We start from the raw sequence: 239,825 nt of genomic DNA, 5'->3' as shown, positions 1-239,825 counted from the left end.
TCTTCCGCGGCATCTCAAAAAGCGGCAGACCAGTCAGGCGCTACTTTCAGTGAATAAAACCAAAACAGAAAATATTTTTGGACAAAATCAGGGAACAGCCGACCATGAAGTCGAGGATATTGATGATGAAGAGGGTTTAGAGATCCTTCGTAACGTGGAAGAATTGAGGCGAGCTTCACTCGCATACGGGATTTTGGGGCCTCAACGAACCTCACCCCAACACGACACGCTAAGGGCGTATTTTAAGTTCCAAAGAGAAAACATGGCAAAAGAGGATCGGCTGAAGAAGGTACAGGCCAAGGCTAAAGTAAGAGAAACTGAAGACGAAGCAGTGTATTCTTCAAGTATGAGCCAAAGAAATTCACACACTATTCTTCCACCACTTAATAAAAAGTCGAGCTTCCAAAACAATCAAGAAGCGAAGATAAAAGAAGTTCATAACAAGGAGAGAATAAACATCGGACGTCACGCAAAGTTACCGAAGATTGCTCGTCGAAAAAACAAAGTAAAAGAGGCAAAAGAGGCAATGATAGGACGCGATCCTCGATTTCAGAAGCTTATTTCATGTCTGGTTCCCATGTCGGACAAATCAGGCGTGTCGCATTCTTTAATTAGAAAACGACACTATACGATGTGAAATTACACTTAATGTCAAGGAAATTAAATGTGAATCTTTTAAATTTTTTTCATGTGCCAACTAAAAATATCCCAGTAAAATTCGAGGTACAAAAAGTTTCGTGGCAATCGCCGGCTTCTAAAAAGCATTAAAATTATGAAGAATCCTTGCAGATTGGAAGTATAGGAAACGCCTTTTACGCCAACCATGCTGTGAGGAAAAGGGACGAAGGCAAGGACTGAGACGCTTTGGTCGGCGTTGCTGCAGGCCATCTACTGCAAGATATAGGCGGTGTGCAGTCATTACATGAAAACATAAGCACGGTGTAATAATGAAGGATAATTGCACTGAAGCTGAACAATAGCGTAAGGGACTATTGGATATTTTGGATAAAAAGACAAATACTGATGTTTAACGTACTTGACTAATAAACGCCATTCCACCAGGAAGTGAAATGTCTGGCCGAAATTTGTATGAAAAAAAGTTCCCTAGTGATATTCGTTGAAGAGTTTTTTGGCAAGTGCCAAGAAAACTAAACAATAACTCTTACACGCTGGAAAACAAAGCCGTTTTGATTACACCGCAGTTTCATTTGAGGATAAAATTCTTTTGTTTTGTTATTCTTTTGCACTAATTGCCTTTGAATGAGAACATGCGTATAATCCCTTTAACCAGTAATTTTTACTCGACAATTAAAAGCTGTGCGCTTCAAAATAAGGCACCTTCTTGTTCTGGAGCTAAACGGTGCTACTTTAATTGATTGTCACTCGTGGTACCATTCCAGTCCAAATAGTTGGCAGAACGAGTTTTTGGAGTTATGAAAATTTAGCGTAGATGAATTATGCCAAGTTTAGGTTAAAAATCCTCTAGTGCGTCCAACAAGATAAAACAAAGACAAGTACCTTCCTTTCGAAACTAACTAATTTCCTGGTCTTGGTTTGCTCTAGCATTAGGGAAACGGGAATTGAAACGCCGGAGAACTAGAAGTTTTTGCTGTTATTTTGTAAAAGGCATGACTGCAAGATTGGGTTGAGATGTAAATTTCAACCAACCTTTTAGAAGCCGAGTCTTAATCTCGTTAGGCGCCTTGAAGTCTGGTTTAATCCGAGTTTATTCTTGTGTAATGATTGTCCTTCGTAAAAAACACATGTACCTAATGATTATAACCAACCTGCATTTTGTTTAACACTTAGAAGCAAAGTCAGATTTTTAAAGGACGCAATATTTGCTTTATTAAATTCCTTTTGAAGCTTTTTCATATCTGAACAGATTGAGGGCGAAATTGAGTACTCGTTCACTCACTCGGTATAAAAGATGTTTTCAATAGAACATTAAGACAGAACAAAAGGTAAGTGAATTTTAATGACTGACTAAGTAGTTGGTTTTGACGCATTCGGTTCGAGCATTCGAGGATACCTATCTTTCGAGTCAGGAACCGAGTTGGGAACCGAGTTAGGAACCGAGTTAGGAACCGAGTTGGGAACCGAGTTAGGAACTGAGTTAGGAACCAAGTTAGGAACCGAGTTGGGAACCGAGTTAGGAACCCATATATCAATAATAGATATATATGTACCGATTGCTTTTTCTTTCATCTGGGGAGAGAAAAACTTCCTGTGTACCTGTAACAGTTGCCAGGTCGGAATCCATCAGTGGAAAGTGTCCATATTCCCACTGTATGAATATTATATCTACACCAGAACGTAAACACCGTACATTTTTAGACTGTACGTGATTTTAGCTCTCCTGTAGCTCACTAAACCTTCTATTTATGTGGTAAATTCCTTAAGTTGTCGTCTTTCACCTCAGCTGGCCGCACTTCCATGCGATTGTTTGATTTTACCAGGTTCATTCCTGAAAGTCACCGTTGTGGTTCAGAAACAGCAATTTTCAGGTAGATCGAAACCGATTCACGGTGTACATTTTGGAGATAAAAACGGATTCGAGTAATTCAGTCATCACTGACAGGACAGTATGGCGGAAGGCTGAAAACAGCATAACCAACTTTCCAGGAACGCCTCGGGCTCGTATCTCGCCTTCATATTTGTTCACTGGGATTTTCAATCTATCGAAGTCAAGCTTTTAAAGGCACACCACAGGATCTCTGTCAAGAGTTTGTAGCTGTTGCGTTTTCTTGGGGTCCAAAACACGATAAAATACAATAAATTATTCACGGCTAAAATCAAAGACCTTCGCTCTACAATATCTCGGCCAAAAATCATCCAAATCGCGTTCGAATTGCTCGTTTTGGCAATACTTCTTTTGATAGCGGCTCTTTTAAAGGTGGCGATAAGCAACTATGTATTTGACCACTTGATCTTTCATGAGCCTGTGAAAACCTGCGGTAATTGAGACCATTGCATGACTTAAATTTCGATGTCCGGGATTTGCCACGATCCAGGTTTCAAGTACATAATAGCCTTAAATCACTTAATGACTTGCTTGTTTCCTTTGAATTCAGCAAACCTTTCTTTCCGCAACAGCGTGGTGCGCGCGAAACCTAATGGGGTGCGAAAAGGAACAAATGAGAGGAGAGGGGAGCGGGAGTGGATGAAAACGCCAACAGAGGCTACACATAGGCTGGGTAGTGGTCCTTTTCTTTTCGGGGCTCGCAATATCTTTTCTGCTCTTTCTCGTGCCCCTCTCGTTCACATTTGAACTTTAGTCTTAGAAAAACATGGTTTAAGTTTCGTTGTAAACTGCTTCATTGATTCATTGTTAGATCGATTAAAACAAAGTTATTACAAGAAAGTTGTTGAGCAATGAGTGGTTATCCCGACTATAACCTGACTGACTTCAAAATTCTTGGTTCAACTTCAAATAGGGCATTCTATTTCTAACCAGGCGAAACCCCTAGTTTAGAGGTAAAGTGCTGATCGAAACTGATGCTAGGCTAATACAAAGACGATTTACTTTGAAAAACAGCAACAACAACAACAAAAAACAGCCAATAATTTGTCTCAAATCAATAACCAAATCGCCCAAAGTTTGTTTAACTCGCTTGCCAACTCCTTACTCGGTTCCTAACTCGGTTCCCAACTCAGTTCCTAACTCGGTTCCTAACTCGGTTCCCAACTCGGTTCCTAACTTGGTTCCCAACTCGGTTGTTAGTTTATCTCCGAGCATTCGAGCGTTCTTGTGTAAATTACTCAATAGTTTCACTCATGTTTGCCGAATCTGTGACGTAAAATGATGTTTACGCACAACCCGTGGGCAAGTAAGTATACACGTGCAGATTGACTACAGTTGGAACAAAGGAAGATTTTCGAAAATTTCTCCTAGTCGTATACGTATCTTTTGCAAAACAAGAATTTTGTTACTGAATGATTTGAACAGAGAAAGGTGAGGACAGGGAAAAAGAAAGTACTGAAATATTTGGTTTGTCACATTTTTTGTAAAGAAAATTGTGGTGCCGCGTCGGTAGCGGAGTGGAAACACTTCTTGGCCGGTTTCATCAACGAGTGACAAGGCTAACGCTTGAAACGTCAACACTTTAATCTCTTTGCGGTGGCCAAATTACCACATATACCCTGACTGATAAAACCAAACATTCACTTACAAGGTTGGTTTGGCGACGGGGAAAGTTGGTCTGGAAGCCTGGGCCTTATTAGCCTACGAGCAAGCACCAGGGCGCGAGAGCTTGCTCGCAGGCTAGGGCCTTATGGGGTTCACGCTTCCCCTGGCTTAAAATAAAACAATATTGTTAGTTTGTGCTATGAGGAGACGCTGCTAGCAGGGCCGTAGCCAGAAAAAAATAAGGACTGAGGCAATATCCATGGTTGAATTCCCCGCCTAGCTATTTAGGGTCTTAAATATGATGGCTACGTTTAAACAAAACACTGGGCTCAAACCTTATTTGACAAAAATGCCGCTAGGAGCTCTAAAGGCCATACAGATCTAGAGATCTAGGTGTTTTTTTTGGGGGGGGGGGGAGGGGAGCTATTTAAATGCTACTTTAGGGGCTCTGTGTTCTTGTATGCGACGGTTTAATGTGATTGTTGGTGGTTTGTTTCTATATGAAGGCCTTAGTTAACAATAACCTAAACCAGGTTCGGCTGACAAGCGGTTTCGTGAAAAGTAGGGTTTGTTGGGGGGTGCTCAGTCTCGCAGGCTCATAAAACCTGGTCTCGGACGTGCTTATTTGAGGATTTTCGTTTCTAAAAGGCAACGAATTTAGCTGTTAAATGCCAGCGTGATTCGCCTGTGCCCACTAGCATCCCATCGCTGTAGAACCTCGAGCGGGTCCACAGGAATTTCGCTGTGGACATGGGCTAATGCAAGGCCATTCAGCCTGTTAGAGCCCATCGATGAACGGCGCCAGGGACGAGTTACATAAAACTTAACGGCGGGCGTAAATGCTATGGTCAGACGTTAAAATACTGAATGTGACTGGGCTGAAGGTCTGGCCTTAGCAGTTACGCCCGACATTGGATTTTATGCAACTCACCTCAGGTCTTCAACTTGTGAAGAGCGCTAAAGCTGCGCTCGCACGAACAGCTTCCTGTACTTAGTCGCGCTGTCGCCTGTCCGCTTTCGGCCTCTACAACTTCTTTCCCACCATCTCCGGTGGCTTCTTCACTGACATCACCATCTTTACTAGATGGACTGAAAGTCAAAGTTGCTTAGCTAGATAATGTCAAAACAAGGTTAAATTTTGTTTCGATTATTGAGAAGCGCTGAAAACATGTTATGAAAGCATCTACTTACCGCTTTCTTTGAAAAAAACTGTTGATTAGATAGAACGTTCCCTGCTAGCAGAGGTCTCTGCCGTCAGAGACCTCTGCTAGCAAGGAAAAAGAACGCTGCATTTTGATAGATTTTCCTCATTCAGATCAGAGAAGACAGAAGACTCGAGGAATGGCGTCAAAACACATGAAAACGAGGCAGTTTTCTGTAGGAAGTCGCTGCCTTTGTTAGCTTGAAGTTTTGCTTAATTTTTCTCATCTGTAATTCAGGCCACTGCCTGATTCGCGTTATCATTAAACATGATACCATGTTGCGTTAACGTTTTTTATATTTGTTTAACTGTTTGTGAATTTATTTGCTGCTAGTGCCTTTCTTTCTCCTTCAAAAAAAAAATCTTACTTTACCCGAAAAAAACAATGACTGAGGCAAGTGCCTCGGTTTGCCTCATACTGGCTACGGCCCTGGCTAGTACTGTGCATATAAGCTGAATACAAAAAAAAAAAAAAAAATACAGGCCTAATCTAAGAAGATACGAAAGGGAATATAGGCATAATTACGGCTGAAGCCAAGGAAAGGAACATTCTTGACTCCAGGGCCCGGTTGTTCGAAAGCCGATTAACGCTAACCCACGATTAAAAGTTAACCGAGGTTTTCATCTCACTCGTTCATTTTTTTAAAAAAAGCTAATTTTAAGGTTACCGTATACCCTCAGAGGTATCTCGTGTCATAGCGATGCAGCTCGTCCGGAAACTGTAGATACCTAAAACCCTATATCAAATTAAAGCTTATAGAGCTGGCTATCAAACTATACCAAGAATTTTGAAATAAAATGAATTGTCGAATTTTTCACAACCTCTAAATGCGAGCGTCCGAATCACCTTTTGAAAACTACAAGTCAAAGCGTATTTTGTATTTACCTAATCTAATTTGCTCCTCAGTTTCCGGACCCAAAGCGCTAAAAAAAAGGTGTCTATGTTTTGTCATTTTCGAAATAGGATAAAAAAAATGTGGAGTGATCGTACAAAAATCGCTCTCGGAGAAAACACATTTCGAAAGAAAAAATTCGCAGACAATTTCTTTGTTGCTTTTATGTTAAACTGGGTACTGTCCAAATTTGAAGCCAAACGAATAAATTCCCTTTGAGTTTTAGCTCTTTAAAGTGTCCCCTTTAATTAAAAAAATTGATTCGAAAAAACAGCGCTAAAATTTGACAATTCTTTTTATTTCAAAATTCTTGGTATAGTTTGATAGCCAGCTCTATAAGCTTTAACTTGATATAGGGGTTTAGGTATCTACAGTTTACACCGGACGCGCTACATTACTTGGACGTCAGACACCTCCAAAGGTATACGGTAACCTTAAGGGGTCATTCTACCTAAATTTGAATGAAATTTGAAGAAGTTTTAAGAAGGGATAGAAGAAGGAAAATGATTTTTGGAACACTAACAGACAGTTCATACACACGCAAGAGCACCCCAGGTTGCTAGTGGACTAACTTGGTGTCCGTCTATTGATTATTAACTAAAATTTTTAATTTTAAAACTTCACTAAATCTTCAATATTTCTTATTTCTCTTAATTTTACCAATCCTTCAAGAAAACTATCTCCTCCCAAATATACCCAAAAATTCACCAAACACCCCACAACACAGATTCATGGGATGAGTGTAGAGTTTTTGGATTTCTTGAAACGTGAACGAGATATTTCCATTAAAGCCATGCATGTCAAGTGGCGTAAAAGTGGCTTAAAATCCCCCTTTAAGCTAATGGTAAAGAAAAGTCTAAGTCAAAACTGAGGGATAAAAATCTTTTTGAAGAATCTTTATTGGTTTGTAATTAAACTGGAATCAAAGTTCCCTTTAATCCAGGATTAGCTTAATCAAGCTTAATCAGGCTTTGAACAACTGGGTCCAGAGCTCTTCCCTTATTGCGCATGACTGACGGCGGGTGTATGACGTAGTCTAAGCCGAGCGGCTCTAGGGTCGAGAATGAGGAAAGGAAATGAACCCATTTAATTCGCAGTTAATACACAGGCCCGGGATAAAACAAAAATGTAGGATACCGTCAGTCAATCAAAAAGAGTTTTACTCTCGGAATACTTCTTTCAGGGTTTCAGAAATTACGGATGTCCTCACTCGACACTGAAGGCGTAGAAAGGACTTGCGAACGCTTGTTCAAAGTCCGATTAGCTCAGTCCAGGGAAGAAAATGTTGTTCTGATTCGTTTGGGATAATTCTAATGTGGAGTTCGTGATTCGTTTTCAGTTTTCAGTGTTCTTTTTTTATTTTCAAATATAAAACTGGATTTCAAACCCAAGAAATCCGTCTCTGGGAGGCCTTTTTTAATACATCCAAACATTTGGTTTCTTTGTCTTTTTCACGGAAATCTGAAAATGGATTAGGCGGTAAAACACATTTTATAATGCGCGCCCGTGGGTCTATTAATCTTTCTCCTGTGATGGAACGTTTTGAACGCCACTTTACAAAATAGGTGAAGGCTTTTTGACAAAGTAGGTAAAAAGTTCATCTAATCTCTCAATTTATTTGTCCATTGCGGAATACTGATCGAAGAAGAACCGTATTCAAGAGGGGACTTCATACTCTCTTGTCATGTTTTTTTTTCTGTAACAAACTAAAAGACGTTATTATTATTATTATTATTATTATTATTATTATTATTATTATTATTATCATCTACGTTTTTCCATATTCGCTAAGGTGAATCCGTTGCCCCATTTTGAGTTACATTTTTCATCGCCTTACGGAAAGAAAATTGTTCATCTAGTAATGAACTTCTAAAGATAATTAATTTTCATGATGAATACAATAATATCCTTATAATAATAATAATAATAATAATAATAATGATAATAATAATAATAATAATAATAATAATAATAATAATAATAATAATAATAATATTTATCCAGGGAGCCCACTCGCCTTGGCGGTTTTCAGTGGGGCCCTGCAATCCTTAGCATTCTGAGCACAATAGACCCATTCGGCTAACGCAATGTTGTAACCAATTCAAACCCTTTGGGCATAAAATGTTTTGTTCTAAGTATTTCCATATCATTTAAATGTGAATGCTACATTATAATGCAAATGCAATAAACAAAGAATCTTAACCCCGGGGATCTGAATTGGGTACAACATTGGGTTAGCCGAATAGGTCTATTGGTCGATACATGAACATTTTCTCAAATCAATCTGTCAACTCTGAAACAAGAGTACAAAATGAAATCTCAGACCAGACATGGCCAATCTCTGAACCAAAACGTCAGCGGTATAAAACAGGTTCTGTAACCTTTGACAATGTCCGGCTATTCGGACGATGCTCGAACACCATTCCGTTATCCTCGGAAATGTTTAAAAATGAACTCACTGATGGACATGTTAAGGGTTTTTGCAGTTTTGGTGATAGCAAGAAGAAGAGGCTAGAGCTGTCATGGATTGTATAAATATCAGCTTCACAGGTTTAAGTGGCCGCAGTTTTGTTTTGGTGTTGATTTATGCGCAGGTTAATGGAGATCACGCATAAAAAGTCACGCGATGATATTTACTACGTGCGATCCCATGGCAACGCGAGTGTTTATATCATGCTTATTCCTGACACGGCGTGATTGCTATTGTCTTAAAGATACAAATCAACAAGAAGAACAATAGCTCTAAAATACTCCTGTGGCTAAAAATTCCTGTTAGTTTTAGCGTTTTATAATATTGTCTTAAAGTTAAAGGCAGCCAAAAATTTAAAAGAAAAGATAGAAACTAGAGAAAAGACTGAAATAATTAACAATTAGACGGCGAGCTCGAGGTTTCTATCGGCTGATAGTTGGCGAGGGGCGAAGCCCCGAGCCAACTATCAAAGGCGATAGAAACCGAGAGCGAGCCGTCTAATTGTTTTAGCATACCTCAGTGATCGATCTATGAAGCAAAAAATATTTTAATTTCATAAATGTTGATATATTTGTGCAATGATGCATACTAGATCGCGCGCGCTCTGACAAACTGCCGTCTATCGATCGATAGACGGCACCTGTGTAGCCAATCAGATTGCGCGTTTACGTAATAGTCGGTCACTGAGGTATGCTAAAATAGAATAGAAAGCAAGTTGGAAGTCTTAAAATAGAATTAGTCATGCAAGGCACCCACGTAACTTTTATATATTGATCCGAAAAATGAAAGCTGAGTGAAAAGCGTTTTTCCGCTTTTGCTGCTTTAGTAAGCAAACCTTTCCAAAAAAAAACAACCGTAAAATAAAAAAGACAATATTTATAATAAAGGTAGAAATTTTAAATCAGTTATACGATCTGCTTCGTTAATGGTATGTAAACAATGTTTCACCATCTGTCAAATTATTTAATCGCCTCGGGCATGCACAGCAACATGATCTGCTGATCCAAACACCAAACATTAACAGCGACTGCAGGAAGCATTCAAGCCAGAAGAGCGCGTGTACACGACCCAATTACTTCGCAAAGTTGGACCAAACTTTTCCTATCTGGTTAGCCCGAGTCATCTAAAATCACAGTCTTTGGGTTTTGTGACTTTCGGGATAATAACCTTGATTTAACGACTTTAAGAGGCGATGGATGCTCACAACAGTGTCAATACGGTGTTTTATTATGCGTAATGATCAACACAATGTGACAGTTTTACAATGTGGAGAGGGAAACTGAATTTAGAAAAACTGCGAGATGCTCGTGATCTATGGATGGATCAAGGACAAACAGGCAAAGACATTATCCAGCTGTACAACAGGGAATCGAAGGCTCAGAGGGAAAGACACAGGAAAATAATTGAAATACAGAGGAAAGCAAGGCGAAAGGACGAATCTAATCACAAATCATGGGAACTGGAAGCAAGAACTGCAGAAATACGAAGAAAATCTCAAGCGAAATCTGGGTTTAACATCGTAAAACTGCCACCTATTGAAAGCCCGATCAAGCCTACAAGACGAGGATTAAGAAAGCGAGCGGGCGTAAACGAGACAAATGAACCTTTCTTGCCAGATATTGATGCCAGTAATAATTCAAGAGTTATTCACACGGGAGCAGCCCAAAAGCGTGTTGATCACGACCCTTCGCGAGATCCACGGTTTCAAGGTTTAATTTCATGTTTGTTGACCAGTGAAGAATATTTCGGCGATTTACAGAGGTTTGCGCCACCAAGAAAGGAAGCTGAAGCGAACAGACGTACACGAGTGGGACTGGGTTTTTGAAATCCGCTATACAAACAGAGCAAAACGCACGTTCAATAATCTATCTCGAAATTAATCTGATTAGAACACGCGGTTCAGATGTGGAAAGGGAACATTTCAATTTAAAATGAAAAAAATATATAATGCATTTCACTCGATCTCATATTGTTCAAAGGTCATTCAGAGTAACCGGTTACGATCAGTATTGTCTTTGATCAGTGGGGGTTTTCATTTATCATCTAAGATCAACCACATTCGCGTGGTGTAGAACCTTTTTCGTGTACATTCACAACGCAAGTTTATTTCGATAAGATACTTACGAAATGAAAAAAGTTTATGTGTAGCGTTTGGCCTGTGACTCTCACTGCCGTAAAATTGCTTTAAATTGTATGATCTCTGTTTAACAAGAGATCTCTTGATGTACCCGGTCGAAGAAATCATGTTCAGTGTATTAGTTTTACCACGGTTTTCATCTTTCTACTTAGTTAATTAAACGTTCTTCAAGTCACCAGTCTACTCCTCAATTTGCCTGGCATCCTTTACTGTCTCCAACGCAACCGTTATTTAGCGCGTCAGTGACCTCACTTCCACGAACAATAACGGTGAGGAGAGTTGCATGGCCAGCCAATTAACGGCTGTGTAATAGACTGGTTTTAATACGCACTGCTTATCCAGGTTTCAGCTCATTTCTTCACATTTGCATTAACTTCTTGTGTTTCAATCAACTTCTGGCGAGCCTCCAACGTCCACTCTGACGAATGTCCGCAAGCTTATCCCAACCTATTACATTCATTGCAGTTTTATTAGACAGCGAGTCCTATCCACCCCATAGCAGTCTATATTTTACTGATATTTCTACCCTTTTAATAGCCTTGGTGAAAGCAACTGAGCTGTACTTTCCTCTGGTATTGTAATTGTGCTATATAAGGTGGCTCTAACTTTTGAGCCTGTGGAAAAACCCTCAAGTGTGACCATTCAAACGAAAGGACAGGACGTTCCTGTGTTGCTGTTTATTATGCTGTAGAAGGTGGTTATAACTTTTGAGTATGTGGATGAAATCCTAAAGTAAACTGTTCAAATAAAAGCTGCTCAAGTGGCATTTTTGCCATATTAATGCCCGTAAAATTTCACCCACCGCATTCAGAAAAATAAAATAAATGATTTCAAGTTTCTGGGAAAGAGGAAAGCCACCGCTTATGCTTTGTTGATAGTGGTGGTTAAAGTGGGCGCGCTGTATCTGACGCGCACAAGTTAGTTGTACGCGTCAGATTGTTAAGCAAAAATTTTCACCAACTGAAACTTTTCACAGAGAGACAACACTATAAAAGGTCTACGCGCTTGCAAAGCAAAGGTGAAAATGGTTGACGCGACCTCCATCGGACCGATTTTCATTGTCCAATAAGATTGGAGAACGTGATCGATTTTACCAGATGTTTTCTCCGAAGACAAATAAACGGTACTTTAGTTTTAGTCTTTGCCAATCCCCACCCGAGTTAAGACCCGAGCATTAGCATTGAAAAAACATGCCAAACTAACCAGTAAATTCCCCACAGTGAGGATAAACGAACTGCTCAATGCACGGTCCAGTCCGAGTGACTGAACTACATCTCAGATAAGTTTTATTTTTAATTATCGTTCCAGATCTTCCAGTGACCGTTGCCGTGGCCATTTCATTTTTGTGCTCCTTCGACCCGTAGATAATCAGGAATACCGCTGAAGGTGGCTGCCACCATCCCCAGTTTCCAGCACTTTCCATCCGCGATCCACGATCCCCGATCCTCGATCCGCGATCCTCCCCTTCCAGGAAAAAAACAGTTGTCATGTGCCCTGTCATGCGCCAGGGCTAATCATTTCCAGTATCGATTCATTATAAAGCGTTTGGAGAGAGTATTGTTGTTGTTACAGCACATTATATGCATAAGGGGTTCGGACTCCACTGAATGTCGTTTACTGCGGTAGCAAAATCTTTCTTCGTCATGAAAATAGTTCGATGTCGTGCCCTCTGCCTTTTTATGATCTGTCCTGCCATTTTTGCATCGAAGTTCACTCGAGCAGAGCTTGGTGAGAAGCAACCTTCCCCAGTCGTGCAGACCGAGTCTGGTGCAGTTGTTGGGAAGATTGAGACTCTCCCATACGGTAAATCAGTTTATGAGTATCTTGGTATCCCGTATGCTGAACCTCCAGTCGGAGATTTGAGGTTTGCTGCTCCAAAACCCGCCAAACCTTGGTCAGGGACTAAAGAAGCCATTCAATTCGGAGCAGAGTGTGTGCAGCCTCCATTTATAGTTCCTGGGATGAATATAACTGAATCAGGTAATCATTTTTATTTCTTTTTCGATATTGTGGCCCAAGAGCGAGTAATATAAATAATTAAATAAATAAATAAATATAAACTTTATTAAACATATGCCTCCGAATCAAAGGGAAAGGAAAGAGATTCAGTAAGTTTGTTACAGCCAAATTCGTTGTATCGCGCTGCGTGTTTTGCAAACTTGGGTTTGTCTGTTCCGTCAATGATCTGATTGGGGGCGGGGTTATGCAAATAACAATGCAACACGCTCGCCCAGTTTCGCCCGCTTGCAATTCTTACGAGAGGCGGGAAAACAGAACTGAAAATGGCTCGAGAATATCCAAGAGAATTGCAATGGAGAGTGGTATTCTTGTTGAAGGAGGGATGGAGGGTAGCAGACATTGCTTCAGTCTTGCAAGCTGGTGAGACTTTCGTAAGAAAGATCAAAAGAATCTTCGGAACAAACCAGTCAGTGACCAGTCGATTGAGTATTGCCCGAGGGAGGGAAAGTAGAAACGCCTCAGCGGTGAGTAGTTTTTTACTTGTAGCTTCGACCTATTGTCTGAACTGTATAAGCATAAATACTTGCTATTTTGTCCGATACAGATCGTAATTACTGCCTTTGATCGTGACTACTTGTTTAGATTTGGTGTTTTTAAATGTGTTATCTGAGCTAAGCCACGACATTTTATTAACAGCTCGAGATATTTTTTTAATTAAAAATATCTCGTGCCGATTTGCGTGCGGAACAGGAAGTATTTTCGTTTCATTTTTATAAAAGAGGTCCCAGAATAAAAAATACAAAACAATAAATATGAATACATTATTAAATTAATTAATTGATAGATGCTTTATTTGGTTGTCACACAACTTTCCTTGCGTGACGATCCCAGTCCATACCCTCCCCACCTTCATCTCATCCCTGATCGCAGGTTAAGTTCTTTACTGCCTCCTTGTCTAGCGCATGTTCAGCTCACCTTGCCCACTGTTGATTGGAGCATTCGAAAAGCTGAGATGTACACAGTATCCACAAAGTTTTTTCTCATCATTGATTCAACATCTTATTGCATATGTTTTTAATCTTTAAATTAAAATTTAAGACCAGCTAATGGAAAATGTATACTGCTGCCTGTTATCCTGAACTCATCTTGATTATTTTTCACCACTACCAAGTGTGGCCAAGGTTCAACAAGGACTCTAGTTATTGGTCATAGCAGGGCTTTAGCCCAGAACCTCGAGATTTTAGCTACGGCTCGCCATTTCTATGTAGGGAACTCGTGTTTCTGTGGAATTAATCGATGCCCTCGTAGTCGTTTGGGAGCACTCTAAACAGCGCTGGTAGCACTTCACTGCGGTACGTTTATGCTTCCACCAACGTTTTATTGTTCTCCCCAATCTCTACTCGAGTGGCGTTGTAGAAACATGGAAAGTCTTTGGTGTTTTCTATTCCTTAAGCAACAGTTACAGATGAGGATAAAATGTTTTCTCAAATAGTTTGATTACAGTTCATTTTCATATACTCCTTCCTTGATTAGAGACAAAGAGTGAAGACTGTCTCTTTCTGAACATCTTCGTTCCCTCGACCATCACACCCGATGACAAGATGGCGGTAATGGTATGGATTCATGGCGGAGCATTCTGGTTTGGATCTGCTAACTTTTATATGGGTGGAATCTTAGCAACCTTCAATGACGTCATCTTTGTGACTCTTAACTATCGTCTCGGAGTACTTGGCTTCTTTAACGTTCCCGGAACCGATGTAAAAGGAAATTATGGGATGTTCGATCAGGTAGCATACCTTACTGTGAATTTCTCAGTTTTCAGAACTAACTTAGTTATCATCTTGAGTAAAAGTACCTGTACAGTCAATCGCTTAAGTTAAAAATAAGAAATAGTAGATCCACAAAACACTTCAAGCGTTTAGAAGACGATCCCTTCTCTTCTCGTGCTTTCCCACCCCCCTCCCCCTCCCATGGTGCTTTTGTTATCATTTTTTTTATGCAACTGAAGTTACCCGAGGAGGGGTGTGGAGATTGTTGGAATTGACTGATGCAGCGATTTGTATTCGTGATAAGTCCAGTTAATTTGTTCTCTTTTTGTATGCCCATCAAGGTGCTAGCATTAAAATGGGTTCAAGCCAACATAGCCAGTTTTGGCGGAGATCCCAAGCGAGTGACCATATTTGGTGAGAGCGCAGGAGGAATAAGTGCTTCCTTTCATCGAATATCGCCTCTGTCTAAAGGTCTTTTTAGCAGAACCATTGCACAGAGTGGTTCATCCTTGATACCAGGTTTCGGCGGAAAAGTTTCTAAACCTCAACAGCTAGAGTGGTTTGCTAGAGCTATTAATTGCAGCTTGGGGCCAGACATTGTGGAGTGCGTCCGAGGTAAGACGGTTGAGGAAATTTTAGAGGCACAAGGTTCCTTCTATCGTGATAAATACACTGGCCCACAAGACATCGTAGCGCCTATAGTTGATGGCGAATTTCTCCCCGATCTGCCAGAAAACTTATTCAAAGCAGGCAAATTCCATGATAGCGATGCCATAACTGGTTTTGCTTCCAGCGAAGGATCCTTTTTCAGTTTGCTACAGCCTCCTGACCAGATAAAACATGGAATGGATCGAAAGCACTTTGAGTACTTCGTTAAGAATGAAATGTTTTACGCTCGAAAGAAAAGCCGGATCATCGAAGACTTGATTTTGTTCCAATACAGCAACCATGATGACCCTGACGATAAAATCGCCATTCGGCAGTCGTGGGTAGATTGCTTCGGTGACGCACTGTTTGTGGCCCCTGCTCTTCAAGAGGCTAAAGCCTTAGCAAAGGTAAACCAGTACATGGAAACATTTCTTTCTTTCATGTCACTTTTAGATAGAAATTGGTTTATTATCAGAGCGGTTTTCATTTAAGTATCCCAATATCAAAACCGAAGTTAGTACTCTGACCAATCACGACAAACACAAATTAAATGGACCAATCAGAATTCGGAGCAAATAAATCAAACTAGTGCCAAGCGCGGGGAAACACGTGAGTCCAAGTTACGATTGGTTTTGGTTTTCTTCTCACTGGTTGAAAAATTGGCGTGCGTATTAAAGCAAAACCAAAGCAAAGGCAAATTACTTTGGACACTCAATTATTGAAAACCACTCTATGACTCCTATCACTCGGAGCTACAAAGCGTTACCATTACAAATTATATAGCGCTGGCAAATCCAAAAGCGCTTGGAATCAGTTATGTTCCTTCGCGGACGCAAACGTTAGCACCACCTTGTCATCATCATTATTATTATTGATTGCTTGCTTTTCTGTTTTTTTTTTTTTTTGGTTTCTGTTTTAATAATTAAAACATTTAATTGTTTGAATATGCAGGGAGGACGCCCGCCTTATGTTTTTGTGTTCGACCACAAACCAGTCTTCTCGACTTTTCCCGAGTGGGCTGGTGCCACCCATGCAGAAGACGTCCCTTTTGTTTTTGGTGTGCCATTGATGAATATACCTGGTCCATTAAATTTTGGGACGAGCAATTTTTCCGACACAGAAAAGGGATTCAGTTTGTACGTCATGAAGCTGTGGACAGACTTTGCCAAATATGGGTAAGTATACGATAAAATGATCGAAATATTTTTTCAGTCAGTGACACAGGCATACTCGGGAAAAGAAAATCCGAGTGCTTCCAACAGGAATCGAACCAATGACCTTCCGAGACTCGTGGGAGCTAAGGTCATTAAACTAGGTTCGATTTAAGTTTTACAATTATTCGTTGAATTGGAGGTGGATCGTGCATGCTGGATATTCACTCAACGACTCTAAGGTGACTTACTGTTTTAGTATATTCCAATACTAACCAGCATATAGCGAGAAATAATTCATCGTAGTCATCATCATTGACATTATCATCATCATCATCGTCATCATCATCGTCATCATCATCATCATCATCATCATCATCATCATCATCTCCTTCTTCTTCTTCTTCTTCTTCTTCTTCTTCTTCTTCTTCTTCTTCTTCTTCTTCTTCTTCTTCTTCTTCTTCTTCTTCTTCTTCTTCTTCTTCCGTATTCTCTTAGTGGAGAGTTGTGCTGAGTGCTCTGTCCTTCCAGGCTCCCGTTTACTATGGTCTTTTGGCCCGCTAACAGTTAGCCGAGCATTATTGTCAATTTTGGTGACTTTACCACAAACATTTTCCTTTAAAATATCTTTAAGCGTAGCATTCTCCAGTTGTTTTTTAAATTGTTTTAGTGATTACAGTTTTCGCGTGAAGCATGCGTTTTTCAGTGAGACTTGTTTCTACTGAGCAGATGATTCTCTGGCGCGGTAACATCTGGCTTCTCGTTGACCAAGGTGGATTAAACTGAGGTCTGATGTATAAGTGTTTAGTCATGAATGTTAGAAGGAAATTCTCAAATTATTCAAGGAAACCTGTACTTTGCAGTTCTCCAAATCCACCCGACTCTGGTCCTACACCGGTCACGTGGCCTACATTTACAGAAGAAGAGCAGGCATACCTAGTTCTTGAGTTGAAACCTAGGGTTGAACGTAGGTACAAGGCGAGCAACATGGCGTTTTGGAATGACCTTGTTCCTAAGGTAATGAAGTTAACGAGAAATGACGAAAAAGAGGGAAAAGGAGAAGAGGAAAAGGCACCGAAAGATGAGTTGTAAACGATTTAAGCAATAAAAGCTTTGCTCTAAACAAGCAAATGAGGATTTTGTTTTGTTAAATTTCTTATTAACAGTCGAAAGTGTCGGGTGTAATGTTAACTTGTAAGAGTCATCTGGGGTATAACAGCCTGCGTTGCAAACACTTATCATGAATTAATTATATCGATCACAAGATCCGATATTCAAAGATTTTACAAATGTAAGAGGAGAGGGCAGAAAGCTTTCTTCTCTTTTCACTCACGAATCTCGCGTTTAACTCAAATCGAGATCATGCAGTTTCAGTTTCTTGCTATCAAGAAGAAAGGCTAGCTTTCAAGTGAGAATGCATGCCGTTTTGACTTTATTCAGGAATACTCTCAACTATGGATCCTGACTGAACACAGCAAATGTGAATAGCGTCGGTAGTCCATACTTCAAAACCACGCTGTCACAAAACGGAGATGGAAGAAAAACTGCGCATAATCTCTTGCGTCGTTAGTGCGCCACGTTGCAAACGAAGCGGGTTTTCCTTCATGCTAAGATTAGCCAATTATTACTAAATGGTTATTTTCTGCTAAACAAACACCATCACGTATCTTTTTTCCTCTTTACGTTGTAATTGTTTTGGAAAAAAATTACGACGGAAAAATGACTTTATCGCCAGGAACACGTACGAGCGTAGCCACTACACGGGAACCGGTACAATAGCGATAACACGCACGCACGCACGAACACGCACGCATGAAACGTTTTGGGTCAATACTGCTTCATACTTTGATTCACCCGACCAAAAATTTTATCTTTAATTCCTGCTTATGATTCATATATTTGATCTATAACGTTTTTGAAGTTGAAGTCCTGCTTTTTCAACGTAGTTCACTGAACTGATCAAATGGACTCATATTTAAAAGAACATTTTGCAATCAATTATGGGGTGAACGGAGTGGATTGTAGCTCTTTTGCGGACACAGTGACCAATACTTTTTTATTGCATTTCTTGAAATAATACGTATAACATGTAGTAAACAATCAGTAAATGTTTGAGAAAATTATTATTTTGAGGAACTAGTTACCTTAATATCATGGTCGAAACTCGACCTTGTCAGGGTCAGGTTTAAGCCTGGGCCTGAACAAAAACCTTAATGATCCAAGAAAGAAATATGGGTGCAAAACAGAATGGGAGGGATGAGCTGTAGGCCAATATCTAAGAATACCGCACTGACAATATAATTACCCAAAGGGAAATATCCCTTTCACTTTCAAGTGACGCCTAAGATCGAATAGAGATAAAAATTACATATTATTCATGACAGTTTTCGGGAAAGATGTTGTACATCAACAGGAGCTGATAAGCTCCTGACATCAAACAACACCATGATAAATTGTCTTTATGTGACCGGGACAATATCTTCACGATTCCACATTGAAAATTACCTACCTCTCGTTATAATCATATCATGAACGACGTCGCGTCCGTCTTTTTTCTTAGTAAGCAGCTGTGGAGTTGGTCACACAACATTATTTTGCCGTCTTTTTCGTGTGACGTCATCGAATTATAAAAACAAAACCGGGAAGCTTTCCGAAATTTTATCATCAGCAGTCGTAAAATGAACTGTAAACATCTCTTTTAAACATCTCTTCTGACAAGTTTTGAGCCTCCTTCACTTTGAAAATAGGGCATTTTGAATTTTCCACTTTACACAGGCGTGACAATAAGACGACTTCCGTGACAAAGATGCTGATATTAAAAGAACAAAAAAAAAAAAGGTAACTTCTCCAACAATTTGTAGCGGTCTGAACAGTTAGAGCATTTGGATAAATGTCGATGCGGATGTGCAATGCTATACGAGAGCAGGAGCTTATAACCCGGAGCCTCCATCTCCCATACTGACCCTACGACACAGCGTATTTACACCTTGGGTTATTTTTGGAACCACTTTTACTTGGATAATATTTCGCGGTCGGACACACCCCTATCCCGCCCACAGCTTTCAACCAATCAGGTGGTTGTTTTCATTTTACCTTTATTACGCATTCATTAAAAAATGGCGGACCAAAGCGAGTGCTTCTCTGATAGTCAATCTGAAATTTCAAACGTCAGCGATGAACTTTCTTCGCTAGAATCAAGCTATTCAGAAAGCGAAACTGCTGAAACGGACAGTGGAACTAAGAATCCCTCGGCTAAAGGTTCAAACTCTGGTACAAAGAGACCCCAAGCCACGAACACGACCGCACGTGGAAGTCGAAAGAAAAAAGCCAAAACTACCGAAAAAAGTGTTGCAAGGGGAATCAGCTTTGCCGAAATGGATGAATTATCATCTTGGGTTTTCTCCGCCGAAGAGGCTAAGAGAGTAGAAAGCGAATTGCGCCAACGGCTTTTAGAATCAACCAGATTGAAAGCTTTCGAACAGCGCAGAAACTTCGCGTTGCATTTGACAAGCGAAGGGCAGAAGGACAATTTCAGCCTGTTGATCGTCGGCTTTTGCAGGAAATTCGCTACATTATCAAAAGAGTGTTATAGTAGTAATGTACCGAAAGAGAGGAAAGCTGCATTCTCCGTAGCGTGGATGAAAATGTTATCTAATTTCCAGCCGGGAAAGACGTCACAAGAGAGGATTGTTATCGAGCGTTGTTTGCCGGCGTCCAAATCATTCTCCCACGAGGATGTTCATTCAGTCCTCAGTGTTATCCACGAGATGGTGTACACATTAATACACGACCACGTTCGATCACGGAAAGAGCATTCCACTGCTGAGAGCAGTAGTAGTGCGAGACAGCTGAGCAAAGAATCGGACGATACATTGTACCGATATTGTGGAGCAGCGCTTCAAAGAATGTTGAAATTACGCCGAGAATCCCTGGCTGGGAAAAAGAAGCGCATAAAACCGTCTTCTGAAAAAAGACCTATTATGACTAAAGAGCTGGAAATTTTGGAGGGTCTTGTCATGAAAGACAAATCGGGTATTTCCCAGAGTTTAAAAAACCTAGACGCGGGCAAGTTAATATTTCCTAGGGATGAACTTATATTTTTCTTGCGTTCGGTGGACAACGAAGTTCGAGAATTCACCACAGACAGTAATTTGCGGAAATACCCATCAAAGTTTCTGCAAATGTGTCAGAACTGTGTTAAAAACAATGAGCGTTTGGAAACGGATTTTAGAGAACTTGTGGGCTCATTGCTGCCCGAAGTTGAATGTGCAATGGAAGCATCTGTTGTAGACAGACTTTATCGGGTACTAGTTTCGAAGCTAGCAAACACGAGGATAAACGAGTTTCTTAACGCTAAAGTTGAGAGAGATTTGAAAGTACAAGGAAAAGTGGTGGACGCAGACGAAATGCTTAGACCTAAACTAAAATCATACGCGATAGTTTCCAAGCGCAAAAAAAAATGAACAATGGATGACCTTGCTCGCTTCATATTACTAGCAATGGCACGTGAGGTATAATTACGCTTTAATCGAGTTGGCCTTTGGAGGTAAATTAAGCCTGCGTGGGAAAAATGATGTAACAACAACAAACTTTAACTTTATTTTGCCTACGCAGGATTTTGGTCATATCCTGTAATTTCATTCCGGTAAATTCTACATTGCTCAGGGTCATCAGGGCACGTAATTTGTTTAGCAATCAGACAAAACTAGTCGTTGAATAAAATTTTGTTGTATGAATGTATCATCAACAGTTAGCTTGTAATAAATTCCTTTATTTGAACATAGTATGTACAGTAACCCCTTATTTGTATGAAAGGTATTTACATGGCCTAGGTAAAAATTATTTCCTTACATTGTTCATTATAAAATTAATTGTTATTGTTTGTACAAAATTAAGTCACAACATAAACTGTATACTTTCAATATTCCATAGAAGCAGTGATAAAAGGCACACAACAAATTTACATGAATTCAATCCATGTTAATGTGCCTGTGAACTGCTGTACTGAGTGAACATCTTTCAGCATTCTTGTATATTCAAGAATTGCAAATTTAAACGAACTTGCTATTGATATGACTGCCCCACTGTTGGTTCCAATGTCTTGGTGGCTGTCAATAAGTGCACATATACCACTTTGTTTTATGAAAACACCAACAGTTCGATTACATCCTATCATAACACCATACCTATCTTTGGTTAAGGACTGGCTCACATGCTCAATCAATTCACTGAACTGGTCCGCATCAGTAAACCCATATAATGGGGAAATGGACTCAATGCAGCATTCATCACCAGCGGCATTCACTACATCCTCGACATCAAGATACACTGCAGTGTCACCATATAGTTCATCATATAGTGCATTTCCTTCGCATATTGCATTGATAAATGAATTAGTCCAAATTTGAGGCAGCTGTTCCCAAAGAAGAGAAATGTCGAGTTGTTCTTTGAAACAGTATGCCCCAAATTGTATCGCTATTAAAGTGCAAGCATTACTACCTTGCCTCCCTCCTATTGTTGACTGAGAGATCTCCAAGGGGAATTTATACTGGCATAAGTTATTATTTACACGGTTGCCTTTGACCTGGATTAAATGACTATTTACATGAGAATGTTCTCCATCTAAATTCAAAGTTACATCACGGTAGCCTGTCTCAGAGTTTTGGTTGACAACTACCTGCCCTTTCCTGTAAATGAACCTCCCAAGACTAGGCCCATAGTTCAAAGCTGAAAGGTTTCCCCCACTGGTGTGCTTTAGAACACTAAAAACAGATTCTAAAGCACTCCCATTTATTCTCAATGGGCTTATAAAGTACTTCCCATCTGGAGACACATTCGTGAAAAACCATTCACAGAATGCAAGAAAGCCATAGACAACAATTCGCAGGAGGTCCCATGTCTGAAAAAAAGTGGCATGTTGTTAGTGCGTTGAAAGTTACAATACAATTGAGCAGTTCAATTCACATGCAAGTCCTCAAGTGGATGCTCACTGAGCATAACTATACTATAATTTTCAAGACGTGTCTGCTGACAGCAAACAATACATCACAAAGTCTCTTACCAGTAAAACACCTCAAACACATACACATGTGCACATATTATATAAATTATGTTAGCTGGAACAGTGCAAAGAAAGATTAAGTGACACTGACCTGCCAAGCAAGAAATCTCTTCTGCCTTGCCTTCTTTGAGTTATCAGGATACACTGTTGAATAGATATACAAATATAAACTATTTAATACAAGAAAAAAAGTAGAACAAAATTACTGTAAGTACACAATAAGTGTAAGTACACAATAATTCATACCCCAACAATAAATTTTAGGGCAATTATACCAAGAATTTTGCGGCCTGTTGAAACTCCTTTATTACTTACATGAACAATATTTATTTGTACATATACCACAGAAGTAAATAGTACTTTATACACATTCTGATTTATTATGCAATCTCTAGGTATAAATACCCATGACTATTCACCTCCATCTCAGTGAAAAAAGGGTTAATTATTACATCTGATACCAGTCATTGGATAATAAATACTATGATCAGGGTTGTCAGATGTGACTGATAATACAAATGCAAAATTGCCACTGTGTTATCCTGAGCTGTAAACACTCAAGGGAGTTTGGCACATTTGAAAGCACTCATGGCATCTGTAACCCTACTAGTGGTAGAAACGTTTGAATTTGTCCATGCAACCCCATTATCACAGCACAACAAGCAACCATTCTGTAAATTATAAATAAACATAAATACCTGTCTCAGAGTGGGTATTGTGCCATCCTTCAAAGAACTCCATGCCTTTTCTAATATTAGCCAGGACAGGGCTCTGAAGACTGTTTATCCTCCGCCGACTCAACAATCCTTCTTCAAAAATGAGGTTGCAGGCATCTAAATATCTTGCTACTTGTTGTGGTGATGGGCCTGTGAGATCCTTGATGGCTGCTATCATAAATCGTTGCTGAAATTATTAAAGGAAGCATTTACCGGTAAGCATAAAATGAACTAATTTTAAACCTGTCCAGTGTATTTTCATGTCTACCTGTTTCTTGATCAGTGCACAGAAGTATAAATCTTTTACTATTAAATGGGAGCCGCATGTGATTTTAACCTGATTTTTAGACTGCTAGGGAGGGCCTAACTGTACCCTAAACAAGACTAGACTGCATGCAAGGCAGCACAATGTCATATGATATAACTATAAGCTATGTGGTCATATATTCAAGTCCTTAATTTTTGACAGCTAAACTTTAATTCCAAGCATTATTTTTGAAACTGCTTGGGTTCGATTTCATGCACGCCAATATCATGTACCTGCATAATCTTGGCTGGTCTCACATTCAGACGAGTCCAGTTGTCTCTGTACACAAAGGCATATTTCAGTCCAGGCACTTTGCGGCTTCTCCCAGTTTCAGCTCTAGTCATTTCTTCTCTGAAAACCTTTTCAATGGTTTCCCATCCAAATGTTGACCCCGCACGAGTGAATGATTTGGAACCATTAAGCCTGGAGCTGTATAATGCTGCTATCATGTTCTTTAGCTAAAAGAACAAAAAAAATTATGATAATATATCATCATTATATTATTATTTTGTGCATACTCATGCCGAAACATGTTCATTCGGTTCCCACTATATTTCTACCTGTCAGTGTCTGTGATGGTCGAATCATATTTACAACACTAACAAGTCTAGATTACAAATCATAATGTACAATGTAAATTTTCATCATTGCAAAGATCAACAAGAAGTGCAGGTAATGGACTGTCAAGTAGTTTCAAAACTGTAAGCTGTTGGATCTGAACAAAAAAAAAATCCAATTGAAACTTTATTAAATTGGAACACCTTTTTGTTCATCTTAAGAATTACAACCTGATGACTTGGGCATATCATGACAAATATGGGCCTGCCATAGGGATCCTCTGGATTAGGAAAAGAAATATCCAAGAAAAACTTATCACGCAAGTTGTCAGCTGCCTCATTTACTGGAAGTTCTTTTCTTTCATAACCAGTAAGGATCTTCAATACTGTGAGGTTAGAAGAAGCTCCATCACACAGGATGATTGCCACTTTGAAGCCATATGATGTGAATGCTTTCAAGCACAGCATGACAAATTCTTGGAGAGTATTAGATGTGATGGAAGCCTCAATGGGAAAATATGGTCCCACTAGATCATATCCAGAGGTGAGATCTCTCCATAAGAACTGTATGATGTAGCTGGCCTTCTTGGCACCACCTTCCACTGTGGAGGTGTAAACATCATGCAGCACTTTTAGCTCATCCTCCGGTATGGTGAAGCCTGTTATTCCTCCACCCTTCAAGTTCCAGGCAACCTTCATTTGGACCTGAAATTAAATACCAAAGGTACATCAGGAACCAGATCTACATCCACAATCTGGATGTGTCTTGGTATCACAATTCAACCATATGTACTCTATATACCTTAACTTCATCCCACATCATTACTCCAATTCCAAGTGGTCTAGGATGATGGTCATTCTCTCGCTGCTCTTGGTAACTTTGAAATTTACAACTCTGTGCCTTAAGGTACTCCTCATCGATACCAGCATTTTCGGCGCCATCTTTCAAAACTTTCCTAAGGACTTTAGAGCAAGGAAGCTGAAGGATTTTGAGACCATGAAGTGCGTCAAATGCAGAGGGGCTTCTGGTGAAAACTGCAAGAGCTAAGAAGCAATCATAAAACCATGCAATAACAATATAAAGGTAGTCATAAATATTAGCAGCAAAACATCAGAGAAGCTGCATGTATGACCAAGGCTTCCACTGTGCATGGCAAATTGAGGATGTAATTAAGGATGAATTACATAATCAAACAATGTTGTTTCAAAGCAAAATTGATGCAGATTTCTAAATCAAAGCCATTCTTAGAGCTTACCAACTCGTATGGTAGCCAGGGACCACCTGTTTCCTCTTTTACCAGTTACTAAAAAGCAAATGAAAAAGCAATAAGCCAAACACATGCACCTGACCTGACCTATTTCTGTTACATTGTTAATGATCATAATCTACCTTTTCCTTAGTGGAGATTTATACTATTTACTATTTAAAGTATTGAGACCAATGATTTGCTCTCAATTCTATGTGCGATAGCTGATTTGGGATGTGCCCTTGTCATTTATCACATAGTAGGAACTAATCTCAGCTCATAATCTAATTATTAATGAGAGATACAACAACTTACCATTTCTTTGCTGATCTTTAAAGAAACTTACACGGTCCTTTTTCCACACTTCTTCCAAGATAACACCAGAGGAATTTCCTTTGTTGTCCTTTAATGCATTTCCTTCCATCACTATCTTTTTCAATTCGTCTTTCCCATCTTCTGAATCTTCGATGGCTTCTACAAGTTGACAAAGCTCAATGGATTGGTTCTCTGGAAGCTCAATTTTGGTCTTCTTGTAGAACCGGTCAACTCTCCTTTTAAGGCGCAGTCGGTCATTCTTCAGATGGGAGTAGCGCTTCTGTTTGCTGTTCGGAGAGAGGTATTTGATGGGATAGTTGCTCGAAGGGCTTTGACGTTTACATTTAGTTGGTGTATCGACATTGTTTTTTTCAGTAATTCGCCGTTGAACATAGCTATGTGCTCTGAGACATTCTCCACAAACATGAAACCTTCTTGCATCAGACTCATCCTTACGTGCTTGGGAGCTTGGAACATGCCAAACTTTACAAGAAACCGCCTGCACAATCTTAACAGGGTCTGCTAGTACTCTCACATTTTTAGGAATATAACCCAGTTTACCTTCAACATCTTCTAGACCAATTAGACCAGGACACAACGCGTGGTACTGGGTAAACCAACTAGAGACTAGAGAAAGCACTTCTTCACAACTGAAAGGCGAAAGTTTCCCTTTTGACACATCCTGAAATTCATAGATAGGACACTGCAAACGCCAAGAACCATCGGGGAAAATGACAAGTCTTACCGGCTGGAAAGGTCCCGTTTCACTGCTGTACGTATGATCCTTAGATGGGTAAACTACTAACGCTGATGAACCAGGGATGTCATTATTTTCTTCATGAAGAAATGGCGAGTAACGATCGGTCAAGGAAATCACTTCGCAAATAAATCCAGATGTTTTCAAATTCCCACACCACTCGTCGAGTTGCCTTCGTTCTCTGCTCGATGAATCACCAGATTCCTTTTCGGTACTGAGTTTTCCCTGGATTTTCTGTCTCAAGAGGCTCTTTATTGAGAGAGGACGTCCTTCAGAAGTCGAAGGCGAGCTCGAAGTAGAGGCCGGAACATTGCCATCGTTGGAAGGCGTACAAGATCCAGAATCGTCGCTCTTTTTCGCAAACTTTTCCTGCGTCTGATCTCCTGAAAAAACTGTTTTGCCAAAACGCTTCATTTATAAGTTGAAAGACGCTACCAGCAGCGGAAGCCAAGATGAAAATCAACTTCTGCACAAGCTTTTTGCTAACATTCACGGACACGCTGGAGCGCACACAACGGTGTGTTTAGTATTCCTCAATTCAATTCTATTATTCATATAGTCGATACGAACGTGTAAAAATGTAAAAGAACCAACAGGAAATGAACGAAAAACCTGTATCCCCTCAAAGACAAGACGCCTCCACAAGCCCAAATGTCTTCACGCGGACACAAACTTCCCGGCCATTTCCCATCGCTCTTGTACATGAAGATCACAAAACACCGCATTGTATCATGGGTAGTTTATTAGGAAAAGGGGGGAATCGACGAGAGCAAAATAAAGGACTTGGAACGGTGGAGTTGCCCTACCACCTCCTTGCAAAACTATTGCCTTCTGTCCACCATTTTTTTTTCAATGTTCAAATGCGGACGCAAAAGGTATCATGTAACAAATTTCGCGGGAAATGCTCAATCCTAAAAATAGCCCAAGGTGTAAATACGCTGTTGCCCCTGTATAGGGTAGATGGAGGCTCCGGGTGATAAGCTCCTGACGAGAGAAAACTAACTTTTTGCCTTTTCAGCAAAAGTGGATTCCAGATGTTTTGTTTGATTTCCGGCCGCTATGTTTGTGTCCCTCGGAGGGGCACAAATATGGCGTCTCTGTACTGAGCTCTATAAATTCGTGCGGAATATTTGCCAAATAATTCAAGTAAGGGACGATACCTACACCTGAGACCTTTTTTAACTCTTTCATAAACTCTTTACATCATTCAGTGAATTGTTTCGATTTTAAGTGTTTTGGCGTGACAGTGAAAACCGGCAAATAAATTCGGCTCCTTTTAAAAACCGAATGTAACACTTCTATGTTTCCAATACTCTCCATTGTCCGGGCTTGCGAAGCCGCAGTCAGGTGTCATCTCCCGAACAGATCCTGATCGAGAGCCATTTCTTTTTGATGTACAGTCAGTCTTCGAGAACAGTGAAACCCGGGGGGGGGGGGGTACTCCCCTATATGGGCTTTACGGGGACGTGCCGCTGGATAGGGTATGGTTTTTGGTCCCTCTGTCCTGAACAGGGTATATAATTTTCAAGGGAGTCTGTCCCGGACCCGTCCTAGACAGGGTATGGTTGCAAGACTTCATCGAGTATTTGGCAATCCGAAATCAGAGACGTTAGTCTGCATTTATTTTAGATTTATTTTAGTGAACAATGCTTCACGTCAATTGAGTTTCCACTTAAGGTTCACCGCTGTTAATGCGAAATTTTGGGACTTTTCGCCATCACTTCTAGGAAGTGTATTATTTTATCTGTTGTAAGTGGTATTCGCGTTTCATGATGCGTGGAACATCACGTCCGGTAAGTGACAGTGGGCCTTTAAATGTTATTACTATTGCCAATAAACACTTGTGTAACATAAGAGCTAGATGTTGTCCTCTGTCCTAAATAGGGTCTTAAAATTGAGGACATTGTCCTACACAGGGTAGGTATTTAAGGTTATTTTCGTCCTAAACAGGGTCAGGGTTTCAAACCTCCAGCGGCACCTCTACACCCAAACATGGGTCAAGTGCCCTCCCCCCTCCCCCCACGGAGTGAAACCTGACAGAAAATAGTTGTACGGCTTGAATCATTATTTATTTGGAACAGCGTTAACAGTCGCGGCTTGTATCATTATTTATTTGTAACAGCGTTAACAGTCGTTAACCTATGTTTAACCCATGGATCGTGATTACACCATCAGATCCTCCAGGTAAATTTTTGAATTACGCAGGGTAAACATGAATCAGTAAAACGGGAACACTAACAATTCAAGGACTTCCGGTTTCGATTGTGTATTAATACAACCTTATATACGTTCCGTACGTCCTTTTCTCTAGACATTTGCCAAATACAAACGATACGTCTCCTAAATTGACTAAATTGGTCCGTTTTTTTCCCGGTTGGTTCCATTTGGTCGCCAGTTTGCCACCAGTGTTTGACACTTTCACTCTTAAGGACACGTTTCATCGAAACCGGGTGAAATTTCTTACAAAATAAAATTCTTTCGAAAAAGATTTCGTTACATCAAATTAAACAGCAGCACAGCCCGAAGTAATGAGCGCAACGTTTGTTTAAATGATCATGCATGTACATGTCGGGGAATTTTTCACGAACCCAAATGCTGCAATCAGATAACCTGACTTCAAAAATGGTTTTGTCACTCTAGTTCTGAATGAATAAGAATATTCTTAAGTACTGCAGATAATTTTAGCTACATCATACATAGTTACCTGGTGTTTTAATATTTAGTATTCGTCAAGTGTTTCGTGTCACTAAGGTATCATCGCCTTGCCACTTTGTGTCGTAAAAAGTTCAGTCATCGATCTAGTTTATAAAATGTTTCCGCGCTCTGATAACTTAACAACTTCCTGGCTGACACAACGATTAACGTTTAACGGACGTTACTTTATGAAGAAAGAAAGAGACGCCTGTGTGCTTTGCAAATTAAGACATCGTTACCGGCAAAATTCATAGTTTCAGTTTTTGTTTCCTTATTTTAGAACGCTAACGTTAACCTTAGGTAGGTAGTCTATGTAAATATTTGAATTACGCTATGTAAGCAAAACATAGAACGGAACTACGAATGCGAGGGAGAATATTTATCATTTGCCAAATATATCAGGGAATTTCGGTTTCGATGTAGCATTGATAGTGTATTTTAGCTACGTTACAACTTATATTATTTCATAACTTCCGCCGGAAAGAAACGAGACACACCCGGATAAGGTAGTTGGTTTAACGACCTTGCAGATTTTTTTTATGGAATGGTCAACTCAAATGGACAGCTGAGTGTAAAGCATTCTTGGAACTACCCCGGGTAAAATATGGTTAACAATGCAACTGAAACGTCAGCGCTTCTGGGGTAAAATTGAACAACCGGAACTATCGTCCATCCCGATCACTTTCCATTCCTCCAGTCAGTCAGTTATGATTCAGATGTTCTTATACTGGCTGACTTAACAGAACGATTATAAATAGTATCATTACTCTTTTTATTAAGTACATTGGGAGTAGTAAGCTTCCGTACAAGCATTTAAAAACAGGTGATTTTAATAATCGGGAGCAGTTGATTGCCAATGAACGACTGAAAGATCATCAACTGGGCTGTGCGACAATTGGCATTGCAACAGTAGCTTTCTCAATACTTTGTTTTGTCCTTCTTTTATCAGAGGTGAGTAAGTTCTTTTAGCAGAGGTGCATTCTCTGGTTTACGTGTATTTTGCCCGTTTTGTTTGTTTAGTTTCTATTGTTTACTTTCCTTGTAACTTACAACCAAACTCCGCCATAAACGAGTTCAATCGAGCCAGCCAATTTCACATTATACGTTTGCTGTAGAGGGCTATATTTTTTTTAGCAAGAACATAAATTACACTGGCACATCAAGAAGCTGGAAGTCAGACACTAACAAGGATGTTAGGCATGTCTTATAGGTCAGGATATGCATTCATACAATCATTCTGCTGAAGCAAGTATTGATCGTATTAAAGTGATATAAGTACCGCATCACTCATTCTTCGCCAGTACTCATCCATTCAGCACAATTCAACAGTGACATAAAAAACATGAAACCTCAACTACTGAGTTTATAAAGGTAGATTTGAAACTTTAACTTGCCTTTCCTCTATTGCCGGCCGTCAAAGATAGACGGCTGCCACAAAGACGCAGAAACAGTGTTAAGCTCTTTTAATTTTCAAATTTGCAAAGAAAGAAAAATAATTAAACTATAAATCATTTAAGCATTTACGTCCAGAACGATATAACTCATTTTGTTTGGTTAGGAAAATTAACTTTGACTGCCGAACACATTCTTTTGGCAGGCAGGCAGTGTCACGTTTTTTGGCCATTCAATTGAGCCGGGGCGGTATATCAGTTCTTACTGCAAACGCATATTGGATTGCACGTCACAAGGAAGCATAACTGAAGACAATGAGCACCAGTTTTAATTTGGCTTTGTGGATGTTCCTGATATGCGGTAAGTTCAATGAAGGCACACTTTCTTACTTGTGCCGTTACGGATATTCACTTCTGTATAAGTTGAGTTGCGCTCTGGCATAAGTCACTCAAACACCTCACAGAACTGAGTGACTACCTACTTTGTGATTTCAAAGTCTAGTCACAGTTCATACACAGTTTATTCAAGATGTAAGCCTAAGTCACAAAAATAACATCTTGAAAGGGAAGTAAAGAGGTAATCCCTATGTTAATACTCCCCAATTAAGAATAAAGAAAACATTAAGAATAATAATGATAAAACTCGTAAATTAACAGTTCATAGCCTGCGTTTCTGGTCGAATTAATACATGATTCACCAAATTTAAATCACAACTGGTTAACTTCGGCAGCCTTATACAACAATCAATCTTTTACATAACGCAGTTTCGTTTTGATACCGTTAAATATATGAATCCTGCTATTAATAGGTTTATAATTAGACTCGGTGCCGGATACTGGTCCGTATCAGTCGAGTCTTCTTACAACACAGGTTGTTTGCCCTGAACTGAGGGGATCGAACGAAGTTCTCGAATTTTAAACTCATGTAACATAAAAAAAGGTCTAGTTGAAGCTAAGGTAGTCGCAGGCATTGTATTAATTTAGCTGAGTATTTAATTACTCGTCCAGTTGTATTCAGAACGTGACACCTGCTGAGCAGAACACGATTTGACTCGGCGGAAGATCAGGTTTTGTTTTTTTGGGTGTGACGGAGTACAATTAACCAGTTCCAAGAAACGACACTATCCTTGGAGATCCAATTGACGCTATTTCAGTTTCGAATGCTCTGATAACAATATTTTAGTGATTTTAAAATATACCTTATTGTCTTGTTGGGTGTTCAGTGATAAATGCTAATTTGCCCTCTAGAACCCAAGACATATATCTCATAAGTTGTGATCCCGCGTATTTGCAAAAAAGGAATTACTACAGATGAAAAACGTGTTTTAGTGTTTTAAACAAAAAGGGGGCTTAACACCGTTTCAATGCGTGTAAACGCTGTTTAAACACGTCTAAAACGCTGGCAAAACAACAATTGTAACCTCGAACAGAAATTTTAAAGCAATAATTTATCTATATGCAAGCAAAGCGAATTATGCAGTTTCAAGGCTTCATATCGAAGCATTATTTATCATGAATTCTTCAGTCCTAGGATTATCATTTTATAGCAAAGTGAAACACAGCCCGACCCGGTGCTTAAATGTGTTAAAAGTTTTAAAACTCCGTTTTCAGTGTGTTTGTAAACACATTAAAATGCTGAGTTATTTTTAGTCACCTTTATCCCCCTTTTCGCAAATTGGCTCACATTTGTCTTGGCCACAGTAATGGATTTTTACAACGCTTTCTCAGCAAATCGGTCAAAATCCTTGATGATCGTGTCTAATGTTCTTGGCCATGTCTGACTATTTAATCTTTATCGATATTGAATGCGAGTTAATTTATGAAAGGACTGATTTAATTCTGGTTTTGTTCACAGGTAAACTGACTTTATTCGGCACTTCAGGTAAATGACGTTTGCCTTGCTCTTTTAATTTTGTTTCTGTTTGAGGTCCTGTTTTTTCTTGAGGTTTTGTTAAACACGTCATTTTCTATGTAAAACGGAGAGACTGAGTTGAAAAAGCGGCATCGGCCGGTTACTAGAAGAGTTAATTAGTTTTAGAACTGGTGTTTTGCTAACGCGGAATATTCTGAACTAACAGGAAGTGGTGATATCAGTTCTTCGGGAAATTCCCTTAAGTGAAAAGTATAGCAATATTACAAGCGAAAATTCCCGTTAGGCCGGAAATAGGTTTTTTCCTGGAAAGCAATTTTCCTCGCTTTTTATAAACGGTGACGTGGCATAACTTCTGCCGATTATACAGAATATGATTTTGCGGAATGAGTTTTAGATGATGAGTGCGGGGTTTTTTATTTTTCGCTAACCAGCGATCAGACATTTCCTTTTCCAGGCTTGTATTTTCTTATTCTCGATCCCTGCCGCTTAGTTGTTATTCTAGAGCCCGTAATATCATAAAGAGATGGTGCTCATGCAAAATTGGCGCGAAAACAGAACACGCGCTTCAGTTCATTTTCTTTATAACTCATTCGGCATCGATGAGATCTCGCATAATTATGTAATTATGTAAATTACACTCACCATGTAGTAATTTATTTATTTATTTATTTTTTATTATTTTTTTTTGGGGGGGGGGCGGGGCTAAAGTTATAAACAGTCTCATAAAATAAAAACTTCAAACTCGCCATCATTTCTTGCGCCATTTTATGGCCAAGATAATAGGATTTGTTTTGGAGTTGTGTTAGATTAATGACCTCCATCAACGGCAAAATATATAAAGAATAATTGCACTCTTGCTACCCAGCCATACATTCTTTGGATATTTTCATGTTTTTGAAAGCTGATTTCTCTGAGAGTATTTAACATGAACAATTAGTACAAATCAGACAGATTACCGAGCATGCTCTTTTAGTTTATAGTGTCCAGTCAATTCGAAGCTTTTAGTTTCATGCTAATGAGGCAAAATGTAGACAAGGACGTAAGCAAAGATTCTCCTATAGTAGTTCCTATAATAGGTCGTTCGAGTTCAATTTCATTAATCGCTAACCTGTTATTTTTCCATTCATGATTTTTTACTGTTGTCAGTAAAGTAATTAAGACCACAAACGTAATAAGACCTTTTTGCTTTTTTTATCTCGTTTGCCGTGCGGAGTACTTTAAAATGGCTCCAATCATGAGGACTCATTTGACTTTGTAGTTTATATTCTTTCATGGGCACAAAGCTTACATCGTTCAAATTCCACAGTACAGCACTAAAGGTTGCAGGCGCACTCAAGCCATCTGGCCACATAAAGGCACCGCACCAGCGCTAACCTACTCAGTATTGAAAAACATAAAACCTTATAGGGGGGAAGGATCCAACGAGAGGGTTCACAAGGTCTCTTACCATAGCGCCAGGGGAATGTATTTGCCAGATTTTCTATAATTAATCCGTAAAATTTAAGGTTCCACAACTTACATACTTCTTTTTCTTAGGATCCGTTAGAACGCTAAATGAATGCTCTAATGGGGATATCACATTGAATTGCGAAGCATTAAGAGAATTAAACCAAAGCGGACGTCTTGACTGGGAAGTGAGGGATTCTCGTGACAAGAAGCACGGAACCCGGGTCGCTTACTGTAACGGAAAATTAAACTGCGTTGTGTTGAAGGAGTCACTAGAAGAATATGGGATACATGCATCAGTTTCCAATGGAGCCTTAAGTATTAAGCGCTCATCGCGGAATATGAGTGTGGAATTTTGGTGTACAGTTCACCGGTGGGCAGAGGATTCTGACCCCATTCGAACCAAGATCAATTTGTCTCTGGAATGTAAGTTTAGTGACATTATATTGCATTTGTTCAAAACACCACCGAGTTTAGGTTTGTCATTTTCCACGTGTTCAGAAGCCCTTTCATTGAGGTAAAGGACAGATGATGTGCCCCCACTCAGTGTTACGTTCTTAGCCAGAAACCGTACTAGCCATTTAGTTGTCACGCTTCAGTTAAATTTTCAGAAAAAAAAAAAAACACAAAAGTAAACAAGATCTGGCTAAACCCGCCCTGCTCTCGATCGTAGTTGGGTTTGGCAGGAAAGGAAGGCGGTAGCGAATTCTGATTACAACTTACGGCTAGTCACGTGAGACGCTTGAGAATCAGTTCACTGAGGACAGGTTTACAAGAGAAATAAAAAGGTTCGGGTAACACTTTCAAGCTGGCAAGGCTGAGGACACGAATAACGGTTTTTCTTGTGTAAAGCCATCCATTTGCTTTTACTGGGATCGTCTAAATAAAGAATTGTATTATCGAAGAAATACAATAACGGGCCGGGAACAATTCACCTCATCAGGTTACTACTCAGGTTAGCGCACCTTCTAAGCGCTTTCCCGCGTACTTTCTAGCTGGTCGGAAAATAGCTTAGACGTTATCTGGCGTCGGAAAGCATCTCAGTCTTAACAAGCTTATTTTTTTTATCATCATAGGCATCTGGACTCATATTGGTGACAATGTTAACCTGACCAGCCAGATGATGAACATTTTGCCCTGGAAACGGGTTCATAGCGTAGAACTACTTGACTCCAAAAGCCTTATGAGATTTGCTTACTGCGACACCAACCGCTGTATTCTGTACCCAGACTTCCATCGAACGCCAGCCTTTGGCGAACGATTGAATGAAACACAAGGATCCATACTGCTGACGGCAATAAGAAAGAGTGACGAAAGGCTTCAGATCTTAATTAAAACGCATCTCGGTAATGCATCGTTTAAGGAGACTGGTCCATATATTCTCAAAGTAACCATTCGTCTAAAACCCAATCGAGGTAAACAACTTTTGCACTTGCTAATAACATAATATTGAAGCCTATCAAGACCGGGGGAGGGGATTCTGTCCGCGCCGACTTTGAAGTTTAACGATTGTACAAACGACATGAAACTTCGAGACGTTCTTAGAAATTTATCTGAAAACAGTAGACGATGATTGTAGATTAGGGTTCACTGAATTTGGTGTTGCCATAACAACCAAATTCTGACCAGCAGGGTTTTTAGAAAACGGTAGGTTCATGATCATGTTTTTAGTGTAAAAAAATCAACTTTCTTACAATTTATTTTCGTGTCTTTTTATTATTTTGAATACTTTTGGGTAAGTTTCGGTGGTTTTCTAAGAGTTTAGGGAATCGAAGATGGCGGATCCAACACAGCCACCAGTTTGAAATCGTACCGTGTTTGCACGTCATATGACGTTATCACTCCCCATGGCGGACTTCCAAAGAAACATCTTTGGCGTGTTATCTATCCTCCAAGTCCTCTTGTCATTTTTACTATTATTTATTTATTTCTGCATCCCCTTTTTCATTTTTTACTTACCTTCATCCTCTCTTGTTGATGTCTACTATGATATGGCTCATGTTTTTTCTCTGACTTTCTCCTCCCCCTTTTCGGAATCAAATGGTGCCTGTGAGTATTTACGAGCGTGCGAGCACAACGTTTAATTTTGCGAATACGAACATCGTTCAAGTTTTTTTTGAGTAGTAACGAAGACGTGTTTTAAATCTTTGCAGGTTTTTAGAGGTGTTTGGCCAAACCGCATCCTTCCTCCTTAAAAAAAAGCAAATAAAATAATCTGTCTCTAAAGTTATCTGATGAAATCAAAAAGAATAGTTTGGAATACGTTTACATTAAAATTGGAAATGTTTTCGTTTCAGAGCCTAATACTACTCCGCGAGCACGTTATTTTACTCAAGCCGTAACAAATGAAGATACTGTCTTGGTGAGTTTCTGGTCTATCCGATCCGATTTATTTCATTTCCTTAGCCCCCCTCCCTTCTCCCTCCCGTCCATCATAGCAAATGTGGAGAGGTAGAGTGGATAGGGATGGACGGTCTCGGTTGGATCAATTTAGGATAGGATAACTTTATTTATACACGGTATTTCCATCAGCTACATAATTATCATTATCAACTAACTATCTAGCTACCTTACTAGAATTATAAAAGTTAAAATATACCATCTTATGATAAAAGGTTTCGTGAAGCACTTTAGAATAAAATGAGCGATATAAAGAGTGAACGACGTTTCGATGACTCCACGTCATCATTATATTATCAAGTTCGAAATACATGGTAAACTTAATTATATATATATATATATATATATATAGTAACAAAAGTGTGAAAATATTTAGGGAATAAACAAGAGAGTTGAAGTATTCAATTGTTATGTAAAAAGTTTGGTGCGAACTGAATCCTACTGCGTGTTAAGTTTTGGTTTTATGTTCCTGATAAAAGATGCTGTTTATCAAGAACATAAAACCAAAGCTTGACTTGATAATGATGACATGGAGTCATCGAAACGTCATTCACTCTTTATATCGCTCATTTTTATTCTAAAATATAATAAAACCATAAATGCTGCTTTTCTTGGAGGCCGTGTTTAAAATCTTACCTATAAATGTAGCGACTCAACTTAGTTTCAATTTTTTTCAGCCTGAATTTATTCCGCAACTATTTCGCTTTGCAAGATTTTCTTTTTACTCTGTAAGCTTACCTCCTCACCTCTGACCTCATCCACTAGCATTGCCTCACTTAATTTTTTATCGGTCGTTGCCCAGCAACACTCCACGAATAATACTCCACTTAGGTCTTATATTTGTGCTTGGTATGAAATGGCAGCATTTAAGCTTTCTGTCGTTTCTCTGAATTTTCTCATATGTTACAAAAATCCTTCAGCATCAAGAAGGTAATGGCAGCGCTCCCAAGGTATGGACCGAGTCAGGTGCAGTTGTTGGCAAGATCGAGGCCCTTGCATACGGAAAATCAGTGCGCGAGTATCTTGGTATCCCGTATGCTGAACCGCCGGTCGGAATATTAAGATTTGCTGCTCCAATACCCATCAAACCTTGGAGAGGAATCAAAGAAGTGAAAGAATTTGGAGCAGCTTGTCCCCAGCCAGAGTTTCCTGTACCTAATTTCACCAGTGAAGTTGGAAAAGGTTAGGGAGTTAGGTCATAGTTATATATCCGATAAAAATGTGTCAGGATTGATTGATCTTGGGTTTTTACACTTAAAACGCCAGTATCATGTGAAAAGCAATACTTATTAAGTTAACTCCATATTTGTCAAGCATTACCCGACGGTATCTTTGATGGGAAGGCATGAACTCAAGCCGAGGTTACCTACAATTACCTACTTTTGTTTTGCGCTGAAGAGTTCTTTCACAAAGTGTGAGAAATCACGGTCTTTGAACCAAACAATATTCCCATCTCCTGGTGGATGAATGATTTTTCTCCGTTCATAAAAAGGTTCTGCAAGTATAGAAGTTAAATTATCTCAACTTATCATGAAAGATATCCATGTTTCAATCAATTGAGTTTCCTTTCGCCCATCCATACATTAAATTATTTTTAACTATTCAGTTTGAACAAATTTTAACAAGTGTACTATTGCTTTCCTCCGCTCCGCCGAACGAAAATAATCATCGCAACTAGATCACAATTTATTTTCCACAGAAAATGAAGATTGCCTTTTCTTGAATGTGTTTGTGCCATCAACCATCAAGCCCGATGCCAAGATGGCGGTCATGGTGTGGATTCACGGTGGAGCGTTTAAACACGGTTCTTCAACTGAGTACCCAGGTCACGTGTTGGCAGCCTTCAATGACGTCATCGTGGTCACCTTCAACTACAGACTTGGAGTTCTAGGGTTCCTGAAAATTCCAGGGACTAACATCAAGGGAAATTATGGGATGTTTGACCAGGTGATTGTTTATTTTATGTCTTGATCATTGAAGGGTAAGATTAGAGTATTTTAAAGCATGGTTTTGTTGTTAGTAACTCCTGATGTTGATCTGGAGCAAAATAAGCACTGATAGTACTCGCCCGATTTGCTGTTGAACCCACAAAAGGCATTCCGCACACTAGTATTCTCCCGTTTAAAGGCATTTAAGTTAATGGCGCTTCAAAGCTAGCTAGGTCATTCAGCTTCTAAATTAAAGCATACGCGAAAAGGGGGTCTAGACCCTGTACTGAATAACAAAGATCCGAAATATGAAAGCGAAAGGAAAAGAAAGGTAGATTTGGATCTAATATCTACGCACTTTATTTTCACATGGTGCACTCAGAACATCCTCAGAGACCTGGGACGCCTATTTCTTAGCGAAATAGAGATTTGTGATCGAAAGCTTTTCAGGGACCATTCCGTTCCACTCTATGAAACTTTCGCTCGTCGTCTTTTTTGGGGGTCTCTGAAGATGTACCCACGGATGTTATCCATGGCAGCTGTTACCTTCCTTTTCTTTGTTTGTTTATGTGGTTAAAGACAGACCGGAATAATTTTTCAGCCCATCACGCTGTCTTAGGAGGTCAGTCACAGATCGCTGCAGAGCTGACATTCGCCTGTCCTCAGCATCCTGCTGTCGACCCAAATCCACTTAACACGACAGTCCACTGTCTTCACCATTCCTCCTTGCACTTCATTTCACTATCCACGACAATTCATTGTCCATGGCATTCGATTCCACTCTCCCACAGATCTCACTGTTCTCCCTATTTCATACCTTTTCACGAGATCATTTGCGGTCGTGGATCAGAAAGAAAGCCTAATTTCAGAAACACCAAGCGGGAGCATAATGGGTGATGGAGGGAGAAGGGGGTTAATATGCCATTTTAAATTGTCAAAAGGGATGGCGACGGGGAATATATGGCTAGAAAAACGGGGACTCGTGACTGCGTACGCACATGCCTTGTGTCACTTTTTTCTTTTTGCTATGTCGTGGATCAGAAAGAAAGCCTACTTTCAGATACGACACCAAGCGGAAGCATAATGGGTCATGAATGGGAGAAGGGGGTTAATATGCCATTTTAAACTGGCAAAAGGTATGGGGACGGGGAATGTATGGCTAGAAAAACGGGGACTCGTGACTGCGTGCGCATATGTCATGTGTCACAGTACCTTCATCTGTTGGTTGCAATTTATCTCTGCAGGTTTTGGCATTAAAATGGGTTCAAAACAATATCGCCAACTTTGGTGGCGATCCAAACAGAGTGACCATATTTGGCGAAAACGCGGGAGGAATGAGTGTGTCCCTTCATTTAATCTCACCTAAATCGCAAGGCTTGTTCCAAAGGGCCATCATACAGAGCGGTGCAGCTTCGTCGCCTTACCTGGCAGCTTGTAAGGAGCCAAGTGCAGATACTGTGCAAAAATTTGCTTTGCTTGGAAATTGTTCCTCTCCTGACGATCTTGTACGCTGTTTGAGAAGCAAGGACACCAAAGAAATAATTTCTTTTCAAAAACATTTGGCATTGAGCTCTACCATCACTAGCCCGGTGGTCGACCATAAGTTTTTGCCCATTCTTCCCCAGAAGTTATTCAAAAGAGAGCAGTTTAACAACAGCATTGATATCATTAGCGGATTTACAAGTCACAAATCATCTCTAAGTGCTGTTCTAGGTTCAGGAAGTATTACCCAAAGCAGTGTGACCAGAGAAGAATTTGAAGCATCCGTTACGATAACGCTTGAAGTGGCTATGGGTGGCAAGAAAAGCAGAAATGTGGAAGAATTTGTTAAATATCAGTATACAGACCACCGTGATCCGCATAACAAGACCAAGACTAGAGAAATGCTGTTCGATTTTGAGAATGACGTTATGGTTGTTTCTCCAACGATATTTGAGGCTAAAGCCTTAGCAAAGGTGAGATTAAAGAAACCTCGTTAAATTCGAATTAACTGATTGAATTAGATAAAGAGATTATCACATTGTCTCAGGTTGTGGCGGTCATGCTATGACAGAATTCCCCCCCCCCCCCCCCCCCACACACACACACACACAAATGCTAAATTACGACAATTGTTTCGTTTCTCGAAAACTCAGTGTTTTTTGTTTTGTTTTGTTTTTATCTGGAAACCCTCGTAATCTGACAGCGTTGTTAACTGTGGCCAACTAGCACGTTTGGGACTTCCAAAGTGACATTTCTTTGTCGATTATTTATGTAACTGATACGAGGGAAGGGATCTTCGTAAGTTTAAGGCCATTTAGTCTACGATAGTAAGTCTTTGAGAATATATTGTATGGTTCGCAAAGTGTTTCACGTCGTCGTATCCCGTGAAATTCAAGTAATTTGTTCTTTACAGCCCCCATCTTGTAATTACAATCTCAGATCTATTGGATATGTCCACAACCGCAGAAGAATTACTGCCCAAACTTGTTCAAAATTTATCAAAACAAGTAAATTAGAGTGAAAATGGTGGTAATAAACTAAATTCCTCATAAAAAGGGACCCAAAATCCAAATCTGGCAAATATGAACAATCAGAATCTCGTTGACATGAAAACATAAAGGCACACGACCAATCACCAAGTTTAGAGCTGTTTGTTTTACCATCAAAAAAGTTATGAATATTCAAATTCAGCGCTAAATAGGTTAAGAATTCAGTTCTCCCATTGAAAAGTATTGAAAAAAATTGTAACTCTTCAGTAACTCATGCTTTCATTCCATCTTGAAAAACCAGGCTGGAAACCGAGTTTATATGTATGTCTTGGAGCATCGTCCTGATATTTCTCCCTCCTCTCACTGTGCTGGTGAGGTTCATGGAAGAGATGTCGGCTTTGTGTTTGGCGCGCCTTTCAAGCGCCTTTCTTCGCTGGATGACTTTTGTACTCCCAGGTATTCCGACATCGAGAAAGGATTTAGTTGGTATGTCATGAAAATGTGGACAGACTTCGCTAAAGTCGGGTAAGAAGTACTTTCCTTTTTACGTACCCACCTTTCTTAACAGCAGGAGAGTGATGGAAAAGCCGAGAAAATGACAAAACTGTTCACTTTAATTAAAGTCAGTGACTATTGTTCATGAAATCAGGCTTCTAAAAGATTGCAGGACCTTGGAGACCTAAGATGAAGAAAAATGTGGGCTTTAGGGGCCTGATTTATTAAACCATGTTAATATAAGGAATATCCTCAATACAAGTATAGTTTGAGTAGAAAACCCAGTTGTTCAGAACTATATCCAATGGAGCCGCACCACCCCTATTGACGGCTGGAGTGATGAGAGAACCCAATTATCCTTTACTCCAGGTGTGTCAGTCCTGCGTATCTGCTCAGTGAGCGATTTATCAGACTAGTACTTGCTCATGTGTTTTCCTTCACGCATATTTATGATTCAATGCTTAGCATATTTAGTACCCGGGATGGGGGAAAAGGGCAGGAGTATGTTAGGTGGGTATGTGCCACCCAGAAACGACAATTTTCTTGATAGCCTGTTCTCGAAATTTACCGGCTAAATATACATCCGAAATACTACAGCTAATGGAGCACCTCTATCAGCTAAGTTACAGGCTGTCACAGAAAGCGCCTGGAATACGGATACCCTGTTTTATAGAACAGCCGCCGCAAAATCACTACCCTGTTGGGCGGCACATACCAGTGTAGGTGTTATAATGGAGTACCTCTCACCCTCAAACGTATTATTGATTAGATCATTTTAAGATAAATTATAAGCAGGAACACTGCGCTTAAACATAGTGCTTGAGCTCTTGTAGTCCATATTGTGTTACCTGACAAGTCTCACTGTCTAGCCTGTGAGCAGCATTCTTTCCTAATTTATGCAATGTGCGTTGCATTCGGGAGCGGCGAAGTTGATTTGCATAACTTTTACTTTTCACTCGCGTGTAGGCTCTGAAGAAAAAAGGACTGTACTGTTCACAGGCTACTCGTTGTGACATTGTTAGTTTTGAAACTCACGTGATCTGGGTAAGGTCGACAGACGAAATAGAAGACGATTGAAACTCGGTTAATTTTATGCTGGTTCTTATACAAACAACCTTATGTTTTAAAAAAGGATAAGTAACCAGGGTAAGAGCTAATAAGCGTTGTCTGGTGAAAAGTTAAAAAATATTTAACGAGCTTTCGATTGCCAGTTTGCAATCATCACTTGTCAAAACTGCAATCGAAAGCTCGTTTTCTAACTTTTAACCAGAGAACGCTTGAAATCTTACTAAAACTTTGTTTGTTTCATTCCCAGGTCTCCAACTCCTTCTCATTCTAACTCTCCAGTCACGTGGTCTCCTTTCACCAAAGATGAGCAGTTGTACCTGGCCCTCGACTTGATGCCGAGATTGAAGCAGAAGTATAGAACAAAAGAAGTAGCCTTTTGGAACAATTTTATCCCTAAAGTCAACAAGCAAGCAAGGAGATCGAAAACGGGGAGGAAACTGTAAAAGACGGCATTGAAAACCGCAAGTTTACTTAGTTAAGTAAACGCAGGCGTAACACCTCAGAATTTCTTTTACAGAATAGAATTTCTACCGAGTAAGGTAATGGAACTTTAATTGCATAATTATTGTCTGATACTTTCTCAAAAACATGTAAATTAAGGTGACTCACTCGAAATGAAAGTTGTCGTAAAAGTTTTCTCAAACTTGTGGTGATTGTTTATTAGTATTTAGTTTTTCAAAAAAGAAAATGAAGAATTTCATCTTCATCAAGCATACGGGACTACTGCTTGATTTAACGCCTGGAAGCCATACCCATGTGAAAACCATATGGATAAGGATGTAAGTTTCTAAAGAGACTGCGGTGCTGCATCGATGGGAAGTAAAAACGAATGTTTGGTTTATCAACAGAGGAATCTCTTTACGGTGGCCAATTTACCTTTAGTGATAACCAAACATTCTATGCCAACACCACCTGGAAAGATGTCTGGCTATACTGTTTCACAATCCTGGATCATACAGACTCTACCAGACAGGATAAGCCGTAATCGGTTTCACAGCAGTTTGCTGAAAACCTTCTACCAACTAGACAGTTAAGATAAAAATGTAAACAGAAAACAAGAGGACCCAAAAAAATTGTTATTAATACCTGAGGTTTTCACGAATAAAGCATTTCTTGAACCTGCGTAGAGCGAATAAACATATTTAAGTAAGGCGGTTAGCCTATACGAACAGCGGATGAGATCCCGTGCTAGGAGCAGTTTGCTTATCCATTAAAATGAGTTGCATTTAGTTCGTGAGATTTTTATAACTACACTAAACAAATAAAACTCATACAATGACAATTGTTAAGTTTTGTGACATTTATGGTAGTAGCGTTAAGACTGTTTTACGGTTGTTTGATTGTGTTTTCTTCCCTTGGTAGCTGACAAGAAGGACGAAACGCTCAGGTGTAAGATTGAAACTTAACTCCCTCTTGACAAATCGACGGAAGTTGTCTATGGTCTATACTCTTATAGACCATAAAATGACGTCAAAAAACCCTGCCGCAGGCGAGTGGTTTCACTGCCAAGTTTTGGACATTTTATGGCGTCATTTTATGGTCTATAAGAGTATAGACCATAGAGAATTGCCGTCGATTTGTTTTTTACAATAACATGGAAAAAGTACGAGCGGAATTGCCTATTTTTTTCGTTGAGAAAGCGCGCGCGTTACATCTGACGTCATTTTTATTGTCTGTACTCTTATAGACAATAGCTACGAGCCAATCAGTGCGCGGGAATTTGGACTGTTATTGTAAAATTGTTATTATCATATCATGCACGACGATTAGATAAATAAATAGATAGGAATTTCAGTGGACTCCACGGAGTGGCTCTTCTCTCCACTGTTTCCTGGTCGAATTGGAATTTGGAAATATTGGTTTTTGTGGAGGGAGGAAAACCGGAGTACCCGGAGAAAAACCCTCGGAGCAGGGACGAGAACCAACAACAAACTCAACCCACATATGACGCCGAGACCGGGAATCGAACTCGGGCCACATTGGTGGGAGGCGAGTGCTCTCACCACAGCGCCATCCCTGCTCCCATAGTGTAAATCCTGGGTTAATCAGATATGATCGCGTCCAAATGCTTTAGTAATCAGCTTTGACGTTAGTCACACAACATTATTTTGTCGTCCTCTTCAATTCCCTCGGCCCCCTGTTGCGTATTATAGCTCACTATCTATAAACTCACAACCGGAACTCCAGCACTGGGAACCGAAATTAACATACTACGATGATTATAATTAAACTAATTAATGCTCTTCACTGTCCAGTCTCGCGAAGCAGCATTTCATTGTTATCTCCCAAACAGATCCTGATCGAGAGTCAGTCGTTTGATGTACAGTCAAACCAATGACGGAGTTGTACTCTTGTTTCATTAATATTTATTTGTTACAAAACCTATGTTTAACCCATGGATCGTCCGTGATTACGCCATCAGATCGCGTAGGCAAATTTTTGAATTGCCGTAAACAAATCAGTAAAAGGAAACACCAATAATTCAAGAACTTCCGGTTTTGATTTAGGCATGGCTGAGTGTATTTTTAAATACAACCTCATATAGTATTACCTTATTTAACTCATTTTCTCTGGACTGATATTTGCCGAAAAGAAACGAGATGCCTACTTAACTGGTCCAATTTCCCATATTCCCAGGTTCCTGCTTACATCAAGTATGATCTAAAACAGAATAGAACCGCGATTTAGCGGTTTTAGAGAAAGATATCGATAGATTTTTCACGGATCCAAATGCTGCAGTCAGAGAACCTGACTTCAACTCTGATTTTTTTTTTCACTCTACTGAGTCCTGAATAAATATAGAAATAGTTTTATGTACTGGAGATAATCCTCATACATAGTTATTCGCCAAGTGTCCCAGTCATGCCATGAAGACATCATTCATCGCCTTACAGTTTGTCTCGTTTAGTTTGTGACATTTTGTTTATTTACTCGGTTAATGTGTGCTCTGATAACTCAGTTAACAACTTCCTGAACGCGCTTTATTTCTTTCAAAAGACTTACTAAATCGTTTGTTCGGCTTGGCCACTAATTATTATGTCCCTTACTCGGCTTTCTTCTGTCGTTTTCAGTTATGGATTAGTGCTTGGAATAGAGACAAGGCCATTGCAAATAACATGGTCTTGGCTTCAGCCTTCTTTCAAAAGCCCTAACAAAGAAGCAATCACTTGATTAAGCGACGGTCAAAATACATTGGTTACTGGTTGTTAATAGCCCGCTAATTAACTGTCAACTTGAAAATTATATTATTGGCCTGCCACTTACTAAGGTGGCTAACGGCCACTGGGAAGTCACACTACAGTCCGCGTTTAAGTATTCTGCTTAACACAGATTCATTTCACTTTTCATGCCACGCATTTTAAGGACAACTCGTTATGTTGGAGACCGCCGCAGATACAATCAAAATTTATCATTGCTTCTTTCGTCCGAGAACGGCACGTTAACTTTCATTTAACTGATCACGCCGTCAAAGTAGTCTATGTAAATTTTACGCTATGTATAAAGTAAAAAATCAAACAGCGGGACTTCCAGTTCCAAGTTATTTTACTGTATGACTTCCGCCGGACGTTTTTCATTAAATATACAAAAAACGTCCGGATAAAGCGGTCCTACTTCCTCTTCCTCAGTTGAGGTTTATCTTAATTGGAAATCATTGGATCTAATTTGTTCTCCAATATTTTACTTCAGGTTCTGCGTTTTACGACCCGGGCATGCATTTCTCTCAACCAAAACATTCGACGCCTTTTGTTTTGTTTTGTGTTGTTTTTTAAGGGTCAACTCAAATGGACAGCTGAGTGAAAAACATACTTCCTGAACTGAAACTTCTGACCTAAAATATAAATTGTCGGAGCTGCTCCGGCCAAAAATGCAACTGAAACGTCAGCACACCCTGGATATTGTCTGTGGAGTAATATTGAACAACTGTAATTATCGTCCTTTCGATCACTTACGATTGTACGTGAGGGAACTTCCCAACCATAACCTTGAAGGTTGTGGTATTGGGAGTGGTAACATCTGTAATAATTGTTAGTCAGTCAAGTGCAGCTTCCGCTCAAGCCGATTTAAAAGAGCGGAGTCGATTTGAAGCCATCGTCAAATGCAATTGGTTTGTGCAACAAATGATACTGCAACGGTAGCTTTCTCAATAAATCTTATTTAGCAAAGGTGAGTAAGTTATTTCAGTAGAGGTGCATTCGCTGGTTTACGTGTCTTTTGCCTATTTGTTTGTTTCTATTGTTTTCTTTCCTTTCAACTAATAATTATACTCTGCTATAAGTAAGTTCAATCCAGCCATCCGATTGCCCATTATACGTTAGTTGTAGTTCGTGCAGAACACAAAGAAATCGCACTTGCATATTAAAGCTGGAGGTCACACTTTGACGAAGATTTTAGTCAGATTATTCTGAAGAAAGTTTTGACCAAATTCCGGGTAGTTCAAAGAGCGGATAACTTTATGCGAATAATAACTTTATGCGGATAACTTTATGCGAATAATTTAGCCATTCCTTTTTCTAATAGCTGTTGTACGAAAAACTCTATAGCGTGCCGAGGTGCCGTCATCTGGAATCTCCTCGCACTGCTTGCAAATGGCACAGGAACTGATCACGGCCTTCACGAAGAAGGCTTGGCAATGTAAGATCTTAGAGAACTAAACTTTTCAGCCGAGTCGCCTTCCACCATACAATATATGGACACCGTGACAGATTTTGTATACATATTTATCTGAGATATAGATCAAGTTGTAGAGCGAGGGTCAGGAAATTTTATTTTGAAATTTTTTAGTTTTGTATTCTTATCTTTTTCTTTTTGACACGGCCCCAATAGCTTTCTAGCTTTAATTACCACCGTGGATAATTAAAATTTTTATGTTATGTTTACGTAAATCGCTATCCAACGGATGAAGTGTATTCCAACTAATTACATTTTACCTGCTGGATCGCAATTTATCCGCTAGATAAAGCTATTTACTCTTTGAACAACCAGGTCTGATATCAGTACAGCTATAAAACGGATACCGAGCATAAAGGTAACGAAATGTTTAAGATGTACTAAGTTTTGAAACTTTTAACTTCTTTTGTTCTTTTAATACTGGACGTAATAATTCCAAGAACATGCAGGAACGGTTTTTTTAAGATCTACTTTTAATTTTCAATTTTCACAAAAAAAAAGTTATAGGCTTGTTATTTAAGCAGCCACGTCCTTGTTGGCACTTGGCCAAAGAAATATTGGTTTCCTTAATACTTGCACGTAAACTGCGTAAACTGTAAGGTCGGGTTACGAAAATCGTCTCTGACTGTTAAAATATTACTTTAAGTGATGACAAGTTCATGTCTTTATTGCAGTTGAGAATATCGGTTAATCCAGCGAACACATAGTGAATTCAACGTCATAAAGATAGAGCACAGAACACGATGAGGGTCAGCGGCAGGTTTCATTTGGCTTTGTGGATGTTGCTGTTATGTGGTAAGTTCGGTGCAGACATGTGATCCAGTGTGGTAAGTTCAGCGCTGCAGACATGCTGTCTTATACCGTTATTTTAATTTTCGATATCCGGTATAAGTTAAGTTACGATCGGGCACTTTCGCTGACGTTGGCTAACAGAACAGTAAGAAGCCGGCCCATTTGTGACGCTGATCAAAGTTTCGCTTGCTTAAGGCGGGCCCTGGGGCGAACACGCGAGATAGCTCTCTCGGCTTTCATTATTCATTGTGGATTGTTGACTCGTAGAATTTCAGTTGGCCGGTGGTCTATCCCAACGCATATAGAGACCTTCAGATTTTACTACGAGTACGAGCCTGAGTACGAGTACAACTTTTCAAATCTAGCCTTTGCATGGCTTTGATAACTGCTTGTCACATCAATCTTATTTCTAGGGTTTCCTTGTATGCTGGTAAATAACGGGAAGGAGCTGAGCGAGAGTGCTGGGGATGTATCTAATTTGAAATTTGAAAGTCTTTCTCGTACTCAATCTCGTACTCGTACTCAGTGATCCTAAGGTTTATGGGCTCCCGTAGAATGACTCTGCACTGTTGGCAGGCATCTCAGGATGTCGATTACAGGCACCTGCAATGGCGAGGCGTCCGGAGCCGTTATCTTGTTCGAGATTTTTGGAAGATTGCCATGGAGTTTTTCGTTTGCAATGTGCTGTTCTCAACTGTAACCAGACATCATCCTTAGCAACCTAGTAAAGCTGCCATCTAGCGATTTTGCCATGGCCTTTGGTGAGTGTCCAGTGTCGCACATCCGTATATTAAATATATTATATGGTCTCGACGAATGAAACAAAGTTTCTCTGCTTGAGATTCTTGTCGCTTAAATTCTGGTCATATAAATACTTTTCTTTTATTTAACTTCGCCATCACAACGAAACAATTAAATAACAACAAAAGAAAGCAAATGTTGGCAGGGGCTGGCCGCTACGGCAATAGCCAATTACGCACCTAAAATCTACGCAAAACTACTGTTGAAGCCAATGGACTTCGTAGGGCGATCTTTCTGCTAATATATATTACTTAATTTAAATCATAGTTGATTGATTCTGACAGCCTTTAGTATTGCGGCAAAACGTCTTAGGAAAAGATAAGGTAGTTCTACTAAAAAAAATGCGATTGCTTTAAGTTACTTGCTGTTTAGTGCAAGTTATACTATTAAGTGAGTAACGCCGCGTACAAATTTACTCAATTTTGTTGTTCGACCCTAGCCTTTTCCATTTTCTTCTTAGATTTTCTTTCCTTTCAATTACAGAAATGTCCTAAATGCTTTTTATTCCTCTTTCGATACAGTGATACAGCCGGGATAAACCCCTTTTGATATTTCAGCTTGAATCCCCCCCAAGCTACGTGCACGATTTTTCCTGTGTGACGTCGTACCGTAGGCATAGAAACCGTAGGCCCCGTCTCACAACACTTCAATGTTCATAACCCTGTGGGACGTTAAAGAACCCACACACTAATCGCGAAGAGTAGGGCATGGAGTTCCGGTGTGCTGGTCTGGTCTTTGTGCTATTTCACGATTTCATGGGTTGGGTGGGTTGGATGAAATCGCTAATGGACTGATAGCGGCTGCCAGCGGCGCCTATATATGCTGATGTCCGATCTCACCCTTGCACTGAAGTAATGCAATTATAAACCGCATTTGAAAATGTATATAGAAAATGCGGTATATGAATACCATTACCATTACCATTACGTCACGCCTCTCACGTCTTTCGTGCCCCGATCATGACGGGACCGACGTAGTCCTGAGAGATCCAGTTAACGATATCGCAGTTTCGAATGCTCTTCTAACAATATTACATTGTATGGTGATTAATATGACATTTTGCCTTGTTGGTTGCTGATGTATGCTAATTTGCCTCTAGAACCCGCGGCATTTTTATCGTCATTTGTCTTAGCCACATTAACGGATTCTTGCAGTCCTTTGTGATCAAATTAAATCTGTCAAAGTTCACCTTCAATGTCCTTAATGATCGTGTCTACGTGTTGTTATAGCTGACTTGAATCTTTGACGATATTGAATGCAAGTTACATACCATTACCATTACGTCACGCCTCTCACGTCTTTCGTGCCCCGATCATGACGGGACCGACGAAGTCCTGAGAGATCCAGTTGACAAATCACAGCTTCGAATGTTCTTCTAACAATACTACATTGTATGGTGATTATGATATGACATGACATATTGCCTTGTTCATTGCTAATATATGCTAATTTACCTCTAGAACCCACGGCATTTTTATCGTCATTTGTCTTAGACACATTAACGGATTCTTGCTGCTTTGTGAGCAGATTAAATTTGTCAAAGATCACCTTCAATGTCCTTAATGATCGTGTCTACGTGATGTTCTTTGCATGTCTGACTTGAATCTTTGTCGATATTGAATGCAAGCTAATTTAAGAAAGGATTGATTTATTTGTGTTTGTTTTCACACAGTAAACTGACTTTATTCCCCGGGAGGGGGGGGGGGGGTACTTGGGTTCAGTTTTGCTCGGTATATGCCGCTGGCCTCTCAGAGCCCCTGCCCCATTGTATAATTATACATGTAGTCTATTTTGTGGCCGGTTAGGGACGGACCATTAGAAAAGTGATGGGGGGGGGGGGGGGATTTTCAGTTTGCAGGAATTTTTTTTTCGGTTGATACCCTCTGCAAGAATTTTTTTTTTGTTGTTGTTGATTTTTTTGTACTAGTGGGCAGCACACAGCAACGAATCTTATTAACTTGTTTTATTATCCGACCGGTTTCGTGTGATAACTACACACTTCGTCAGGGATTGAACAAGATAGTTTGGGGAAGTACAAATGACGTTCCACTAGGGTGTGAACAGCAAAAACACCCACAGACAAACGTGCAGTCATTTTGGGGCTCACGGATTTAACGTTAAATCCGTGAGCCCCAAAATTATACATTACACACCTAGCGGCAGGATTTTTGTAACATCCTGCACGTATGTCTGTGGGTGTTTTTGCTGTTCGCACCCTAGTGGAACGTCATTTGTACTGTAAAATTTAGGTATAAAATAAGTTCCCCAAACTATCTTGTTCAATCCCTGACGAAGTGTGTAGTTATCACACAAAACCGGTCGAATAATAAAACAAGTTAACAAGATTCTTTGCTGTGTGCTGCTCACTAGTACTTATTTTTTTTAAAAAAAGCGCTTTATGGATAAACAGATATGCTGGAAGCGTTTTACTGACAAAATCGTTTTTCTTCAAAACTATTTGACCTATTGCTCGTGATTATTGGGTTTACTACCAGTTATAAACACAAAACAAAATACTGAGTTGTAGTAAGGGTAAATTCCAGCCACGACACAAAATGTGGGGTTGGTTTGTTGTTCATACAAAACAAACTTCCACAAAAAATTTAGATTTTCAAAACATTAAAAAGGCCATTTTGGGACATTCTGGAAGAAATTTTCGGTCATTAAAACACTAAGAGGTATTTTCTATAATAATTCCTTAATCTCCTTCTGCAAGAATTGTTTTTTCTTCCGTCTCGGCTTACAAGAATTTTTTTTCGGGCATTTCGGCTTGCACGAATTATTTTTTTTTTTTGTATTTCCCCCCCCCCCCCCCCCACCCCATTACTTTTCTAATGGTCCGTCCCTTATAGACCCCATCTTAGTCACTTTTGGAAAAATGTAATTTTCGCGATCCCAACTAAGTCACTTTCTATTTATGCATCTACTTTATCAATCCTTTAAATAGGTCATCCTAAACTGAATGGACTTTGTTCTGGACCGGTGGTTTTGTGCTATTGTGTAACTGGTTAATATTGAAGTTGTGGTTTCAAGAACGGAATGTAATGCGAGGTGATTGTTACATGTAATAAACAACAACTCTCTGAAGTTTTTAACCAAGATCATTTTGAATCCCTACTTAATAGAATTTTCTTACCCCAAATATCCGAAAATGTGCGACCCCATTCTAGTAACTGTATTGAAAATGCAACCCCATTCTAGTCAATCCAGTCATGAAATGCGACCCCATCTAGCGGCACATCCCCATTAGCCTCTTATAAGGAAGTACCCCCCCCCCCCCCCTCCCGGGCTTTATTCGCTGCAGGTAAATGAGGTTTTGCCTTCTTCGTTGTTTGTTTTTGCTTACTAAATTGTTTTGCTTGAGGTTCTGATTTTTGTCGAGGGTTTTGGGGTTTCGTGGTTAAACAGGTCGTGCTCGCTAAAACGAATAGACTGAACCGGAAAAAGCGGTATCGGCCGATTATTAGATTATTAGCTAAAGCGGAATATCAGTTGTTCGGGAAATTCCCTTGAGGGAAAGTTCCCGTTGCTTTTCATTTTCCACTTTTCAAATAAATTAATAATTTGTTTGCATTTTGTTGTCAAGTTAACTCATAATATGACACACTTCAAATAAGCCATCATTTGTTGTCGCCAGTTTCTGGCCAAGATAATAGGATTTGTTTTGGACTTGTGCCTAGATTAATGAGCTCCATCAACGGCAAAGACAGCGGTGTATATTTAGAATACAGTAATTATACCCTTGCCACCCAGCCATACATTCTTTCAGTTCGAAGCCTCACTGCTGTTTCATATGTGCTATTAGCTAATGTGGTAAAATGTAGACAAGGAGGTCAGCAAAGATTGTCCCATAGTAGTTCCTATCATAAGTAAGTAAATTACGATCATCCAGGTGAGTATAGTCCTGAGGAGGACTGTTTGAGATGACATTGGCTTTGACTGACGTTTCGACAACCTGAGCGGAAGTCGTCTTCAGAGTAAAGAAATTGTGGAACGTCAGTGGATGGTGTATATGTTTCTGGTTGTTAACCTAATTGATCAACGAAGTCGAGATGTTAATGGTCATAGTAGTTCCTATGTAGTCACCCATAACAGATCCTTCGAGTTCAATTTCATGAATCACTAACTTGCTATTTTTCTCATTAACTATTTCATGGTTTCTCATTGTTGTCAGTAATGTTAATAAGAGGCCTATGAGCCCTATAGTTGTTTTCGTATATTCGTTTTGTACTTTTTTGCTGTGAAGTACTTTAAAATGGCTTCAATCACGAGGACTCATTTGTCTTTGTAGTTTTTATTCTTTCGTGGACAGAAAGGTCGAATCATTCAGGTTATTTTCGGGGCAATCAAGCCTCCTCGCCATATAAAGGCAGTGGCGCGCCAGCGGCAATAAGAAGTGACAAAGGGTCCAGCGACATGGCTCACAAGGTTTCTTTCCATATTCACGCCTGTACGTCAGCAAGATTTTGGATAACCCGTAAAATTTATGCGTCCACAACTTACATACTTTTATTTTTTGTCAGGGTCTGTTAGCACGCAAGAGGAATGCTCTAACGGGGATATAACTTTGAACTGTGAAGCACTAAAACAAGAGAGCAAAATCAAAGACATGGAGTGGAATGTGAAAGATTCCCGCACCAATAAAGTTACTATGGTTGCTTCTTGTGACAAAACACTATCGTGCCGTCTGCACATGAAGTCAATAGAAGGATATGGGATAAATTTGTCAGTTTCCAATGGATCCTTGAGTATTAAGCGCTCATCGCGGAATATAGCGAATGGCACTGTGGAATTTTGGTGTAAAGTTCAACCGTCGTCCGTTGATCCCCCGATTAAATCAGACAAGTTCAATTTGTCTCTAGAATGTAAGTTTACTGATATTGTGTTTTCTCTCAAAACACCACCGAGTGTGGGTTTGTCATTTTTCAGATAGTGGACAGATGACACGCTGTTTTGTTAGCCATTTGGTTGTTAAAAAACGTTCCAGTTTGCAGGAAAAAAGGTCTGGCTGATCCCACCCTTTTCTCGACGGTGGTTGAGTTTGGCAGGAGAAGAAAGCAATGAGGTGGCTAACCCTGTCTCTTTTTCAAAAGTAGGGTGAAAACTAACTGAAGGTGAACTGCAACTAACGGCTAGTCACGAGGCGGCTGATTGAGAATCAGTTTACTGAGGATAGGTATACTGACAAGAAAAATAAAATGGTTCAAGGGCACGTTCAGAGCTGGTGCGGCTGGAGATACGAAAACTAGATTTTTTCTTGTCAAAGTGTAAAGCCATCCATTAACTTGACTAGGATCGTCTGAATAAATACCTTAACGAAGAAATACAATTATGGGTCGGGAACAATTCATCAGGTTGCTACTCAGGTTAGCGCACCTACTAGGCATTTCTAGCTGGACGTCATCTGAAGCCAAAAAAAACATCTTAGTCTTAATAAGCTTTTTTTATCTTAGGCATCTGGACTCGTGTTGGTGGCAATGTTAACCTGACCAGCCAGTTGATGAACATTTTGCCTTGGAAACGGGTTCTTAGCGTAGAACTATTTGACTCCAAAAGCCTTATGAGATTTGCTTACTGCGACACCAACCGCTGTTATTGTACACTGTGTGAAGACCTCCAACCAACGCCAGCGCTATCCTTTGGTGAACGATTAAAAGAAGAACAAGGGTCCATACTGTTGACGGCAATAAGAAAGAGTGACGAATGGCTTAAGATCTTAATTAAAACGCATCTCGGTAATGCGTCGTTTAAGGAGACTGGTCCATATATTCTCAATGTAACCATTCGTCTAAAACCCAATCGAGGTAAACAACTTTTGCACTTGCTAACAACAGAATATTGAAGCCTGTCTAGACCAGGGAAGGGGGGATTATGCTTGCGCTAACTTTGAAGTTTAATATTTCCACAAACAGCACGAAACTTCGTGACTTTTTCAGAAATTTATCTGAAAACGATAGATGATGATGGTAGATAAGGGTTCATTGAATTTGATGTTATTATGACAACCAAATTTTGACTGGCAGGGTTTTCAGAAAACGGAAGGTTCATATTTTTAATGTACAAAAGACAACTCTCTTACAGTAAATTTTCGTGTCTTTTTATTCATTTTGATTAACTTTGGGTAAATTTAGTGGTTTTCTCAGGTTTTAGAAAATTCAAGATGGCGGACTATGGCTCCTGTTTTTCTCCGAGTTTCTACTTCACGTGTACGGAATCAAATGGTGCTTGTGAGCATTTACGAGCGTGCGAGCACAGCGTTTAATCAGTTTGTGAATTTTAAGTTCTTGTTGACTAGCAACGATGACGTTTTTAAAACCTTTGCAGGTTTTTTTTGTGGTGTTTAGACAAACTGCAACCCTTCTCCTCAAAAAAAAAATAATAAAATAGTTTGTCTCTAAAGTTATCTGATAAAATCTAAAAGGGTGGTTTGTAAAACGTTAACATTAAAATTGAAAATGGTTTTATTTCAGAGCCAAACACTACTCCGCGGACACACCTGGTGAGTTTCGGGTCTATTCGATCCCTTTTTCACTTACAAATAATAAAAAATAAGGTTTTCATGTGTATTTCTTACCCTCTTCCCCCCAAGAGTGGAGAAGTAGGGATGTGGCAGGGGAAGGGGGGTCTTAAACGGTCACGGTTGGGCCAGCCAATTTTTTTCTGCCCGAATTTATTGCGCGACTATTTCGCTTTGCACGATTTTGTTTCAACTCTGTAAGCTTTCCCCTCAAGTCGGCCCCTATCCACTGAGCATTGCGCGACTTAATTTTTTATCCGTCGTTGCCTACCAACGCTCCACGAACAATACTCTACTGAGGACTTATATTTTTGCTTGGTGTGAAATGGTAGCATTTGAGATATGTATATGCCTTCTCTGAGTTTTTCCCCATGTGTCAAAAATCCTTCAGCACCAAGAAGCAGACGGCAGTGCTCCCAACGTGTGGACCGAGTCAGGTGCAGTTGTTGGCAAGATCGAGGCTGTTACACACTGCAAATCAGTGCACGAGTATCTTGGTATCCCGTATGCTAAACCCCCGGTCCAACAATTGAGATTTGCTGCTCCAATACCCATCACACCTTGGAGAGGAATCAAAGAAGTGAAAGAATTTGGAGCGGCTTGTCCCCAGCCAGCTAATTTCACCAGTGAAATTGGAAAAGGTTAGGGAGTTAGATTATAGATATATATCCCATAAAAATTTGCCAGGATTGATTGATCTTGGATTTTGATTCTTGAAACGCCAACAGCACATGAAAAGCGATACTCATTAAGTTAACTGCATATTTACCAGACCCTTCACGACGGCATCTTGCAATTGGATGGGAAGGCAAGAACTCAAGCAGAGATTCCCTACAATTCCCGGCCAACAATTGTTTTTGCGCTGTGGGAAATCGTTTGCAAAGTCTGAGAAATCACGGTCTTTGGACCAAACAATATTCTCATTTCCTGATTTTTGAATGATTTTTCTACCTAAATCTAGTTTGCAGGTTGAAACTGTGTTTTGGTATCCCCGCATAAAATGTACAATTTGAAGGTCGGCGTGATAAAATGAAGACTGAAATGGTATGAATGAATTTAAATAGCCAATGTGCACTTTCATCCGTTAAGTTAAGTTTGTGCTAAATTGATCAATTGCATGGTATCTAAAGCTTACAGTTCATAAATTGTTTGCTCGCTTGCGACACATTTTGTTCTATTAGTTGCAAAATTTCAATTTTTCTGCTATTTTTCGGAAAATTTCAAACGGTCTCAACCTACCAACTGGAACCCAGATGTAAGGTTTACGCATTCACGTCCTCTCCCCTCAGCACACAAAAACCTTTTTTGCGCCAAGACGCGAATTTTCAGACTTCAGTTTGACCAATTTGAAGCAAGTACACTATTGTTTTGCTCCATATTCTGCGAAACAAAAATAATTACTGCAACTAGACCACAATTTATTTTTCTCAGAAAGTGAAGATTGCCTTTACTTGAATGTATTTGTGCCATCAACCATCAAGCCCGATGCCAAGATGGCGGTCATGGTGTGGATTCACGGTGGAGCGTTTAAACATGGCTCTTCAACTGAATACCCAGGTCACGTTTTGGCGGCCTTTAATGACGTCATAGTGGTCACCTTCAACTACAGACTTGGAGTTCTAGGGTTCCTGAACATTCCAAAAACTAGCATCAAGGGGAATTATGGGATGCTTGACCAGGTGATTGATCATTTTATGTATCGATCATCGAAGAGTAAGATTAGAGTATTTTAAAGCTTGGTCCTGTTGCCAGTTACTCCTGATTTAGATTCTCTCAAGCAAAATAAGCACTCAGAGTACTCGAACGATGGGAGTCGAACCAACGACATTCCGCACTCCATCTTTTCAGGGGCCATTCTGTTTCTCTTTTGTAACATTTCGCTCGTCCCGTCTACGAGGATACATTGTACGATTCGGTCTTCCAAGAGGTCGCCAGAATTACTCACGGCGGCTGTTAGCGCTACTCAGGAGGATATGTAGCCTTTTTTTATTGAGCCATTTTTCTGTTTTGTTTTTGGCGCCGTCAAAAGAGTGGTTTAAGACGGACTGGAATAATGGAATGGGGGAATACATGGCTAGAAAAATGGGGACTCGTGACTACACCCGCATATGTCATGTGTCACCTTTTGCTTTTGAAGACACAGTATCTTCATCTGTTGGTTGCAATTTATCTCTGCAGGTTTTGGCATTAAAATGGGTTCAAAACAATATCGCCAACTTTGGTGGCGATCCAAACAGAGTGACCATATTTGGCGAAAACGCAGGAGGAATGAGTGTGTCCCTTCATTTAATCTCACCTAAATCGCAAGGCTTGTTTCAAAGGGCAATTATACAGAGCGGTGTAGCTTCGTCGCCTTACCTGGCAGCTGAAAAAAAGCCAAGCGCAGACACTGTGCAAAAATTTGCGTTGCTTGCAAATTGTTCCTCTCCTGATAGGAACAATCCTGGCAATCTTGTACGCTGTTTGAGAAGCAAGGACTCCAAAGAAATAATTTCTTTTCAAAAACATTTGGCATTGAGCTCCACCATCACTAGCCCGGTGGTCGCCCGTAATTTTCTGCCCAGGCTTCCCCAGAAGTTATTCAAAAGAAAGGAGTTTAACAACAGCATTGATATCATAAGCGGATTTACAAGTCACAAATCATCTCTAAGTGCTGTTCTAGGTTCAGGAACTATTACCCAAAGCAATGTGACCAGAGAAGCCTTTGAATTAGCCATTAGGAAAACGCTCGAAGTGGCCATGGGAGGCAATGCAAGCAGAAATGCCGTAGAATCCGTTAAAAGAAATTACACAGCTCTCAATGTTACACATAACAAGACCAAGACCAGAGAAATGCTGTTTGATTTTGAGAATGACTTTATGGTTGTTTCTTCAACGATATTTGAGGCAGAAGCCTTAGCAACGGTGAGATTAAAATAGTGTTCAATTCGGATTTATGAAATTTGATTAATGTGGATCAGTTAAAATTATCTCTGTAATTATCCGTCTCAGGTTGTTTTTGTTATGCTATGGTCGGGAGTCCACCTTTACGACCTCTTCAATATTACAACACTATTGTTAATTGTTGATAAAAGCTCAGTCCTTTTTTGAACTCGAAACCCAAAAAAGCAAAAGAGCACGTTTGGGAGTTCCAAAGTGACATTCCTCTGTCATCTATGCAACTGATACGAGGGCAGGCTGGGGAGGGAGATCTTCGTAATTTCATAATCATTGGGGCTACGGCAATAGGTCTTAGAGGGTATATAGTATGCTCCAAACTGTTTCTTTCAGGGTCCACAAAGTGGATCGATTTTGTTATATCACGTGACAATCAAGTCATTTGTTCTTCACAGCCGTATTGGATCCGCCATTTTGGATTTCTCGGTATCTCCCAAACCGTAGGCAATCGTTCACATTGGTTTTCACAACCAATAGATAAGACTGAAACGGTGTGATTTTTTTTAAAGATAGTAGAAGAAACTTAAAATTTCTCCCAAAAAGGTAACAAAATTCAAACGTGGAAACTACGGGCTGTCAAAATCTTCTTGCCATAGAAACGCGAAGTCAAGTGACCAATCAGTTGTTATATAAAATTCTTCCCCAGATAATTGTTTTGAGAAAACTCACCAAGTTTAGTAGTGTTTCCTTATAAATAAACAAAAATATGAATATTGAAAGCCCCTCACCCCCTGGCTCACGTTGAATAGTTAGGTAAGACAAAATAAATAAAACACTGCACCTTTTAAACCTTTTTAACTCATGCTTTAACTCCATCTTCAAAAACCAGGCTGGAAACCGAGTTTATATGTATGTCTTGGAGCATCGTCCTGATATTTCTCCCTCCTCTCACTGTGCTGGTGAGGTTCATGGAAGAGATGTCGGCTTTGTGTTTGGCGCGCCTTTCAAGCGCCTTTCTTCGCTGGATGACTTTTGTACTCCCAGGTATTCCGACATCGAGAAGGGATTTAGTTGGTATGTCATGAAAATGTGGACAGACTTCGCTAAAGTCGGGTAAGAGGTAATTTTATTTTTACCGGCATTTTTTAACAGTATTGAAGAGAGATGAAATATCTAAGAAAAATGGCAAAACTTATGCTGCAATAGTAACCTTGATCATATGTTGTAACTTGACAAAAGGTCTTTAGAGGGAACATTTTCTGATTGTCTAGCCTTTGAACAGTATCTTTCTCTCCTAATTTATACACGCATTGGATTCAGGGAGTGAGGTTTTTTTGCCTAAGTTTGAACTACTACTCAGGACTACTGCTCGGAGGCTGAAATTTTGACATTGTCAGTTTTGCAACTCAGACAAAAAAACATGATCTGAGTAAGGTCGACTGACAGAATACAAGACGATAGAAACTCAGTTAATTTTATGCTGATTCCTTTACCAGAAATCCAACTCCTTCTGATTCTAACTCTCCAGTCAAGTGGTCTCCTTTCAAAAAAGATGAGCAGTTGTACCTGGCCCTCGACTTGATGCCGAGATTGAAGCAGAAGTATGGAACAAAAGGAGTAACCTTTTGGAACAAATTTATCCCCAAAGGGAATAAGCATTCAAGCAAATCGTAAAATCTGGGAAAACCGTAAAAGACGGCATTGAAATATGCTGATTTGTTGATACTTGATAAATGTGCTTTTAAAGGAATGAACTGTTTGTCAAAGTGTTCTTTATTTATGTTGCTAAGCAAAGGAAAGGACAGCCGTTTTCTTTTACCTCGGAATGTTAGGCAGTAACCATGGAAACGACATTTGTAAGCCTATCGTTGTAAAGAAAACCAGATATGTCAAGTATACATTGTAAGTAGATTATGAAGTCATTTTTAAAACCCGCCAAGCTTTGTAATTAAAAACAAATACAGTTCTTTCATACATGTCCGCTAAATAGTTTAGCCATAAGTACTTTAAAAAGTATTGTTATTGTATTTTAATTCTAAAATTCAGCCTTATATCTGCTGTAAATGAGTTTAATAAACAGTCTTCTTTGCCGTCACTGCACGACTAGGATCTGAAATTTCCTAATGGGACGTTTTATGGAGGACGCAAACAGACGATCACGAATTTTTTTTCTGTCCTTCTAAACTTGACCGTGGGTGCGGCCTCTAAGAATTCAACTCCAGAAAATTTTACAAACATTTGACATCTAAAGCGAGTTGGAATAATCGCGACATTTGAAAAAAGCGAATTCCTTCTAATAGTGACGTTTTCCCTGCCGTCGCCTTCGCTAAAGCTCGCTATTGTCACCTGAAGGACAACTGAGAATGATATCAGTCCAGGCCATCTTAGTTCCAAGGGTTTCTATTCATTAAGCCTGAGGGCAAACGTCTCTGCTGAAAAGGAAGCAGCATCTAGGAGACGAATTTACCCTCAATCCTGGAAAGAAAGGCCTTAGGTCAAACCACTGACACTAACATAAACAATCTACTACCCCTCAAATGAAATGATACTTCGGACGCCCGTTATCAAAATTGCAGTAGTAATCGTGCAACTTCATTTTTAAAGCGAGCACGCGAGCAAGAACAAACGAATGCCAATCACTGAGGGGAATTGTAGTAGAGGCCAGATTTTCGACCACTTAAAAAAACGCCTGAAAAATGCCGAATATTTAAAAGGGGAATTAATTTATTAGCGACATACAACAAAGATGTTGACAGTGTTGAGACAAAGTTAAGTGGAAAAAATTTTAAAAGAGCCAAGTGTCTCTAACTCAATTGGCCAGGACTGTAGCTAAGACTCAATTTTTAATTCCGTCTTGTATCCACAGGCTGAAAACTATGTTTTTAGCACTAAGTTTTTTTAGCACTGTCCAGATTTTTCGTCCTCCCCGCATATTTCAGAAAATTATTTAGCAACAAGGCAAAGGTAACTTTTTCCATTTTGTAGATTTCAGCAACATTGAAATCACAAGCAAAGTTAAATCATAAGAAATCTCAGTAAACGAACGTGACAATCTTTAATATATTGTTTCCTTCTGTGACATCTTTAAGCAAATTCAAGCAAAATGATTAAACATTCGAGGTTTTTATTGCGTGCGGTAATCTTCAATCTTAATCATACTCGTTCAAGAGCTGAAGTCAGCAAGGTAGTAATCATGACAACCAAGAAAGTCCAGACTTTTGCAGCCCTGTTTGCGGGAGATCTGTTAGCTGTAGAACAAAACAAAAACCGCAGTTAAGGTGTAGATCGCAATCACATTTCTGATTGAAGTTTCGATTAACAAGTTTGAACATTCCTCCACTATATGATTGAATCGTGCAAACGAAAGGCAGTGAGCAGAACCTCCCTTTGATGTCGTTTATTAGGAGGTACAAGATGGTTAAACGTTTGAATACGTATCCTAAAGTGTGAATTTTACAGAAAGAAAAATGTGCACTTACTGCCACAATAGTATTTTCCATTTCCATGATATCCTTCAGGACAAGCACACTCAAAGTCACCTTCATTGTTAATGCAGGTTGCTTCATCAACGCAAGGATAATCATCCATATCACACTCGTTAATATCTACAACAAAATAGCAATATACAATATTTAAAAGTTGAATCGTTTCTTTTTAACTACTGATCTTAACGAAGACCGACGGACAGGCCAAAACTATAGCTAATAAAGACAGTAGTTCTTGAAGTAGGGCTACAGCCGTTTGACACACCGAGTTATTTTTGGACTTTCGCCGGTCGGTTGGCATCTGTATGCCGATAGCTAAAAAAAATTTCAACAACAGTGACAATTCCCGTCAATTCGTCTCAACTAAGTACTAGGCAAACATGTCCGATTTTCTTTTAAGTAAAGCTTTTATGTCTCGATATCCCACTATGGTTATTTCTGCCAGCCAGTGGTAACACTACTACTCTCTTTATTTAAAAAGTGAAACTTAGTCCTTATACCAATGTAGCAAACGAACGAGTACAATTGAAGTTGTTGTTGTTATTCTTGTTAACTGAACATTCCATATGATATATTCATACCCTATAAACTTTGCAACTTGCTTCAACTCAGCGAATGACGATCAATTGAGATATGCTCTTTGAATGTTCCCTCGACTGATTTTGATTTTACGATTGATTACCTTCAACTCTTGTATTACATGTACGTATTACCTTCACACTTTTTCTTTTTCCTGTTGAATTCAAATCCGTGCTCACATCGGCAAATATAGTCCCCAAGCGTGTTCTCGCAAGTTAAAGAGTGGTACGTTCCACATGGCTTCTTGTATATCTTGCATTCATCGGTATCTGGAAATATATTGTGCAAGTGAGGGATCGTTTTATCATGGGCAGGTCGCCATCTTTCGACTGAGAAAAATTAAAAACCTTAGCAGTGACGTGTAAGGCCTGGGGCAAACGTCGAATCTAAGTCGAACTTAATTCGTCGAACCCATTAATTTTGAAATAGGCGCATGAATGGTGCGACGTTTGCCGCAATTAAGTTCGACTCAAATTAATTGGTTCGACTCCAGCATAAGTTCGACTTGCCAAGTCGGATAATGCGACAGTGGTTCGGCGTTACAGCAAACGCCGTTCTAAACACGTGCTGAACTTAATTCATAAATCATGCAAATTCCAAAATAATTGATTCAAATGTGATGGACTGCGCAAAAGTCACAAAAATACCGACTCCCCCATCTGCCAAACGCTATTTCCCCCCCTGACAAGCATGCGCTGTACAAAGACAATTTCGCGACCAGAAATGGCGAGCTATCGAAAGTCATTGCTGACATCGTACAGGGTGATGAAAATGTGTTTTTCGTGTTTCATGAACACTAAATATAAATGATTGAAATGCGAATTGCCTATTTGCAATACATGCTCAGTGTTTGAGTGTTTTCTTTCTATTTTTCGCAATTAATTGCCAAAGAAAAGCCCGACAAGCACTGTATTTCGGCATTTCGCTAGCAAGTCCTAGCAATAACTAGCCGCACATCAAGTGAATAGGGACCTTACGAATGCAAGACGGTGACACCAAGGCAAACGTCATTTGAAAGTATAACTTTATTTCATTTGTGCTACTTCGCGATCATTTTAACTCATTCAACTTGTATACACAAACGACAAACTAGCCAGGAACCAGATTGATAGGAGTACCGTTCAAGTTAAGGAAGAGAATGAAAAATTCACTCCCGTGGGTTCACGTTCTCTACGAAACCTTGAATTTGATCATTTCACGTTGTTGTTTTGCAGAGGACGACAAAGAAATGTACCAAAATTTAAAACGCACGTGCAGAGCGATTGTTTTTTCTCATTAAGCTTTTTGTGTTGTGGTGTTGTCGTCGCCGTCGCCGTGGTGTTTTCGTAAGGTCCCTAAGGCCCGGTTCATACGTCGAACTTTACATGAGCCGAACCTAATAATTTGGTTCGGCACATGTAAAGATCGACGTATGAATCAGTTAGGATCGACATATTTGTATTTGGGTCGACCCGCCGTTCTATTCGACTGCGCCAGTCGAATAGAACGGCAAAAGTTCGACTTCGATTTAGACGTCGAACTTTTCATGTGCCGAACCAAATGCATACGTTACGTATAAATTATATAAATTATATCTATCCCAGAGGTCTGCGCGTTCCATCGACTTGGCATGCCCAAAGGACTCCATTCTGAACAAGATGGCGGGATAGGAATGTGCTTGTTCTTCTTGTTTCGAAACAACTGAATATACTTGTCTGAGATAAGAAAGATTAAAAAAAAAAACGAATCTATTCTTGAAGTGCACATGCACTTCAAACCGACAGAAACTTTCCAATACAGGCTATATCAAAGGCGAAGCGTCAAGACTTCTCAGAACAAAATCTTCAAAAACAACATTTGAAGAAAACATTACTCTATTCAAACAGAGATTACGCAATAGAGGTTAACTCGATAACCTTATAATAAAACTCTTTCAGAAGTCAACCTCCGCGAAAGAATGTCGGCACTACAAAACAAACTAAAAACCCGCAAAAACATTTTGAAGTTTGTTATGGAATATCGCCCTTCTTTGCCTAACCTTAAACAATTCAGATGAGTAAATACAGGAGGCATAATCAGGGATGGAGACCGTAAGCGTGGGGTCCACGCTTACCCATGAGTTGTACCAAAAAAAATCTATTTTTAGAAAAAATTGCCCCCCCCCCCCTCCCCTTCTCACGTCATAAACCCGCGTGAAAACACGCAAATTTGCGTGGGCTACTACCTTATATGTGACACGGAAAGCAGCTGAGAAAAACTTCACTAAAGATAAAAAAGTCCTTACCTGTCTGAGTACATGTCCGTAGAGTGTAAGCTTTTTTCATTCATTTAACAGTAGCAACGCGCGCAGCGCCACCGTTTTGGCGCCTTTTTGACTTCACTGTGAGAGTCATGTGATCAATAGGCCGCCTATTCCAACTTTTCCCGTCTTCTTTCAATTGTTACCTTCTCTTTGTGAGGGTCTAATTCCTTAAATGTGGGCACTGAGGAGATATTCCCTGGTAGAATTTTAAAATTTGGACGCCGTTTTGAACAGGTGGAAAAAAATTTCAATTTCTCCACGCGCGATCCTGGCCGTTTACACGCGTGCGCGCACGCGCGTATGGCGCAATTTTTTTCTAAAAATAGATTTTTTTGGTACAATACATGGGGACAGGCCCACAAGTCAAATTGGCATCTCGTTACGGTCTCCATCCCTGATTATGGCTCCTGGTAAATGACACTTGATAGAAAATCTGCCTCTGCTAAGGGAGATCTACAAAGACCCTTCCTTATACAGAAAAGGGAGATCTTTCAAAGACGTACTCGTGAGAGTAAATTAGCTTTGAAGGTCATATTCTTCCTATCTCGCTCAGTAGGAGCCGTGTTTGGCCTGTCTTTATTATTTTACCAAACAAGCTCTTCCATGTCAGAATTCATCTTTCCCGCCATTTTGAATCTTGTTGAGTAAAAACAACAGCCGCTGACCACGAAAATCTACTTTCTCACTTTAGCTTTAATTAAGTTCGACTTCAGTTAGGTTCGACGTCTGAATCAACTGCCGAACTTAATTATTTGGATCGACCTTAATAGGTATTAGGTTCGGCTCATGTAAAGTTCGACGTATGAACCGGGCCTAATAGCACGGGGACACGTGCTTATTCCCGTGTTTCACGAAGTGCAACTTGAGAATTAGGGTCGACGCAGGTTTGACGTTTGCTACCACACTGGAATTAAGTCGACTCTTTGTCGAACCTATTTTTAATAAATTCGACGCGACTTAGATTCGACGTTTGCCCTAGGCCTAAAAGAATTGCAAAAATCTTAACAGAACCTCTTTTTCCTAGAAGAGATCAATGAGGAACAAACAATACTCGGGGACAAATATTATTTTGTATTTTAACACCTTCTTGCTGTCCTTCTAGTGTTAGATATTAGCTAAAATTAAGCCAGCCGAACGCAATTACAAAAGCTAAGAGCGACCCTTCCTCGCCCGGTTCCAATTCTCTTCGTATTGCATGCCCCGTTATTTTTTCAACGTCGCAACAGAAAATTCGAGAAAAGAAACAGACTTCACAGGCAGTTTTTATAACACCAAATGAAATTATTTCGCCGAAAGCTTCCATAGTGTGTTGACTGAAAACGTTATTTATATTTACTATCTAGGGCTGTACGACAGCGATACTAGTCCTTATCTGCTATAACTGCAAACTGCTCTTCACGGAAATTTTCAAATAGTAATTTCCATCGAACTGAAACGATTCAATTGAAAATAAAGGAATATCACTTAGTAAATGCCATCAGAAACGTTCCAGTTTTAGTACGGTGTTTCGGGGAACGTAATCGTATTTTGACAAATCACAAAAAAGCGAACTTGAGACATGTGATATGTTATAAACTCAGCTGTCTTCATAAGTATTCTTTACTTATATTGTTACAATGTTTATGATTACTCTGAAGGCCCCAATCTCCTTACCTTCGCACGTAATGTTTACTGATGATGGCTGTGAACGTCTCGTGTTTTTGAAACCCGGCGTTATGCATCTACACTCAAAGGATCCAAATGTGTTGATGCACGTCTGGCCAGTATCTCCACATTTTCCAAGCTGGCATTCGTCTACATCTTGAAAATAAAAAAAAATCAAGACAGGGTTAATCAGAAGCCGTTGAAATTCCCTTTTCTTAGACGGACGATTACTGAAAACGTTGGTGGGTATTGTGGAAAATATAATAGTAATCGGAAGATGGTACGTTCGACTCGTGTTGGGAGAACTCGGATTCTTCCAAAAGAAATTAACTCCCAGGGTTGCATATGTTGGTTAAAAATACGTTTTGTATCAAGTGTGTGCTAAGAATACAACTCGCTCTTGAAAACTGTGTTTTATTCCATTTTGTGTTTGTTGGCGTTCAATGACACATTGAGAAATAAAGAAATCTGCAGCTGCACGAACAACCAGAGTTTCTTCTAATTCGGTGCAAGCGAGAGAGAGGTGTCCACTCGGATGATCCCCATTAGTCGTTGTTGTTTGTCATCGGACAGAGCGAAAAATTTCCGATTGGCTGGGATTACTCAGTCGCGTCCAGAAAATTGTGATTGGCCCAGAGGCGTTGAGGAAACAATCTAACTCTCTCAGCGAATTTGCTTGCGAAAGCAAATACCTTTTCTCGCTTTTGCTGTTGAGGAATAATCTTCTTGTCACAAGCTCAAAGAAAACCTAGTACGCAGGCCTGTAAGTATCCACAAGTTAAAGCTGGTGATACCTTGTACTGTCAGCAGTGGTTCTAACTGATTCGTTCTTTCCTTTCGGTGGCTTAGAAAGCTTAGAATACGGTGCAGAACACGCGGTTACTTATACAATGCGTGGTGCTTTTCCGAAAATTTATGAGAAAAATGCAAAGTTCATGCTAATGTAAACTATTGACGCCCCCCCTCCCCCCCCCCCCCCCAACGGGGTGGAATAAACATCGTATAGCTTCAAATTCCCCATCACATAAGTAAACAAGTTGCATACCGGTATTCTCTATTTCTCAACTCAATCAAATACCTGAGCACTGTTGATACGGATTTTCCCCAACAAAACCGGTCTTGCATCGACACTCAAATGAACCTTTGGTGTTCACGCAGATGGCGTTTACAGGGCATCTCGTTTTGTTGCTGCACTCATTCTTGTCTTGAAATAAAACAGTTCGGTTAGATTCACTATATCATCCAGGATCAACATGATTTAGCTAAAGAGGGTAGTTAGTAGTTTGCAATCAATTACTAAATATTTAATTCAAGTGCTAAATTCAAGACAGTAATTTTTTAATTGAATCTTTGTCAAAAGCGAAGCTACATCTCTACACTGCACTTGGTATACTTAAGCTAGCTTGAGAAACACGATATGGGGATTTTAACAGAAGAGAGTAGATGAAGAGATAGCAGTTCCCACCCTGTTCCTGTTATACTACAGAACAAAACCACATCACACATTCTTTGGGAATAAGACAGGCCTCCATCTCAATATATTCCTCAAAATTCTGTCAGTTCAGTAAAGTATTGAAGGGAACTTCTCATTCAAGTCAACTACAAAAAGGTCTTACCAACTCCATTGATATTGTTAGCCCCTAGAACGTGCTACTACTGTCCTCTCGATTTTATGAGGTAAAGCACCCAGCATAATAACCATATGTACTAAGTAAAAATGTACACGGGACACAGTCTGAGCTTAATCTTGACGGCATCAGTATAGGTGTGTGCCCTTTCCCCAGCCAGATTTCAACCTCGCAGCGTCATCTTCAGATTGATATGAAAGGAAGGACTGCAAAGTTTAATGTCTAAAGGACCAAGGTCCAAGAACAGGCTCCCTGATTGCATGTCGCCATCGTTAGCCATTACAACACCCCACTCAGGAAATAGCATCACCCACCTATAGGATTACTCAATCACCTCACCTCACTATTATTATTATCATTATTATTATTATTATTATTATTATTATTATTATTATTATCATATTATTATTATTATATTATTATATTATTATATACAGGCAAAAACTAACGAAAGAAAAGTCCTACGTTTCGGCGACATCTTAGCGCCATTGTCAAGGGAAACTAAAATTAAATATGCGATGTCGCCGAAACGTAGGACTTTTCTTTCGTTAGTTTTTGCCTGTATATGTTTATCTAAATCATTGTTGATTATTATTATATTATAGTTATATTATTATTATTATTATTATTATTATTATTATTATTATTATTATTATTATTATTATTATTATTATTATTATTATTATTATTATTATTAGTATTAGTATTATTATTATAAGATTTTCTTCTCTCTAGGTATTAACTTCTGTAAGGCTGTATTTCTCAACTAACTTACTTAATATGTGTGTGCGTGTGTGTGTGTGTACCTGTGCGCGGTCAAAGTTAATTATCATAAGTCCATATTGTAATTCTAATATAAGATAGCTATTTTTTAAAAGTGAGGAAGCCTGACTTTATAAGCCTCGTGGTTTCTTTCAGGTTTTCTCGCCATTTATTTTCTTTCGTCAATTTTCATCATTTTTTTTCCATCTGTAATTGTTGTATGTGGCAAAAATAAATATTGTATTGTATTATTATTATTATTATTATTATTATTATTATTATTATTATTATTATTATTATTACTATTACTATTGATATACGGTATACCTACAGCATAACTTAAATGCGCATTGAGTACCTAAGCAGTCGAAACCATCTCCAACGAAACCATTCTGGCAACGACATTGATATCGACCGGCAGTGTTGATACAGTCAGCATCATCGGAACACTTGTTGGCATCTTTGTCATGTTTGTTGTCTTTTTGGCATTCATCAATGTCTAAAAAAAGCAATAGATGTTAGTCGATAGGTGCCTTTTCTTTTTTTGCGTCGAACGTTGTAATACACGGTCATCCAAGTAAAATTTCTCGTCCTGTTAGTCAGTATGGTGTGTAACAGTTAGTGTCTCCGTATAGCGTTAGTTTGGTAACAGATGCCTAATAATAATTCCTGGGAGTGACTTGATTTTTACCATTAAGGTAAGGACCAAAACGAGCAATATTTAGCACAACAATATTACAGGAAGACTATTTGTCCAACCTTCTTAATTATCCATTATTCTACTTTTATATTTTCCCTGCAATACCAGGAAACGTAGGGCGAGACACACGATTTATTTTGTGATGATTATGTCGTATAACTCGGTTCCATGCATTGATGCACCTTAATCTTGTATGCGGATCTCAAATTACGGAGTGTGTACAGTTCCCGTGATAATTTTGCAAAGCGAAAAACAGACAACCACATACTCTTCAATAGAATGCTAAAGATTAGGATAGCCTTTCTGCTTTTCTGTTGGTTTCACATTCATCAGTAGGTAAAAGCAAGCAAACAATTGTTTGGGGGGCGCGAAAGTTGCTTTATCGGTGCGCCCGACAAAGTGTAGAGGCGCTTAAAACCACAGGATTTTTTTTTTTGCTTTAAGACGTTTGCACAATATTCCTATTGTTGTACCTATATCCATGGATTTGCGCTTGTCTTATGAAGTTCGGGAAAACAGGTACTAAGAGCAAGGGAATGTACTTACCAATACAGTGACTGCTTTTGCCGGTAAAACCAGATTTACAAGAGCAGGAGTAAGACACTTTTCCACTGTGTATGTTCGTTTTATTTTCACAAACTGCTCTTGGAACATCGCAATCGGGTAATGCCTTCATGCATTCAGTTTCAGCTGAAACAAATCAGTCGATATTGAAAAAAAGGTTGGCGAACATTCGCTTTGTTTTCATTCTAGAAGGCGAGAAATGGTAATATGAAAGCAAAGTGGAGACTTTCAGCCTCGCACTATCATGAATTGAAGTAATTCTAGAAGTATTTTGGCCAGTAACCTTCCTTCCAATAGAATTGAAGAAACACAAACACATACTGGTGTTTCTTTGGAATTGCTGAGGGAGAATGAAAAATAAGAATTCATTGGCCCTCGTCAGTCTTGACACTATGTATAAAAACACATACTGGAAAAACAGTTCATAAGGTAAGTTCATGAAAAGGTGATTAATTCTTTTTGCATCTTATCTGAAGGCCATATGGTCCAATTCTTGATCTACAGTTCACTCAGTGACGTGAACAAGTTGAACATGCTCATTGCATGACAATGTTGTCCAATGACTGACAACAATCAATGAACGTGAAACACGAAGCTACGAACATCATTTCAAGAAACGCAAGTAAGCCAAAGCAAGAAGTAAACAAGAATAGGCCACTTCCGAGTTGCTCTGAACCTCGTTGTGAAAGCGAGGCTAAGTGCAAAACTTTTCGTATGAAAACGCATACCTTCATCCTCTCTTGATGAAAATTAGTTGTTGTTTTTTGCGTATGAATGAAAACTTATTTTCATAATAAAAACTTTGCACTTAGGCTCGCTTTTCCAATGAAGTTTAAAGCAACTCAGAAATGGCCTATTACTTGAGCAGTGATTAATTCAACTGAATGTAAATATATGAAACATATATTTTGAACTGCGGATGAAAGAATTCAACTATACCAGTGATGCAATTGTTGCAGGCACCTTGTGCAACGTGATGAACAGCATCAATGTAAAGTCCTGTTCATGACTTCGATTGGATCAATTTGAAGGTAATGATTAATAAATTAAAGTACTACTTCATTCATATTTTCAATGGTAATTAGAGCTATAAAGAATGATAAAAAAGTACAACAAGGGAAAAATCAGAAAAATGTTCAACAGCTTCCGTAAAAAATTCAAACGATACCGGAATGGCGACAGAAGACTTTTGCATTCCATCAAAACTATAAAGCTAAAGGGTATAACTATTGATAACATATAAACACTTACGTTTGCATTCTTTTGTTGGATCTCCATAGAAATCAGTTCTGCATCTACAAGAGAAGCTTCCTTTGGTGTCAGTACAGATCGCATCTTTAACACAGTTGTGAGTGCCGATCTTACATTCATCAATATTCACACACTTCTTTCCATCCCCAGTAAAGCCTTTAGCACAAACACAATTGTACGAGCCATTCCTGTTAACGCACTCGATTCCATCTCTTAATAAACCACAGTTATCCTCCTTTAAGGCGCATTCGTCAATGTCCTTGCAAGAGAGCCCATCTCCTTCAAAGCCTTTGTTACAATGACAATCGTAGCTCCTCTGAGTGTTAACACAGCTGGCCCATTTGTGGCACTTGTGAATGCCAAGCTCACATTCGTCGGCAAGTACACAGCTTTTAATTCCATCACCAACATAACCTTCCTTACACTCGCATTTGTACCCACCAGGAGTGTCAATACATTGGCCGAGCGACGCATGACATTTACGACTAATCTGCAAAGCACAATGTAAGTCGTGTTAACAAGTTGCAAACTTGAAAATTAATAAAAATTAAAATTAATTATACATTAAGGAGTTCTGAGTTGCACTATAATTTTCAAGCGTTACTTACGGCAGTTGGAAATTTTCTCAAAGTGTTTGAGAAAAACAACATAAAACATGCTTGCAGTTTTTCAGGCTAGGCAAGACCGTCAGTTTGCAATGGGCGAAATGCTTACATACTAGTTCTTCGAATACCTCCAATACCCTTAAAGTAGCGCATATCACTTTTTACAGAACATGTAACTTAGAAGAATCAGTGCAACAACCAGCACACAAATTGCGCCTGCTACTCACACGAAAATTACAAAAAAAAAAACCCTACCGATAGGTCGTTGCACTCCTTTATATCTTCGCAGGTTCGACCATTGCCAGAATAACCAGTCTTGCATTTACAGTCGTAAGAGCCGATTGCATTAATGCAATGTGCATATGGACTACATTTGTGCTGCTTTGAAGTGCATTCATCCAAATCCTTGCATTGTTTAAAGTAACCGTGGTAACCAGGCTTGCAGGCACATTGAAAACCTCCAGGATAATTCTTGCAGAAAGCATTCTTTTGTCTCTCGCAGTTTTTCTAAGGAGATAAAGACCATTCATCATAGAGCTGTGATTATTGCTGTCTTTAAACTACAATTTCTACTACAATTATTAATTAATTTCTATGAAAAATTGATGTCATCTACAATTAAATGATCTGACGTTTTAAGAAAAGTTGTAGTAATGTGTTTATAATCCATTTACAGAGCGTAAAAGGAATAGTAGCATTGGGTAAGGATGCTGAGATTCGACCAAGATGGCAACCTTCATCCTTAAAAAAGGTTTGAATTAGCATTTGATGCATTGTTTGCTTCCATAAAGACTACTGATGAATGATACCCGTGTTCTCTCTCAAAAAAAGATTACGCGCAAACGCCTCCTGTTTACTTGTGCCACAGGAAGGAAATAGAATTCCGCCATACCTACAATCCTAGAGGAAAGTCTTCAATGGGACAACGCTTAATTTTATCACATAAACACGGGTATTGAACTTTTCATGAAATAAAATTAGGCTGATAGTGTTTTGTAAAGTTTCCCACCCATTCTCCCCACAATGTTGACTTGCAAATAGCCTTCTGGGCACAGTTCAACGTTGTATAAAGAGGCGGGCGAAATCTGCCTAGATGAAGCTAACAACAAAGCAATCATTATCACATAAGGAGCAAAATACCTTGTTAGAAAGTACTTTGCATTCATCTGTGTCGACACAGCTCTTGCGGCCATCACCTTGAAATCCTTTCTTACAAGGACAGGTAAAGCTTCCGATGGTGTTTTTACAAATGGCGTCTTTGTGGCAAACTTTCTGCTTACACTCGTCCACGTCTAGGCAGGATTTCGTGCGGGGATTATTACCCGTGAAACCCTTGGGACAAAAGCACGTGTAATATCCTGGGGTATTTTTGCATGCCGCGTGTAACCCACAAGCAGCCATTCCTGTCATGCATTCGTCTTCGTCTACACCACAAAAAAAATGTTTCAAAACAGTTAACAAAAGACCAGTAGGTAACAAAAACCTATTTCCAAACATCATTAAAGGTGACAATCATAATAATAATAATAATAATAATAATAATAATAATAATAATAATAATAATAATAATAGGGTCTGGATAGTATCATTACAATAGCGATTAACAAAGAGACGAATCCTTTCCTGAGTGACGACAGAGAAATGGCCTATGTGAGGTAGCTTAAAGTAAAATGCAGGCGAAGTGTTAGGGGAGGGGGGGGACCCGAGAACAATGATTATTTTGGGTCCTAGTGATGGAACGGTTTACAACCCTTTCAATTACATGGGCAGGGAAAAGGTTCCCTTTTTATTTCAGATTTCCATGAGTTTAGTGATGTCCTCGTGTAGCCCTTGCCAGGTGTTGTTAATCTTATGGTCTCTTTGTTAAGCGCTATTGTAATGATTTAAATATCAAGCTAGTCAAACGCTTTGTACATTAAGTAACTGAAGATGACAGAAGTCTCCGTCGAAACATGTTTTGCAAACTTAAAAGTTTTGTCGTTTTCTTTAAAATAATGATAAGATGATAATAATAATAATAATAATAATAATACTAATAATAATAATAATAATAATAATAATAATAATAATGATAGCTTGATAATTTTTAGTAGTACAAGAGAATCTCATCGGACTTGAAATCTAAATTGAATCCGGCGTTGTGTCTTAAAAAGGCACACCAATATTGACTTACTGTAGCTCGAACAATAACATGGTGAACCTGACAATAAAACAGCACATTTATTTGGAGTATTACGCGACGTTTTACCGACAACGTTAACCGTGTTAAAAATGGGTCATAAACTCGTTTTGTTTTTGAAAACATCTGCTCAGTTCAGCTGTAAAACTAGGTTATATCCAGTATACATACCTTTGCATTGTTTCCCGTTCCATATTTTCGAAGGCAAACACTTAAGCCGAGTAACAGTGAATGGAATTCGGCTATGCCAACACTTCTCATCGCCACTTTTGCAACGATCAGGGACTTTTCAATTGAAACGAAAGAGATATCACATATTTTAAATTGTGAATCAGGAAGCAAAATTACAGAAAAGTGACGGTGAATATCTATCTAAGTGAATGTTACTAGTAGTATCACACTATTGATTTTTGAGTAATTAATTAGGAAATGTTTAAAACACGAGCAGCGGTGTTTTATCGTGATTTAAAATCACGAGGCGCAGCCGAGTGGTTTTAGACCCTATAAAACACGTGCTGCGAATTTTTTGAACGGCTTCAAAAACATTCATGACTAGAAAAGCGTGGTTCAAGAGATATCAAAACAATGATGCTCTTGTGAACATTGGAAATTAGCATACGAGAAAAACATTAAACACCGCATACTAATAAGGAGGAGGATTTATCGGGTTTTAAAACCACTGCACGTGATGTTTTATCGACCATTTGATAGGTAAATAGGCTTATGAATTATTAATGACTTTTGAAGAGTAGCTAGAGCAGCACGAATAAACTAAGCAGGTGTTTCTATGACTGAGGGTATTTGTTTATAAATGTGCGATTAATTTAAGAGTGCGCGCGGGTTGATTGCAAAACATCTCTTTTTGTTTCTTCACCAATGTATCTACGCCAACAATAATTTTTGCTTGTCTCGCAGAAGTGGCTCACACTGAACGTCTGTGTGATCAAATGAAATCACTGTAGAAGCTTCAAGAAATTTAAAGAAGCTATTATAAGTATCGCTAAACCTTACCAGGAACATTTTTGTAGCGAACTTCGTGAGCCCTCTTTCGGGCGTTCCTTCCCAGTATAAACAAACCATTGCCAGAAATATAATTGATAAATTTTCCAGACTCAAGGCATTGAAATTGATCTTCATACATCAGTTCGGTCTTCCCTTTCTTGAGGTTAGCAGGATCTACTCTCTTATTGCTGACATAATCCAATTCCTTTCTGTCATGGAAGGTAAGTCGAGCTAGACCTGCATGAGCTTTGGCTTGGAAGACAAGCATAGTGTCCACCTGGACAATTTGTCCACGGCACAACCTGGATTGGCGGTATTTTATGTCGATGATCCTGTCAAAGTGGTCAATTTTCTCTGAAAGAAAGACAAAAAATTCCTCGATATGAAATTAATGCATTTTGCCTTTGTATGGCGGGTGTTTCTTCCCCTTTGCTGCGATAATAACTTATACGTTTGGAAATCTCAAGCTTTATATGAGTGTTTCACATTAACGGCCACACGAGTGACCAAACGTCATCCGATATGGTCGTATCGCTATTTTCTATTTCATCATAAAGTGGAGCTCACTCAAAAGCATACTCTTGACCGTCAGTAACTGCATGGAAGATAGGAGACAAGGAACACCATTAGAGAGCTTTTAAGTGAAAGATACTCCAAACGTGTACACTTGGACTCCTTTTTAGCAGAATAATAAAAATTAAGTCCAAGACTTACTACACCAAGCACTAAAAACAACTTGTAGTTCCTTGCTCTTGAAGAGGTTTTTTTTCTTAACATTCCTTGCGTCAGTTAAATACTCGATCACATAATCATCTGTGTTCCAGTTCACTTTATCCACGCGTCCAGATAGGTACTCCCCATTACCGTCTGGTCTGAGACTTGGGGCGATAACACAGGTGTCCACAGTCAGCTCTGTTTTCAATGGCTTATAGTATGGAATAACCTGAAATGTTGAATAAGATATACAGAGTTATGCAAAAGTAATGCCGAATATCGCCAATTTCTTACAAGAATTTTGAAATGTTGCCAAATCAGTTCGCCAAACATTTTCCCAACGTAATTGCGTCCAATTTTGACAATAAGGCCCGCTCAAAACGGCTACTAGAGGCATAGCATTCATGATTGATGGCACGAAAAACGGTCACGCCAATTTCTTGTTCTTGAGGGGACGCATCTTGTAATTAATTCAGTTTTGTTTCAAGTAAATTGCGTTATTCCTCACTTTCTAATAAGGCTTAGCACTTCTTGCTAGTGTAAAGTGAAAAGAAGTTTATCGATATTTTGTGCATGTCAATCACTGTTCTCTAAACCTCTCCTTCAAGTAATAAACGTTGTTAAACATCTTTATGCCTGAAAAAGCAGAGGAGACCAAGACCATTGACAGTTGCTTTGTATGATATCAAAACCGTCTTTGCTTAACTTATCTTAGCCCGTATATAAACCAGCAAGTGGGCTATGGACATGCCCTTTGAGTTACTAAATCCAAAATCTAAGTGCTAAATGGCCGCTGTGGTCAGCAACTGCACAAACTTTGCATTTTTTAGTATTTTGGCAAGCAAGTGGGAAATATTGAGCATTTTTTATCTCTTATAATAAATCAGTGTACCTGTGTGTAATTTACCGCACCAAAACGCTCTTTCTTGGCAACCTTAGAGTCATCTATTACAACCACATCAATGGCTTCGACACGTTGCAATTTCCACTTTTTATACGACATAACACGTGGGTCTTGTAACACGAACACTTCCTGGCCTCTACCTGTTGTAGACCAGAATTGGCGACCGCATCCGGTCAATTAGCTCATCTTTATGATGCTTTGAAAATAACTTTAATTTCAAGTGTTTCACGCAACACTAGGTGGATTGTCTCATTTTCAGATCATGAATCTGTTGGATAGATAAGACGTAGCGAACCCTGGCAGAGACCAGATTTCTACTACATTTAATGAGAGCAATAAAACTCAACAGCTATAAAAGTGGTGACAAAAGCAATCACAGCTGAATAGATCGGTAAATAAATAAAAATAATTAATTCATCAATCACATGTCTGCTCATGTTTTGAAGATTGAAAATAGTGCTGAAAGTTAAAGACCCGCTCCAAGGTGCAAGAGATAAAGTACTGAGTTTTTAAAAAAGTTATGACCTCATAAGTACATATATTTACTATTTTCTTCGGTAACAGTTCTGTTATTTACAAAGACGGTAATTAAATGCTTGCGTCAGGTTATAAAGACGGAATCGGAATTTTCTTCGGGATTTTTGTGATAAGCGTTTGGCACTGGCACTAGTTACGTGCCGGCACGATGGCAAAATTTAAAATCCATCTGTTCACCCTTACACATTTCACCAGTAAAGGGGCACAAAACACTACAAGGCAGAGTATCATAAAATAACATTCGTAAAAATCCCTCAGCAACAACTCTTGATCTGCCGTTAAGTTATTACCCCTTAATCAGTGGGCACGATAGCGAAACTGTCGCAACAAATTTTACACTGAATTATAATCTAAGGTACTTACTCAAGTAAGGAACTCCATAGATTTCTATTTGCATACACAGGAAATCCCCTCGATCCCGCTTGGCATCATAGGGAAATATCCTCACATAGCGACCTACTCTTCGTTGTTTAGCAACGCTGTAAACCTTCTCTTTATAAGATCCTCCTCCATAGAACTCGGGCTGCAATTGAAACGTCATAAATTTGCACACAAACTCTTGATAGATTTTTTGCACTTAAAGGCTCGCCAAAGGGTTATATATTACTCTGTTCCTAAAGTGACAGTTGTGTAGAATATATCTTTTTCCTACATAACTGTCCTTTGTATCTTTAATTTTTCGCATTTCCTTGACAAAAAATCCAGGACGCTGTTTGTCTTTATCTGCTTTACGGGGGCCATTGATCTCATTGGCCAACTTATTCAGTGGAGAAAAAGTTAGAATAACTTATTATTTTAAACAAAATTTCTGTAAACGCTTCACAAAGTCAAGATACAATAAAAAAACTTACGTTAGCCCTAACAAGACCGGGCCTTCGTTTTTAAAATATCTGAGGCCGGGAAAAGGGGATTTTCGCTTTTATTTTTGCAAAGTTATTTTTTAAGTGTAAAGGCAATGAAAATGAGACTTGGAGGATAGATACTACGCCCAAGGGTGATTTCTTTGAGGTCATTAACGGAAAGTAGAATTACGTAACGATTTCAAAACGTCGGCCATCTTGGATCCGCCATCTTTGTGTTCTTGATTTACTCGAGAACCTCAAAAACGTAATTAAAAATTAAAAGGAAAAACACGAAAATGATACAAAAACATCAAATTTACTGTAAAAAAGTCAACTGTTGCACTTTAAAAATAGAAATCTTTTGGGTGCTTAAAAACCTGTTTATCTAAAATTGGTTGTCGTGGTAATATCAAATTCAGTGAACGCTAACTTACTATACTGACCAGACTGTCCCCAGATAAATCGAGAAATTATATAGCATGGTCCAAAAAAGTAATAAACCCGACCTCTTGGATTGACAGCATTCAGCGAGAACTAGTCATTACATTTAGTAGTTGTTGTTGTTGTTGTCGTAGTGGTTGTGGTAATTACCTTGATGTAATTCCAAGCATCCCAGAAGTCTTTTTCGGGCGAGATCTGCACCCTATATCTTGTCACCCAAGATCTCCTGCAGCCCTGAACTTCAAATCCGCAAATAAGATAAAAATTTTCCAAGTCGAATTCGAGGTATGGGTGTTTATCCTTTTTTTCCGGAATCCATCCGTTGTTCTCGCCAAGCCGTGCCTCATTGATGTTAGCCATCACAATGTCCGTACTCGAGGCAGTAATACTGCTGTCTCCAATGATTGGCGAGTCATTTGAACCTACAAGAGGCTCGCCACAGTCTATAAATAGATAATGTAGGGAACGATTTAGCACTTAGTTCATTCCTTTATTGAAGATTGTCTCAGGTTTGTCTTTTCTTCTCAGAAAAATGATTCGCTCTGACGACGGGCTAACGCTCGAAATGCCAGCACTCAAATCTTTTTACGGTGGCCAATTTACCTTAAGTTATCAACTCTGTTGATAAACCAAACATTCGTTTTTACTCCCCACCGATGCAGCACTGCAGTTTCTTTAGAAACTAACACCCTTATCTCGGTATTTATTCATGCTTTGTGTCATTGTTCTTTAATTTCATAGTTAATAATGTGCGTGCGTAAACTCTACTCCAATACAATGTTCACTTATTATAGCATATTGGTGCATTTTGTAATATAAGCTGTAATGTGTGTTACTCCTTTGACTTCAGCCGATAGGTGTATAACGTCCCCTCCTGATTGATTTATAATAGTTTGCAATATAACCTTCTACGGTCTAGAAATTGAAGGCGAAATTATGCATCATTCTTGTAACTAACTTGTTAAGGGCATTTCTTTCTTCTGTTCTTTTAAAAAAGTTCCTATTTTTAGTTCTTTTACATTTAAGCCACGCCTAATGCATTTTGTAAATTACGCCTGCTATTAAATTCGCCATTTTGCGTGAACACTAAGACAGTTTTTGTCCTTACAGTGTTTCCCTTTAAAGCAACTTGTTTGAAACGCGCCCTGTAATAAAATCACAAAAATTCATGGAATAAATTATAGATAACCTTTCGCTATTTCCATACTTGAATCAGTAGTACTATCATTCAACGTCCGATGACAAACACATTTTTGAAAATGAAACACTGCTTTCTCTAATTTTTGTGGCCTAACCTTTCGAACATAAAACTAGAGTTATCGTGGTCTATCATCACCTTGCACATTAAAAATGTAATTTGAATCGCGTTCCCGCAGCCCGTAGAGGCGATCTTAAATTTAATATACCAGGCTGTACCTCCGTGGTGAGGTATTTCAATCATAAATTTTCAATCCTCATCCTTGGTTGTATTCATGTTTGCACGAGTAAACTTAATTGACAGGGTGTTCTATAATCAAGGCTCGAACTCACACTTACATTTGGCTTCGTTCGCAGCAATATCATGGAGAATCATCAGGAATAGAACTGTGATTATGCTTTTAGGAGTCCTCATCCTGATTTTACAGTGTTCCCAAGCGGGAAGTGTATTGATACGCGAACTATTGTTCCGTCATAGGTATCGTGTTTGTGGTGCGCGCGCACCAATTAGAATTCTATAGTATTACTGTGCAAGTGACATTCTACAGGACCAACGGCTATAAAAGTTAAACTGAGATAAGTTTGCGCAGAGTTTATTCAAATAAATACCTACATTAAAGCGTAGTCCTATTGGTAAACTAGAACAGCCACCTCTGTCAAATTCCATATACATTACTCAAGGCTTAAAAAACAGATTCAATCATTTTCAAGGACTGGATCTAAGATCTGGAATCCCAAGGCATATTCAAGTAATTAAGCAAAAAATATCTTTTAAAGATTACCTCCAAAATCTGCTACTGCAGTTTTTGGAATATGAGGGAGCTTACGCTGATAATAATAATAATAATAATAATAATAATAATAATAATAATAATAATAATAATAATAATAATAATAAAGTCTTTATTTCCTCACAAGATAAAAAATACATATCTCATGTCACAACATTTGAGTAAAAAGTACCTACATCTAAGTTATTTACAATTAAAATACGCTCACATAGCTAAATTGTGTTTAAAAATTAGGCAATTAACGTAAGAGTTCTTGAATCTATCTGTATTAACTTTCGGATACTGACTTGTTTGATTCCTTAAATTGTAAGTCGATACTTTCTTCTTGGGTAATAGTCCCCTTAGAGGGTGTCGGTCTATGCCAGATACCTTACTAAATACTTTTCTATCCTGCTTTTCTAGAAGGTTCTTGATAGAAAACGATTTAGATGTATATTTACGTTTGTAACATCTTTCTAGAAAACACTGCATAGCTGTCAGCTCCGCCTCAGAAGGACCATATTCCGGCAACCCATAAGTGATGCTAGGAAGCACAATACTTGAAAACAAGTGATTTATTTCCGCCTGAGAGTAACCTTCCTTACGTAAGGATCTTAATAAAACCTATTCTCCTAATCATTGGAATCCCAGAACTTTTTATACCATTTTCTTACTCCTTGGCGCACTTAAAAATTTATAATCATATTGTTGTTGTCATTGAAATTATTGTTTGGTTTAATTATTGTTTGTCATTTATGTTAATTAATATTAATTATCTACATGATAATATTATGTATGATTGTATTTTCTCTTATGAGGCAGTCAGCCTAAAACTATTGTAATAATATATTAGTCATATTTATATTAATTCGCTGTGTAATTACTCTAAGGTAAATAATTCTACACTACCCGCCTAGATTAGCAAATGTTAATTGCGGGTCCAGTGTTATTGTAATATTTAACTACAAAGATAAATAGAGTTGAAAGCTGAAATGCATGCGTTACAAAAACAAAAGATGAGCGCATATAATAATATGGTGAAGTCCAAGCAACAACCGCGGACGATAATCCTGCTGGTATACGTTGGATCAATTGTTCATCTGATCGGCTTAACAAATACAAATGATAAAAGAAGCAGAGACCGATACAACGTAGAATTACGGTTTAAAGGTTACTCTATTTCGGCTAGCCAAACCAGCCTTCTTCAGGTATAATGAAAATTTACATTGGGACACTCTAACCGAGACTCAATACGTAAGGCCAGGGAAGCCTTTTCAATCTCAAAAGGCAGAACACTTTCTCTACATGGCCTTAATATTCGCGAAAAATGTACTAGCTTTTTTCCTTTTATTATTTTTTTATTTTTTGTTATTATTATTTCATTTGCTTCATATTTTACACTGTTAATCAATTTAGTTTAACGTAGTTCCGCTATTGCGCAAATATTTGTCAGCTATATAAGCGTATGTCCCAATGTAAATTTTCATTATACCTGAAGAAGGCTGGTTTAGCCAGCCGAAATATAGTAACCTTTAAATCGTAATTCTCGGTTGTATCGGTCTCTGCTTCTTTTATCAATAATATGGTAAATTTTATCATGATGGCAGTCATGCGCAAGCTGAAAATAATTGAAAGCGCAGAACCGAAGATTAACTTACGTTTCGTTTGATTACTGTTTTTCAAAGGAACTTAAATAAGTTTTCAAACAACCACTTTTAACAGAATCAATGCAGATTTTATTGCCCAGAAACAGTTCATGCAGAGTTGGCAAGTAAGACTTCATAAGCCAGAAGAACGTAAACTCCAGTATACAAGGCTAGAGATAAGTACTTGAGAACATCGAATTGTAATGTTACGACAACTAAGCATCAAAATGAAAAACACATTTAGCTAAACACTGGTATCCAGTTTTGTTTTCGTCAAATTTTTGAAACAAAACTTTATTGATAGACCTCATCACAGGAAATTTCTGCTGTGTTTACTAAGGACCTTAAGTTGGGGAATTAACTTTCTCGTTTTCATTCCATTAACTTTTTAGGGTCAGGCAATGTTTCACTATTTAAGTTTTACAAATATATTAGAGTTTAAAGGGGAAGTATCATGAAAATTTTATGTCATTTCAAAGCCCAAAATAGTTTGTCTGACAACAGAAACAAAAAATAATTGTCTAGTTTTGTTATAAATTATCACCCCCATTGTAATAAAATTGTCGATTAGTCCCCCTGGGCAGAGAAAGAGTTGGTCGGAATGGATTAAAACTTGAAAAATATTAGACTAATGTTTTTCAAGTTTTCGCATTTTTGTTTCAAAACTGCGCTAAAACAGAGTACGAGTTGTTTCTGTCAAGAATTGGGTTGATTTCTCTACTCTCGTTGTTCTAGATTTACTTTGTATCAAAGTCAAGGACTTATTTCACCTTTTTTAACAAAAGAGGTCAAAAACCTCATGATACTTCCCCTTTCCGTCGCCCTACCGCGTCTTGAAGGTGCGCGCGGGCTCGTTCTCAGCGGCTGAGAATCAAGCCTAGTGTGGGTAACTTAAAACATCTCTCCGCTGTCCGACTTATGTCATGATCAAATGTAACTTACCTTGAAAACTTGCTGGCCAAAGAACAGGTTAAAACTCAAGTTTGTGGGATTTTAGGGAAGTAACATATAACTGTTTAATCTCTTAATTATTTATTTTAAAACTTTTGTTTGTCGTAAAGATGACAATTGACCAAGCCACTATATTCACATAAGCACAAGAACTAAGTTAACTACAATAACGGACACGAGAGGCCGGTGAAAAAAGAGTAAATTTTAACTTCTTTGTTATGTGCATACAACTTGGCTTGTCGCAGTAGCAAAATGGAATTTTTATTCCAAAAAAGAAAAACGGATACAATTTGGGGGGTAAGGGTTTGCCAGCACTTCTCTTCTCAGTCTTTGCATTACAGTGGAGATATTATGGTCGGCTTCACCCCAATTTCGGGGACTATTGCCATCGTATGAACCACCCAATTTCTTCAAATAGTTGACTCACAGAGGACTAAATTTTGGTCCGTGCAACTCGTTCCACGAACACAATCGGCTTTGAATTGAAGGGTTTAGACCTCAGGTCTTTTCCCATCAGCTTGTCCCTTCGTGTGAAATGTTCGTCCAGCGAGCTAGTCCCGGGAACTTTTTCGTCGAGGTTGAACAGATTTAAATCTGAGCCGAACCGGATTTAAGATCGCAAACTAGCTAACTTCGACACCAGCACACCCCATCTCATCGTTGTCTTTATCAACTAGTGGAGTCAAGAGGAATACTGTAAAATGAGGCACATGTCATGGCTCAGCTGCTACTTGCACCAAAAAAAAAAAAACCAACTGTGAGATATGTCGATTGATAAACAGAAGCAAATGTTTGGGAATAATTATTCCATAAATAATAACTGTGAATCCTTTTTTTCCTTTTCTTATGTATTGCAATAAACGTCATTAGTTTATTCCAATGAAATAGTTTGTTTTACATGCGTTAACGAATTTTAGATCCCATTAATGTCTTTAGCTTATCGTGCTTGGTAATGTCAAATAATAATTTTCTGAAAACCATTACTCAACTACTGTCCACTGGGAAACGTTTAGAGCAGTGCATTGTAGGCCAATTTACTCCTTGTCGTTACTTCATTGTGAAATTTCAGAGAGATGCAAAAAATTAAATATTTGAGAAATCTTCTGCGTGAGCCATAATCTTATTCATCCTTGTTGTGCAGATGAGATCAGCAAGGCTGTGATCACAGCAACCAAAAAAGACCAGACTTCTGTGGCCTTGCTTGAGGCAGAGTTATCAGCTATCAAAAGAAATAATATTACAGAATACTGTCAATCTTAATCACATCTCCGATTAACAGATAAAAATGTATTCAACTCTGTACACATATATTTGAACTGCAGAAGAAGAATTGATAAAGGAAAGAGCATCGCAATTATTCCGAAGCTGCTTAGCTGTTCCGTACAAAACTGCGATGTTCTTAGGTAATATAACAAGTCATGATTACTGTATCCGTGCGCTGAGCAGAGAGAGCAGGCAAAATTTGAAAGTTTCAGTTCTTTTGCACCCTCTAGTCGAAGAGTTTAATGGTCAAGCTCATAAATATCCACCTGGTCAGCGTTTCTTTAAGCTGTTGTTGGGGAGCAGGGATGGCGAGGTGGTGAAAGCATTCCCCACCCTCCTCACCAATGTGCTTGGTTTCTATTCATGGAGTTGACGCCATTTGTGGGTTTAGGTTGTTATTGGTTCTAGTCCTTAGCGTTCGTTTTTCAACCTCCCAAGGGGCTATTTTACATGCACAAAATCAATTATCAAATTCTTGTTTGTATGAAAACAACCGACAACCTGCAGAAAAGAGAAAAGAACAATACTTTTTAGGCCTGAATGCTTTTCGGGAGCTTTGAGAAACGCACGTCTGCTCCGAAGAGCATTTTGCCGGGTTCCTCACTCCACAAAAACCACATTTCCGATTTCAATTCGACCTGGTAACAGCTTGCTCGATTGGTACGACACCCGTGTGCGGATATATGACAAGAGGTTATACTAAAGCTGTTGTTTAATATTATTTTGCAAACAGTCTGTTTAAATCGTTAAAATAATCGGCGCCAGTAGAATTGTGTCCAAATGAAAGCTACACAGTAAGAAAATATTGAATTGCTTCCTATAAGCAACAAATACCTTTTGAGTACGTTGATGGCTCAACAAAGTGTGGCGTATGAATGCCACTGAGTAAAACATTTTTTTAGTGCTGTGTTATTGTTACACTGTGCGAATTATGAAACCTAACGTTTGTTCATTTGTACCAAATATCAGTTTCTCAGTTCCTCGACATGGTTTTGCTTCCTTTCTCTGGTTTTATTTTGGCATTTTGTAAATAACATTTTTGTGTACTTACTGCCACAATAGTATTTTCCATTTCCATGATATCCTTCGGGACAAGCACACTCAAAGTCACCTTCATTGTTAATGCAGGTTGCTTCATCAACGCAAGGATAATCATCCATATCACACTCGTTAATATCTATAACGAAATATTTTCTTTAGCGTAAACAGCGTATAAAAAAGATAAAGCGCCGTCGTTTAGCTGTGTTAGATAACTTAAGTCGCACTTGAGCCTAAGTCGCCCACAGGGTAAGAGATTAACCTGGTTATAATTTCAATGTTGCCTAAAGCAGTGTCGCCCGAAAGGATCAACACAAGGTACAACTTACTTATAAACCATGTTGAAGAGAGACGAAAAAATTTGGTCCAAAATCCACATGTATAGTACCAGTACTAGTATTAAAATTAGGGTTAAAATCCACATTGTATAGTATTAGGATAAAGTTTAGGCAAAAACCCATAGTGTATAGTATTAGGATGAAAATTAGGCAAAATACATAGTGTATAGTTTAAGATGTCATTTGGGCCAACATCCACAGCGTAAAGTAATAGGATGAAATTAGCTCAACATCCATAATATATAGTATTAGGATGAAAATTAGGCCGAAATCAATAGTGTATAGTAACCCTAGGGACATAAACAAGTGAAAAATACCGACATCAAAATTTCGACATTTCTTACAAAAACTCTGGACTAAACCCTTGGAAAAATGTCGAACTTTGAACAAAATAGAAATATTCTTGGAAAAAATAGCAATAGAATCAATGTGTCCGAAAACGTCCCATCAAACACTTTTTACGCCACCCAAAGGACCCAGAAAAAAAGGGCCCACAAAGGATGAAGTCTGGGTTACAGTTAAACAGAAAATGCCATGTCAGGGCATTATTTTATACCTAAAAATGATTCTGAAGGGAGTTTTAAGACACGCCGACATCCATTGCGACATAAACAAGTGAAAAATGCTGACTTCAAAATTTCGTCATTTTTGGCAAAAACCATGGACTAACCCCTTGGAAAAGAATCGATTTTTTGGACCAAATGGACATAAACAAGAGAAAAATGCGAACTTTAAAATTTGGTCATTTTTGGCCAAAGACCATGGACTAAGCCCTTGGAAAAAAGTCGATTTTTGGACCAAATACAAATATTCTTTTAAAACCTTCTAATCGAAACAGTGTGTCCAAAAACGTCCCCTGAGACTATTTTTAGGACTCCCTGGGGTTTAAAGACAAAGAAAAAGCCCAAAAAAGATGAAGTCAGGGTGAGAGTGAAAAAGAAAATTCTTTGTCAGGGCTTTCTTTGCACCTAAAAAAGATTCCCAAGGGAGTTTTAGGACACGCCGAGATCACTAGAAACATATACAAGTGAAAAATGCGGACTTCAAAATTTTGTCATTTTTGGCAAAAAACCATGGACAAAAGATGGAAAAAAAGTCGATTTTTAGACATAATACAAATATTCTTTTAAAACCTTCCAATCGAAACAGTGTATCCGAAAACGCCCCTAGAGACTAGTTTTAGGACTCCCTAGGGACCATGGACAAAGAAATACCCACAAAAGTTTAAGTCAGTGTAAGAGTTAAAAAGAAAATTCTTTGTCAGGGCTTTCTTTGGACCTAAAAATAATTGCCCAGGGAGTTTTAGGACACAACTAGATCCCTAAGAACATAAACAAGTAAAAAATGCGAACTTTAAAATCTGGTCATTTTTGGCCAAAAACCATAGACTAATCCCTTGGAAAAAAGTCGATTTTTGGACCAAATACAAATATTCTTCAAAAAGTTTCCAATCGAAACAGTAAGTCCGAAAACGTCCCCTGAGACTATTTTTAGAATTCCCTAGGGTCAAGAGACAAAGAAATAGCCCACAAAAGATAAAGTCAGGTTGAGAGTGAAAACGAAAATTGTTTTTCAAGGCTTTCTTTTCACCTAAAAATTATTCCCAAGGGAGTTTTAAAACACGCCGATTTCCCTAGGGAAATCAACAACTGAAAAATGCGAACTTTAAAATTTTCTCATTTTTGGGCAAAAACCTTGGAAAAAAGTCGATTTTTACACCAAATACAAATATTCCTTTAAAACCTTCTAATCGAAACAGTGTGTCCAAAAACGTCCCCAGAGACTATTTTTAGGACTCCCTAAGGTTTAGGGACAAAGAAATAGCCCACAAAAGATGAAATCAAGGTGAGAGTTAAAATGAAAATTCTTTGTCAGGGCTTTCTTTGCACCTAAAAAAGATTCCTAAGTGAATTTTAGGACTCGCCAAGATCCCTAGGGACATAAACAAGTGAAAAATGCCGACTTCAAAATTTGGTCATTTTTGGCCAAAAACCCTTGGAAAAAAGGCGATTTTTGGACCAAATACAAATATTTTTTTAAAACCTTCTAATCGAACCAGTGTGTCCGAAAACGCCCCCTGAGACTATTTTTAGGACTCCCTAGGGTGCAGGGACAAAGGAAAAGCCCACAAAAGATAAAGTCAGTGTGAGAGTTAAAAAGAAAATTCTTTGTCAGGGGTTTCTTTGAACCTAAAAAAAAATTTTCCAGGGAGTTTAAGAAGACATTGAGATCCCTAAGGACATAAACAAGTGAAAAATGCGAACTTTAAAATTTGCTCATTTTTGGCCAAAAACCATGGTTTAACCCCTTGGAAAAAAGTCGATTTTTGGACCAAATACACATATTCTTCAAAAACTTTCCAATCGAAACAGTGTGTCCGAAAACGTCTCCTGAGACTATTCTTAGGACTCCCTAGGGTGCAGGGACAAAGAAATAGCCCACAAAAGATGAAGTCAGGTTGAGAGTGAAAACGAAAATTCTTTGTCAAGGCTCCCTTTGCACCTAAAAATGATTCCCAAGGGAGTTTTAAGACACGCCGAGATCCCTAGGGACATGAACAAGTAAAAAACGCGAACTTTAAAATTTTGTTATTTTTGGCTAAAAACCATGGACTAACCCATTGGAAAAATCTCGATTTTTTGACCAAATACAAATATTCTTTTAAAACTTTCCAATCGAAACATTGTGTCCGAAAACGTCCCCTGAGTCTATTTTTAGGCCTACCTAGGAACTATGGACAAAGAAATAGCCCACAAAATTTTAGGTCAGTGTAAGTGTTAAAAAGAAAATTCATTGTCAGGGGTTTCTTTGGACCTAAAAAAAAAACTCCCAGGGACTTTAAGGACACATTAAGATCCCTAGGGACATAAACAAGTGAAAAATGCGAACTTTAAAATTTGTCCATTTTTGACCAAAAACCATGGACTAGCCCCTTGCGAAAAAGTCGATTTTTGGACCAAATACAAATATTCTTTAAAAACCTTCCAATTGAAACAGTGTGTCCGAAAACCTCCCCTAAGACTATTTTTAGGCCTCCCTACTAACCATGGACAAAGAAATAGCCCACAGAAGTTTAGATCAATGTGAGAGTTAAAAATAAAATTCTTTGTCAGGGGTCTCTTTGGACCTGAAAAAAATTTCCCAGAGAGTTTAAGGACACATTGAGATCTCTAGGGACATAAACAAGTGAAAAATGCGAACTTTAGAATTTTGTCATTTTTGGCCAAAAACCATGGGCTAACCCCTTGGAAAAAAGTCGATTTTTGGACCAAATACAAATATTCTTTTAAAACCTTCTAATCGAAACAGTGTGCCCAAAAACGCCAACAGAGACTATTTTTAGGACTCCCTAGGGTGCGGGGACAAACAAATAGCCCACAAAATATGAAGTCAGTGTGAGAGTGAAAACGAAAATTCTTTGTCAGGGCTTTCTTTGCACCTAAAAAAGATTCCCGAGGGAGTTTTAGGACACGCCGAGATCCCTATGGACATAAACAAGTGAAAAATGGGAACTTTAACATTTTGTCATTTTGGCCAAAAACCATGGACTAACCCCTTGAAAAAATCTCGATTTTTGAATTAAGTGCGTGTCCACGATAGGACCAGGCAGGAGGTGATAATACTCAAATCACCGATTTGGCTCAAACTTGGCAGAAACATTGAGTGCCGTGAACATATTCATGTGTTAAAACATTAAGTCAAAATATTCCATTTTACCAGAGTTATGGGTAAAACCTGAAAAATGGCCATTTTGGCACAAATTTATGCATATTAATTAGTCAAACTCAATTGAGTGGTTAGACAAATATAATTGTGATCTGGAAATAAAACCCACTGAATTGTCTTTCTTATTGACCACTCTTGTAGCACAGTGCGTAATCTCAATCGGTACCTTCGATTTCGTTATTTGCCTGAACCTGAAGTAAGAGGCTGTTTAAGTCATTTTCACGAGAACCTCAAATTCGGCTTTTTTGTACCCAAATATCTCTAATGACCAACAACCTAATGATGTAACTTAACCATAAGATTGAAGAGGCATATCATAACCTTCAAAATACGGAATAAAATTTTTGGGCAAATGAATAGTTTGTTTGTATGATGCAAATATGTATTACCACCTGAACGATTTTTGTCCATTTCATCAAAATTCATGTTGCAAAAAAAAAATCTTAAATCTTCTGACTGAACATGAAAAGACACGGAATGTTCAATAAATGTTTTCTAACAATAACAATGACAAAATTGGCGATATCCGAGGGTTACGATTAGTTTGACCAAGCTATTAACGGCTAGGTGTCCCCTCTTTTCATACAAATATTTACCTCCAAAAAAGCTTATCGAAACAGGTAATCTCTTTGAAGTAATTGCACACTAAGCATAGCAAGTGCTAAAATTGGTAGTGGCTGATACATACATGTCTTCTCAGTGCTTCAGGCTCCATCCTAGCTAGCGTTTTATCTCACAGTCACCATAGAATCCAATTAGCCGGCTTGTTCGTATCGTCTGCCTGCCTCGATTATTTCAACAAGCCACCCGTTATTGTCATCAACTGATGAAAAATGTGAATATAACGATTTTGTTTCCAAAAACGTGCCAGGAAGTAAGATAAATAAGCTGTCATAAATCCATTTAGAATATAATTGACATCAAAATCTGGCAAGAGTATGTTTTCTTTTGACTTCGCCATTTTGGAAAAGCGTTTGTGAGCCTGCGTGCTGTATGCGGTTGCTAACACCTGTTATGTTTTGTGTTCGCGTGTCGTTCGCGTGTTCGCGCGTCTTTCGCACGAGTTTAGATTGGATTCTAATTAACAAGCGTGTTAAAATTTGAACATGCCACCTCGAACACCGAGGACTCTCAAATGCTCTATAGGCAGAGGAGAATCCACATACTGTGGATCTTCACAAAAATATTCCCTTCTCAAAGAATACATCCCCGGCCATAGCTTCATGTAAGAGAGATATCAAACTCCATCTTAAAAATCTGTAAAATCCGTTTCGTCAGAAAGTGAACTGATACTCCTGAGGACAAGGCACTTTAATGAACAAGGGGAAGGTATGACAGTTTGCCTAAAGTATCGAGACCTCATTGGACTGAACTGGCGCCCTTCTCGCTTTTGTTTGCACCCATTGCATGGATCAAGAAAAGGAAAATGCGACAGGGGCGTATCAAAGAAGATTTCTGAGCAAATAATGAAGAGGTGGAAGAAACTTGTTCCAGTAGAAGCAGGTAAATCATAAAGTTAATCTCCTTACCATGATTATATAGGTTCAGCACTGTGCAAAGTAACAATAGCAGACTTTGCGGCACTCGTTCGACGCAATTGTGCGATGGCTTGGAAATTCTTAGACACATTAGCTAAAAACAGTCGCTCGAAAATATCATCAACATTTCCATGTTAGTGGAGAATTATCATTCGAATTTTCGTAGTAGTAGTGAAATTCAGTGTGCAGAGAAAGTCGTGTCCGATTTTTTTAACTTTCAGGTAGATTTGAGTGAACCGAAAGCCGTTTTTCAAGCTGATCTCACAAAGGGAAATCTTTTGAAAAAAAGTATCGAATTACATTTCAGGCCCGAAATGTTTCCTTTGTAGTCTAGTCCACGCAATCTTCAAGTAAAAATAATTTGAAATATGAATTACTCTTGCTTAATAAGAATTATTTCAAAGAAAGTTAGTTGTCTGTGTTATGCTTCATTATTCAATGGACGTACCAAAAAGGTTTTGATCGTCCGGTAAGAAAGTTATTCAGTTGCGTTTGTGGTTCTTGCATTGTCACGTGCATTTCAATAAATTCTACACGGTATGTTATAAACAGTTGATGGAGATTTATCGATAAGGTCCTTTTGCTTTCCCATAAATTATCAGATGAAAATTGCTAAAATGAAACTTTTTTCCTTTGAAACCTTATCAAAGCTGACAAGGTGTAAAAATGTTTATGTCGCCAAAAATTTGCATAATTTTGTTTACGACTGCGCTGATGCGTGACATGGCACTTTCCGCTTTCGCGTGAAAAGTGACAGCCAAACAATTTTTTAGCAGACTATTCTACTTGATGTAATTCTTGTGTATGAGAAGCAAAAATATAATGAAAGATGAAAGTTTTCATGTATGCAAAAAGTTATGATAAGCAGTGAACTTTTCAGTCAATAAAAGCGCTCCTTTCAGCTGAAGACATTTTTTGGCGGGAAATATTTTTTGGCGGCAAAATGAACGATCAACTTCTGACTGCGCTGTTGCGGGCAGCTTTCCTCGTTGTTGCGTTAGCGTGTCTATTGGGAATTTGTTTAGTTTCAAACTATTTTTTGTCAGAAGATGTGCTGGATTAATTTCAAATTGCAAGATGTATGTTAGTCATCGACGTGTTGCACGTGTTGAGATTCATCACTTGTTTCTTCATGAGACCTTACTTGTGTACGTTCTAATGATTACAATATGTAATGAGACAGAGTAAACCATTCTCACCGAAAATCATATGCAAGTGATAAGCGTTCGATGTGCGACGCTTGTACTCACGAATCTACGCTCGATGCGATTCATGCCTTCCGCCGTACCGTGCGATTTGAAGAGAAGGAAGCTAAACCTTGTATTGTTTTGTTTATTATAAGTAAATTGGTTGTTTGTTTTATTCTTCGCATAATTCGTTAGGACTTTGTAGACGTTGCCGTCAGCATCAGATGGATATATTCAAAGCGGAAACGCCCAGGGAAGAAAAAGATTATTGTAGCACTGCAAAATTAGTAAGTCTGTCAAGGAGATCTATTGAATGAATGACTAATGAACAAACGAACGAATGAATGATCGGTTAGTCAGTCGGTCGGTCGGTCAGTCTGCCACTCTGTCTGACGGACTTATTGAACGAACGACAAAACGACCAAACGGACAGACGATAGGCTGGACGAATGGAATGGTTGAACTGGTGATATCGTAGCGTGAAAAGGGAAACATTGCCATTGTGACGTCCGGGGCGTCAATGTTTCTGCTGCTTAAGGGCCGGACTATTCATTGTCTTCTGTCTTTGCCTCTGGTTCAAAACCAGCAACGTTGCGAGCACAAACAAGGCAACTAACTGCCAAAGTCACGATCTCCGTGGTTTTATTTTTTATCATCCTTTTTCTTGTTAGTCTTGAGCATTCGGTTTTGAATGATTTGAGACTGATGGTATATTGGGGCGTAGGTACAAAACTGTGTTGGGCCACCTTTTATGTTGAATATCAACAAGCTGAAATAGCTTTCAGTTTTCTTGTTACGTCCTCTAACCCTTCTAGGCTTATCCTGTTTTCGTTAAGCGGAGGAAATGTGATAAAGTTTTATAAATTGTATTAAAAAAGACAATGCTTTAGCTCGTGGCGCTCTCAACAGCGACAAACTTGTGCCATAGCCGCTGACCGCGAAGCAGGCTCATAACTTGGCAACCAAGATGGCGGATATAAACAGCGAATCCTCTCCTGTCAAGCTTAGATGTCAGTTATGTAATTATTTACCTTGATTTCTGTTTATTTTTGAAACAAAAATGGTATATTCTGATAATTTTAATCAGTTGATGGTAATGGTGGATCCGTGTTGAAAAAATCGAGGCATATAGACGATACGATCGAGCCGGCTCATTGAATTTGACGATGGCTTGATACAAAATGGTAGCTAGGATGGAGTCTGGTGCACTGAGAAGACATGTATGTATCAGCCACTAGCATTTTTAGTTCTTACTATGCGTTAGTGGCAATTGTTTGAAAGAGATTACCTCTTTAGATAGGCTTTCTTGGAGGCAAATATTTGTATGAAAAGAGGGGAAACCTAGCTGTTAATAGCTTGGTCAAACTTGAATCCTTGCCCACTTATATCGCCAAATTTTGTCATTGTTATTGTCAGAAAATACTTAACTAAACATTACGTGTCTCTCTTCATGTTCAGTCAGAAAATATATATATATTTTTTTGCAACATGAATTTTGATGAAATCGAGAAAAGTCGTTCAGGTGGTAATACATATTTGCTTCATACAAACAAATTATTCATTTGCCCAAAAATTTTATTCCGTATTTTGAAGGTTATGATGTGCCTCTTCAATCTTATAGTTAAATTACATAGTTAGGTTGTTGGCCATTAGAGATATTTGGGTACAAAAAAGCCGAATTTGAGGTTCTCATGAAAATGTCTAAAACAGCCTCTTACTTCAGGTTCAGGCAAATGACAAAATCGAAGGTACCGATTGAAATTAAGCACTGTGCTACAAGCCTGGTCAGTGGGCAAGACAATTCAGTGGGTTTTATTTCCAGATCACAATTATATTTGTCTAACCACTCAATTGAGTTTGACTAATTAATATGCATAAATTTGTGCCAAAATGGCCATTTTTCAGGTTTTACCCATAACTCTGGTAAAATGGAATATTTTGAGTTGATGTTTTAGCACATGAATATGTTCATGACACTCAATGTTTCTGCCAAGTTTGAGCCAAATCGGTGATTTGAGTATTATCACCTCCTGCCTGGTCCTGCCTGGTTGTATCATGGACAGACACTTAAATACAAATCTTCTTTTAAAACCTGCCAATCGAAACATTGTGTCCGAAAACGTCCGCTGAGACTATTTTTAGGCCTCCCAAGGGACCATGGACAAAGAAATAGCCCACATAAGTTTAGGTCAAAGTGAGAGTTAAAAAGACAATTCTTTGTTAGGGGTTTCTTTGGACCTAAAAAAATTTCACAGGGAGTTTAAGAACACATTGAGATCCCTAGGGACATAAACAAGTGAAAATGTGACCTTTAAAATTTGGTCATTTTTGACCAAAAACCATGGACTAATTCCTTGAAAAAAAAGTCGATTTTTGGACTAAATACACATATTCTTTTAAAAACTTCCAATCAAAACAGTGTGTCCGAAAACCTCCCCTAAGACTATTTTTTGGCCTCCCTTCGGTCAAGGGACAAAGAAATAGCCCGCAAAAGATGAAGTCAGGCTGGAACTGAAAACGAAAATACTTTGTCAGGGCTCCCTTTGCACCTAAAAATGATTCCCAAGGGAGTTTTAAGACACGCCGAAATCTCTAGGCACATAAACTAGTGAAAAACGCGAGCTTTAAAATTTTGTCATTTTTGGCTAAAAACCATGGACTAACACCTTGGAAAAAAGTCGATTTTTGGACCAAATACACATATTCTTCAAAAAGCTTCCAATCGAAACAGTGTGTCCGAAAACGTCCCCTGAGACTATTTTTAGGCCTCCCTACTAACCATGGACAAAGAAATAGCCCACAAAAGTTTAGATCAGTGTGAGAGTTAAAAAAAAAAGTCTTTGTCAGGGGTCTCTTTGGACCTAAAAAAAATTTCCCAGAGAGTTTAAGGACACATTGAGATCTCTAGGGACATAAACAAGTAAAAAATGCGAACTTTAGAATTTTGTCATTTTTTGGCCAAAAACCATGGACTAACCCCTTGGAAAAAAGTCGATTTTTGGACCAAATACAAATATTCTTTTAAAACCTTCTAATCGAAACAGTGTGCCCAAAAACGCCAACAGAGACTATTTTTAGGACTTTCTAGAAACTATGGACAAAGAAATAGCCCACAAAATTTTAGGTCAGTGTAAGTGTTAAAAAGAAAATTCTTTGTCAGGGGTTTCTTTGGACCTAAAATTAAAACTCCCAGGGACTTTAAGGACACATTAAGATCCCTAGGGACATAAACAAGAGAAAAATGTGAACTTTAGAATTTTGTCATTTTTGGCCAAAAACCATGGACTAACCCCTTGGAAAAAAGTCGATTTTTGGACCAAATACAAATATTCTTTTAAAACCTTCTAATCGAAACAGTGTGCCCAAAAACGCCAACAGAGACTATTTTTAGGACTCCCTAGGGTGCGGGGACAAACAAATAGCCCACAAAAGATAAAGTCAGTGTGAGAGTGAAAACGAAAATTCTTTGTCAGGGCTTTCTTTGCACCTAAAAAAGATTCCCAAGGGAGTTTTAGGACACGCCGAGATCCCTATGGACATAAACAAGTACAAAATGCGAACTTTAACATTTTGTCATTTTTGGCCAAAAACCATGGACTAACCCCTTGGAAAAATCTCGATTTTTGAATTAAATACGAATATTCCTTTAAAACCTGCCAATCGAAACAGTGTACCCGAAAACGCCAACAGAGACTATTTTTAGGACTTTCTAGAAACTATGGACAAAGAAATAGCCCACAAAATTTTAGGTCAGTGTAAGTGTTAAAAAGAAAATTCTTTGTCAGTGGTTTCTTTGGACCTAAAAAAAACACTCTTAGGGACTTTAAGGACACATTAAGATCCCCAGGGACATAAACAAGTGAAAAATGCGAACTTTTAAATTTGGCCAATTTTGACCGAAAACCATGGACTAACCCCTTGGGAAAAAGTCGATTTTTGGATCAAATACAAATATTCTTTAAAAAGCTTGCAATCGAAACAGTGTGTCCGAAAACGTCCACTGAGACTATTTTTAGGCCTCCCTAGGGTCAAAGGACAAAGAAATAGCCCACAAAAGATAAAGTCAGGTTGAGAGTGAAAACGAAAATTCTTTGTCAGGGCTTTCTTTTCAGCTAAAAATGATTCCCAAGGGAGTTTTAAGACACGCCGAGATCCCTAGCGACATAAACAAGTAAAATGCTGATTTTAAAATTTGGTCATTTTTTGCCAAAAAACCATGGACTAATCCCTTAAAAAAAGTCGATTTTTCAACCAAATGCGAATATTCTTTAAAAAGCTATCAATCGGAATAGTGTGTCCGAAAACGTCCACTGAGACTATTTTTAGGACTCCCTAGGGTCCAGGGACAAAGAAATAGCCCACAAAAGATGAAGTCAGGGTGAGAGTGAAAAAGAAAATTCTTTGTCAGGGCTCTCTTTGCACCTAAAAATGATTCCCAAGGGAGTTTTAGGACACGCCGAGATCCCTAGGGACATAAACAATTATAAAATGCCGACTCTAAAATTTTGTCATTTTTGGCCAAAAACCATGGACTAACCCTTTGGAAAAAAGTCGATTTTTGGATCAAATACAAGTATTCTTTTAAAACCTTCCAATCGAAACAGTGTGTCCGAAAACGTTCCCTGAGACTATTTTTAGGCCTTCCCCAGGGACCATGGTCAAAGATTTAGCCCACAAAAGTTTAAGAAGTGTGAGAGTTAAAAAGAAAATTCTTCGTCAGGGGTTTCTTTGGACCTAAAAATAATTACCTAGGGAGTTTCAAGACACGCCGAGATCCCTAGGAACATAAACAAGTGAAAAATGCGAACTTTAAAACTTGGTCATTTTTGGCCAAAAACCATGGATTAACCTCTTGGAAAAAAGTCGATTTCTGGACCAAATACAAATATTCTTTAAAAAGCTTGCAATCGAAACATTGTGTCCGAAAACGTCCCCTGAGACTGTTTTTAGGCCTCCCTAGGGTCAAGGGACAAAGAAACAGCCCAGAAAAGATGAAGTCAGAGTGAGAGTGAAACAGAAAATTCATTGTCAGGGCGTCTTTTGACCTAAAAATTGTTCCTAAGTGAGTCTTTGGACACGGCGAGATACCTAGGGACATAAATAAGTGGAAAATATCGACTTCAAAATTTGGTCATTTTTGTCCAAAAACCATAGACTAAAACAGTGTGTGTCCGAAAACGTCCCTTGAGACAATTTTTAGGACTCCCAAGGGACCATGGACAAAGAAATAGCCCACAATAGATGAAGTCAGGTTGAGAGTTACTCCTAACTTTAAACCACCAATCGACTCAGTTTGACCGTAGTTGTCCCCTGAGGCACTTTTTAGGCCTCCCAAGGGACCAGGGACAAAGATATAGCCGACATAAGATGAATTCAGGGTGAGAGTTAAACGGAAAATTCTTTGTTAGGGCGTTATTTTCACTTAATAATGATTTGCAAGGGAGTTTTTTGACACCCCGAGATCCCTAGGGACATAAACGAGTGAAAAATGTCGACTTTGAAATTTTTCACCTAAAAACCTGGACCTACCTCTTGGAAAATGGTTATGTATTACATCCCAGTACTTTAAACTGTTTATTTTTGCTTAATGTTCATCATAATGCTATTCACTTTTGATTTTGACAGAAATTGCATTCTAATAATATACACTATGAATTTTGGCCTAAATTTCATTCAAATACTACACACTGTTGATTTTGTTCTCTTTTCAATCTTATACTATACACTATGGATTTTTTCACGATATGAATTTGGGCCTCAATTATATCTTAATGCTATACACTACGGATTTGGGCCTTTATTTCTTTTTTATACTATATACTACAGATGTTAGACTAATTTACATCCTAACTCGATACACTGTGGATTTTGAAGTAAATTGCATCCTAATGCTACACACTATTGATATTGTTAGAAATTTCGTCCTTATACTATACAATATGGATATTGGTGTAAATTTCATCCTATTACTATACACTATGTATTTTGGCCCAGTTTACATCCTAATTCTATATACTATGAATTTTGGAGTAAATTTCATGCTAATACTACACTATGAATTGAAGCCCAAATTACATCCTAAAACTATAAAATATGGACTTTGGCCTAAAATTCTTCCTAGTACTATACACTATGGATTTTGGCCAAAATTTTATCCTAATACTATACACTACGGATATTGGCCCAAATTACATCCTAATACTATGCACTATGGATTTTGGCCTAATTTTCATTCTAATACTGTACACTATAGATTTTAGCCTAAGCTTCGTCTTAATACTATATACTGTACATTTTGGCCAGATTTTCATTCTAATACTATACACTGTAGTTTTGGCCTAATATTTATGCCGATTCTATTTAATATCTTTTTCCGTCTAATTTTTATTTTAAACACCATACACTTTGGTTTTTGGCCTATGTTTCGTCGTACTGCCACATCCTTCTTAGTCCTTAAAAGAGACATCCTTAAGCAATAAATTCTACAGACCTTCACACTTTTTCTTTTTTCTGTGGAATTGAAATCCCTGTTCACATCGGCAAAAGTAATCTCCAAGTGTGTTCTCGCAGGTGAGGGAGTGGTATCTTCCACAGGGTTTTTCATGGACCTTGCATTCATTAACATCTGAAAGGAATTTGCCACATTTAGAAGTCTGCTAAACTATTAGCTGTTTATCGTACATGATAAACCATGGAAGATTACTGGAAACTGTTTGGAAGAAAGTTGAATTTTATCTAAAAGTGTAGATTACAAACTACGCGTGCGTCAAAAAAATAAGTGAGGACTATTTAATTTGAAACTGTGAAAGAGGTTACCACTCTCGTAGCAGGCTCTTCAGGCCAATGCAAAATATAGACGGCAAACTGATCCTAGCCGCCGAGGTGGCGAACTTGAAATAAAAACGGGTAGAATAGCTGAAATACATTTTATATATTTTATATTGATTTTCAGGCAAAGCAGACGTTTCTCTCATATTTATACCCAGTTCAGAGTCACTATTCCCTGGTCCCCGGACACCTACGGACGCCCGCTACGTCTAGACTATCATGCTTGCTAACGTGGAATTATAGGAACAGTTTCTTTTATAGTTATGAATATTTGGTTTTAATAAACTGTATTGCATTGTAAAGGTAATCTGGCCACCATAAAGAGATTATAGAGTTGACGTTTTGAGTGTTCGCACTCGATTGGAACTGACAAAGGGCTAACGCTCGAAACGTCAGGTCTCGACTTTTTTTGTAACGTGCCTATACCTTTTCAACTCTGTCTAATAAAACCAAACATTCGTTTCTACTCCCACATCGACGTAGCACCACAGTTTCTTTCCCAACGTACCCCCGTATCTTTTGTTGATAGTTAAGAGACTAAAGAGTATGGTTCCTGGTAATCTTATCTTAGCCAATAGGCCCCTTCATTTGGGATGACAGCTTCACAAACAAGAAGCTCCAAACACTTTTTGCTTACTTTTCATAGCTTAGTTGAGGCGATTCCCAATTATAATATTTCTCTCTAAGTTAAAGGAGAAAAAATTGGGACGAAATTCCCCAATAGGCCTCTACCACTCTGAGATAATTAACAATTATTCACCGAAGTGGAAGTGAATAGTGATGGATGCGGCGAGGTAAATACCCATCACTTTCACTGACACTGAGGTGAATAATTGTTTTAGTATATACCACACAAGCTGAATAACTAGCGGACCAAAAAAGTTATTTTATTTCTGACAACATACCGACAAATGGTACGAAATTTTAAAATCTCGTGCGCCACGCGGTAAGCGATTTCGTATTGTAGAAAGCTCCGTCTCGCTTTCTTGCAGACAAATAAAACTTTTGGAGACACTTGTTTAGTTCCTACAGTTTCATTTCTTCAATTTTTCTGTGAAACTCGTCTTGTTGTTGAAATCATGATAAAAATATTTTCATTGTAATTTTAGTGCTCGGCAGTTTTTGTAAACAAGGGATTGTATTTTTATTTTACGCCTTAGAATATGAGGTTGAAAAGATTAAATAACTTACCATTTAATGCCCTCAAACCAATCTTTGTTGCCTTTTATGTATTTTTATTTTTAACAGCCGCCTCGTTTATCGAATTAATTTATTCTTAAGTAACCGTGGCGAAACGGGAAGCCATGTTGTTTCTCTTCGCCTGCTCGGAGGTGAATAGTACTTGGCTAATCACCTCCAAGCTAGCCAATCAGCGCACGCGAAAAGTACTATTCACTTGTGTGGTATATACTAACAAACAATATTAAGTACTTTTTACTCAAACCTGTTAATTAATGACGAGCAGAGTGTTTGTGGCTGTTAGCCAATGAGGAGGTAGGTAACAGCATCGAAGTGCAGAGAATTTAGGAACTAAGCACCTTGTGTGGCTCTTTTATACAAACATTTGTCACGAGCAATTACCTTATGTTGTTTTACCTTGGCATGTGAGATTTGCGAGACCTGAGGTACTTTTGAAGCCATCTTTACATTTACAGTAAAACGATCCAATGGTGTTAACGCATGTCTGACCAATACTTCCCCACTTCCTAAACTGGCCGCATTCATTGACGTCTTCAAACGACGAACAATGGGCAAAAATGGGAAAGGCATTTTCAATCAAAGATCAATATCATCGCCCGTCTATTCCACAGATATAAAGAAACATGTGCGTATACATAACTGAACAAGATAAGTATATTAGTAGTTGGTGTATTTTATGAATCCTTTTTAACTTATGCCAACAATAATACAGAAGAATGTGAAGTGTGTAAGCAACTTGCACTGTCGGGAATTTGGTAATGTATTTATAAACCGCACATATCACATAGTCTCGTGGCGGTTTAAAGTTCTGTGGGGTGAGATCGGATGTCAGCATGTAAAGGCGCCACTGGCAGCCGCTTCCCACCCACTCAACCTACGCATGAATGTGAAAGAAGATGAAATCAGAGATAGAGATAGACCACCACACCGAGGACTCTTTTGAAACAGTGTGTGGATTGGTCGGCGTCCCGACACACATCTATATCAGGAAAAAGTGTTGCGAGACGAGACCTACGATCTATTGTCCTTATCCAAGAATGATGGGCATCAGCATACAAAGGCGTCTTTATAGTTTGAGTGGAATGATTGCTTTGTTATAAAACTCAGCACAAGATAAATGCCAAATATCTGAAGTAACTAAAGGAAGAACATGATAACTGCAAGAAAGTGTCAAACTTTGGGACGAGTCATGTGTTGGTTGGTGGAGCAGCTGAAAATTTAAGTTTTTCAAACTCCCGAAGAGTATTTTCCCGAAAAGTACAGTATTTTTAAGCTCCGTGTTCTATCGATGTATTTAGTTTTTCGTGCAAACTAAGCTAATTTGGTTTTTAAATCTTGCAGTTACTGAAACAATTATTAAACAGTCAAATTGCTGAAAAAGAATAGTGTGGGAAAATTAGTTGTTTGGGCTTGAACTGTTCTCGGGAATTACGAGAAACGAACGCGTGGACCTAATGTTGTGCTTTCTGAACCACTAGCTACCAAGTACACTAAAAACATTTGATAACAACTAGTCCAGTCAACCTGAATAATTAGCATACAGCAGGGAACACACGTGCGTTCGTCTCGTTAACATACCTAAACATTGCTTGTACGGCTTTCCATGAAACCCGGTCTTGCATCGGCACTCGAACGCACCTTGGGTGTTTACGCAAATGGCGTTTTCAGGGCATCTCGTTTTGTCGGTACACTCATTCACGTCTTTAAATATAACAGATATAATAGATACAAACGAACATGAAAACTTCTAAATTAAGCAGAGTCTATACAGGCCTAAAAAAAAGAATGGCAATCAGTAGATGAAAATCGCATCAAAGTTATAAACTTTAAGGTACCAGACTTTCATGTTATGGACATTTTCCGGCTTCAATGTATTATGTTCGTACTACTAAGCAACCAATTTTAAACCCTGGAAGTGCAGTAAAAAAAAAATAAGACAATCACTTTGCGTCGATACAGAGAGACAAACGTTTTGTCCAAGAAGATCAACTGAACAGCTGAGACCACAGACCGGTAGAGTTACAACGCTTACATCAGATGTGAAAATGAATAATTTCGCCCTTGTTAATAAAGATTTATGTAATTCTGCCAAGAAGACGAACTCTCGACCGTTGATTGAAGCCTAACTCCTAATTGTTTGATCTCTTCTTACCAAATAGTTAAACTACGTGATGTCGTGCGAACGTACCAGAGCAGTTGAATCCATCTCCAACAAAACCAACTTTGCAACGACATTGATATCCACCGACAGTGTTCACACAGACGGCGTCCTTGGAGCACTGATTAGCATCTTTATCGACACATTCATTGATATCTTGAAAACAAAACGAATGCAATCATTTGTTAAAGATACCACACTACAGAATAAATATACTGCAGACTTCCAAAAGGGCATACTGGGTGCTTTCAATTTAGCCAAAAGGTTTGGATGGGAATTCCGGAAAACGTTTTGTGTAAATTCCCATTCGTTTCAAACTTGGAATCTCATTGATAGATCAAAAAACGTACCTGATGGCGCAATGATGGTGCAAGAAGACAACATGGTTGAAACGGAAAAGTGGAGTACATCCGAAGGTCGTCCATTTGTTACAGGAAATTTCCGTTTGGTCTTCACGTTTTGTTTGCATTTCAATCATTCAACCGAAAATTGTGCTATATGGAAAGCGCCGCTGAGTTTTATTCAAGTGATTGTATTAATCAAGTTTACTTGGAGTTCAAATGTACTACTCAGAAGTTCAGGCCTTTAGTAAACGTCCTAAATTAACCATTAAGAGCAATAAATTAACCTTACCAGTGCAGTTTCTGTTCTCACCAGTGAAGCCAGATTTGCAAAAGCAAGAGAAACGTATTTTATCACCCTTTCTACTCTTTTCACAAATAGCTCTTGGAACGTCACAATACGGTAGTGCATTCATACATTCAGTTTCAGCTGTAAGCAAAGAATGTCAGGCAAAAATAAAAACAGTATATAGTCCACAATTAAAACCGGTGACATGGTAAAGGATACAAAGATATTGTGCTTTCATCAGTAGCACCACTTCATCCTCAAGAATCGCAGAATGTAAATCATTTCATATAATATTTAACACGTGGTGTTCAAGGGTTTTCTGTTGACACGTGTCACTTTGGCATTTCTTATTCCATTGATTTTATACATACTTACGTTTGCACTTTTTTCTTGGATCTCCATAGAAACCCTGCCTACACCTACAAGAGAAGCTTCCTTTGGTATCAGTGCAGATCGCATCCTTGACACAGTTGTGAGTGTCGGTCTTGCATTCGTCAATATTCACACACTTCTTGCCATCCCCAGTGAAACCTTTGTGACAAACACACTTGTATGAGCCATTCATGTTAACACACTCGATGCCATCTCTTATTAAACCACAATTATGCTCTTTCCTGGCGCATTCGTCAATATCCTTGCAAGAGCGACCATCTCCTTCAAAGCCTTTGTTACAAAGGCAATCGTAGCTCTTCCGAGTGTCCACACAGGTAGCCCACTTGTCGCACTTGTGAATGCCAAGAGTGCATTCGTTGGCAATTACACAGCTTCTCATTCCATCTCCCACATAACCTTCTTTACACTCGCATTTGTAGCCACCAGGAGTATCCATGCATTGTCCGTGTGGTGAGTGGCATTTACCTTTTATCTGCATAATATAATTTGCATCTTAAAAACTCTGTAGGAATGCTGGAACACCTGTTTCGTTTAGGATTATGAGCTTCAAATGTGAAAACTGAACGGTAGTTTTTATGTAACCACCACTTCCATTTCACTGGGTCCAGAAGAGAGGCAGACAGATAGACACTAAGACAAGCAGGTAGGAAGGCAGCCGCACTGACAGACAGGCAGACAGATGGCGAGGAAAAAGACAGGTGTATAGATAGACCAACAGAATGGAAAAATGATTATTTAACATGCTAAACATCTGTTTTCTATTGTTGTTCTCGTTAGCTTTTCAGAGGTTCTAATTAGTATTGATAACGATAAAAAGATAGGTTAGGATTTTGTTTGCATACAATAACATTGAGAGTCAGCAAACCAAAAACTTTAAAAATTTACTAAAATTCTTAACAGGTACTAAAATACCATACCGACGGATCGTTGCATTCCTTTATGTCCTCGCAGCGTAGACCAGCTCCAGAAAAACCGTTCTTACATTTACAATGGTAAGAGCCAAGTGTATTAATGCAATCTGCGTGAGGACTGCATTTATGATGCTTTGAATTGCATTCATCTAAATCATTGCATTGCTTGAAGTCACCATGGTAACCAGGCTTACACTTGCATTGGAAACCTCCCGAAAGATTGTTGCAGAATGCGTTCTTGTGTTTTTCGCAGTGTTGCTGTCGATGTTGAAGCAAAGGAAAACATTAGAAAACCAGAACGTGTTATGGTGCACTGAGGGCCTCAAATTATCAGTGAGGGGATAGTATTTAGTGGAGGAGAAACCTCCATAACAGTATCTTTTACTGCTCCCGTGGCAAGACGCAAAAGAAGGCGGTCAGAGAATTTAACCTATACTCAACTCCATTTTGTTTAACCGCTGGTAAATCTTTCGGGTTATCAAATTATCGCAAATGAACCAGTGAGAGGCCCCCTGTTTATTGTAGCTTTGTACACTCCCTTTTTTTTTAAACAAGTTATCCAATGGTTTTGATTTCTTTGGCATATACTATCTTCCCAAGAGCTTGGTGGGATGAGGAAGAAGGTAATGCGACTCCCCTAAATAGAATCCGTTGGAGACTATGTGACTGCATTTTCTCCTGTTTGACATCAATTACACGTGTTAACTTTGGCTTCGGGTTGATTCACCAATTCATTTTGTTATAATAACGAGATTTAGAATGTTTGTTTTACCCGATACGTATTTCAAATGGGTATCGGGTAAACAAACATTCTGAAATTCAAATCGCTTCTTCTCATCAACCCATGACAAGCGCTCATGCCCTTATAATTATGGGACTTGCGTTATTCGTCACAAAATACCTTGTTAGCAAGTACTTTGCATTCATCTATGTCGAGACAGCTCTTGTGGCCATCACCTTGAAATCCTTTCTTACAAGGACAGGTGAAGCTTCCAATGGTGTTTTTACAAATGGCGTCTTTGTGGCAAACTTTCGTCTTACACTCGTCCACGTCTATGCAGGGTTTCTTGCGCGGATTATCACCTGTAAAGCCCTTGGGACAAAAGCACTTGTAGTACCCTGGGATATTTTTACATGCCGCGTGTAAACCACAAGATGCCATCCCCGTGGTGCATTCGTCTTCATCTTTTCATAAAAAATAATTCAAACAAAGAAGTGATTATTAATGCATGTAGAGGCATGGTGACAAAACACCAAGCTAACTCAGCCTACAGGGAGGAAGACAGATTCTGTGGAAATATAAATGATAAACTCCACGACTTGTGTATGAGCACCACTGCCATTTTTTCACCATACAATTTGTTCTGTAACCTTCTGCTTCTTACTCACATAGTTAAAATACCTGATCATTCACCCTGGTTTTTTTTTATATAAGCCTCATGGTTTCGTTTAGGTTTGCTCGCCATTTTTTCCTTCGATTTGAGAACCTGTTTTTTGCAGTGTATTTTGTAATGTGTGTAGTGTGGTAACAAACAGAAAGAAATAAATGATTTTATGATTACGAAGTCACTTTATTGGGCTTTCCCCGAAGCCGTTCTCCTTCCTCTGACTGTCCTCTGACGTCACCGAAATCGTGCTCTCGATGCACTCGTCAACCTAGGCGCACATGCGAGTTAAGTAGATAATACTCCCCTGATTATAAATAATAGTTATAATGGCATACCTCTACATTCCATTCCATTCCATGCAGATGCAATAGGACAGTTTTGCCGCACAACCGTGAAAGGAATCCGGCTGTCGTGGCACTGACCCTTTTCTATTTCACCTCTTTGGCAGCTGTCTGGTTTATCTGTATGCGATAGAATGAATGATTAGAGCAAAAGGTTTACCTTCATTCGAGTATTATCGAAATTGTTCCTATGATTTTCTCCTTTAAAATAACTGTACTGCTTTAAAAGGTATTTCTTCCTTTATATTTAACAAGCTTCAGAACAGAAATGAAAAGGAAAGAAATAAGGAAAGTCAAACAGGCAGACCGACTGACAGAAAAAGCAGGCAATTAGGTAGGTAGGTAATCCAACACGCAGGCATGCAGGTAGGTAGTTGGCAACATGTGTAGGTACGAATGTTTGCTTCTATCAACAGAGCTCATAATGTAATTTGTCCACCATAAGGAGCTAGATCCGATTGCTCGAATCTCTTAACGGTGGCCAAATTATCTTGTCGACTCTTTTGATAAAACCAAATATTCGTTTCTACTCATTTGGCGCACCACAATCTCTTTAGAAACCCTACCTCCATTTTCTTTGTACCAAACATTGTGTCTTTTAATCCAGCTGGCAGTATTTACGGCTGGAGCAGCTGAAGTCACAAGGTACCCCTGACTATTCTCTAACCAGAGTTTGGTCTTTCCTGGTGTAACTCCATTAGGTTCTACTTTCTTCCTGCTGACAAAATCCTCTTTCCTTCTGTTTTCCTTTTGGTAGGAGAACTGATACAGGGTACCTCCAATGTTTTTCAGAAAATGAAGCTGTGAATCTACACGAACGATTTGTCCAGCGGACAGGTAAGCATCCTGGCGAGAAACTCTTGCAACGAAGTCAATCTTCTCTACAAAAAAGAACCAGTTACCATATGAAAAGATAAATCTTTTTAGTAACAATACATTGTATTGTAAGTAGTCTAGTATGCACCGTTCAGGCCTCTTTTTTGCGGTGGAATACATGAACCTCGATGACGCCATGGACTGTTGTCTTCATCTCGTAAATAAAATGGTGATTCTCATTGACGTGCTGTGGATACATTATTATGATAGGATGATGTCATGTACTATTTAAGGCTAACCGATAGGTTATAAACCGGTTTCACAGGTTTGTCAACGGCGCCATGTTGTAGATTTATCTTACGGCAGTCATGGTCGGTATAACCGATTTGACAGGTTAGTCGTGTTCCTGCACTGTTACCCATGTTATTATTTTAATTTAATTGAGCTTTGTTGGTTTTAACACAGTTCTGTAAAACAACAAAATAGCCCTTTGTCGTCTGTGTTGTGTATGTTCTTTATTTATTCAAATCGCCCAATCTATGTGCCTGTTTAGTTTGTACGTGCCATTAATAACATGCAAAGTTTAGCAGGAAGGAATCAATGAGCCGGATTACTCTTACTCTGAGCACTGTAATAACAAAGACGACAGAAGATTGATTTGTTGTTTACAGAACTATTTAATCACCAACAAAGCTCAAATAAATTAACATAAAAACCTGGCTAACGGTGCGTGCAAGGGAACACGCGTAACCTATTTAACTGGTTATACCGTCCATGACTGCCATAAGATATAAATACAACATTACTTCGTTGACAAACCACATTTTATTTACGAGATGAAGACAATAGCCCACGACCTCATCTACGTTAATGTATTACACCACAAATAGATGAAGTTCCACCGCAAAAAAGAGATCTTAACGTTGCATACTATACTACTGTTAAATAATTACTTACCACACCAAGCGCTGAAGACAACTTGTAACTGTTCTCGTCCAAATTTGTATAGCTTGATGGGTCTCCTTAACTTAACTTGGTTTGACCACCATAATATCTCAACAAGGTACAGATCTTCCTTGACATCGTGCAAACGACCAGAGATATATTGACCTTGAAGAGGTGCAAGAACACACGAGTTTACCCTGAGTTCTTCTTCAAGTGGCTCATACTGCGGAATAACCTGAAATACATAACAAACTTATCATTTTATGGATAAACGGTTTTCCTTGGGGAGAGATTTAAAACGGGTCCCCTCAAGTTAATTTATTTCTTTAGAGCACGGTGTGAATAATGGCACCCAATATTAAAACATAAGATCGTGCACTTTTTTTTTCTCACTCCTCTCTTCGTTCTCCTTTCTTCTCTCTTTTGTCCCATTCTGAACTTTTCGGGGCTGAAAGACACGTGTTTCTGCCTTTGTCTTTGTCTGTCAAGAGAAGTGCTCAAGTTTCCCTCGACCCTGTGACGATAAAGCTGCGTTTACGCCTTGCTCAAGTTTTCCGGGACATACTCTAATGCCAAGCTTACGTCTCAACATAGGATCCACTGATCTCTGCCCCGTTGACTGGTTATATACAAAACTACCAGTCGGGTATGGCTAGTCACCTTATGTTGGCTTCCCAGAGAGGGTGGGGACAGTACCCCCCCCCCTCCCCCCTTTAATAATAATGGACCAAAAATAATGGTCTTTATTCCTCATAAGATATGATGGACTTTATGGGGAGGCTCCGCTCGAAAGGGGTAACTTTTTCAGGAAGGAGATATATAAAACTTAAGGGATTTCAACAGCTGAAGTAAAGCAAAGGGTATGAAAATTTGTCATAGGGGTATTTTAAAGGGCCTTTCAAAAGGGTAGAATAGTATGTAAAAGGGTGAGGGTCTGGATCCCGGGGCGGAACCTCCCGTATAAAACTTTGTTAGGTAATCCCGTGAGGTTGGCTTTTTGACCAAAACGGATCTTTACAAAGCTTTTGCACCGAGCTTTCGACAGTGAAAAGCTTACTCAACTCACATAAGGAGCGCATTTAGTCCAACATCAAAAACTGATACAAAACATACCTCTGTGAATTTTGGATAGAAACTGCGTCTCGACGGCCGTCTGTTTCCTTTAACTAGATCCACCTCATAGGTATGATGATTTATTGTCTTAACTTTCATCTTCTCATAAGTCATTGCCAGGAAGTTGACCCTCATGAACACTGGCTGACCTTCATCTGTTGAAACACATAGACAACTCTCTTTAGGCTGAATATCGAGGGTAGAAAGGAATTCTGTCCATTTTGAACAAAAGAAAAAGACGTACTTTTTTTAGCAAAACTAGCTGCTTTGGTTGATAGGGGCCCGAGGTATGGAGCGATAGATAGCGTGGGCTAAAAATAATTAAATGTGATTTTCAAATTTTCTGTAAAAAAAATATAAAACATCAATGAAAAAGCAAGTATTTTTATATCGTATTGTACAGGTTTGTCATGATATTTACATCTTCCGTACTTTATCTATGATCTCAGTTTTGAATTTTATGCAGAGATTACGTCATAGACTCCGCCATGTCATAACCCATACTATCCTCATCTAGTTATGGACTCCATATTGCAGCACAGGCAAAACTCCCCTTCCCCTCTCCTACCACGCTGCTCGATTGTGTTTGCATGCCAGCCTCCGAGGATCAAGAATTACTTACTTAAGTAACGACTTCCATAAACTTCCGCTTTCAAACATGCACTGTGGTGCTTAGACTTCTTGGTCACAAACGTCAATGGGTATATCTTGACATAACGACCAACTTTTCGTTCTTTAGTCTTGCTGTAAGCAATTTCGTCGGGAGATTTGCCTCCATAGAACTCTGGCTGCAAATAAAATGTCGTGATCATCCGAACATAAAGTACATAACAATAACCTGCCAGTTAGTGTGAAAACATTATCCTTCCCTTCAAAATAGTTCCCAATGTATTTCGTTTATCTTTTCAGTTGCTGGAATCAGGTATTAAAGATTTCCATGAGGTTAACTGGTTGGTTTATGTCCTGCATGGGAAAAGTTGACATGACAATCACCAACTTAAAGATTTTCGTTCAACATAAATAAGTGGTCCAAATGCTACAAAACACAGACCACGTATTGGTAAAAAGATTGATGTTTAGAAAGAAATTCCAATACCAATTCTATTTACATTTAGCCTTTAACCTACGTGTTGGTAGCGCAAAAATGGCCATTGAGTAAAACAATTTACGCGAGCACAAGAAGAACGACAGTTAACTGAGTATATTTGCACCCTGTTCGACTTTTTAGCCCATTCTATGCGTCAAGTACAATGCTGGTGCGAGCAATCCTTCCAGCGTACAGGCAATGCGTGCTCTCACCAGCGTAACATACCTGCTCAGTCCAGAGATAAATTACCTTGATGTAATTCCACGTGTCCCAAAAGCTCTCTTCAGGTGAGACCTGTACCCTGAACCTTGTGACCCAGGTCTCCACTGTCCTGTCTCTGCAGCCCTGCACTTTGAACCCACAAACAAGATACAAGTCTCCTAAGTCTATTTGTACCCACGGGTGCTGATCTATTTTGCTGGGAGACCATCCTGCTTTTCCAAACTTGACAAATGAGGGTTCGTAGTACCCGGTCTCGCTGGATGCGGATATGCTTTCGTCCGCAATGTTCGCTACAAGAGCATCGCCACAGTCTATAAATAATTAAAGTTGAAAACAAATATACGGTACGTTTCATTTGTAAGAATCCAGACCGATCAGTTCGCAAAAGGGATTCATTGGTTATATACAAGTCTATATTTTTTTTTCTCGCAATGAACCATTTTTTGACAGTTCTAGAGAGTTTCGAGTGACCGGACTGGTTATTTCTTGTTACACATATCTTTGTCAGGATGGTTAAAAACGATTCGTACATGTCTGCATTTGAAAAGTTTATTTATATTACTGTGTGTACCACAAAATTTGCCAAGTTATCACGTGACAAACGCCTTCGTTCCACAACTGGCGTTGGTTCTTTTCTATTGTTATTTAGGAGTATTTTTAACTGGCCCTCATGTAAACACGCGCGACTGCCATTCGTTGCGTTTTGCTGGCTTAGCACGCGCAGAACTGTGAACCGTTACAAAGCCGTGATTCAGTTGGCTTTTCAAAATAACCGGTGAAGGCCGAAGTTGTTTGGCCGAAACGTCTTTGATGCTTCATTAACGTTGTTTTTAACGTTCACAATAGTCAGTGCCAAACAAAAAATTTTTTAGTTCTGATGTCTATCCCTGACTGTAATTTTAGTATTTTTTGTCCCACTATATCTTGCAAGACTTCAGTCAACATATAAAAAGGGGAAAATAGAGTTTCAAAGTATATTTGAGTGGATAAAACTTACCGTCAGATTTGGCTTCGTTCGCAGCGATGAACAAAGAGATCAGGAACAAAAAAGTTATTATCACATTCCGAAACTTCATCTTTGATGGACAGAGTTCCTGAGCAGAGAATTTGTGATTGATTCATTATCTTGTCATCAGTAATTCACATGTTTCTAGCGCGCGCATAAATTAGAATAAAGGAATGGAATTTATTCTTTCGCTTTCTCTCTTGTGAGTTGGAGTTTTAAATTATACTCTTGATCCGTGGTTGACTCAAATACCTTGGAATGTAGCAATTTCATTATAAGAATAATTCTTTGTTGTATTTTAATGTCCAAACGATTTCCTTTACCATTCTCGTTGTCTTGCTGTTTCCATAGTGACCTACTCTACGGTTATTATGAAGCGTAAACTTTAAACAGGCCTAAAATATTGTAAATTTGGCCGGTTTTTCTGAGTCGTAAAACGGTTTTCAATTGCATGAGTGTTAATAGTAATTCGCATTTACTTTAGTTTTGCGTTTACTGCGTTTTGTGATTGATTAGCAAGCCTCGCGCCACTCTCACAGCTAATAAGAGGCAAGACCAAAACCAATCACCACTTTTTTCCATGCGTTTTTTCCGCGCTTAGCGCCGGTTATACGCATGTACTTCAAATTCTGATTGGTTCATTGCGCTGTTTGTGTCGGTTTTGCTAGTCGTCTCTTATTTTTCTTAGGATTTTAGTTCGAGCAAAACATAAACGCGACAAAAAAAAAGCAAAATAAGAGCCTGACCAATTTACCTATGGAGTCTAAGCAGCTCTGTAAAAAGAACGACTCTGTTCATACAAAGGGAACTGGTCATAACAAGTTTGTTTGAAGAGGACCCACCTTGTCTGGGGTAGGGGGGTTATCGAAGACACGACCAATCTCCTGAACATTGCCAACAAAATTTTATTGGCCTTAACATTTTGGGTTGATGAAGAAATATTCAGCTTGCAAGAGTCATCATTAGTAGATATACAATAAAAGTGAGATTTTAATTCGTCTGATTGTCATTTTTTATTGCTGGCTATGCGAAAAAGACACCATCTTTTGAGGTTGAGGAGGGGGTGCAGGCAGAGACCACCGTCTATTTTGTCCTGTTCGGGTATAATTGTTACGACCATTTCCCTAAGAGGTAGACGTTGGCTGGTATGACTCAAACGTGATTCGCAAGATGTGGAGAAACACACACGTTTCATTTCTGTTGTGTAAGATATTTATTTAACTGTGAGTGTAATAAATGAAATATGTTTGGTCAAGACAGCACACCAAAGGAAAACTGTGCTAATAATCACAGGAAACCACGCCTCGTTTCAGTAGTGATGAGTCAGCCGCTTTTCACGGCCTCGTGCCATAGAGAGGTGATTACACGTCACAAAAAATGTCACGCTTCAAATCATAGGACTTGATGGGGCCTCCTTTCACAGGAAAGTGACATTGAATCCTTACTTGGCTTAACCAATTATTATTCAAAGGTATTAAAATCGTTTTTGGAAACATATATGATTCCAGTAATGTTTTTAAAGGCAATGTAGTATACAGCAACACGATGGAGAAAGAGAACTTTACGATAAGGCCAGGCACCCTAGCAGTCCTAAGGCGAGAAGCTTGACGGGAAAGTGAAGACTCCTTCCTGATCCAGTTGCATCCAAGAAGGATTCTGAAAAACAAAAGATAATAATTGTGTTATACTATGAGAGTGATAGGCTATACTGTAGGCTATTGCTTACAGACGACAGAAAAAAATATTCATAAAATCCGGTCACGTCGCCAAATTATACTAGCTTACTTTTGTAGCATTCCTTGTAAGGTCCTATAACGTAACCCGGCAAACAAACGCATCTTCCCTTAACACAATTTGAGTTAAGTGGGCAGTCTTCGCTGCATAGTTCTGCAAAAAAAAATTTGAGCAACAGTTTTAAATAACGCTATAAAGTTTCACAGCAAGCAATAAATGTAAGAACACTGAAGTGAAATATACTAAGGGGACTGGACTAGCGCGCTTCAAGTAGTCTTAAGGGTAAGTAACACGCGAATTCACAGTGATGTATTTCAAAACCCAAAAATGTTTGTCTGTCAACAGAAACAAAAAAGTAATTGTCTAGTTGATAAATTATCAACCCATTGAAATAAAACTTTCGATTAGTGTCTCTGACCAGAGACAGAGTAGGTCGGAATGGATTGAAACTTGAAAATGTTAGGGTAATGTTTTTCAAGTTCCCGCAATTTTGTTTCCAAAATCTGCTAATTGCATTGAGTTGATTTCTTTACTCTCCTTGTTCTAGAATTATTTTGTAGCTAAACGAAGGTCTTATTACACCATTTTTGATAAAAGAGATCAAAAACCTCACGACAATTCCCCTTTAAGATAAGTGATCTATGCGCCTTTTCAATGACGTTCAACATTTAAGGACGGTGCCTACTAATACAGTATTTTTGCGCAGTTTATGACTATGCAGGAAAAGCAGATTTTTATCAAGGGCTATTGGAATCCAAAAAGAAAATTGGGGGTAACCACGCATTTTTCGGGGATAATTTTAAAAGCAACAGCAATTCTCAAAACCAGTAAAAACCAAGCAATGTATGGCGTTTCTTTCATTTCGAAACTTCATTATCTCTGAAAAATGCATGGTTACCGACAATTTACTTTTTAGCTACCAAGAGCACTTGCTAAGTTCTGCTTTCTCCACAGGGAGCAGAGGAGTTATGCTAGAAATGTCAATAAAAAAACGTCTTACCTCTTAAAATTGCATTCTTGTATTTCTTTGCGTAGTTAAAACCTCATTTGCGAACCAAATATATGCATTCATTTGCGATCGAAGCGATCGATCGTTTCGAACCGTCATTATTTTGAAAAGTGCAATCTTAAGAGGTAAGACGTTTTCTTATTGACATTTCGAGCATAACTCCTCTGCTCCCTGTGCTTTCTCTGCATAGTTTTAAACTGCGCAAAAATATCCCTGAATTAGTATGCACAACCCATAGGAAACCCGAGTATCTAAAGATGCGCAGAACCTATGCGCAGTAACAAAAGTAGGCACCGTCCTTAACTTCAAGCAAATAAGTCGGACACTTCTCAGCCTTCTTCTTGTGAATAGTTTGTCGACAGTAGATTTGCACGAACACCATTTTGCTTTCTCCTTCTTAGGGTCTACAGAGATTTGCGAATCCTAATTTGAACTCTAAACAAAAGACTCTAAACCCTAACCATGGTCTGAAATATAGCGACGGGTTCTCAAAACTGGAACATTTAGGACAAAAATTAATTGCCGTTACCTTCAAAATTAAAGGAAATAAATTTGAATTCAAATTGTTATTCAAGTTACCTTCACACTGGTTCTTAGCATTTTTTTTGTATCCCTGTTTACACTGGCAAACGTATGATCCAGGTGTGTTCACACAGAATGATGTGGAGACACATTCATAACTGTGGTTCAAACATTCGTCAACATCTGAAACACGGAAATGTAGCATGAAAAAGACGTTTAATTAAAATAAGGTTTTTCTACGTTAGGTTAAATTCGAAAATCGTATTTCCGTCGCTTCGAATGTAATCCTAACTTCTCTCCCCTCCCTTTAAAAATGGCAAGAATCCTAAAAAAAATAGCTCAATAACCACATTGTCAACGACCAGGGGGGAGGGGTGGTAATATGATGTATTAGAGATGGGGAGGTAAGGGGGAGGCCAAGTTGGCGGAAACATGATCACACCAACGTCCAACAATGACCTAGAGCGTAACCTCAAAACACTGATTTCTTCTCTGCACTCCTCCCATCCCCTCTGACCACCCACCCTACTGCCCCCCTCCCCATGGAAGGAACAAGTGATTCACTTTACTTTGAGAAGTTACTTTGTAACTTTATTTCGAATTAACGTGATTCAACTCAAAAGCCACGAATTAGTTAGACCTTGGACGATAGCTAGCCACAGATGACAAATGTGAACTGCCTATAGCCCAAGGACACACTGACGAGAACGTGTAAGCTTCAAGTCAAACGTGAACCACAATAATTAAACATCTTGGACATCATTATCGTCATCGATTGAACTTGCAAAGTGCAAATGTATTATTAAAAAACGAGAGACTCTCGCAGTAACTGTTATATACGCAACTTCAGCAGCTGTTTCTTAATTATAAAAGAAGACCTGAAAAGCTGAATCAAGCTTGAACGAGATTCAAGCCCACGACCGCCAAAACTCTGCTCTTTAAACTGTGAAAAGAATTCCTAAAATTAATTACTTCATTCCATACCCGTGCAGTTTAGTTTGTCTTTATTGTTTGTTTCAAATCCTTCGCGACAAGAGCATACGTATGTCCCAGGCTTGTTGGAACATATCTCATTAGCGCCACACGTGCGGGGGTCTTTACATTCGTTGATATCTAAATAACGTTGAGAAAAAGAAAAAAATATCACTGTCAATGGCGACGTCCACATTACGATGCAATGATGGTAGCCGTGCTATTTTCTTTGGTATCGTGTCGACCGAAGATAAACGAAGAGGTATGCATGAGATGGTAGCCGTGCGAGATCGACATGTGGCTGCAATAGAAAGAAAGATGGAAAGGACAAAGGCAATATTTCTGTGCTTGGACCCAGACCAAACAAGCTTTTGTGTCCGGGTGAAACCTTTAAGCGTGGCCATTTCAGCAAGAGCCCTTCCTTAAGTCCGTAGCTTCAGTGGTAATTTTCAATGGTGTTCTTTGTTTTCAGATGCTTCACGCAATGAAAATTAGTCTCGCTGTCAGATTCCGCGTTATCCTTATCCAGTGAAATGGTCAGGTCCACTGGATAAGGGTAAAGCGGGCTCTTGAAGGGAGATTAAATGAAATCTTGGATTTTACTAGCTTGTCTTTGTTGTTGTTGTTTTTGCTGTTTTTGGTTTGTGTTTTGGTTTTGGTTTTTCTTTTTTAGTCGAGAGGCAAGGCAGGCACAAATCTTGTCTCGGTTCTGAATTTTCCTTTCTCTTTTTCTTCCTTTTTACTTTTTACTTTTTTTATCTTTTTATTCATTTCTTAGTAACAACCTGAAGTTGTTGCTAAGAATAATGACCATAATATATTCTATCTGATCCAAATAAAGTAATATTACGTAAAATTATACATAGTATGAAATATAAAATAAAATGCAAGTTAAGAAACAAAATAATCACTAGCTGTCACACTTTAATATATCACCTTGACGTAATGTGGTTGCGATATCCTAGACATTACAAAAATCTGCCGTCATGAGTAGCCTAGTTTGAGAATGGAGGCGTTATTTTTACTTCATCATTCTTTCTAATCAATTAAATAGTTCTTACCAAAGCACCTCTCCGTTTTCTCACTATATGCAAAGCCTTTCTCCAGACATGCGCACTGGTAGCTCCCTATCGTGTTCTTGCACTCTGCCTCGTCACCACACGGGGCGTTTTGCTCACATTCATTAATATCTACAATAATGATAACGATGACGATGATACAGAACAGACAATTTACCTTTAACTATTGGAATTTTAATTTATACTTTTCAAGCGTTTAACGGGTTCTGACACTTACGTTCTTGGAACTAATCCAAAATTTTTATCTTCCGGTTGGAAGCTGTCCGGTAATACTTTAATGTCCTGTTCCGTTCTATGACTGTTCCGTCTATATAGTGTCGTCCGCAGGAAGCATAATATCAAGAGCCTATGTTTTCTCTTTAGGCTTTCGCATAGTAATTTCTTTTCATTTTTGGTGGGTCCCTATATAAATTATGCTCTACTCTCAAATAGGAAACTGAAAACACTTCGAAAAGGAAGGTGCTGAGTACTATAAAAACTCTTACACTAACTGTAGACAAAACTGTTTAGCAGTGTTACCGACTTAATTCAGTGTTCTCGCTGGTGCGAGTTCTATTGAATATGGAATTATCGGGTTACGTTAACCACCGAGGAATGACTCCTTTTTGTTAAATGTTCCAAGATAACAAGTTGAATAATCGAACAGTCCATTTTGCAAGTTCTACAGTGTCTTACCAGTGCAATCCTTCTCATCCGAACTTGCACTCCAGAAGCCAGGATTGCAGCTGCAACTGTAAGATCCCTCGTTATTGATGCAACCAGAGTTGGTTCCACAAATGGTCGGGTTCAACTCACATTCATTCTCATCTTCAACCAATGAGAACAAACGTTAAGTGGTTAATGTCGGCTTAAACAAAACAGTTAAACGTTTGCAGCCTACTTTACGGTACGCAGAAGTACGCATTTTACATAAATCATAGCTTGTATTAAATGATCAATCGTTAATTGCTGGATGCAGAATTGAGCACCCGATCTTTAAGAAAATTACTGAAATGTTTTTCCAAGGAAAGAAACGACACATCCAAGATAGCGAATGAACAAAACACATATTAGAACACTTGACGTAAACGTACATCAGACGCCATAATTACAACCTGCAATTAATCTTCAATTATTTTCACTTAAGGAAATCAATCTTGAGCCATCTTTTGAAGATCACAGTTCATCATTACGGTTGGTGTGATATCTGATGATTTTACCGACCAAATAACACGTAAATGTAAATTACCGAAACGTTAAATGTTAAAGAAATGCAAAAATAATCGTGTGGTATCTGAGGAAGAAAGTAAAACTATGCCTCGTTAGTGTTAATTATAGTTAGTTCCAACCTGTCAGCTGACCTGTCTTCCTTCACCGTTAGTTTGTTTTGTTTTGTTTTGCTTTGTTTTTCTTTGTTCTGTTTGTCACTCTCTTTTTTTTTCTTTTTTTTCCGTTTTTGTTTTGTTATAGTTTTTATTACTTTTTACTTTTTACCCAAGTTATGTGTTGCACCACAACAAATGACATTTGAACCGTTTGGAAGCATGCTTTGAGTAAGTCAGGAAATGTAAGATAAGTTTCAGACAGTAATTTTTTTCAATTTATGTGAACGTTACTTTAATTTGCTGGAGAATAACAAACAGGTATTTGTAGGATAGTTTAATGACCTTTGAGTGACTATGAAGAATGTTACCTTTACACTGTCTAAATCCGGGGTAATATCCATCCACGCAACCACAAAGTAGCTCTCCTTGTATCTCCTTGCAAGTCTGATGCTCCCGTTTACATTTCTTATCTTTGCTGCAGGAATCTAAATCTGGTGACAATTTAACGGCCGAGATGCGTATCACATCATTTTCACATCATTGCCATATATACTAAATCATAGTTTTGCGTGTGGTCCGTTCATTCATTACTTTATCCCAGTAAAGCATTGGACTCCACCCTCAATTTTAATGAAACAAAAAAGGTCTTTTGAGACGAAAGCGGTAGATTCTATCCCCAAAGTATAAAAATCTTGTGTGACCTTTTATTATAAACTGGATATTTCTATAATGCAATTCCAGAGTTTGTATTGGCCTTGTGAGCATGGAATAATATGATAATGACCATTTATTTTACCCAATATACAATATACGAGAGTGAGCCCCCATTAAATCGTCCTCTGCTCGTCCTTGCAGAATCAAATCAGTTGCAACTACCAACATTTCTTGATTAGTTTTAAATAAAAAAGAATTATTCCACGCGCGCTTGTCCAGGGAGATGAGGTGATGTATAGCCAAATCGGCGCTGCGCACCTCATTGGCCATCTTTCATCTGATATCCAACTTGCGCTCGTGGAATAAATGTGGAATATTAGTGGAAAGCGGAGGAATCTATCCCTAGATGTTAAAAACGTATAATTCCTAAACAGCAAACGCACAGTAAATGTTCTAGGTACCTGAACAAAAGTTGCCATCTCCTTTCAGTCCATTAAAACATTTGCACGTGTAGGATCCTATGGTGTTGGTGCACGTGGCATTCACATGACAAGAGGAAGTCTTCTTTTCACATTCGTCTTCGTCTGGTTGGTTTAATAAATAAAGAGGAGCTTTGATTTGCATTTTGTACTTTAATTTGTACTTTTTTATTTCTCCTCCTCAGTTGCAAGAACGGTTGCACCCAACTAGACGATTGTGTTCCCAGGTCAATCTGTGGCCTTTTTAGGCATATGTATAAAATTTAATACAGTTTGATCTGTTCGGATGCTTTAGCTGCAACATTTAGGTTGCAGAACGTTTTGGGAAGCAGAATCGTCTTTAAGAGACTGTTTGCTGACTTGCTTTACCGAAAACGAAAGAAATTCACTTTGACGAAGAAAGCTTTATGTTTTTCTAAAATCAAATCTGAATGCCCAAGCCGATTTTAAAACGCCTTCCGTTGAGTACAGCCTAGGGTGATTGTTTGTATTGGAGACTTTTGGTAAAATCCTACACAGATGAAGGCACCTTAGTAGTATAATATGTACTTTTTCGGCCCCTTTTCTACAGGGGAATCTCATTTATTTGCGGGGAAATAAATTAATACCGATGACGTCATAGGCTATTGTCTTGATGTGATAAATAAAATGGGGTACATTTTGTGTGAATTCATTACCCGCAAAAAGAGGCCTTACCAGTGCATAACGCACTACTTACCTTTACATTTGATCTTCAGTCCTGTAATGTTACCCTTTATAGTTGATTCATACCCAGGAATGCATGCGCAGCTGTAACTGCCCGGAAGGTTTACACATCTAGTGAGGTCAGGACACCTGAAGAGACTTGGATTTTTGCATTCATCGATCTCTGAAAGTAAGTGAAAAAGGTCATGTTGTATCCTAAACCCTACCATCCTATAGAGCAGGTTGTTGGAACAATAGAGCAGTTGTTGAAAAATTTATCAGTTACAGATAAAATTGTGTCATTATCATTTTTACTCAATCACGGTATCACAATGATGCAATCTAAAAAAAAACCTTCCCCACAGTAGTAAGAAAAACACAGTTGATCCAAATGCATTTGTTTTCTCCAGGAGTGTTCCGTTACCTTTGCATTTCTCCAGCCGCTTGTCGAAATCATAAACGGCTTTGTATCCCTCTCTGCATAAACACTGATATGACCCCACGGTGTTTTGACAGTAAGAATGAGCCACAGGACAGGAACCTTTTTCGGTGCATTCATCTTTATCTATGAATTTCAGTAGATATTACAAAATAAACCAAGAGGTAAAATGTTGAATCTTAAATTAGGAGAACAATCTCCATACCCGTTTCCCCCTCTTCTTTCCTTCCCCCTCCCGGTTAGGACACCTTTTGCAGTGTAATAAGCAGTAATAGAAAGGAAATTGCTACTCAACAGCTTTCATATGAAAACATTGCCTACGTTTACTCCATGGCCTCATTTCATTTACCCATATTGAGGTGCGACTCATTCATTCATTCATTCATTCATTCATTCATTCATTCATTCATTCATTCATTCATTCATTCATTCATTCATTCATTCATTCATTCATTCTTTAATTCTTTCATTCATTCATTCTTTCATTCATTCATTCATTCATTCACTCAATCTTCCTTTACACTGGTCGATACAATATAGAACTACAAGATACATATCCATATTAAGATCGAAAAATATATTAAGACTTGAGTCATGACCTGTTTTCAATGAATGCCGTGTCTCGACTAACCTAAAATGGAGATCAAGTAGCTGCTTAAAAATTAGACCAACCCAGACCTAAAACGAGTTATGACCACCCCAACATTAAGAAGCAGATTTTTGGGGGGGTGATTACTGATTTTGGCCTAAAATGGCTCGAGAAATATCCATCGGCATTTTTCAATAAGGCAATTTGTACTAAAATAGACATGGAAGCTTACCAACACATTTCTTAATTGTTCCGTTTCCTTTTTCTTCGTAACTGAACCCGTTTGTAGGACATTCACATGAATACAGTTGTGGCGTATTCTTGCACTTAAAATTGGGAGGACAAACATCTTGCACTAAACACTCATCAACGTCTGCAGATTGAAATATAATTTTCCATTCGCGTGTAAATATTTACTTCACCTATATGTTCCATTATATGAAGAACAAGTGGTTTATTTAGCCACTCAAGTTACAAATGTAATTAGTCAGATTTGATATTTTTTCTGCTAGCTGATTCGAAACCCATTAAAATTGTCAATCGTTGTTATGTTATGCAATAATAAACACATTTCACATTTAACATGGCTAATTGTAATCTATCGACCGAAAGCTAGGTTCATACAGCGATCCAAAACATTTATCTCTGAGTCTGCATTGTGCCGATTACTACTGCCCTGGATTAATTTGCATTTGAGTTACGTATGCAGACTTCTTGAGCGGTTCAGCCCCTTCATCATCAGTTAATTAAGGGAATTTATATGAGGGAATTCTGCATGCTTGACTTTTCTAGTTAGTTAGTTAGTTGTTGTTGTTGTTGCTCCTTTGTTTATTTCTTCTCTAGTCGCAATGGGAGGTAATCTACAGTGCCACTCGACGAAGTTTTACATTTGTTTTGACCACCTTTTTCAGTTACATCCATTTAAAAAAATTCAGTTGGTTTTCAATTTTAACTGGGCAATCCAAGTACCAAAAGCTTGTCCGAGGCAGAATAAAGCACTCGTTGGTTCCTTCCTAGATTATGTACCATGAATTTGTAAAGTACTCAACTTGCGCTACACTGTTAAGTATAGAAAATGGCAGGTAAAGTTTCTGTGCCACTTGGTTTGAGTTGTAAATGTTTTGCTAGAACTTCAGCCCATATATGCACCGGTATGTCAAATCGAGGGTAAGGTCTTTCATCTCTCGGAACAAAGTGCAGGCGATCCCCTCCCTGGTTACCAAGGATTATCCGTTTCTCTTTTTTACCGTTGTAATATTTACCTAGCAGAGGTCCATTGTAAACCTCCACCTCACGGAAACTCATTTCCTTTTTTCCTGGAAGCAAAAGGCTGACAGTTCGTCCTGTAGTTTTCTCGGGGAGAGTGATGGTTTGAACTCCATCTTTAGTAGGATGAGTGAGGGTAAACACAAGTTTTCCCTTGGGTAGTTTTCCATTCCAAATTAACTTCGAGGAGTCTAAGAGAAATGGAAATAAATAAAATATTAAATATATATTAAAAAGCCTGAAAAATCCAATGCTTAATTTAAACCACAAACTCTTGACAGGTGCCTAGCCTTAGCCTCCCCCCAATGTTTTAGCGACCAAAGCAAGGAACGTGAAGCTATACTGCGTAACGAAATTCTTAGAACTGAGTCCATACTCGTCTACAGAGCAATGGAATATCGATAACACTTAAGGATATTTGGAAACTCCTCCTCTCCTTACACCTTACAACTTACTGATTAAGGCATCTCTATTTCATGCCATAGATATGGTGCGTTGTATTTCATGACAAATGAATTCAAACAGTGACTTCATTACCTAAAATGACCTGTAAGCCCATGAGGTCCTTCGGTTTGTAGCCGATATCGGTTATGATGCGTATCAAATGGATTTCCGATGTTGTTAACAAGTCTACAGACCACCATGGTCCATTGTCTGCCCTCGTGTAGAAGGATTTGTCTGCAAAGAAATAATATTATAAGAAATAATAATAGTAACAGCAATTGATTTCTATAGAGCTAGTCAACGGCTTGTCCGCAGCGCTGTTTTGTGATGTAGCGTGTTATGCCCTATTGACAACCTTTACAGTGAGTATATCAAAGCCACACTCACCAATCTTTTGATCGCAGCCCATGTCAGGCTTCTCCTTGCGTTCGTAGCCTCTATCAAGCGGGTGCGACGTAGGTCGCCTTGCAGCTAGATTGACTTATTGATGGACGAAAAATAAAGTAAGAGATATTGTAATATAATGGATGGGTGGATGAAGGAATGCACGAATGGCAACGTTATTATGGAGAGAGGCATTTATCGAGAAGGAACAGCAGTTGAAACTACATTCAAGGAAACAGGACAGCACTACATAGAGGCAATACAATACTTGGCTGGCCGTCTATGTAGACTAGGGGTGCTTTCCATTTAGCAAACGCTTTCGGTTGGAAATTCCGGAAACGTTTCGTGTCAAATTGAAAGGCTATTATTATCATTCATTAAACTTGCAATCTTATTAGTTGGGCAAAAAACGTATGTGATAGTGTAAATGGCTCAAGAAAACGAGAAAGTGGAAATGGGATTTTGTGGAAATAGAAAGGTAATTTCCGTTTCAAACAGTTGGAATGCAACAAGTGGTGTACCTCGGAGGTATTCCATATTTGATCCTCACGTTTCATTTGCATTTCAACGGGTTCAAGTGTTTAGCTGAATGGAAAGCGCCCCTAGCATAAATTGTACAAGTATAGAGAACTACTAAGGAAATGTTTGTCAATAAGTTTACATGAACAATTAAATAACAACGCTTGCACTTATGTGGCGTGTGGTTTACAGCTAACACAAAATTATGCAATTCTTTAGAGTCGAAAAATACCGGATAAGCCCGTAAACAAACAATCTTCGTTCACTTGCTTCTAAACGGCGCTGGGATAATACTAGGCCCCACAAACAGTTTATGAATATTTGTTTATAAACACATTTCAGTTTACTGCCTTGGGCTAGGGTCTTCAATAAAAGTATAAAAACACTAACGAATACGGGAATTTTTCAAAATTGTTTCAAAAGTAGCCATTTGAATGATGCGGTGCTTCGTAAATTTATCTTTTTTGAGTGAAAACACATCTATTGGATTTTGAACCGTTCAACGCACAGGCTTTGATGCCGTATTCGATCTTGTTAGCTTGTTAACAGGGTGAAAACACATACGAAAGAATGCGTTTCAAATGCGCCTACATCATTACGGCTAGGCAAGATGACTGAGATCGGTTTTTGCTAGGCTTCACTCGGCCAAAAAAAAACCGCAACAAAATATGCCCAAGGCCTTATACCTTCCAAACTCATTAATAATTCATAAGCCCATTGACCTATGAAATGGTTGATAAAACATCACGTGCAGTGGTTTTATATCCGATAAAACCTCCTCCTTATTAGTATGCAGTGTTTTATGTTTTTCTCGAATGCTTATTTACAACGTTCACAAAAGCATCATTGTTGTGAACTCTCTTGACACACGCTTTTCCAGGAATGTTTTTGAAGCTGTTCAAAAAACTCGCAGCACGTGTTTTATCGGGTCTTAAACCACTCGGCTGCGCCTCGTGGTTTTAAATCCCGATAAAACACTGCTGCTCGTGTTTTAAACATTACATAATTCAAAGGTAACGCAACTTGCATAATGACTTTATAAAAATGGCGTTCACTTACTTGTCTTTGTTTGGAAGATCTCCACTTCACATAGGAAAATAGGTTTCTTCTTATCAGTCATTTCCACAGACACATAACTACCCACACGCGTTTGCTTGCAGTTCAAATAGTTAGCGGCGGTTTTCAACTCCGAAACGCTCGTACAAACGGTTCTGCTTCCATCTGAAATTCAAAACATTTCGCCAGAAAGGATCACTAAAATCAGACCTGGAAAACTTCAATTTACATATTAGTTCCTTAATTTAATTATGATTAAATTGAGACACTGACGTTTTCTCTTGGAAATTTAAACATTGCCTTGTAAAACAAATTAGAATAACCTGGCTCATATGCTGGTGAGAAAACTGGTATTGAATTAGGGATGTTTTCTAACCTTCTTTTGCTGTTCTCCCACAATATCATTTTTTTCTAGGAGTATCATCAAAAAGTAAAACGACTTTTGACATGATGGTCTGGTGTTCGGCTGTTGAGCTGTAAGGAAATAATCTTAGGTTTAGATTTGTTCTCTCTGAAATTCTGTTTGAATTGAAACACAGAAATAAACTTTGGGTTGGGATGAATTGCTCCCATAAAGGTCACTCTTGACCGCATAGATCCACAGAATGATTTGGTCACCGTGGTAACCATGAGTCTAAAATCCCTAAAGACTACGCACCTCTCCCAGAGGATTGTGACCCCCAGACTGCGCACCCCCCCCCCCCTCCCCCAGGGGATTGTGACCTCCATCCCTGAGGAGGAGTAACGACCTCTCTCAGGGGACAGTGACCCCCTTAACAACCTAGCATAAGGATTCGCTTAGTCACACTCTGAGCTGATGTCAGAGTACTTCATTCCCCGTTACCCCACACTTTATCGTTCTGGGCCCAGTTGTTCAAAGCCCGATTAAGCTAATCCTGGATTAACGCAAACTTTGACTCAAATTTAATTGCAAACCAACAAAGATTCTTCGAGAAGATTTTTGGCCCTCAGTTGTTACTTAGACTTTCCTTTACCTTTAGCTCGAAATTAACCTTTAAAACCATTTTAAACGAGCGCGATGAAAGCGCCGATGAACTTCTAATCGTGGATTAGCGTTAATCGCCTTTCGAACAACCCGGCCCTGTTGTTGTTTCTCACGGGCTGGCAGCATTAATGATCGCGAAAAGGGCACATGCTCTTAAAATTCACAAACTTCTGGCTTTAAAATTAACTCTGACATATCACCCGTGATTTGATAGCGATGTTTCACATCATTTAATGTTGAAACATAAATAGCATACTCACCACCACCAACTTTGATCCTAACGAAGGTTGAGGAACCAATGGAATCCTCTACAAACATCAAGAAAACGACTGCCACACGCACTTTGGTACCAAATTCCATCCTCCAGATACTGTGTGGACTGATGTGCCTTACTGAAAGACATCTGCCACCCTTAACAATTCCATCGGTCAGGGGACTCTCATCAATTTCAGCCTCATTCAGTGAATAGTGTTTCAAAGCAATGTTTGCTGTACAAAAATAGAAAATAGGTATAGTTAAGGAAAGTGCTTCATCATAGGCAATTAAGGGACTGGCTATGAAACCTTGCCACGAAAACAATATGGTGCTGCAAAATATGTTGTAAGCGTCGCGACCGTGCACAATACTTTGTTTTACTGTTTACATTTCAGTTGAATAGCTTAACAGGAACATTTCTATTGGTCAGTTGCCCAACACTTCTAAAATTGCAGTTTGTGCACGGTCAAGGCCAAAATAGCTAACAAAAACATATAACAAAGAAGTTTGTCTGGTTTCATAACCATTGCCTTTTATTAACTAAGGTAACATGTTGCACTGTGCTACAGGTGTAAGTCACTATCCAAATGGAGACTTCCTTACGTTCTGTCATCATTATCAAACACACTAAGTCATCAAGGAAATGTGATCATGATTACAGAACACCGTCAGACAGAAGGGAGTATTCGTACTATAGTGACACAGTCATACTTTTCAGTTAGGGTCACTGTAAAGATCTGTTTTATGAGAGAAACAAAGCAAGTAAACGGATGAACGGAACAAACGGCCTCTCTCTTCTTTTCCCTTTCTTTTTCGTGTTCTTCTTTTTTTTTTTTTTTTTTTTTTTTTATCTTGTCGTCCTTACTTTTAATTGATACGCGTACAAATCGTAAATAAGTCGTAAGTAGTCGTAGTACTGTATATGTACCCTTAAAAATGGACTGTAAGTAGCACAAATATTCCATTATAAATAGTATAAGTATCGTATTGTACTATAGTGTAGGTATTGTATTGCAAGTAGTTACAATAAGTGTTATATTGTTAGTAGCGCAAGTGTTGCATTGAAGTGTAAGTAGTATAAGTTCACTAGAAGAAATAGCGTTATTTCTGTAAGTCGTGTGGACATTGTAAGCACTTTTAGTTTTGTAAGTACAGTAAGTATTGTTAACAATGTAGATATAGCTATTGTGGTTAGTATTGTGAGTATTGTAAGTAATGTTAGCAGTGTTCAGTATCGTAAATAACGTGTCATGTAAGGCAAATAAAAATTGTTAAAAAAAAAAAAAGTAAACGGATGAACGCAAGAAACGTGACGTGCGCCTCGTTTCTTACCATACGTCTCGGCATAAACTTGAACTTCACAGAGATGGAGTATTTCAGCATCTGTTTGAATCCGTATAGCATTGCCCCATACGTATGGCCCTTTATCTGTTTCACACTCGGTGCTCCATGTAGGTAAATCCGTAAGAACGGTAGAGCAGCTCTCATTCCAACCTTGATTCGCTTATAAAAAAAAAAGTGATGAAATAGAACTGATATAAACAAAGACATTTGAATAAACTGGCGATCGTTGAATGGCGTAACATCAGACCACTGACAGGTCTCAGGTACAGTTATCATGAAACCCGACCAGACAATCAGGAAATTTTAATGGGGAAGATCATTATATTATTCTTTATAAAATATTTAAGACTGTATGCGTGCTCTCATTGGTCGATAGGTGTATTTAGATGAGATTATGTAAACACAGTTATGAAGCTACGCAATTTGAAAACATTTCAAAGCTTTCACAAGCCTCGCAAAGTAAGTTCAAGTAATATATCAAACAGGAGACAGTGTTTCATCACATATCAAACACCGAAAGAGAGTTGAAAATATGACGCTTAGCGGAGTATCTGACGAACTTCGAGAATTTTGATTGGTTCGTGTATTGTCAGATGCGCGTTTTCATTGGCTAGTAACAAATATGATTGTTCAGAGCTTGTATTGAGAAAATCTATTTTAATCAAAATAATAAACAAAATTTCCCTTTATTTGTCTGATTTTTTTTTTGAGAAATATTTTTTAACAGCAAGATGAGGACTTTTTTCCGTGTTTACATTGCCTCATCTAAACACTCGGGGAGTTGCGAGAATTCTCGAAAGTTTTGCAAACCTCGACCGCGTCTCGGGTTTGCATAACTGTTTCGAATTCCCCCGACCCCCCTGGTGTTTAGATGAGGGTAAGTAAACACGGAAAAAGTCCTCTATTGCTTAAATGTCGTCGGTCTCATTGCTCGACGGCAAAGATGATGATGACAATGACAATATCGATGATGATGATGATGATGATGATTACGGTGGTGGTGGTGGTGGTGGTGGTGGTGATGATGATGATGATGATGATGATGATGATGACGATGGTGGTGCTGGTTGCAGAAGGGAAATGGTAATGGTGATGATAGTGATGACGACGAGAACTTTAACTGTAAGTTAGACGTGGAATTAATTCACGAGCATTCTTAGCCTTCTTTGCCACGGAGAGATCATTTTTTTAAGCGGACATCTAGGACTAACGCCCCGTTCACACCAAGGCTTAAACATGTTTAAAAGCTGTTTAGATAAACACAGTTTAAAACCGTTTCTTTCATAAAAGCTACTTTTGGAATTTTGTTGACTACAGATTTAGTACAAATGAATGGTTCAGCTTTCTGTTCCCAATTTTCATTTTGTTAAACCGGGTTTAATTAAACATGTTTTTATTGGTATGAATGGGCCTTAAGATTGGGAATTCCTTTTCTTTGATACAAAATATCTCGGGAAAAACATAAGTGAACAAACAAATAGAACATACGAGTTCTTACCTATGGAGACATTAAATTTTTCCTTTGTACGGTCTGCTTTTCCAGTAACAACCTGGATCAGAACTATAGGATGAAATCTGTTAAGATGCACAATAAACCAAGGTCTGTATTCTTTCAGAGAGAGAAAACAGCTATCAAGAAAGCCATCCACGGCAAGAAGTCCAAGACCAGAAGCTTCTTTACAGTGTTTGTCTTTGCATCCATTGTAGTTATCGGTGGAAGACGCCTCCGTTTTCATGCCCAACGCAAGGTTTTGTTTGCTGTGTCTTATGAAGGGCTCTAATTACAAATGAAAACAGAGAGGACTGCATGTTGTTGTAGGTTTCATTAACCCCAAAATGTATGTATACCCCCTCCCCCGTTCGACTTTGAATTTCCCTTGTGCCCATTATCTGCCGCTGCATCAGATAGAATCTATTGAATCGCCCTGACTGTTAGTAACATAAATCACTAATTAATGAAATTGTCAGTTGTGACAGCCCTTTCATCAACTAAATTTTGATCATGGACATTTCTACTACAAAATGGAAAACTCGATGGAAACTGAATGAATACCACCAACTCGTGTACTCTGAAATGTACCTTATTAAGAATGACTACTCACTTTTGTTACTGACCACCGCCAAAAAATTGCACAAAAACCAATTAATAAATCGCTAGACACTGTGTGGATATATAAGGTCAAAAATCATTCACTGATACGAAATAAGAAATGAAAAGGTGTTCGGCAATATCAAAAGTGGTCACATTTTTCCAGAATTCATTCTTTTGCAGTTCTTAGCCATACGTCGTAAGACAACTACGATTTCACTTTGGCTGAAGTGTTTGTGTTCGGTGTTGACGAGTTTATTGAGTTAACCAAACGTTCTATGACTTGTAGCCGAACGCGTTAGGGCTTCTTTCCGAGCAGTTAAATGGGTGGTGTTGCGCTCGATTACGCGCCAAGGAGAACTGGGGACAAGGCTGGAAGTCAACGGGGACTTATGTGGCTATGAGAACGGCAGGCTTCAGTGAATCGAAAAAAATTAAAATAATCTGAACTAGTGTATGGCTTAAACCTTATCCATGACCATGAAAGAGAATTGTTCGCTTTATATCAGTGCTGTATCCGTTCAGTTATTACAGTGTTCTGCAGTGACACTAACTTACCAAGTTTCTTTTGTTTTACACATTGTTCGTTCGGAAGAATAAAGCTTCCAGGGCGTTTTACCGAGGGTTCGTAACCAGGGTCACACATGCAGTTATAAGAAGCTGGTGGAAACGAAGGACTGATAAAGCTTGTATTACAGCGTGAGAATTTAGGGCAAGGTGTATCCAGTTTGCAGACATCGTGTACTGAAAAAAAGAAAACGGAGTAATTTATGACGAAGAAAAATAGTGATTTCTTAAAAAGTGCGCAGAATTCTCATACTTCGTGGTTAAAGTTAAAATGATTCCCTTCACACGGCCGCAATAACATTTTGAAGGATAATTGGCACTTATTTGTAGACTTTTGTCAAGTGGAAGTGTGACCGGCTTCTCACGTTTTTGCGGCGGTTGGAAAACAGGAGTTTGTTGGATTAAATAACAGTGTCTCTAGGCAGCTTTGTGAACATGCGAAGATAGATGCAGTTTAAACCGATGGTAACTATATTTCAGGTGTTCTAGTTTTTCTTATAAACAGATATCTTATCTCATCTTGGTTTACCTCTACGTCGAAGGTCATTGAGGCTGCAACTAAATTTCTCGACCCTTTCCTTTTTATCCATTCCTTCATGAGCTGTTAAGAGAAACACCTACGGTAAGCTTTCCCTTTATAGAGAATTAAACCCCGCCGGGGTACTTGAATTGTTTGTAAATATTGGAGTATGAGCTAAAAAATACAGGGTAGGCAAACAAACAAACGTCAGGAAACGATTACTTACGTATGTAAGCAGCTTTCACCAAAAACTTTCCATTGTAACTCTTGATAAATGTACCACTAACATACGCAAACGTTTGTTTCGTCTTTGACTCCCAAGTGCCACATGTAGCTCTTACGTTTTGCTGGTTTAATACTTTGTACTCCACGGGAATTAAAACTTCAGCATTGGGATGCAGACTTTCTTTCTTTGGCGGTCGGTCGATTATAAGATCCTTCATCTGAACTTTATATGTGTTGCTTGTTTTTGAGGTCTTCAAATAGACATAGTCTTGGTCAGACCGTACAAACTGGCCTTTTTGCATTACACCACCATTGCCTGTTGGAGATAAGTATTTCCAATGAAGTTCTGTAGGTTGAGCTGCGGGAAATGAGATCATTAATTTCCACCATTAGCAGAAAAGTGAAATGCCCATAAACAAATTGATTTTGTATACAATCACATTTTTTCATTGCATTTGTATCAGTTGCATACTGAACTTGGAAAAACTGTAAACTAGAATCCATCATTTGCCAGAGCTAAAAATGAATACAGTAGAAGGTCTCTTAACGGATGCTCTCGTAAGCGGACAGCTCTACTTACGACCACCTTCACAAAACCACATTGGAGCTCTCACACAAACTCTGTATTTACACAATCCCGTAAGCGGCCGCGGACACTTTCAGGGTTTAAGATTTAGACTTTTCGTTTGTTTTTAAGTTCCCGTAAGCGGACACCCTATAGGATATCGCTGTTTGTCACGATGATCGCCATTATCGCAGCATTGCATTGCATTGCATTGCAAGGCAAACAACAACAACAACAACAAAATTTAATAAGGTGGTATTTTTTAGCATTCCCAATGTTAATTTTTAGCTGGGCAAGCTCCAGTAAGCGCCCATCTATCCTTATCCTCAAGTGGCCGCTTACGAGAATGGTTCTCGTAAGCGGCCAGCTCCAGTTACGGACACCTTTTTCGCGTCCCGAGGGTGTCCGCTTTCAAGAACTTCCATTGTAGTAACCTCATTCCCAGGGTCTCTCCTCTTCACTTCCCTGGGAGATCGGAGATCAGGGGAGACCCTGGTTGGGGCTGGTCACGTGTCTCCCCAAATCTGGGAGATTACAAATAAATGACTGGAGAGAGGGGCGGTTGAGTATCAGTTTGTTAATGCTAAGCGTACCGGAGATGGAAAACTTGCCCCAGCCAAGTCAACTTGCGATTTGCGTGTGTTTCAAAGGTCATGTCAAGCGGTCATTCAGAAACCCCTAAAAAGGTATATCAAGCGAGTGAATCTGTGAATGTGAGCTGCTATCGACTTTCTAAATCAGTTAGAGATACAAGTCATTGGCGAAATCTTTACAGCAAACGGAATCGACAATTTCCGGTAGTAGCCGAGGAGCTTTGCGGCAACGCACTTCCACAAAGTGAATTTGTGCCACATCTACTTTCAGAGCCGTCAAGTCCGCGATCTCTGAAAGTCAGGCATCGTTAAGGTCAAGCGGTGCATCGAGGAGTCGTTCTCCGCGCCGCAGCGCATTTTAGGACCAGGAAAGAATCAAACGTGTCGAGAAATGTACCTCGGAGCCATTGTAGCCGCAGACTAAATTTCACTTTAACGCCATCAACTGGAACAAAGGGTTATTTCGTTATTGTTTTGCAACGATTACGGTATTTCGAAAGGGTTTTCTTTGTTCATTGAAAGATCCGAGGAAATTTAGCGTACATCCTCCAAGGAAATAGCACATAACCAGAACGCTTTCAGAGTGTATTGTTTGTTGCTGCAACCCTGCTAACAGAGCGTTTCTTTCTGGCAAAGCTCGTAGTATGTGCGTGGTCGTTCGCGTCTCAGTCTAGTATTTCGCAACGTTGGTTTGTTTACGTTCCGAGAGAAAAGGAGGCGTAAACAAACAAACGACGCTAAATGCTTGAGACGCGAACGACTACGCTTATGCTAAAAGATTTTCTAGAAAGAAACGCTCTGTTAGCAGTGTAGTTGCTGCAGAATGGCCCTTTCAGAACAGTTGTATTAGACATCGGCCTGATTCCTTCCTTAGTTATTCAGATCTGATCTTTCATCAGCGCATTCAAAGCTAGTATAAACCACGATTGCAACTTCATGAATTGAAGGGGAGGGCGCTGTTCGTCCACTGTTAATTTTGTCGTATATACGCAGTGATTTTCCAAAGTAAAGCCCTTCAAGACAAAGGACTTTGTTAAGCTTTTAGATTAATGTTACAATGACTTGCAAAATGAAGACTAGTGAAAAACATAGCCACTTGAATGAGTTTCGCGTGCGCTTAGCGCAGCAACCCGGAAAGTTACGAAGTGGACAATAAATCTTGACAAAAAATAGCAAGTGCGTCTAATTTTTCTTTGCGAGACACGTGACCAGTCCCAACCAGGGTCTTCCCACTCGCGCTCCCTGGGACGTGAAGAGGAGAGACCCTGGGAACGAGATTGCCACTGTAGTTAAGAGAAATAATGGTTGATTAGTTGAAGTTGTTCGCTTTTGTGGTTGTGGGGCCAGCCACTGTGCAGTAAAATCTAGAGTCCATCTTCTGTCTTTCTAAACTTCTTCTTTTGTCTGTCATGACAACACTGACTGTAGTCCTTAGGGTTGTTGATCATGAGAATTGTGGGCTCAAACCAGTTATGATAAGGCCTAAAATGTAAACTTACTGTTGACAAAAACTTCTACTTCACATAGCGTCCAATGGCGTTTCCCCTGTCCTTCCGTTTTGGGTATGTAGTGGATGTAGACATATCGGCCAAGCATTGGTTGTGCGCAACTGTAAAGCCATGGTTCATTAGGGACCGCTAGTCCTTGTCGACATATTCTATTCGTTTCGCGATTGGTGTCTTTGCTATCTCCTGTGCGAGAAGAAGCAAGGCTCAAATTCATTGTTTTATTCAGTAAATTGTGTGTAACTCTGTAACTCGGGCATCTGTAGACGAAACAATTCCCCTCGAATGAAAGACTTCATAATGCTTTCCTGTGATGCCTTTTTGCTGTACGAGATGGTTTTAGCGTTTGGATCTGTGGTCAAAATTTTGAAGTGTAACCATTCAGATGAATAAGATGTTGGATATAATGTGGGTTTCTTTTAGATGTTTATGTCGTGGTAAACAGTGCTTCTTTCCCTCGAACTTTTTGTCCTATATACTTTATATATCAAGCACAAGGAAGAGTGTTTTATCCGATTTTCAAACATTTTCAAGTGGGTGGGCCTCATTTTTTCAACCAACTTCAAGGTGTTTTTTGGAAATCGGATAAAACATTCTTTCAAGTATTCAAACACTGTTTCAACTATTTTCAAACCTCGTTCACCATAGTCAGATTCCATTTATCTTCTCTTCATGAATTATAAATAGTAGGGTGCTTTCCTGCGCTACTGAACAAGAGATTTGGCTGTCTTCCAAATTTGTAAATAAAATCCTCTAAACCTTCTAGAACGACCTTTGATCAAGAGACCAGACATGCAGGAAAAATTGTAAGGGTAACGCTGTCTAAAAGAGGTCAAATGAGTATAAAAGTTACCTATTCTTATCTCGACGCCTGGCATATACTTTTTGCTGTATAAAAGAACTTTCTCCACCCAAACATGCTTCCCTAAATCCACTCGCCACCATGGATTCACGGTTCCTTTTGTGGTCATTGCACACTGGTTATATTTGTTTCCGTCCACAGCGAGACCGGCAACATTTTCACTGTATGTTGTTATTTGAGCGGCAGGCCTGCCTAGCGCAATGTTTCTCAAACTCGTTGGTAGTTCTGCGTGGAAACAATAAAACAGCAGAATTTAAAATTGCCTGTTCCAAGCTGAATTGCCGTCCAATCAAATCAGAAAATAGCCTTCGCTGTAGTTAAATAACAACACCATCGAGTATTTGTCTCTGTGAAAAGTTAAGTACATTTATGACAGAGGAAGACCAGTGACTATCAAGGAATTCATTTTTGTTAGTACCTTTTTATACCCTCTTAAAGGCCAAGTAATACGGGAAATATTTTATTGCAACTTGTCGAGCAACTGCAATAATGTTGGGTTGCAAGTTGTGATTGTTGCAAGAAAATTTTTCCCGTAATACTTGGCCTTAACTATTTCGTGTCCTGGGCTTAAAACTGTTTCATATGCTGCTAACATTTGTTTACCTGGGGTATATAGGGTGGGACCCAATTGTGGTTGATAAAGCCTGAATCAGTGTTAAACACTTGCTATTCTATTCGAGTAACGGAGTCAAACAGAATGTTTTAACCGGGCCTTATAACAGGTTATAAATCACTTACGTTCACACTTCTTTCCATCACCAATGTAACCTCCATTACAATAACAGTACCCAGTGTCCCTCTTGCAGACGGCATTTGAGTTGCATTCTTTATTTGTTTGGCATTGTTGACCTAAAGATGAAAGTGATCATCGTTATAGTGGAACAAATTTATTTCGTTTGGGTTTTATTTTGTCATTTTCCAGCATCTTTAACAGCTGGAAAAAATTATCTACTAAAAGATATTTAAATGTTATTGTACTTACGTTCACACTTAACTCCTACTCTGGCGTCACCAACGTAACCTTTCAAACACTTACAGTAACCAGTCTTACTCCGGCACCAAGCATTTACTCCACAATCTGTCGCCGTTTTACAACGTCTTACTTGGCCTGAAATAAAATTAAGAATGTTCAATGGGTGACCAGTTACGGATACTTGTCATGAAAGCAGAGCTCTTAAGAAGCTGGGATTTTGATATCAACTGAAATACTTTTACGTCTACAGTGTTCAAGTGTTGCGAGCTTTTTATTAAGAATTCATTGGAATTCGGCTTGTCATGATGTGATATAAACTATTCATGCGTGTTTTAGTTTCAATGTGAGTTAAATTTCTACAAGTATTAATGTAATTTATCATTTTCTTTCGAGTGTTAGACGTCAGTTCCTAACATCTAGATAGCTTAGGAGTTCAGATCTCTGTTTCTTTAAGCTCTCTTTTGTTGTGTAAGGGGGCTAATTTCTAAAGAAACTGTGGTGGAATGGAAACAAATCCTTTGGTGTAATCTCCAACACCGTGGTTGTGATGGTGTCGAGGTCAATATGTCTGGTGTTGGAAAGCCGACCTGTAATGAAGGTTGCCTTGCCAAACCCCAAACTCCATTCTAACGTCATCACTGAAAGTCTTCACGATTGTGAGGAGACCTGTTTGCTGGTCGTCATTCTTCGCAAATGTTTTAAGGTCATCCATCCTGCCCTGTGTGGTCACATACCCGTGAAAGCCTTTACTGAGAAGCGAGCTGAGCGGAGCGAGTGCAAGGCAGAAGAGTAGAGGTGATAAAGAATCCTCATGGAAGATGCCACATTTGATACTGGTTGGTTTAGATGACGTCAATCTACTGAAGTGTTGGAGATGTAGGGTTGCTCTCCTAACTTTCATATTTTCAGAATTGAAATTGGTGTTAGTTGAGCGGACTTTATACATTTCGAGTGTTAATGCAGTGACCAGGAAGTGAGTTGCAGAGCATCGGGCCACCAGCTGTGGCCATGGACGCTCTGCACGTTCTGTCTTAATACTTAATGTGATTTAGTACATAAAAACAGTCTCACCGTTTACGGTTTGAACAAGCAAAACCAGGACAAGGATCGGAACCACACCAACAACGTTCTTGCAAATGTTACTGACCGTCATGGGACGTACTGACATCTGGCCCTCCACCTGACCCTCTTCGATCAAGATGGCTGCATGATTGTTTCTCCTCGCCGGATCAGTTGTCGCTGCAGTCCATCTATTGTAATTATCTAACAAACAAAGAAATTAAAGCGCGCACTCACTTGTGACGTCATTTCTAAAGATTTCCTGTCAGCTCTAACTATTCCTTCTAATTGTTGATTTTATGGTTTTTTTCCTTTGTTACCAATTCCATGGTAGACTTATCTATTTCATTTTCGATTTCATCGGCCAAATTGAAAAGCTGGTTCGGAGACTGCGCAATCAAAAATGTCATCACGTATGCAGCAGGTATATATGTCTAAAAAGCTCTTGAAGGACATTTCGTGGGACATAGTCATGATAGTAGCATAAATAATCATAGCAATAATAAGATTGATTCAAGGTAGCGAGCAAGTCTGTCTCACTTGGTTAGAAGTTTAGGTAGCATTGGAAGTTCAATATAACGAATTTTATACGAGTGTTATTTTTTCAAATGTCTATCGATCGTTTTCCGTCTATTCGTTTTATGATTGTTTCAACTGCCATTCTATCAACTGTCTCAGTGTCTAAACCTTTTACGTAACAGCACTGCAACGAGGAAGCCTTATTCTATAAGCCCTATGGTTTCTCCTAAGGTTTCCTCGCCACTTTCTCTGTAATCAAATCAATAAATAATAAATAAAATCAGCAATTAATCGCTTAATACTCAAACGAAACTGGAAAATGTATTCGTAACAACGAGGGTGCCGATAAACGAAGCTTCGTGTGTATAACAAAACCCAGTTTTATTTTATTTTTATTAGCTTTGAAAAACTCAGACAGCATTTCAGAAAAAAATATATTTAGTTTTCCTGGAGGGGGTAGCCCCAGCCTTAACAGGGATGAGAAAGGGGCAAAAATTTGACTAAAAGAACTCAAGGGAATGCGACTTAAATGTAATAGATGGAACTGTTCCACTATACCTTGCAAGGCTTCAGTCAACATATAAAAAGAGGACAATAGAATTTCAAAGTACATTTGAGCGGATAAAACTTACGGTCAGATTTGACTTCGTTCGCGGCGTTGAACAAAGAGTTCAGGAACAAAAAAATGTTATCGCATTCCGGTGCCTCATCTTTGATGGACAGAGTTTACATTTACATTTACATTTACATTTACATCTAATGTTATTAGGTCGGTAAAATCATTAGATATCACACCAACCGTAAAAATAAATAAAATTAGCAAATGAATAAAATACAGATATATCAATATATAAAATAATGATATAAAAGTCAAATAAAGAAAACTATATAAACTACATACTAATTCTTAAGAAAAGCTAATAACCTACGTTTAAATATTTCTAAAGAGGTTGACGAAACAATGGCCTCTGGGAGGCAGGCAGTCTTCCATAGTTTTTGGGAAGAACGAAAACTTAAAAACGTCTTTATTTGCATATGGCACGCGAAATTTAAATTAATGGCTTCCCCTCGTGCGACTCTCGGAGTGTTGAATTAAATATTCTCGGCTTTCTATATCAATAAGACCATGAGTTAGCTTGTACATACGTGTACATGAGTTCCTCCATCATCATCATCATCTCTTTATTTACCCTCGGATTTTAGAGTAGCTTAATGCAGTTAATATCTCCGAGCATTTTCCCACCAAATCATGAGAATACACGCACAAAGACCAGACCACAACATCGGGAACTACGTCCGCTACTCTGCGCGAACAGTGAGTGGGTTCTTAACGTCCCACACAGTTATTTACAAACAAGGTTTGTGAGACGGGGCCTACGGTTTATCGTCCTTATCCGAGAAGACTAGAACGTCTAACCATTTCCAGATGTCAGAGCAAAGGCAGCACTGTCTCCTCAGTTATTTAAAGACCCAAGTGGTGGTCCGGCCGGTGGTCCGGGGTTTGAACCCACGACCTCCCGCACGGTAGTCCGGCACTCTACCAACTGAGCTAACCAGTCGGCGGTTCCTGCGCAGAGCATTTGTTGTTGTTGTTGTTGTTGATTCATTATTTTGTCATCAGTAATTAACATGCTTGTGTAAAAAGATTTCTAGCGCGCGCATTAATTAGAATTGAGGAATGGATTTTATTCTTTCGCTTTCTCTCTTGTGAGTTGGAGTTGTGAATTGTACCCTTGATCCGTGGTTGACTCAAATACGTTAGACAAAAGCAATTTCATTATAATAATAATTTTTTTGTCGTATTTTAATGTATAAACGATTTTCTTTACCGTTCTCATTGTCTTGGTGTTTCCATAGTGACCTACTCTACAGTTATTATGAAGCCTGAACTTTAAACAGGGCTGAAATATTGTAAATTTCACCGGTTCAATTGAGTGTTGATAGCAATTCGCGTTTGCTTTGGTTTTGCGTTTACTGCGTTCTGTAATTGGTTAGCAAGCCTCGCGCCACTCTCACAGCCAATAAGAGGCAAGACCAAAACCAATCACCACTTTTTTGCATGCGTTTTTTCCCGTGCTTAACGCCGATTATACGCATGTGCTTCGAATTCTGATTGGTTCGTTCCGCTGTTTTTGTCGGTTTTGCTAGTCATCTCTTACTCTTCTTAGGATTTTAGTTCGAGCAAGACATAAACGCGACAAAAAAATTAAACAAACAAACAAAATAAGAGGCTACTCTTAGCCTGACCAATTTACCTATGGAGTCTAAACAGCTCTCCACAAAGAACGACTCCGTTCATACTAGGTGCAGTCAGTGTAAGCATAGTCACATGTATTTAATAAGATTATTTAAGGGAACTGGTCATAGCAAGTTTGTTTGAAGAGGATCCACCTTTTCTGGGGTAGGGGTTATCGAAGACACGACCAATCTCATGAACATTACCAACAAAATTTAATCGGCCTTAACATTCTGGGTTGATACAGAAATATTCAGCTTGCAAGCGTCATCATTAGTAGATAAACAATAAAAGTGAGGTTTGAATTCATCTGATTGTCATTTTTTATTGCTGGCTTTGCGAAAAAGACACCATCTTTTGAGGTTCAGGAAGGGGGGGGGGGGGGGTGCAGGCAGAGACCACCATCTATTTTGTCCAGTTTGAGTATAATTGTTATGACCATTTCCCTGAGAGGTAGACGTTGGCTGGTATGATATGGAGAAACACACACGTTTCATTTCTGTTGTGTAAGATATTTATTTGACTGTGAGTGTAGTAAATGAAATATGTTTGGTCAAGACAGCACACCAAAGGATAACCATGCTAATAATCACAGGAAACCACGCTTCGTTTCAGTAGTGATGAGTCAGCAGCTTTTCACGGCCTCGTAACACAGATAAGAGATCACACGACACAAAAAATGTCACGCTTCAAATCATAGGACTCGATAACGCCTTACTTCACAGGAAAGTGACATTGAATCTTTACTTGGCTTAACTGATTATTATTAAAGGGTATTGAAATTGTTTTTGAAAACATATCTGATTCCAGCAATGTTTTTGAGGGCAATGTAGTATAGAGCAACACAATGGAGAAAGAGAACTTTACGATAAGGCCAGGCACCCTAGCAGTCCAAGCGCGAGAAGCTTGACGGGAAAGTGAAGACTCCTTCCTGATCCAGTCGCATCCAAGAAGGATTCTGAAAAACAACGAATAAAAGATAATCATTGTGTTATAGTATGACAGTGAATTAAACCAACGATCAACTATTGCTTACATACGACAGAAAAAAAAATATTCATTGAATCTAGTCACGTCGCTTCCGTCACGTCTTTTGTCTTTTTTCATAAAGTCAAATTATACTAGCTTACTTTTGTAGCATTCCTTGTAAGGTCCTCTAACGTAACCCGGCAAACAAACGCATCTTCCCTTAACACAATTTGAGTTAAGTGGGCAGTCTTCGTTGCATGCTTCTGCAAAAAAAAAATTGAGCAACAAATTTTCACAGCAAGCAATAAATGTAAGAGAACTGAAGTGAAATATACTAAGGGGACTGGACTAGCGCGCTTCAAGTAGTCTTAAGGGGAAGTATCACGCGAATTTGATGTATTTCAAAATCCAAAAATGTTTGTCTGTCAACAGACACAAAAAAGGAATTATCTAGTTGATAAATTATCAAACCATTGAATTAAAACTTTCGATTAGTGTCTCTGCCCAGAGACAGAGTAGGTCGGAATGGATTGAAAAAATATTAGGCTAACGTTTTTCAAGTTCTCGCATTTTCGTTTCCAAATTCCGTTCACTGAATTGAGTTGATTTGTTTACTCTCGTTGTTCCAGAATTACTTTGTAGCTAAACGAAGGTCTTATTGCACCATTTTTAATAAAAGAGGTCAAAACCCTCGCGACAATTCCCCTTTAAGATAAGCGATCTATCGTTTTAACAAATAGCGTTTAATGTCCAATATGCGGCGCCTTGACGTTCTACATTTAAGGACGGAGCCTACTAACACAGTATTTTTGTGCGGTTTATGACTATGCGGGAAAAGCAGATTTTTGTCAAGGGCTATTGGAATCCCAAAAGAAAATTGGGGGTAACCACGCATTTTTCAGGGATAATTTTAAAGCAACAACAATTATCAAAACCCGTAAAATACAAAGCAATGTATGGCGTTTTTTTCATTTCGAAGCTTTATTATCTCTGAAAATGCATGGTTACCACCAATTTTTTTTTTTTTTTTTTTTTTTTTTTTTGGGGGGGGGGGGGGGGGGGGTACCAAGAGCACTTGCTTAGTTTTGCTTTCTCCGTATAGTAATAATCCGGGCAAAAATATCCCTGTGTTAGTATGGACCACCCATATGAAACCCGAGTCTTTAAAGATGCGCCGAAAGTTCATATTCATAGAATACAGATTCATAGCTATACTACAAGGCTTGCTGCAAAACAGTCTTATTGTCTCCCAAAAGCAAGAACTAATTACGGAATATTCAATATTAGATTTCAAGGTCCATCAGTGTGGAATTCCATTGATGAAGATATTAAATCATCTTCTTTGTCTTTATTTAAAAAGAAAATGAAACAACACTTAATCAAAGATTACTAGACATCTGTACTTCGATTTCGATTTTGCAATTCTAAGATAAGAAATAATACTGTTTTGCAACGCAAGAATTATGGTCATTTTAATATACTGGTACTTTACTTAACTCTGTTTAACTTTAATTTTGTGTGTATTTATGTGTGTTTGTTCTTGTGTCCCTGACCTTAAAATTTAAATATCTTTTCTTACAGCTGGCTGCCTGGCATTTTTAACTTCTAGGTTATTTCGGGCAGCCAGCACCCCTATCATCTATTCTATGTATATATTTATATTTTCTATTGTAATTATAATGGGGTGGAATAAAGTATTGTTGTTGTTGTTGTAAAATCCAAAGAAAAGACTCTAAACCCTAACCATAGCCTGAAATATAGCCACGGGTTCTCAAAACTGGTACATTTAGGACAAAAATAACTGTCGTTACCTTCAAATTTTAAGGACACAAATTTGAATTCAAATTGTTATTCAAGTTACCTTCACACTGGTTCTTAGCATTTTTTTTGTATCCCTGTTTACACTGGCAAACGTATGATCCAGGTGTGTTCACACAGAATGATATGGAGTCACATTCATAACTGTGGTTCAAACATTCGTCAACATCTAAAACACGAGAATTTAGCATGACAAAGAAGTTTAATTATAATAAGTTTTTTCTACGTTACGTTAAATTCAAAAATTGTATTTCCGTCGCTTCGAATGTAATCCTAACTCTTCCCCCCCCCCCCCCTAAAAAATTGCAAGAATCCGAAAAAATTAGCTCAATAACCACATTGTCAACGATGACGGGGGAGGTTTGATAATATTAGAGAGGGAGAGGTAAGGGGGAGGCCAAGTTGGCTGAAACATGATCACACCAACGTCGAAAAATGACCTAGAGCGTAACTCAAAAAACTGATTTCTTCTCTGCACTCCCCTCCCCTCTGGCCACTTTGAGAAGTGCAATACCTTTTTGTAACTTTTTTTCGAATTAACGTGATTCAACTTAAAAGCCACGAATTAGTTAGACCTTGGACTATAGCTAGCCACAGATGACAAATGTAAGCTGCCTACAGCCCAAGGATACACTGCCGAGAACGAGTAAGCTTCAAGTCAAACGTGAATCACAATAATTGAAAATCTTGGACATCATTATCGTCGTCGATTGAACTTGCAAAGTGCAAATGTATTATCAAGAAATGAGAGGCTATCGCAGTTATATACGCAACTTAAGCAGCTGTTAATTAATTATAAAAGAAGGCCTGAAAAGCTGAATCAGGCTTGAACGAGATTCGAACCCACGACCACCAAAACTCTGCTCTTTAAACTGTGAAAGGACTTCCTAAAATTAATTACTTCATTCCATACCCGTGCAGTTTAGATTGTTTTTATTGTTTGTTTCAAATCCTTTGCCACAAGAGCATGCGTATGTCCCAGGCTTGTTGGAACATATCTCATTAGCGCCACACGTGTGGGGGACTTCACATTCGTTGATATCTAAATAACGTTGAGAAAAAGAAAAGAATATTACTGTCAATGTCGACGTCCAAATCACGATGCAAAGATGGTAGCCGTGCTATTTTCTTTGGCATCGTGTGGACCGAAAATAAACAAAGAGATATGCATGAGATCGTAGCCGTGCGAGATCGATATGTGGCTACAAAAAAAAAAGAAAGGTGAAAAGAATAAAGGCAATGTTTCTGTGCTTGGACTCGGACCAAAAAAGCCTTTGTGTCCGAGTGAAACCCTTTTGTGTGACCATTTCAGCAACAGTCCTTCCATTAGTCCATAGCTTCAGTGCTTATTTCCAATGGTGTTCTTTTTGCTTAGATACTTCACGCAATGAAAATCAGTCTCGATGCCAGATTCCGCGTTATCCTTATCCAGTAAAATGGTCAGGTCCACTGGATAAGGGTAAAGCGGGCTCGGAAGCGAGATTTCATTAAATCTTGGATTTTACTAGCCTATCTTTGTTTTGATGTTGTTGTTTTTGCTTTTTCTTTTGGTTTGTGTTTGGTTTAGGCTTTTCTTTTTTGGTCGAAAGGCAATTCAAGGCAGGCACAAGTCTTGTCTCGGTTCTTGAATTTTTCTCTCTTTCATCCTTTCTTTCCTTTTCACTATAGCTAGTTTTTTCTTCTCTTATTCGTTCCTTCGTTACAAACTGAAGTTGTTTCTAAGAATAATGAGCATAATTTATTCTATCTGATCCAAATAAAGTATCACATCGTAAAATCATACATAGTATGAACAATAAAATAAAAATGCAAGTTAAGAAACAACATAATCACTAGCTGTCACACTTTAATATATCACCTTGACGTAATGTGGTTGCGCTATCCTAGACAATACAAAATTATGCCGTCATGAGTAGCCTAGTTTGAGAATCGAGGCGTTACAAAATTCTTACTTCGTTTCATCATTCTATGTAATCATAGTTAATTGAGGGACTGGTTAGAAAGCCTTGCCATGAAAACAATGGTGCTACAATTTATGTTGGAAGGGCTGCGACCCTGCACAATCAATTATTTTAACGTTCACACCACAGTTGAATATCTTAACAAAAACGTTTCGATTGATCAGTTGCTCCAGCACATTCCAAATGCTATTGTTGTTTGTGCAGGGCTAAGGCCAAACAGGCAAACAAAAACATATAACAAAGAAGTTTGTCAGGCTTCATAACCATTGCCGTTAATTAACTATGATCTAATCAGCTAAACAGCTCTTACCAAAGCACCTCTCCGTTTTCTCACTATATGCAAAGCCTTTCGCCAGACATGCGCACTGGTAGCTCCCTATCGTGTTCTTGCACTCTGCCTCATCACCACACCGGGTGTTTTCCTCACATTCATTAATATCTACAATAATGATAACGATGACGATGTAACAGAACATACAATTTACCTTTAACTATTGGAATCTTGATTTATACTTTTCAAACGTTTAACGGGTTCTGACACTTAACTTTTTGGAACTAATCCCAATTTTTTACCTTTCAGTTGGAAGCTGTCCGGCAATACTTTATTGTCGTGTTCCGTTCTATGACTGTTCCGTCCATAAAGTGTTGTCCGTAGGAAGCATAATATTAAGCGCCTATGTTTTCTCTTAAGGCTTTCTCATCGTAATTCCTTTTCATTTTTGGTGAGTCCCTATGTGAAATTATGCTCTACTTTAAACAAGAAAACTGAAAACACTTCGAAAAGAAAGGTGCTGAGTACTTCTGTGTTTTTTTTTTTCAGTAAGGCAAATAAATAAATGACGATGATTAAAACTCTTACACTAACTGTAGAAAAAACTATTTAGCAGTGTTACCGACTTAATTCAGTGTTCTCGCGCGTGCGAGTTCTACTGGATAAGGAATTATCTGGTCATGTTAACCGCCGAGGAATGACTTCTTATTGTTAATTGTTCCAAGACAACAAGAGAAATAATCGAACAGTCCATTTTGCAAGTTCTACATTATCTTACCAATACATTCCTTCTTATCCGAACGTAGGCTCCAGAAGCCAGGATTGCAGCTGCAGCTGTAAGATCCCTCGTTATTGATGCAACCAGAGTTGGAACCACAAATGGTCGGGTTCAACTCACATTCATTCTCATCTTTAACCAATAGAAACAAACGTTAAGTGGTTAATGTCGGCTTAAACAAAACAGTTAAACGTTTGCAGCTTACTTTACGGTTTAGATATAGAATCACGCATTACATATAAATCAAAGCTTGGATTAAATGATCGATCATTGCATTTACTGATTGCTGGATGCAGAATTGAGCACACCGTCTTTAAGAAAATTGCTGAAATGTTTTTCCAAGGAAAGACACGACACATGCCATATAGCAAAAGAACAAAACACATACTGAAACACTTGACATGCGCTAGGTATAACCGCTCACCTAAACCGGTAAATCAGATGCCATAATTACAACCTGCAATTACTCTTTTATTATTTTTACTTAAGGTTATCACACGTGTGCGATCTTTCGAAAATCCCATTCATCATTACTACAACGTTAAATGTGAAAGAAATTTGAAAATAATCGTGTCGTATCTGAGGAAGAAAGTAAAACTATGCCTCTAACTGCAAAGGCAGAAGAAGATGCTCGTGCCCAATACTACGAAGCAAAAATATAGAGGTTTTAAAAATTAATTTATTCAATCGTCATTGGCCTGCTACGTTCTTATCGTTCGTATTACTTATAGTTAGTTCGAACCTGTCTTCCTTCACGGTTAGTTTTCCTTTTGTTTTTCTTTTTTTTCTTTCTCTGTTTTGTTTGTTTGTCTCTTGTTTCTTTCTTTCTTTTTTTTTTTTCGTTTTTTTTTTTGTTTTGTTTTAGCTTTTATTACTTTATAATTTTTACCCAAGTTATGTGTTGCACCACAAGTCAGGAAATGTAAGATAAGTTTCAGACAGTTATTTTTTTCAATTTATGCCAACGCTACTTTAATTTGCTGGAGAATAACAAACAGGTATTTGTAGGATAGTTTAATGACCTTTGAGTGACTATGAAGAATGTTACCTTTACAATGCCTATATCCGGGGTAATATCCATCCACGCAACCACAAAGTAGCTCTCCTTGTATTTCCTTGCAAGTCTGATGCTCCCGTTTACATTTCTTATCTTTGCTACAGGAATCTAAATCTGGTGACAATTTAACGGTCAGGATGTGTATCACACAATTTTCACGTCATTGTCATACATACTATATCACAGTTGTACCTGTGGTCCGTTCATTCAGTACTTTCTCTCACTAGAGCATTGGATCCCACCCTCAAGTATAATTAAACGAAAGCAAGTCTTTTGAGACGAAAGCGGTAGATTTTACCCCAAAGTATCAAAATCTTATATGACCTATTATTGAAAACTGGGTCATTCTATAATGCAATTCCAGAGTTTTAATTGGCCTTGTGTCCATGGAATAATGAGATAATGACCATTTATTTTACTCAATATACAATATACGAGAGTGAGCGCCCATTAAATCGTCCTCTGCTCGTCCTCGCAGAATCAAATCAGTTGCAACTACCAACATTTCTTGATTAGTTTTAAATAAAAGCAAAGATTCCACGCGCGCTTGTCCAAGGAGATGAGGTGATGTATAGTCAAAACGGCGCTACGCACTTCGTTGGCCATCTTTCATCTGATATTCAACGCTCGTGGAAGAAATGTGAAATATTAGTGCAAAGCGGAGGAATCTACCCTAAGATGTCAAACTCGTATAATTACTAAACAAATAGCACACAGTAAATGTTCTAGGTACCTGAACAAAAGGTGCGGCCATTTCCTTTCAGTCCATTAAAACATTTGCACGTGTAGGATCCTATGGTGTTGGTGCACGTGGCATTCACATGACAAGAGGAAGTCTTTTCACATTCGTCTTCGTCTGGTTGGTTCATAAATTAAGAGGAGCTTTAATTTGCATTTCGTTCTTGAATTTGTTTTTCCTCCTCCGTTGCAAGTAAGGTTAAACTAAAATTAACCATACATGGAGAGGAGAGGGGCACATCTAGTGTAACTTATATCGTTTTCATTATCTAGAATGGCAATTACCGGAAAGGATTTTAATCCTGCAAATTACTTTATTTGTATGAATGATGAACATGCAAGAACGATCTAACTCGTTATCATTTAATAATAGTGAGTAAAATAAAGCAGAGACTTTATTTACGAAGCTTTGATTACGAAAATCCTGTCATAGTCTAGTTTTGCGTGAATTGCTGACGTGTCAGTTCAAAGCTGCTCAGAAAAAAAAATTTGACTTCCCAGTGGTACTGAAAGGTGACGAGTTCGATTTCCGTTGCGTTAGTGTCTGAACAACATAGCTTGAGAAAGACGTACAATTCATTGCCAATCGGCAGAACATTTCCGAGATGCAGACCAAATCGTAAAGATTTTTCAGTCCGCTCTGGAACAAAACAACTTAAAAAGCGTATCCTCAGTCGCTGCAGGCGTACGTACCTACGTACACCCTCCTTCCGTCCTTTGCTTTATGACGCATGATTTGAATGCCGCCTTTGAAGCACATTGTTACCCATAGTTTCCAGTAAATAACATTGTGTTCCCAGGTCAATCTGTGGCCTTTTTAAGGCACATGAAAAAATTTAATACAGTTTGATTTGTTCGGATGCTTAAAATGCAACATTTAGGTTGCAGAACGTTTTGGGAAGCAGAATCGTCTTAACGACATTGTTTGCTGACCTACTTGACCGAAAACTAAAGAACGTCACTTTGACGAAGGAAGCTTTATGTTTTTCTAAAACCAAATCTGAAAGTCTAAGCCGATTTTAAAACGCTTTCCGTTGAGTACACCCGATATAAATACAGCTCAGAGTGATAGCCCGCGTAGCAGTCGTTTCCGTATCCTTTGAGCAAAACGTAGCCTGCGAACAGTAAACGTATTTTCGGTCGTACCTCCGAAAAATAACGTCTGCAATCTCGAGATCCGATTTTTTTCTTTACACGATTAATGAAATTGAGTGATAGAAAGATGTTGTTGATAACACGCGCGAAATTGCGAGGACCGACAACTGCTTCAGAAGCAGCATAAGTAGCCGTGAGTGTGGAAACGCCTCGGCCAAAGGAGATTGGGTTTTTTTTTTTTTGTTTTTGTTTTTGTTTTGCTTTTGTTTTTTTTTTTGTAAGGATAAAATTCCCAGTCTGAAGGAGAAAGTGAAGATCTTTGGCAGGAGTGAACTGGAGATTGGTGCGTTAATCCATCGCTCACTTGGAGCCGATTTGTCTGTTTACGTCGGCAGCGAGAACCTCGCGATATGTCGCTTGTGTTATAACATGTTGAATGCCTACAGCAAGGCCTTAAAAAAATCAACCAGATCATCGATGGTATCAAGCAAAAATTTGAAAATCTCCCGTATCAAAAAATTATCGAAAGATTCGACAAAACGGACTCAAAAATTAAAATCTCGGGCTTCAAACGGACTTTATAAGACCAGGATAATGGCCACAACACGGTAAATGATGTTTTCCGATGTTGATTTGCTTTTAACAAATAGTTTGAGTGGTGATTTGAACCAGAATTCTGTAATTTTCATCGCAAACGTGCCCGAATTTACTGCGAGTGATCGTTTTGAACACGGAATGTCTTCAAATTTTCCATGCGTGTTTGCACGCACGCAAAAAAGACTGAAAGGTTTTTGCCTTTTATGTGAAACAAGCTTTCAGACCAGCAAATTTTGCTTTTCGTGCCTTTGAGACCGCCGACAGGGGACAGCCAAAAAAACTTTCTTAATCTTATAAAAATTCCGGCTGGATTTCGAAAACCGGACTACACCATGTTTGTTGAGACAATAATACCTACCAACAAACTAAAGCGCAATGATCGATGTTAATGGCATTCGCTCCTAAAGCAGTCCTTTTCTCCGGCTCCAACTGAATTAACCTATCTCCCTGCGAAAAAAGTTTATGTTTCCAGAGCAAAGCAAACTAGAAATCGAAAGGACACTCGAAAGAGTTCTCCTCGGCCTCGGCCATATGGGGAACCGGATGTCGTTTTGGTCTATGAGTTTGACTGACAGACGATTGACCAATGGTAATACATCATTGCCTCCCGTTCGTTGACGAACGGCGTTCGGTAAAATGTCTGGGCTCAGCGTCAGGCGTTGTCTTTCCTTCCACGCCCCTCCCCCCACCCCAATTTTTATGCTCCTTTTCGTTCAATGCCCTCGCGCATCTTTCGTGCTTGCCCCGCATGGCTCAAAGGAAATGGAAACTACTGTTACGCAGGCTACTTAGGGTGATTGTTTGTATTGGAGATTATTAGTAAAATTCTACACAGCTGAAGTCACCTTAGTAGTATAATATGTACCTTTTCGTCCCCTTTCCTGCAGGGGAATCTCATATATTTGCGGGGAAATATATTAATACCGATGAAGTCATAAGCTATTGTCTTAAAATGGGGTAGATTTTGCTGACAATAGCCTGTAATATCATTGGTGTTAATTCATTCGCAGCAAAAAGAGGCCTTAACAGTTCATAACGTACTACTCACCTTTACATTTGATCTTCAGTCCTGTAATGTTACCCTTTATAGTTGATTCATACCCAGGAGCGCATGCGCAGCTGTAACTGCCCGGGAGGTTTACACATCTAGTGAGGTCAGGACAACTGAAGAGACTTGGGTTTTCGCATTCATCGATCTCTGAAAGTAAGTAAAAAGGACATGTTGTAGCCTAAACCCTACCAACCTATAGAGCAGGTTGTTGGAACAATAGAGCAGTTGTTGGAAAATTTATCGGTTACAGATACAATTGTGTCATCCTTTTTACTTAATCGCGGTATCACAATCATGTACAATAATGTAACTTAAAATTACAATAAGAAAGCGAAAATTAAAGTTAATAGCCGACGTTTCGGCGTCATCGTGACACCATTCTCAAGGCAAAGTGGATAAATTAATGCGAAGATTTGATTTTTATACTCTACAGTTTCTACAAATTAGCACTTGCACGTTTAGGGATGGTTTAAGTTTTCTTATGAAAAGCATCTCCTTCATTAGGCAATCAAATTTGTTCAAACATTTAGCTAGCACCTGAAATTGTTCTGAAAGACAAGGAGGTACGTTCGAGTTATGTTCGCTCAAGTAGTGTTTACAAATAGACGACGATTTTTGTTTGTGTCCATCAACGCGTTCGGGGAGGTGGCCGCGAGTGTAACCAACATATCCTGTATCGCACAGGTTACATTGAAATTTATAAACGAGACATTGTTGGTTAACAGTGGCAGGCTTGACCTCTCGAACTTTTAGGTCTTCGTTGAGTTTTCTGCTGACGAGCACAGGTTGAATTGTGGTATTGATTTTTGAGCTGAGGTCTGTGATACGTTTCTTCACTACATAAGCGGAGGCCTGATCTTTAAATGGTATGACAACTCGGATGGTGGGTGTAGATATTTCAGTTCATGGAATGTGCTGTTGGTCTAATACTTTGAAATCTACGAATTGCTTGACAGCTGAATTGAGTAAGTGCCTCGGGTAAGAATACCGTCTCTAGTCGATCGCATTCTTGTGAGAAGTACGACCAGTCGGACGATATGCGGTAAGTTCGATCTAACATGGTGGTGATTATACTGCGCTTGTACCGATTATCCACGTCGCTCTGATAGTAGAGTAAGAGGCCCGTATTGGTTGGTTTTACGTAGACCTTGGTCTTGATTCTGGGAGCTAAGTTTAACAGTTCAACACCGATAAAAGGAATTGAGGCCTTCCTTTCCACCTCCTTAGTAAACTTTGCCGATGGGTGACAGTGGTTAAGGGTGTCAAGAAAAAGTTCCGGCTGATGCTATATCGGGCATGATGGTGAAGGTGTCATCCACATATCGTCGATAATAGGAGGGAAATTTGCCATCTTGATCGAGTTTATCTTCAGTGGATCACATAAACACGTTGGCAAGAAGAGGACCAAGAGGCGATCCCATTGCAACGCCATCTGTCTCCTCAAGACCACAATTTAGCCTGTGTTCATCAGCAGAAAACTCAACGAAGACCTTAAAGTTCGAGAAGTCAAGCCTGCCACTGTTAATCAACAATGTCTCGTTTATAAATTTAAATGTAACCTGTGCGATGCAGGATATGTTGGTTACACCTGTGGCCACCTCCACGAACGCGCTGATGGACACAAACAAAAGTCTTTCAGAACAATTTCACGTGCCAGCTAAATGTTCGAACAAATTTGATTGCCTAATGCTTTTCATAAGAAATCTTAAGCCATCCCTAAACGTGCAAACAGACTCGATTCGTGCAAAGGTATTCACTTGAAGAACTTGTAATCCATTGCTAATATGCTAATTTGTAGAGACTGTAGAGTACAGAAATCAAATCTTCGCATTAATTTATCCACTTTGCCTTGAGAATGGTGTCACGATGACGCCGAAACGTCGGCTATTAACTTTAATTTTCGCTTGCTTATGTTTCAAGAAATCATTATTGATCAAAACTTTAAAATTACAATGTTTTCAAAATATACCCTAAAATTATAATAATTTACTGACACATATTTATGTTATTTCGTAAGTAGGATTAATAGGTACTTAGGCTACTTTGGACTCTTGTATTAACAAGAATGTTGTTCCAGAGGACAGATTCTCAATAGTCAAGGCTACTGATTTTTGCAGCGTCCACCGTTAACGCACGTTCGGCTTAGAACATTAAGTTCAACTTTCTTCAATTGGCATAGGCCAATTTCATGATGATCTTCATAATTCCTTTCGTTTTCCTTTTCAAATTTTGTAATCCCAGTGAAGAGGCAAGAACGATATCTCTAATTAGCACGGAAAACAAAGAACTGGAGAATTCTGGTAGTTGTATGTCAAACGATGTCATAGAGAAAAATGTCCTATTCAGCCAACGAAAAATGATACTGAAAGGTTGTATTTTAAACTTGTAAAGAAATTACCTAAGCCCACCATTATGCTTCAATCTTCCTTTTCTTTGGTTCGTATATTTAACAATAGGCCTTATCACGGTTTTCGACGCCATTTTGACGAGTAGGCAAACACGTCTGAAATAACAGTGTTTGTATGGAAATCCGATGTCAAATAATTTTCAAAAAACATTGCACCTGAAAAATTCATGAATTGGAAACTTTTGGCGCAAGGAAAACGATTTTAAGTAAAAAAAAATTGAGGGATTTAGCAGTGTGCTAGAAAGCGTCCAGTCGTGTTTTGAACTTTTCATACATTTGTCTGTATAGCGAACCGGCCGTGAACTGCTACTAAAAATAGTTCGCGGGAAAAAAAATACAGGGAAATGTATGGAAAGTTCAAAACACGACTGGACGCTTTAAGGCACAGCTAGATCCCTCCAATTTTTTTCTTAACACCCTTTCCCTAGTTCCAAAAGTTTCCAATTCATGAATTTTTCAGAAGCGATGTTTTATGAAAATTATTTGACATCGGATTCCCATACAAACACTGTTATTTCAGACGTGTTTGCCTACCCGTCAAAATGGCGTCGAAAACCGTAAATCACATTATTCGTGACAGCAGCAAACACATTTAAATTACTACGTAAAATAGCAATCTAAAAATAAACCTTCCCCGCAGTAGTAAGAAAACACATTTGTTCGAAATGCATTTGGTCTCTCCATGAGTTTTCCGTTACCTTTGCATTTCTCCAGCCGCTTGTTGGAATCATAAACGGCTTCGTATCCCTCTCTGCATAAACACTGATAGGACCCTACGGTGTTTTGACAGTAAGAATGATCCACAGCCGGACAGGAACCTTTTTCTGTGCATTCATCTTTATCTATGGATTTCAGTAGATACTACCAAATAAACCAAGAGGTAAAATGTTGAATCTTTAATCAGGATAACAAGCTCCATACCCGGCGTTTCCCCCTTTTCTCCCCCCCCCCCCCCTCCCCGTTTCCCCCTCTCAGCAAGAACCACCTTTTGCAGTAAAATAAGCAGTAGATATAAGGAAATTGCTACTCAACAGCTTTCATTTGAAAACATTGCCTATGTTCACTCTATGGCCTCATTTCATTTACCCATATTGAGGCGCAGGTCATTCATTCATTCATTCATTCATTCATTCATTCATTCATTCATTCATTATTTATTTATTTATTTATTTATTTATTTATTTATTTTATGTACTATAGAAATACAAGATAAATATCAATATCAAAATCAATAAATATATAAGAACTTGAGTCATGACCTGTTTTCAATGAATGCCGTGTCTCGACAAACTGTTTAAAAAATAAGACCAACACAAACCTAAAACGAGTTATGACCACCCCAACATTAAGACGAAGATATTTTTTGGTAATTACTGATTTTGGCCTAAATTGGCGCTAGAAATATCCATCGGCATTTTTCAATTAGGTTATTTGTACTTAAAATAGACGTCGAAGCTTACCAAGACATTTCTTAATTGTTCCGTTTCCTTCTTCTTTGTAACTGAACCCGTTTGTAGGACATTCACATGAATACAGTTGTGGCGTATTCTTGCACTTAAAATTGGGAGGACAAACACCTTGCACTAAACACTCATCGACATCTGCAGATTGAAATAAAATTTTCCATTCGCGTGTAAATATTTACTTCACCTCTATGTCCCATGATGTGAAGAACAAGTGGTTCTATTAGCCTCTCAAGGTCTGTTAGCTGATTCGAAACCCATTAAAATTGTCAATCCTTGTTTGTTATGCAATAATAAACACATATCACATTTAACATGACTAATCTATCGACCGAAAGCTAGGCTCATACAGTGATCCAAAACATTTATCTCTGAGTCTGCATTGTTCCGATTACTACTGCCCTGGATTAATTTGCATTTGAGTTCCCTTTGCTGACTCCTTGAGCGGTTCAGCCCCTTCATCATCAGTTAATTGAGGGAAATATGGGAGAATTCTGTATGTTTGACCTTTTTTAGCTAGTTAGTTAGTTAGTTAGTTAGTTAGTTAGTTAGTTAGTTAGTTAGTTAGTTAGTTAGTTAGTTAGTTAGTTAGTGTTGTTGTTGTTGTTGTTGTTGTTGTTGCTCCGGTTATTTTGTTGTCTAGTCCATATGGAGGTAATCCGCTGTGACACTTGACGAAGTTTTACATAAGTTTTGACCACCTTTTTCAGTTACATTCATTAAGAAACATTCAGATGGTTTTCTATTTTAGCTGGCCAATCCAAAAACCGAAAGGTTATCCGAGGCGGAATAAAGCACTTGTTAGTTCCTTCCTAGATTACGTACCGTGAACTTTCAAAGTACTCAACGTGCGCTACACTGTTAAGTATGGAAAATGGCAGGCAAAGTTTCTGTGCCACTTGGTTTGAGTATAAAAGTTTTACTAGAACTTCAGCCGATATATGCACCGGTATGTCAAATCGAGGGAAAGGCCTTTTATCTATCGGAACAAAGTGCAGTCGATCCCCACTCCCTGGTTACCAAGGATTATCCTTTTCTCTTTTTTGTCCGTTGTAATGTTTACCTAGCAGAGGTCCATTGTAAACCTCCACCTCACGGAAACTCATTTCCTTTTTTCCTGGAAGCAAAAGGCTGACAGTTCGTCCTGTAGTTTTCTTGGGGAGGGTGATGGTTTGAACTCCATCTTTAGTAGGATGAGTGAGGGTAAACACAAGTTTTCCCTTGGGTGGTTTACCATTCCAAATTAACTTCGAGGAGTCTAAGAGAAATGGAAATAAATAAAAAATGAAATATATATTAAAAAGCCTGAAAAATTCAATGCTTAATTTAAACCACAAACTCTTGACAGGTTCCTTAGCCTCCCCCAATGTTTTAGCGACCAAAGCAAGGAACTTAAAGCTATACTGCGTAACAAAATTCTTAGAACTGAGTCCATACTCGTCTACAGAGCAATGGAATATCGACAACACTTAAGGATATTTGGAAACTCCTTTTCTCCTTACACCTTACAACTTACTGATTAAGGCATCTCTATTTCATGCCATAGATATGGTACGTTGTATTTCACGGCAACTGAATTCAAACGGTGACTTCATTACCTAAAATAATCTGTAAGCCCATGAGGTCCTTCTGTTTGTAGCCGATATCGGTTATGATGCGTATCAAATGGATTTCCGATGTTGTTAACAAGTCTACAGACCACCATGGTCCATTGTCTGCCCTCGTATGAAAGGATTTGTCTGCAAAGAAATAATATTACAAGAAAAAAAGGTTGTAACAGCAATTGATTTCTATAGAACTAGTCAACGGCTTGTCCGAAGCGCTGTTTTGTGATGTAGCGTGTAATGCCCTATTGACAACCTATATTTATTAAAGCCACACTCACCTATCTTTTGATCACAGCCCACGTCAGGTTTCGTTTTGCGTTCGTAGCCTCTATCAAGGGGGTGCGACGTAGGTCGCCTTGCAGCTAGATTGACTTATTGATGGATGAAAAATAAAGTAAGAGATATTGTAATATAATGGATGGATTGATGAAATCATGGCAATGTTATTATGAAAAGAGGCATTAACAGAGAAGGAGAAGCCGTTGAAACTACATTCAAGGAAACAGGACAGCACTACATAGATGCAATACAATACTTGACTGGGCGTTTATGTAGACCAGGGGTGCTTTCCATTTAGCAAACGTTTTCGGTTGAAAATTCGGAAAACGTTTCGTGTAACATTGAAAAGCATTTATTATCATTCATTAAACTTGCAATCTAATTGGTTGAGCAAAAAACGTATGTAATGGTGCAAATGGCGCAAGAAAACCAGAAAGCGGAAATGGATTTTTTGTGGAAAAAGAAAGGTAATTTCCGTTCCGATCAGTTGGAATGCAAGATGTTGTGTACCCCCGGAGGTGTTCTATATTTGATTTGCACATTTCATTCGCATTTCAACCGGTTGAAGTGTTTAGCTGAATGGAAAGCACCCCTGGCATTTATTGTACAAGTATAGAGAATTACTAAGGAAATGTTAGTCAAGAGGTTGACATGAACATTTTAATACCAACGCTTGCACTCATGTGGCGTGTGGTTTATAGCTAACATACAATTATGCAATTCTTTAAAGTCGAAGAACACCAGATAAACCCGTATACAGGGAATCTTCGTTCACTTGCTTCTTAAACGGCGCTGGGTTAATCCTAGGCCCCACGTACAGTTTGTGAGTATTTGTTTATAAACTCATTTCAGTTAACTGCGTTGATCTACGGTCTTCAATAAAAGTATAAAAATACTAATGACTCGGGAATTTTTGAAAATTCTTTAAAAAATAGCCATTTGAATATGGCTGCGCTGCGTACATTTATCTTTCCTAGGATGATGAACGAAAACAAATTAAGTAGATTTTGAACCGTTCAACGCACAGGCTGTGATGCCGTCTTCGATCTTGTTAGCTTGTTAACAGGGGGAAAACACATAAGAAAGAATGTGTTCAAACGAGCCATCATCAGTGTCGTTGCAATACGGATAGGCAAGATAAATGAGATCAATTTTTGCTAGGCTTCACTCAGAGAAACTCAAAGAAACCGAGACAAAATATGCTCAAGGCCTTAAAACGTATAATACGGTAATGAAAATGGCGTTCACTTACTTGTCTTTGTTTGGAAGATCTCCACTTCACATATGAAAGTTGGTTTCTTCCCCCATACGCGCAATTCCACATAACTAACCGAACGCGTTTGGTTGCAGTTCAAATAGTTAGCGGCGGTTATCAAATTTCTATCCAACGTACATACTTCTCCGCTTATACCTGAAATTCAATACAATCCGCCGAAAAGGATCACTTAAATCAGACGTGGAAAACTTCAATTTACATATCAGTGCCTCAATTTAATAATGATTAAGTAGAGGCATTGATATTGATATTTTCCCTTGGAAATTTAATCATTGCCTTGTAAAACAAATTAGAATAACCTAGCTCATATGCTGGTGAGAAAACTAGTTTTGAATTAGCGATGTTTTCTAACCTTCTTTTGCTGTTCTCACACAATATCATGTTTTTTTTTTCAAGGAGTGTTATCAAAAAGTAAAGCGACCTTTGACATGACGGTCTGATGTTTGGCTGTTGAGCTGTAAGGAAATAATCTTAGGTTTAGATTTGTTCCCTATGAAATTCTGTTTGAATTGAAAAACAGAAATAAACTTTGGGCTGGGATGAAATAATCCCATTAAAATCATTCTTGACCCTATAGACCCACAGAATGATTTAGTCACCGCGATAACTACCTCTCCCAGAGGATTGAAATCTCCAGACAACGCTCCTAACAGAGAGGATTGTGACACCCAGACTAAGCTCTCTTCCGAGGGGATTGTGACCCCCACACTACGAACCTCTCCCAGAAAATTGTGGCACCCAGACTACGCACCTCTCCAGGAGAGTTGTGACACCCAGACTACGCACCTTCCCCAGGAGATTGTTACACTCAGACTAAGCACCTCTCCCAGGGGATTGTGATCCCCAAATTACGCATCTCTACCGGAAGATTGTGACAACCATTCTTCAAAACTCTCCCAGGGGGTTGTGACCCCAAGATTACGCACCTCTCCCAGAGGATCAGACCCCCACACTACGCACCTCTCCCACAGGATTGACCCCCAGACTACGAACCTCTAACAGAGGACTATGACACCCAGACTACGCACTTCTCCAAAAGAATAGTGACCCCCAGACTACGCACCTCTCCCAGGGGATTGTGATCCCCCAACAACGCACCTCTTCAAGAAGATTGTGACCCCCAGACTATACACCCCTCCCAGGGAATTTTGACCCCCATATTACGCACCTCACACAGACGATTGGGATCCCGGGACTGCGCACCTCTCCAAGGGAATTGTGACCAAATGCCCACGCACCTCTACCGGGGGATTATGAACCCCAAACTACGCACCTTTCCCAGGAGTTAATGACACCCAGCCTACGCACCTTTCCAGGGGATTGTGTTCCTCAGATTACTCACCACTCCCAGGGGATTGTGTCCCCCCAAAATACGAACCTCTCACAGAGGATTGTGACACCCAGACTTTGCTCCTTGCCCAGGGGGTTGTGTTTCTCAGACTACGCATCTCTCCCAGGGGATTGTGACCCCCAGACTACGCACCTCTCCCAGGAAATTGTGACCTCCACACTACTCACCACTCCCAGAGGATTGTGACCATCAGACTAAGCACCTCTTCTAGAGAATTGTGACCCCCAGGCTACGCATCTCTCCCATTGAATTATGACCCACAGAGTCCGCAGAACTCCCAGTGGACTTTGACCCCCAAGACTACGCACCTCTCCCAGGGTATTTTGACCATCAGACTACGCCGCTCTCCCAGAGGAGTGTGTTTCTCAGACTACGCACCTCTCCCAGGGGATTGTAACCCCCAGACTATGCACCTCCCCAAGGGTATTGTGACCATCAGACTAGGTACCTCTCCTAGAGAATTGTGACCTCCAGGCTACGCACCTCTCCCAGGGAATTGTGACTCACAGACTCCGCAGAACACCCAGTGGACTTTGACCACAAGACTACGCACCTCTCCCGGGGTATGGTGACCATCAGACTACGCAGCTCTCCCAGGGGATTGTGATACCTAGACTATGTATCTCTCCCAGGGGATTGTGACCCACACACTTTGCCCCTCTCCCAGAGGATTGCGTCCCACAGACTTCGCAGATCTCCCAGTGATTTTGACCCCCATATTATGCACCTCCCCCAGAGGATTGTGACTGCTAGACTACGCACCTTTCCCAGAGGATTGTAACCATCAGACTACGCACCTCTCCCAGAGGATTGTGACCCCGACTACGCACCGCTCCCAGGGGATTGTGACCATCAGACTACGCACCTCTCCCAGAGGATTGTGACCCACAGACTTCGCAGATCTCCCAGTAGATTTTGACCCTCAGATTATGCACCTTTCCCAGAGGATTGTGACCATCACACTACACACCTCTCCCAGAGGATTGTGACTCCGAGACAACGCACCTCTCCCAGGGGATTGTGACCGACAGACTCCGCAGATCTCCCAGTGGATTTTGAAACCCAGACTACGCACCTCTCCCAGGGGATTGTGACCTCCAGCCCTGATGAGAAGCAAAGACCTCTCTTAGGGTACTGTGACCCCCTTACCAACCTATCATAAAGGTACACTTGGTGATACTGACTTGATGTCTTTCCCCGTTACCCCACACTTTATCGTTTTGTTGTTGTTTCTCACGTGCTGGCAGCATTAATGATCGTGGAAAGGGCAAACGCTCTATAAATTCAAAAAAATTCTCCTTGCTTTTGAAATTGACGATGTTTCCATTGTTTAATTAAAAATCAGCTCTGGCATATCACCCGTAATTTAATAGCGATGTTTCACATCATTTCCTGTTGAGACATAAATAGCATACTCACCACCCTCAACTAAGATGAAAACCCCGGTCCCAGGACTAATGGGCATTTTTTCAAGCATCAAGAAAACGACTGCAACACGCACTCTGGTACCAAATTCCACCTTCACGGTTTTTTTAATCTGCCTTACTGAAAGACATTGGCCACCCGTAACAATTCCATCGGTCAGGAGACTCTTATCAATTTCAGTCTCATTCAGTAAATGTTTCAAGGCAATGTTTGCTGTACAAAAATAGAAAATAGGTATAGTTAAGGAAGGTTCTTCATCATAGGCAATTGAGGGACTGGTTATGAAACCTTGCCACGAAAACAATATGGTGCCACAATATATGTTGGAAGGGTCACGGCCGTGCACAATCCTTTGTTTTACTGTTTACACTTCAATTGAATATCTTAACAGGAACGTTTGTCTTGGTCAGTTGCCCCAACACTTTTAAAATCTACTATAGTTTGTGTACGGTCAACGTCAAAAAAACTAACAAAAACATATAACAAAGAAGTTTGTCTTGTTTCATAACCATGGCCTTTTATTAACTATGGTTACATGTTGCACCGTGCTACAGGTGTAAGTCACCATCCAAATGAAGACTTCCTTACGTCCTGTCATCATTATCAAACATTCTAAGTCATCAAAGAAATGTGATCATGATTACAGCACACTGTTGGTTGTTTTTATTAGTGATAGATAATATGAAACAGACGGAACGGAATATTCGTACGGTAGTGACTCATCCGTACTTTTCACTTAGGGTCACTGTAAAGATCTTTTTTATGAGAGAAACAAAGCAAGTAAACGGATGAACGCAACAAACGTGACCCAATTTCGTCTCTTACCATACGTCTCGGCATAAACTTGAACTTCACAGAGATGGAGTATTTCAGCATCTGTTTGAATCCGCACGGCATTGCCCCATACGTATGGCCCTTTATTTGTTTCACACTCGGTGCTCCATTTAGGTAAATCCGTAAGAACAGTAGTGCATCCCTCATTCCAAACTTGATTCGCTTATAAAAAAACGATGACATAGAACCGATATAAACAAAGGACATTGGAATAAACTGGCGATCGTTAAATAGCGTAATTTCCGACCTCTGACAGGCCTCTGGTACAGTTGTCATGAAATCTGACCAGACAATCAAGTAATTTTAATGGTGAAAATCGTTGTACATTATTCTTTGTAAAATATTTAAGATACTATGCGCGCTCTCATTGGTCGATAGGTGTGTTTAGATAAGATTATGTAAACACGATTGTGAAGCCACGTTCTCTGCGTCTTAAGAGTCCCGGCACAATTTGAAAACATTTCAAAGCTTTCACAAGACTTGCAAAGTAATTTCAAGTAATATATCAAACACGAGACAGCGTTTCATCACATATCACACACCGAAAGAGAGTTGAAAATACGACGCGTAGCGGAGTATCTTTGACGAACTACTATGATTTTGATTGGTTCATGTATTGTCAGATGCATGCTTTCATTGGCTAGTAACAAATATGATTGTTCAGAGCTTGTATTGGGAAAATCTATTTCAATCAAGACATGAATAAACAAAATTTTTGCAAAGTTCTCCGCAATGGGATAGTCTCAATGTCTCAAAGAATTCAAACATCTTCTCCCCTCGGTCAGTGTTCATCATAATCATCGAGTTCAAAACACTGATCGACTTGACGTCTTTTCATTTCACCAACAACAACTGCCTTCCTTCTGAGTCTTTGTTCTGGATGGGTGCAAGTTGGTGAACTTGCATCTGCGACTTCCGTTGAGGTAGCTTCAAGAGGATACAACTTTTGTAAAGGTCTCCTAAAACGGGTGCGTTTGCCTTTGTTCTAGATAACTTCCACCGTTGCTCCTCGTACAAGACCATCGTTCCCTGGATGAACGTCTTGAACCTTACCAAGCTTCCACGTTCCTCGGTTAGACCTTCCTTCTTCCATCACAGTAGCGATGTCTCCAAGCTGAATTGAGTGACCGGTGAAAGTTCCCTTCTTAATCCTGTGGTGTTCTCGCAACTCTACCACGCATTCTCGCTTCCAACAGTTCCAGAAATGGGACAGCAGTAACAGTAAATAACGCTGTCTTCTTGTGAGAAGTGAAACCTCACTTGTCTTTTCTTTTTCGACTGCAATTTCGTCCGGAATTGAAAGCAATCTTCTTCCTGTCATCAAATGAGATGGTGTGAGTGGTTCTTCAATATCTTTTGAAGACACGTACGTCAGAGGGCGGGAATTCAACACGCATTCCACCTCGGTAACAACAGTCAATAGTTCTTCATACGACAACTTGGCATTCTTGAGAATTTTCTTCAGACAACGTTTCACAGAACGAATCAAGCGTTCAAAGAAACCACCCCACCAAGGGTCTCTTTTCAAATTAAACCTCCATCTTATCTTAAGATTCAACAGATACCGCTGTACCTCTGGAAGCTTAAATAGTGAAGACAATACTCTTGCGGCGGTCTTGAAAGTTTTAGCGTTGTCTGATACAACCAACCTCGGAATACCGCGCCTACGAGTAAAACGTTTGAAGCTTATAATGAATGTTTTAGTGCTGAGATTGGGTATCACTTCAAGATGGACGGCTCTGGTGCTTCCACAGGTAAACAGTGCAAGCATATTGCTCTGGAGCCGGTTCCTGAAATGTGTAATAACTCTATTCCAGAGATAAATGTGCCTTATTCCAGGAATAACTTTATCCCCGGAATAAATTCTGTTCCTGGAAGAAGGAATAGCACTATTTAGGGAATAAATCTGGGATAAATTTATTACACCTCGCGAGGTGGAATTTAATCGCTATTCCAGGGATAAATTTGCGAAAACAAGATGGCCGACATGTTGTTGAACTCTCTACCGGCTCTGTTCACTGTGCCCCTGACCAGAATGACAGACCTTCTGAGCAGACGGAGCTTTGTTTTGCTTTTGTCAATGTATGCTGTTTCTTAATTCTCTTTTTGGTGGCCTCACTACACCTTTTGCTCTTCATTTAGCGAAAATACGCAATCATTTGCACTAAAAGTCAGACAATAATGCGAAAATACGTTCATTTGCATCAATCGGCATTCAATTGCGCGAAATGCACCTTCCACAAGGATATCTGCATAATTGTAAACATTCAATTTAGTTTCAAGACTTTCATTAACGTATTGCGAAATTCAAATTCGTAAAAGCAACTTTCATTTGCGCGCATTGTAAATTCAATAACACCAAAAGAATATTCTTTTGCGTGATCGGACATTCATTTTAGTAGACAATATATTCAATAAAATTTTAAACCATGGCTAAACAGTCAATAGCATCAATGAGTGTTCTTTACATTCTTTCGCAAATGATTGCGTTTTTTCTCCAAATGAACAGCAAAAGGTGTAAAATACGTGCGTGAAATTTTCAATATTTACTTAACATAAAAGTAATTAGAACTAAAGCTACATCGCTTCTCACTCGTTCCGAAAAGATAATCGCTTTTAAGTTTGCATTAGAATATCAGAAAATCGATCCATATAAACACCCAAGACTGTAAACAAAAGAGCTGTCCACTCAGTCTTTCAACTGTTCATCTCGTTTCGCGGGTTCGTTCCCTTGGTTTTTCGTTCGTTTGCCTTTTCCGGCGAGCGCTCGGTGGACCGTAGTTCGTCAACTCGGTCATTCGGCCATCCGTTCGGCCGCTTGGATGTTCGTTCGCTCGGGCTCCGTTTGTTCGTTCGTTTGCGTTTCTTGTTTGTTTAGTTGCTCCTTCATTTGCCGTTCTTTTTGCTATCCATAGGCATAAACATGACATAAAGAATAGAATTTAAATGGCTGTATTAAAACATTACGAAGAAGCCCTCAATTCAGAAAAACTACCGTTAAATTGGCATTTGGTGCTGTTCTTTCGGTCATGCGGTCATATCCAATATCTATATGGACAAAGGACTTAAAAATTTTAATAAAGATGTACACACTAATAGCCCATTTTCAAACTAATTACAATCGTGCAATTGGTTTCTTATGCTGATCTTTCGGTTATGGGGCTGCGTTGGCTTTTGGTTGTGTGGTTTGTTCATCTTGGCTGGTATCAATGGGGTATTTGTCTGATTATCCGGTTAGTCTCTCATTGGCATTAGTGGTTTCAGCCTGATGTTCATTCCTCTTTCCATCTGTCTGTCCCTTCCCATAAATCCGTGTGGTTCAGTTATCTTCACTAGTTCTACTAGTGACACGGTTTTCTACAAAATGAATTAGCTTTCTACATGGGCTTAATCTTAAAAATTTGAAAAGCTATATTAAAACATCAGAAGGTTTCCCTTCGTGTTTTGATATTAAAGCTGCAATGTTATAGAGAGAGAGACTTCATCTTTCTCCACCGATCCGGCACACAAAGATGCCTTTATTTGCCTCCACGTTGTCTGAAATTATTGTCAACTCTCTGGTAGTAAAATTTGGTTTCCTTTTTTTTTTTCGGCACTGTTTCCGGATCCATGTTTACACTGACACAGAAAAATGTCGTCCTTCACTCCCTTCACAGTACTTTATCCACAGGCAGTCCGCGCGCGTTGCACTCAATTTCCCGCCAAACCTGTTTGTCATGTGGGAATCCCCTTTGCTGGAAGATTTATTCCTAGAATAGCAAACTTATCCCTGGAATAGCTATTCCAATAATAAATACTGCTTCCGGGAACCCATTTTTATTCCTGGTATAGTTATTCCTAAAATAGTAGATTTATCCCTGGAATAACTGTTATACCTGATATAATTTATTTATCCTTTCAGGAACCGGTCTCTGCTCTTTATTTTCGCCACTCCTCACAAATAGCGGTCCAGCAAAGTCAATTCCAGTATTTGTAAAGGCAAGGGTTCTCTTCCACGCGGAATTGAGGCAATGGTGCAGTTGGCGGGACGGCATAATGCTTGCCTTTGGACTTCTTGCAATTCACACATTTCGACATTACCTTTCGAACAGTGTATCTCGGTTCCATTAAGGTTTCCTTGAAACCATTTTGTAGCACTCACTGATGGCAGTCATCGATAATAAGAACTGTCAAATGATGGTCAACTGGCCAAAAATAGGATGTTTAGCATCAAACGGTATATAGTCGAACCTCCCTTTGCGACCACCTCTCGTAAGCGACCACCTGTCATTAGCGACCACTTTTCCAAAATACCAAAAGTTTTCAAGTCAAATCACTATAGATGGAACCTCTCGTAGGCGACCACCTCTCGTAAGCGAACACCTCCCGTAAGCGACCACTTTTAGAGATGATTGTTTAAAAATTTTTATTGTTTTTAACCTCCCGTAGGCGTCCACTTGACACACAATCTGCTGTATCTCTTACGGGAGGAAATTGCAAAATGTGTCGCTGTAACATACTGGCCACATCATTACAGCGGACGCCGTATTAAAATCTCACAGCCGGAGCTACCGGAAATGTCTCCCGAAGTAGCTTAATCTAGCATTGAAACAATTGACAACATACACATACACTATAGTGTACACTGAAATAAACTTTAATTAGGTTGAACCCCATGTAGGAAAGAAACTCTCTTATCTTGTTAATTACATGTATGTACATGCATGACCGGTGATGACTCTCTCAACCTTGTATTACAGAAAAATTGTGGCAATAAAGAACGTCAACTGGATTATGTACATACATACATACATACATACATACATACATACATACATACATACATACATACATACATACATACATACATACATACATACATACATACATACATACATACATACATACATACATACTTTATTTATTCCAGAAGCAGACTATATATACAGATAAAACTAAGAAGAAAAGTACTTCTAGAAAAGGAAGTTTGGAGGTTAGCCCTATGCGAAAACTCCCTCAAATAAAAGAAAAACAAAAATAAGGATACATAAATCGAGATCTTTAGAGTCAAATATTCAAATACATTTTGAGCTTAGATTTAAAATGCTTAAAGCACAAACACACAAACGCGAAAGTTGGAGATGTTTTACGCTTAAAATGTAATATTGCAAAATGCCGTTTACTTTCTGCTCCTAAATCAGGCAGTCTAAAGATTGGATTTCGATAAGCACTGACAAAAGGGTTATGTATCCACAATTACCATATGTAAATAACCCGAAATTAGACCACCTGTGGTCTGACCTCTGGTAAGCGACCACCTCCCGTAAGCGTCCACATATCCTTGACATTATGGGTGGTCGTTTACGGGAGGTTCGACTGTAGTTGCGTTTTATAATTTTCCCCTGTATGAGTAATTCATTGTTATCTGAGTACAAGCCAAGTTGTTGTTTCAAACTCTCGAATCTTAGGGACCTGACTACAGCCTTCTGCATTTCCTTCAACCACAAGATTTCCACAGATTCATATTCTTCAATACTGAGCGGTCCGACTAGTTTTTCTTTAGTCTCTTTTGACCTTGTGTTACGCAGAAATCGGAGTACAAAGGTAGTTACTCTGATTAGGTGTTTGAAGTCGCCAAATTTGTTAGGGTCCAATACACTAAACAGATTTGGGATTCTACTTCCACAACTAGTCCCCGGGGGGGCACTTGACCCATGTTTGGGTATAGGGGTGCCGCTGGGGGTTTGAAACCCTGACCCTGTTTAGGACGAAAATAACCTTAAGTACCTACCCTGTGTAGGACAATGTCCTCAATTTTAAGACCCTATTTAGGACAGAGGACAACATCTAGCTCTTGTGTTACACAAGTGTTCATTGGTAATAGTAATAACATTTAAAGGCCCACTGCCACTTACCGGACGTGATGTTCCACGCATTGAAACGCGAATACCAATCACAACAGATAAAATAATACACTTCCTAGAAGTGATGGCGAAAAATCCCAAAATTTTGCATTAACAACGGTGAACCTTAAGTGGAAACATAATTGACGTGAAGCATTGTTCACTAAAATAAATGCAGACTAACGTCTCTGATTTCGGATTGCCAAATAGTCTTGCAACCATACCCTGTCTAGGACGGGTGCGGGACAGACTCGTTTGAAATTATATACCCTGTTCAGGACAGAGGGGCCAAAAACCATACCCTATCCAGCGGCACGTCCCCGTATAGCCCATGTAGGGGAGTACCCCCCCCCCCCCCCGGGAACTAGTCCAGTAGAATGAATCATTTTGCCGCTGGGACGCATCTCATCATAGCAGTCACGTAACAGTTCAGTGTTAACCGCTGGGTTGGGCCACTTATCCTTTCCTTTGAGCAGCCAAGGGGGTCCATGCCACCAAATTTCAGACTCTTGTAAGGCCTCCGCACTCATTCCCTGGGACGGCTAATCAGCTGGATCTTCAAAACCTGGACAGTGGTTCCACGATTCGGATGGGATCAGTTGTCGAATTTCTTTGACTCTGTTCTGCACACTCCGCTTGTACTCTCTACCGTCTCCCTTTATCCAGTGCAGTGTCGTCATGGAGTCAGTTCAGCAGAAAACTTAATTAATTTGAACTATCGGTTGAAGCGCTAGCACCTCTCTGATACGCTGGACTAACCTTGCTAATGTCAACGCATCTAAAATCTCAAGTCGTGGGATTGTTGGTTTCGTCAGGGGTGCGACTCTAGTTTTGCTCATGATAAGCTGGGTCGAGATGCCTTTAGTCGTCTCGATTCTCAAATATACGGTAGCAGCGTAGGCGACTTCTGAACTGTCTCCAAAACCATGAATTTGCAGAGAGGTTATTTGATCTCTAACGTTGTCAATCGAAATGAACTGAACTTTCATCAGATCTGACAACCAACTTGTGTACTTGAAGTTCAGTTCACCACAAAGAGATTCGTCCCGGTCAGTCTTTAATTTACACATATCTTGAAAGAGGATCTTGACTGTGATAAACAGCGGAGATAAGAAACCGAGAGGATCGTAAAGTTTAGCGACGACTCTAAGAAATGATCGTTTGGTCCATGGCAAGTCGTAAGCGAGGTTAACAAGCCAATTAAAACGTAGAAAGAAAGCATCTCTTGTTATGTCCCAGTTCAGACCAAGAACCTTTCTCTCTTCAGATGTTTTGCCTTTCATTCGAAGATGAGTTGTCGCATATGTTTGATCTTCTTCTGCTACTGTAGCTGCCTCCGTGATAGGTCTCCTCGTTATCAATCCACTGCATCAGCCTCTGTGAATTTGAGATCCACTTTCTCAAATTGAATCCTCTATCTCTCATTCTAGATCTTGCCTTCGAATAGAGTTCGAAGGCCTCGGAATCCTTTTCCCCATTGAAATCATCCACATCGAGAAAGAGTTCAGGAATTCGTTTACGAACTGAGGATCGTCTGATTCATAGCTTGTGACATGGTGTCTTATCGTGCCATTTACGAGAAAGGGTGAACTCGTGACGCCAAACACAACTCGGGTTTGCATAACTGTCTCAAATTCCCCCAACCTCCCTCGTATTTAGATGAGGGTATGTAAAAACAAAAAAGTCCTTTATTGCTTAAATGTCGGTAGGTTTAATTGCTAGACGACGACGACGATGATGATGATGATGATGATGATGATGATGATGACGATGACGATGACGATGGCGGTGACGATGACGATGGCGATGATGACGATGGTGGTGCTGGTTGTGGTAGGGAAATGGTAATGGTGACGATAATGATGACGACGAGAACCTTAACTGTGAGTTAGACTTAAATATTCACGATAATTCTTATCCTTCTTTGCCACAGAGAGTTCATTTTTTAAGCGGACGTCTAGGACTAAGATGGGGAATTCCTTTGCTCTCATACAAAATATCTCGGGACAAACATAACTGAACAAACAAATGGAAAATACGAATTATTACCTATGGAGACAGTAAATTTTTCCTTTGCACGGGTTGCATTTCCAGTAACAACCTGGATCAGAACTATAGGATGAAATCTGTTGAGATGCACAATAAACCAAGGTCTGTATTCTTTCAGAGAGAGAAAACAGCTATCAAGAAAGCCATCAACGGGAAGAAGATCAAGACCGGAAGCTTCTTTACAGTGTTTGTGTTCGCATCCATTGTAGTTATCGATGGAAGACGCCTCCGTTTTCATGCCCAACGCAAGGTTTTGTTTGCTGTGTCTTATGAAGGGCTCTAATTACAAATGAAAACAGAGAGAACTGCATGTTGTTATAGGTTTCATTAACCCCAAAATGTAGATTATAACCCCCTCCCCCGTTCGACTTTAATTTCCCTCGTGCCCTATATCTGCCGCTGCATCAGATTAAATCTATTGAATCGTCCTGAATGCTAGTAGCAGAAATCGCTTACTAATAAAATTTCCAGTTGTGACATCCCTTTCATCAACTAAATTTTGATCATGGACATTTTTACTATACATGAAAACTCTATGGAAACTGAATGAATACCACCAACTCGTGTACTCTGAAATGTACCTTATAAAGAATGTTACTATTCACTTTTGTCACTGACAGCCACAAAAATTTTACAAAAACTAATTAAATCGCTAGACACTGTGTGGAGATATAAGGTAAAAAAAATTCAATGATAAGAACTAAGAAATGAAAAGTGTTCCGCAATATCAAAACTGGTCACATTTTTCCAGAATTCATGCTTTTGCGGTTCTTAGCCATAAGTCGTAAGACAATTACTACTTCACTTTGGCTGCAAGTGTTTGTGTTCGGTGTTGACGAGTTTATTGAGTTAACCAAACGTTCTATGACTTGCAGCCGAACGCGTTAGGGCTTCTTTCCGAGCAGTTAAATGGGTGGTTTTTCACTCGATTACGCGCCAAGGAGAACTGGGGACAAAGCTGGAAGTCAACGGGGACTTATGTGGCTATGCGACCGGCAGGCTTCAGTGAATCAAAAAAATGTAATAATCTGAACTAGAGTATGGCTTAAATTCTATCCATGACCGTGGAAGAGAACTGTTCACTTTATATCCGTGCTGTGTCCGTTCGGTTATTATAGTCTTCTGCAGTGACACTAACTTACCAAGTTTCTTTTGTTTTACACATTGCTCGTTCGGAAGAATAAAGCTTCCAGGGCGTTTTACCGAGGGTTCGTAACCAGGGTCACACATGCAATTATAAGAAGCTGGTGGAAACGAAGGACTGATAAAGCTTGTATTACAGCGTGAGAATTTAGGGCAAGGTGTATCCAGTTTGCAGACATCGTGTACTGAAAAGAAGAAAACGGAGTAATTTATGACGAAGGAAAATAGTGATCTCTTAAAAAGTGCGCGGAGTTCTCATACTTCGTGGTTAAAGTTAAAATGATTCCCTTCACACGGCCGCAATAACATTTTGAAGGATAATTGGCACTAATTTGTAGACTTTTGTCAAGTGAAAGTGTGGCCGTCCAGCCCCGATTTTGAAGTTGGAAAACACGAGTTTGCTGGATTAAATAACAGTGCCTCTCGGCAGTCTAATGAGCATGCGCAGATAGATGCAGTTTCAACCGACGGTAACTATATTTCTAGATTTTCTTCTAAACAAATTACTTAAACAGATATCTTATATTGTCTTGGTTTACCTCTTAGTCGAAGGTCGTTGAGGCTGCAACTAAATTCTTCGACTCTTTTCTTTTTATCCTTTCCTTCGTGAGCTGTTAAGAAAAATAACTACGGTAAGCTCTCCCTTTATAAAGAATTAAACCCCGCCAGGGTATTTAAATTGCTTGTAAATATTGGAGTATGAGTTAACAAATACAAAGTAAGCAAACAAACAAACGTCAGGAAATGATTACTTACGTATGTAAGCAGCTTTCACCAAAAACTTTCCATTATAACTCTTGATAAATGTACCACTAACATACGCAAACGTTTGTTTCGTCTTTGACTCCCAAGTGCCACATGTAGCTCTTACGTTTTGCTGGTTTAATACTTTGTACTCCACGGGAATTAAAACTTCATCATTGGGATGCAGACTTTCTTTCTTTGGCGGTCGGTCGATTATAAGATCCTTCATCTGAACTTTATATGTGTTGCTTGTTTTTGAGGTCTTCAAATAGACATAGTCTTGGTCAGACCGTACAAACTGGCCTTTTTGCATTACACCACCATTGCCTGTTGGAGATAAGTATTTCCAATGATGCTCTGTAGGTTGAGCTGCGGGAAATGAGATCAGTAATTTCCACCATTAGCAGAAAAGTGAAATGCCCATAACCAAATTCGTTTTGTATACAATCACATTTTTTCATTGCAGTTGTATCTGTTGTACTAAACTTGAGAAGAACTATAAACTGGAATTCATCATTTCCCAGAGCTAAAAATGAATACAGTAGAAGCTCTCCTGAAGGACGCTCTCGTAAACGGACAGCTCCACTTACGACCGCCTTCACAAAACCCCGTTTGAACCCCCAAAAATGTATTTATACATTCCCGTAAGCGGACATTCTCGTAAGTAGCCGCGGACACTTTCAAGGTTTACGATTTAGACTTTTCGTTTGCTTTTAAGCTCCCGTATACGGACACCCGAAAGGAAATCGCTGTTTGTCACGATGATCGCCATTATCGCGGCATTGCATTAGGCAATAAAACAACAACAACAACAACAAAATTTAATACAGTTGCACTTTTTGGCATTCCCAATGTTTGGGAAAGCTCCCGTAAGCGGCCATCTATCCCTTACACCTCTAGTGGCCGATTACGAGAATGGTTCTCGTAAGCGGCCAGCTCCAGTTACGGACACCTTTCTTCGCGTCTCGAGGGTGTCCGCCTACGAGAGCTTCCACTGTAGTTAAGAGAAGTAATGGTTGATTAGTTGAAGTTGTTTGCTTTTGTGGTTGCGGGGCGAGCCACTGTGCAGTAAAATCTAGAGTCCATCTTCTGTCTTTGTACACTTCTGCTTTTGTCTGTCATGTCAACACTGACTGTGGTCCTTAGTGTGTTGATTATGAGAATTGTGGGCTCAAACCAGTTATGATAAGGCCTAAAATGTAAACTTACTGTTGACAAAAACCTCTACTTCACATAGCGTCCATTGGCGGTTTTCCTTTCTGTTCGTTTTCGGTATGTAGTGGATGTAGACATATCGGCCAAGCATTGGTTGCGCGCAACTGTAAAGCCATGGTTCATTAGGGACCGCTAGTCCTTGTCGACATATTCTATTCGTTTCGCGATTGGTGTCTTTGCTATCTCCTGTGCAAGAAGAAGCAAGGCTCAAATTCATTGTTTTATTCAGTAAACTGTGTGTAACTCTGTAACTCGGGCATCTGTAGACCAAACAATTCTCCCTCGAATGAAGGACTTAATTATGCTTTCCTGTAATGCCTTTTAGCTGTACGAGATGGTTTTAACGTTGGTTCCATGATCAAAATTTTGAGGTGTAACCATTCAGATGAATAAGATGTTGTATAGAATGTGGTTTTCTTTTAGATGTTTATGTCGTGGTAAACAGTGCTTTTTCCCTCGAACTTTTTGTCCAATATATTTAATATATCAAGCACCAGGAAGAGTGCTTTATCCGATTTCCAAACATTATATAGCGCCTCGTTGTTTTCAACCAACTTCAAGGTGCATTTTTGGAAATCGGATAAAAAATTCTTTCAAATCTTGAAACACGGATGAAACACTGTTTCAACTATTTCCAAACCTCGTTCACGCTAGTGATTCCCTTTATCTTCTCTTCATGAATTATTAATAGTCGACTTTCCTGTGTTACTGTACAAGAGGTTTGGCTGTCTTCCAAATTTGTAGAGAAAATCCTCCAAACCTTCTAGGACGACCTTTTATCAAGAGACCAGAGCTGCAGAAACGATTTCAAGGGCAACACTGTCTAAAAGAGGTCAAAAATAGTATAAAAGTTACCTATTCTTATCTCGACGCCTGGCATATACTCTTTGCTGTATAAAAGAACTTTCTCCACCCAAACTTGCTTCCCTAAATCCACTCGCCACCATGGTTTCACGGTTCCTTTTCTGGTCATTGCACAATTGTCTTTATCTCCGTCCACAGCGAGACCGGCAACATTTTTACTGGATGTTGTTATTTGAGCGGCAGGCCTGCCTAGAGCAATGTTCCTCAAACTTGTCGGTAGTTCTGCGTGGAAACAATAAAACAGAAGAATTTGAAATTGCCTGTTTCAAGCAATGCCGTCCGATCAAATCAGAAAATAGCCTTCGTTGTAGTTAAATAACAACACCATCGAGTGTTTTCTCTGCATGTGTGAAGTAAAGTAAGTTTATAACAGAGGAAGACCAGTGACTATCAAGGACTCCATTTTCGTTAATACCTTTTTATTCCTTCTTTAATGGCCAAGTGATACGGGCAATATTTTCTTGCAACTTGTCGAGCAACTGCAATAATGTTGCGTTGCAAGTTGTGATTGTTGCAACAAACGTTTGCCCGTAATACTTGGCCTTATTTATTTCTTGTCTACCTTGGGTCAAAACTGTTTCATCTGCTGCTAACATTTGTTTACCTGGGAAATAGGGTGGGACCCAATCGTGGTTGATAAAGCCTGGATCAGTGTCGAACTCTTGCCGTTCTATTCGAGTAACGGAGTCCAGCAGAATGCTTTAACCGGGCCTTATAACAGGTTATAAATCACTTACGTTCACACTTCTCTCCATCACCAACGTAACCTCCATTACAATGACAGTACCCAGTGTCCCTCTTGCAGACGGCATTTGAGTTGCATTCTTTATTTGTTTGGCATTGTTTACCTAAAGATGAAAGTGATCATCGTTATAGTGCAACAAATTTATTTCGTTTGGGTTTTATTTTGTCGTTTTGCAGCATTTTTAACAGCTCGAAAGAAATACCTACTAAAAGCAATTTAAATGTTATTGTACTTACGTTTACACTCTTTTCCGCCCCATGCGTTACCAATGTAACCTTCCAAACACCAGCAGACACTATACTTCTTGGCGCACCAACCGTTTAATGCACAATCTGTATCTGTGTCACAACGTATTTGGCCTGTAAAAAATTAAGAATGTTCAGTAGGCGACCAGGAAGCTGGGATTTTGATATCAACTGAAATACTTTTACGTCTAGAGTGTTCATGTGTTGCGAGCCTTTTAAAAAGAATTCATTGGAATTCGGCTTGTCATAATGTGATATAAACTATTCATGCGTGTTTCAGTTTCAATGTGAGTTAAATTTCTACAAGTATTAATGTAATTTATCATTTGCTTTCGAGTGTTAGACGTCTCTAACATGTAGATAGCTTAGCAGTCGAACCTGTATTAAGCGGCACCGTGTTAAGCGGTCACCCTCTATTAAGCGGTCAGTTGTCAAAGTCCCGAAAATTACTTCCCTCATTTACTGTAATCCTGACCTGTATTAAACGGTCACCTCTATTAAGCGATCACGGTCACCCTATACTAAGTCCCAGCGAGCTGTTTCTATTGTCTTGACCTGTTTTAAAAGGAAACCACCTAAATATGGTAACAAATAGCGTGCCAGGCAATTGAGCTTCTAATGAGCTGCACAGTCGCGGCGTTAATGTTTTACTAGTCTGTTTGAATACCATGCTCTTCTTTGTCATATCATTTTATCGCCGAACTTTCTTAACCAAGTAAGTGATGTATTCTCTACAACCTGCATTAAGCGGTCAACCTGCATTAAGCGGTCACTTAGCCATTCCCCGAGGGTGACCGCTTAATACAGGTTCGACTGTAGTTCAGATCTCTGTTTCTTTAAGCTTTCCTTTGTTGTGTAAGGACCTGTAAGGGGGCTAATTTCTAAAGAAACTGTGGTGGAATGGAAACAAATCCTTTGGTTTGATCTCCAACACCGTGGTTGTGATGATGTCGAGCTCAATATGTCTGGTGTTGGAAAGCCGACCTGTGATGAAGGTTGCTTTGCCAAACCCCAAACTCCATTCTAACGTCATCACTGTTAGTCTTCACGATTGTGAGGAGACCTATTTGCTGGTTGTCATTATTCGCAAATATTTAAAGGTCATCCATCCTGCCCTGTGTGGTCTCATACCCATGAAAGCTTTTACCGAGAGGCGAGCTGAGCGGAGCGAGTGCAAGGCAGAAGCGTAGAGGTGATAAAGAATCCTCCTGGAAGATGCCACATTTGATACTGGTTGGTTTAGATGATATCAATCTACTGAAGTGTTGGAGATGCAGGGCTGATCTCCTAGCTTTCATATTTTCAGAAATAAAATTGGTGTTAGTTGAGCGGACTTTATACATTTCGAGTGGCCATGGATCGATGCTCTCCACATTCTGTCTAAATACTGAATGTGATTTAGTTCATAATAACAGCCTCACCGTTTACTGTTTGAACAAGTAAAACCAATACAAGGATCGCAATCACACACACAGCGTTCTTCCAAATGTTAAGCGCCATGGGATGCACTGAAATCTGGCCCTCCCCTACAAAGGCTCCTCCTCAGTTTTCTTCGATCAAGATGGCTTCATGGTTGTTTCTCCTCGGCGGATCAGTTGCCGCGTCAGTCCATCTATTGTAATTATCTCACAAACAAAGAAATTAAAGCGCGCGATCATTTGTGACGTCATTTTTAAAGATTTCCTGTCAGCTCTAACTGTTCCTTCTAATTGTTGATTTTATGGTTTTTTTCCTTTGTTACCAATTCCATGGTACAATTATCTATTTATTTTCGATTTCATCAGCCAAATTGAAAAGCTGGTCCGGAGACCTTTCTGCGCAACCAAAAATGTCATCACGTATGCAGCAGGTATATATATGTCTACTAGTAGTAATCGAAGATTATAGTGCGTCGACTTAGGCCCTTAGGCACCCTACTGGGTTGCATTAATCGTGTTAAGATTACAGGAACCTGTAAGTATAGTTGCAAAACATTAGCTTGTCTCAGAACAATTGTCAACAGCCGTTGGAAACGTTTTATGCTACCAGTCCCAGGTGTTTATAGGGCATCCTACCAAGGATGCGGCGAATATTTCAGAAAGAAAAGGATCTTACCTTGTCTTGTACTTTTCGTTTTGTACTTTTCGTAGCGACCACGAGGAACGGGATGAAACGCACGCGGGACGTTAAGATGCTATTGTGACGTTTTTATAATGAACGGTGAAAGAAAAGTTCCTCGGAGATGCATGACATGACCACACTGAAGAAACGTCTGTGTTTTTTAAACCATTTTTGCACTTTTTGATATTTATTTTTATATCAATCATATCCGATATACAACCTTTTCTCGATTTCTCGCGCTTAGTAACATGCATGTGCACAGAGGTAGATTCTTAGTACAAAAAGCGGTTTTCTCCACACTGAGCAAGGGTTATATACCCGAAACGCGCGCGCGCGCGCGCGTGTGTGTGTGTGTATGTGTGTTTTTTCAAAACATTATTAATATCTATTTTTATATTAATCCCATTCGATATACAGTCCTATCCGATATACAACCTCTTTTCTCGATTACTCGCGCTTAGGAACATTTAAAGCGGTAGGCTGCTCCCGCTGAACATTTACAGCGGTAGGCACTGGGTACGAAACGCGCTGGGCATGATGGACTGTCATATTCATTATGCCATTGTGACGGTGCGATTTTGCACCGACATATTTTCTCGATTTTTTGCGCTAAGGAACACGCGCGCTGGGCATGATGGACAGTATTGGGACGACTCGATTAGGAAGCGTCTCCTTCGTCGACGCAAAAAAACTCTTGAAGGAGATTTCGTGGGACATAGTTATGGTAGCATAAATAGCCATAGCAATAATAAGATTGATTCAAGGTAGCGAGCAAGTCTGTCTCACTTGATTAGAAGTTTAGGTAGCATTGGAAGTTCAATATAACGAATTTTATACGAGTGTTATTTTTTCAAATGTCTATCGATCGTTTTCCGTCTATTCGTTTTATGATTGTTTCAACTGCAATTCTATCATCTCAGTGTCTAAACCTTTTACGTAACAGCGCTGCAACGAGGAAGCCTTATTCTATAAGCCCTATGGTTTCTCCTAAGGTTTCCTCGCCACTTTCTCTGTAATCAAATCAATAAAATAAAATAATAAATAAAATCAACAATTAATCGCTTAGGACTCAAACGAAACTGGAAAATGTATTCGTAACAACGAGGGTGCCGATAAACGAAGCTTCGTGTGTATAACAAAACCCAGTTTTATTTTATTTTTTATTAGCTTTGAAAAACTCAAACAGCATTTCAGAAAAAAAATATATTTAGTTTTCCTGGAGGGGGTAACCTTTTACGTAACAGCACTGCAACGAGGAAGCCTTATTCTATAAGCCCTATGGTTTCTCCTAAGGTTTCCTCGCCACTTTCTCTCTAATCTTTTTTTCTTCCGCTCGTATTAATTTTGTAACGTTTGTGGCGAAATAAATAAAATCAACAATTAACAACAACGAGGGTGCCGATAAACGAAGTCCCGTGTGTATGACAAAACCCCGCTTTATTTTATTTTTTATTAGCTTTGCCAGGAGAAATGCAGATGACAAAACATGAAAAGAAAAAAAAAACAAATAGAAAGGAAGAATCTTTGGGAAAACGTACCTTCCAATTAATATAAAAACAATTATGCTCTATCAAAACAACCTTATACGATCTCTAAACGATCTATACAGACATGGAAAACACTGGTCGGAGCGATAAGATCTGGACAGACCGTAGGTTGAGTGGTGTGGCGTTTTTCATGGGCGAGCGCTGAATAATAAATTTAGTTCGCATATTTGAAGGAGGCTGAGGAAGAGCGGGGGGCAGGGGGGGGGGGGGGGGCAGGAAATGAGAGCGAAAAAAATATTTTCCCTCCTCTCCCCCTCCCCCCTTCTTTATTTCTCAGCCAGTCATCCTCTCCCTTAGGGTCACTTTTGACTCGCTCCAGCCCTCTCGGGCTTCCTCACCCAAGATGACAGCAACGAAGGCTTAGTCAGCGCTCCCGCTCCAAAAGTACGCCTGCATTGCAGGCTAGTACTAAGCAGAAAAGAGGCGCGAGAAGATCAAATGAGTTTAAGGTTCTCGACAAAGTGCAGCATTGTCGCGCAGGTTTTTCAGGAAATCGTATTGCCTATGCAAGCAAAAAGGAAGAAAGCATGCGTTCGTGCAGCCCAGGCTTGAAGAAATTGGAAGCATTTTTCATGTATTCCTAAAATAAAGGTCACTTCATTATTAAAGTGTTGATGAATTGTGGACTCTGATTGTAACAACAAACATGAAACTTCAGTAAACATTCTTTGGTGGGAGACAGATGGTTACTTGATAATTCACATAGAGAGCTTGCTCTCCGTTCTTGCACAGAACATAGAAATGACCATGCAAAGGCTAAATCAATCAATGGAATAAACGTTCACTAAAAAACGTAAGCTTTATTCCAATTGTAATCTCTGTAAGCTAACATTCGGGAGCACATCACTTGTAATAAGTAACAGCTAACTGATTGTGATTAAATTGCAAAAAAATTACTATAAACTGGGCATATAAAATTGACTATAATTTATTTCAATTCGAATAATTATACCAGGAATATTAAATCTGACCCTAAGCTAATTTACACGCACCCATGTATCGCCCTGATTGCTAGGTTCATTCGCATAGGCCAGTTTACACGTTACAATTTGTCGGCCGATTTCTTTTTCTGTCGGTGTAACGCAGGGGTGGAAATCGTGATGATTCAAAAAATCTGTAGCACTGCAACAGAATTCTATAAATCGATTTTGGTACGGTCGGCTCACTCAATTTTTTTGTCAAATTAGGTCAAATCGGATAGATATAAATTAGCCTTAAAGTGTTCTACTGAGAGTATTTGACACTTATCTGTTATAATAGGGATATTTGACATAAAGCGGTTACATTATTGGAATATTTGACGCTAATTTAGATCTATGGTACTAAGAGTATTTGACAATAAATAATCAAATGAACTCGAAAATTTGTCACAGTTTCCCCCCTCCCCACCCTACAAGGCATCTGTTGAAAAGCAAGTCACGTGGCTACTTTGTTTTCAATCATATAAACAACGGACCTTCTCCAATCAGGGGCATCGGCGATCTCCTCTGTATTTGCATCGTACATTGTGACCCATGGATCACGCCAAGTCTCACGCTTCTTATTGGTACACAGCAACATAAAAGGGATGCACGCACCCGCGAGTACTACAGCGCCAGCCATGTAATACGCAGGCGTGTAAGAATGCAAGAAGTCAGCCATAAGACCTGAGAGAAAGGATAAGAATTATTTTAGGCCGAGTTTTTAGAGATCAATTTAAGATAATTGGCTACCTCTCAAAACGTTACTGTGGACCTTCGACCTGGCTCGTTTTACAATTTCATATCAATATTAGTATTGAACACTCAAGATTACTAGTGCTTGATGACAAATAAAATTGAATTGGAGGACATTAACTATAAAGCAAACTCCACAAGGGGACATTCAGAGTTTTAAATGGGTCCGCTAACAGACTTCCTAATTTCCCAAAAAATAATCGAGCTGGTGCCAACAAGACTGCGGAACCTGGCTGGAGCGTTACATTTTACACGTACAACTTTTTTGTTTCTGTTTTTCTTCTCATAACTCAAGCTAGGACTATAAAATTGTGACTTATCCAACTGTGCAGACATTCTTCGGGATCTTGGACATATTTGTACCGAGACTTAACTCAATTCCGTATTAGGTTATCGAGTAAACTAGTAAAATTGTAACTTAGTATTTGTGACGTTTTATGAATGGCGCTGCTGATGTGCCGTAGTCGACGTTTCATTTGCTAATACCGAGAAGAAAAGCACCGCACACGAGTCTAAAAGCAACATATGCGGCCTTATTTGGAAAAACAGAAAAACACGTTTTACGTGTCTACAGAATACAGTATGCAGAAACAAACAATCATTATTCTCGCACAGAAAATCTTCAAACACCATTACACACGCATACCTCTATGTATTGACACTGACAGGTGCGTTTAAAAATTATCTTAAATATTCTGAGCAAAAGCGCGTTTACTGTAAACATCAATCTCGTTCCCAAAGTCCCGCTTTGGCCAGCGGTTGGTCGCCAGAAGAGACTCTGGAGAAATCGAAAAAAAATGTCTTTTTTTCTGATTGGTCACCCCGTGCGCTGGTATTGTTTTACCCCAAAAATCCTGCTTCCTGTATCCCAGAGTCTCTCCTGGCGACCAACCGCTAGCCAAAGAGCCTGAGGACTCTGGGTACGAGATTGTGTGAACATTTAAAAACCTACCTGCTATTGGAGGACCGCTGGCCACGAATAACGAGCTCATTTGCATCTCCCAGCTAAGAGCAATGGGTGTTTTTTCTGGACTAACACATCTAAGGATGAGTACATTCAGGGCTGTTATAAAAACACCGTCACAAAACCCGTATATTACAATGTAGATAACCATGTGGAGATAGGACGATGCCATGGTTACAAGCAAGGTCCCTGTTCCCACCACTAGCTCGGCCACTTGGTAGACGTAGAACGTGTTCACTTTTTGGAAGTCACAAAGTCGTCCAGTTACCAATCTTCCGACACAGGAAGCCACACCATAATAGATGAAGAGTCGGGAAGCTGCATCGGCAGTGATTCCAATCTCTTCACAGTACCGCACCTGACAATAAGTATTTGAATCAGTTCACGTAAACAAACATATTGCAGGGAACAGCCAAAGTGGTTGGTCTTTACAGGTGATTAGAGTTTATTAGAGACTCTTTTTAAAATGGAAGCTCATTCACACGGGATTGTATGAAGGGAGTCACTTTACAAACAGGCTTCTTACGAGGAACTCATCATTCTTCGACCTTCTTACATATTCCAGACATTATTTTACTTTAGAGCGGGGTATCATGATAGCTCAAGGACAGTGTATTATAATGCACGGTCCTTAAGAAATTCGTATTTCTCGGACCATCCCTAGATGTGCAGTACCAAGAGGACGCACCGTCCTTCAAGAAAATAATATTTGACGTGTACTTGCGTAGGATCGCTGTTATTATTTCTTTTTACTAGCTGTAAACAAACAACGAGTAAAGATATGCAGTGATACTAGAAACAAAAATATGTAATATTATTGGTTAGTATAATAGAGAGGAACCCCGCCTTACCACCACCTCGTTACCCTGAACGAATTAAAATTCCAGTCATTTCCTTACAACCTCGTTAATCAGACCACCCCGTTGCTGATACAACCACATTTTCACGGCCCGGAGGTGGTCGTATTAACGGGGTTCCACTGTACTTGCTATTCACCTCCCAGAATTGTCCTGGATCTCGCGCGCTAGTCTTTTCACCATTTCCCCACTATTGGGCGGTTTTCAGTTGAGTGTCAAAAGTAATTCGCGTTTGCTTTGGTTTTGCTTCACTGGGCCCTGTGATTGGTTGACAAAACTCGCACCATTTTCTCACTGAGCTCTGTGATTGGTTGACAAAACTCTCGCCATTTTCTCAACCTATGAGAAGCAAAACCAAAACCAATCGTAACTTGCTCCCACGCGTTTCCCTGCGCTTTTTGTCGGTTACATGTATTTGGTTCGACTCCTAATTGGTTCATTGCGCTGTTTACCTTGGCGGTGATTGGTCAGAGTAATGACTTTGATTTTGTTTTTACGACACTCAGTTGAAAACTGCTCTAACAAACTATACATTTGTAAGACACCTCTCGTGTTTTATACATACCAAGTGAATCTGCGGTACATAATGACCGAACATCATGATCGACGCTGATAAGGTAACAGCCAGGAACTTGGGTTCCTTCCACACCGATACATCAATATGGCAACCTTTTTTGTTCTCCACGACTGTAACATTGTCAGCCTCTTCACTTTGTATATTGGGACTGTATGTGAGTCCAAACAAACACAGCGCAGGCACCACACCGGCCATTATTCGATACGTGGTTCGCCACCCATAGGCATCTATCATAGTCTGCAAAAGTGGCCCCAGAATAAGGACCCCTCCTCCTTGCCCTAACATCATAATCCCAGTCGCCATTGAGCGCCTCTTTTTGAAATACTTGCTGATGACAACGAGGCTTGCAGAGAAGACACAGCTAGTGCCCAAGCCAAAAAGGAGGCTATAGGTTAGGTACAGATGCAAAATGTTTTCTGCCAGGGACGAGACGGCGAGGCTTAAGGTGCACAGAAATCCACCAAGAAGGGTGGTGACGCGGCAGCCAAACCGCTTGACAAGGGCGCCTGACACATGTCCAGCAAAAAAGACGAGAGCTATGGCAAGAGAGCCCACCCAAGCTGCAAAATGGACAACGTAACAGTCAGTAACGAGGAAGTCTACATTACGCAGATCAGAGCTTCTTTCAACGGAAACGAAAATTGTTCGACTGCCGCATGAAAATCTTCTCGGGGCAGCGAAAACTTGCAGGTAGTATATGTGACATTGAGAGAACGATTTAAAGAGAAGCAGAAAGACATAAAACAACACCAGGTGGGCATTTTGTAGTCATTCGAAATGAGAAGAAATATAAGAGAGAAAAATAAAAGAAGATAAAAGATATGCCTGATCGCGGTCCTGTTTGTTTGTTTGTTTTTTGTTTGGGGGGTGTGTTTCCGGACAAAGATAAGTTCGCTGCATTTTGATTTGTGGTGGACGTTAAATAGAGAAATATAAGTTGAAACGATCCGACAGGAAATGAAAATAAGGCGTAACGGGGCAGGCTAGCGGGCAGAACCAAAGGCAACATTATTTTAGATACGTCTTGCTCACTTAAGATCACCGAAGACTGCTTGTGGAACAAAGTCTGTTTTCCTGACACAACAAGCGATCAAGAAAAAAAGAAATAGTGTCGCATGCTACACCAAAAGCAAGCGAAGAAACACGATTTTTATCGTAATGTATATCGCCGTCAAGTAATTGATGTCGCCAGTTGGATTTGTACTAAATGATGACGAGATAACTCGTTTACCAGCGTTAAAGATAGCGAGAGAAAAAACGCAGTCTACGAATGAATTTACGGAACGATAAAATTGTCTTTTAGAAAACCACGACTTGTGCAAAATTAGGACACAAAGATGTGAACGTTCTACTGCGGTTTGCCTTTTATCTTTTTTCAATCAAGATAACTGCAAATACAGTAGCCTGGGGCAAGCACGAAAGACGCGCGAGGGCATTAGGTAAAAGGCCTTTTTGCCCTCGTGCGTCTTTCGTGCTTGCCCCGCTTGGCTTAAAGGAAACGGAAACGACTGCTACGCAGGTTACAAATACAGGCAATGGGTGGATCCCTACGTTCAAAACACAATTTGTCCCGGGGGTTGGTACTATCCCATATAAGCAATTAGGTATGTGCGGTACCAAAGGATATGGTTTCTCGGCCGTTTTGTTACGGATTCTAGAAACCAGGTCTGAAAATGTGCATGATTTTTAGTGGCCTGGTGTGAAAAAGGTGCCGAAAAACTACATATTTTGGCCAGGTCAGGGTTTGAAAAACACAGCCGCACACGTCCACCAAAAATTCCGTGCAGTATTCGCTCCCCCGGGCCAACTGTATAAAATGTTTTGTTCTCTCTTCTGAATTAATGAGTCGATAGGTCGATTATAAAAGCCGACAAAAGAAACAACGAAAACTGTAAACAAGAGATACTTTTGCAACAAAATAAACACATTTCAAGCGAGCCTTGATTTTACCTTCCCAGTGAATGTCATTTGTTACGAGCCGCTATCACTCTAAAATGTGTTCGAAGACATTGTTTGGTATGAGGAATCATTAGATGTCAGTGTTTCTATAACGTATATGAAATCAGCCAACAAATGGAGTAGGCAATTAAACCAGAAACGTTTTCTTTTATTGTTTATAAATATTGAGAGTAACGAAAACAATTTACAAGGATGGCGGAGGTTATGGGTTCGACTGTCGTTGAACTCGGATTTTTCTTCTTTTTTTCTCTGTAAGTCAACATTGGTTGTGATTAGTTGTTTCACACTTCTGAGATAAGCACAACACATAAGGAAAACTGGGTTTGAACTAGCGTGAGACAGGCAGTGCTTTTGATTTTCTTATGCTTACATGTATTTCATACCGCTTGCCAGTAGTGAAATAAAGAAAAACACAGACTGACATACGCAAGCACAAAAATGTTATTGAACTTGTACGTTAGACACCTGTCGACCAACTCTCGTGGACAGTCGGTCGACATTTAGGCCGTCAGTCGGCTAACATTCGATCGACACTCGGTGGATATGACGGGGGAGCATCGGTCGACATTGCACATGCGGTCGATGGGAGGCCATTGTCAGCCAATGCTCCACCGACATATCGGGCGAGCATCGGCCGATGTATCGACCAAGAGTCTACCACACGCGGCCTAAGCGTCGACCAAGATGGCGTTGGACTATGTTGCGTGATTCAAACGAAAAATGAGAGTCTTAACCGGGTTTATTAAAAGTCATTGACCATTTGATTGAAAGCTCTTCAACATGGTCGCACGAAACTCTGCCCGTACGTAATAAATCCCACCGCTCACACAGCCATCATCAAAAGAAAATATCTGGGACCGCGGGCGTTGAGTTAATATTTTGCTTAATTTGTGCTAGATGATATAATTTTAACCCTAAGTATCTACTTGGTTAGTTTTGTATATCTGTAGAATATCACATAATTAAATTTCCATTGTGTAAATAGTGTAATTAACTTCGGTGGCATTTGAATACTTCGTGCAAGAATTGCTTACCCGTTTTCTCTCTTGATTCTTGAAAGTAATCCATGAACACTGGAAAGAAGATGCCGAAACTAAACACAAATCCCATGGCGGCGAACCACGACAGCGTAGCGGATAGACAGACAAACCACGACCATTTGCCATCTTGGTTATGAGCGAAAGCCATCCCTATTGTTTAGTTAATTTCGTTGGTTTGCGAGGTAAACACGATGGCTGTTCTCTTGTTTCTCTCTCTCATCCCATGAGCAGAAAATTGGACCTCTGTAGCTATTGTCAATGCAATTGACTTTTTAATATCTCCAAGTCAAAGATGAATTGCGTGACAAGGGGGCGGGACCAAAACGTCACGTATCAGAATTATACAACAACAACGCCATTTATATATTTCCCTTTCTCTTTTCCACCCGCAAAACACAAAAGCCTAATCAAGGCAGGGGTCCGTGTACCGTGTAAATAGGCAATATAATTCTGGACCATTAGGCCTTATCACGGTTTTCGACGCAGTGTTGACGAGTAGGCAAACACGTCTTAAAATAACAGTGTGTATGGAAATCCGATGTCAAATAATTTTCATAAAACATCGCTTCTGAAAAAGTCACGAATTGGAATTTTTTTGGTACTAGGAAAAGGATTTTAAGAAAAAAATTGGAGGGATGTAGCTGTACCAGAAAGCGTCCAGTCGTATTTTGAACTTTCGTTGTTTGCTGTCAATTGTTTGCCTTCTCGTCAAAATGGCGTCGAAAACCGTGATAAGGCTTATTGTTGGAGTAATTACGATGTGCAGTGAGCATGAGGTTTTTTTTAATAACGAAGAATCGCCTGAACAAATTTGCGCTGAGGGGCATACACATCTCTGATCCCTTACGCCGAGGTAATCTTTCCACGACATATGGACTGGTGGAAATGCTGCTTGTCACCCTGGCGACAAGCCAGTTTTTAGGCCCAGGAGGAGGAGGAAGGGGTTTACTCCAAAAAGCTTCTTATGAAGAGGTTCCACCTTGGGGTCCAACCCTTTACCCTTTTCATCATGGTAACATACACGATAGACGATGACTCTGTAATTGAGCCGAAATATTGTAAAATTTTTCTCATTGTAATAAACCAAACTTGGTTTTAAAACAATGATTACTACCCTCTGTCTCGTTTTATTGATGTTCTATTGTAAATTGTCAGCCGGCGGATGGCTCTGGATTTTGGCATACTGATGAGGTAAAAAAGAATCTTTTTAGCTCACTATATGAAGCACCAGGGGGTGGGAGGTAGGAAAGTTATGGAAGGTAGTAAGAACTTAACGGACTGCGGTAAGACCACTACAGGCAAGGAAGGAGGAACAAAAAAGGCTACAGCACCAATCATCATGGAACAAAAACAATAAGCTTTATTTTTTGCTACAGTATTGCGGAAAAATGGCGTCAACATATTCCTCAAGTCCTGCTAATCATGGAAACATAAAATACAAAGTACTACAAAAAAGAAGGCGGAGAAGAGAATTTTAAAAACTTCATCAGGTTATATTATGGGTAAAGGCAAACAATGATGAGGACACATGCAACACTAATATATTCAAACTTTATTTATTCGGAAGGAATACCAAACTACCTTATAAAACGCTACTGCTCGTGTTTTTTAAAAACATTACTAGGCCTATATACCAGCACTTTACTTTTATTCAAAATTATATCGCCCTCTTTCGTACTATCTTGCTTTTTGAGCTGGACAGTTAGCCTCCCACGCAGACGTTCTTAGGGGCTTGTCACGCGTCCCTGCCCCACGTGGGGCAGGAACGCGTGGCGAACCCCTAAGAACGTCTGTGTAGGAGGCTACTGGACAGTGTGATTGCACCAAATCTTCATGTGCTGCGAGACAGTGGGACACATGAATTCGCGTCTTGTCTTGTAATTGTACTGACGAACTGTTATCTCTCTGCCCCAAGAAGTCACAAAATATTACAAAAATATAACAATGCTATACAGTAATTGCGTTTGACGCACTCCTAATATAGATTGCATGGAGTTGAGATTGTACAGGACAGTCGATCGATCAACGAATGGATCTTGGGACGCGTATCTAACTAATAATCGGAAGGTCATAGGTTCGACGCCTGTTGGGAACTCGGTTTTATATAGCTGTGTCACTAACTATGAATGTTATCTTACTTATAAAAAATCCTAAATTCTTACAATGTCCAAACAAAAATAGAACAAAATATGTACATAAAATTTTCATGTCCTTATTAAATTATTACAATATGCCCCAGGAAAATGTAAATATAAAAAAATAATCAATTAATCAATCGTTCATTTACCCACGTAAAGTCTAATGAGCTAAAAGCTCGTTCAAAATATGTACGTGCTGAATAAAATATAAAAATTAAAAATATAAAGTAAAAATACAAAACCTAGATATATTACTAAAAACTACTTTACAATACAAATATTGACTATTATAAGAACTGCGATTACTAAAATAGTTTATATATATATAAAACTTATAAACTTTTTAAATTTATAGACTTTATGAACTTAGAAAGATTTTCCCGCCATAACTCAGCTTTAAGTGAGTTCCAGATGTTAGCAACTTTAGATATGAAAGAATTCTACACTAAACCTTAGCAGACTGGCATTAACTCCACTACCTCTTAAGTTTTATATCGAGTCTTTAAAATTGAAAAACTCACAAACATACTCAGGACCATAACAGCATAAAGATTTATAAAGCAACACAAGTAAAGATTTTTCTATGTAAACATTACCAAGTAACTCCTGATACGAAAATTGTTTTACCTTTACCTAAAATAAACCTAAAAATATAAAGGTTGGTTCAATTCGATTTGCTTGCATTTTGCCCACACCCAATAAGAGGAGCTTAGAGGGGGTTACAATATTGTTAATGTGCCAATCGAATACACCGTTTGTTTCACGACGCCGTTACTAGTAAGAGTTCACTAGAGCCAATATATGTCGTTTACCACCCTGGGATCTCTCCTCTTGGTATACAGCAACATAAATGGGATGAATGCGCCCGCCAGCACAACAGTACCAGCCATATAAAAAGCATGCGTATAGGAGTTCGTTGAGTCAGCCATGAGGCCTGAAATTTAAAGAAAAAGTAATAAGGGTTTATATTTATTTAGTTTTTGTGGATTTGGACACTACTTGAATAAAGGAGTCTGGCTCCTTGACCACAAAGGCCTGAACCCTGCTCATCCCTCAGACAAGCCTTGTGGAATTTAAAATTCTTATACTAACCTCCTTTTGATACTTTACTTGCTTCAGAGAGAACGCAAGCTGCAGTTTTGTTGTTGTTGTTGTTGTTGTTGCTGTTGTCGTTGTTCTGTTCATAAGTAAACGGGTTTTTTTAATAATTCAAAAAACAAGAAAGGAAAGTTGTGAAAATCCAGTTCTGGCAAGGTTATGCTTGCAAAACGCGCGTTAGGACATTTCAGAAAGTTGGCAAACTATTTTAATTACTCGTTAACAATAGCGATGCTGGTCTTTGGTAATGAATTTGGTAATGAATTTATTTGGCAACACGAAATTTCAACTTTACGTTTGCAAAAGGAGGCGTCCTTACCTAAGACATAACGTACCTGCAATTGGAGGGCCGCTGGCCAAAAAGAAGGAGCTCACTTGCATCTCCCAGCCAATGACAACGGGTGTTTTGCCCTGTTTTTCGAGGCACGTAAGAAGGAGAACATTAAGAGATGTTATAAAAACACCGTCACAAAACCCGTATATTACAATGTAGATAACCATGTGGAGATAGGAGGTCGCCAAGGTTACGATCAGGGTCCCCGTTCCCACCACTATTTCGGCCAACTGGTAGACGTAGGTCGTGTTAACGTTTTCGAAGTCACAAAGTCGTCCAGTTACCAATCTTCCGACACAGGAAGCCACACCATAATAGATGAAGAGTTGGGAAGCTGCATCGGCAGTGATTCCAATATCTTCACAGTACCGCACCTGACAATAAGTAGTTGAATCTGACGTAAGCGACTATCACAGGGAACAAAAAGGTGTTCGGCCCTTAAAATTGGCGATCGATTATGACTGCAATTCTAGCTAGATAACAAGTGTTGCATTCACGATTTCTTAAACAGCTAATGTATATGCAACACAGTTGTAAGGGGAAAACTGGCATGGCAAAAGTCAAGTTGCATTCGGGCCCATGCACTTATTCCAGGAATGCATCCTTGGTTCGTGCGGTCTGGAGACAACCGACTGCCCACCTAATGTGAAGGCAATAGGAGTACTACTACTCCACCCTGGCTAAGATTGCTAGAACACATCACGGCATGTAGTGGCTAGAAATATTTCTTATCCCCACCCCGCCCCTCCCCCTCCCCCCTGGGTGAAAAGTTAGTCCATTTTTAAATACCCGGTAAGAAGTTACTCCTCCCTTCTGGATGGAATAATAGTCCATCACACGATACATAAACATGAGGTGACTAAACGTATTACTACTCCATCCTAAATAGGATGCTGGTCCACCCCAGGGTTACCTCCAGCATTTTGTCGCCATTTTTACGCACCTCTGTCAAGAGAGCAGTAAAATTTCTTGCGTAAGGAAACAGCACGGCGCTTGCGCCAGAGATGTTGAAAGCCAACGTTTAATGCGAGAAAAAGAATGCCACTAACACTATAACGAGAGGTCAAGAAGCTGCAAGTTTATCAACCCGGCTAATAACAAGTACCTCCAGAACAACTTTTACCAGGTCATTTTTTCAAGCAAAATTTGACAGATTTTCTTTTCCCCGATTTCCTTCACTCCCTCTTCCGTTTCGATCCTTTGTTTTCAGCGTTTTTCGGATAAGAAAAGTACCAGACGTCACCCTACAAATCTCTGCAATTCAGCATCCCCTTTTTACTATACTGAGGTCATCCCATTATAATAACTTACTATCTAACCTACCTCATCCACAACAGGCTTTCTTCCTTTTACTTCATGCATATCAGCCGACTGCGATAAACGCCTTTGCAGCACTTGTTTTCTGCATTGAGTTTTGAAAGGGGGGGGGGGGGGGGGGAGGAACGAAAGAGCTTCGGCTTAAAATAATTTTTTCCTCCTAAGGTATTCGAACTGAATTGCGACGTCTCATCCAGCCGGCATAAGTTGCCAATGTACATATAGAACAGCTAACAAATATGCAGCCACCAACTATATCAGTCGTCATCGCAAAAAAGCTTGGGTTTATCATGTAGTACTAAACACAATAATACTTACCAGGTGAATCTGCGGAACATAGTGACCAAACATCATGATCGATGCTGATACGCAAACGGCCACAAACTCGGGTTCCTTCCACACAGACACATCAATATGGCAACCTTTTTTGTTCTCTTCGATCATAGCCTCTTTACCTTGCTCTTTACTTTGTACATTGGGACTGTATGTGAGTCCAAACAAACACAGCACAGGCACCACACCGGCCATTATTCGATAAGTAATTCGCCACCCATAGGCATCTATCATGGTCTGTAAGAGTGGCCCCAGAATAAGGACCCCTCCTCCTTGCCCTAACATCATAATCCCAGTCGCCAGTGAAAGCCTCTCTTTGAAGTACTTGTTGATGACAACGAGGTTCGCGGAAAAAACACAACTTGTTCCCAAGCCATAAAGAATACTGTAGCTAAAGTACAGATGCAAAATATTTTCTGCCAGGGACGAGAGGACGAGGCTTAAGCAACATAGAAATCCGCCAAGAAGATTGGTGACGCGGCAGCCAAACCGCTTGACAAGGGCGCCTGACACATGTCCAGCGAAAAAGATAAGAGCTATGGCAAGGGAGCCCACCCAAGCTGAAAACCAATCGATGGAGCTATCATTAGCGACCAAAATTGGGCTTGTTAATGCATTTGCATAAAGGATACCTAGCTAGGAACCCTAAGCAGGCGTACCATACTGATTTTAAATCTCATCTCCATTATTTCTTGTACCCGGAGACAGCGATTCTTTTGGTGTGGATGGGGGGGGGGGGGGGGGGAGACTAGGTGGAAGGGCAGGGGAAAGACGAGAAAGTCACGGTAAAGTTTAACCTTCACCAAAACGCATTTAGTATCAGTACAGTATTATTTGGTGACCAATATTCAGCATATTTGTACAGGAACTCAATGCCGGCTCTGAAAAGCGCTTAAAACAATTAAGATCGTTGTGCCACGAGAAAAAGTACTGTTGGCTTTTGTAGAGTCATTGTTTGGCAAACAGAACAAAGCTTGAAAACAAAGCAATTTTAATCCTAACAGTTATGTATATATAGTGAAGCGACTCATTCATTATAGCGAATGCGGACAAAAACTGAAGAGCGGAGCTGAAAAGACTATTAATAACATGGCGCAAATTAAAAACAAAAGATTGATTTCATAATTTAAACTAAAAGCATAGTTTGAAGCTACATTTTATTAATTTCAAGCTTCCTAGCCATAACGACAGTAGACTCGCTGTCCTCAGCATCCTAGTTAAATTCTGGGCAAACATGTGATACACCGGCAAAATTTACGGTAGTTTTACACAGCTCACGCTAACTTTAAACACCTGGAAACTTTCGCTCCCTTACTCAATCGTAAGTCTGGGAAAGTCTAGTCTATGTTCTCACAGTTTACATTCCTGCCTATCCAAGGGTCTCCAAGCATTTATGATTAAAAAAAAAATATGCGCACATTGCCACCGTTGTCCATTATCGCTACCTGAATCAGCCATTGCTTAACAAAACCGCAAGAAAAACTGCTACATATAACATTCCAACGTCTAACGTCGAAAGATACTACGACCACATTGAGCTAAAGTTTAAATTCCGTTTTTCGATGACATGAAACTGAGGTGATAGCAAATTGAGGTTATCACTCACCGGGAACCGTCCGAATGACCGAACCTTTTTGCACAGAGATTTTTCATTAATTCATCGTACAATGTATCAGTTAAGCTGATTTATTTTGTCTTTTCTTATTGTCTGGTTTGTCTCATTTTCATTTTTCGTAATATATATTTTTTTGTCATCAATATATTTCGTTGTGTTACATGGCTTGATGTTAACGTTACGGAATGTTCCAAGTTCCAAGTTCCTGCTTTTATCGACGGCCCAAATAAAGCTATATTTAAACCGCAGGGGGGGGGGGGGGAATGAGGGGGTGAGGCGAGGGTAGGGGGTTGCTTTGACAACACTGTAATTCCATGAAATTCCCTTCATGGAATCACAGTGTCGTCAAAGGAAGCTTTAAACGCCGAACTGCCGAAGAAGAATACGGACTAGATGAGTTAGTTTTATTCATTTTATCGGATGAATGTTGAAATATAGCTCTATTACGTTCGGAATCTATAATATTTTATTTCCTTTACAAAGTCTTGTATATATTAAAAGCACTCAGTCATAAACCGCCTGTTCCACTGAACGATCACCTTCCGACTCAACTATTCACCTGACTATTAACTATTCCTCGCTCGCTCGGTAGCTGGCGTGACCTTACGCTGCCTGTTTGAAAACTAAACAAATCGGTGACAGGCTTTTTAATGGCGAGCGAAGTCCGTACAAACAAACAGAACCGACGGTCGGTTCAGCACAACCAAAAGTTGTGGTAACTGTCGAAACACTGGAATCCAGTAGTAAAAATTACCCTATAATAATAACATAATTGAAATCACCGTTGCAATGGATACAATCCAGAAAATTACAAATGTCAAGCTCGCGACTGCATGATATTGAATGTGAAACCGATATGAGGAAATGAGAATTCTTTGTTATTGAATTTCATTGTAGATTTTTCGGCAACAAGTAAGAACACGGAAAGAATAAATAGCAAAACAAATGGTACGCTTACCTGTTTTCTCTCTTGATTCTTGAAAGTAATCCATGAACACTGGAAAGAAGATGCCGAAACTGAACACAAATCCCATGGCGGCGAACCACGACAGTGTAGCGGACAGACAGACAAACCACGACCATTTGCCATCTTGAGTAAAAGCCGCATTAGCCATGTTTGTCTGGTTTGAAAGAATCTGAAACTACTCACTACAACTGGAAAAGAGACGACGGCACAATGGATGTGCTGTGATATTTCAATCAGTGTTTACGCTAAACCAGGAAACCGGACAGCGGACTCTTAGTTTTATGATAAACCCGCTACAGACCAAAACCAGATCGTAGAAATCTCGTTCCCAGGGTAGGCCGTGATGGCAAAAAGTATTTAGAAGAAGTATTTAGAAATGACAGGCTTCACGAAATGAGGCATGCATGCCAACTAGAAATTGCACTAGTCTCCAATCCAGTAATCATGGGTCGTGACTGGGTTCCTCCGGAAAAAGAAAACAAATGCAACTTTTATATTGGCGATGATTATTTCGAAATGAAAAGTTCATTTAAATAAAGTAAAGTTGCGTTAATATCACTCATTTTGGTAGGTTCCCCAACTTCCGATGTTCCAGGAATTTGGGACGGTTATTTCACACGCGCAAAGGTGCGAAAGGAAGAGGGAAATTGCCTTTTTATAGCGGAACTTCGTGTGAAAAACGCAGATCCTGTTTGCCATGCATTTCTTATGGCCATAGTTGGACGGTTTTGAATATTGAGACCTTTTATCATCAATCATTTCCGTTCCGCTCGCGCCCTGTATGCTTGGTCATTGCGGAGAATTGTAAAGCTGGAAACTACTAGGGCTAGAAAAAGGGGTAAGGCCAAAACAGTACCTGCGCAAACGCTCTTTGGGCTCGTCACAAATCCCCCTCCCCCACCCCGTCCATACGTAGAAGATTAGCCCTTGTCAAAGCAGTGTTCTCCAAGGTCTTCCGTTTCAAGCACCCCCCCCTCCCCTCCTCTCCCCTTCCTCCTCGCGTTTGATTTCTTCTTTTCCTCCCCCTGAACTCGACTTATAAGAAAGTCCATGGTCTGTATAAACCCTATTAAGTTTTAAAAAGTGCATTTCCTTCGTAAATATTAGCATAAAAACAAGCGTTGAACTTTCTGTTTAAACAGTTTATTCGACCTACCAAAGCCATCATAGATAGTGGCGGCCATGCAAAATAGTTTCTGCCTTTTGTTAACTTATTGTCTTCATTTTCTAAAAAGGACAGATAAACAATCTTCAGGCACTGGCTCTATTACATTTTCATCTAATTTTTTTTTTTATTCTGTATTTTTATTTTTGGGAAGGGGTTGGGAATATAAAGAATATCAAATATTACGATAGATTTTTCTTTTCTTTTTTTTTTCTTTATGGTCCTTGTTAAGAATCTTTGGTACGATAGTGGAAAGTGTGGTCGTTGAAATCAGATGAAAATAATTTAATTCAACCGGAAAAGCTACACCGCAATCAAAAAGAACATTTAAAGGTTTCAGTAAGAGAATAAAACCCAAAATTACCCGTTAACTGCCCAATGAAAAGCAAAACAACTCCTGCGTGACCACAAATTAAACTAGATCAAAACACAACCTGAGCTGGTCACACAACAAGACTTATTATCACACAGCCTTGCCTGAAGTCACACAACGAGACTAACCCCAGAGAAAACAATCATTTGTTACACTACTGTTCGTGGATACTGGAAATCTCACGATACACGACTACTAAAAATGCTCTATTCTCTAAAATCGTTTTTTCATCTGCATGTCTGTGACCTTAGGGGGAAACGCCATGCTGTGGAACATTAGCGGCGAGTAGGCCCCCAGGCAGTGGGGCGTGGCACAGCAGTGGAACTGCCTATGCAGGGGAAGTCTGCAATGTTGCTTGTGTCTGGTGGAAGTGGCTTGTCTTGGGTATTGGACTGCGGCTGCGTCTGTTTCTGTTGCCTGCCCCCACCTGATTTCTGGACGTTGTCCCAAGGTGCATCTCGGACCACGAAGCCAATCTGGTTGCTCTGCTTGCTGGGCGGGTTCATGTAATGAGTCACTAAATCGTGTTGTTCTATCTCCTCGCGCACATCTTGCATCTGCGAAGGACCACAAAAAACATGTTAGCTTCTGAAGTCAGCCTCCTGTAAGTAACCACCCCAAATTGCTAAGTGTGATCCCTAAGACAGGTGGGCGCTAAAAAGCAGTCTCCAATATAGCGTGACAAAGCCATTTGATATCAGGAAAACATTAAGAATTGAGAATCAAGGCTGCATTAGGGGCTGTAACCCGTAACACTTGTTTAATTTGAGAGTGCTTGATTGAACCTAATTTTGGCATAAATTACTAATGACAAATCAACAACAAGTGCACAAATCAAAGGAACAGGTTACAGCCACGAGAATAAAGTAAATGGGCACCAAATGTCTTGACGTTTAAACAAATTCTCCCAACTTGTACCACAGCAGTAAGGAGAACAGCTACACAGCTCAATGCTGTTAAATCAGAATTATAATGTCATCAACACTGGACACCTTCTGTTAACAACTCTCAACAAAGTTTGGATTTCAAAAAGCTGTCTAGTATTTTCATGACTAGAAACAGCCACTTTTAATAACTTCATGATGATGAGCTATTGAACCACCATTTGACAACACTTACAGAAAACCAACCCATTGCCTTGACTAGGATGCCCAAAGGCTATCATTGAATTCTGGTTGTAATACATGCAACTCGACAAAGAGTGTTTTATTTGATTTCCAAACACCGAGAATCGAGTATTTTAAACCAATCTGGCAGTGTCTGGAAATCGGATGAAACATTTTTCTTCGAGTGTTTGAAACAGCTTCTCAAAATTTGAACAATTCTTGGAGAAATTCAAAGCAAAAGTTTACTAAATTTTTATGATAATTAAGAGCACATTTCCAAACGTTCTTCAAGATAGTCGGTGATTTCCTTTCTTTTTTCTTAATGAACTATCAAATGAGTCTGAAGGAGACAGTTGAAGTAGTCAATTGTGTCCATACTAAGACAAACTGTGTTGTGGCACTTACATATTCTTCTTCCAGCAACAGCAGCTGGTCTTTAGCTTCTTCAACATTCTCATCAAGCCCAGAAATGACGACAGGATCTGCAGTGTTCAGTGATGGGAACCGGATGTCCACCTTGTAGGTTTCCATGAATTTGCGGATGGCACGCCCCTTAGTGCCGATCAAGCGGCGGTGCACACGAGGGTCAATTGGCACCTCCACACTAACTTGGTTCTCCTGTGTAAACAAAAAAAACGCTGATATTATAATGGTACAGCCTTGGACTGAATGTTTTCCTTCCAATCAAGGATGGTCAAGAGAGACAAAAATGCAAGCACCCATGAAAATAAAATACTGCACACAAAAGCTTCTTCCCACCCGTGCAATGCATTTTCGTGCAAGACAATTTTTACACGCCATATTTTTTTTTGGTTCTTAAAACTGACTGAGGACTAAAGCAGTCTGGCGCAGCCCTGACCTACCTAATAAACCTGGACAAAAAGGCCTTTCCATAGAGACAAAACGCAGCTCTTTGCATGTACAATACAATGGGTTGATAAAGAATTCCATTTAATGTTGAACTACCAGATTTGTCTCAATAGCTAATCGAAAAACACTGAAACCAAGTACACTTACCAGATCTTTGACTATCTTCAAGATGGCCACCTTTCCTGCTTCACAGTTGTGTTCGTAACCTGTCAGGATTATCCTGTCAGCTTCTGAGTCAGTGGCATCAACTGGGGGGAACTGGATTTGCACTCCATGATCAGTGCGGATTTTCTGAATGACTTGTCCTTTGCGGCCAATGATCTTGGGGTGGTAGGAGCTAGGAATGCTGACCTCCATTTTGAAATTGCGCAGTTGCTGTGGCAAAAGAAAAAAAACAGATAAGTAGCTGTAAGATGCCATTTCAATAACCGCACTAAACCAAAATGAGAAGCCCTACAGACCGATGCTGATCTAACTACGCTAACAAAGTGCCTGTCTTAAAAATAACGCCAAATGGAAATATAAATTTGCATAATTGAAAAAGAGGGATCTATTCAGAAAACAATACTTGTTATGAGAATGATGTATTATTCTCAAACTCATTAATAAACAAAGCAAATCACTACCGTGAGGGAGGTTTAGAAATGTGATCTTAATTATCATAAAATTTTGTGAACTTTTGCTTCGAATTTCTCCAAGAATTATCAATAGTTTGAGAAGGTATATCAAACACTCGAAAGAAGGTTTCCTTTTATTTCCAAACACATTGAAGTTGGTTAAAAATCTCAGCTGAGCCTCGTTTTTCCAACCTACTACTCCACGTTTGGAAATTGGAGGAAACACTCTTCCTCATGTTTGATATATTACTTCAGTAATGAAACAGGCAAACTCAGAAAAAGAAATTCCGAGTGCTCCTATCAGGAGTCGAACCTAAACCTTCTGATTACGATTACTTGTTATGGCTGAACTGCTAAAAATTTGGTCATACATTGTAAAGACCTGGCAAGCGATAATAAAACACTATGGTTGGCTATATCCTTGAAATACCAACTTCGCACAGTTCATATCCATCCATCTCACTTCATCTACCAGCTTTGACGAGATGTTGAAGCAGTGAATTTGTGACAAAGACGGTGAGGAGCTTTCCCTTTTACAATGCGAACCCTGTTTGATGACCTTAAATGAAAGGGCCTCAGAGAAAATAAGAAACCTACCCGGTCCTCATTCTCTGCCTCAATCTCAGCCACCTTTTGTTGAAGAGCCTGAATTGCCCTGTTGACCTTGGTGCGAGTACCCAAAATGGTAACCTGGTCAGATTCATCCCTAGAGGGAGGTATGGTGATGTTAACATCACACTCATCCATCATGTGACGGACATTTGCTCCCTTGGCACCAATAATGAAGCGATGATAGTCAAATGGAATGGTGATGACCTCTGTGATAGGAACAAGTTCCTGAAAACAAAAAGATAACAAAGTGTGACATACTTGTTATGTCAGAGTGTGCCGTTTCCAATTGTTTTGCAACTTGCGTTAATTTCATCACTTTGATGGGCTACTGAAGACTCACAGAAATTGAATGCAAAACCTTCCTTACAAAAAATAAGTTCAAATTAAATGGAACTAATACTGCCCGTACCATTAAGGCTTGCTTAGCTGCCTCTGCATTGTCTTTTGAACCAACTATGGTGATGGTATCGCACTTGCGAGGACTTGCAGGAGGGGAACCAGGCTCGTCACCAGTCTCTTCCACAGGGCATGAGCTGCCGTTCACCATTCCCTGTCCTCTGTTCTCACGATCAGGAAACTTGATTTGAACATTATGCTCAGATGTCACCTTCTGCACGTTAGCTCCCTTCGCTCCCATGATGTTACGATGGTATTTCTGAGGAATAACACACTCAATGGAGACCATTGATTCAAGCTCTTCCACAATCTCCAGAATCCTCTTCTTGGCACCCTCAATACAATCTTTTGCACCCTTGAGGACGACACGGTCAGAATTGACTCCATTTCTAGGGAAGCTGACAACAACTCCTCCAAAATCTTCAGCGATGTCACGTAGCTTTTCACCTCGCTTGGCAACAAAGTACTTGTGGTGCTTGGGGTCGACATGGACTTCACCCTCCACGATATTGTCCTAAGCAGGGCCAAAAGTATTAACAATATAAGTGCCACTGAACAAGAGTACCAGACTGAAATCCACTTGTCTCCACAACATAAATTATTAGGGAGCTTAAGCAACGACGACGGCAATGGCAACGAAAACATCACCTGAAAATATATCTTTATTTCATTTGTGCTACTTCGCGATCATTTCAACTCGCTCAACTTTTACAAAAATGGCAAACTTTCCAGGAACCAAACTGGTAGGAGTGGCGTGCAAGTTAAGAAAGAAAATGAAAAATTCAGTGTTGTGCATTCACATTCTCCACAAAATTTTCCTGTTATTATAAATCTATCACAACGCTTCACAGCTCGAGCTGAGTGCAAAGCTTCGCCGCCATATTTTTTGAACGAAAAATGCTGCAAGGTTGTGGCCTGGTGCGAACAACATGGCAATCCGTTGATCGTCTTGCCAGAACGCGAAAGGAAAGATCGTTTACGGTTTTGAACATAGAGCAAAGAACCAACTGGCAGTTTTTCAATTGGGTACATTTCTTCTCCAAAAGGTAGAGACAAGAGAAGGTATAATGTTGACTTAAAACATTTAGCAGTCTTATGAAACTGCGTATATAGCCAGCATTCGATCATACATTCATCGTCTTTTTTCAGTGGTAGGTGTATAAATCACAATGCGTTAATGAAGCCATCGGTATCGAGCGAATGAACAACTTCGATATGGGCAGCTCTAGTGACTAGACAGGAAAACAGGTACCCAAACGCAAACGCGTTCTCTTCGTTCTGATTCTTAAAAGAAAAATTGGCGACCAGAATTTTCCATCTGACAACCAAACATTTTGGTTTGTGTTTCGCTGCGAAGGAAAAATTTTATTGACACTTTTTTTTCCGCTTTTTGGCGACCACATTTTTCCATATGGCGACTGAAAAAAAATTTCAGTCGCCACTTGGCGCCTGCCTAAAAAAGTTAATTTTGGACCCTGGGTATAAAGCTATGAATTTTTCTTAACATTGCAAAATTGAATATTTCAAGAATAACAATTGTTTCCCAAGTATTTTGAATCTTTTTTTCAGTTAATGTCTTTTTCGGAACGATTTCCAGAGAAATGTCCAACATTCCATTCACACGTCAGACATTACAAAGAGAACTTCAAATGTTCATTTCATTCTTGGAAATACTGTTAATGCGTGACCTGGGTTGACTGTAAGCCCCAACAGTGATCACCATCTAATTTCTCCTTACAATATCACACTTAATCAAACATACAGGTTATGAGAATAAAGAAAATGATCACCAAAGATGAAACATTTCCTTTACAAGTTCTAATACCATGTTTCAGAGAAGGAAATGAGGGGAACATGCTAGTCAACATTGGAGCCTGCAAATGAAGTTACGTACAAATCTTGACTAACTACAACCCTCACTAATTAAATTTAAATAGGCAGGCTACACGTGCAATGAAACAAAGTTGAATAAATGCTGATTGAAACTGTTTCTTAGCTTGGGAACACAATTCATGCTGGAGTACCCAACCATTCAAGAAAAAGAAAACATTGTTGCTTCAACTGTTGTCTCACTAGGCCACAACAATCATTACAGAAAATGGAAGAAAAACGGTGAAAAAATTAGCATTGCCAGCTTTCCTTCTTGAAAATAGAAGAATAAAAAAACTCTTTCCATACCAGGTCTTTAATGGCTTTCAGAAGTTCTTGCTTGGCAGCCTCAACTCCTTCCTTCTTTCCAATGATGGTAATCAGTTCCTTGTCATCATCATTTGGAGTTGGAAACACAATCCTTGCTCCAGTATTCTCACGAACTTTTCTGATGTTAGCTCCACCTCTGCCAATCAGGAAACGGTGATGCTGTGGTTTGGCACGAATCTCAGTAGTATAACTGTTAGCTTCCTGTGGCATAAAAGACAAATTACAATGTCACTGCTGGTCATGAAATTCTTACACTTATTACCTATGGAATAAAATTTACATCATAGGTGTTGAGAGTTTACATCACATAGTTTAGGGCTTTCCTCTTGGGAACTTCACCTAGCAAGTTAAGCAAGTTTTCTAGGCTACAACACTGTATCACAAAATTACCCAATCAGTGTGCAGTGTTCATGACAAAATACAAGAAGATTGAGGCAAATTACTATTACTTTATACTGAAGACGTGATTCAAATTTTCAAGGCCCATGATCAAATCCTCAAGTCGCACAAGAAAGCAATGAGACACGGTTTTGTGTGAAGTAGAATGTTAAGTCAAGTTTAACTTTAAAGTTACTCAGACTTAGCAGTATTGAGAAATTTTACAACTTATTTGTCATAGGAACAAAATGCCTAACCTTCTCATTCATAAGCTCCAGAAGTTGCTTCTTGGCCTTTTCAACGTCATCCTTGGGTCCACGAATGAGAACCTTGTCGCTGTTACTGCCTTCTGGTGGGAACTTGATACTGACCCCGCCGCATTCATCCATGATGGAGCGGATGAGTCTGCCCTTGGCTCCGATCACGGCATTGTGATGTTTATGTGGAATATTTATCTCCATCTGAGTCACATTGGCCTGCAATATAAAGCAGCTGTTGTTACCAAGGCTGGTTCTCTTAATCAATTTTGCAGTACACCAACAAACATGACTATGTCTACATCAATAAGTTTCTTGGCAAATCCCATGTTTTCTGGCTGTTATGTTGTGGTCTCATTCACTCAGAAGCCTTTCAGAGAATCACCCCAAGCAGACCACATGCTGACACTGAGTGTGGTAACGGCCAGGGTTTATTAAGTCCTCTGTGGTTCTTTTGATGGGACTGCCATTTCTACATGGTTATGTGGGTTAGGATAAGCTATAACAACTTGAAGATGTCAAAGCAAAAGCAGCACCTTCTCCTTAATATCCTAAGATGCAGAGTGTTGGTCTGGCTGGAATTCGCACCGACGACCTGCCACGCAGCAGTCTGGTGCTCTACCAACTGAACTGGGTGGTGGCATGACACTGTATAATGCAGTGCACCCACCCACCAAAACAAGTTACCAACAGTCTTACCAATTCATTTTGTATAGCGATAATGCGATCTCGAGCTGCTTCCACTTGCGCTTTATGTCCAGTGATGACAATCACGTCACTGTCACTTCCTTCTGACGGTAACTCAATCTTGGTATCAGTTTCCTCTCGAATCTGGAATTAAGAATAGGAGTTCACTCATGTGAAATCAGAATTGCCATTATAAACAGAGGTAAACACACTTGCAAGTCATGAAATTTCAAGATTTCAATGGCAAACTTCATCCTAAAGATTTTGAATTTTTTTAAAAGCCCCAACACCAAGGTAGACTTCAATGGACGCCACCTCCAAGATACAAACTCTACAGTTCTCATTCTTTCCTACACAACAAGACTGCAAAAGCCATGACCAAGTTAAATTCATCACTTCCTGTTTTTTGTTCAGTGAAACTAGCTTATTACTTGAAGCAAATACATGACTGAAATTGCAGGGTAATCTTACACCTACTGAGCAGTCTCTAAGACATCATTCTAGTTGAATTACTGGGGGTGGGTGGGGAGATATGAAACAACAAACTCCTGGAATGCAGGACAGCATTTGTTACCTTTTTGATGGTAATGCCTCCTCTGCCAATGACATTCTTGTGGAACTGCTTGAAGATAGGAACTTCCACACGGAAATTGGCAGCAATCTGAACAGTAACAAGTAGAGTACTCATGCAAATTAATTTTTAACAACTCTGTAGCTATCAACATATGGAAGGACGGGGGGGGGGAGTCTGAAATGTGCTGGTTCCAGACCTAGCCTTTGCTATTTTGATGTTTCTTTAGACTTGCCTTTTTTCACCCTCTTGTATAAATGGGTTCAAGCAACATTGCTGCTGGGGGTAACCTTGATCCCATCCATGGGGGAGAGCCGATACTCCTAGTTGATTCAATCTCTGACTTTGTGGGTCACCTGTGGCTCCAGTGTGACGTATCTAGCAGCTGACACAGTGAACATGGGAGGTGGTTAACAGAAGGGTGGGGGGGGGGGGGGTTACTTAAGGCAAGATTTTGAAACATGTATTTTCAGAGAGAAGCAATTATTCACAAGACAGCAATTAATTAATGATATTCAGTAGTTAAAACTTTAATGTGCTTTTAAGTTCTACATTCTTTACTCAATGGGAGTTTTGTCCAGGTTTGAAATTGCGAATGAAAGGATCAACAAATTATCACCAAGAAAACCTAACTTACCAGTTCAGCATTCAACTTCTTGAGTAGAGTGTAGACACTGTCCACATCTTCTCGGGGTCCACGTAAATTCACAATGTCACTCTTCTTTCCAGCATCAGGGAAGGAAATCTGTACTTCAGGATATTTGTCACGAGTCTCACGGATCTTTTCTCCCTTGGTTCCAATGATTGCACGATGAAATCGTTGTTCAATAATCACATCTTTAGTCTTTTCATTTTCCTGCAAGAACAATAAACTTATTTCAAGACACTGTACGTTACTGAAAGGCACAGTAAAAACCCTGCTATGATGAAAGTTAATGAAAACACTGGTAAAACTTGCCTTTTAAGTCATCTAGACAACCTAATATGAACATAATTCCTTTAACTTCTCATTACTAAGTCTAGAGTCTGATTTTCTCAAGGTAAATTACACAGCACTGGTAACATGTGAGAAGAAATTTTGAGGCAAAAGCTTGATCTACTCACCAGTTTCTTCACCATCTGTAGAATTTCTTCTTTGGCCAATGCCACACCTTTTGGGGATCCTTCAATTCTCAGGATGTTGCTGTGTTCGTTGTTGGATGGGATTAGAATGGACGTTCCAGTTTCAGTCTTGATGCGGTTCACTAAAAAGAAAAGAGCTTCTTTATCTCTCAGTTCAAAAGGATTCAACATCTACATTCTACTGGGGAGTTCACCCTATCAATAAGTAAACCAGTAATAGCAATAAAGAGCTGCTGGTAACAATGCATGGTTGGATAAATAGGTTTTTTCAGAAAAGAAAATACAAATACGAGTGTCTTATTTGGATGGAAAAAGTGTTTGTAATAAGAACATTGTTGTATTACTGGTGAGTTTTAGTTCATGGGGTGATCACAAAGTGCAGTTCCACAGAAAAATGTTTGATATACTGCAAAGAAACCTACCATTGGCTCCATTCTTGCCAATGATGTGCGGGTGATATTTGTGGTCCACAGTGATTTCTGCATAGTCCATTGAAGCTTTCTGCAAAATAAAAACAACAATCAATCAATCCATACAATCCCTTGCACCACATTAGATGCTTTGGGCAAAACTGATCCTAAATAAATAAATTTATTAATTTAACAGGAGAAGCTAAATGGCAACAACAGTGATATAAAAGAGAGAAAGAAGAACACATTACAAAGGACATGGCTTGTCTTATCAACTGACCAATTCCCTGATGAATGTCTCCAGAGATTCTTGTGCCTTTTCCACCTCCTGAGGGGGTCCCTCAAGGGAAACACTGTCCTTCTCATCACTGAATTCCACATGAACCTGCATTAAAATACAACTGTATTGTCACTGTCTTGTAAAGACATAACAAACATCGCATATATCTGTTAATGGCTCATAAACATACATGCCAGGCTGCAAAGATTGTACATAACACATCACATAATTTTTATGCTGAAAATTGATGCCTAAGTCAGAAATGCAACCGGTATCCATGGAAATGTTGCCTGGTGCAATCTAACAAAACAAGACAAGGAAGCTATAAACTATGCTATAATCAGCCTTTTTGAAGGAAGAGTAATCCCCCAAAAAGTTGCTTAGACACACTTTCGATTGCAAGCCCGCCTTACCTTGGGTAAATCTTGGGTTATTTTCCGTATGTTCTGTCCTTTTCTGCCAATGATGAACCTGTGAAGCCAGCGGGGAGCATCCACCTCAGCAGAAACAACACTGCTGGCTTTCTCGTAAACCTGTGTCAAAGCTCTTCCAAGCTTGTCTGGCTCGCCACGCAGGGTGATGGTTTCAAGGTCACTGTCCAGAGGCGGCATCTCCACAGAAACACCTGAAAATGAACAAGACACCTGATGATGATGGGTTTTTTTTTTAGGATTTCATCTACAACCTCAAACGTTGTAACTTATGGCCCACAGAGCAGACCCACCACAGGAAGTACTGCTTAAAAACTTTCAGTTTGAATGATCACTACAGCTATGAAAATTGACAATTTTTCAAACAAGATTTTTGGGCCTCAAGTTAATGTTTAGACCTTAAAGTACAAAGTAGTTCCCTCAAAAGGCCACCCAAAAGTGCATAAAATACTTCTGCCATTACTCAAACAATATTTAGCTATTTAAGCACACTAATTTGGATTTTGTTTCCCAACACAGCAGACATTAGAAAAATATTTCAAGTGTTCATGTTTTGAGGCTTTCATCCAAAGATACATGTACAAGCAATAATGATTGAATTCCGCAGAGGAAATGGTTAGAGTTTGTTTACTTATATTCTTACCTGTCAGAGTCAGTATCTCCTTCAGTGTTTCACCTCGGGGGCCGATCACATACTTGTGCTGCGACTTCTTCACCTCAATGGACACAGTGGTTGTCTTGCGTTTCTTCTCGTCATAGATTGCCATAACTGTTTCCTTTGCCTTAGCCACTCCCTCTTTCTCTCCAGCAATGGTGATCTCATCTTTCTGCGCTGAGGGCGGAGGGATGTTGATACGAGCCCCTGTCTGCTCTGTTATCTTTGACGCATTGGCTCCAGCAATAAAGGGGTGGTACACATGTTCAATCTTCAGTCGTTCAAATGCCAGTTTAGCCTGCAAAACAAGACGCTTGGTGAGCATTTACTTGGGCTATTTTGGAACTGGGGAATTGCCCTTGCAGTGTACACAAAAACTACCCTTTGCATGAAATTTCACTGTATGGAGATACCCATCAGCAGAAATTCACGTGTTGATATCCAAACTTTAATGATCAACAGCACAGTAAAATGTACCAAAGCACAGAATGTACCTGTTCATCCGAAATGATCTGGATCTCATGCCTCGCACTGTCCACACCCTCCTTGGTGCCCACAATTCTGATGAGGTCTGATCCATCCCTTGGCATGGTGATCTTTGTAGCAGTCTGCAACTCCAACTGCTGCAAAGTCTTGCCTCCTTTGCCCAGGATGAATTTGTGATGTTCTCGTGGGATGCTGATCTCAACATTGGCCTATTCAAAATATTGCAATACAATGTCAAAGAGTGCACAATGATTTTCCTTTAAAAGGTCACTTAACTGAGTACCCTGCAATTCTTAGAAACCATCACTACACAGTATGACTTGCAATGTTAAACCTTGCATCAGACCATTTTTGATTCTAGTCTTGTAAAATACCAATAAAAGGAACTTTTCAATGCTTTACTGTACACTGTAGTATTACTGTACATATTGAAATGAATTTGATTTGTGACCTCTCACACGAAAACATACAGCAACGGCTTTCTGTTTTCGAACGGAAATCCATTCACAAGCCGTTTCTCATCCGTTCAGAAAAAATTTGCCTCTGTTCGAACGGCTTGGGCGATCTGTTCAAAAAGGAAGTCACTCCTTTCGAACGGCTGTGTCATCTGTTCACAAAAATTGCCCACCCGTTTGAACAGCTAGTGCACCTGTTCAGAAAAATTTGCATTCGTTTGAGTGGTTTCGTTATCCGTACACAAAAATAATCCATCCATTCGAACGGGCTTGTGCCATTCATTCAGAAAAATTGTCTATCCGTTCAAACGGATAGACAACTCCAAGTGATTGATACGGACTGGCTGTTGTAATCATGTTGCGTTACCTGTGACGACTGTTTAGAACTCTATGCAAATTTTGGCCAGTTTTCGCAGAGCATCTCAGAGTCATGCTTGAATGAACAACAACAATGTATCCTTGCAGTTTCTTTGATTTAAACTGTTTGAAAGTCTAAAAAAGTCAGTGTGGGATAGCATTGTGATAACAAGTTAAGCTGCTAGAAGTAGAAGGAAAAAAACTTGAATAGCAGTATTAAAGAGTATGTATTTTAATTTTAGTAAACAATGGACTGGGTGGCATGGTTTCGGCAAACAACCACGACTGTTGGGCGACGTGTTGACGAGTAATCTTTGCATTTGGTGGTATTAAAGATTTTTTTGCTGTAAAGGTGAGCATTTAGCAAGCGGTTTGCGGTTTTACTGAGACATGAGCCGTTCTACTGTTAATGGTTATCCGCTAGTTCCATTCGCAGCCAGTCATGACAATCTCTTCTCCACTGCATGTTCATCCGCTGGAAATTTTACACGAGCTGTTCAAGACCATCTGTTTGAAATTTTACTCGTGCCGTTCAGGTCTACTGTTCAATTTTTTTAGCTGTTCAGCCGTGATTACCATCCATTCGAAATTCATGAGCCGCTCAGCTGTTCAGGACCATCCGTTCAAAATTTTTCTCATGCCGTTCAGCTGTTCAGGTCTACTGTTTGAAAATTTTTTTAGCCGTTCAGCCTTGATTACCATCAGTTCGAAATTTTTCCCTAGCCGTTTAGCCGTCATACCAATCTGTTCAGAATAAATCATCAGCCGTTTGGTTTCATCCGTTTTAAATGGCTTTGTGAGCCATTTCTTACCCGTTCGACAGCCGCGTGTTTCACCCATTTAACAGATAGCCGTTAGTGTACGTTTTCGCGTGAGAGGTCACATTTATTATGACATTTTAAAGCTTAATAAAAAACAAGTAAATGAAAAAGATTTTGATCAGCACTGCTAAAGCTCCTTTTCAAACATTTTTTTTTATTCCAGTTATAAGCCCCCCCTTGGGTATAAGCCCTCCATTTACGAAGTTGTATAAGCCCAGGGCTTATAAGCAGCAGGTTATGGTATTGTGTATATAAGATGTCTCCAAGAGCATTGTTCTGGATAGAAATGTACATATATTCCAACTCTGAAGGTTTGCTCTCTGTATTTGTGTGCAACAAAGTCTACTTTGGTGGCACGTCTATCAATGGATACTTACACAAATCTCATTTGTTTCGTCTTACTACAATGGTTTTAAGTACAAGACTTGGATTTATATAAAGGTTGCACTGTCTAGAAAGCAATGCTCAAGTGTTACTATCAAAATAAATGTAAACAAAGTAATGTTGAGACAAAATTGTGGAGATGGTTTTGATTAAAAGTAAATGGGATATTTTATTATTTCTTTATCCTAGGGCTTTAATCCGTGGGAACCTAGAGCTGATTTCTAGAAAAGCCTGATAATTTTCTAGCTTCCAGAAGTATTCTTGAAATAATTGGTGTTAATATTTAATTCAGATTTTCTAATATGTTGTGTAAAATTATAGAGATCTTAAAATTTAGCTTTCAGATTCATTTAAATGTAACAGTGAATCTCTGATAAGGACCACTATCCACTATGCTGTTATAGTCCTGGAGCACTGGGAATGAGCATGGGATTCTTAGTGTATCCTCACATGGAAACATGCTGTAATATTTAGAATCCCAACTAGTTTGGAGTTGATGGATGTAACAAATAGATTCCATTTTGCCGTGCGTTTGTACTCTGATAACGCACAGACATCAAACATGGTGAGAACGAAGAAGTACGGGCAAGTAGCGTGACCGATGTTCTTACCACGTTTTGATGTCCTTTGTGCTTTATCAGAGTACAGACCAACGGCAAAATGGAATCTATTTGTTTTATACAATAACTAAGACAATTCAACACATTTCTTGAGGGAAAAACGCTTTGCCTGAGCTGAGTCGAAAACTTTCCAGCAAACTCAGTTTTAGACTACTGAACACATGCAATTGTGATCCTCCAGACTAGAGTATAATCCGAAAGAATTTCACTAACAATATTTTGAAAACCAACCTTTATTCCAGAGGGAAATCCTGACCCCAAAATATTACAGCATGTAAGTCGCTTCCCTGCGATTTGTAATCGATTACTCGTCATTACCGGATTTCTATCGCCGACATATATTTGCTTCCTTTTCACATCACAACAAAGTTCTAGCTTTTTTTATCCTGGTTGAGGTCACTCTCAATGGTCATTGTCCAATTTTTTATCGGGCAGTTTGCCTTTCCTGCGAAAATTTGCCTACGTTTGTCCACTACTCGCAAAAACAGTTTGCAAAGCTTTGTTGACGTCAATCGTTCGTCTATACTCTAATCACAAACTCCGCTACACCAATCAAAATGCGAGTTTTACGCTGTTCACTGTATAAAATAAGATACGTGTGTAGAATGTTATTTCGAGTTGTTAACTTTTATGATTTCAAGTCAACTTGCTTGGCTTCAGTAGACAGCATAATTTTCTTCATTTTCTTCTTACAGAGAAAAGCTCTGAATAGACTGTTGTTGTTGTTACATGTAGTTGCTACAGTTGTTATTAAAATTATTAAAGCAAACAGGTAAAGATTGCAGTTCAACAAATTTACCTGCGTTTGAAGCTGGGTGAGCACCATGCGCCTGGCTTTGGCAAGTAACTCGGGTTTTCCTGTCACCATGATTGTCAACCCTTGATCTTTTCCAGAACTGATTTCAATTGCTGCTCCAGTCTTTGCCATGATATCACGGCAAATCTCTCTCTGGCGGTCATCTCCGAAAGCATTTTCATTTGGTTTTTTGTAACGGCGTTCTTCCATGGGAACACGAAATACCTGCATCATCAATAGAAAACCCTGGTCAATTGAATCCTGAAGGAGGGGTAAACAGGAAACCAAGGAAAATGGAAAGAATTTGTCAGGAGGTTAAGTTGTAAAAAGACTGCAAGTAGAACACATGCCTAGCACAACACTAGTTGCTAAAACATGAAGTAACTTGGAGTATTACAATACATCCCCACTCCCTGAATGAGATGCTAGTCCATCACATGCAGGAAACCCAGCATGAAGTGACTGGAAATATTACTACTAGAAGAGATGATAGACTCTCACAGGATACCCCGCATGAAGTGACCAAAATACCATGAATCAATTCAAAAAAAAAGCTAAAACAAAAAATGAGATATAAGCTTGAAAGAAAAAAGGCTCATTTTCGTAGTAGTCTTAAGAACTTATGAATAAGATGCCAGAGCTGAGGAAGGTAACAAGAAATTTGAGTAAAATTAAGACAAAGAAGGTTGCCAGTTTGAGTTCAAAACACCTCTTGTAGCCACCTTGTAATGAAACTATTGTCCCATGCCATTATTCCAATAAACAATACATTTGTAGTTTGCTACCTGGGAAACCAGGGCAAACTTGAAGAATGAAAGTGGTGATGTTTATTTTAGATCACTTGATACCTGATCATCTTTTAATTCAATATGTTAATTCCTTTCTTTGGCTATTTCTCTATGTTTTGTGGCTTAGGTCACTTCTCCTTGGATGGCACAAAATTTCATACATGTAAGAACAGTTTAGTTTTTTTTAACGTCAGTATAATACAAAAGCTTAATGCTGAGACCTTGCCACAATAACATGGGATATATGTATGTTTCTAGATATCAGTGGAATCAAAGAGGATTTAACTTGTAGAAATACAACGTAAAGCAGCAGCTCTGCTAAATGCAAAATACAATACTGTCAACATGACACCAATCTTTAATGTACACATAAACTTAATTTGTTTACCCACGGAGGATGAAAGAGCTCTCCACTGAGAAACTCAATGGATAAACTAAATCAAACCCAAACGAGTTCATGCAAAGAAAAAAGCTATAAAATAAAACTTAAAATAATTTTGATTAAAATCTCCCACAAAACCAAAAATCCGTCATGTTGATTTTACATTAAGATGGTGGATAATGACTGAAAGTGTGCCCACTAAAATAAAAGTGACCAAGAAGTGCAGCAGGATTTTTTTTTTCATTTTTCAATCAGCCAAGAATGAAAGTTGAAAAATTTCTCCCTTTTGTACTTTAGACGAAGCACGTGCTTCAGTTACAATAAATATTATAAATTATACTATTATGTAACAAGCAGAACCTCTCCCAATGTATGACTCAAACTCAAATCATCATAACAAATTTTTACAGTATTTTAAAAATTCACATTAAAACTTCACATTAAACAATTTATTTTAGAATAGCAGTATTTTACAGAATATTACGAGACCTTGTTTCCACATGACACGTAGAAACAAGATAAAAATAGACAACTATCTAAACAGAATATGTAAATCGCCCGCATAAACAGTGGCAGTAGGCTATAGATAAAAAACCTTCAAGTCTCTCATTTTGTTAAAAAGACACAATATTTCTAAAACGGTCCTTTTGTAAAGAACATAAGAAAAGAGAGATTGGTATAAGGATATCGATCAACGGACGAGTACGATGGTAAAAATTGTATTGAATTCAGAAAGTGCGACGTAGCTAGATCCAAAATGTAATCTCAATTTATTTATACTTTCGGCAAGGAAAACTGAGATCAGTCACTACAACAGAGTCCGTTTGAAAAGATGCATTACAAAAGAATGTCAACATTTTACCAACTGGAAAATCAAGAAATAAAAACAACATCGTCTAAATTATTGATAGTGCAGATACTTGAAAACTAATTCGCTTTTATAGAGATTTTAAAGGAGAGAGAAAAAAAAAAAAAACACTCGGATTGGGAAACGAAAGGAAAGGTCCTCGATTTTTAAAGTAACACATCATTTGCGATCTTCTTTAGAAAGACATCTTTCTGTGAATAAACATACGATTCTCTGTTTTGTTGCCTGACCGGAAGGGCTTCGTGTGTAAACGTGGCCAAGCTCACACAAACGCAAAAATTCCGATTGTCTACAAGGAGAAAACCGATTCGTTTTACCACCAATACATCAATAACACGTCTAAGTAGGAAACTTATGTTTCTCGTTGTATTTCCTCTCCAAAGAATAAAATATAAACAACTCAATAAAAAACGAGGCGAAAAGACAAAGACATCTTGTATCAATTTTCACGTACGTAGCCAATTTTAAAATTTGAAAGAGGGGTTTTAAAATCAGCGTAAATCAAACTGATAATTTTACTCCTACTACCACCATTATCAACAAATTGATATATATTTTTGAACAGGTATTCTTTACACCTTAACTCTATAGTACTTAAATTTTTTTTTAACTTATAAGCTTACCTGAGTCACTGTTGTCGAACGAATGGGACCAGTAGCGGTACGCCATTTTGATCCAGTGTCGTTCGGAGTAGAATTTTGAACGTGTGCGCTAGGAAGGGGTGGAAAAGCTTCAGCATAAGTTGGCTGATAACCCTCCAGATCTATTCCGTTGTCTTCTTCGTAGTGGTTGTTCAAATCTGTCTGTGGGATGTACCCTCCGTCACTGTATACTGAGTCTTGTAGGATTTCTTGTCCATGGACCTCGCCTGGTGGTGGCGACCCATTTGATATCTTGTCCATATTCTTGAAATCTGGTCCGTTAGCCGGTCAGGATCTACAGTCCCACTAGAATAAAAGACAGAAAAAACAACAGCTATTTATCAACAACCAAACTACAAAGTTTACGACGAAAGAACTCCTCAAAGCGTGTCTCGTGGCCAATCGAATTTTCATTCCTCGAACTAACGAACACACAATATAAACTTGGTTAAGGAAATTCCACCGAACCTGCGAAGCAATGGTGACTGTTTCCGATAAAATCAGTCCCTGGATTAATTCCTGGGTCAGCAAGCCAGAATGGCGGCCACAGGAGTGAAAGAACACTAAAGCTTTTGGCCGAAATGGCTTGGTATAAGAAGCACAACCCAAGTGCTCCGTAAAGAGAATTATTCACGCACGAGAACACGACGAAATCGACAAGGTTCTTTGTCTCACTTCCAAGATGATCACGTCATACTTGAGCCATCCAATGGCAACGTTCGAAATATTGGAGCTCAGGTCTTACCGAGCGGCGAGTGTGGAACGCCTGACGAGAAACTCCTTGTTTACCCATTTATTCAGCTGTGGTGAAACATTTTGAAGTTTTGTTCTCAAGGGTAGTTTTGCCACGTGTTTTATTTCGTTTGATTAAATAATTTCTTTTGCCTCAGGCAGCGTTTAATACCATATCGACCTCTTCGGCTACACAGCAGCAATTAAGGCCAAGGAATGACCTGATTAAGAGGAATAAAATCCTCGTTTCTTCACAGTAACGAAGGGAAACGTTTTGAAAACCAGAAAAAGTGTTAATAAGTTGTCTATTTCATTAGATTCTAGCAGCACAATTAGATGATATACGATTAAGCACGAGCATTGCACGTGCGATCCAGCATTTATATATATATATTAGACGGACCAGTTAAAATGTTATAAATTTCCAACATGCAGTTCAAATTCAATGATCATGAAAGGCGCGAAAATAAAGACCCGTAAGTATTTAACATGGGTAAGGGAATCCTTCTAATCGGGTGTAAGAGATTTCATATTGGATTCACTCTGTATCCTTTTCGTGCTTCATCATCCTTCAATCATAACTTTCAGCTTCCGGTGTTTATCCATCCTGACAAACAACTTCCGGTCTTGAAAGACCGGAAGTAAGACATCGAAGGGCTAAACAATTATTACTAAATTATTCAGAGTAGTAACTGAAGAGTTAAGCCTTTATTCTGGCTTTAAATAGCCTTTGTAGATCTTAACAGTTGATGCTGAAAGAAGTCATTTGTAAGTTTTTTGATAGGATAAAAGTCGTACACGATTTCATGAACGACAAAGAATCAGTGTTCAACAAATGAAAATTGCCGCTTACTTACTTTGATTCTCAATTGGAATATTTCAGTTTCTTACTGTATGATTATAACTTTGTAACTATATATAAATATCTCTAATATCTCACAATTTAAACTAATAAATAAATTATTTGATTCAAAAATACTCTGCTGTGTATCATAAAACTTTAAATAATTCTCTGTTATATATAGACTATATAAATCAATTAATAAATACTATCCTGCAACCTCTATATCTACTAAATTACGTGTGAATTAACTGGGCTCAGTACGGAAATACTAGGGACATATTTCCCTATTTTCCCCATGCAGAACAAATGGCCTGCTGGCAGGCTACATCTCGAGTGTCCTGCACTCAATGATTAGTAAAACTCTACGGCTAAAATAACAGTAAATTAGTCTGAAATCCCAAGCGTCAATGTCAATTCAAGAGAGCAGTCCTTTGATCAAGTTCATAGCCTCCGACATGGTTGGTCGATCTGTTGGGTTACCGGACCATGATGACGTCATCAGTTCCCTGTACCGATTGTCGATGTCATTTCCCTCAGGGATGTCCGGCCGCAGATTACAGGCAACAACTCGAAAAATGACAATCTGATGGTTCTGCAGTTTATATGGTATTTCCCGGGTCCAGAACTGCCACAGACAGATCCCGAAAGAAAACACATCAGCTTTGAAGGTGGGGGTTTCTCCTTTCAGGAGTTCCGGGGCGCGGTATGCAAAGGTTCCCGTGAGGTAAGATCTAGAAGGCGTGTTTGGTCGCTCCTCGATGATCTGACAGCAGCCAAAGTCCGCGAGTTTGCAGCTGCCGTCGTTGCAAACAAGCACATTTGCAGGTTTGAGGTCCAAATGAGCGATTTTATTCTCGTGGACATACTCCAAAGCACTTGCTACTTCGTATGCAAATTTTACGCGCCGTTTAAAATCGATCTTTTCGTCGGCGTCATCGAGAACATGTTGTAGATTTCTTGTGCTCACGAATTCCATAATGATACATGGTTGGTCCTCTATGTTTTGAGCCAGGTTCGCGGCCAACACTCGGACGATGTTGGGGTGTTTGAGCGACAAGACTTCTTGGTGCACTTCGGCCGCAAAGCTCTGCATCGCGGCCTTCTTGTTGCGAGTGTTAGTGTGAAATTTCTTTAGCGCAACTTTGCAGTTGTTGTGGATCGCTTCAAATACGGAGCCAAAACCGCCGGACCCCAGCAGGCGGATGACTTTCACTTCTTTGACGTCGACTGTGGGTAAAATTTCAACTGATTCCTGATTAAGCATTCTCATTTTTCATTCCTTTGCACTTTCGAAAAGCTAACTTCAACTTGCGTTGTTCAAAGCATCCAGAATTCCCGGGTCACAGAATCAGTCTAAAGCATAATTATTAGCGTTTACCCGTGCGATATGGGACATTTCAGAACGCTTAAGCGTGCGCTAAGGGAATTTGTGACTAGTGACAAAAGCCAGAAAACAATATAACTCAACTATTTTCTTGATTGCTAAGTTTTGTGTAAAATACAGATTCCGCAGCTCATGAGATTTATCTTAGGCCTGGTTTTTTTTAGCGACGCAAGCACAATCACACTCCACCCATTCTCAGCTGACTGGGTGCTGGCTGTTTGTAGAGCAGAAAAATAAACTTCCTCTCACTGCATCTTCTCTTTTTCTAATTGACGGATTATATTCCATTTTAAACTCTCTTCCGAGCACCTTATGTTGGACTTCAAGAGCAAAACGCCCAGAACATTCTATACAAAATTCTGAAACACAAATGTAAGAACAAAGATTATGATCCCGTTCACTCTAATCCGGATAATTTTGAAACCGCATCTTTTTATTTGGATTAGTGTGTAAGGGGTCTTATCCGCTCTGGACGGCGTTTCAAACAAATATCCGTTTTCGTTGGTCGAAAGCACCATTTTAGTGTAGACGGAAGGCCAAAAACAGTGAGAAAAAAGATGGGTTTTCCAATTTATCTGGATTAGTATGAACGGGACCTAGAACATTTTGATCCTTACATCTGCGTATGAATTCTTGCCTATGCACGTTTGCTCACATTACTAGCGACATTTGCGGTACAACTATAGTTGACGTCATCCTCAGAGGCCAAGGGATAGGTGTAAGGAACATGGGGAAGATTCGACAGTGGCAAAAGAATGTTGATCAGCAATGCTGGATTTCACTGCAACTGCCACTAATTACAATAAGCATGTTTTCCTAAGAGCCATCATCCAATCAGAAATCGAAGACACTCCTCAGCTGGTGTCCTCGAGGCAATCTTCCAATTCTGATTGGATAGTAGCTTGGGAAAGTCTGTCAATCAAAAAGAAGTAGTAGAGTAACGCACCCTCAATCTAACCAACTGAAGGCGAATGACATCGCTGGCAAAAAAATTAAATTAAAGAATTAAAAATGAATAAATACTTCATAAGTAAAAAGCCTCGTGAGCCAGCGTTTCAGGAACTGCTGTTTAATTTGGTGTACAACATTGCTTCTCGTTCTTTTAAGGTTAGTAGTAAAAGAAAAACATTTTATATTTGTAGAGCGCTTAACAAGAAAAATAAACTATAAAATCATCAAAAACTATTAAAACAACTGCTTGAAACTGATAAATCATGTCATGGCAACAGTTAAAAAGCTATAATAAGAAAATAACGATTTAAAAAGTGCGATTTCAAAGTCCACAGAGGGTTAAAAATACGCAATACGAAACAAGAGTTTTCAGTTTAGATTTAAATTGGTTTAGGTTTTCAGCAGTTTTAAGATTCAATAAAGACATCAAATTTCCTTAAAATCAATATGACAATATGACCACTATCAATAGAAATAGAAAAATACTTTAAAAAAACGTGTTTACTTTTTAAAATATGAACAAAAATAACTCGAAAATGTACTACGCTATCCTTTGTTCTTTGTTAAAATTCAGTTTCTCAATAACTTGCTTAGATTAAAAATAGTTGGAAACAGAACTCTATCGTTTTCCACTTCACTCCTCGTATCCGTCGACTTTTGATAAGCGTTTAAATTATATTCATTTACACTATCGTTTTCATTTTTTGTAACAAATATAAAGTTTCCCTCTCAAGGCTTCTAAGCGCCCGAGACAGACGTGAGACGCAATCATAAAAATTGTAAAAGAATTCCGATATTTGCTTGCTGCGGTCTACCGGGGTTTCCCTACAACAAACGAACACCCACGCCTAAAAATGAACAAGACGGGCTGAAATCCACTGTTTGCTTGTTTTTTACTTCCTAAATTAAGTTGCGTCAAACCTTACTTTGAAAAGTTTAAAAATACTGCTATTATAGAGCGGTTTTCTATGGTCGAAGGTAATTTTGCGTTTGCTTTTGTTTTGCTTTATTGCGCTCCGTGATTGGTTGGTTCGCGCCATATTCTCACCCAATGAGAAGCAAACCCAAACTAATCGTAACCTGCTTGCACGCGTTTTCCCGCGCTTGGCGCCGATGACATCAATGTATTTGCCTTCAACTTTGATTGGTTTATCGTGTTATTTACGTCTGTTCTGATTGGTCTAGGTATTCGCTCTATATTTTAAATTATAACAATTAAACTGAACTATACTTTGACTCAACCTAGGCCCGGTTGTTTAGAACAAGATTGACATAAAAAGGGATTAGATGGTTGAAACCGAGCTTCACTTTTTCTACATTAAAACATGTCAAAGCTTATTCGAACTTTAAACTGCCGGTAACAACTATAATAACCAACCTAAACTGGTTTCACTTGAACGCCGTAAAATCAAAACAAACGTAATTACTCTAGCTAATTACAACAGCTACAAACAGCGCAATTAACCAATCAGCAATCGAAGAAAATACATGCGCCAAGCGCGGGAAAACGCGTGCACGCAAGTCACGATTGGAGTTGGTTCTGTTTCTCATTGGTTATTGAGCAAGTGACGCAAGTTTTGCCAACCAATCACAGGGCGTTTTAATGCAAACACAAACAAACGCAGAATTACTTTTTAAGCTCGATTGAAAACCGTTGAATGAGTTATCATCAACCTTGGCTAAATTGTTCAACGTAGGATTAATGTAATCCACGATCAGTGTCAACTTGGAGTTCAATTTTTGCTTTTGTTTTCCTTTCTGATTTTGATTCTGATTTCCTTCAGGCTATAGCATAAAATCAGCATGGAAAACGTTAACCAAACTTATTTCTCAGTCTTATTTGTTTTCCGTTTGTTACAACGAAATTCTCCACGGTTTACTCAGAGATTACCCTGTGCTTGAAGACGTGAACCAAACACGAAGACTATCCTAATGCTAGTTCCTTGTTACTTTTCTTAAGTTCTGCAAATTCTTGTTTCTTAAATTTGGAGGTATTCTAAGGCCACTGAAGACACTGACTACTCTCTTTCCAGTTGTTACTCTTTGTCTGGAACCACCTTCAGTCCCATGCACTGGTAACCCTGTGGTTGTGAATAATCTCAGTCCCAGTTTCTGGTCAACTCGAGTCTTCCAAATCCGGTTACTCGATAAAGGCGATCAAAAATTGTATAACGCCTTGTCACCGAATAAAAGATATCACAGTCACGCTAAAAGCACGAATCTCAAGTTTTTGGATCAGATGCTCCTCGGGTTTTCGGCTTATGAGCTCATTTACACCGCATGCTTTTCGCACAGCCAAAGGTGCTCCTTTGTCCGGTTGTTATACGTGCAAACGAGCGGGCCCACCCTCCACCAATCCGGTGAAATCTCCAGGAGCTTACACAATTTGCTGCGGCTTAGCGCCTCATAGCTCTGCAGATAGTGTAAATCCTGTTTCATGAAGCTTGTACAGCTCTCCTTAAGGTCAGGAAACAACAGGAAGTAGTGTTCTAAAAGATCCTGAATGTCCACTATGAGACTGTCACGGAATTTCCGTTTGTCACCAAACACAATCTTGACTGGAACACGCGACGTGTCAGCTCCATCTCGAGTGTCATCCTCTCGCAACATGAAAGCGAGTTTTAAGAGCTTGCATGCACGCGCACCAAACACGTTCATGAAATCTCGGATGTTAGGGATGCGGAAACCTGGACCTTCAGTTAGATGCCAGTAACCCGGACATTCGCAGAGAAAATGCACTGCGAAGCCGTCCCTAATCGGCGAGTTTACACGAAGGCGGTTTCCGAACGGCGCGCTCTGAAAGCCGACTGGGAATACGGCAAGAAGTCTCGGACAGTAACAGTCTTCCAAGACACCTCTGGCTTCATCGTAAAACACACCAAGCCTAACTTGCCCTTTGGCTTTAGCTGGCAGCTCAGGAGCCACTTCGATGACGGGTAGATCACCAGCCATGATCATGGCTTCTGTACCCAAGGCATGACCCCAGGAACAAACGTTATCACCCTCCTTGCTGATGTTGTTCAGAAGCGAAGGGTTCTTAAAACCGGTGCGTTCACACGTGGGGCAGACAATTCGTCTAATGTAGCGTATTCCGGGATATCGTGTGTCCACTACCATTTTGATAGCAGCTCTTATGTCAGGGAGAACACAGCAGGGGATGGAGCCTCGTATAAGAACCTTCAGCTTGTTCTCAAACGGGACCGCTTCGATGCTGACCTGATGCACTTCCAGGTTCTCAGCTAAGGGATGAGATGACGTTTCTTTACAATGCAGAGAGCAGCCCATGCGGGCCATGGAAGTCGTGGCGAACACCATGTGGAATCGATAGTACGTTGGCTCAACATCGAAGCTATTCGGGAGATTTCGTCTGTTTACAGCAACTGTAAGATCGCTGAAGAAAGTCGGCGGCAAAAAGTTGAAATGAAATTCACAACTGATCTGCCGATCATCTGCCGCTGGTTGTTCAGGCCATTTATCTTTGTCTGGACGCCCAATAGGCAACTGAAAAGGAACAAGATCTTCAGTCTCTGAGAGGGGAACGCACAAACCCAGATTCCTGAACAGAGTCAGCATGTTAAAGCGCTGTCCTTCGGGCACGTCAGGCCAAGTCTTTGCCAGGTTGTCGATGCGCAATATCCCGTCCAATCCCGAACTTGCACCCGCGCTTGACCCGACCAGGAGACACACCTGCTTTGATACCCATGAGGGGTCGATGAAGATCACATCGCCGACGCCGGGCGTATCTTCATACCAGAGAATTTCTCCTTGGGAATGAAAATAGGTCATAAGCGCTTTGATCTTGAAGTCCTGTTTGACTCCACAGCCGCTGGCGATCTCGCGCAGGCGATCATAAGTGAGCAGCGGCCACTTCTTCAACTCGCTCTCCGCGTTGCACATTTCGTGGATCCGATCCCGCACGTACAGGCACTTTTGCGGGATTCGGGAACTGACCTTCGTGTTAAGGAGGACATGGGCACTGGAGCCCACTCCCACTTTGAGCTTCTGCACGCTCCCACTCCTCGAACTGAGAAAGTTCTTGGGAAACTGGCCTTGGCAACTCACTTCATAGTAACCTATCACGTGCGGAATGCAGGGCTCTGGGACTAGGGTAGAAAGACGAGGGATCTCTTGTTCCTGGACATAAAACATTGAGCCACCAGAGCCCTCGCAGACCAAGGTCCCTTCACACAAGCCACACTGAGGTACAGCTTCTCCTTCAAACTGGCGTTTATGTTCCCGACGATACTTGCTTAGGAGGATCTCGATGTCTCCACGAATACGCGCTCGGATTTCATCGTTGAGCTTCGGGTCATCGGCGTGAGTACCGACCAGAAGAACGTGAGAATTCGGAGCTCTCGAGAAAATGACTTGAAGCCAAAGTTCCAATCTACCAAGCTGGTAAATCGAAAAAGACGTTTTGCTGACAGTGTAAGCACTCATGTCGAAAACGACTTGGTAGAGCGTGTTTTCTGAGAGGAAGAAATGATGAGAGCTGAAAAAGGCTTCGTCTCCCGCCAAATCAAACACCTTCAACTTCAACTTCATCAGCATGAGATCTACGGATGAGATTTCGACCCCTTTAGTCTTGGCGACGTCACCAACCCCACTTATTCGCCAGTCCTTAGTGTGGTTTAGAGCCTTTACAACCGCGGTTTTTCCCACGTCGCTTCCTCCAACAACCGCCATTTTGACCTGACTGTTGGCGACAGGATCGTCTAGAAAATCGCTAAGAAACTCCAAGATGCTTTCCGTTCCTCTGTTAAGAATGTGAGTAGGAGGAAATTTTAGCCGATTTCTTGTAAACCAGAGATTTTGCAACTTGCTCAACAGGCCAAGAGAGGGAGCCAACTTCTCTAATTTGTTATGACTCAAGTCCAGTGTCTCTAGACATCCCAGACACCCGAGGGTGTCAGGAAGATTGTCCAACGCGTTCCGATCGCAATGCAAGAACTTCAACTTTTGCAGTCTGGAAATTGTGTGGGGGAGTTTGCGTATCTTGTTTGCACTCAAGCGCAAGCGCTGTAAACTTTTCAGCTCACCCAGTTGTTCGGACAAGCGTGACACGCCCGACTTCACGACGCACAAACTCTTGAGGCTTCCTACTGTGTAAATAGTGCCAGGCAACTCCGAGGAACCGAGGTCACAGTTCGTGATAGTAACAGCTTCCAAGCAGGACTGGACACGAGAGAGGTCGAATAGGGCCGGCCCGTCGGCGTTCACAATTGTAAGTGACCGCACTGGTAACATAGGAACGGTCTCGTTCACAAATTTGGCAACTTCCGTTCCGTTTTGACCAATCAGAAGGATTCTCGCGAGCGGGCGTGGAGAAGCAGAAGTGTAAAAGAACATTAACTGCCTCGTAAACTCCGTGATGTCACTGTTCACTACACGCTCCGAATCGTCATTGTCATCAACCCAGAATTCGCATACCTTCTTCCACGGATCAGGTGGAGCTGGCATTTCGCAGCCACTTTCCAGAAGAAACCGCACGGCTTTCAAATTGTTCTCTTGTAGGCCTATGTCTAAGGCAGTGTGTAACTCCTTGTCCCTGACTGTCAAGTCGATGGTATCCACGAGGGCTTCCAGAGAAGTGAGGTGATCGAGTTTGGCAGCGCGGTGAAGCAAAGTCGATCCATCTCTCTCAAATTCGGGGCAAAACGTGGAGAGTTCCATACGGTCCATAATACTCACGAGAACAGCGGCATCAAAAATCTGTCTAACTTCGATATCACAAGTGGAACACTCCAAATACTTAACCGCGCCAACCTGCTGGGCATAACCAGTTCCCGTAACAGCGTAAACCGGTTTTTTCGACAGGTCCTTCTCGTCCCACAGTTCGCGCCATTCCGTGTGTGTCCCCACTAAAATGAACGGGGTAATGGGGCAGTATTCCTGGATTTCTGGTATCCACTTATTTAAGGCGTTTTCCCACGATAACGCACGAACAACAGAGAAACAAACAAGAAATACGTCCGTGTCCGGGTAAACTTCGGGCCTGATGTTGTCGTAAGCGTCGTTACAACGCGCGTCACGCACTTCCAAGAAAAAGTGTTTCCCGTCTACGGTAACCGCGCCTGACCACTGTTCGATAGACTCTTGGTCCTGCTGCGAATCTATGCTAGACACGCTTCCCTTCTCGGACTCGTTCTGAATTACTCTAAAATTTGGATGTGGGGGAAAATCCTCAATTTTCATTGTAATTGCTCCTTCATTTTGGTGGTTTATAACATGACCATTTCCAAACGCGTCATTTAACTCTCCATGTAGCGTTGTTCTATGTGTGTCCCCTCCTGCTGCTACATCTACTGTGGCTGCTTCAACTCCCTCGTCCATTAGGGTAACGTATTTGATGAACAGTTCCCGCTTGTCGACATTTTCGTCACCCACCAACACGCATTTCACCGTCCTCATGGCTCAGACCGTGTTTTTTCACAGAATGTGACCTTGAAAAGAAGCGAAAATGTATTTAATAATTGGGATGGCTCGTACATATCACTAAAACTTTCAACATTTCCTCTTCTTTGGTCGCTCAGTTGGTTTACCAAACGAAATGAAAATAGAGTCAGAAATGGGTTCATGGTTCCTTTTGAGGTTATGTTAGTTCCAAATATAAATATTGACACAAAGGTCAACAGAGATAGAATATAAAATAGAAGAAAGACCCTCGCAGTTACTATGCGATGCCGGTGTAGGCTGTACCAATAACTTATTGAGCTAGCTAGTGAGTTAATAGCTGCAACGGTCTTTCTTCCTTTTAATCTTTCACCCGCAGCTCAAATATATGTTTCATATATTCATATTCAGAGATAAAACAGTACTCTAACAATGTTTCAACTGACCAAACATTGGACAAACTAGGTTCACATAACGCTTTTTGTGTATAACCGCTGGATTTATGGTGTGACTAGTGGAGACATCACACTAATTACACTTCTGATTGATTGGTTTTTGGTCGCTAGCACATAGATAAGCCATTTTAGCAGCTCCGGCCTTATCTTTTGGAGGTACTAATTTCAAAAATTTGAAAAGCATGGTAGCATAATGGTTAACATGTTAAACTTCTAAAGGACTTATCATCAAAAAAAGACAGCAAGGAATATTCCTACTAAGTGAATCAGCCATATTTTCACATAGGATCACTGTAATGACCTGTTATATCAAAGGAACAAAGTAAGTCAACGTGTAAAAGCAAGATATAACATACTGTGTGAAAATATGGGATTTATCTCCTGGGTTTGAGGCCTGGCAAAGGTCGCTGCATTGTGTTTTTGGGCCAGATATTTCACTGTAACATTGCTTCTCTCCTTCAGGTATGTAAATGGATACTGTGAAGTGTCAGGGAAACCTCACTAAGGGCTGAGAGATAGCCTGTAATGGATTAACATCCATCCAGGGGTGGGGGGGGGGGGGGGGTAGTAAATACTCCTAGTCACTTCACGCTGGGTATCCTGTGATGGACTACCATCCATCCAGGGGAGGAGGGCAGGGGAAGTAGTAAATACTCCTAGTCACTTCATGCTGGGCATCCTGTGATGGACAAGCATCCACCCAGGGGAGGTGGGGGGAGCATTAAACACTCCTAGTCACTTCATGCTGGGTATCCTAGGATGGACTAGCATCCATTCGGGGTGGGGGGCAGTAAATACTCCCAGTCACTTCATGGTGGGCATCCTGCGATGGACTGGCATCCATCCATAGGGAGGAGGTAAATACTCCTGGACACTTTATTCTGGGTATCCTGTGATGGACTAGCATCCATCCATAGAGGGGGGGGGGGTAGTAATACTCCTAGTCACTTCATGCTGGGTGTCCTGTGATGGACTAGCATCCCATCCAGAGGGGAGTGGTAAATACTCCTAGTCACTTCATGCTGGATATCCTAGGATGGACTAGCATCCATTCGGGGTGGGGGGGGGGGGGGGGCAATACTCCTAGTCACTTCATACTGGGTGTCCTGTGATGAATACAATGAATTCTGCAATTCCACAGCGACAAACCATTGAGTGGTGCCAGATCACTTGTAGATCTGGATCAGCAAATTATTTAAAATACAAAATACTGATGGCAGACTGATCCTAACGGCATAGGTAGGAAACTTGATAGAAATAAACAACAAAGGCTAGAATAACTGAAATATACTTAAAGAAACATTTTTTGCCTGATATTTCTGTTTGCAATACTAACCTAAGGTGGATGTCATTGATTGAGTGGCCAGGTTGGTTGAAAGGTCGACCGCCTTATCCCGCGTGAACTTATACGTAGCAAACGTGACTCAGAAAGGCTCGTGAAGCTCATTTAATCAACAGAGCTAAAACATTGCACTCTCTTGGCATAAATAGACGTGACGAAGCAGCAAACCAATGACATATCTTACACTTGTAACTTAGTCCAATAACAACCAATTATTGTCATGCATTTTATATTTTAAACCTTTATTATTTTGTAACGATCTTTTTATGTTTCTCGCTTTTCTTTTTCGTTCAGCCCTCCAGGAAGGTTTATATTGCAAACCAAAATATCAGGCAAAAACAAAATTTAAATATATTTCAGTTATTCCAGCCTTTGCTGTTTATTCTATCAAGTTCGCCACCTTCGCCATTAGGAGCAGTCTGCCGCCAGTATCTTGTATCCTGTGATGGACTAGCATCCGTTACGGGGGTAGTAGTATTTTATTCCTAGTCACTTTATGCTGCGTATCCTGTGATGGACTAACATCCCATCCGGGGAAGTGGTAAAATAATACTCCTGTTCACTTTATGTTGGGTATCCTGTGATGGACTAGCATCCCATTCAGGAGGAAGTAGTAAATATTTAGGACTAGTCACTTTAAGCTGAGCATCTTGGGTTGGACTAGCATCCTGTCCAGAGGGGAGTAGTAGATACTTAGGACTAGTCACTTTAAGCTGGGCATCCTGTGTTGGACTAGGGGGGGTGGTAAATACTCCTAGTCACTTAATCCTGGGTATCCTGTGATGGTCTAGCGTCCCGTCCAGGGGGGAGTGGTAATGCTCCTAGTCAATTCATGCCGGTTACATGCCCAACAAACACTTGAAAATCTTAGGAGCAATAAGTTATGTAGCAGCAGTGGAGAGTTAAAGCTTTAATTCAGGGGTGGTTATTAAGATAGGGGGTGATTACTACCATGGGGACTTTGCTTATTAATAAACAGCCATTGAAGGTGGGGCACTTGTAAGGAACTAGGGCCAATAAATTGAATTGTTATAATGGTATGAAGCATTGACTGCAACAGATGACCAACTCACAGTCCAGTTTTTGCAAGTTAGAGTGATTTTTGGTGATATGTGTTTCACCATTGTTCTTCCAATCATCGATTCTTTTATTACATCCATTTTGAAATGATGTCTAAGTCTTTTGGTTTTGCATACAAAATGATATGTAAATGCATTTCCAGGTTTCGCTTTTTTTACAAACCAGCAACTGAATAAATAAAATCTAGGTACTGACTAAAATCCTGTATTTGGGCGATTTATTCATGCAATTTCAAAATGGATGTAATAAAATGGTAATTGAACTTCGTGTCGTGCAATTTTGGTCATAAATCATACTTGTGATTTGAAATCAAATGAGCAAGCAGAAATCACGTGTATGATTTCAGACCAAATTGATCCCCACTCCATTCAATTACCATCATTTATAGTGGTGGCTTTGTGGCTTTGTTGAGGGTTTGCAGTGGTAAAATTAAAGTGATGCAGTTGCAAAATTTAAGAAGCAATGACACCTATCAAACATGAGAGTCTCTTGGAGGGTTACCAAAATGACATTTGCATGCATGCAACACCACGAGATGTGGGTTAAGAAGTTTTTTTTTCAGTGTCCATAAAAATTACCATTAATCTCTCAATCCAACCTTTGACATAATAATAAGCCTATTTATTAATAAGCATATTAGCCAAAATATCAAGTTTAGATACTTGTGGCTGATTGATAATTATTGCTAAATAACAGTACCATTAGAAAAAATAAACGTCAGTTAGATTTTCATGTCACTTCACACAATAATTTTACCAGTTACCGGTAATTCTAAATCATGTGTGAGAATGAAAACAACACTTAAGTTAAAACAAATTCATGATAAAGTGATTCCCAACAAATGGAGAGAAAAGCATGGCGAATTGAAAGGACAATGAAGAGATTCACAAGGATCAAGTAACTGCCCTTTTTTGTTAAAACCCTCAAGTATAAGAGGGAGGCAGTGTGGCCAAGTGGTCAGAGGTGCGGACTCATAATCTGGAGACCCCAGGTTCAAGTCCCCTCTCTGCCCACTCACTGGATTTCTTTCAGGGAAGTCACCTGTTCAAATCTTTGGCCATGTTTTGTAATTAATAGCCAACTGGTAAGCCTACCTGTCGGTTGGAATTTTTAGGTGTTTCAGTTAAAATATTTGCTTGATGTGCACAGCCCTACAGGCTAATAGCTTTAAATCTAACCGAGTATAAAAAAATTGCTTTTTCACTTTTGTCACGCAGTGAAAATTTGAGCCAATCACAAGCACTGAATTAAAAGGTTTCACTCATGAGAGGATAGGTGAATGAATCACATGCTGCTGCTCCAGTTACTCGGGATGCACGCAGGGCAGACCGTGTCAAGGTTTTGGTTGGTATCTTTTTTGTCTTTTTTTTTCTTCATTGTAGCTACAAATCTGCACATTAATTTATGCATTATACTCTGCTCTCTCCTAGAAGGGATCTATTATCCTGATTGTCTTCAACAAAAACGGCCCAATTAAAATCCATTATTGGTGCGTATATCATGAGGGAGGGGACCTACTCATCCCTTCCTGCATGACGTCAAATCATCATTTGATTTATTCATTAAACCTGGATTAAATTCTGCTCTCTCCTAGAAGGGATCTATTGTTCTGATTTTCTTCAACAAAAACAGCCCAATCAAAATCCATAATCGGCGCGTATATCACAAGGAAGGGGACCTACTCATCCCTACTTGTGTGACGTCAAAGCAAATCATCATTTGAAAGGTTGTTTTCATTCAATGGCGGCCACATGTATGAATTTAAGACACTGATCTGCCGTTTTCAGAAAGAGAACAAACCTTTTCAAAAGGGGTAAATCGAAATAATAACTTCTAAGTAGTACTCGACAGTTTAAACGGTGGAAATTGGAGAGTTCACAGCGAAGAAATTATGCTTTGACAAACAGATCGAATAATTCAATGCAAAGGAAGCCAAACCAGTTTGTAACTGGGTTGTCTAATTGCTAGGTAAGAACCTAACTACTATACAGGGGAATACCTCATGCTTTATATGGATGCTTTGATCCTTACGTTTTCACCTTTAATATTTTGGAGACAGGAACCGTTTCTACATTGGTTATTTTTCAATAGTAAATGTGAGTTAGATCCTCTTATCTGTATCTGTCAGTGTTGCCCAGGGCCCAGCGGGGTCATGACGTGCTCAAACAGTAATTTCCGGTATGATTTCCAGTAACACAACGATAAAATATCATGCAATCTTTCTGAATAAAACTATTCAATTATTTCAATGAAGGGACAATAGTTTAAAAAATCTGCGAAGCATACAATGGGAATAAATGAGGCCACATTAAGCATCCTGGAAAAATATGCCATAAGGGGCATCTTGTTAATGCCAAAAACCCTGTCAAACTTAACCATGTTTGCTGCACCAAATTAAAACTGCTGCACCAAACTGACTGGACTTGATTAATCAATTTGGTTCAGTGCAGGAGTGGAGTGGATCTGTATCAGGACCAATTACTGTCAATCATCAGCCAATATAAACAAATACATTGAAACACACACTTCATGCCCACCACTTAATAAAGACACAGCTTTCAACAGACACTACATGTATTTCTGGTCCCTTGGAACTGTGTGTGGACAAGCTTTAATACAAACTACTGAAAGCTTAAATGCGCGCGCTATTTGTTCGATTTTGCAGGCGACGTAAATGCTAACATACGACCAGGATGAAAGAGCCACTCTATGGAAACCACTGAAATTCACATTTTATAAATCTGCGTGAAATAAATTACAGCAAACTTCAACAATAATTAAAGACATGCTCAGTCTTCACAGTTGCCACTTTATCCGCCGGTGATCAAGAAAAGGAGTATTATTACTGATACTGAAAGACGCTAAAATAAACAAATTATCTGCTAATTATTAGGAAAGTAGAAAGCAGAGAAACATATTACTTACTCAATGAATGCTTACTTCGACAAATCACGACATCTCCCACATCACGAGAGGTCATATTGGAGGCCATTTCTTCCACTCCATTGACGCAGCAAACTGTGGATTGAGATTCTAATCCGTTTGATCTAGCGCTTCCAAAATCTTTAAACTATGTACGGAACTAACTGCATGTACGAAGTGACTTTCAGTTATGTTAGTACTTGGAGAAGAGAGAGTTTTACCGCACTAAATTCGCTAATTCCACTTTCCTTCCTCTTACAAGTTTAGTACCCAGTCCATTGATCATCTGCAACCGGATATCCGGCCACACCTGACTAAAATTTAAATGGGATATGGACTACTGGAACGTGGATCATTGCACGGGATCACAGTTAAGGTATATATAGCCGCGCGAGGAGGTAACCGTTCAGCTGCACAGAAGTTGTTACTCAGAATAAAAGAGGCTGTGGGCCTTTAGTATTTCTGAATTTCCTATAGTCTGAATTCTTTCTTTTTTTTTTTTCTTTTAAACGGAAACACTCCATAGAATCCATACGTTTCTTATGCATTCTTTCACGATGCCCAAAGCCGGAACTCGCATCAAGTACGACCTTTTATAATTGATTTGGGTGGATTTTAATTGCGATGTCACACCGCCTGTGCAATGGATCCAGGAAAAGGGGGATGGGCTCAGGACACAGCTTTTGACTTTTCAGGCCGACATCATGCGCACTCTACTCTCGTAGCGGAGCATCAAAATCGAAATCAAATTACCGTGAAAATGCGTGAATCGAACACACTCTCTTACATTTCAACTTTATTTCAACGCTGAGACATTGTCTTATAGTCTGCCGTCCATTCATACAAAGCCCACCGTCCATTCCAGATTTTATCATTTGTCCTTCCTTTTATCTCAGCGCTTTCGCTTTCTTTGCCCATATAAGGTTTCCTTTCTTGTTCTTGTTATTGCTTCCTTTCTTATGGAAAAGGTCGAATTCAGGAGCCGTAGTATTATCAAAGGTCACGAGGAGAAAAAGTTTTATTCGAACCTTTTTTTGGGGTGGCTATTTCATAACGGGTGACAATGGTGGATCTTGGGCAGGGGGCAAGGTGCCCCCTAAAAAGCGGTTTTTTTCCGGTTCCGAAACATTTTCTGCCCGGAACCCTCTAGCTTCCTTTCTTTAGCCGTCGGAACCCCATCTTCCACAAAGTCTGGATTGTCTCCGATTTCCAGATTACCGAAATCAAAATTCGTTGGCGCGCGGCCCTCAAACTTAGGATATTTGACATTAGAGTTTTTAACCATTTGAAATTGTCTTGCTGTCGTCTTACTGTCAATTTGAAGAAGTTCCACTTCAAATCTACCACTGGAACAAAATACGAAAAGTTCGACATCTCAAAAGGGCAACGAAGCCAAAGAAATATTTGAATTTCTCAAGGTTACCATTGGAAAGCGTCTTCCATTCGTCTTAGTACAAACATGACGTTCCACCACAATTTTAATCTGCCATTGGAAGAAATTATCAAAAGAATAAAGAATTTTACAGAACTACTTTACTCTTAAATATTTTCGACGTGTTCCGATATTTTGGCCCATCTTCCTCAAAAAGGGGTACATTGGGCCCTAAAAAAACGATTCCTTGATATCTTGGAGAATAACACGCGTATAGTAAGAGGCAAGAAAAGAAAAAGAAACCTTTTTCTTAGACCGTTCATCATTACATTTATTGTACATTTTAAATTTTTTTTCATATAACACCAGCGACCCAACTGAAACGTCCTGATATAGTTTTTAAAGCCAGTGTCTACTCTTAACCCTTTCAATTTGATCACATGGTCACTTGGGAAAATAACCTTGTCTAGGACCTTGTCTATGCTGTTTAATGCAGAAGAGTCAAGACAAGTGGAATTTGCAAACACTTTACTTTTCTTTACAAACTTATACATACACAGTTTGGAGGAAAAACACAGTTTTCTCCGTTCAGTCATTTTGCTGCAAACCTTTCAAATGCATAACTCACAGGAACCAAGGAAACTATTCAACGTTAAAGACAAGTAGGGAAAGTTCAGTTGGTCTTTTTTTTTTTTACAATAATCTAGCATTCCTGTATTTTCAGTTGTATGTCATGTAGCGCGGTGTGGCACTAAACTTAGCATAGGCCTTGATGACTTTGTTGACGGCTTCAAGGAAGTCCTTCTCCGTCGCGACCTGTGACAAAATCAAGAGTCAAGTCATAAGTATTGGAATACAAAACCTTTCATTTCACTCAGAATCCATCCTCGATCTTAGACCCAATTAGACTACTGAACCACGCAAGCGCGCGCGAAAATTGCCTCCCGCGAGGAGACAAAACGCGCGTGACAAAATTTTCGCGCGTGCTCGTGGGGTTTGCTCGCACTACAATCCCTTAGAAAAACAAGGGACTGCTTATAGTCTAAGACCCAATTTATACCCCATATTTCTGCTGATTCAAGTGTAATTCAAGCCCCCAAAATTAGCAACTATCACAGTGAGGTAGTTGAGCCAAACAACCAGTATTCAATGGACTTTAACTTGAGAGTTGAATGGAATAAATCGGTTGAATGGAATGGATACTTTATTTTGATCTGAGTCTTTAATTTCAATCAACAAGTTTGAAATGCGGCAAATAAATTAAGCCTTGGTTTAGCTTCTTCCTTCTTGTGTTGCTGTTTATTAGGTTGTAATATGAGAAAAAATTTTTTGCTCCGTTGAAGAAATTGTTCTTTCGACGAGACGCAAACCGCAACAACTAAAGAATGAAATTATTTGCTGAAACAAAAAGAACTTTTTCACTCACTTTTCTCCTTGATCGAATGGCAAACATGCCTGCCTCTGTGCACACGCTCCGTATTTCAGCTCCTACAATATCACAAAGAAGACTTTAACAAACGCCGTAAAAGCTCCTTCATGCCAAACAAAGAGTTTAGCTACAGTAATGATGACGGACCTTGTAATGGACAAGCGTCCTATCAAGGGGAGGGAAGTGACAGTTGCAGAAACAGCATGGCAAGTGGGTTACCTGTTTTATCTACTGACCTGTGGTGTTTGGACACAGTCTTGCCAATAATTCGTATCGAATGTCACGCTCTACACTCATGGATCGCGCATGGATTTTGAATATGTGACTTCTACCCTGTGAAGAGACAACATTAAATTTTGTTAAGTCCATGCTTATACAACCAAAAGACATTAGATACAAACTGGTCTCTAAAACTCAGGAGTTAATGTTGAAGGTTGGCCACCCAACAAGATTTTTTGATGAAAAATGTGTACTTCACACAAATGGGTGTGGTTCTAATTTATTCCCACCTCTAATGGGTGCTAATGCTGATAAGAAGTTACTTCCAAAGTCAGATTTTGCCAGCTTCTACTCTTTACGTCTAGCTACCGGAATAACTGTAGCAGAAGGTTATTTACATTTCACAATCTGAAACAATACCAAACCATGATCATGTACCTCTAGATCTGGGAGACTGAACTCAATTTTCCTATCCAGTCTTCCTGGCCTTGTCAATGCAGGGTCAAGAGTGTCTGGTCTAAAAAACAAAACAAATAACAACATAAATAAAGTTAATTCTAATTACACATTGTAAGTTTTGAATGCAGGACACGTACACTTCCCAGTCCCACCAATCTCCCCCTTACAAGTGTTTGTATCAGACTACAGTGTATGTAAGCATGTGAATCCTTTTATGTTTTTCAAATGAGAGACTGAGTTTGTATTTCACACAGAGCTGACTTACAGAAATGAAAATAGGTGATCAATGGTGAACTATGGATGAAACATCAACTAACAGAGAACAATCACCAATGCTTCGTTTGGCTTGGTTCAGCCTTGTATACAAAATAAATCAGTCAAATGTAGGTATCTCTTTTATGTAAAACCCTGTTTTATTTAGCACTTTGCTCAAAAATTAAATATACAACTTGGTTTCTTACAAGACAACCCATTTCTGTGCCAAAATAAGGCTTATTTGGAGCAACTTAGGTTTTAAGGTTACCATATACCTTTGGAGATGTCTCACGTTCAAGCAATGCAGTGCATTCAGTTTAAACTGTAGATACCTAAACCCCTATATCAAATTAAAGCTGATAGAAATGGCTATCAAACTATACCAAGAATTTTGAAATAAATTGAGTTGTCGAATTTTTCACGACCTCTAAATACGAGTGTCAGAATCACCTTTTGAAAGCTACAAGTCAAAGCGAATATTGTTTTTCACTAATTTAATTTGCTCCTCAGTTTCCGGACCCAAAGCGCTAAAAAAGGTGTCTGCGTTTTGCCATATTCAATTTCAGTGAACAGTTACAGAACATTTTGAAATAGGATTAAAAATGTGGAGTGATTGTACAAAAATAGTCTCAGAGAAAAAAATATTTTGAAAGAAAAAATTTGCAGACACATTTTTGTTGTTTACAAGTTAAACTAGCTATTGTCCAAATTTGAAGGCAAACAAACAAATTCCCTTTGAGTTTTAGCTTTTTAAAGTGTCCCCTTCAAGTGAAAAAATCGACTTGAGAAAACAGCACTAAAAATTTGACAATTCAATTTATTTCAAAATTCTTGGTATGGTTTAATAGCCAGCTCTATAAGCTTTAATTTGATATAAGGGTTTAGGTAATTATTTATTAATGTAGTTGGCTCAAAGATATTAGCACTTCAGTGCTACACTGTAAATTCAAGGGTAAATAAAGTTTATTGATTGATTGATTGATTGAGGTATCTACAGTTCAAACCGGGCACACTACATCACTTGGACGCGAGACACCTCCAAAGGTATACGTTAACCTTAAGGCAAAAAAAGTCATTTATGCCCCCTTCAATAAATTATTACTAGCCTACCTGTTTGTTGCCATGAGGACCTTAATGTTTCCTCTTGGATCAAACCCATCCAGCTGATTAATAAGCTCCAACATGGTCCTTTGAACCTCATTATCCCCACCAGCTCCATCATCAAAACGGGTTCCTGGAACACAGAGAAGACAACTAAAACAACTTCCTTGAGGTAATAAGGAGAAACAATAATTCTTACAACAATTGAACCATGCATGTAATGCATAAACTTCACTCAGTCTAGCCAAGCCCTGTATTGAACACCATTAACACTTGTTTTGACAGATGTAGGGTAACTCTTAAAGTTTACAAGAGGCATAAGTTGACTGAATACAGTCAACTCCCGATAACTTGAACCTTCAACGGAAATTGAAAAAGGTCTGAGTTATCGAGAGTTGAGAACAATTTATTGACCAGAAAAAAGGGAAAAACTGGTGTTTACTGTGTATTTCTATTCATACAGTGCCAATTTTAATCGAATTTAAGTATAGAGAAGTCGAGTGTAAATGGAACAATACTGTCTTTCTAAGTTATAAATCAAACGTAACATAACGTGAAACAAAACAATGCAAAGTAACAGGAGAAGACTAGGTACTGCGAACTTTGCAGGCTTCAAAGGCAAACACGGTTAAATTTATCAAGGGTAAAATTATATAGAAAATGACCTGACGGGAAACAAAAATTGCTTCGAGCTAGCAGGAGGTTCACGTTATCGAGGGTTTGAGTTAACTAGGGTAAAATTACAGTAACTGTATGAAGGAAATCCAGAGGAAATCAATTTTGGTTAGAGTTAGTGCGAGGTTCAAGTTATCAGGAGTAGACTGTAACTAAAAGTCTAGTATGTGTTGATGTATCTAATTTATAACTGTTAACAAAAAAAAGTTAAGGTGGGACAGGATTGTGGGAGGGGCTTAATATATTAATTTTATTTATTTGTAGAATGTGAATGTTTGGAGAACATAACCAAGACAACTGAGCTATGTGCAAAATTATTTACCTCCAATGGCATCAATTTCATCAAAGAAAATGATGCAGGCCTTCTTTGTTCTTGCCATTTCAAACAATTCACGCACCATTCTTGCCCCCTGGAGATAATAAAATTGATTGATATAAACACTAAGCCAGCAACTTAAGACGAACATCCCATACTTGTACAAGGGAAGTAGAAATACCCCTACTCCTTAACCACACAGAAACCAGGTTGCTAAACGTTTTCTGCCCATGTGGTGTTACTTTACTTTATAATCATTAGCAGTACATTATATGTCTTGCAAAAGCTTCTTCAAAGTTGGCACTGCCAGTGTACTGGTTCAGAAGTACCCCCACTGCCAGAGAAAAGTGAATAAAATTTACCCAATTGCCTGCAGGTAGATTTCACCTCAAATCTCTAATGGCTGCAAAAAGTCTTTTTTTTTTTTGGGGGGGGGGGGGGGGAGGGGGGGCCTGGACGTACCATAGGTCCATTGACAGAAAGGAAGTTAGATCAAGGAAGTTAGATCAGAGTACTTTTTATGTATCAGTTCTTTGCTCTTTAAAAGTAAAGTCACTTGCCTCTCCAACATATTTCTGCACTAGTTCTGAGCCAATCACTCTGATAAAGCACGCATCTGTTCTATTTGCCACAGCTCTGGCACACAGGGTCTTTCCTGTGCCAGGAGGACCAAACAGAAGGACTCCTTTAGGAGGCTCGATTCCTAAATTCACAAACCGCTCAGGCTGCAGAGATAAACGGAAAAAATGAGTATGACATGAATTGATCACCACACCAGGTGCTTTCAAAAGATTAATTATAAATTTGGTAATAACCACAACCACTACTAGCCTCTCTGTATTTGCAAATGGTAAGACTAAAGCCGCCAGAGGCTCAGAACGTTCTCTTAAACATCCCATGCACTCAGAGCACCTGGATAAATTGCAAGGATATAACAACTAAACCTCTCTTAAGCTTACAGATAAATAAATATTGATATTTATTGTGTTGAGAGAATAAGTGGTTTAAATGAATGCAGTTCCTCAGACTACATCCAGAATGCCAATTTAATTTGAAAACTGCTGACAACTGTGGACGAAAATAAAACCCCAAAAAAAGAAAAAGAAAAAGACAACTCTTACATGAAGAAGAGGTGTTTCTACGACTTCTCTGAGCTTCTCAATCTGCTCCTTACAGCCTCCGACATCAGAATACGTAACATCTGGCTTCTCTTCAACCTACAGATACAAAGGGTTGATTCAGGATGGTAAGAAGTCCACCAGCTCACTATTAGGTAAGAAGTATTGCTAAGAGATTAATCCACTGTAGGTTTAACCTGCCAAACAACTTACTTGAGGCCGGGTAGGGTAATTTTTCTCTGATTGTGGCAAACCACTTTATTATCACTTAAAAATTCTCAGATAGCCTCCTGAAAAAATGACCGGCATCTAACTTATCAAATAATCACAAAATACAAATTCTCCCAAGTAATACCATACAAAATATATGGAGATCAGTGAGGAGAATTTGCATGTTGATCAGTTGGAGGTTAAATTTACGTCAGCATCAACCAAACTTGGATTGGATCACTGGATTGGGTCAGCAGACTGCACCATCAGATCACTTTGAACCAGAATATTGGATCAGACCATCAGGTCCGATCATGACTGTCTTGATGTTTAAACACATTCTGTACCTGCATCATGGTGACTGTTGGGTCAATCTTTGGTGGGAGAGGGATATGTATTTGGTACTTGTTTCTGTCAACCCTAAAACAGTGACAATAAAATAATTATAACATCATTGAAATAAATCATTACATCGTGAAAATTAAACAAGAGGGTCATATTAGCAAAGGCTGTTGTATGGCTTAGTTGCACATCAACTGTTCAAATATATATCAGTAGTATGTGTCCATACCCAACTCTCATTCCCTCCTCGATATCTGTAGGAGCCACTTGGTCACCTAGATCCACCACGAACTTTGCAAACTGTTTGACATTTATCACGTACTTAGCATCATCTGTGTCTGCGTTTATTATCTTTGTACATCTTGCAACCTGTGAGGGACAAGACAGAAGAAAATGAAAACCATCCCCAGCGCTGATTTCTCAAAATGAATGAGTCAACTACCCAGGCGCATCATTATCTTCTAATACAGATGGAAACCTATTAATTAAAATGAGCTTTATATTAATACCGATCCTTATTCACTTCACCTGCAGTGGCTGTTCTCCCTGAAGAGTCTGTTTATCTGCTGCTAAATCCCACAAAGCTGGTGGAGCTAAACCAGTGTCTGATTCTTTGATACCTGAGTGTGCAAACAAAATGCTAAGTACCTGTAATAAGAGTCACAGACAATTTACTGTAAATCAATTTTAGTAAAGAACAAACAGAACATTTTTTTCAGACAAGAATTCACATATATATTCAAAAGCCTTGAAGGGCCAAAAAATTTTTACCATCTTTACTTGGAATCTAAAGTTAACAGAATCAGCAACTCTAATAACACTGACAATATTCCTAGTGAACTTAAACTCAAGGACATTGTGCACATATATGTATGGCAGAGCCCACACTGAAAGGCTGAGGAAGTCAGACAGATTTATTATACACTCGATTATTTTTGCTTATTTCTCCTGTTATAATAAGTAAAACATTATTTCCTTCTTTCACATGTCAATAATTATTTGTAATTCTATACCTGTGACCTGCTATTACTTTTACTTTATTGTGAAAGTGACAGGAGATTAATGATGTCCCACAACAGTCCATCATTTTTCAGCTAGTCTTCAGATAAAGAAGAGATAGAGATAAACAACATGCATGCCCACTTCTTACCGGTTAACTCATTCACTTTCTTCAGAGCACCTTGAATATCATCTTCCACCTTTTTTATTGATCTGCTGTATAAACCCGCACCCTGTGGGAAAAAGTAATGTATTAATTTTATCTCTAACTTAATAATGACATTAATACTAATTTCATTGATTACACATTCATGTCACTAATTGCTCACTAATGTGTTTTGTGGGCAACAAAATTTATTTACCAAGTGCCAAATTAGTCAAAGCCTAGCCCTCTCAAAATGTACTGCAACTGGCGACTTGGTCCACAAGATGCCTTGGACTTAGCTCCTTCTACCTACACTAATACTACTCCAGATAGGTTGTCTGTTTCTATAAACCCAGCATAGTAAATCAAACGCAATCAAACAAAATCCGTGGTTTTGGTTCAATTGAGTTTGGACAATTAAAGTGGCACAAAAAAATGTACAATTGAACTCAATCAAACTGTCATTCGATTTTCAAACTCGTGATTTTTGTAAAACTGGTGTTTAAAATCAATAACAAGTTCTTGGGGGCTTGAGTTACTTCAGTATACCCGGGAGCGTGGCGCATGTTTCTCGTTAATACAGAAATTCCAGAGAAATGGCTTCAGATGCACTGTGGGTTGTAAGCTTGTAAATAAGTGAAGGATTGCCGCTTTGACGTAAAGGAGGGCGAAGATTTCAAAGTTTAAAAGAAAATAGGCAAAAAATGCCCTGCTTTTCAAATTGTAAATGAGCATGGACAATTAGGTCACCTTCAGTGTCAACTGATTGCTTCCCTGTGGCTTGTAAATGCTTGGATTGCTTGGAAAGCGAACACGTTCGTAGTGGGATTCAACAGATACCACTAGAATATGCGGAGAGTATATAAATTTGCCTAAGTAATCATTGTGTAACCCGTTTCAATAGCAAAGGTGTGTAGAATGATAATCAAATAAAATCCATTGGATTGTGTTCCAATCAAAATCAATCAAAGAATCTAATGGACAGAGTTTGATTGGTTCGGAAATGAAACTCACACAAAATTTGGTGTTCGATTTCATTGGATTGCCGAACTCAATCCACAGATTGAGTTCGATTGAGTTTAATTAAGTTTGATTTCCGAAAGGTTTGATTTACTATGCCATGTATAAAACAGTTATTGTTGCTTAAAGGCTAAAGCCGAACTTTAACACACCAAAAGTAATAATATAATATGACATAATACTGATAACAAATAAAATATGGTTGAACAAGGCCATGGCTCATCCTCAGCAAGTTTAACTTTCTCTCTTTTTCTATCATTTATTAATTAAACTTAAGCTTAAGTCTTAATTGAAAACAAATTATGCTGAGATATGGTGGATAAATTGATGTAAAGATGTTTATTTATTTATTTATTTATTACTGAACTTTTATTAGTACCACCATCCACGAAAACGAAGAAGACACTCGGTGACAGGGCTTTTACTGCTGCTGCACCATCACTGTGGAATAAACTGCCGAGCGCAATAAGGGACGAGGATAATCTCACACGTTTTAAGTCCAAATTGAAGACATTTTTATTTAGAGTTGCTTACAATACGATGTAAGGACTGTAAGAATTGTATATAACTATTTTTAATTAATTATTTTTTATTTTTATTTTTTATTTTTTATTTTTTACATATACAATTTGTTAGGCGCATTTGATCATATACACATGCTAATTTGCGCCATACAAATATTAATTATTATTATTATTATTTATTTATTTATTTATTTATATATTATAATTCACAAAGGTTTCCCATCACTGTGAATGTGCATGTGAAAGATTAAAAATACAAGAAAAAAGCGGTGCTATTAGGGACCGTTCATTTTTTATGAGCATGGGGGGGCTGGTGGGATTTAGGGGGGGGCCACGAGAAAAAAAATGGCACTAAAGGGGGGGGCTACCAAAAAAAAATGAGTGAAAGAGGGGGGGGTCACCAGAAATAATTGGCTAGTAGGGGAAATTGAAAGTGGCTCAACACAGAAACAGATGAAGAAATTGAATATTATTTCAATTTTATTTAATGCGATTTTCCTAACCACTTTTAATTTGTTTTACATACTGAGGTCGAAATCTGCATTTTATATTAACAACAACTGAGGAAATGAAGCATATCTGTTGGAAAAGCAATAATGAATATAAACTGAGGTAGACACCTATGTTTGTACAAGTTCAAATTAATATAAAAACGTATCAGTCTCACTATTGAATCATCCTTGGGGGAGAAGTTTTCTACAAAGTGGTTGTACTCTGAACTATATCAATAGATTGTTTAATGTTCTTTTTAATAGTACTCACTTTTATAAAGACTGTTGATTAGTAAATTATTTGAACCCAGGAGTATCAGTAGACTCAGTAGTATGCCTAGTGTGAACATCCAGATTAGTTTTAATAATAGAACTGTTGTTGGTGACTTCAGTTGACGGTAAATCTGAGCCGTAAGCCATCTTCAGAAAAGCTTGTAACTGTCATTTTTAATAGCAGTACTTTAATATCCAGGCGCGTAGGAGGGGGGGTTCGAGGGGTTCGAACGAACCCCCTTTACAGATCAGTAATGGCGGAAGAAAAAGCACTTAATGAGGAGGTTGAACAATTACATGAGGTGTACCATGCGAGAGAGTAGAATGTCTGCCCTGGTTCTAATGCATATCAAATATGATATGCCTGTCAATTTTGACGAGATAGTCAATTTGTTCGAAGGCCTACACCCGAGAATGATGCAGTTTACCAGCTTGGTGTATGACTATCAGTAGATCGAATAGCTATCAGAACTCGACAGGGCGCGGAATGTACATTGAACTTTCTTGTTTAAGTTGAAACAATTATGCCGTAGGAATGATGTATATAGCTCAAAAAGCTGCTGTAAAACAAATTTGTGATTTGCCTAAAATGGGTCTCAAAATGCAGGAAATGAGGTTTCTGGGAACCTAGATTTTCAAAAATTTCCGGGGGAGCATGCCCCCGGACCCCCCTAGTAAGCATGATTTGGGGCTCAACGAACACCGCTATCTAACCCTTACCTACGCGACTGATATCTGTGCGTCCGCTGTTTTTTTCTGTTTAATATGACTCGTAATCGTTGATTGGTATGCTTCGATCCGTATTTTGTTAGTCAGATCTGTACGTGTATTAATTGTTTCTACTCGAAGGGGAGTAATTTCACGTTAACCATTTGCTTGATTAATTTTTATAGTTTCTTTGAGAATCTAAATGGAAATTTAGGGTTTGTCGTTGCCGTAAACGTGTTGCTATCTATAAAACGTTTTTTTTAAACAAGAGAAATCTTTACCTAAGTAGAGAACGGTTACTTGTTAATAGTACTGTAAAGAAATCACAGTAACAATTACGTTTATCTTTGATATAAACAGTACATAAGCGTTTTGTTAAAGTCAGGAGTATGATTTGTTTCTGGTTGGGCGGGAGGGGGGGGGGTCATCAGAAAAAAATAGTTCTGCTGGGGGGGGGCCATGTGGAAAAAAATTGCATGCTAGGGGGGGGTCATACAGTTTCGTAGTGGCAATTAACCAAATCCCACCAGCCCCCCCCTGCTCATAAAAAATGAACGGTCCCTTATGTTACAAAAAGAGATAAGTGAATAAATAAATAATAATAAATATTCAAAATCAGTGGGAGAGACTAAAATAGTTCATCATAGCAGATTTGAAATCGTCCACAGATGGCTGATCTAATAAAAAAGAAGGTAGAATGTTCCATTCTTTTAAGGTTCAGGTAAAGAAGTTGTACTTGTAGGTGTTACTGTTACTGCCAATGTTAATGAAGTTATTGCTATGATAGGAGCGTGTAACACGCATGGTGTGTGCAATGTACTCCGGGATGTTGACCGCAATTTTATTGTTCACTATTTTGTACGTGGTAGTAAGTCGCGAAACATTTTTAACTACGGATGAAAGATCAAATAGAAGAAAGATCCTCACAGTTAGTTAGTACGCAACTTAAACAGAAAGCAGAAAAAAAACCTGAAAAAAAATTCAAGCAAGAACTTTTTTGAGTCTTTCTTTTCGCAACTGCTAACCTTTTGCTACCCTGTAACCTTTTGCGTACTAACTGCGAGAATCTTTCTTGTATTAGATATGGTGGAGTTAAGTATTCTAGACACTAGGGGATCTAAAGAGAGAGTTTAACTCACATATGTCTTTAGAATTTCTATATCTCCTTCATCAAGAGCTGAAAAGGCAAAGGACATAAGCTTCAGCTAAAGAAAATTACAAAAGTTGTCAAGTTTAGCATCCATGTGCCTTCACTTTTCAAATGTTTTTCTATTACATTCTATACGCTAAATGGGTTATTACATGGCAGAGGGCGTACCTTGAATGGGTTTATCATCTTTTGTATCGTCATCTTTGGTTTTTCTTTGATCCTTTCCCAAGTAATCCGGCATTTTGTAAAAACTTTTTTTCCACGATTTTCAAATATGGCGGACAACGAGGCAACTGCGCATGTCCACTGGCTGCTTTGTCATGGTTCCCATGAACCTTTTCAAGCCCAGCTGAGTACCAGTCTCTAGCTCTACAGAAAAGACGCGGTATCAGTTGCAACCTCGTTCCCAGAGTCCTTTCTCTTCCTGGTTGCAGCTGGCAATTAGCAATGTGCAGTTTGGAGAGAAAAAAAATGGTAACTTGTTCTTTATTTATCATCGCATACTACACGGTCGAGGGGAATATGTGTTCACAAGGCCTAACTCCGGTTTGAAATGTGAAGAAAAACAATTCTATAGTAATTTTTTTTTTTTCATACTTTGCAAAAAGTTGCATTCTATTGGCAGGTGTTTCGTCTTGCATTTATTACCGCGACTCATTGCGGTAGTAACTATTATAGTATTGTTTCGATATGAGATACGTTGTTCGCTTCCGTCTTTATGACAGTGTGGCCTCTATTTTGGATGGTTAGCCGGTAATCAGCACATATCACATAGTCTCATGGCGCTTTACATTTCTTCTGTGAGGTGAGATCGGACGTCAGTATGTAAAGGCGCACTAACTGCCGCTCTCAGGCCATATTTTGATCTCACCCACCCATCCAACCCAATCGTGAATGTGAAAGACAGATAAAATCAGAGATGGAGACAGACCACCACACCGGATACTAGTCACTACGTCCCCCATTCTTTTCGAACAGTGTGTGGGTTTAATCGACAGAGTATCAGGAACCATTACCACAGGCAGCCCAAGATCGCGTCACTATAGAGCGTAATTGTTTGAGTGGTGTAATTACTGTTTGGAACTTGAGACTTTCACGATCGGTTGAAATTTTTACTGAATAAAGATATTTAAAGCCGCCTTTTACCTTTATGTTGAAATAAAGTTTCAAGGAAATGTGATTGAGTGACGCGTGGTGTTTTTTCCCATTCTGAGCCATAGAAACGTTTCTTTCTCTAGTACCAGCCTTCGGCCGGCAACACTATTGAACAGTAAACTCGCCAGAGAAAGATTTCTACGGTTCGGAATGAGAACTCTTACTGGAATTTTGTCGATAACAGGTGCCTTGTTTGTTGCTATCGAGTTAACAATGGCTTGCACTTGTTTGCACTCTATAGGATTAGAGGTAAATTGCTCTAATATTAAATGCAAATGTTCTCGGAATGAATGGATTGTTGTTGAGCTCAAAGTTGAATTTTGATCCTAAATCGCTGATTTTCTTTACTGTATTATCGCCAGCTCTTGCGAAAAAGGAATTGGATTCATTTGCCATATTTTTTTTTTTTTTATCTTTACTGTAGGTTCTTTGTGTTTTCGGCTTATTACGTATGCATGAACGGATTGTCTTCCAAATAGAGTTCGTGTTTTTTTTTTTTTTGTTGCCCTCTAGAATCATTTGAAGTTTTCCCAAAATTCTTTCACCTTATGAGTGTTTTAAACGCAATTGAAAACGCTATTTGGGAGTTCTTTCTCAACTAACAACGCA

At 39.3% G+C, this 239,825-nt stretch overlaps 14 protein-coding genes across 27 annotated transcripts; 4 read left to right on the top strand and 10 right to left on the bottom strand.

Moving 5' to 3' along the window:
- Window positions 1-12,352: 12,352 nt before the first annotated feature.
- On the top strand, window positions 12,353-17,501 carry LOC146460621 (pyrethroid hydrolase Ces2e-like). The gene is made up of 5 exons (XM_085088002.1): window positions 12,353-12,810; window positions 14,323-14,576; window positions 14,900-15,613; window positions 16,158-16,381; window positions 17,221-17,501. The coding sequence occupies exons 1-5, from the start codon at window positions 12,438-12,440 to the stop codon at window positions 17,447-17,449; spliced, it is 1,794 nt and encodes a 597-aa protein (XP_084944128.1). The 5' UTR covers window positions 12,353-12,437; the 3' UTR covers window positions 17,450-17,501.
- Window positions 17,502-19,302: 1,801 nt separating this feature from the next.
- Window positions 19,303-21,044, top strand: LOC146460620 (uncharacterized). Its single transcript, XM_085088008.1, has one exon. It carries the CDS (start codon window positions 19,474-19,476, stop codon window positions 20,818-20,820), a length of 1,347 nt encoding a protein of 448 aa, XP_084944134.1. The 5' UTR covers window positions 19,303-19,473; the 3' UTR covers window positions 20,821-21,044.
- A 51-nt stretch (window positions 21,045-21,095) lies between these two features.
- On the bottom strand, window positions 21,096-23,897 carry LOC146460619 (uncharacterized). Its single transcript, XM_085088012.1, has 4 exons — window positions 23,675-23,897; window positions 23,117-23,321; window positions 22,510-22,562; window positions 21,096-22,256 (listed from the first exon to the last, which is right to left on the bottom strand). Exons 1-4 carry the CDS (start codon window positions 23,888-23,890, stop codon window positions 21,318-21,320), a joined length of 1,413 nt encoding a protein of 470 aa, XP_084944138.1. The 5' UTR covers window positions 23,891-23,897; the 3' UTR covers window positions 21,096-21,317.
- A 225-nt stretch (window positions 23,898-24,122) lies between these two features.
- Window positions 24,123-27,033, bottom strand: LOC146460618 (uncharacterized). Of its 2 annotated transcripts, XM_085088010.1 has the most exons (4): window positions 25,561-27,033; window positions 25,255-25,302; window positions 24,801-25,042; window positions 24,123-24,703 (listed from the first exon to the last, which is right to left on the bottom strand). In XM_085088010.1, the coding sequence occupies exons 1-4, from the start codon at window positions 26,729-26,731 to the stop codon at window positions 24,125-24,127; spliced, it is 2,040 nt and encodes a 679-aa protein (XP_084944136.1). In that variant the 5' UTR covers window positions 26,732-27,033; the 3' UTR covers window positions 24,123-24,124. The 2 variants fall into 2 exon arrangements, with proteins under 2 accessions (XP_084944136.1, XP_084944137.1); XM_085088011.1 differs by lacking the exon at window positions 25,255-25,302 and having other exon boundaries at window positions 24,801-24,868; window positions 25,561-27,032.
- A 1,363-nt stretch (window positions 27,034-28,396) lies between these two features.
- Window positions 28,397-43,367, top strand: LOC146460617 (cholinesterase-like). 3 transcript variants are annotated; one of them, XM_085088072.1, is made up of 11 exons: window positions 28,397-29,962; window positions 30,609-30,763; window positions 32,258-32,284; window positions 33,812-34,147; window positions 34,798-35,136; window positions 36,019-36,083; window positions 37,042-37,303; window positions 37,821-38,068; window positions 39,294-40,004; window positions 40,822-41,045; window positions 42,331-43,367. In XM_085088072.1, exons 2-11 carry the CDS (start codon window positions 30,718-30,720, stop codon window positions 42,524-42,526), a joined length of 2,454 nt encoding a protein of 817 aa, XP_084944198.1. In that variant the 5' UTR covers window positions 28,397-29,962; window positions 30,609-30,717; the 3' UTR covers window positions 42,527-43,367. The 3 variants fall into 3 exon arrangements, with proteins under 3 accessions (XP_084944198.1, XP_084944199.1, XP_084944197.1); XM_085088073.1 differs by having other exon boundaries at window positions 28,397-29,966; XM_085088071.1 differs by having other exon boundaries at window positions 28,397-30,763.
- A 2,572-nt stretch (window positions 43,368-45,939) lies between these two features.
- LOC146460616 (fatty acyl-CoA hydrolase precursor, medium chain-like) lies at window positions 45,940-59,813 on the top strand. 6 transcript variants are annotated; one of them, XM_085088075.1, is made up of 10 exons: window positions 45,940-46,247; window positions 47,426-47,546; window positions 52,868-53,209; window positions 53,798-54,148; window positions 54,815-54,843; window positions 55,253-55,502; window positions 56,293-56,540; window positions 57,040-57,765; window positions 58,628-58,851; window positions 59,235-59,813. In XM_085088075.1, the coding sequence occupies exons 2-10, from the start codon at window positions 47,495-47,497 to the stop codon at window positions 59,410-59,412; spliced, it is 2,400 nt and encodes a 799-aa protein (XP_084944201.1). In that variant the 5' UTR covers window positions 45,940-46,247; window positions 47,426-47,494; the 3' UTR covers window positions 59,413-59,813. The 6 variants fall into 6 exon arrangements, with proteins under 6 accessions (XP_084944201.1, XP_084944202.1, XP_084944200.1 ...); XM_085088076.1 differs by lacking the exon at window positions 45,940-46,247 and adding an exon at window positions 47,093-47,109; XM_085088074.1 differs by lacking the exon at window positions 45,940-46,247 and having other exon boundaries at window positions 47,308-47,546.
- Window positions 59,814-60,845: 1,032 nt separating this feature from the next.
- LOC146460615 (uncharacterized) lies at window positions 60,846-110,652 on the bottom strand. Its single transcript, XM_085088051.1, has 32 exons — window positions 110,540-110,652; window positions 109,570-109,853; window positions 108,856-109,021; window positions 108,234-108,388; window positions 107,133-107,355; window positions 105,926-106,240; window positions 105,354-105,479; window positions 104,532-104,815; window positions 103,637-103,888; window positions 102,702-103,191; window positions 102,330-102,467; window positions 101,727-101,852; window positions 101,117-101,239; window positions 99,935-100,069; window positions 98,001-98,135; window positions 84,735-84,860; window positions 78,007-78,299; window positions 76,937-77,096; window positions 76,025-76,176; window positions 75,133-75,361; window positions 74,428-74,772; window positions 73,588-73,701; window positions 72,378-72,661; window positions 71,493-71,744; window positions 70,633-71,122; window positions 69,364-69,507; window positions 68,476-68,616; window positions 66,806-66,931; window positions 65,737-65,883; window positions 61,937-62,071; window positions 61,218-61,343; window positions 60,846-60,986 (listed from the first exon to the last, which is right to left on the bottom strand). The coding sequence occupies exons 1-32, from the start codon at window positions 110,616-110,618 to the stop codon at window positions 60,892-60,894; spliced, it is 6,390 nt and encodes a 2,129-aa protein (XP_084944177.1). The 5' UTR covers window positions 110,619-110,652; the 3' UTR covers window positions 60,846-60,891.
- Window positions 110,653-111,730: 1,078 nt separating this feature from the next.
- On the bottom strand, window positions 111,731-173,602 carry LOC146460614 (uncharacterized). Of its 5 annotated transcripts, none has more exons than XM_085088057.1 (26): window positions 173,286-173,529; window positions 134,196-134,321; window positions 133,952-134,062; window positions 133,205-133,438; window positions 132,346-132,537; window positions 129,690-130,046; window positions 129,473-129,544; window positions 128,935-129,120; window positions 127,786-128,064; window positions 126,276-126,446; window positions 124,949-125,176; window positions 123,686-123,847; window positions 122,111-122,203; window positions 121,817-121,957; window positions 121,276-121,470; window positions 120,246-120,386; window positions 119,410-119,550; window positions 119,020-119,169; window positions 118,284-118,406; window positions 117,537-117,659; window positions 116,540-116,671; window positions 115,847-115,975; window positions 114,798-114,926; window positions 113,871-113,996; window positions 112,334-112,435; window positions 111,731-112,204 (listed from the first exon to the last, which is right to left on the bottom strand). In XM_085088057.1, the coding sequence occupies exons 1-26, from the start codon at window positions 173,362-173,364 to the stop codon at window positions 112,110-112,112; spliced, it is 4,017 nt and encodes a 1,338-aa protein (XP_084944183.1). In that variant the 5' UTR covers window positions 173,365-173,529; the 3' UTR covers window positions 111,731-112,109. The 5 variants fall into 5 exon arrangements, with proteins under 5 accessions (XP_084944183.1, XP_084944185.1, XP_084944180.1 ...); XM_085088059.1 differs by lacking the exon at window positions 173,286-173,529 and adding an exon at window positions 135,258-135,552 and having other exon boundaries at window positions 129,690-130,004; XM_085088054.1 differs by lacking the exon at window positions 173,286-173,529 and adding an exon at window positions 135,258-135,550.
- A 2,689-nt stretch (window positions 173,603-176,291) lies between these two features.
- LOC146460613 (monocarboxylate transporter 13-like) lies at window positions 176,292-183,049 on the bottom strand. Its single transcript, XM_085087982.1, has 4 exons — window positions 182,618-183,049; window positions 179,613-180,184; window positions 178,179-178,548; window positions 176,292-177,157 (listed from the first exon to the last, which is right to left on the bottom strand). The coding sequence occupies exons 1-4, from the start codon at window positions 182,769-182,771 to the stop codon at window positions 176,928-176,930; spliced, it is 1,326 nt and encodes a 441-aa protein (XP_084944108.1). The 5' UTR covers window positions 182,772-183,049; the 3' UTR covers window positions 176,292-176,927.
- A 916-nt stretch (window positions 183,050-183,965) lies between these two features.
- Window positions 183,966-191,231, bottom strand: LOC146460612 (monocarboxylate transporter 10-like). The gene is made up of 4 exons (XM_085088014.1): window positions 190,417-191,231; window positions 187,829-188,403; window positions 186,195-186,567; window positions 183,966-185,695 (listed from the first exon to the last, which is right to left on the bottom strand). The coding sequence occupies exons 1-4, from the start codon at window positions 190,571-190,573 to the stop codon at window positions 185,550-185,552; spliced, it is 1,251 nt and encodes a 416-aa protein (XP_084944140.1). The 5' UTR covers window positions 190,574-191,231; the 3' UTR covers window positions 183,966-185,549.
- A 321-nt stretch (window positions 191,232-191,552) lies between these two features.
- LOC146460611 (vigilin-like) lies at window positions 191,553-209,823 on the bottom strand. The gene is made up of 19 exons (XM_085088060.1): window positions 209,621-209,823; window positions 209,135-209,458; window positions 206,477-206,698; window positions 203,049-203,249; window positions 202,543-202,852; window positions 201,882-202,093; window positions 201,469-201,573; window positions 201,201-201,279; window positions 200,761-200,900; window positions 200,294-200,512; window positions 199,660-199,746; window positions 199,098-199,229; window positions 198,399-198,617; window positions 197,743-197,964; window positions 195,578-196,078; window positions 195,154-195,393; window positions 194,087-194,314; window positions 193,475-193,687; window positions 191,553-192,520 (listed from the first exon to the last, which is right to left on the bottom strand). The coding sequence occupies exons 2-19, from the start codon at window positions 209,411-209,413 to the stop codon at window positions 192,239-192,241; spliced, it is 3,891 nt and encodes a 1,296-aa protein (XP_084944186.1). The 5' UTR covers window positions 209,414-209,458; window positions 209,621-209,823; the 3' UTR covers window positions 191,553-192,238.
- Window positions 209,824-209,965: 142 nt separating this feature from the next.
- Window positions 209,966-213,042, bottom strand: LOC146460610 (serine/threonine-protein kinase mos-like). The gene has a single exon (XM_085088092.1). It carries the CDS (start codon window positions 211,996-211,998, stop codon window positions 211,144-211,146), a length of 855 nt encoding a protein of 284 aa, XP_084944218.1. The 5' UTR covers window positions 211,999-213,042; the 3' UTR covers window positions 209,966-211,143.
- Window positions 213,043-213,222: 180 nt separating this feature from the next.
- LOC146460609 (uncharacterized) lies at window positions 213,223-225,521 on the bottom strand. 2 transcript variants are annotated; one of them, XM_085088053.1, is made up of 2 exons: window positions 225,274-225,521; window positions 213,223-219,506 (listed from the first exon to the last, which is right to left on the bottom strand). In XM_085088053.1, exon 2 carries the CDS (start codon window positions 219,472-219,474, stop codon window positions 215,335-215,337), a length of 4,140 nt encoding a protein of 1,379 aa, XP_084944179.1. In that variant the 5' UTR covers window positions 219,475-219,506; window positions 225,274-225,521; the 3' UTR covers window positions 213,223-215,334. The 2 variants fall into 2 exon arrangements, with proteins under 2 accessions (XP_084944179.1, XP_084944178.1); XM_085088052.1 differs by having other exon boundaries at window positions 213,224-219,506; window positions 225,259-225,521.
- Window positions 225,522-227,138: 1,617 nt separating this feature from the next.
- LOC146460608 (26S proteasome regulatory subunit 7) lies at window positions 227,139-238,375 on the bottom strand. Its single transcript, XM_085087991.1, has 14 exons — window positions 238,230-238,375; window positions 238,051-238,088; window positions 233,902-233,983; window positions 233,280-233,371; window positions 232,981-233,120; window positions 232,757-232,829; window positions 232,203-232,298; window positions 231,642-231,806; window positions 231,088-231,175; window positions 230,100-230,223; window positions 228,714-228,792; window positions 228,293-228,389; window positions 228,054-228,115; window positions 227,139-227,443 (listed from the first exon to the last, which is right to left on the bottom strand). The coding sequence occupies exons 1-14, from the start codon at window positions 238,300-238,302 to the stop codon at window positions 227,348-227,350; spliced, it is 1,305 nt and encodes a 434-aa protein (XP_084944117.1). The 5' UTR covers window positions 238,303-238,375; the 3' UTR covers window positions 227,139-227,347.
- Between the last annotated feature and the right edge of the window lie 1,450 nt (window positions 238,376-239,825).

Source organism: Pavona decussata, unplaced genomic scaffold (assembly GCF_977016875.1).
Source record: "Pavona decussata unplaced genomic scaffold, jaPavDecu1.1 SCAFFOLD_210, whole genome shotgun sequence".
NCBI classification, from domain to species: domain Eukaryota; kingdom Metazoa; phylum Cnidaria; class Anthozoa; order Scleractinia; family Agariciidae; genus Pavona; species Pavona decussata.
The sequence above is the reverse complement of the archived record's forward strand: the minus strand, read 5'-3'. Positions and strand labels throughout refer to the sequence as shown.

Excerpts from the sequence above, each read along its gene's own strand:
- LOC146460621 (XM_085088002.1), top strand. The coding sequence starts at position 12,438 with ATGTCGTTTACTGCGGTAGCAAAATCTTTCTTCGTCATGAAAATAGTT. Across the intron at positions 14,577-14,899 it reads ATTATGGGATGTTCGATCAG|GTGCTAGCATTAAAATGGGT; the intron begins GTAGCATACCTT and ends ATGCCCATCAAG. Across the intron at positions 15,614-16,157 it reads AGGCTAAAGCCTTAGCAAAG|GGAGGACGCCCGCCTTATGT; the intron begins GTAAACCAGTAC and ends TTGAATATGCAG.
- LOC146460620 (XM_085088008.1), top strand. The coding sequence starts at position 19,474 with ATGGCGGACCAAAGCGAGTGCTTCTCTGATAGTCAATCTGAAATTTCA.
- LOC146460619 (XM_085088012.1), bottom strand. The coding sequence starts at position 23,890 with ATGATAGCAGCATTATACAGCTCCAGGCTTAATGGTTCCAAATCATTC. Across the intron at positions 23,322-23,674 it reads GACCAGCCAAGATTATGCAG|CAACGATTTATGATAGCAGC; the intron begins GTACATGATATT and ends TAATAATTTCAG. Across the intron at positions 22,563-23,116 it reads CAATACCCACTCTGAGACAG|TGTATCCTGATAACTCAAAG; the intron begins GTATTTATGTTT and ends TCTATTCAACAG.
- LOC146460618 (XM_085088010.1), bottom strand. The coding sequence starts at position 26,731 with ATGAAGCGTTTTGGCAAAACAGTTTTTTCAGGAGATCAGACGCAGGAA. Across the intron at positions 25,303-25,560 it reads TAAAGATCAGCAAAGAAATG|TAACTGGTAAAAGAGGAAAC; the intron begins GTAAGTTGTTGT and ends TTTGCTTTTTAG. Across the intron at positions 25,043-25,254 it reads CCTGGCTACCATACGAGTTG|CTCTTGCAGTTTTCACCAGA; the intron begins GTAAGCTCTAAG and ends ATTGCTTCTTAG.
- LOC146460617 (XM_085088072.1), top strand. The coding sequence starts at position 30,718 with ATGAGCACCAGTTTTAATTTGGCTTTGTGGATGTTCCTGATATGCG. Across the intron at positions 36,084-37,041 it reads CAAATGAAGATACTGTCTTG|CATCAAGAAGGTAATGGCAG; the intron begins GTGAGTTTCTGG and ends AAAATCCTTCAG. Across the intron at positions 40,005-40,821 it reads AGGCTAAAGCCTTAGCAAAG|GCTGGAAACCGAGTTTATAT; the intron begins GTGAGATTAAAG and ends TTGAAAAACCAG.
- LOC146460616 (XM_085088075.1), top strand. The coding sequence starts at position 47,495 with ATGAGGGTCAGCGGCAGGTTTCATTTGGCTTTGTGGATGTTGCTGTTA. Across the intron at positions 53,210-53,797 it reads GTTCAATTTGTCTCTAGAAT|GCATCTGGACTCGTGTTGGT; the intron begins GTAAGTTTACTG and ends TTTTTATCTTAG. Across the intron at positions 55,503-56,292 it reads CACCAGTGAAATTGGAAAAG|AAAGTGAAGATTGCCTTTAC; the intron begins GTTAGGGAGTTA and ends TATTTTTCTCAG.
- LOC146460615 (XM_085088051.1), bottom strand. The coding sequence starts at position 110,618 with ATGAAGTTTCGGAATGTGATAATAACTTTTTTGTTCCTGATCTCTTTG. Across the intron at positions 62,072-65,736 it reads AGTAAACATTACGTGCGAAG|ATACCGATGAATGCAAGATA; the intron begins GTAAGGAGATTG and ends ATATATTTCCAG. Across the intron at positions 61,344-61,936 it reads GAAAAAGAAAAAGTGTGAAG|ATATTAACGAGTGTGATATG; the intron begins GTAATACGTACA and ends ATTTTGTTGTAG.
- LOC146460614 (XM_085088054.1), bottom strand. The coding sequence starts at position 135,354 with ATGTCAGTACGTCCCATGACGGTCAGTAACATTTGCAAGAACGTTGTT. Across the intron at positions 134,322-135,257 it reads GCTTGTTCAAACCGTAAACG|GCCAAGTAAGACGTTGTAAA; the intron begins GTGAGACTGTTT and ends ATTTTATTTCAG. Across the intron at positions 115,976-116,539 it reads GGATGAGAAGGATTGCACTG|ATATTAATGAATGTGAGCAA; the intron begins GTAAGACACTGT and ends TCATTATTGTAG.
- LOC146460613 (XM_085087982.1), bottom strand. The coding sequence starts at position 182,771 with ATGGCTTTCGCTCATAACCAAGATGGCAAATGGTCGTGGTTTGTCTGT. Across the intron at positions 180,185-182,617 it reads AGAATCAAGAGAGAAAACGG|CTTGGGTGGGCTCTCTTGCC; the intron begins GTAAGCAATTCT and ends TCCATTTTGCAG. Across the intron at positions 178,549-179,612 it reads ATGTACCGCAGATTCACTTG|GTGCGGTACTGTGAAGAGAT; the intron begins GTATGTATAAAA and ends ACTTATTGTCAG.
- LOC146460612 (XM_085088014.1), bottom strand. The coding sequence starts at position 190,573 with ATGGCTAATGCGGCTTTTACTCAAGATGGCAAATGGTCGTGGTTTGTC. Across the intron at positions 188,404-190,416 it reads AGAATCAAGAGAGAAAACAG|CTTGGGTGGGCTCCCTTGCC; the intron begins GTAAGCGTACCA and ends ATTGGTTTTCAG. Across the intron at positions 185,696-186,194 it reads CAGCGGCCCTCCAATTGCAG|GCCTCATGGCTGACTCAACG; the intron begins GTACGTTATGTC and ends TTTAAATTTCAG.
- LOC146460611 (XM_085088060.1), bottom strand. The coding sequence starts at position 209,413 with ATGGACAAGATATCAAATGGGTCGCCACCACCAGGCGAGGTCCATGGA. Across the intron at positions 202,853-203,048 it reads AGATCATTTCGGATGAACAG|GCTAAACTGGCATTTGAACG; the intron begins GTACATTCTGTG and ends CTTGTTTTGCAG. Across the intron at positions 192,521-193,474 it reads TGTTGCTGGAAGAAGAATAT|ATGCAAGATGTGCGCGAGGA; the intron begins GTAAGTGCCACA and ends GGTCCTTCGCAG.
- LOC146460610 (XM_085088092.1), bottom strand. The coding sequence starts at position 211,998 with ATGAGAATGCTTAATCAGGAATCAGTTGAAATTTTACCCACAGTCGAC.
- LOC146460609 (XM_085088053.1), bottom strand. The coding sequence starts at position 219,474 with ATGAGGACGGTGAAATGCGTGTTGGTGGGTGACGAAAATGTCGACAAG.
- LOC146460608 (XM_085087991.1), bottom strand. The coding sequence starts at position 238,302 with ATGCCGGATTACTTGGGAAAGGATCAAAGAAAAACCAAAGATGACGAT. Across the intron at positions 231,176-231,641 it reads TGCAGAAATATGTTGGAGAG|GGGGCAAGAATGGTGCGTGA; the intron begins GCAAGTGACTTT and ends TATTATCTCCAG. Across the intron at positions 228,116-228,292 it reads ACTGTGTCCAAACACCACAG|GAGCTGAAATACGGAGCGTG; the intron begins GTCAGTAGATAA and ends GTGATATTGTAG.